At 36.9% G+C, this 253,780-nt stretch overlaps 20 protein-coding genes and 2 pseudogenes across 31 annotated transcripts; 10 read left to right on the top strand and 12 right to left on the bottom strand.

Annotated features, from left to right (window-relative positions):
• The first annotated feature begins 458 nt into the window (after positions 1–458).
• On the top strand, positions 459–907 carry LOC110738605. The gene is made up of 2 exons (XM_021918997.1): positions 459–507; positions 567–907. The coding sequence occupies exons 1-2, from the start codon at positions 459–461 to the stop codon at positions 905–907; spliced, it is 390 nt and encodes a 129-aa protein (XP_021774689.1).
• Positions 908–23,812: 22,905 nt separating this feature from the next.
• LOC110738812 (MLP-like protein 31) lies at positions 23,813–25,020 on the bottom strand. Its single transcript, XM_021919251.1, has 2 exons — positions 24,774–25,020; positions 23,813–24,370 (listed from the first exon to the last, which is right to left on the bottom strand). The coding sequence occupies exons 1-2, from the start codon at positions 24,958–24,960 to the stop codon at positions 24,096–24,098; spliced, it is 462 nt and encodes a 153-aa protein (XP_021774943.1). The 5' UTR covers positions 24,961–25,020; the 3' UTR covers positions 23,813–24,095.
• A 13,826-nt stretch (positions 25,021–38,846) lies between these two features.
• LOC110738811 (MLP-like protein 31) lies at positions 38,847–40,417 on the bottom strand. Its single transcript, XM_021919250.1, has 2 exons — positions 40,082–40,417; positions 38,847–39,437 (listed from the first exon to the last, which is right to left on the bottom strand). The coding sequence occupies exons 1-2, from the start codon at positions 40,266–40,268 to the stop codon at positions 39,169–39,171; spliced, it is 456 nt and encodes a 151-aa protein (XP_021774942.1). The 5' UTR covers positions 40,269–40,417; the 3' UTR covers positions 38,847–39,168.
• Positions 40,418–45,006: 4,589 nt separating this feature from the next.
• On the bottom strand, positions 45,007–49,904 carry LOC110738809 (spliceosome-associated protein 130 A-like). Its single transcript, XM_021919249.1, has 2 exons — positions 46,609–49,904; positions 45,007–46,446 (listed from the first exon to the last, which is right to left on the bottom strand). Exons 1-2 carry the CDS (start codon positions 49,600–49,602, stop codon positions 45,814–45,816), a joined length of 3,627 nt encoding a protein of 1,208 aa, XP_021774941.1. The 5' UTR covers positions 49,603–49,904; the 3' UTR covers positions 45,007–45,813.
• A 1,696-nt stretch (positions 49,905–51,600) lies between these two features.
• LOC110738808 (calmodulin-like protein 3) lies at positions 51,601–52,739 on the bottom strand. The gene has a single exon (XM_021919248.1). It carries the CDS (start codon positions 52,486–52,488, stop codon positions 51,829–51,831), a length of 660 nt encoding a protein of 219 aa, XP_021774940.1. The 5' UTR covers positions 52,489–52,739; the 3' UTR covers positions 51,601–51,828.
• A 28,017-nt stretch (positions 52,740–80,756) lies between these two features.
• On the top strand, positions 80,757–87,408 carry LOC110738806. 4 transcript variants are annotated; one of them, XM_021919242.1, is made up of 5 exons: positions 80,757–81,719; positions 82,074–84,707; positions 84,813–84,952; positions 85,715–85,758; positions 87,057–87,408. In XM_021919242.1, the coding sequence occupies exons 1-4, from the start codon at positions 81,631–81,633 to the stop codon at positions 85,726–85,728; spliced, it is 2,877 nt and encodes a 958-aa protein (XP_021774934.1). In that variant the 5' UTR covers positions 80,757–81,630; the 3' UTR covers positions 85,729–85,758; positions 87,057–87,408. The 4 variants fall into 4 exon arrangements, with proteins under 4 accessions (XP_021774934.1, XP_021774933.1, XP_021774935.1 ...); XM_021919241.1 differs by having other exon boundaries at positions 82,074–84,952; positions 86,917–87,408; XM_021919239.1 differs by having other exon boundaries at positions 80,758–81,719; positions 82,074–84,952.
• LOC110738807 (putative disease resistance RPP13-like protein 1) lies at positions 87,191–92,339 on the top strand. Of its 5 annotated transcripts, XR_002514664.1 has the most exons (5): positions 87,191–87,308; positions 88,327–88,429; positions 88,503–91,307; positions 91,415–91,556; positions 91,892–92,339. XR_002514664.1 is itself a non-coding variant. In XM_021919246.1 (4 exons), the coding sequence occupies exons 1-3, from the start codon at positions 87,270–87,272 to the stop codon at positions 91,274–91,276; spliced, it is 2,850 nt and encodes a 949-aa protein (XP_021774938.1). In that variant the 5' UTR covers positions 87,191–87,269; the 3' UTR covers positions 91,277–91,307; positions 91,892–92,339. The 5 variants fall into 5 exon arrangements, 4 of the variants coding, with proteins under 4 accessions (XP_021774938.1, XP_021774936.1, XP_021774937.1 ...); XM_021919246.1 differs by lacking the exon at positions 91,415–91,556 and having other exon boundaries at positions 88,569–91,307; XM_021919244.1 differs by lacking the exon at positions 91,415–91,556.
• Positions 92,340–100,402: 8,063 nt separating this feature from the next.
• On the bottom strand, positions 100,403–101,413 carry LOC110738551 (tropomyosin-2-like). Its single transcript, XM_021918951.1, has 2 exons — positions 101,381–101,413; positions 100,403–101,301 (listed from the first exon to the last, which is right to left on the bottom strand). The coding sequence occupies exon 2, from the start codon at positions 101,296–101,298 to the stop codon at positions 100,603–100,605; it is 696 nt and encodes a 231-aa protein (XP_021774643.1). The 5' UTR covers positions 101,299–101,301; positions 101,381–101,413; the 3' UTR covers positions 100,403–100,602.
• A 3,278-nt stretch (positions 101,414–104,691) lies between these two features.
• Positions 104,692–125,210, top strand: LOC110738805. 2 transcript variants are annotated; one of them, XM_021919238.1, is made up of 12 exons: positions 104,692–104,823; positions 105,012–105,107; positions 106,116–106,244; positions 106,856–107,695; positions 108,029–108,161; positions 108,253–108,323; positions 108,733–109,897; positions 110,007–110,308; positions 111,454–111,560; positions 123,813–123,957; positions 124,489–124,641; positions 124,744–125,210. In XM_021919238.1, the coding sequence occupies exons 1-12, from the start codon at positions 104,713–104,715 to the stop codon at positions 124,876–124,878; spliced, it is 3,387 nt and encodes a 1,128-aa protein (XP_021774930.1). In that variant the 5' UTR covers positions 104,692–104,712; the 3' UTR covers positions 124,879–125,210. The 2 variants fall into 2 exon arrangements, with proteins under 2 accessions (XP_021774930.1, XP_021774929.1); XM_021919237.1 differs by having other exon boundaries at positions 106,853–107,695.
• An 878-nt stretch (positions 125,211–126,088) lies between these two features.
• Positions 126,089–129,325, bottom strand: LOC110738803 (protein FAR1-RELATED SEQUENCE 5-like). The gene is made up of 4 exons (XM_021919236.1): positions 128,938–129,325; positions 128,008–128,432; positions 127,074–127,295; positions 126,089–126,506 (listed from the first exon to the last, which is right to left on the bottom strand). Coding segments are annotated over exons 1-3 (618 nt in total). The 5' UTR covers positions 128,939–129,325; the 3' UTR covers positions 126,089–126,506; positions 127,074–127,103.
• Positions 129,326–129,841: 516 nt separating this feature from the next.
• Positions 129,842–137,733, bottom strand: LOC110738802 (protein FAR1-RELATED SEQUENCE 5-like). The gene is made up of 3 exons (XM_021919235.1): positions 137,228–137,733; positions 135,432–135,967; positions 129,842–130,331 (listed from the first exon to the last, which is right to left on the bottom strand). Coding segments are annotated over exons 1-3 (732 nt in total). The 5' UTR covers positions 137,229–137,733; the 3' UTR covers positions 129,842–130,136.
• Positions 137,734–138,830: 1,097 nt separating this feature from the next.
• LOC110738801 (F-box protein At3g07870-like) lies at positions 138,831–141,548 on the bottom strand. 4 transcript variants are annotated; one of them, XR_002514663.1, is made up of 4 exons: positions 141,042–141,548; positions 139,534–140,823; positions 139,146–139,373; positions 138,831–139,062 (listed from the first exon to the last, which is right to left on the bottom strand). XR_002514663.1 is itself a non-coding variant. In XM_021919232.1 (3 exons), exons 2-3 carry the CDS (start codon positions 140,621–140,623, stop codon positions 139,345–139,347), a joined length of 1,119 nt encoding a protein of 372 aa, XP_021774924.1. In that variant the 5' UTR covers positions 140,624–140,823; positions 141,042–141,548; the 3' UTR covers positions 138,831–139,344. The 4 variants fall into 4 exon arrangements, 3 of the variants coding, with proteins under 3 accessions (XP_021774924.1, XP_021774925.1, XP_021774926.1); XM_021919232.1 differs by having other exon boundaries at positions 138,831–139,373; XM_021919233.1 differs by having other exon boundaries at positions 138,831–139,373; positions 139,534–140,791.
• A 693-nt stretch (positions 141,549–142,241) lies between these two features.
• On the top strand, positions 142,242–147,479 carry LOC110738800 (annotated as a pseudogene).
• Positions 147,480–160,001: 12,522 nt separating this feature from the next.
• On the top strand, positions 160,002–163,785 carry LOC110738550 (annotated as a pseudogene).
• A 1,422-nt stretch (positions 163,786–165,207) lies between these two features.
• Positions 165,208–169,554, top strand: LOC110738799 (probable fructokinase-4). The gene is made up of 4 exons (XM_021919231.1): positions 165,208–166,058; positions 167,723–168,055; positions 168,991–169,107; positions 169,223–169,554. Exons 1-4 carry the CDS (start codon positions 165,624–165,626, stop codon positions 169,355–169,357), a joined length of 1,020 nt encoding a protein of 339 aa, XP_021774923.1. The 5' UTR covers positions 165,208–165,623; the 3' UTR covers positions 169,358–169,554.
• Positions 169,555–170,667: 1,113 nt separating this feature from the next.
• Positions 170,668–176,575, bottom strand: LOC110738798. The gene is made up of 7 exons (XM_021919230.1): positions 176,332–176,575; positions 175,881–175,990; positions 174,941–175,090; positions 174,622–174,851; positions 173,776–173,886; positions 172,497–172,541; positions 170,668–171,293 (listed from the first exon to the last, which is right to left on the bottom strand). Exons 1-7 carry the CDS (start codon positions 176,432–176,434, stop codon positions 171,134–171,136), a joined length of 909 nt encoding a protein of 302 aa, XP_021774922.1. The 5' UTR covers positions 176,435–176,575; the 3' UTR covers positions 170,668–171,133.
• A 10,906-nt stretch (positions 176,576–187,481) lies between these two features.
• LOC110738603 (leucine-rich repeat receptor-like serine/threonine-protein kinase BAM2) lies at positions 187,482–188,723 on the bottom strand. Its single transcript, XM_021918996.1, has one exon. It carries the CDS (start codon positions 188,721–188,723, stop codon positions 187,482–187,484), a length of 1,242 nt encoding a protein of 413 aa, XP_021774688.1.
• Positions 188,724–191,092: 2,369 nt separating this feature from the next.
• LOC110738796 (B-box zinc finger protein 24-like) lies at positions 191,093–193,508 on the bottom strand. Its single transcript, XM_021919229.1, has 3 exons — positions 193,022–193,508; positions 191,727–192,038; positions 191,093–191,603 (listed from the first exon to the last, which is right to left on the bottom strand). The coding sequence occupies exons 1-3, from the start codon at positions 193,202–193,204 to the stop codon at positions 191,367–191,369; spliced, it is 732 nt and encodes a 243-aa protein (XP_021774921.1). The 5' UTR covers positions 193,205–193,508; the 3' UTR covers positions 191,093–191,366.
• Positions 193,509–225,631: 32,123 nt separating this feature from the next.
• LOC110738795 (lysine--tRNA ligase, cytoplasmic-like) lies at positions 225,632–235,016 on the top strand. Its single transcript, XM_021919228.1, has 17 exons — positions 225,632–225,873; positions 225,963–226,041; positions 226,503–226,568; positions 226,706–226,871; positions 226,963–227,056; positions 227,291–227,376; positions 227,894–228,012; positions 228,097–228,159; positions 229,418–229,543; positions 231,111–231,393; positions 231,488–231,584; positions 231,691–231,847; positions 232,932–233,075; positions 233,168–233,236; positions 233,320–233,463; positions 233,597–233,664; positions 234,684–235,016. Exons 1-16 carry the CDS (start codon positions 225,785–225,787, stop codon positions 233,660–233,662), a joined length of 1,848 nt encoding a protein of 615 aa, XP_021774920.1. The 5' UTR covers positions 225,632–225,784; the 3' UTR covers positions 233,663–233,664; positions 234,684–235,016.
• A 1,595-nt stretch (positions 235,017–236,611) lies between these two features.
• On the top strand, positions 236,612–238,790 carry LOC110738549 (11S globulin seed storage protein 2-like). The gene is made up of 3 exons (XM_021918950.1): positions 236,612–236,868; positions 237,576–238,296; positions 238,452–238,790. Exons 1-3 carry the CDS (start codon positions 236,673–236,675, stop codon positions 238,603–238,605), a joined length of 1,071 nt encoding a protein of 356 aa, XP_021774642.1. The 5' UTR covers positions 236,612–236,672; the 3' UTR covers positions 238,606–238,790.
• A 1,054-nt stretch (positions 238,791–239,844) lies between these two features.
• Positions 239,845–241,661, top strand: LOC110738794 (RHOMBOID-like protein 13). The gene has a single exon (XM_021919227.1). It carries the CDS (start codon positions 240,345–240,347, stop codon positions 241,158–241,160), a length of 816 nt encoding a protein of 271 aa, XP_021774919.1. The 5' UTR covers positions 239,845–240,344; the 3' UTR covers positions 241,161–241,661.
• A 1,905-nt stretch (positions 241,662–243,566) lies between these two features.
• LOC110738793 (protein ENHANCED DISEASE RESISTANCE 2-like) lies at positions 243,567–248,414 on the bottom strand. Its single transcript, XM_021919226.1, has 3 exons — positions 248,253–248,414; positions 245,473–246,432; positions 243,567–244,165 (listed from the first exon to the last, which is right to left on the bottom strand). The coding sequence occupies exons 2-3, from the start codon at positions 246,414–246,416 to the stop codon at positions 244,162–244,164; spliced, it is 948 nt and encodes a 315-aa protein (XP_021774918.1). The 5' UTR covers positions 246,417–246,432; positions 248,253–248,414; the 3' UTR covers positions 243,567–244,161.
• Between the last annotated feature and the right edge of the window lie 5,366 nt (positions 248,415–253,780).

Here is a 253,780-nt window from a genome sequence, read left to right as displayed (position 1 = left end):
TGACAAATACCCAAATTTTCCGATGTTTAATATGTCATTAAAGATAATGATATGGAATGTTCAAGGAATTGGGAACAAATTAGCTGTTTTGAGAGAGCTAATTAGGATCAATGACCCCTCTATCTTAGCACTGGTCGAAACTCATATTAGTGGAGAGCAGGCGCAAAAGATATGTGACAGGATTGGCTTCTCAGGCCAATTTCGCGTTGAGGCTCAGGGTTTCAGTGGAGGAATTTGGCTTTTCTTGAGACAAGAGTTGATAGAAGTCACAGTACTAGACAATCAATCTCAACACATTACAGTTGAAATAAAAAAAGAAGGAAGAGGAACCATGGATGTTCTCGGCAATTTATGCGAGTCCAGATTCAACAACTAGACATGAGCTTTGGAGACAATTGGAAAATATTGGTCGAGCTTACAATGGACCGTGGATGCTAGCGGTTGATTTCAATGATACAATGAGCATGGCGGAGAGACTGGGAAAAGGTGGTTCAGAGATGGAAAAAGGTGCAAAGAGTTCTCGGATTGGGTTAATAACAATCAGCTTATTGAACTCGGTTTTTCAGGCCTTGAATTTACTTGGTGTCGAGGCCTATCTCAAGCAACTTTTAAAGCTGCTCGCCTAGACAGAGCTTTGGTGAATGATGAGTGGAGACTTTGCTTCCCGGAAGGAGTTGTTTGTAATTTGACCAAGTTGACTTCTGATCATTGTCCATTGCTCATTAATACCAATGGTTTTGCGCCTATCCCAACAGCCCTTAAACCTTTTAGGTTTCAAGCTGCGTGGATCAAACATGAGAAATTCGAGGAATTTGTGTCTACCTCTTGGGATCATAATTGTCCAAGAGATGTTGCATACCATGAGACGGAAACAAGGGAGAGTGGGCTATATGGCAGTGAAGATTGACTTCGAAAAAGCGTATGATAGGCTTAGATGGTCATTCATTCGAGAATCCTTGATGGAGCTTAGACTTCCTCAAAACATGGTTGAATTAGTAATGATGTGCATTAGTTCGACCAAGATGAGCATTTTGTGGAATAGTGAACCGACTTAATATTTCACTCCATCTCGAGGAATTCGCCAAGGAGACCCTTTATCTCCATATATATATGTGCTATGTATGGAAAGATTGGCTCATCTTATTGATAGAGAATGTCGCTTGGGGCGTGGAAACCGACTCGGGCTAGCATTGGTGGACCGGCCATTTCAAATTTAGCCTTTGTCGACGATCTAATCCTTTTCTGTGAAGCTAGCATGGATCAAGCAGTTCTTATGAAAAAATGCCTTAATGAGTTTTGTGGAGCTTCGGGCAGTAATGTTAGTGTGGATAAAAGTCGGGTGTACTTTTCCCACAATACTAACATTAATATTAGAGATGCTATTTGCAATGAATTGGGAATGGTGGCTACGGAAGATTTTGGAAAGTATTTAGGCGTCCCTACTATTAATGGCCGAGTCACAAAAGATAATTATCAATTTTTAATTGATAAGATTAACTCGAAGCTAGCAGGTTGGAAAAGCAAGACCTTATCTCTTGCGGGAAGGGCCACATTGATACAATCCTCACTCTCTTCTATCCCTTATTATACCATGCAAACCACCAGGATTCCTAAAGGGATTTGTGACAGAATTGATGCTAAGTCACGAGCTTTCTTGTGGGGCAGTACAAAAGAGAAAAAAAGAATGCATCTTGTTTCCTGGAAAACCATAAACAGGCAAAAAAAAGGATGGTGGATTGGGAATTCAGAGTATGCGTCAGGTGAATGCTGCTTTCCTTTCAAAATTAGGTTGGAGAGTCCTAGCAGAACCCCATTCTTTGTGGTCTCAAGTGATTCGGCAGAAATACTGCAAAGGGAGATGTGATGTGGAGATGTTTACCCACAAGAGTGATTCATCAAACGCTTGGAGAGGTATGGTTGATAACATTGATGTGTTAAAGCGCGGGATTGATATAGCAGTGGGTAATGGTCGATCAACTTCATTCTGGAATCAGAGGTGGGCTACAGATACTCCCTTGATAGAATTAACTACTCCTCATCCTCCTAGCTTCTCCTTGAATTATACGGTTAGGGAGATGTGGGATGTGAGTAGAGGCTGGTTAACTGAACATTTTGCTGATTATCTTCCAGCGGAGGTTTTGATGAAAATTCATTCCCATGAGTTAATTGAGGATGAGGAGGCTGTTGACAGTATTTATTGGAACGGATCATCCTCGGGTGGTTTTACTATCCAATCAGCTTTACAAATCATTAAGAGGGAGAATAATCAACCTGAAGGTCAAGACATCAAGTGGGAGAAAATCTGGAAACTCCGAGTGCCTCAAAGAATAAGATTCTTTTTATGGTTGGCTGCTCATGATAGATTAATGACAAATTCGAACAGATTCTTACGACATCTTACCCCTGACCCGAGGTGCTATGTTTGTGGGTATGTGGAAGAGAACACGAGTCACATACTTAGAGATTGCCTTGCAGCCAAAGTCATTCGGAGAAAGCTTGGAAGGGGGTCTGATTTGCGTTGGCAAACTGATGATTGTAGCAATTGGCTAATAGAAAATTTGAAAGACAGGAGGGAGGCAGAGTTAGATGGTTGGCCGGTTTTGTTTGCCACCACTTGTTGGTGGTTATGGAGGTGGAGGAATGAAAGGTGTTTCGAGAGAGAGTCAGCTATTCCTCTTGACCAAGTCAGTTTCATCTATGCTAGAGTTGGGGATATTAATAGAGCTTTCAAGTCTAATTTGCTGCAGGATCTCCCTAAGAAACGCAAGAGGACAGAGATGCTAATTAGGTGGAACTTCCCTCGAGAAGGATGGGTTAGATTGAACACGGATGGAGCATCTAAGGGTAACCCGGGTCCAGCTGGGGTAGGAGGGCTGATCAGAGGCCACAGGGGAGAGCTTCACCAAATGTTTGCTATGAATTGTGGCATCTGCTCGAGTACTAAAGCTGAACTTCTGGCAGTTATGAGAGGCATGGCATTGGCTTGGAATGCAGGGCACCGGAAAATTCAGATTACTGTTGATTCCGAGACAATTGTTCGTGTTGAGCAATTAGGTTTTGATGATTATAAACTAATGATGATTATCTATCTAACGTGTATGTTAAGTTGTGCATAGAAAAAGCAAATTATGCTTGGAACAGGATACAAGGAACCTGAGTAATGACAGGTATATATGTAAGGAACTTGAGCAATATAGGATAAGCAATAGAGGAACAAGAACAACGATAAGTGTTATGGTTGATAAGCATGATGATGGCTAAGGGACCATGAAGGTAACTATGTAAACATGTGTTTACATATGTTAGCTTCATAAGGTAAGTATCCTATACATATAGGTTATGTATGTGTAGGAGTCTTTTAATTTAGTTTAGTTTTTCTTTATTGTTTTATAAATAAAAAAAACTAACCTTCTGTTTTACTTGTTATTCTCAGAAGTTTGCTCAGTTCGTCATCATCAAAAAGGGACAACTTGTTGATCCTATGGTTTTTGATGATGTTAAGAATTGAGCAAACTTCCATTTAATAAGGATTTTCTAGTGTTGTGATGTTTGCAGGTTCAGTAAGCGTTGAGGGCTGAAGTAGGAATTGAAACAGAGGAACTTTAGAGGATCCATGAGGATACAAGTAAATTTAGAAGAAGAGTTCCAGAAATGGAACTTCCAGAAGTTTCTTAACAGGAACTTCAAAACGGGTTGTAACGACCTGGTTCCGGTGTAATGCTGGGGAAAACCCTAAGATCCAGAAATATATCAAGACTACAGGATTCCAGAACAAGAGTTTTAGAGAAGCAACATGAAGACAGAGAAATAGAAGTATATTGCTCTAGGATTCATGTAAGTATGGACATAAAAGTCGTCTGGAACAAGTCTATATAGAACCAAGGTGAATTCCAAACAGTCAATGAAATTAGAGTAACTGACTTGTCAGGAACAGAGACTGTCAGAGTTCAGGAACCTAATAGGAACTTAAGTATAACGTCGTTAAAAGTCGGTTTTTAATGATATATATATATTTACCTTATACGTGCATATCTTTTTAGGGATTTTGGTTTTACTGAATAAAGATATTTATCTTCTAATAAATCCCTTTTGGAAAAAGATAAGATTGTTTAAAAAGTATTTTAAACAAAAAGATAAGTTTTGAATAAAAATCTGATTTTATGCTAAGTTTATCTTATTATTATTGACAGTTTTTATTCTTAACAAAAGATATATTTTTCGGAAAACTGATTTTTAGAAAATATCTTTTAAACTTATCTTTTCAGAAAATCTATCTTTTTCAAGATGAAATGAATAATTCGAGTGTACTATAAATATGCTCATATGCATTCATTCAAAGTTGAGGCTGACGAAGTGTAGTGGTCGTGCTTAATGGTTTTATCCTTCACCACGAAGCTAAGTCAGTCCTCCTGGTCAAAGTTCCTATCAGGTTTTTGGTTACAGTACGTCTAGTGAGTTCCAGACAGATCTTGAGTGTTCAACATATTAGTTTTATCTCTTTATTCATAGATATGTATTTAGGGATATTCGATGAGATCTTGTAATGGAAAAAGGGTTTTGAGTGTTTTGTATTTTGGGTGAGATTGTGAATTCTCTTAAATTCACGCTTGTGTATGAGTTTGAAATCTGGTAAAAATTCGAGTGGTAGCTGTGAGTGCACAGTGAGTGAAAGGAACCTGAGAAGTGTCTTGGGTCACCTAGGAAGTTTCCTGGGTAAAGGGAGAAAAAGGGTCCTGAGAAGTGTCTTAGGTCTGGTAGGAAGTGTCCTATCATAGAGTCAAGTGTCCGTGGCGGAACTTGCAAAAGCAAAGGTCTGTGTAATAGTTGTACTAGGAGAGTTGCCTATTATAGTGGAATTTGTTTATAAGTCCCAATAGGGCCGAGGTTTTACTTCCAGTTAGGCACTGGATGGTTTCCTCGTAAAACTTGCTTTGTGCTTTAAGTTCCTTTACGTTTTGTTTTTAATTTCCGCATAAGTTTCGCGATTGGAACCTACTACCATTCACCCCCCCTCTTTGTAGTAGTTCATCTAAAATAACAATTGGTATCAGAGCAGGTGCTCTTGATAAACCGGGTAACCCCGAGGAGCAAGTTCCAGGCTAGGATGGATATCTACAAGGAATGCAGTGAATGGAAACTCAACCTAGAACGTTCCGAATACCACGTGAAGACCAAAGTCTGCTTGTGAAGCAGATGTGATTCAAAGATGAACATCTTTGAGGTAAGTGTCTCGTCTTTGAAGTCTTGATTATATGCATGACATTATGTGTACAAGTTCCTTGTAGTATTTCTAGTTAAATTTTGGATTTTGTTTTGAAAGTTTGCAAATCAATTTTGTGTAACCTCAAATTTGATTTATAGAGTGAAAAGTATTTGTCAGATTTACAAATTGATTTATTTTTAAAGAATCGGTTTACTGGAAATAGTTCAAGGAACGTATTATGTAGAATTATGCATATTTGGTCTCTTGGAACCTGGATTATCCCTGTATGGAAACTTAATTCTTTGGGCAAGGTAATGAAACGTATATTTTGAATATTTTCCAAAAGAATGACCTTATCATGTGTATGTGTTTTTCTGAATATTTATTATGTAGACACATGATGTTTATTGTTAGTAAAGATAGTTGGTTTAACCGTAGTTGTTTTAATTATGGATTATTAATGTCTATTACTAACATGAAAGTACCCCAATATAAATTGGGTAACCAAAGCCAAAAGATGACTGATTTTGCAGGCTAAGTGAGTGGAGACAACTTATTAATAATGATGAACTTTGGTTGTTTGTATATAAGCAATTATGTGCAAATTCCTCTCACTAGAAAGCCTTTATAAGAGGTTTGTAGTAGGTGAATCGACAACATGAATAAGTGTGTAAGTTGCCTATACATCTCTCTGTAAATATTGGTCATGTTCTTTTGGTATGTATTAATCCTTCACAAATTCCAATTGAAATTCAATTCCCTAATCTTATGAAGGTTATTTGTGAATGGATGAAAAGAGAAGTTGTTGGATGTTTATAATGTATATCATGACAAAACTAACTTCTCTTCTAGCTTTGTGCAAGTTATTAATCATTGTTTTGTAGGTTTGTCCATTGAGACAAATTGGTGCGTAAAAAGTTTGTTCCATTAGGAGCTCAGTGCTTAAATTGGTTGGAACTTGGTGAACTTGGAATGATAAAACGAATTAGGATACAGGAATAACAAAGCTTCTATATCAAGGTGCTATAGGAGTTAGCGTATACGTTCCTGTAAAGATTCTTGTTCAAGTTCCAGTTAAGTTCTTATTTGGAACAAAGCATTAATTCCTGTAGCAGACTCTTATGAAGGATAATGAGTTAAGATGATTATCTTTGACTGCGTGTTGGAGATTCATCATTTTGTTGATGGAACGACATCTAAAAGGGAGTATTCTTACAGGAACTTTATGTTTTAACACTTTTATGCTTTAGGTTTTATCTACCTCTTTTGACTAACCTACTGACATTTTAAAGGCACAAAGGAATCTCTTGGGTTGTGAACTTTCAGGTTATATCTTTTGAATGATAATATGAGGGACTTTGACAAGGTGTTGAAGAATTTGAGATTAAATCAAACACGTTCCTCTACCCAAGATACAACGGTCTAAAGGACCAGAAGGACATGTTCCAACTTTATGTCAAAAGGAACATGGAAGAGTTGAAGGTTTATAATAGGAGGGAACTTGCATTATCTCGACAGCGAGGATCCAAAAGAGATGATGATAGCCAAATCAAGGTATCTCTTGCTATAAACCTGCAATGGAAGAACTTTGACTTATAATACTAACACGAAAGGTAAAATTTCTACATAACAGGAAGTTAGTAAGTCAAGTTCCTATCCCATTGTGAATATTTTTCTTGTCAAGTTTTTTAATGCACATTCTGGTTTTCAATTGCTTGTAACTCTAGTTGTTTTATGGCTTCAAAATGACATCATCAATAAAGAGTGGAAATGTCACATATGAAGGGAGTCAAAAAGGGAACACATCATTTGTGGATCTCAAGGTGATTCCTAACAACAACCTGACATTTCTAGGTTTTATTGAAGATGAGATACCTCTATGCTTCAAACTGTGAACATGTTAATCTTTTCATGCTTGATAAACCTAGTAGGAACTCGATAATAGGTATATGTACATGTAAGTTCCAAACAGGTTAAGATCGAGAAGCATGAGAATGAAAACACATGTTACATTCTCTTTCAACATCAGGTAGATGGTAAGCAACACTAATCCATTGGATCTTAGTGATATGGATATGTTTACCATGTGATATGTAGAGACTAATTGAAAGAGATGTCTTGTTTATAAGTAATGAAAGCAAATGAATACTTGGTTTCTTTTCTTAATAGAAGAGATGATGAACTGTTTATTGAAAGTCTTTTCTATCACAGGGTATGTGGCTAAGTATTCATCACTTATGAGATTATAGATCTAACAATGGAACCTAGTTCCAGTCATGTTTAGTGTTTGTTGCAGGAACACAGGATTGTCAACAAGTTTCCAATTTTGAATCATGAAAGACAAGAAGAGAACAAAATTATATACTAATGGTCTTTTCAGGTTCTTTAGAATAGTTTTCAATGTCTCTGGCTACATCATCAACACTGAAGCAATAGATCTTTGATGAACAAGACACCTATGTTCTACTTAGGGATGTTTGATGATAGAAGTACCAAGGCGATTTATCCATAAACGCCTAGACTAGTAAAACATATAGAGTTGACACTATCATGTTTAATGCGCCATAAGTGAACATATTTTGAGACTAACAGGTTTGTTCCCATCAAACAGGTTATAAAGATGAACTCACAAGTTACTGTAGAACTAACTGAGTTCCTAGTAAAGAAATATGTCACTAAGAATAACAGCAAGGGATAGCTACATATGTTGAGGAACTTTTAGATGTTAAGTTCCAACTCATGCAGCAAAGTTCAATGAACTCAATATAAGAAAGCAAGTTCCAACGAAGTTCCAGAGCTGAGATAATATTTGTTCTGACCAGCAATATCTCAACAAACTATGGAACTAAAGTGTCTTATATGCATATGTAACCAAGGCCGAGCCTCACGACATTGAAGGATTTGAGGATGTAGCTTGAAGATTAGATGTGCAACAGGAACTCGATGAGCTTAAAAGGAAGAAGGTGTGTATTACATTCTAAACCTATTCTAGAACACCTAAAAAGGGTCGGAGATCAAAAAGGGTGTTCTGGAAAAAGCTTGTTGAGTAAGGCACGTGAATGGAACAAAGCTAGGTTGGTTCTTAAAGGAAACAACCAATACAAAGGTATGTATTGTTTTTAAGGAACTTATTGCTCGTGTAGCTAGACTTGAAGGTAATTGAACATTATTTTATCTTGTTGTTTATATGGGATTAGAGTTGTACCACATGGATGTCTTGGATGTCTTTTGTATAACATTTTGTTATAGATGTCTATGTGGAACATACTCTAGGATAGATTGCTATCCAAGTTCCTTCTTGAAAATTGAGCTTTAAAATTATCAATTTTTGTTTTCAAGATGGATTGAGTTATTAGTTGTACTTACTTACATTAATTATATTTTTGGTACAACTAACGAGACATTGTGCATTGATTTTTGCTAATCTATGATAAGAAAATATATTTTTAAGCATTAACCACTGACAATGGAACTTGTGTTAGAAGTGGAAGTTCATATTAGATTCGAAATCATCAAGGAACAGAATAACCACTTCAAGAACTCCAAGGTAAGCCATCATATCAACCTATGTATTAATAGTTACATCTTTATTGATATGAGACTATATAAGATATAAGTTCCTTTCACATGTCGGCATTAGATGAATTGGATTGATATATCTTTGGTATGGATGCAATATGTGAATTTGTGAATTGATTCTCTTATGGTTGTGTCTTGACTTATCATATTCTTGTTTATTGCTTAATGGAACAAGACTCGATGAAATATAACATGAGTATAAAGTATTTTTCCCTTAAGTTATGTCAAGTTGGGGTTCCTATGCATGTTAAACATAAAGTAAAGAATGTGCGCTTATTGTTTATGTGTCACACTTAGTTCTTGTGTTGTAAAAGACATACTCACTTGCCTAATAGTATTAGAGGTCTCTTAATAGAACTATGGGTGCTGTCAAACACGAAGTTCCTAAGTTGCCAAAGGAACAATGGAAGAAACTTTGGTGGAACAAGACAGGTAAGTTCCCAGACCGTTTGTAACTCACTTGTTTAGATTTCAGAGGGAACTAACCTATCTTTTAGTCAACTTTCAAGCATCCACACCATATATCTTCGATCGCAACATTATTCTACAACTCTAAGTTGTGTGTCTGTGTTGCATATACTCTAATTGTCTTATATTTAGAAAATTGAAGATTCTTATTCACCCAATTCAATTTCCTCTTTCCGTTCACACACTTTTACTTCTTATTCTTAATTCCCATGTGCTCTAAGTTTGTTGATCATCTTTTTATGATTTTTAATGATTTGATGAAACATAAAAAATGGTGATTATATGTTGAGGAGGAAGTTGAAGATAAAGGAAGAAGAATGGTAAGGGACTCAGGGGAATAAGGTAGGAACCAAGAAATCAAAATGGTTCAGATCTGGTTGTGGAACTCAAGTGTATGAGTGAGTAATATCTTCATTGATTTAAAATGTGTTATTCCAGGAAAGCATGCAAAATTTGTATAATGACACCCTTTAAAAAAAAAAAAATAAAAAAAAAAAAGAGAAAGAAAAGGAAAAAGGGTGATCAAATATTTAATTTCCTGGGTATCTATATATGAAGAATGTTGACTATGTTGATGTCGTGTACTCGTATACTTGGTGAGCTAGTGAAGGAACAATAATAAACGACGAAGGAACTTGATTATGATGAAACTGAAATCTATTTAAGTTCCAGTATGGAGAATGTTCCTCAAAGAAGTTGGTGGTTAAGGTAAGGGAACTTGGTTATCAATTGGCAAGATGAATATGTGTTGTGTTCAATAGGAGATTCAAGAGTTTGAGATAAAGTACAATGTGGCGGTTTCTCATCTCAAAAGGTTTAAACGAAGAGCACAAATTCCACTTCACGTTCCCTCTACTTATTTTGTTCCATATGCTTCTTTATATATCCTTAAGCTTGCGCTTTAATTGGTCTATTCATGCAATCCATTTCTAACTTTTTAGCTCTGATCTTTACTTGAATTTTAACTTCTTATTTGTCAAGTTCAATTAAGGGTTTTGAAGTTGGGCCTTTGGATTGTGAGTTGGAAGTTAGTGTGGAAATGGTATCCGTGTTTGAAAAGTGAGTACCTTGAGGCTTTTAGGAACAACAAGTGTTTAACTAGTATATACTTACTTATTATATGGTGGTAGGTGTGACATATGACTTTAAGTGCATATAATTTACGAAAAACAAACGTGTGGAACAATACCCTTGTTGATAATGACAAAAGGGGAAGAATATGTATGATGCTTATGGTATGCAGTAATTAAGTCTAAAGTTATTACATCATGATTGTTGAAAGTATTTATATATTGATAAATGATGTGTATTGCTAAGTTCCTAACTATTAAGTTCTTGTGTATGTTCTTAACTTGTTTAAATGTTATTTCCTTGAAAAACTAAGGGGGAATAAATGTACAACGATTATCCTTTAATATGTGATGAGCATCAATAGTTTGTCATCATCAAAAAGGGGGAAATTGTTGAGCAATTAGGTTTTGATGATTATAAACTAATGATGATTATCTATCTAACGTGTATGTTAAGTTGTGCATAGAAAAAGCAAATTATGCTTGGAACAGGATACAAGGAACCTGAGTAATGACAGGTATATATGTAAGGAACTTGAGCAATATAGGATAAGCAATAGAGGAACAAGAACAACGATAAGTGTTATGGTTGATAAGCATGATGATGGCTAAGGGACCATGAAGGTAACTATGTAAACATGTGTTTACATATGTTAGCTTCATAAGGTAAGTATCCTATACATATATAGGTTATGTATGTGTAGGAGTCTTTTAATTTAGTTTAGTTTTCTTTATTGTTTTTATAAATAAAAAACTAACCTTCTGTTTTACTTTGTTATTCTCAGAAGTTTGCTCAGTTCGTCATCATCAAAAAGGGACAACTTGTTTGATCCTTATGAGGTTTTGATGATGATGTTAAGAATTGAGCAAACTTCCATTTAATAAGGATTTTCTAGTGTTGTGATGTTTGCAGGTTCAGTAAGCGTTGAGGGCTGAAGTAGGAATTGAAACAGAGGAACTTTAGAGGATCCATGAGGATACAAGTAAATTTAGAAGAAGAGTTCCAGAAATGGAACTTCCAGAAGTTTCTTAACAGGAACTTCAAAACGGGTTGTAACGACCTGGTTTCGGTGTAATGCTGGGGAAAACCCTAAGATCCAGAATATATCAAGACTACAGGATTCCAGAACAAGAGTTTCAGAGAAGCAACATGAAGACAGAGAAATAGAAGTATATTGCTCTAGGATTCATGTAAGTATGTTGGACATAAAAGTCGGTCTGGAACAAGTCTATATAGAACCAAGGTGAATTCCAAACAGTCAATGAAATTAGAGTAACTGACTTGTCAGGAACTCAGAGACTGTCAGAGTTCAGGAACCTAATAGGAACTTAAGTATGAACGTCGTTAAAAGTCGGTTTTAATGATATATATATTTACCTTATACGTGCATATCTTTTAGGATTTGGTTTTACTGAATAAAGATATTTATCTTCTAATAAATCCCTTTTGGAAAAAGATAAGATTGTTTAAAAAGTATTTTAAACAAAAAGATAAGTTTTGAATAAAATCTGATTTTATGCTAAGTTTATCTTATTATTATTGACAGTTTTTATTCTTAACAAAAAGATATATTTTCGGAAAACTGATTTTTAGAAAATATCTTTTAAACTTATCTTTTCAGAAAATCTATCTTTTTCAAGATGAAATGAATAATTCGAGTGTACTATAAATATGCTCATATGCATTCATTCAAAGTTGAGGCTGACGAAGTGTAGTGGTCGTGCTTAATGGTTTTATCCTTCACCACGAAGCTAAGTCAGTCCTCCTGGTCAAAGTTCCTATCAGGTTTTTGGTTACAGTACGTCTAGTGAGTTCCAGACAGATCTTGAGTGTTCAACATATTAGTTTTATCTCTTTATTCATAGATATGTATTTAGGGATATTCGATGAGATCTTGTAATGGGAAAAAGGGTTTTGAGTGTTTTGTATTTTGGGGTGAGATTGTGAATTCTCTTAAATTCACGCTTGTGTATGAGTTTGAAATCTGGTAAAATTCGAGTGGTAGCTGTGAGTGCACAGTGAGTGAAAGGAACCTGAGAAGTGTCTTGGGTCACCTAGGAAGTTTCCTGGGTAAAGGGAGAAAAAGGGTCCTGAGAAGTGTCTTAGGTCTGGTAGGAAGTGTCCTATCATAGAGTCAAGTGTCCGTGGCGGAACTTGCAAAGCAAAGGTCTGTGTAATAGGTTGTACTAGGAGAGTTGCCTATTATAGTGGAATTTGTTTATAAGTCCCAATAGGGCCGAGGTTTTACTTCCAGTTAGGCACTGGATGGTTTCCTCGTAAAACTTGCTTTGTGCTTTAAGTTCCTTTACGTTTTGTTTTTAATTTCCGCATAAGTTTCGAGATTGGAACCTACTACCATTCACCCCCCCTCTTGTAGTAGTTCATCTAAAATAACAATTGGTATCAGAGCAGGTGCTCTTGATAAACCGGGTAACCCCGAGGAGCAAGTTCCAGGCTAGGATGGATATCTACAAGGAATGCAGTGAATGGAACTCAACCCTAGAACGTTCCGAATACCACGTGAAGACCAAAGTCTGCTTGTGAAGCAGATGTGATTCAAAGATGAACATCTTTGAGGTAAGTGTCTCGTCTTTGAAGTCTTGATTATATGCATGACATTATGTGTACAAGTTCCTTGTAGTATTTCTAGTTAAATTTTGGATTTTGTTTTGAAAGTTTGCAAATCAATTTTGTGTAACCTCAAATTTGATTTATAGAGTGAAAAGTATTTGTCAGATTTACAAATTGATTTATTTTTAAAGAATCGGTTTACTGGAAATAGTTCAAGGAACGTATTATGTAGAATTATGCATATTTGGTCTCTTGGAACCTGGATTATCCCTGTATGGAAACTTAATTCTTTGGGCAAGGTAATGAACGTATATTTTGAATATTTTCCAAAGAATGACCTTATCATGTGTATGTGTTTTTCTGAATATTTATTATGTAGACACATGATGTTTATTGTTAGTAAAGATAGTTGGTTTAACCGTAGTTGTTTTAATTATGGATTATTAATGTCTATTACTAACATGAAAGTACCCAATATAAATTGGGTAACCAAAGCCAAAAGATGACTGATTTTGCAGGCTAAGTGAGTGGAGACAACTTATTAATAATGATGAACTTTGGTTGTTTGTATATAAGCAATTATGTGCAAATTCCTCTCACTAGAAAGCCTTTATAAGAGGTTTGTAGTAGGTGAATCGACAACATGAATAAGTGTGTAAGTTGCCTATACATCTCTCTGTAAATATTGGTCATGTTCTTTTGGTATGTATTAATCCTTCACAAATTCCAATTGAAATTCAATTCCCTAATCTTATGAAGGTTATTTGTGAATGGATGAAAAGAGAAGTTGTTTGGATGTTTATAATGTATATCATGACAAACTAACTTCTCTTCTAGCTTTGTGCAAGTTATTAATCATTGTTTTGTAGGTTTGTCCATTGAGACAAATTGGTGCGTAAAAGTTTGTTCCATTAGGAGCTCAGTGCTTAAATTGGTTGGAACTTGGTGAACTTGGAATGATAAAACGAATTAGGGATACAGGAATAACAAAGCTTCTATATCAAGGTGCTATAGGAGTTAGCGTATACGTTCCTGTAAAGATTCTTGTTCAAGTTCCAGTTAAGTTCTTATTTGGAACAAAGCATTAATTCCTGTAGCAGACTCTTATGAAGGATAATGAGTTAAGATGATTATCTTTGACTGCGTGTTGGAGATTCATCATTTTGTTGATGGAACGACATCTAAAAGGGAGTATTCTTACAGGAACTTTATGTTTTAACACTTTTATGCTTTAGGTTTTATCTACCTCTTTTGACTAACCTACTGACATTTTAAAGGCACAAAGGAATCTCTTGGGTTGTGAACTTTCAGGTTATATCTTTTGAATGATAATATGAGGGACTTTGACAAGGTGTTGAAGAATTTGAGATTAAATCAACACGTTCCTCTACCCAAGATACAACGGTCTAAAGGACCAGAAGGACATGTTCCAACTTTATGTCAAAAGGAACATGGAAGAGTTGAAGGTTTATAATAGGAGGGAACTTGCATTATCTCGACAGCGAGGATCCAAAAGAGATGATGATAGCCAAATCAAGGTATCTCTTGCTATAAACCTGCAATGGAAGAACTTTGACTTATAATACTAACACGAAAGGTAAAATTTCTACATAACAGGAAGTTAGTAAGTCAAGTTCCTATCCCATTGTGAATATTTTTCTTGTCAAGTTTTTAATGCACATTCTGGTTTTCAATTGCTTGTAACTCTAGTTGTTTTATGGCTTCAAAATGACATCATCAATAAAGAGTGGAAATGTCACATATGAAGGGAGTCAAAAAGGGAACACATCATTTGTGGATCTCAAGGTGATTCCTAACAACAACCTGACATTTCTAGGTTTTATTGAAGATGAGATACCTCTATGCTTCAAACTGTGAACATGTTAATCTTTTCATGCTTGATAAACCTAGTAGGAACTCGATAATAGGTATATGTACATGTAAGTTCCAAACAGGTTAAGATCGAGAAGCATGAGAATGAAACACATGTTACATTCTCTTTCAACATCAGGTAGATGGTAAGCAACACTAATCCATTGGATCTTAGTGATATGGATATGTTTACCATGTGATATGTAGAGACTAATTGAAAGAGATGTCTTGTTTATAAGTAATGAAAGCAAATGAATACTTGGTTTCTTTTCTTAATAGAAGAGATGATGAACTGTTTATTGAAAGTCTTTTCTATCACAGGGTATGTGGCTAAGTATTCATCACTTATGAGATTATAGATCTAACAATGGAACCTAGTTCCAGTCATGTTTAGTGTTTGTTGCAGGAACACAGGATTGTCAACAAGTTTCCAATTTTGAATCATGAAAGACAAGAAGAGAACAAAATTATATACTAATGGTCTTTTCAGGTTCTTTAGAATAGTTTTCAATGTCTCTGGCTACATCATCAACACTGAAGCAATAGATCTTTGATGAACAAGACACCCTATGTTCTACTTAGGGATGTTTGATGATAGAAGTACCAAGGCGATTTATCCATAAACGCCTAGACTAGTAAAACATATAGAGTTGACACTATCATGTTTAATGCGCCATAAGTGAACATATTTTGAGACTAACAGGTTTGTTCCCATCAAACAGGTTATAAAGATGAACTCACAAGTTACTGTAGAACTAACTGAGTTCCTAGTAAAGAAATATGTCACTAAGAATAACAGCAAGGGATAGCTACATATGTTGAGGAACTTTTAGATGTTAAGTTCCAACTCATGCAGCAAAGTTCAATGAACTCAATATAAGAAAGCAAGTTCCAACGAAGTTCCAGAGCTGAGATAATATTTGTTCTGACCAGCAATATCTCAACAAACTATGGAACTAAAGTGTCTTATATGCATATGTAACCAAGGCCGAGCCTCACGACATTGAAGGATTTGAGGATGTAGCTTGAAGATTAGATGTGCAACAGGAACTCGATGAGCTTAAAAGGAAGAAGGTGTGTATTACATTCTAAACCTATTCTAGAACACCTAAAAAGGGTCGGAGATCAAAAAGGGTGTTCTGGAAAAAGCTTGTTGAGTAAGGCACGTGAATGGAACAAAGCTAGGTTGGTTCTTAAAGGAAACAACCAATACAAAGGTATGTATTGTTTTTAAGGAACTTATTGCTCGTGTAGCTAGACTTGAAGGTAATTGAACATTATTTTATCTTGTTGTTTATATGGGATTAGAGTTGTACCACATGGATGTCTTGGATGTCTTTTGTATAACATTTTGTTATAGATGTCTATGTGGAACATACTCTAGGATAGATTGCTATCCAAGTTCCTTCTTGAAAATTGAGCTTTAAAATTATCAATTTTTGTTTTCAAGATGGATTGAGTTATTAGTTGTACTTACTTACATTAATTATATTTTTGGTACAACTAACGAGACATTGTGCATTGATTTTTGCTAATCTATGATAAGAAAATATATTTTTAAGCATTAACCACTGACAATGGAACTTGTGTTAGAAGTGGAAGTTCATATTAGATTCGAAATCATCAAGGAACAGAATAACCACTTCAAGAACTCCAAGGTAAGCCATCATATCAACCTATGTATTAATAGTTACATCTTTATTGATATGAGACTATATAAGATATAAGTTCCTTTCACATGTCGGCATTAGATGAATTGGATTGATATATCTTTGGTATGGATGCAATATGTGAATTTGTGAATTGATTCTCTTATGGTTGTGTCTTGACTTATCATATTCTTGTTTATTGCTTAATGGAACAAGACTCGATGAAATATAACATGAGTATAAAGTATTTTTCCCTTAAGTTATGTCAAGTTGGGGTTCCTATGCATGTTAAACATAAAGTAAAGAATGTGCGCTTATTGTTTATGTGTCACACTTAGTTCTTGTGTTGTAAAAGACATACTCACTTGCCTAATAGTATTAGAGGTCTCTTAATAGAACTATGGGTGCTGTCAAACACGAAGTTCCTAAGTTGCCAAAGGAACAATGGAAGAAACTTTGGTGGAACAAGACAGGTAAGTTCCCAGACCGTTTGTAACTCACTTGTTTAGATTTCAGAGGGAACTAACCTATCTTTTAGTCAACTTTCAAGCATCCACACCATATATCTTCGATCGCAACATTATTCTACAACTCTAAGTTGTGTGTCTGTGTTGCATATACTCTAATTGTCTTATATTTAGAAAATTGAAGATTCTTATTCACCCAATTCAATTTCCTCTTTCCGTTCACACACTTTTACTTCTTATTCTTAATTCCCATGTGCTCTAAGTTTGTTGATCATCTTTTTATGATTTTTAATGATTTGATGAAACATAAAAAATGGTGATTATATGTTGAGGAGGAAGTTGAAGATAAAGGAAGAAGAATGGTAAGGGACTCAGGGGGAATAAGGTAGGAACCAAGAAATCAAAATGGTTCAGATCTGGTTGTGGAACTCAAGTGTATGAGTGAGTAATATCTTCATTGATTTAAAATGTGTTATTCCAGGAAAGCATGCAAAATTTGTATAATGACACCCTTTAAAAAAAAAAAAAATAAAAAAAAAAAAGAGAAAGAAAAGGAAAAAGGGTGATCAAATATTTAATTTCCTGGGTATCTATATATGAAGAATGTTGACTATGTTGATGTCGTGTACTCGTATACTTGGTGAGCTAGTGAAGGAACAATAATAAACGACGAAGGAACTTGATTATGATGAAACTGAAATCTATTTAAGTTCCAGTATGGAGAATGTTCCTCAAAGAAGTTGGTGGTTAAGGTAAGGGAACTTGGTTATCAATTGGCAAGATGAATATGTGTTGTGTTCAATAGGAGATTCAAGAGTTTGAGATAAAGTACAATGTGGCGGTTCTCATCTCAAAAGGTTTAAACGAAGAGCACAAATTCCACTTCACGTTCCCTCTACTTATTTTGTTCCATATGCTTCTTTATATATCCTTTAAGCTTGCGCTTTAATTGGTCTATTCATGCAATCCATTTCTAACTTTTTAGCTCTGATCTTTACTTGAATTTTAACTTCTTATTTGTCAAGTTCAATTAAGGGTTTTGAAGTTGGGCCTTTGGATTGTGAGTTGGAAGTTAGTGTGGAAATGGTATCCGTGTTTGAAAAGTGAGTACCTTGAGGCTTTTAGGAACAACAAGTGTTTAACTAGTATATACTTACTTATTATATGGTGGTAGGTGTGACATATGACTTTAAGTGCATATAATTTACGAAAAACAAACGTGTGGAACAATACCCTTGTTGATAATGACAAAAGGGGGAAGAATATGTATGATGCTTATGGTATGCAGTAATTAAGTCTAAAGTTATTACATCATGATTGTTGAAAGTATTTATATATTGATAAATGATGTGTATTGCTAAGTTCCTAACTATTAAGTTCTTGTGTATGTTCTTAACTTGTTTAAATGTTATTTCCTTGAAAAACTAAGGGGAATAAATGTACAACGATTATCCTTTAATATGTGATGAGCATCAATAGTTTGTCATCATCAAAAAGGGGGAAATTGTTGAGCAATTAGGTTTTGATGATTATAAACTAATGATGATTATCTATCTAACGTGTATGTTAAGTTGTGCATAGAAAAAGCAAATTATGCTTGGAACAGGATACAAGGAACCTGAGTAATGACAGGTATATATGTAAGGAACTTGAGCAATATAGGATAAGCAATAGAGGAACAAGAACAACGATAAGTGTTATGGTTGATAAGCATGATGATGGCTAAGGGACCATGAAGGTAACTATGTAAACATGTGTTTACATATGTTAGCTTCATAAGGTAAGTATCCTATACATATATAGGTTATGTATGTGTAGGAGTCTTTTAATTTAGTTTAGTTTTCTTTATTGTTTTTATAAATAAAAAACTAACCTTCTGTTTTACTTTGTTATTCTCAGAAGTTTGCTCAGTTCGTCATCATCAAAAAGGGACAACTTGTTGATCCTTATGAGGTTTTGATGATGATGTTAAGAATTGAGCAAACTTCCATTTAATAAGGATTTTCTAGTGTTGTGATGTTTGCAGGTTCAGTAAGCGTTGAGGGCTGAAGTAGGAATTGAAACAGAGGAACTTTAGAGGATCCATGAGGATACAAGTAAATTTAGAAGAAGAGTTCCAGAAATGGAACTTCCAGAAGTTTCTTAACAGGAACTTCAAAACGGGTTGTAACGACCTGGTTTCGGTGTAATGCTGGGGAAAACCCTAAGATCCAGAATATATCAAGACTACAGGATTCCAGAACAAGAGTTTCAGAGAAGCAACATGAAGACAGAGAAATAGAAGTATATTGCTCTAGGATTCATGTAAGTATGTTGGACATAAAAGTCGGTCTGGAACAAGTCTATATAGAACCAAGGTGAATTCCAAACAGTCAATGAAATTAGAGTAACTGACTTGTCAGGAACTCAGAGACTGTCAGAGTTCAGGAACCTAATAGGAACTTAAGTATGAACGTCGTTAAAAGTCGGTTTTAATGATATATATATTTACCTTATACGTGCATATCTTTTAGGGATTTGGTTTTACTGAATAAAGATATTTATCTTCTAATAAATCCCTTTTGGAAAAAGATAAGATTGTTTAAAAAGTATTTTAAACAAAAAGATAAGTTTTGAATAAAATCTGATTTTATGCTAAGTTTATCTTATTATTATTGACAGTTTTTATTCTTAACAAAAAGATATATTTTCGGAAAACTGATTTTTAGAAAATATCTTTTAAACTTATCTTTTCAGAAAATCTATCTTTTTCAAGATGAAATGAATAATTCGAGTGTACTATAAATATGCTCATATGCATTCATTCAAAGTTGAGGCTGACGAAGTGTAGTGGTCGTGCTTAATGGTTTTATCCTTCACCACGAAGCTAAGTCAGTCCTCCTGGTCAAAGTTCCTATCAGGTTTTTGGTTACAGTACGTCTAGTGAGTTCCAGACAGATCTTGAGTGTTCAACATATTAGTTTTATCTCTTTATTCATAGATATGTATTTAGGGATATTCGATGAGATCTTGTAATGGGAAAAAGGGTTTTGAGTGTTTTGTATTTTGGGGTGAGATTGTGAATTCTCTTAAATTCACGCTTGTGTATGAGTTTGAAATCTGGTAAAATTCGAGTGGTAGCTGTGAGTGCACAGTGAGTGAAAGGAACCTGAGAAGTGTCTTGGGTCACCTAGGAAGTTTCCTGGGTAAAGGGAGAAAAAGGGTCCTGAGAAGTGTCTTAGGTCTGGTAGGAAGTGTCCTATCATAGAGTCAAGTGTCCGTGGCGGAACTTGCAAAGCAAAGGTCTGTGTAATAGGTTGTACTAGGAGAGTTGCCTATTATAGTGGAATTTGTTTATAAGTCCCAATAGGGCCGAGGTTTTACTTCCAGTTAGGCACTGGATGGTTTCCTCGTAAAACTTGCTTTGTGCTTTAAGTTCCTTTACGTTTTGTTTTTAATTTCCGCATAAGTTTCGCGATTGGAACCTACTACCATTCACCCCCCCTCTTGTAGTAGTTCATCTAAAATAACAGTTCGTATGTTAGTGGATCCAATTCCGACTAACTCTCCTTTTTTATACATCATCCGCAAATGCAAGTCCCTGATCTCGAATAGAGATTGGGAACTCTCTATTGGACATTGTTACAGAGAAGCTAACCGGGCGGCGGATTGGTTAGCCAACTTTGGAGCATCGTCCACCCAAAAGCTTGTCATCTTCGAGGCGGTCCCGGAGGACCTTCGTGCTATTTTATTGGAGGACTTACGAGGTGTAACGAGGCATCGAATGGTGCCGTTGGAGTAGAGCTTCTAGAGCTAGTTTGAATAAGAGCTTTGTAGCTCAGTAGTTCTTTTTTTTTTTTTACTTTGTTTTGTTTCCTTTCTTTTTGTGTGCTGCTTTGTTTTGTATGTTTTTCCCTTCTAGCTTGCTTAGTTTGTTATTCCTTTTTGGGGCTTGCCCCTAGTTCTCACCAAAAAAAAAAAAAAAAAATTGTCTAATGTCTATATCAATCAATGAGAATACTCTAGTTGTTTAAACGTCCATCATTATCCAACTTAATTAGTTGTTTTGTAGTGTGGTTTAAAATAAAGGTGCTGATTTTGCCAAGAAAAAAAATAAAAAATAAATAATAAAACCACATCCAAAGCAAATCTAAATATGTCAAGCTCAAGCATATTATTATATCAATCTTCTATATTATTTCATTGTCAATAATAACAAGCACTAAATATTCTAATGAAATTGCTTGATTAATGCATTATTGTAAATATACTATATCAAACATTAATCTTCATCCAAAATTTGTTATGCTGTCATCATTTATCTTTTATGGTTTATTTTGTTCCTGGAATGCAGTTCCATATTTTTGTTCAACGATTATTTTGTGTTCTACTTATTATTATTATTTTTTTCCTACAAGTATTATTTATCATAAAAGAAAATGACAATGTCGACAAACAATAAATTGTTTCAACTAAAATCTACTCCCTCCGTCCCCTTTTAATAGTCCCTTATGGGCATTTTTCACGGTAATTAGTAAACACAAAAAAGAATAGTTAAAGTACATTGAAAAAGTAAATTGATATTGGGTATGCAAAAAATTAGAGAGAGAAATTAATAAAAGTATATGAGAAAATAAAATTTACACGGGAAAGTTAAATTTGCACAAATATTGTTGCAAATTGGAGGGAATTTTGGTAAAAAATTAATATTAATAGTTGTTGGAAAAAGCAAATGGGGTGAACATTGTGGGACTAAAATTTGTCCATAAGGGACTATCAAAAGAGGACGGAGGGAGTATGATTTTAATTACCAAGGTTAGCCTTCTTTAATTTTTTTTAAAAAAAGTCATATTTTTTTTTCAATTACAAATTTAATACTTCCTCTATTTTTTTTAGTTGCATCTCTTTCCTAATAAGGAAGTTTTAAATTAGTTGCATTACTTTCATTTTCCTAATAAAGAATAAATATAATAGAAAATTAGTAAAAATAAATTCAGTTCAGCAAAAAATAATCACAGTTCAATAAAATTAATTTCAATTCAATAAAAATAATTTAAGTTCAGCAAAAATAATTTCATTTCAATAAAAATAATTTCAATTCACCAAAAATAAGGTGAAGTTGACAGAACCTTAACGGTAGTGATCTAATAATAATGGTGGATTGACTACATCATAACGAACCAGGAATAATTAGAAGATTTTAATTGGATTATTTTAGAGCATTATTTTTCTTAAAATATATAGTGCTTTGTAAGTTTGTATTATTGGCAACAAATAAATAAAGAATAATTTTTTTCTTCCAATTTTTTTTTTTTAATTATTGATATAGTAAATTATTTTTGGGTACATGAAGATTACAGGTAATGGATATATAGAAGATTTGCCTTGGAAGTGGCTTTTATTGTCTTGGAAAAATCATGTCGGAATCCGTCAAAGATATTCGAAAAAAGAAAAAAAAAAATCAAGTAACATGGCTACCATAAAATCGTCCAGTTACATTTATGATATTATTATGCATGATTCTAAATCGTAATTGGTGAATTGTTAAACAGCCATATTTTGCAAATCATGGCCTTGTTTTGGCAAATGGCTGTTGGCGGTTGGCTAGCTCACTTGGCTTGTTTGACTAGCTGAAATGTTTGGTTGTTTATAATGGCTTTTGAAATTGGTTGTTTATAAAAGTGTTTGATAAATTAATTGTTGGTTGTTGGCTGTTTATTAGATAATTTGTGGGTCAACAAGCCAAAAGCCAACAAAAAAACTACTCAAAGCAGCTTTTTCATTTTGGCTTAAAAGCCAGCTTTTTCGCTGACTAAAAAGCCAATTACCAAACATTTTTTTGGCTGTTTGACCACCTAAAAAGCCAAAAGCTAATAAAAAAGTCAATTACCAAACATGGCCCATATCTTCCATAGTTCCATATGTCGTGCAACGACATTAATTGCAAGAAAAATGTGCAGTAATTAATACACACATGCTACATCTGAATTCATGCATGCATTGTACTTCTAAATGATATATGTTAGCCTCTATCAGATCAGATCCACCTTGTTGACCATGATTTTAGGTAGCCTTTTTTGCCGAGTAATGCTAAAGTCAAATTAATAATGCTTAATAAGACATTGTTATATCTATCTACCCACTAAGGTAAGTCGGTAGTCTTCACCAAAAAAAAACTAAGGTAAGTCGGTTGTCCTTTACTTTAATGTAGATAAACTTATGAATTTTTTTTGGTTCTGAAACTTGAAAACGAACAAAATTGATAGAAAATTTTGTCAATAACTATTATTTGAATGATCACTTTTGAAAAAATCTACTACTTAATTTTATTTTATTTTTGAAAAAAAACTGACATAAAAATACAAAAAATTTGAATAGCACTACCACTTTTGGTTTTCCAATTCTCTCCAATTAATTAAAGAGGGCCAATTTATAAAAAAATCTGCCCGAAAAACCCACATGAAACTAACAAAATTGTCTCTACATTAACCCTAAATTGGAAGTACAATTTAATTGCACCAAATTCCCGCCCTAATTTTGTAGAACCCTAAATTTAATTTATTTATTTTTTTGACATAAACCCTAATTGTAATATTCAATTGAGAAATTTAATCATCTACAATGCGAAATTAAAGATAATTCACCTATAATTGTGTTCAAGCATTGGATTTCATTGTTGTCTCTACCGCAATTGATTGAAACATTATAACCCCACCAACCCGAGATTCTTGTTGGAAAATTAAATATGGTAGTGCTACTTAAACTTTTTGTGTTCTTGTGCTAGTTCTAAAAAAAATATGGAGTAGTAGGTAATTGTTATCAAAAGTGGTTATTTTAAATGATAGTTGTTGACAAAATTTCAAGAGATTTTGGAGTCAATACTCATCATCTGTCTTTGTGGCTCTCCAAACACTAAAAAAAAATAAATCCAAGAGATCTTGAAGTCAATTCCGTGAAACATAACTGTTAAATCTTTTATCAATTCATAAACAATACGAATCGGAGTCACCGAGTGTAAATATTCATATTGCATACATAAAGTACAATTACTTATTACTTTATTAAGATACACACAATCAAACATAAAACAACAGCAAATAAACAGCCTTCTATGATCAGCTGTACATTTCGCAAATTCAAACATATTGCATACAACAAACGATAATAACACACCCGGATATAACCCTTAGGCCATCAATCGATCGGTAGTTTAATTTTCGACGTAGAGCTAGTCGATCACTTGTCATCTTTAAGGTGATGAGCCTCGATATCTCTAGAGACTGCAATGCAAAAGTCGATTAGCTTGGTAGGATAATGCCCTTTATCATCAATTGTATCAAACTCGGCGGTCCATTTCACTCCGGTTATGTCACCCATTGGAATCACTTGGACTGTAAGAGTGAAGGTCTTAAACTCGTTTAGGAGATCTCCTTCGATGATTTTGAATCTCACTAGCTTGTTCTCCTCGTCGATTACTTCCACTAGCTCCTTTGCAACACATTTTTTTCCGTCTGTAATTCATGGAATCACCATCGTTATTGAGATTTATTGATGTGAATGCAAATTGAATTTTAAAATAGCGCGAAGTAGGTTTGATTTTTGTAGCTAGTCAAGCCTTTCAACGAACTTAATTTAATTATAAGCCTTTTAACTTACTTAATTACACATAGCCCTGATTAAGGAGTTAAATCAATTAATTAATTCGAATAAGAGGAAGGATTAATAGTACTTCCTCCATTCTTTTTTAGCAGACATATGTTTATCATGTTTGTCAACGCTTAAACTTAATAATGATTGACAACTATAATTATATGATTATAACGAAATTCCACATAATTATGCTAAACTAGTCAAAGAAATTCATATACTACGTACAAACATCATATAATTGTAATAATGGATTTTGAAAATTACCGAGGGTATAGTTCCAATTAATGATAGAGCCAGGCTTGCCAAATTCACCGTCATGCACATCACAAGCATGAATATTTGAGGGTGACATGTCTGAGACATGGTGAGGCCTTGTGCTAAAAATTTCATGAAAAATATCACCATGACAATTTATATCAACTTCCACTTCCAATTTCCCTTTGATGCCCATTTTTGAGAGAGTAGAGTAGTGCAAACAAAATTAGAGATTTGTTGACCAATTATTTGTGTTAATAGCTCCCTTTTATAAGCGCATTAAATATTGCCTAGTATATTTTATTCTGAAAGGCCAAATATTTATATATATTAATTATATATTAATTTGTATTCTATGTTATGGCTGGTTATCGGCAACAACTGATATCTTCTTTTGTCGACCACACTAATATATTAATTATATTTAATTAATCTTATCGGAAACTCTTGACACTAATTCGCTTTTTTTGTGTCTGGCTCGTCTCGTGTTATATGAAAAAAAGTATTAGCCTCATTCAATAAATTTATCAAAATTTCCATAATTTATTGGTTTTTTTTTTCTTAAGGCTCTGTTTTCTTCACCTTAATTTTGCTGAACTGAAATTATTTTTACTGAATTGAAATTATTTTTGCTGAACTTAAATTATTTTTACTGAACTAAAATTATTTTTGCTTTATTTTTTACTGATTTTCTATTATAATTCTTCTTTAAGAAAACTGAATTTTACTGAACTGGACTTATTTTTACTGAACTGAAATTATTTTTACAGAATTGAAATTAATTTTACTGAACTGAACTTATTTTTACTGAGCTGAAATTATTTTCACTTAATATTATTTTTTTAAGGTGAATAGAACAGGGCCTAAGTGTGTTAAGTCATGTTAATTTTGTGTTGGGAATCTTAACAATAATTCGACCTTTTAAAGAAAAAGTGTCGTTTCATGTTGACTCATTTAATTAAACACATGTCGAAAACCTTGGACACAAACCCAATATATTTGTGGCCGGTTCGTATCGTATTGTCGTGTCGTGTCAACTTTTGCCACCTCTACAAACCAATATTGCACTTTATAAAAACTTATATATTACATATTTACATTATTAATGCTCAACCGTCATATTTATTCACTACTGAAGAAGATTCAGCTAGAGGTATTATACCATCAAATTAACATTATTATTCACCTAATATTCAATTAAATTGAATGATTGTAACTAATTGTCAAATATAGTTACTTTAACAAAAATTAGCAAATCCATTTAAAAGCACTTTGATCAATAGCATAGTAGATCAAAAGAAGTTTGATCTTGCTTTGGTATAGCAATTACACGAAACAAAAAAAATTATAATAATAATAATGAATATGAATACGTTACATTCAATTGAATAATGTTAATTTTCCAAAACAAGGTATGTAAAGATAAATTCATAAATTAAACTAGGTTCAATAAACCTCAAAGAAAAGCCGTATATTTTTATAAGCAATACGCCAATACTACTCCGTAAGATGTTAATTTTTGTTTGATAAAAGGGAGAATACTTTTTCGGACAAGAGAAAGAAAAAAAAAAGGTACACGTTTTATAAGAATCTAATTATTTTATATTGGAGTTAAAAAAAATAAATAAATAAAAGGATTAATGTCCTAATTAATCAGTTGTCAAACAATCATTCATTATTAATTTATAACCATTGACAAATCAAAATCGATTCATTATTGATTAGTTGTGAATTATTAAACACTTATCAAACTCAAAAGAAAACAAATTTAGACCCATTAAGCGCTGATCATGTCCAGTGGTCACAAATTGCAAACAATAAATATACAAATAATTAAAAAAAAAAGCTCATGTACACTACGCGTTTAATTTTTGTATATTAAATCCATAATAGAAATAATTATACTCAGCAATTATTGGATGAGATGGACTTACTACCATGTATTCAGTGTGATGTAAATTTATGATCCAATATTTGAGACTCGTTGTCCAAAGACCAATATTTAAGATTCATTATTTCAATGTCTAGTGTATGAGAGGGATATCAGCTCAAGTAGTTAGAGCTTTCCTCCCGATTTCAAGAGAAATTAGTGAGTAGATCGGGCGTTGCCCTGGGTTACTACTTTTATAGTTGTGCAATTGCTAATTTTTAGAGCATCTAATGTATATGTAGTATGTGTCTTCAATACTTTATAGTATAATATTATTTATTGTGCAAGGTTAAAGCATAATTGAACAATAACCTTTATTTAAAGAGGTCAAATGATCGAACCTTCTCATCCATATATTTTTTCCAATATAGTTGAGACAACATGGAGTATTGTTGGTTGTGTGGATAACGTGGCATATTGAGGTGTTGATTGGATGGTGTGGCATAATAAGAAATTGAGTAAGTGACATGGCGAAATGCCTAGATGTTTTTAGTAAAGTCTTTTAATATATTAGTATAGATTGGGAAAAATGTCTAGTATATGAGAGTTGAGAACAAACTAAAATATAACGTTTACTGTCTAATATAATATAGTATTATCATTCAACACTCTTGATTTTATTCATTATTTTCAGTTAATTAAATATTTACCCTGCTCAATTGATTTTATTTTTTCTAATCTAAAAATGATTTTTAGCTCTCTCATTTCATTTTTATTACTTAGAATAATTATATTATATCACACATGCATGGCATAGATCACATCAAAATTATATACTCAATAGTCCATATTCATGCATAATTAATAACTTCTTATTGACTTATTATTGCTTAACAAGTACTTACAATAAACAGCAATTTAAACAACGTGTTCCTGCTTGATTCTACTTCCGTCAATGTCTGAGGGCTGGTAATGGTTTACCGTCCAATTGCTCACCTACACAGCCAATACAGATTAGCTAACCCGGGGGTTATCCGCGAATAACCACTCCGATGCTAAAGTTAGTACCTTTGTGAGAAGAAAGTGAAAGAAGAGAGAGAAAATGTTTTAGAGAGAGAGAGATTCTACCTCTGAAATGAGAATTTGTTTGGGTATTTATAGGATCGCAACCAAGCAGGTGCCACCTATACAGATAGGTGGCACACCGACCTTGGTACTAGCAGGTGCTTACGCGGCACTAAGCAGCCCTCCACGTGTCAGTGGGACATGCCACGTTTCGAGAAGCAGCTCTCCACGTGGTAGAGAATAATGCCGGTAAGGACATGAATTATTCAATAATTAACCATTTCTTTAAACTGCAAGGCACTCTTTTACCGGCATGTTATGATACTACCGGTATATCCCGTACAACTAGCCCCCCAAGTGAGGGCGTTAGTAAAACTGACGTGCTCACTTGTGATGGTTAATGGTGGTGGTATGTACAAAGCAGCATACAAGCATGCTTAGAAAACAAACAGAAAATCTACGATTTGCCCCCCAAGCGAGCAAATTGACGGTAGTAATTTAAATAAATCAACAAGAAAAAATCTACGATTTGCCCCCCAAGTGAGCAAATTGACGGTAGTAATTTACTCGATAAATCAACGAGAAAAAAAAATCTACGATTTGCCCCCCAAGTGAGCAAATTGACGGTAGTAACTTTGGTCAATAAAGCATGGAAAAAATGTCGACATGGTTATTGTGAATTAAATATGAAACCGAAAATAGGAGGTAAAACGATTTGTTGTTTATTTAAAAATTTATCCCCGAGGATTTGGCGGGAAAATGTAATAAGGTAATGGGGCACGTGTCAGTCATCGATCGAAGCAGGTTAATTTTGAAAAGGTGTTTATCACAGCCGTTAGATTGCATGCAATAAATGTCACATCAACCGCTTCATTTGGACAGTATAAATAGCTTCTTTCGCACTTTGACCCTTCATTTCCTTTGCGAAAAAATTTTGAAAAATTTCTACTTCACTTCGCTCGTACTGCACTTATATTTCTGCGATTCAAGGCTCAATTTGTCAAGGGTTTGTTCAGTTGTGTTGTGACCGGTGTTTGTAAACGGAGGACACTTAATTTCCGAGTTACGCTTCAAGAGTTGAGTTCAAAAAGAGGTAAAAAAAACCCTAACTCTCTTTTCGATTTTTCGCTGGTTTGTGGTTAAGTAGTTTTGCGTTTATTTCATTATTTGTGAATGTCTGGTTCTGGAATGCATGCGAATACGGGTAAAGCCAATGAGGCTGAACTCTGTACCCCCTTAACTTCTATAGAAGAAAGAGAAGCTTATTACCGTCATAAATTTCTAGCTGACGCCGAGAAGGCTTTGCGTCCTACCAACCCCGATATCCCAGAGGACACAGAGATTACCGACGTTGAGCCTATTAGCGTTCAATATCATTTAAGGTCAAACTTGGATTTGTTTAATCAATACGGCACTAATATTGACAAGATGCCGAGAACCAAACATACCAGTTTCCAACGTGAGGTTGGTGAAAGCAGTAGACCTGCTGTTGATGAAGAAGTTGGTGACCCTGAGCATGAAGCTTCGGATATCCGAGAAGAAGATATCCGGTCTGTTGAGGAAAGCCTAGACCGTCAAGAAAGTGGGGGTGATAGCATCGGTAATGAAAATGCAGAGGGATCAGAAAATCTTGAGGGAGGAGATGATGAGGAGGAAGGCAACGAGACCGACGAGGAAATTGTTGCGGATTTCAATGTTGCTGCTCAGATTGCAGACGAAGAACGTCTCGACGAGGAATATGACTCAGACCAAGATGATGCAAAATATCTAGTACCACAAGAAATCCCTAGCAGTTATGAGATAAATGATTGCGTCGTGGATCCCGTATGGTTGCAGACAGCGACCGAGAAAGATTACTGTCAACATGGTAAACGCTTCTACCGTCTACCTGACGGATATGAACTCAGATTACCGGGCACAGGTCAAACGGCCTTGGACTGTCCTCCCGGCCATATCGTCGTATATGCCAAACATTTTGAATTTGGCTTACGGTTTCCGCTTCACCACTATATTGAAAAAATATTTCGGGCTTGGAATGTATCTATTGCACAGTTAACGCCTCCAACCATTCGCAACATAGTCTCTCTTGTCTGGGTAATGATCTTCATGGACTTTCCCCTTACCTTGAACCTTTTTAGGAGGCTACATTGGATAAAGAGAGACAGTCAATCACCTGGGTGGTGGTCTTTGTTTACTGCTCCTGGTAATTGCACAGTGTGGCCGAAATTGACCAGTTGTAAGAACTGGAAGAATGAATTTTATTTTATGAGTGTGCCTGACGATTTTACCGTCCGTAGGACATTTCATCATCCACACAGTATGTTCGAGACTATACGGTCGAGAGCGTTAGGACCGATGGAGAAAAAGGCTTTTAAATGTTTTAATTGTACATATGTTAGGGCTGGTAAGAAGAATAAAGCTGTTCCGGGGGTGTGGCTGCCCCATTGTAATTATATACTGGGCAACGCCCCTCTATCTCATGTCGGTCTCTGCCATACCGATGCATTTGGCATGGAAATGTTATTAAATTATCTTTACATGTATTTAAATTTATCTTTACTGTTTGCGCACTTTGTCTTTGATAATAATTTCTATAAGTACCCTACCTTCCCTCTCTTACCTGCATGCGTGTTCCTTAACACACTATATATATACATAGTAATTCTTTCGTTTTCGTTTTTTCGTTTTTTTTAACCTTTATAATGTTTATTTTCGACGTTCCTTATCGGTTGTGTCTCTTGCCAGGTATTGATAAACTCGACTTCAGCCGGCTAGGCTTGCATCCTGACGGGCGAGTGAAACAACAGTGCCCCGATCGGCCGAGGAAGTCATACGACACTCTCCCCGCCTTTTCCACTAGAGCCAGCAAAAGAAAAAGAACAAGAGTACAAGACACGGCTCCTACTGACCGCGCTACCAGACCTCGCACCCTAGCTGTGAAAAGGGGTGGAGGAAATGCGTCAAAGAGGACATCTGAGTCCTCCAACCGAGAACAACAACAACAAAAAAAAAACAAAAACATCATGACAATGAGGCGGCATCCTTCGAACAGGATGCACAAGGGATCTGGCCGGAAGGGGTAGTTAACCTGGAGGATGAGACCGAAACCCAACCGCTGAGAAAACTGACAGTCACCTTAAGGGACCCGACTGCTTCCATTGCCGACATCGACAAGCCTCCTCCCAAGGAGACTCCGGCGGTCGTTTCGACGCGCACTGGCGGTCTCAGTAAGGGCGCTTTCGTCCCTGCCCTTGTCAGCGACTTCATCGAGATTCCACACGTCAAAATCCCGGAAGGAGTTGCTGAGTAATTAGCTGTACCGTTCAGTGCTGCCGGTGATCCATGGCATCCCCGAATCAATGTTAATCGTGGGGAGTCCGTTTTCAGTGACAACCCTAACACTGGCAGGAGCATGGGGTGGAGAATGCTGAAGGATTTGGCAACTCCAGCCGACAGGCCAGCCAATCGCATTGCCGCTCCCTGTGGCCATCTTATGAACAATATGCTCCGGGTAAGTCATCATTATTACCTTTAGGTGCCTGTCAGCAATTTCTTTTACCGTCAATTTAGACCGTCAACTCTGCTGTCGAGGTGGTGCACATGTACCAGCATTATCAGCGCGCCGCCGATAATGCCGAGACCAGGCTGAAGAAGGCTGATGACGCTTGCAAGCTCGTCGTCAAGGAGCGCGACAAGGTTAGATCTGATGTAAAGACCTTGCAAAAGCAAGTGTCTGAGCTGAACAGGAAGCTGACGAACCAGGAGCTATTGCAAAAGAAGGTAGCCAGCCTCGAGCAGAGCCTGAAGGACGAGAGGGATGCTAAGGCTAAGCTGGCCAGCCAAGTTGAGGAGATGGAGCGCGACAAGCCGGGAATCAGGCGCCGAGTCGTTAATCGGTTCCTGCAGACCGACCTCTATGCCAACTTGTTGGTTGACCGGTACACTACCGGCTGGGTCTCTGCGCATCGCTGTGTGTGCAAAGCGTAGGGGTGGGATTCGACGAAATGGCAGGCCGTCGAGAAGGCCTTTAACGAAGAAATGAACCACTCTCCTACCAGCTATGAGAGTGAGTACTTTGACGAGCTCCCCCCGCATGCTGTGATAACCAATTTAGACCCACGTGAGTTGCCGGAAGTGGAGTTTGATGACGCCCTTATCAGTAGCCCTATTGCCACTCATGCTGGCAAAGATGGGTCTGCCGGTCCCTCCAGTAAAGAAGCTGAAAAAGAGCCTGTTAACGCGGGTGAATCAACCAAGGATGCCGACAAGAATTAATCAGGAGGGCAGTCATCTCTGGGCTGTAATATTCATGCTTATCTGTATTTGTTTTATGCTTCAAACAATTATATCCGTCTGTATTATGTCACATTTTTTCTTTCAATCGTTTTGAACATTTTATTTGCGTATGTATGTACTCGGTACAATTTATTTCTTTCAATCCTTACCGTAATCCTTACTGCCGTGATTATTTTGTTTATGCTATGGTCGTTATTTTACCTTTTAACTAACATTTAATGATTGCCCTCCTTGAATCGTGTTTTAGTTACTCCTTGATTTTTAACATAAATTTACGTTTTCGGCTTTCAAAATTACACTTCTTGGTATTTTATTTGCGATTAAAAATTTTTGGAGGACCTAAATTACACTTCTTGGTATTTTTGATTTAAAATTATGTTATCGGCATTTTCAAAATACATCTTACTAATAATACTTTATTATCGGTATTTCTAAGATATACTTACATCTTACCAATAATACTTTATTATCGGTATTTCTAAGATATACCCTACCAATAATACTCCCCGAGTTTTTCGGCAGAATTTATTCGTAAACAAATTCTGGGAAAACTCTAGAATGCCTGTGTCGAATATCGGATATAAATCATACCGAGATAAAGTATCCAACCTTTGTCAGGCTGAGCAAAGGCAGTGGATCAGACCGCGCTTTCAACTCCCCTTGAGGTCCATTATCATTACTATTATATATTTTTTATATTCCCTCACTTGAACGACCGAGTCAGCTAGCTAGGCTGTGATCAGATCGTATCGAAAGTAGGTAATACGATTGTATTTCATAAGTGTTGAAATAGATTACAATACTAGCAAATGCCGTTAACATACGTGTGACAACATGGCATCAAATAGATACATAAAATAGAACATATTTACGTTTCACATGAAATATTTCTTTAACACACTAGTGTTCCAAACATTCTTCAGGGGAACACCTTCAAGGGTCATTAGCCGATAAGACCCTTGCCTAAGTGTTTCATATATTTGGTAGGGCCCCTCCCAAGTTGCAGTGAATTTACCCTCTGCGTTCCCTTTACCGGTCGCGGCTGTCCTACGCAGAACTAAATCACCATCTTCCATGGGCCAATAATTGACGCACCGATTATAAGCATGGCTCATTCGGTTTTTGTATGCCGCAGACTTTATGGCAGCTGTCAACCTTACTTCCGGTAGGAAATCCAATTGCTGTCGAAGCAGCAAATCATTTTGACTTTCACAGAAGTGTTGTACCCGAAAAGAACATAAGCCCACTTCCGCCGGAACCATAGCCTCGGAGCCGAAAGCGAGGTTAAAAGGAGATTCCCCTATTGTTTCCCTTGTTGTCGTACGATTTGCCCATAAAATTTCAAGTATCAGATCTGCCCACAAGCCTTTAGCGTCTTCTACCTTTTTCTTAACTGCCCCTAGTATCTGCTTGTTAGCGGCCTCAGCTTGGCCGTTTGACTGCGGGTGACATACCGCCGCGTGCGCAAACTTGACTTTGTATATGCTTAAAAAGTCTTTTACCGGGCTGCAATCAAATTGTGAACCGTGATCAAACACCATTGTTGTCGGCATCTGAATCACGTAAAGATGTTTTTCCAGATAAACTTTTTTACCTCACCCGCTGTAATCTTTGCTACCGGCTCTGCTTCTATCCATTTGGTGAAGTAGTCTATCCCCACAATCAAGAACTTACGGCCACCCGTTGCTGATGTAAACGGCCCAATAATGTCCATCCCCCACTGAGCAAATGGGATTGGGTTAAGAATGGGTGTTAGATCATTTGGAGGTTGGTTAATCACCGGCCCGTACTTCTGACATTTGTCACATTTTTTCGCATATTCCATGGTATCCGCATTCATTGTCGGCCAATAGTAGCCCCGTTTCATTGCTTCTAAGGACATTGACCGACCCCCTGCATGATTACCGCAATCACCCTCGTGTATTTCTTCTATCAACCTTGCCGACTCATAAGCCGTTATACATCTTCGTAGCGGTAACGAAAACCCCCGCTTATACAACAAGCCTCGGAACATGATAAACCAGACACTGTCTTTCTGAACCTTTCTTGCCTCCGTCTTGTCGACAGGAAGAACATTATGTACCTTGTAAGCCAAGATGTCATCATACCATTCTCGTCCCGCAGTCGTGCAACATACGTCTTTAGGAGGTTGTTCGTCGATACTTCTTTCTTTCAAAACCTCCACCATAACTGTCCTTTCTAAGTCATTGAAGCTTGAACTTGCGAGTTTAGCCAAGGCGTCTGCCTGTGTGTTCATTGCCCGAGGAACCAACTTGATTTCGAAGTATTCAGACCAGAAGTAACACTCTTGATTTTTGCCAAATATGCCGTCATACTTGGCTCTCGAGTTTCGTAAGTGCCGTTAAACTGATTTGCCACTAATTGAGAGTTAGTTGTCATCTCAATGCGCTTTGCTTCCGTAGATATGCAGAGCTGTATCCCTGCTAACGCTGCTTCATATTCTGCCTCATTGTTCGAGGCTTTGAACTTGAACTTAACGGCATACTCGAACACATCTCCCTGGGGAGAGATCATAATTACCCCAGCCCCTGAGCCGGTTGAAGCAGATGAACCGTCAACTGATACCTTCCATGTGCCGGCATCATCCTCTTCTTCATAATATGACGTTTCGACAATGAAGTCAGACAAAGCTTGGGCTTTGATTGATACCCTTGGCTTATATGTAATAACATATTCAGATAATTCAATCGCCCATTTAAGCAAGCGGCCAGACGTTTCCATCTTTTGCAAAGATTTCTCTAACGACTGATTCGTTAAGATATCAATATCATGCGCATCAAAGTAAGGACGTAATTTTCGTGCAGCCACAACTACTGCATACGCGATCTTCTCTACTACCGGATACCTTCTCTCGGCAGCATTTAAAACGTGGCTCACGAAGTAAATTGGCAGTTGGATCTTTTGCCGCTCTACTAGGAGCACCGCTGCTACCGTCTTTGCTGAGGCCGAGATATAAAGCTGTAACGTTTCTCCTTGTTCTGGCCTTGCGATGGTGGGTAAGGACCTCAAATGATTTTTCACAGCCTGGAACGCCTTAGATTGGTCCTTCCCCCATTCAAACAGCTTGTTTTGTCGAAAAATTACAAAGAATGGTAGGGCTTTATCAGCTGACTTGCTGATGAATCTTGTTAACGCAGCCATTCGACCGGTGAGCTTTTGTATATCTTTTATACACTTTGGTTCTGGCAAGCTAAGAATCGCCTCAATCTTATCAGGGTTAGCGTCTATACCCCTTTCGCTCACCATGAAACCGAGAAACTTTCCTGATCGGACGCCGAACACACATTTCTCCGGGTTTAACTTCATCTGGTAGCGACGAAGGGTTTCAAAAGTTTCTCTCAAATCAGCGACGTGATCCGTAGCCAAACAGCTTTTCACAATTGAATCGTCCACGTACACTTCTACATTCCTTCCTTTCTGGTTCGCATATACCTTGTCGACCAGTTTCTGATATGTGGCCCCTGCATTTCTCAATCCAAACGGCATAGCCCTATAAAAAAAAACTCCGGAATCGGTAATGAATGCCGCCTTGGTTCGATCCGGCTCATATAAAATGACCTGATGATACCCAGAGAAAGCGTCCATGAAGCTTAGTAGTGCGTGACCGAAAGTTGAATCTACCAATCTATCTATCCTCGGCAAAGGATAGCAATCTTTCGGACAGGCTCTGTTCAAGTCCGTAAAGTCCACGCACATTCTCCACTTCCCTGACGGCTTCTTTACCATGACCACATTCGCTAACCATTCGGGATATGTGTAGGGTTCGATAAAACCGGCCGCTAGCAATTTGTTCACCTCTGATTGAATAGCCTCCATTTTCTCTGTTGAAAAGTTCCTTTTTTCTGTCGAACAGGTCTTGCTCTCCTGTCGACATTGAGCTTGTGCACTATGACGTCGGGATGTATCCCGGGCATCTCGTCCGCCGAGAAAGCGAATACGTCAGCACTTTCTCGCAACAATTCCACCAAAAGGCAGCGCGTGTCGACATCCATATCGGATCCCACACGCACTACCCTACTGGGCACTCCGGGCTGCAACTCGATCTCGACAGCCTCGCCTCCCGGGGAAGGACGTGGAGCAGTTACCGGCCTAGTATCAAAATTTTCCATAGCCAAGTCATGCGTGGAAGGAATTCGTTCTCGCTTGGCTGGTGTCCGTTCACCAGCTGGTTGTCGACCTGGTTGCTTCAGTGTCGATACATAACACTCCCTTGCCATAGTCTGACTACCCCGTACGCGCTCTGTTGTTCCCGCGTTGGATACATATACCATGGTTAAGTGGTACGTTGACACCACAGCTTGCACGTCATGATTTAAAGGCCTACCGACAATGACGTTGTAAGCGGATGTCACATCAATCACCAAAAACTCTGCCATGACATCTCTTACTGCCGGACCCTCTCCTATTCGAACCTGAAGAACAATGCTACCTTCAGGTTGTACCGTCGATCCGTTGAAGCCTATCACGGGATAGGACACTGGCGTCAAGTATTTTCGGCCAATCCTCATGGCATCAAAAGCCCTAGCAAATAGAATATTTGCGGAACTTCCGCCGTCAACGAGTGTCCGTTTGATATCTGCTCCATTTACCGTCAGTATCAGCACCAACGGATCATCATGAGGGTAAACTATTCCCTTAGCATCCTCCTCCGTGAAAGATATCGAAAGCATGAAAGAAGGCCGAGGTCGTTCCTCTACGCTCAAAGCGTTCACTAGGTGCCGGTATTCCGACAAACTCTTCTTGGCCCCGCTTACGGAACCTCCGTATACCGGCCCTCCCGTGATAACGTCGATTGTTATTTTACGTCCTGTCGCATTACCTCCCTGTCTGAACGTTTCCGCATGATTCTGCCTGTAAGTATCATCTTGCATTGACTGTTCCCCCTGCTTTCGGTACTCGGTTTGCCTAGGCTGTGAATTTTGCTGTCGAATGGGACCTGCCTGAGTACGATACTGGGATAATCGTCCCTTCCTTATAAGATCCTCAATGTTCTCTTTTAGCTGAACACATTCTTCGGTGTAATGACCAAAATCTCTGTGAAACATGCAATACTTCTTCACGTCCCGACCCTTCGTTATCATCGGTGCCGGTCGACTCCAATCTTCTCTATTCTGGTTTATTGAATATATTTCCGCTCTCGGGGTGTTTAACTGCGTATAACTACTGTAACGACCCAATCCCCTTGTCGGCCTTCCGGATCGCTGCTGGCCTTGCGGCAGCGCCCTGCTTACCCCACCCATCTGGGAATTCGAGCTATTATCACCTTGCCTTCTGGAGGGCTTTGCCGACGATATCTGACGACTCGTTTTTAGCAGCTCCTCACTTTTTATGTATTAGTGAGCTTTGGCAAATTCTACCCCTAAGTTTGGGAAACACTTCCGCGACATATATTTTTTGAAGTCGTTGTCACCTAGCCTATTCATCAATGCCATCACGACAATCTCTTGCTGCAATTTCGGTATAGTGTTAGCTTCATTATTGAAGCGTCTAATGGAATCTCTGAGCGACTCATCCTTTCATTGTTGAATAGCCATGAGCTCGCCAGATGTCCTTTGTCTCGCACTATTACTTATGTACTGACCTGTGAACAACTCCACCAGGGTCTCAAAGCAGTCAATTGATCCCGGCTCTAAGTTGGAGACCCAATCCGAGGCTGCGCCGGTAAGAGTCGTAGGGAAAACTTTACACCACACAGCATCGGTGTCTGTATACAACAACATATGACTTTCAAACGCTGCCACATACCGCTTTGGATCCCCTTTACCGTCATACGTACAGGACGGCATCTTTATTTTCTCCATTTGCTGGTCGAGTACCTCTTGTGTGAACGGAGATATTCTGGGCCTGATGATTGCCCTGACTGCCCGCCTTTCCGGGCCACTAGAGATCTCATGCCGATAAGAACCTGAATCTCCTACCTGGGCGCCTTGTGTGAGTTGGCGCTCGATTGGTGCGGTCTCTTGGCCACGGCTTCTTGACGGTTGTTGATGTCCCGCCTGGTTGAACTGACTCTCCAAATTGACTATCAGCGGCTTTGTCGGTACCTTATCCCGTATTCCCCCTGTCGTTAACTCAGCTTCCTTTCTTTTCTTAGACATAGCCCGCATGACCTTGGCCGTTATCTCCAGCTCCTCCGGGGTAAACCCCTTCAAGGGATCTGGGGTCACTGCTCTGCTACAGTCAGGTGTTATGGGCCTATTCATTGTGTTACCGTGAAGGAGATGAGTTTCATCTTCGACCATGATTTCTGGTACTATGGTTTTATTCGTGTTAGCATTAAGGACATTGTTATCGTATTGCCGGTTATCAACTTCTGGTACCGGTACTGAAGTTCCCTTACTTCCTTCCATGACTGTGAGAGGTCCTGTTGGACGATAGAAGTTATTACTATCCCCTCCTTCTAGCGCCAATTGTTCCTGCTTGATTCTACTTCCGTCAATGTCTGAGGGTTGGTAATGGTTTACCGTCCAATTGCTCACCTACACAACCAATACAGATTAGCTAACCCGGGGGTTATCCGGGAATAACCACTCCGATGCTAAAGTTAGTACCTTTGTGAGAAGAAAGTGAAAGAAGAGAGAGAAAATGTTTTAGAGAGAGAGAGAGATTCTACCTCTGAAATGAGAATTTGTTTGGGTATTTATAGGAACGCAACCAAGCAGGTGCCACCTATACAGATAGGTGGCACACCGACCTTGGTACTAGCAGGTGCTTACGCGGCACTAAGCAGCCCTCCACGTGTCAGTGGGACATGCCACATTCCGAGAAACAGCTCTCCACGTGGTAGAGAATAATGTCGGTAAGGACATGAATTATTCAATAATTAACCATTTCTTTAAACTGCAAGGCACTCTTTTACCGGCATGTTATGATACTACCGATATATCCCGTATACAACGTTATTCAATACATCATAATTTCTACACTCGGAAGTTTATTGCAAACAATCGATCGATAAAGATATACATTCATATCATACATTTATCGCACACTCTTAAGTAGACACACGAGTCCCATCGAAACACATCATATTTTCTACAATCGAAAATGTATCATTTTATTGGATACAATAGATGAAGATGATACATACTCGTACACATGTTTATGACACGCACTTTAGCAGATGTATGTGCGCGCCCCATCGGCTGCTAATCATGCTTTGAGGTGATGAGCCTCGATATCTCGAGTGACCTCAACGCAAAAGTCCATTACTCTAGTAGGGTAGTGTCCTTCATCATGCTTCTTCTCAAACTCGATAGCCCACATAACCGCAGTTATTTGATCCTTTGGAATCACTTGTACAATGATAGTGAAGCTATTAAACTCATTTAGAAGATCTCCTTCAATGATTTTGAATCTCACTAACTTGTTCTTCTCGTCAATTGCTTCCACTAGCTCCTTTGCAACACATTTTTTACCATCTGTAATTATAAAGTGAGCATCTTGAATAAAAAGTGCATTTATAGTGTAAAAATTAAAATGAGACAATAAATTTATCGAGATACACAATGTAATAATACTCGCACTAGCCTACTTTGTTTATATTTAATTTCTATATTTTTATTTTTATTTTTATTTTAAATTATACATTATTATTCTTTACTCCGTTTTTTTACAAGATACACTATTCACACGTGTTCAAGCATGGGCTGATTATCTTTAATGACCGTGATGTGTGCTGATTGATTAATACCATATATAGTATGAGCTAGTTTATTACTTTATTGAACAATAGAAAAATAGTAAAGCTATTAAACCACCATCACAAATAAAAAACAAATTTGTATACATTTCGTGGTTGTATTATCAAAAGTCGATTTTGACAAAAAAAAGACTAATAATCATTGGGACAAATCGTAAATATATATGAAAAAAATCAAATGCACAATAACCTACTTCAAAGTGAAAATTTATAATAATGGTCGATTGTATATGATTATCATAATGTTTTAACGATTATTTCTACAATAGATAAGCAATAAGGAGTAAATTAGTTATGAAGAAAATAGCTAGATCTATATAATGGTTAGACAACATAATTGTAATGATGATGGTGAAGAAATACCGAGGGTATAATTCCAGAAAATAATAGAGCCAGGCTTGCCAAATTCGCCGTGATGCACATCACAACCATGAATTTTTGAGGGTGTTATGTTGGAGACATGGTGTGGCTTGCTACTAAATAGTTCATGGAATATATCACCATGACATTTTATATCTACTTCAACTTCCAACTTCCCTTTAATACCCATTATAAGATGCTCACTTGCTTTTTTTTTGTTGGATAGATATGCTCACTAATAGTGTAGAGGAAGTAATATTGGTGATGAGTAAATTGATTGTACAATATAATAAGGTGCCAATTTAAAGAGGAATTTCCAATATAAGCAAGGGCAACATATTACGAGTACTTACATAGTCACATTATTTAATTTTGTTTATATTAATGTATGACCAATCTGCGTTTGCCAAATTAATTCGTTTTTTTAATTAATTAATTAAATTTTTTAATTAGTAGGTAAGAAAAAAGGGTTTTGGTGACCCACTTTAATCAAATAGACTCATTTCTTATTAGTACAATTTATTTATTTTTTAATCAAATTTACTCAATTGATCATATCTAAACTTATTTTATCTAAAATAAATTGTTGATGAAATTTTTGTTCGTTTCAAGAACTTATCATGGTGTAATTGTACTTTTTTTTATTTTATTTTTATATTTCATTAATTAAAAGTCATACGACATCTACAATAGAGATTTGACGTTAACAAATACATAAGATATTGAATCAAATAGAATTTTTCTTCATAAAAACTACGATCGTTTTACATTGTAGAAATTTCTCGGGTGGTAGAAGCATTATGGAGAGTTGCTTATGTGCTATGAAGTAATTACATTGTAGAAATTCATGCAAATAACAAATTAAAATTTGCTACGGAGTACATGTTATCACCAAAATTCATAATTTTAATTATACATGTTGAGATAAAAGTGAAAAAAAAAAATTAAAAAAAATCTAAAATTGATTTAGCTTTAAGGGTTTTTGTGATGATAGGACTTTGCTAGTTAAGCTAGTTGACATTTACAAATATGTAGATTGTGCAGCTATGTTTTGATATGCAAATACTGATAGAGTTATGAGAAAGAAAATGTTGGAAAGCTTAATTATATTGATGTGATATATATAGTACATTAGTAAGCAATATAACACGACTAGATACATTAGATTACTTGTCTAGATACATTAGCTAAGAATAAGGGATATTTTTTACTATCAACCTAAAGAGTGAATCAAGGGACTGCTAACTATAAACAATATCAATAAATATAATTTGATCAAATCCTTTACACGTCCCCCGCAAGATGGACGACCAAAGGGAAAGTACAATCTTGTATAATGAATGTTCTTTTTTTATTGTTGATTGCCACTTCAAGATGTTGGTGGTTCTTCAATTGAGAGTTGTACATATCAAATTGGGAGTTAAAAGAGAAAAAAAAAAGGAAAAAAAAAAAACCGTTTTTTTTAAGGAGGAATTGCATGTGTGTGAAGCAGGGTAGGATTTTTTTTTTGAAGGAGGAATTGCATGCGTGAAGCAGGGTAGGAGTCTTTAACTCAAGGAGGGGGGAGGGGAATTGAGAATTTTGATAATTTTTGTAGGAGAACTGGAGAAGAATTACATTTAGTATCATTGAAAAATTGAAAGAAAAGAGTTTAAGAATTTCCATAAAAGTTTGGAGAAGTGAGTTTATATTTGGCAACACTTGGTAGATAGATTATGTAGGCCAAAAGGGGATTGTGTTCCCCATAAAGGAGGGGGGGTGGAGAATTGAGTTTATGTTCGACAACACTTGGTAGATAAATCATAGGGTGTCGAAAAGGGATTGTTTCTCCATAAGAGGTCTGGAGGAAAAATAATAATAATAATAATAATGATAATAATAATAATAATAATTAGCATCTCTTGGTATATGAAATACGGGGTGTTAAAAGAGTTGAGAGGAAATTTGATTCGGGTTAGAAGCTTTCCGGGAGGGAAGGTAGCATGAATATGGTCACTATCATGGGTTTTGATAGTGTAGCCATTGTTATAGCGGAAGCAAGAAAATGGATCAAAAGCTCATGATACCATGATAGAATTTAAGAAAGAGAATGTAAGCAATATAACACGACTAAATACGTGTATTAGATTACTTGTCTAGGTACATTAGTTAAGAATAAGGAATATCTTTAACTATCAACCTAAAGAGTGAATCAAGGGATTGCTAACTATAAACAATATCAATAAATATGATTTGATCAAATCCTTTACAAATACACGCTATAGGTTTTGTATGAACATCTTGGGCATATAATTTGCGCGCATGCACACACAAATGCATGAAAAAAAAAAGTATACAAATACAAATATAGAACTTACTTCCAGGAGTTCCATCTAAAATCTTGTTTTAATTTAATCTTATTACTAGTATTTGGGCTCGGGCAATGCCCCAAGTCATTGCACATATAGCTAACCATTTATATACATAAATTTAATTATGAATCAATTATTAAATCTTGTAATTGAATTTGTTGGTGGTAAGACACTCATTGTGTTGAATTGGAGATTGCGTGTTCAAATCTTACATGGGTATTTTTTAAATAAGTTGATGGCATGCATAAAATTAGAATTGAAATGAGGATAGTGACACGTGTCACATATAACCGAGAATCAAAATGGGAAGAGTGACACGTGTCACGTATACTGATTTAGAAACGTTATAGGATAGATAGATATAGATTTCAATAATATTATGGTTTACACTAAGATTTGGTTTATGAAATGTCTTATCTGAAACCACATTTTATCATTTCCCACCTAAAAGGCACCTGATGATATGAAATATATAATTAATTTTGTATTACTCTATCTCTATTAACTTACATGGTGGCATAGTGCTATATGACTGCCGCTGCGTCAGCATTTGGCCTAGCTTACCTACATTGTCTCTATGATTTGGATTATGCTAATTACTGTAACTTTTAGACTCTTAATTATAGAATTAATGATGAATTTTGTATAGTAGGACGTGATTCATGTGATACTACTTAGTCAATAAATCATGTGTCATGTGACCCAGCTCAACTTTTTAATTAGGGGTTTTTCCCCCAAGTGGTTGAATAATTTTGATATCTTGTTATTAAAGGATCTTCTAATATTGCAATAATTTACTAATTCTTGTCTGAATCAGAATTAAAAAAAAATAATAATAATAATAAAATAAAATAAAATAAATCATCATTTGATGAAAGTTTTATTTTTTGTTTATATGTGAACAAACATCAATCATTAGTCATATATATGAATAAAAATTATGGCAATTCTCACATAGTAGCATTTGAAAAGTACATATTGAGATCTAAAAAAAACTGATCCATATTCGAGTATCCGACTTGAAACCCGATCTAGACCAGATACTCGAAGGCAGTGGCGGATACATCATACATGGGGTTCAAGTTAGGTCAAAACATAAAAATTAATTCTTATAATTTTTTTCCAATAAAATTGCTTTAATTTGTAATAAATAATTGATGCATCTTACACCCAAATATATATTAAAAAAAAAAAAGTTTCAATCAAATTAAGGACAAGCCTTGATCATAGCTTGCTTAAAATTTTGCAAATCATATGTGTTATAATATAATATCCTTAATGGAAAATTAAATATTCTTACGTTGCATATCTCAGAGAGTGAGACTACACGACTATAATAATTGTAACAAAGGTTATACGAGGTTAGAATCAAGGAGAGAATATCTGGGATCAATTCAATTAGTTAAAGGAGAATATCATGTACGATTTTCATGATATCATAAGCAAGCTATGATCAACGATCGACCTTGACTTGATCAATCCTCATTATTATTTATAATCGTAAGTGTTATTGTTATTCATATCACTATCAGCACGTAGGCCGGAGTACCTGATACTTATAATCATAAATGTTGCTCGTGTACCGATTGTAATGAAATAAGCGTTGTTATGTTTGCATAGTGCCGAATGCCGATGAAAAAGTAGTCAAAATTTATTTTTATTTTTTTTTTCTTTTTTTAACCAGTAGTATTTTTTAGGAGAGATAGAGTTGTTTTGCGAAGAATACCAATAAGTTAGTATCTAAACTTAGATACTCAACTTAAATCTCAATTGACAAAAATTGTGGGCCTTACTTAATATTATAATAATTTTATAGTTATTTAATTTATTTTTAAATACAAGCCAACAATCCCTCAAATAAAATAAATGGAAACAAAATAATTACATATGGACATATGGTGGGTCTAATGGAAAGTGACATAAATATACTTAAATGCGAGTCTTATTATTGGAAAATTATAAATCATATGAGTTGCTAAATTGAGAAGTGGGTTGAGTATTACCATTGGGAGTGAAAAACAACTCAACTTGTATTTTAATACTCAATCCCATGTATAAACTAATAGCATGACCCCTAATACTCCGTTGGTCTTAGCATCCAAACTTAGCTTCTAACCTATACGAACAAGAGCAAGTATAAGTACGAGTATATGACTATATGTTAAATATTGTTATAAACGAAATTTATGAAAACCTCAAAAGAGTCAAAACCAAGACAAATATGTGAAAGAGACCTTGTAGTATATTATCTGAACTAATCTAAACTTATTACCACTAATATAATTTTATTTAATCTGTCTAGAATTATTCTATTTTGTATGAACTTTTCAAACTAGAAATGGGTGAAAATAAGGTGGGGAGATTAGGAGAACAAAGTTGTATTACATATGTAACTATGTAATTAATTAATAATTACCCCGTAAGATACTTCTATGTTAACATTGTTTTCTCCTACACTCCTACAAGGCACAATTTATGCACTTGCTTAACAGGAGACCTTTCATTCCTTTCAACAATAGTCATAAATCCAAATCAGTAACTATTTTCTAAATATGCTTATTTCAGAAATTACTGATAGTTTTCTGCAATAGTGTCACGAAAATAGTTGCCAGAGCTAATAGCCTCCAAAACACCAGCAATGCTAATTGCCAAGCAGTCACAGCAAAACAAACCTCTTGGATGTACTATACGGCTATACCTCATCCAGATTAGTGAGTGTGCAACAAATTAAAGCTAAAGCTCAATTACCAAATAAATGTCTTCTAAGAATACCTTGATTTCACTTGTATCTTTTTTCTTTTTCCCAAGAATCTCCTTTAACAGAACAAACTGATTCGAGTTCAATCCATGCTAATCCCTGATGACACTATTTGCAATGCAAGCTAGAAGTTGCAGTGTCTGTTTATATGTTACTCCGTACAATGCAACACACAGTCAGAGAGCATAAATATGTGTTAAAGAGCAATTACAGCAAGATTTCTAAACCATGTCAATTTGTGCAAAAAAAGCTACACTTTGTCTTACCTTCAAACAACACATGATACTTTTCAGAGTGTTATCATTTGAGAAAATAGGGATGAAGTTAACTCTCACACAATGACACAGAGATCTGTATTACCTTCTAAGTGAACTACCTCAAATTATTGTATTTCTGATTTGTTCAAGTTTCTTCAGAATCTCCACAGGACTGCTGTACAATTCATCTGCAATTTTCCTCTGCATATCCATTGGCAGTGTATGAAATTGCTCACATAGATCACCGTCGATCACACCCTACACAATCATTCATAACATATATACATTTGTCAAAGAACTATCAGTTAAAAATCGATCATAAAGACTTGCAGAAACTAACACCGAGTGTATAATTAAAAAAGATGTCAATCACTTGCTGCTAAGTGGTCCGCCATCTAAGTCCTTCCCGCTAGACCAAGTCAAATAGAAAGAAAAGATCAGATCAACTACATGAAAAACAACAGCAGATAAGGCTAAAATAAGAGGAGAATCAGGATGTAACAAATTAACCTTAACAGGAAGATATGCAGATCTGTAGGCCATATGATCTCTGCCACACAAAGGAGGATGCTCTTGCCTCATATGCATCTCCAAGTGAGAAAAGAAGTCAGCATCATCGCGAGAGGCAATAGGAAGAAATGATCCCACGCTTCCCATCATAGTACCATAAATAATGCATTCTCTGCCACCAGGGGCTAGAGACGCCTTCTGCAAACTTGATACTACATCGCCAACATGAAACTGGATTATCTCCTCCACTTTTTTAGGGTCTCCATTGAGCATACTCTTCTTTTTAGATTTTTTCCTACCAGTTGAATCCTCATCAATCTCACTGGAGATGTCTTGTGGAAGCTGAACAAAGAATACATTTCCAAACTTGTCAGCACCTGCCATTGTATCAAAATCTATATGCTGTGATGCAATAAGCCATCTAGGATAAAAATCATCGGCAGCTATGTAGAGCTCGTTCATGTCCCGTCTATAATAGCAATAATGGAATGACTGCAAAAAGACATAATAAACAAAACAGACAAAATCAAACACTGCCAAGTAGAATAAGGAAAATATGCACATTCATGAATCATGATTATGCAAGTAGAATAGAAAGTGAGCAAATTACGGCCATTCATATTAGCAAAACTTTAGAATAAACAAACAGCTTACCTCCTGCATGTCACCTATATAAATACGACCACCATAGGTGTGTATAGAAATAATTGTGCTAGGAAACATCTTGTTCTCACATTTTCTGAGCAGTCTCTTCATGCCTAAGTCATAAAGCCTAAGGACTGATCCAATCCCTGCAAGTAATCTTCCCTGAAACTGGCTAAGAGCCAACGGGACATCATCGACTTGAGTCTTGTGCAAAAGCTCCAGTTTTTCACCATCAACAAATTGATAAATGTGAATATATGCTGCATCAAATGATCTAATGGGGGAGAATTGGAGCGACTTAGCTGTTCCTACTGCGAGTAAAGTCCCATAATCCTTGTCATAGAAATTAACAGTACAAATGCTAAATGCAGCCTCATTATCCTGAAGCTCCAGGCAACATATCGTTTCCTCTGTTCTTGGATCGAGGACTCTTATGCACGAAACCCATTTTGCTTTCTCTAGCTTTGGATAACCATACTGCTCATCAGATACCTGACTGTCATCATCTTCATGAGCATTTTCCATTTCAACATTACCATTATCATCCATTCCAGTCCTGAAGCATTCCTTTCGTGCAGCTTCACGTTCTTCAGCGGTTAATGCTCGTTGATCACTCTCAATGATCACCAGAAGATTTTGCTTGGGATGAAGCACAAATTTCCTAGGTGTGTATCTTAAAGGGATTATAGTTTGACTGAATGTTTCACCAAGCCTCTCAACAGTAAACACCTTAAGTGAATCTGCAGCAACAGCAATTACACCCTCTGCACATTGATCAGATGAAAAAGAGGCAGCATATTTAAGAGTGTTGCTTGTCAGACGTCTTAAGAGAAATTGTCCCTGATAAATGTATCCGAGCCAAGGCTGGCTTGATAAGCATAGTACAGCATGCTGACCTCTAATAGTTATTGAAATAAGTTTTGGGGCTTTAAGTCCTATAAACCGGGAATGAATATCAGAAAGTTGACCAGTTACCATGTCCACAACTGTTCTACACAGCATACCATTCTGCAAACCAGCATTTAGGAAAAGATTGGCATGATGACCAGCACCATCCTCGGTCCCTGTCGATGCTTGAACCTCGAGGAATAGAAGAGACTCAGGGGGCGAGAAAACACTTTGCATACTCAGCATTTGCATACAGTCGTTTGGATCCAATGACATTATGCGAATAAGATTATCATAAGTTCCAACAGCAAGGAAGCGGGACCTTTCCCTTCCTGCTGGAACTGGGGCAATGTCTAAGCACGCCACATCTCCTTGCATTTCGCATTTCTCCACTTCCATTAACTTACCAGTAATATCCATCTCAAAGTAAATGAGGTCTCCCTCACTCAATGCAATGACAGCTTGATGACTGTTGTACCCGACCTTAACAATTTTCTTTTTTCCTGGGGTACTCCACTCGTTAATGCGCCCATCTTCCCTAATGTTCCTAATACCACTAGGATAGAATTGGATAAGAGAGTCATCACCCATCAAAACTACAGCAAGAGAAGGAGTAGTATCCAAAAATCCACTATTACTAACTTCTTCAACTGTCTCACCAATTGAAAGTACAAGAGTAGCAGTAGTAAAGGAGACTACAACATAAGCATCAAATTCATCATTGACATTTTTCTTGATTGTCCAAACTCCATTTGGCACACCTGGAAGTGACGAGGTAGCCATTTCCGTAATTTCCAAACCAGGCCTCAGAATCCTTAAAGATGAACGAGGACCTTGACCACAAAGAGCATATATCTGTGGAGTTTCTTCCTCAAAAAGATTAACCACTTTCATATCCATTATTGGCATTAAACTGTGACCTATATCAACTTTTACTAGGTTCTTGAGCCTCCTAGGTTGGAAAAACACTGGTCGAAAACCTTCCTCAGTCTCTAATTCTGTCATCCTAGCAGAGGAAGACTCTACATCAGGTTCATCTCCTATGTCCAGAAACTGATACAAAGCATGATCACCAAATTCAGAAGCAGCAAACAGATAACCAGGCTTTATAACACACATAGAACACGTTACAGGAATCGTATCAAAATACTTAATCTTCAACTCCGAAACACCCTCATTCCCACACTCCAAGGTGACCTTAAATACATCACCATACTCCGATTGCAGCAAAAAGAACGGCATAGACTTATGCTTTACAGAAGACACTATCAAAACCCCGCGTTCTGCAGGCAAATCCACCCTCCTAGGAGTCAAACACCTAACATCCGGATACCCTTGATTCTTATAAATCACAAAATTCTCAGCACACACTAACACCCCACCCGGCCCATCCCCGCCCCCAGGCACCGCAACAAGCATATTAGCCCCATTATCAATAGGTTCAGACCATTTTCTTGAAACATGGTTAAGACCAAGATCAAGTTCATAGAATGTCAAATGTTTCTGAGCCTCGGCTGCAGCCTGCCCTGTACAATCCTTATCAACCCCGCTATAATCCATCTCAATCGCAGCGAAAACCGGGTTATCAAACCCACAATCAACCCCACAAATAGCATAAGTTACCATACAAGACTTATGAGCCTCAATAGGAGATGAAATTGTCAATCTAGCACTAGAATCCCTGTTCAAAACATACACAAACTTCTGTTTTTCACAAGCTCCTACCATTGCCGCCCTCCCTTTCGGATCAACACCCGAAAACTGACCCGGAACAACCCGACGACAACCCGATTTCCCAAAAGTTTCCTGGTGAATTTTATCAAAAGAATTGGTGATTTTATTGTATTCTAAGATCACAATACGACCAGAATCAGAACCCACTACAATGTAGTCTTTATGAGACCCAGTAAGCCGAAATTGAGTCAAAGAACGTATAATTCCGAAAATTTCGACAGAAAGTAGAGTATGGAGTTTACCATTATCATCAATGCGAAGAAGGTCGAGGAGTTTGCCACGAGAAACGGCGATTTCTGGGTTTTTGTCGCCGGAGAAGTTGCCGGAGATTGCGGAAGTAATTCCGGTGGTTTTTTGGAGGGTTAAGCTGTAAAGAATCATGGTTAAGTGAGAGTAAGGAAGGAAGAATGCAGGGTTTTTGGAGAGAGAATGAGGAACTTTTACAGAAATGATAAACCCTTATTTTTGTAGGAATTGGAGGGTTTTTATTTATAGTTTTTGAGTAGTAGTATTATATGGACTTGTGTCCGAAGATTATTCTCTTGGGTAATGACGTAATGTAACTTATGTAAGAGCAATTGTAATGTGGAACGTATCCATGGGCTTATTGGCTAAATGGCCACTATAGGTGGTCGCTTCTCATGGATTTTCATAACCTTGTGCGAAAATGGGATATGCATTTGAAATGGATGACCGAGATATTATATATATCACGAGCGAGATGGGAATGGATCGAGTAATCTGTTCTTTTATCCAAAAAAAGTTATTTATAGTTTACATGGTCTAACCATTAATTCCGAAAATTTCTATAAAAGGTACTGGTAGGTTGCTAATAGAGTTTCTTGTTTATGAGTCTGTTATTTACTTTAACTAAAAACTTAAATTAATAAATAGTCACAATGTAATGTATTACATACGCTAGTGCAAAATTGTTTTTCGCTCAAATAATCAGATTGATGGTAATTTGAACTATTATTAGTTTGCAATAATTGTATTTGAATAACGAGGTAAGGGAAGTAATTTGTACAAATGATTAATAATTTGTAAGACTAGTAGAATGGTAAGCTATTTGCATATGTTCAATATTCAGAACAAGAATAAGCATATTAGCTTATTAAGTAGTAAAAATGTAATTTGATGAGGCTAATATTGTGACTGATTTTAGTTATAACATTGTACTCAATAATGAACATTACCATATAAATACCCGTTCTCCCAAACTCTTCTTTAGGCCCCGTTTACTTCACCTTATTTTTGCTAAACTAAAAATATTTTTGCTGAACTGAAATTATTTTTTACTGATTTTCTATTATATTTCTTTTTAAGTTTACTGATTTTTATTGAAATGGAATTATTTTTATTGAATTGCAATTATTTTTGCTAAACTGAATTTATTTTTACTAAATTGAAATTAATTTTTAGTGAATTGAAATTATTTTTAATGAATATTATTTTTTAAGGTGGAGTGAAAAGGGTCTAAGTGTAAAAAAGTAGAGTGACTATTGACTCTATTGTGTAAAATTAAGTTAGTACGGAGTAGTAGATAATGGACCAAGATGGACTTTTGCCAAAATAATGGACCGACCATTTCGAGCCCACTATATAAACTTGAGGATTTAAGGTTGCACTATGCATGCTTTTAAATTACTTGTTGCATTAATCTAAATAATCCATTCAAATCTCTATAATTACTTGTTGCTTGATAAAAGGAGAACATGGGAACTATAATTAAACAACGTAGAATTATATTAGAAAATCCCTTGTGCAAAACTGTCAAAAAGAATCTAAACATTAAAAAGGAATCAAAGAACAAAAGAAATTTCTAATATTCCTATCCACATGCATCTCTTTATTCTAGGATCGATCCTTAATTAGTTTGACATTTCTCAATCCATTGATCTGATAATTAACCATAATTGCATGTTTAATTAGTTAATACTCCATTAATATCCTTTACAAACCATGCATTATTGATCACACAACTTTTTGAAGCAATCACACAAGGCCTTGAGCTCTTGCCCAATTAAGCTAAAAACTTCATCAACATGTGTATATACATGTATACAGCGCGATTTCTTTCGCATTTTTAATGACTGTGAATGTATGACTTCTAATTTTATGACTGCCAATAAATCACAGTTGTTAAAATCACGGATTCTTATAGTGATAGATGTCACATAATAACCACCTAGCTTAAAGACATTTCATTTATTAATTTTCTTCTAATACAATCTCCAATATTCAAATGACTCAAACTAACAACACCTTACTCCATCCTTCTTGTGATTCCATGATAAACCACCACAACCCGCTTATATGCGATCCAAACTCAATCCGATACCTTTAGATACAAGAAATCCGATGAACGAACTCATGATGTAAACACTAAATAAACATCCAAAAATAACAATCTCAAATCAACAAGAAAGAACATTACACAATGAACAAACATCATCATATATACATACACCAACGGTGCTCATTCTAATCACCACAAATCAAGCAATAATAACAATGAAGAAATCAAAGAACTAGCTAGCTAATAAATATAGCTAGCAAATTATGTTCTACACTAGCTAATTTAAAAATTAATTAAAAATTAATTATTCAATTCAAACTAGCAAAACCACCTTGTTTCATCATTTTCTTAAACTCCTTAAAACTAACCATACCATCACCATCCACGTCAACTTTCATGATCATAAGTTTACAATCCTCCAAATTCCTCCCTTGGTTAAGTCCAAGGGAGCCGAGAACGGACCGTAACTCATCAACGGAGATGAACCCGTCCCCGTTCTTATCGAACACGTTGAACGCCTCCTTCATGTCCTCCTCATCGGATTGAGCATCAACCTCACGTTCCATAAGAAGCGTGTAAAGTGTCTGAAATTCTTTATTGTCAACACATCCGTCACCATTGACGTCGATACGACCGATTAGTTGTGTAAGATCGGAGTCAGGGATAATGATCCCCATGTTGGTAAGTGACTCACGTAGCTCCCCCATTGTGATCATCCCGTCACCGTTGTGATCAAACATTTGGAATACTCGCATTAGCTCTACCGCGTCCATTGCCTTTGTCGACGGCGGTTGTGGTTGTTGTTGTGGTTTTTGTTGTTCGAGCGGTGGCGGCGAGGGAGAAGGGGAAGGAGGGTCGAGTGGAGGGATGTTGGAGGTGGTGTGAGTAGTGTTTGTTGTGGTAGGGAGGAAATAAGAGGAAATTGGGGTGTTAAGAAGGGAAGGGAAAGAAAGGGAAATGGTTGGCATTTTTTGGTGGGTTTGTTAACAAGTGTTAGGTTTTTGAGTTTTTTGTTTTGGAGAAATGATTGTGAGGCAAAAGATGTTATGGTTTGTGTCCTATAAATGTTTGTGGGGGTGTGAAAGGTGGAGGTAAGGGGGGTATTAAATTAGTGTGGTTATTTATTTAGCATTGAAAATCTAAGTCAAAAATAAAATCAGAGGTGAGAAATTAAAATATATGATGGTGTAGAAATGTGGTTGGTCGGTCAATTATAGGGACATTATATATAATAGTATAATACGGATGTCAGCGAGATGTCAACTAATTTAGTTAGTTAAATTATTTCTGCTTTTTTGGAGAATTTCAACGCACGTTGTTATATATCTAAAATATGAGATCAAATCTTATTTATAATACTTCCTTTTATTGCTCAGTTCAATGGTTGTCATTTTTTGTTTGATTTTGTTAAATTCGTTTTCAATATCGTTCATTGTCAATTGTAAATGTCGTATGGCTTACATTAATGAAATTTAATGTCCTTTTAGGACTTTTTTCAAAAAAAATATATATATATATATATATATATATATATATATATATATAATTTGTCTAGGAAAAATAATATATATATATATATATAATTTGTCTAGGAAAAATAATATATATAGTGACATTATTATAGAAGATGCATATATAATAATCTAATTTAGAAATTGTTTGGGTCCAATTTAGTCCAATTGGGCCTGGTCACTGAATGATCCAATTAAAAGCCCAAGGTTAAGGTTCAACTCTCCAAATGTGCTAAAGTCAAAAATCAACATCCTCAAAGCCATGTCAAGGTCAGTCAACGGCCCAATCAGTTTGGCCCAGCCCAACTGACTTCCGGGCCCAATCCACCTCCTTCATTAGCCAAGGTATAAAAGCCAACAATTTGGTCAATTCTTGGTAAGACAATAAAGCCTCAAGCAACTAAACTCTTGCACAGCTTTCTCTCTCTAATATACTGACTTAAGCATCGGAGGGGCCTTCCTCGGCGTCCCCCCCGAGGCTAGTTTACGTGTATTTGTTGTGCAGGAAACCCTCGGCTCCTGCGTCGTTCGGACCGAGACCAAGTTCCCTCAAGATAAAAGGATCTTCCGAGATTCGATTGTTTTCATCCGAAACAATTTGGCGCCGTCTGTGGGGAACGCTACTAAATTTCGCGTCAGTCATCAAACACTCCGGCAGTCGCCATGACTAAGAGTGGAAAGAGTTCCAAGAAGGCTAAGAAGGGAGGAGGCCGGATTACGGTGAGGGAACGCCAGCCGGTTTATCCCTCCCCGGAGCAAGCCTCTTCCGAATCGGAGGCCCCCATTTCTCCGGAAAGGGAAGCCTCAAGAGGTCCTAGCCTCCAGGAGGAGAACACCTCGCACCACACTCGGCAGCCGGGGCCATCCCCGAGACCGAGTGGCTCAGGTGCGAGGAACTCCCCGCCGCGCCATAGCGTGCAATCCAGGTCACATCCGCGGGAGACTCCTCCCTCCGGACCCTCCACCGAGGAAGTGGCCAGAGCAGTGGCCATCTGCATGGAGTTCCTTAAAGCTCAAGGGGCTCCAATCCAGATGCCTGATGATCACCAGCCGAGAAACCTGAAAAGGAGGATCGGTCAGGATGATGGTGGACAAGTTCCACCACATAGACAGCTCGGCCAGAGGTGGCGAGGGGACACCCGAAACTCCAGTAAGGAGAGGAGGAGGAACCCTCAACCCTCTGACCACTCTGAAGCTCAGAATTCCATGGGGCCCTCCAAGGACCCGGAATTCGCCCGCCAAAGCGTTCACGAACGCTTGGGTTCGAGGGAGGTGAGTGTGCATAGCCGCCTCACCTTCCCAGAGGATACCGGACCCCACCCAACCTTGTCTCAGCCGGGGACGAGAACCACTTCCACCTCTGAGAGAGGAGGGAGCGAGGTCCCTGAGGCCGGGTACAAGGGGAAGGCGGTCATGGTTCCATCGAACTCGCCCTTCCAGAAGTGGATTCTGGAAGAGCATGTGCCAACGGTCAAAATCCCGGCACATATTACTTACGATGGTACCTCAGATCCTAAGGATCACATTGCCTCTTACGAGGGGCACATGTATCTGAACCCGAGGTCTGAGGCTACCTGGTGTAAATACTTTCCTACGACCCTCAAAGGTGTTGCCCAATCCTGGATCACCAAAGGGCTCAAGGAAGGCTCCATAACCGGTTGGAACGACCTCTCCAACAAGTTCAAGAGCAAATTCTCTACGGCCAACCGCCGAGAGAAGACCACTGCAGAGCTAATGAGTCTGCAGCAGGCGGAGGACGAGAGCCTCCGCGACTATCTGACTCGCTTCAGCAACGAGTCATCCGGAATCACAAGCCTGGATCAAGGCCTGGCCGTGTTCGCGCTACGGAACGGCCTCCAAGCTGGAAAGTTCCTGGACTTCATGGTCATGCATCCCCCGCAGACCCTGGAGGAAGCCTTGGAAGCATCGGATAGGTTCATCCGAGCCGAGGAGTGGAACAGATCCAGGTCTCAGTCTCGTCCGAGAATTGAGAAGCCGAAAGGGCAGCAGCCCGAAGTCTCGGCGCAGAGGAAAGGGAAGGCTAAGGCCTCAGAACCGTCCTCTGCTGCCGAGCCGAAGAAGGAAAGACACTTTCCCTACACGGGAAGGTACGATTCATACACTCCACTCTCCCTTCCCCGTGCTAAGATTTTCAGCACGACGAAGGACGAGGGGAGATTCAAAAAACCTCGTCCGTTGCCTCCCTGGCATCAGACGAGGGGAAAGGACCAGTGGTGCGAGTTCCATGACTCACCCGGACATCGCACCGAGGACTGCGTCCAGCTGAAGGACCAGATTGAGGATCTGGTCCGCAAGGGGTACCTGAGCCAATACCTCGCGGACAGGCGCGAGGAGAAAAAAGCTGAAAAAGATTCTCGGCAGGACCTCAACTTCGCTCGGAAGAAGGATAAGGGACCTCAGGGCAAGGAGTCCCTCTACATCCTAGTTATTTCCGGGGGAATCTCGCGAGGCACAGCCAAACGCCAACTGAGGGGTCTAACCCATCAGATTCATCAGGCTGAGCTTCGGCAGTCCCAGTCACCGGCGCCGAACATCCTGTTCACAGCCGAAGACTGTGAGGGGGTGGTATACCCCCACGATGACCCACTAGTAATCATTCTGGGCATCGCCAACCGCAACGTCTGGCGGACCCTCGTCGACGGCGGTAGCGGGGCGAACATCCTCTTCCGAGGAGCGTTCGACCAGCTGAGGATGGGAGCCGAGCACCTGGCCCCCGCACCCTACCCGGTGTCTGGATTCAACGGCTCTTCATCGTATCCTGACGGGAAGATTACACTTCCTGTCACCATCGGCGAAGGCCGAGCAGCTAGGAATATCATGGCCGAATTTTTGGTCGTAGATGCTCCATCTGCATACAACGTGATCATGGGGAGACCCCTCATTCACGGCATTCAAGGAGTCGTCTCCACGTATCATCAAATCATGATATACGTTTCAGACGAGGGACGCTCCGAGAAAATAAAGGGCAGTCAAAAAGAAGCCCGCCGATGCAATCACCTCAAGCCATCCACGTCTCGCCGAGGCGACCGTGGCGATGGGGAGGAAAAGCACCGGGACCGAAACGCCAAAAAGCCGAGAGGCTCAGACGTTTCGGCTAATGATGCCCCAGACAACGAGAAATCTGATGGGGGCCAAAAGGCTGACTCCGCCTCAGAGCCGAACGACTCTGATGGCCAGCCGCGGTCAGGAAAGTCTGCTAATATTGATAGCAGGCCGGAATTCGAGGAATCCAACTCTAAGAGCATGGAGACGGATGACCTGACCGAGTCAATAGAACTGACCGTAGGAGATCCGAACAGATGTGTTAGCATCGGGTCGTCACTGGAGCCAAACACCCGTGCGGCACTCGTCCAACTCCTACGGGCCAGTGGAGACGTGTTCGCCTTCTCAGCCGCAGAAATGCCCGGGATTGATCCGGACTTCGTCTCCCATAGGCTTAATGTCGACCCCTCCAGTCGACCCATTAAGCAGAAAAAGCGGAACTACTCCGCCGAAAAGAACCAGAACATCGCAGCTGAGGTCGATAAGCTCCTAGATGCTGGGTTCATTGAACCCTGTCAGTATCCGGAGTGGCTGGCCAATGTTGTAATGGTTCAGAAGGCAAATGGTAACTGGAGGATGTGCGTTGACTTCACGGACCTGAATAGGGCATGTCCCAAGGACTCCTATCCGCTGCCGAGGATCGACCAACTGGTCGACTCGACAAGCGGGCATGCTCTGCTCAGTTTCATGGACGCATTCTCGGGATACCATCAGATCTTCATGCACCCCGAGGACCGAGCTAAAACAGCGTTCATAACAAGTTCCGGGTTGTACAATTACAGAATGATGCCCTTCGGATTGAAAAATGCGGGGGCAACATATCAGAGGTTGGTTGATCAGGTTTTCGCCGAGCAAAAAGGCCGAAACATGGAGGTTTATGTTGACGACTCAATCGTCAAAAGCATAAAAGAAAAAGATCATGTCACGGACCTAGCCGAAACCTTCGCCACCCTCAGAAAATACAAAATGAAGCTGAATCCGAAGAAATGTGTCTTCGGCGTGAAGTCAGGCAAGTTCCTCGGCTTCATGGTCAGCAAGAGGGGGATTGATGCAAACCCCGCCAAAGTACAAGCTGCTTTAGACCTCCCCGAGCCGAAGACAAAAAGGGATATTCAGCGTCTAGCCGGGAGAATGGCTGCCTTGTCCAGGTTCATCTCACGAGCCTCAGACAAAGGGCTCCCTTTCTTCAAGGCGCTGAAGCTCCAAAATTCAAAAGGCATTGAATGGGGAGACGAACAAAAGTCAGCCTTTCAGCAGCTCCGTGAACACCTGGCTCAACTCCCAACACTGGCAAGGCCAGTCGTAGGAGACATCCTATACTTATACGTGGCGGTCAGTCCAGCCACGGTAAGCGCGGTGCTGCTAAGGGAAGAAGAAAAAGTTCAACAGCCGATCTATTTCGTCAGCCACACCCTGACGGATGCCGAGACGCGCTACCCATTGTTAGAAAAAGTGGCTTATGCAGTGGTGGTGGCTGCTCGGAAGTTGCGACCCTATTTTGATTCTCATCAAATAGCGGTTCTAACTGATCAGCCGTTAGAGAAAGTCCTCGGCAAGGTTGAAAAATCCGGTAGACTAGCAAAGTGGGCTTTCGAGCTCACCGAGTTCAGTATCGGTTATCAGCCGAGAACAGCCATCAAGGCGCAAGCCTTGGCAGACTTCTTGGCCGAGTGCTCCTATCAGGAGACTCTGGATGCAAGGAGGAAAATCTGGACCGTCTTCACGGATGGGTCCTCCACCGTGAACGGTTCGGGGGCAGGGGTCGTCATCACCTCTCCCGAAGGCAAAACCTTCGAGTATGCACTAAAATTTTCATTCAAAGCCTCTAACAACGAGGCCGAATATGAAGCAGCCATTGCTGGCTTAGACCTGTGCATATCGTTGGAAGCCGAGCATGTCTACCTCAAGACAGATTCTCAGCTGGTCGCCAATCAGATCCGGGGGGAGTATGAGGCTAAAGAGCCTTCAATGGCAGCTTACCTCACAAGGATCAAATCGACAATTGCGAAGCTGAGATCTTTCGAAGTAGAGCTGATCCCAAGGGGTCAAAATGCTCAAGCGGACGCACTCTCCAAACTTGCAAGCTCAACTCTGACTGAGTTAAGCCGTTCTGTCTATGTGGAGGTGCGCCGAGAAAAGAGTGTAGCCGAAGCAATATCAATCTGCTGCGCTGCACTCGAGCCGAGCTGGATGGATGACATCCTGGCTTATAAACTCAGGGACGAGCTCCCCGAGGATAGGAATTCGGCCTCCAAGATAAAGCGGATCAGTTCACGATTCCTCGTCTTCGGCGGCCAACTCCTCAGAAAATCCTTCTCCGCTCCATTATTGAAATGCGTGGGTCCAACGGATGCCGACTATATTCTCCGAGAGATTCACCTCGGCATCTGCGGAAACCACATAGGAGGGAGAACCTTAGCCCACAAAGCTCTCAGGGCAGGGTATTTTTGGCCTACAATGATCTCGGATGCAAAGAACATGGTCAGAAAATGCGAGAAATGCCAAAAATTTGCACCGGTAATCCATCGGCCATGCCTAGATCTCCAGCCAATTCTTAATCCTCTTCCATTTGCACAATGGGGGTTGGATATTCTGGGACCCTTTCCCGAGGCCCCATACAAAAGAAAGTGGCTGATAGTCGGAGTCGACTATTTCAGCAAATGGATTGAAGCGGAAGCTGCTTCAAGCATATCTGAGCAAACTGTCAGACAGTTCATCTGGCAGAACATAATAACTCGGTTCGGCATCCCAAAAGTTTTTGTGTTCGACCACGGCAGACAGTTTGACAACCTGCCCTTGCGCCGATACACTGATCAATTCGGGATAAAATTGGCTTACTCCGCGGTTTGCCACCCTCAGAGTAATGGCCAAGCCGAAGCCGCAAATAAACAGATCCTTAACGCTCTCAGAAAAAGAGTAGAGGATCAAAAGTCCAAGTGGGTAGAGGAACTTCCGGGAACCCTCTGGTCACTCCGGACAACCGAGAAGGAGGCAACGGGGCATTCACCTTTTCAGCTGGTGTATGGATCCGAAGCAGTGCTTCCAGTGGAAGTGGGCTCAGAAAGCCTACGAGTGAATCTCTTCTCAGCCGAGGAAAATGAGCAGCTCATGAAAGAGTCCCTCGACTTCCTTGACGAGATTAGAGATCTAGCCCGAGAAAGGATGGCTGCACACAAGCTCAGAATGAGCAAGTCCTACAACCGAAGAGTCTATCAACGACCTCTCAGAGTTGGGGATTTAGTTTTGAGGAATGCTGCAGCTGTTCAAAAAAGTCGCATTCATGGCAAACTCTCAGCATCTTGGGAGGGACCTTATGAAATTTATCAAGAGCTTCAGCCCGGTACCTTCAGACTCAAACAAATGGATGGCACCGAGCTGAAAAACCATTGGAATGCCGATGTGCTCAAAAAATACTATGTGTAAATCCTTCGGATAGTACAATCTATGTAAGTACACTGATTTTGTTTATAAAAAGGCCATCGAGCCAGTATTCATTCAGATTGCGTGTATTCTTTAAGTCTTTATGCTTTCTACGGTTTTTCAAAAATTCAAGGTTTCATTCGGCGCTGTCCGGGGTATTGCATAATGATGCCTTGTACCTCGGCAAGCCGTAAAACCTGCCAAAAAAAGATACAAGCCCGAAGTATTGCATAGTGATGCCTTGTACTTCGGAGAATCTGTTCCTTTGGGCAAAAAGGCCATAGACTTATCCGAAACATAGCCTAAAAAATAGGAACTGATAAAGCCCCGAAGTATTGCATAGTGATGCCTTGTACTTCGGATGAATCAGTTCCGGGTGGTAGTTGCAACTCTGAAGTATTGCATGATGATGCCTCGTACTTCAGATAAACTGCTGCCCCGGCATGGTGTTTCGGATAGTTGTTCCCTTGGATGAATTGAAGAAAGTGTCACAAGAGTACCATCTCTAGAGTGAAAACTCTCAGGTGGGAAATCAGTACTTTAAAAACAGATGTAGAAAATAAAGCAAAGTGTTCAAAGATCCTCGGCTTAGCCGAGAAAAATTATCAGCCATTCCAGAATTCAGAAGACCTCATCTTCAGATTTCTGGGGGGGCAGAGGGAAATAGAGAAATGGCACAACTGATCTAATACCCTTCAGCTCAGCCGAAGTTTGATACTTATGTCAGTTTTTTCACAAGTTGAAAACATCCGAGTACAAACGGCAAAAAGAAGTCTCAGCAGAAATGATTCTCGCTAGCCGAAGTTCTGCACTTAGCAAATATTTGAAAGATCATTCAAAGAAAGCAGTAAAGTGCGAAGACTGGTAAAGCGAAGAAAAAAAATACACAAGAAAGCTGAGAAAGTGAACTTCTTTGAAATAAAAATGTTGAATTACAAAAATAGTCGGCAGCCGCCCACAAGCGGAAAGTAACAGCTGCCGAAATACGTACAAGCAAAATAAAAATATAATAAGCTGTTGTACGATAAGGCAAGCTGAAGCAAAAAAAAACAAAAGGCAAAAATTCAGAAAGCGGCAAGTCTAAAGTTGAGCGCATGATGAACCGCAAGATTCTGAAGACGACTGCCCGAGTTCCTATGCTTCAGCCTGAGGATCAGACTGATCAGCTTCATTGGGCCCAAAGGTGGTCTCAGCTCCAGCAGCAGAAGAGGCGGGCTTTGCACTTTGCCGAGCCTCCCTTTCCCTCTGCTCAGCTTCCAACTCCAGTCTTTCAGCTTCCTCTTCGGCTTCCTCAGCCTTAAGAATTTCAGCTTCAGCTGGAGTTGCATACTTCATGTGAGGGTCTTCGGGATTCTGGACCCACTCAGCACATTTAGACCAGTCCAGCTTCGGCTCAGCATGAAGGCAGAGTCTTCGGCATACTCGGAATCCGTTTCTGAAACCCATCTCATATTCCTCTTGGGTGTAAACACGGACTTTGAGTAAAGCCTCAGCATCAGCCAGCTCCTTCTGGGTCTCCTCCAAGTCTTCCTTGGATTTCTTCAGCTGTTCAGCGACTTTGGAGGAGGACCCCTTCAGCTCATTCAGCTCTTGCTGAATTTGGAAAGCCTTTGTCTGAGCTTGGGCCACTTCAACTTTCTGGATCAGCAGTTGATCCTCAGCCTCTTGGAATTTAGCTCTTTGAGCTTCAGCAGCAGCAGCAGCCTCTGAGAGTTGGACGTCTTTGGCCAAGAGCAACTCTTCAGCAGCCATTCGGCTGGCTTCAAGAGCCTCTAGACGCTGCTGCATTTCAGCTTGTGCAGCAGTTCCTTCTTGAATTCGGCTCTCAATAGCAGCCTTGAATCTGGAGACGTCCACTCCCATATGCTCCTGGAGGAATTTTTCCCCTTCCATCAGTGGGGGAAAAACCTCCATCTCCATAGCATCGCAGAAGGTTTTCAGAGCTTCGGCAGCTTTTTTACCGTACTCCTCAACCTCCTGCTGCTTCTCTTCAGCTGCTGCTTGCTTCAGCTTAGCAAGCTTAACTTCCTCTTCAGCCACCTTCCTTTCGTGCACAGCAGCGTCTACCCTATCTTGTAGGGTATCAATCAGCTCTACAGTGAGAGTCTGATTGTGCACGAACTGAAAACAGGAAGACAAAAAAAATAAGTAATAAGAAAAAAAAATAGAGCTGAATTTCGGAGGAAATGAAGGAAAATTACCTGCATCATCAGCAGTTGGTTAGACCTGGCTGGGTCAGGAACTGATCTACTGGATTCGCCCATCCCAGCAGTGGCCTTCAGCGACCAGATCCTTGCCCTGTCTACTTCGGACATGCCAGCAAAATTGCCGAAGTAGGCTGCAGCTCCTTCTCGGTTTTGACCCCATATGAGGTCCCAGATGTGATCTGGGATTGGAATTCGGGGGGCCGAGAAACCCATTTCTCCAGAATGCAGAGTCTGGAAAGAAGGGAAGGACGACGATGGAGCTTGATTAGCTTTGGTTGTCTCAGCATCGTCCTTCTCAGAGGAGTCAAGTACTATGACCTCCTCTTCTTCAGGGGTGAGGACGAAAGCCTCAACCTCTCTTGCGATATCTGCCGTGAAGCCTTCAGCACTTGACATCACGGCATCTTTATTTTCGTGCTCAGCAGCACTCTCCTTGATTTCTTCTTGGACCCCTCCCTTAGGTTCGGGAGTTCTCTGATCCACCTCCATCTCAGGAGGTGGCGGAGGGGTCTTTTGAAGAGATTGGGGTGTTGGCTGGGGAACCCTCGGCGATCCATTGCCTTCCTCAGGTTCCCTTATTGCGACGCCGATGGTCATCGGCCTCTGCTGAAAGTCATGAGGGCCGATGATGGCCATCCTTCGGCGCCTTTTCAGAAGGGGCTGCTCGTCCATATCTGAGTCTGAAGACTCTTGTATTTGATCTTCGGGACGAACAGGAGCTTTGCCTTCTCTGTGTCTGTTACTCTCTTCAGACTGTAACAGACAGGGGGGAAGAAGAGTGTGAGTAAAAAAAAAAAAAAGAAGAAGAAAAGAAAAAAGTTGTCTGAAAGCTCACCGAGGTTTTCAGCAAAGCCTCGTCTTCTTCAGCTGCTCTAGCTGCAGCTTCGGCTTCAGCAGCTCTGGAGGACCCTTCTCCTCCTTCACAAGCCTCAAGTACTCGTGCAACCTCTTCGGCTGTGCGGGCAGCTTCAGCTTCCTCGTTCAGCAGCTGAAACCAAGGGTCTCTCTTCTTCCACCAAGGCTTCTGCCTCTGATACAGAGCAACAGCCTCAATTTGGAAGTGGGAAGAGTCCAGATGAACTTCCCTATGCCTCGGCTCAGTGATAGACGGGGCCCGTTCAGTTACAACTCGCTCTCGGTTAACACCAAGACGAGCGTAGTTAATACCAACGTTGGTCTCGTCCCGCTCTGAAAAAAGGAAAGGGAAAAAGTTTAGCTCAGATATGTTGGCACAGCATAAAAAAGCAAAGCGAGAGAAGAAAAAGAGGTAGTTAAAAGCCTCGGCCCCAGCCGAAGAAGCTTACCATCCTTAAACTTTCGGCTGAGGCCAACAGCTGCTAGCATATTCTCTTGGAAAACGTAATGCGTATCGGGGAGCCAAGTCTCCGGGATATGCTGCATTCGACCACTCCCCCCCGGGTTCGGCAGCTTGCCGAAGATATGTTGCTGATCCAGGTTCGGATCCGCCCCGTTATCTGCGGGGGGACCTAGACTTCCCATTTCGGGATCAGGCTCAGCTAAGTACCGGGGAGCGCTGAAGACACAAGGGTGGCCCGGATCTATGGGTGCCCTAACCCAAATCCATTGACCTCTCCAGTCCTTGTCTGAAGAGTCATTTGGCCACATGGTCAAGTATTGGGGCCGGGACTCAATCCGATACCACCCAGAACCATGGCTTCCGTGCCCACTCTGAATATTTGGCACTAGCCGATGGAGCTTTCTGAAGCAGTGCAGGTTCGGCACGTATCTGAAGAACTTGCAGACCCATAAGTATGTCATCACCCTTCGGATACTGGTGGGGGTTAGCTGACATAGGGAAATGTTGTAATGGATCAGCAAGTCTCGGACGAAAACGTCCAAAGGGAACCTCAGCCCATACTGAAGCTGTCTCGTGTACACCCCCACATACCCCGGGGGTGGACGATGGATTCTATCGGATGCTGAGGGCATTCGGCACCAATATCCATCAGCTTCAAAAATGCCGTAGTGCAACTCAATTTGCTCGGCAAATCGATATTGATCGGCGTTCTCTACCCACCATGAGTAGGGGCGGTTCTTTATCATGGCCGAAGCGACTTCGGCATTCTCCCACTCTGAAAACCCAGGGAGGATATCCCAAAGGACAGCGGGAATTTCATCGTCCCGTCCAGAAGCACTCGGCTCATCCGTTCTTTGAGGAGGAGCCGAGGAAAGGGGAGTCGCCCTAATCCCATCAGCAGGGTCAGACTCCGGCCTTCGACCATTCCAGGTCCCAATCCTATTCCTAGGATCGGGAATCAGCCTTGCTCTTCTTGGAGCACGGGCTCCACCTCTAACTCCCCTCACCATTGACGAATTTCGAAGGAAAAAGTCGAAAAAGGGGAAAGAGTGCAAAGTCGAAGAAAAATGAAATAAAATCAAAGGAATTTACCTTGATCTGAAGCAAAAGTCGCCGATTTACGAATTGGTAGTGACAAGTCTCAGCTTCTAAGCTTAATGCTCGGGGAATTTGCGAAGTTTTGATGCGGGCTCTTGAGCGTTCTTGAGAATTCTGGGTTTGTGTTGATGAATGAGTGGGGAGAGAAGACGCGCCTCTATTTATATCTCCAGAAATGGGAATTCAAGGAGTCTGCGTTTCAATTTCTCTCAAGCACCCCACTAAGTAACCGTTAAACACACGACCTTGCAGTTAAATCGCCCACTACCCGTCCAACTTCCGCAATTATCCACATTAACTGTTGTTATCTCATTAATCATGGGTTAATTATGGTTTAAATTCACATTTTTGGATTAACAAATCATTCACTTCCCTCCTTTTCTGATTAAATCAAACCCGACCCGTCATCCTTCCAAATCGGGTCTGGGGGGCAAGTTGTTTGGGTCCAATTTAGTCCAATTGGGCCTGGTCACTGAATGATCCAATTAAAAGCCCAAGGTTAAGGTTCAACTCTCCAAATGTGCTAAAGTCAAAAATCAACATCCTCAAAGCCATGTCAAGGTCAGTCAACGGCCCAATCAGTTTGGCCCAGCCCAACTGACTTCCGGGCCCAATCTACCTCCTTCATTAGCCAAGGTATAAAAGCCAACAATTTGGTCAATTCTTGGTAAGACAATAAAGCCTCAAGCAACTAAACTCTTGCACAGCTTTCTCTCTCTAATATACTGACTTAAGCATCGGAGGGGCCTTCCTCGGCGTCCCCCCCGAGGCTAGTTTACGTGTATTTGTTGTGCAGGAAACCCTCGGCTCCTGCGTCGTTCGGACCGAGACCAAGTTCCCTCAAGATAAAAGGATCTTCCGAGATTCGATTGTTTTCATCCGAAACAGAAATAATATTAAATATATTTATGTATCATAAGTAGAGTCATGTAATGTTTGTTCTATAAACCATTTAAAAATGCACTTGCTTGTCCTTAAATTTTTGTACAATAAATTCAATTATTCTTGAAATATGTCTTTATTTCTATCTGAAATTATATACGGCATCAGGTGTGTCCTATCGAGTTTTATTTTTAATATATTATATATCGCTCATCAAATTAATAGTAATACAATAACATACTCCGAGGACAATAAGTCACATTAGTAATACTTAATTTTGAACATATGATTCTGAAATTTTAAATATTGAAGAATTATACAAATTGACGACAGATAGTGTCCTGAAATTTTTATTCGTCACATTATCTTCTACTAAGGAGTGATTAACTAGCAACCTAAATAGGTTTTCTTAACATAATTATTAAGGTTGTAAGTAATTCACAACAATATATAATATCATAATCATCAATATATTCAAGATTAAGCTTGAAATAGCTTTTAATTTGCTTTTTCATTATACATAATATTAAAAATTTATGACAGGCTTGCTAAAAAGTGTGGTAATGGTTGCTGTCAATGGAAGGTATAAACTTCCTATAAACAAATAAAAGAAAACGCGTTGTTATAATTGTTAATTAAACAAATAAATAAAGGGATACTATTATAATGTGGGGTCAAACCTTAGCTAATATGTGGGGATCACCAATTAATTAAATTAATTATGATAATACTCCGTATTATGTTTGTGATTAATGAGTTAGCTAAGAGAGAGTGGGAGACAGAGTGAAAAGGTAGTTTATTGTAAGAGGTGACCGTTGATAACGGATCTAAAATATAGAGACGTTGGAGATCTTTTTTAATAGGTACACTTTCGCTTTGTGGTACGCCTCTTGCTTGTTTTTGGTCCAAAGACGAAATTCTTAATGATAGTTGGATATATTCACCAATTTTTGCAATAATAGCTTATTTCACAGCGGGATTAACCGCTTTTTATATGTTTAGAATCTATTTACTTACGTTTGAAGGGCATTTAAACGCTTTTTTAAAAAATTATAGTGGTTAAAAAAGCAGTTTTTTTTATTCAATATCTTTATGGGGTCAAGAAGGATTGAAAAGCATTAATCAAAAATTTCTTTTATTAACCTTATTAACAATGAATAAGAAGGAAAGGGTTTCTTTTTTTTCGAAAAAACCATATCAAAATCAAATTAATGGAAATTTAAGAAAAATGCTTCGATCTTTTATTACTATTATTGATTTTGACAATAAGAATATTTCTGCCTATCCTCATGAATCCGATAATACTATGTTATTTCCTCTGATTTTATTGATTCTGTTTACTTTCTTCATTGGAATCATAGGAATTCCATTCAATCAAGAAGGAATAGCTTTGGATATATTAACGAAATGGTTAACCTCATCTATGAATCTTTTAGATTCAAATTCCGAAAATTCTGTTGACTCGTATGAATTTTTGATAAATGCAACTTTGTCTGTTAGTATAGCTTTTTTTGGAATATTTATAGCTTTTTTGTTTTATAAACCCGCTTATTCATCGTTAAAAAATTTTGACTTAATTAATTTATTTGATAAAAGAGGGCAAAAAAGAATTTTGGGGGACAAGCTGATAAATATTATATATAATTGGCCTGCTAACCGTGGTTATATCGATGCTTTTTACGCAAAATTTTTAATTAAGGGTGTAAGAGGTTTGGCTGAACTAGTTTCATTTTTTTGATAAACATGTAACCATTTTTAAAAGACAGTTGGTTTGGTTTTGGTTGAGTATCTACAATACAACTTTGCCGCGTGATTGGTGTTGGTTTTGACTGATATAACCTCCTTTTATGCTGGGGTGTGGTTAAATTACAACCTAATACATTGTCTTTTCAACCTCATTTTGCGTACTCTAGGATTATTATTACATAGGGACTAGGGAGAATTAGTTTATATTTACATTAGAATAAAGATGTGTATTCAGTATAGTATCCGGATTTCATATTTTGAGCCATTTTAGGATATTATTTGTAAAGTTGCAAACAATATGAAATAGATGTAGTATATATTTACATTAAGATAGCCATTATTCAAAGTCGTTACATTCTAAACGCGTTAATTAAGTTTGTATACACGAGTCTGCATACACTAAGCTAGTGAGTATCTAGTGAGTGTGGTGATGGAATGTATGGGTATGTAGGGAATAGCTAGGGATGATAGTTGAAAGGAGAACAAATATGGAGTTGTTCCTAGTGTACATAACATCTTATAAATTATTGAAAAGTATTTAAAATTTAATACTTCCTACGTTCCTTAATACAATGTCTCTTTTGAACATTTATTCCTCACGTAATAAAGAGAAAGAGGCATTGTATTAAGGAACGGATGGAGTACTATATCTCAACTAAGTCTTTAAATCTCTTGTTTTTTTTAATAACTTTGAAGTGAAATAAGTGTTGGAATAAGCAAAGAAATAATGAGTATTGGCCCGACCTGATAACCAATGAAGTGATTTCAAAAAAAAATTACTAATGATTATTTTATCAGAAATTAACAAGCATATTTGTAAATGGCAATGAAATCGAAAATGATAAATTTATCCAATTCAAATTGATTTGATTCAACCTGATCAGATTTATCTAAACGATCCAATTGTTGCCTCTACCTATATCCACGTACATGTAAGTCTTTGACCACACATCTCAAACAACTTCCCCTAAGGCTATATTTTAATGTTGATTTACGTACAAGAGGCTAGTTAATTAAAAGGTGGGTTGACTTTGAAGCAAAATAAGTGCTGGTGAGAAGAGGGGCAACAGCGCAACATGCATAGTGATAGCAGTTATTTAGTACTCAATCGTAGCAAAGATGATAATATGAGTCTTTCACATGAAAGAGTTAGCTGGAGTTGATTTATGACAACAAAGTCCCAACACCCCCCATGCATGCACACATATTCGTGACAGATCTAACGCGTTTTATCCTTCTTTTTTGGTGGTAGCTGTAACTACACTTAAAAGATTATTTGTACAAAATATTTTTGTTTGGTATACAAAATCTATATTAAAAAATTTTATTCGGAATATTCTCAAAGATTCTATTGAAATTAAGGTTATACTCCTCATTATTTTAGATGAGTATGTACAAGATAATGATTGATAAGACCTAAAGTTAAAAGGACCTTTTTTTGCTAGTAAAAAAAATCAATGGTCGGAATTCGGTCAAAGGACCCTCTCCACAACCTAAGGGTTTTCTCTCTTCAACTTATTTTCAGTTTAGTTTCTAATTTTTTTTCTCTCATAAATCATTCAGTTCAGCTCCAATTCGTTCAGTTCAGCTCAGCTCAGCTCAGTAAATCAAACAAGACTTTTACAACAAAAATACCTACTTAAAAGGACATTTCTGACTAATTTTCCAAAACAATTAACAAAAGAAATAGAAAAATTGATGATTTATGAAGAAAAACATGAAAAAGCTTGTTATGTGTAGAACGGTAAGCAATTTACCTTGGAGATGGCAAGGTCTTTTCAACCATAGTTATTACTCCATACTTCCTCCGTATTTTAAATTGACACCGTTTGAGTTTTACACCATTCACACAACACGCTTTGACTCACTTTTGTGGTTTATAATTACGATAAAACATATTTATGTGGGGTCTTGTTTGAATCGTTTTAATGTATATTTTATTAATATTCACTTTTTATAATTTTATAATGTTGATAATTAGATATATTAATTGTTAAAAACATGCGTTGGCAAACATGATAATAGAAAGGTGTCAACTAAAAAAAAAAGAGGAGGTATTTTTTAATAGACAAAACATTTTTTCCGTATAATCTAATATATATAAATAAAGTAGGAATTTTTAGAGAGCATTGGGAGCGCCACATAAGAAAAGGTATATTTTCGACCAATCAAAAATTAGATTTCTATTTTATTTTAGAATTATAAAAATCACTCGCCACCTAAACAAAAGTGACGAATGAAATTTTAAATTTTTGCCACGTAGGTAAAAGCGACGAATAATAATTTATTAGGATTTTAATTATTTAAGAACACTAAATTTTATCATTTTTATTTGTTACAAAACTAAAAATTATCTTTAGATATTAGGATTTATATTATTTAAAAAAATAAAAATTATATTTTGATATTTAAAAAATATAAACTATCATTTGATGTTAATGGATTTATGTAAATATCTGATGATATGATACTTTTATACAAAATTTTAAAACTTATAATTCAAGAAAAAAATTAAGAGATCACCAAAAAAAATTATATACAAAATGTATATTAAAATTTGTGCATCGCACGCCACATAAGCAAAAGTAATATTTCGACCAATGAAAAATTATATTTATAATTAATTTAGAATTTTAATTTTCAGTCGTCATTTAAGAAAAAATTACCAAATGAAATTTGAGAATTGAAAATAAAAAATAGTAATTTAATATTTAAATTATGAAAAAAAAACAAAAATTATCTTTTATATTATCTTTTACATTAGGATTTATATTATTTTAACAAATAATTAGAAATTCAAAATTATATTTTGATTTAATTATTTTATCTAACTATCCGATGAATGAGATAATCTTTATTTCAATTTATATATTCAAGTTCTATGTACTTAAAATTTGAATAAGAATAATTTAAAACTCAACAAAATATTTTACCTTAAATTAATGTTAAAATAATAGAATAGAAAATAAAAACAAAAAATATTAAGAAATTAAAAAAAAATATACAAAATGAAATATTTAAAAACCGTGCATCGCACGGGCTAAACAAAAGTGACGAATGAAATTTAAATTTTTGTCAAGCAGTAAAAAGAACGAATAGTAATTTATTAGGATTTTAATTATTTAAGAACATTAAATTTTATCATTTTTATTTGTTACAAAACTAAAAATTATCTTTCGATATATTATTTAAAAAACTAAAAATTATATTTTGATATTTAAAAAATATAAATTATCATTTGATGTTAATGGTTTTATGTAAATATCTGATGATATGATACTTTCATACAAAATTTTAAAATTTATAATGCAAGAAAAAAATTAAGAGATCACCAAAAAAATATTTATATACAAAATGTATATAAAAATTCGTGCATCGCACACCACATAAGCAAAAGTAATATTTCGACCACTGAAAAATTAGATTTGTATATTAATTTAGAATTTTAATTTTCAGTCGCCATTTAAGAAAAAATTAACAAATGAAATTTGAGAATTGAAAACAAAAAATAGTAATTTAAGATTTAAATTATGAAAAAAACAATAATTATCTTTTATATTATCTTTTACATTAGGATTTATATAATTTTAACAAATAATTAGAAATTAAAAAATATATTTTGATTTAATGATTTTATCTAACTATCCTATGAATGAGATAATATTTATTTCAATTTATAAATTCAAGTTCTATATACATAAAATTTGAATAATAATAATTTAAAACTTAACAAAATATTTTACCTTAAATTAATGTTAAAATAATAGAATAGAAAATAAAAACAAAAAATATTAAGAAATTACAAAAAAAAAATATACAAAATGAAATATTTAAAAACTGTGCATCGCACGGGCTTACATCTAATAATAATAATAATAATAATAATAATAATAATAATAATAATAATAATAATAATAAGGTCTTATTTGATAAGATCAACCCAGGCCACAAGATCAAATCTCTCAAAAGGACTTAAAATTACAGGCTTATAAGGTTTCCAAAAAATTATGATGCTATCATTTTTTATTTAAGCGAGAAATTTTTTGATGAGAGAGTAACACCTGCATAGTTTAAGGCTAGCAAGAATGTCAAAGTTTGTTATTTTAGTACTACCTCCGTTAAATATTAAGTGCAATTTTTGTATATTTTATATCTCATAAATAATACCCCAAAATTGCTAGTTATAGATAAGTGTGTAACACTACACCTACACTAACACTAAGGCCCTGTTTGATTCACCTTAATTTTGCTGAACTGAAATTATTTTTACTGAACTTAAATTATTTTTACTGAACTGAAATTATTTTTACTGATTTTCTATTATAATTCTTGTTTAAGAAAACTGAATTTTACTGAACTGAACTTATTTTTACTGAACTGAAATTATTTTTACTGAACTGAAATTAATTTTACTGAACTGAACTTATTTTTACTGAACTGAAATTATTTTTACTTAATATTATTTTTGTAAGGTGAAAAGAACAGGGCCTAACACTACACCTCAAAATCTTAGGTCTTGTAGTTGCTTTGACTCTTTGAATTTCATTGAATCTTAGGTCTTGTAGTTGCTTTGACTCTTTGAATTTCATTGAACTCTAATTCTGGGCTTACAAAATAAATACTACCTTAATTGAGGTAGTATGTAAATTTGAACCTTACTTGGCCAATTGGAAGTGATACAAGTCCAACTCAACATCTATTTATTACACGGCTCATTACTCAGGCCCATAAAACTATTTTTAAATCCAAAATAAGTACATTTCTCATTTCTGTATACTGTGAGTCTGTGATTGTTTTCAACTCTATAAAGGTGGTACAAAATGTTAAATTTTGAAACAATATGAAATGGGCTGGGTAACCCGAACAAGGAGTTGGAGAATTCGGTCCACAAACTAGGCTTTGGAGCTTTCACACTAAAACCAATTGACAATAGTAGGAGTAACTCCTCTACCTAATAAAGTGGAACCACCTCTCCTCTTTCTCCAATATGGGACACTCACAAGTGGGCTACAATGGGTTTCAACACAAAAACTTAAGAATGTTGGAAAAAGAGTACTAGAAGGTACGTCACATGGCCACGTGGATATGCTTGCATTACTGCGCCGTCTACGAACAAATAGGTTATTGACAATAACCAACAGTATATATACTATATCTGTTTTATATTTTTTGCAACTTTAGGGTGCATCAGTGTATGGATTTCTAGGAAAAATTTGTTTGTAAGTATAAGATAAAGAGAGAAAAATAGAAATTCATGTGATGAGGAGAGAGATAGAGAGAAATAACAACCTAAAAAGAAAAGAAAACATTCGTTACAAATTAAATAATGTATAACATCTATTTTTGGCAAAAGTTACAAAAAATATGTAACATATGTACTATATTATTACTTGCCAAATAACTACCAGTTGTGTGTTAGGCCCTGTTCTTTTGAGCTTCTGGGCAGAGCAGAGCAGAGCAGATTTCAGCAGAGTAGAGCAGAGCAGTGCAGATTTTATTATTATTATTATTATTTTATTATTATTATTATTATTATTATTATTATTATTATTATTATTATTATTATTATTATTATTATTACTACTACTACTACTACTACTACTACTACTACTACTACTACTATTATTATTATTACTACTACTATTACTATTATTATTATTATTATTAAATATTAATTATTATTATTATTATTATTATTATTATTATTATTACTACTACTACTACTACTAATATTATCGCATTATTATTATAATCATTAAATTTTTAAAGTTAAATATTAATTATTATTATATTAATTATAATTATTATTAAATATTATTTAATTATTATTATTAAAAATTAATAATTAGTATTATCTTTAAATATTAGTCATTATCTTAATATTAATTGCTATTATAAAAATCAATTATTGTTATTATAATTAATATTATTAGTTAAAATATTATTATTACTGTTAGTATAATTACTATTATTATTACTATTACTATTATTATTATTATTATTATTATTAAATATTAATTATTATTGTTATTATTATTATTATTATTTTTATTAATAATTTATTATTATTATTATTAAATATTAATAATTATTTATTATTTTTTTTATTTTTTTTATTAAATATCAATAATTAATTATTGTTATTATTATTATTAAGTATTAATTATAATTATAATTAAATATTAATTATTATTATTATTATTATAATTAAATATTAATTATTTATTATTATTAAATATTATTTATTTATTATTATTATTATTATAAAATATTAATTATTATTATTAAATATTAAATATTAATTATTTATTATTATTAAATATTAATTATTATTATAATAATTTAATATTAAGTATTAATTTTAAGTAGAGCAGAGCAGGGCAGAGCAGAGCAGAGCAGATTTCAGCAAAGCAGAGCAGAGCAGAGCAAAGCAAAGCAGATTTTAGCAGAGCAGAGCAGAGCAAAGCAGCTCTAAAGAATGGGGCCTTAGTGTGTGTTACATACGTATATTTTTCTACGAGCTTCAATCATATAAAGAAGTGTGGTAATGAATCCGATATTATTTTATCACCTTGACAAGGAAATTATAAGCTTTGTGTAAAGAATTTTAGAGGGGAAATAAAATCATCACCAGAGGAAATCATCAATAAGAATTGGAATGGTAGTAAACATGATCACTCAACCCCCACACCCTTCCCCCGCCCCAAAAAAAACAATACAGGGAAAAAAAATAAAAAAGACATCAGGCAAGCTGATCTTGAATAATGATTTTTATCTCAATTTTTAAAACAAGAACACAAAAATCGGTGGTTTTGTACCTTTTGTTTGTATGCCTAGTTAAACTCTTATGAATATAATAAGGATTAAGGACTAGAAAAGTTTGTAGACTAATTTTTTCCTAGAATCTGTAAATACTTTACTATCTAATCGAGCTTTAGAAATTTTCTGCAGAATATTTGTGGATGACCGGCTTAGGCCCTGTTCTTTTGAGCTTTTGGGCGGAGTAGAGTAGAGCAGAGCAGATTTCAGCAGAGCAGAGCCGAGTAGATCAAATTTTATTATTATTATTATTATTATTATTATTATTAATATTATTATTATTTATTATTATTATTACTATTGTCATTGTTATTGTTATTCTTCTTCTTCTTCTTCTTCTTCTTCTTCTTCTTCTTCTTATTATTATTATTATTATTATTATTATTATTATTATTATTATTATTATTATTATTATTATTATTATTATTATTATTATTATTATTAATACTACTACTACTACAACTAATACTATAATAATAATAGTAATTATTTTTTTTATTATAAAATATTATTTATTATGATAATTATTACTACTACTACTACAATTATTACTATTATTAATATTATCGCATGATTATTATGATCATTAAATTTTATTATAAAACATTAATTATTATTATTATATTAATTATAACTATTATTATTATTAAATATTATTTTATTATTATATTTATTATTATGAAAAATTAATAAATATTATTTTATTATTATTATTATTAAAATCAATAATTAGTATTATTTTTAAATATTAGTTATTATATTTAAATATTAAATTTTATTATAAAAAATCAATTATTACTATATTATAATTAATATTATTAATTATAAGTATTATTATTACTGTTATTATCATTATTATAATCATTATTATTATAACTATTATTATTATTATAAAATATTAATTATTATTATTATTAATATTATAATAATTATTATTAATACTATTATTATTAAATATTAATTTTTAATATTATTATTATTAAATATTATTTATTATTATTATTAAATATTAGTTTTTAATAATAATATTATTAAATATTAATTTTTAATAATATTATTATTAAATATTAATTTTTAATAATATTATTATTAAATATTAATTATTTATTATTATTATTATTATTTTTTGAAAGAAGTCCTAATTAAACGACGCTAAATTTCATTAATATAAGTCATACGACATCTACAATTGACAATGAACGATAATGAAAACGAATTTAACAAAATCAAACAAGAATTAGTCGGGGAAGGGCTAAGAATCCAAATACATAAATATAACAATACGACATATTCTCGATTCGTTGTCTCATACAACTTTTTGAGTGGATCAGTCGTCGCTTCACAATTTTGTGAGAAAGTAAATTCTTGTGATGATTTCGTAACCCGAATCCGAGCCATAATCAATGGTAGCCCCTCACAACCGGAGACCAAATTAAGCGCAAATAAAACCTTGTCTTTCGAAGGAGTCCGAAAAACCTTGTCTTTCGAAGGAGTCCGAAAAACCTTGTCTTTCGAAGGAGATCGAAAAAACCTTGTCTTTCGAAGGAGATAAACCCTTTCTTTCGAGGGAGACATTATTGTAACCTAAACAAAAAGCTTAAAAGAAAAATAAAGATTGGGGCTTTCCACCGGTGAAATCCGATGGAAGCCCCTTTAAATTGACAATGGAGACTAGGTTTAGGAGAGAGAAGAGAGAAAAGGAGGCTAGGGGTTTTTTTTTGCCTCAAGTAATTCTACTTTTTAACAGTTTAAGAATTCTATTTATTATTATTATTAAATATTAATTATTATTAATTTTTAAAATTAACTATTTATTACTACTAAATATTAATTATTATAATAATAATTCAATATTAAGTATTATTTTTGAGCAGAACATAACAGATTAAAGCAGAGCAAAGCTGCTCTAAAGAACGGGGCCTTAGCTTGTTCAATTGCTATGGTCGCTATACATATATATAGGATATAGCCAATATGTGCATAGATAGCCCATATGTGACTAGGTCTTATTTTAATATTTGTCAGTATTTTTTTATCATGCATACGTAAATCATCTCACCCTAATTGATGATAATATTCCCTTAAGCTTTCTTTATCTTATTATCAAGTGCAATTCTTTTCTAAATCAACTTAACCTTTTTTTTTCAAAAGGAAATTAAATCAACTATTTTTTATAAGGCCAAGACACGTCTCTTCACCTTAAGTTAATAATATTTACTAAAATAATTACATTAGCAAAAATAATTTATTTTTTAAAAAATAAGTTTTAATCAATAAGTAAACTTAGTAATTTTAAAGAGCAAATAGTTTAATTTTAGCAAAGTAAAAATAAGTTAAGTTAGGGCCTGTTCATATTTACTTATTTTCAGTTCAGTTCAGCTCCAATCAGTTCAGTTCAGTTCAGTTCAACTCAGTTGTTAATTTTTTGTTTTAGATGTTTTAGCATATTACAACAACGACAACAACAACAACAACAACAACAACAATAATAATAATAATAATAATAATAATAATAATAATAATAACAATAATAATAATAACAATAATAATAATAACAATAATAATAAAATAATAATAATAATAATAATAATAAATATAAAAAAATAATAATAATTATTATTATTATTATTATTTTAAATTATATTCGTCATTCAAAATGGTCACATGTTTTTTTATAGTTGAACTCATTGACAAAATGAGAGTACTACACAACAATTACTAGCTTTCATAATCGGTTAGTTCTTCGTCTTCTTCTTCTTCATTAAGTTGCTCCATTACCTCGACATTCCTCTGAATTGACTCCCATATCTGATCAGTTATTTGGTTTCGTACAATATCCATAGCTGTTTTTCTGTTATCATCGTACATAGTATGATCTTCTGTTGGTCCCATGACTTCAACTTGGTGCGTGAATGGAATCCCTAGTTCATGTAAACGAACAAAATTGTACTGTGTAGAGTACAACAAGCAACGATTGACTACAGTAAAATATTGAAGAATACTTTATATTTTTATATATATATTTAAAATATAATACACAAAAATTTAATAATTTAAAATATAATAATTTAAAATACAGAGTTATTTTTAAAACACTTTTATATTTTTCACAATCCACTATATATATTTTCATTAATTTTCATAAACATTTTCATATATTTTTATGCATTTTAATTTTTCAGTTCAGTTCAGCTCCAATCAGTTCAGTTCATTTCAGTTCAGTTCAGTTCAGCTCAGTTCAGTAAATATGAACAGGCCCTTAGTTCATTAAAATAATCGAAGTTCAACAATATTTTCTAAAGATGATAATATGAGTCTTTCACATGAAAGAGTAAGCTGGAGTTGATTTATGACAATAAAATCCCTTAGTCCCAACACTCTCATTCATGCACACATATTCTTTACAGATCTAACGCGTTTTATCCAACTTTTTGGTGGTAGTTGTAACCCTGTAACTACACTTAAATTAAAAGATATACTTGTACAAAATATATTTGGTATACAAAATCTATATTAAAATGACCAACTTTAAAAAAAAAAATCAAATGTACAATTAAAATAGTGTACATCCGTTATAAAATTATCATAAAATGAGCAAAAGTTACCTCTGAAATGAATAAAAGTTACTCCTGAAATGAATAAAAGTTACTCAATACAAATAAAAATTATATACGCTTTATTAGTAAAGAATCACATTTTATGTTATGACGGATGTGAAAAAGAACAAGTATTGAATGTAAAATTAATAAGAAAAACAGATACATATTTACGTGGTTCACCAACGATGTGTTGGCTATGTCCACGGGCAGGCGAGAGTAATAGTTTTATTGATTTTGGGGAAAACAGATTACAAATTCAGAACAGATTTGAGACCAATCACAGAAACATATTGATTGTCTCTTGAATTTCTAATGTTATCTTTATCAGATCTCACAGATGAGAAATACACAAAAGACTCTCAGATTTTTGAATACTCACTCAACTGATCAACTTATTATTCGGCTAGGAGTATGATAAATCACATTCATATAGGATTTATAGGCACGTTTATGCTAAGTTTGTAGTAGCTTTTTAGGTCTTTTGTTGCTTTTTAGGACGCAAATGCATAAGTTGTTTGTTTTGTGCTCTATTATGCTCCGTTTGTGTTTTACTTAATGTTTCAGGTGATTTTATAGTCATTTGGACGCTTTCGAAGTGTTTGGAGTTGATTCGAATGATATTTAGATGGAAGCCGATGAATCGAGTTTATTAATCGAAGATAACATGTTCGTGAATGTTTATTTTGAGATTTATATGAATGAGGAATGAATATAGCATTCACAAGGGTCGCTATGCATCTTTCGGAAATGAATTTGAGTTAGAAACGAAGTTAAACGACACTTTACAAAGTGGCAAAACTGACCTTTGTCCACTCTTTTGATCATAACTTTAGTTCTACAAATTGGATTGTAGCGATTCAAATTGCGTTGGAAACTAGACTTGAAGAACTTTCCAATGATAGGTCACACGCCCAAAGAAGCTTCATAGAACAGATGATATGACCGTTTTAATCTGAGCAATGCAATCAGCGACGAGGTGTAACACCGCAGGGCTGGCTGCGCCTCTGCCCCGCGCCCACTCGAGGCCACCTGATGCTACTGCCAGGCCGGCAGGCCGCGGCTAGGCCTGCGCCCGCAGGTCTGGTCGAGCAGCCCTTGAAGCCTCGAGTAGCTTTTTCGTCCCTCATCGTACTTAGTCTTCGTGCCACGTCATCCTTTATCACCCAATAATAGTAATACAACTTGTGTAATTTGTATTTTCTTATTTCTTTTCTTTATTTATTTTTAGATTAGAATTTAGGAAGTTTATAAATACTCAAGGGATTATTATTTTCCCTTATGCCTTTTTATGCTTTTTATTATTTTATGTTCTTTTGAGTTTTCTCTTGAACCCTAGTTTCTCATGGTATTTCCATGGATTCTTCCATGGATGATTCTTGGGTTTATTATTTCAATTCATTGAGATATTTTATTTCTATCTCTTATTTTTAATTATGTTCTATTCCTTAGATCCAGTTTTAATTATTTCTTCCATGTTTGAGTAGTTTATTTCTAGGGTTTGGGAATCCATGATTATATAATGAATCGTGATTGGTATTTTTAATATTTTGATTATTGATTTCTCTAATTGATAGTGTTTTATTGTTAATCTTGCAACCTGATCATTTGTTTGATTAATTATTGTTAATAAGAGTTTGAATCGAAAGATCTTGCTTTTAGAGGCTTACATACAATTAGCAATTCTGATTATGTTAGCGACCGAACTAAATATGTCGAATTGAGAGCGTTAAGACCCGACCGTAGGTTTAGCAAATTCTCTAGATAATTGATTGATTGAATTGCTATTGATATTTGATAGATTTGGAATTATAAGCATGGTGAACCATAAACCTACGTCTTTTTATTAATTATTTTATCCCTACTTTATTTTAGACTATATTCTTATCTCAATTTCGTGACATAGTTTAGTTTCTCCATACCTTGAAAGCTAGATTAAATAGCCATCCCTCTGTGGATTCGACCCTACTTACTCTACTACATTGTTAGTTGGTTTTGTTAGGAATTTATTTTTGACAGGTGTACAACAACCTATCAGAGTAACCCTAAGGGGTATATATAGAACTCTCCAAAACATAAACTAATTTACGCCCAAGCCCAATTAATAACCACACGAACCAAAATCACACGACCGTGTACCTTGACCCACACGTCCGTGTATATCGCACAGTTTAATATTGCGCCCATCTACACGGTCGTGTACCCTGAATCACACGACCGTGTGACAAGCCTTGTAGCAAAGGAACTACACGACCATGTACCATGGACCATGGACCACTTGGCCGTGTATATTGAAGAGTACATAATAACACTGACTACACAATCGTGTACAGTGGACTACATGATCGTGTACCTACTCGGTCACCTAATTCAAGGCATATTTTCTAACATTTTATGACTAAAAATCTATTATGAGTGATTGAATGTAATTAAATTACCTTTATAAAAGCTTTACATGCTATCTATTTATGTAAAAATTGTATTATGTTTAAAGTTACCTAAAAAAATACAAAAAGTTATCCAAAAATTAGCTAAAAGTTACCCTTATACTACTCGATACACGGTAATATTAGTGTAAATTGGGTGTATACAAAAGTTTTTCTATTAAAAATATAAGCTGGGGAATATTCTCAAAGATTTTAATGAAATTTGGGTTATAATCCATTATTATTTATGTGATATGTTCATAACGGTTGATAAGGTCAATATTAATTGGAAATTTTATCATAAAAACCTTTTAAAAGCATCATTTTGCGATAAAATAAACCTTTTAAAAGTTTCTAGGTTAAAAAAAAACCATCACGTTCATTTTTTTTATTATTTTTTTTTTTTTTTTGCGAGAGGAAACTCATTTCCTTAATAATCTTCCAGAATAACTTGGGAACAATATTATTGTAGACCTAAGGTTTATACACATAATTGACATTATATTCAACATAGTAAGCCCTAATTTTAATATAGTAACCTTTTTTTAAAACATAGTAACCTTTTTTAAAACTTGCGTGACCTTAAATACAATGTTATTATGAATTTAAAATACGACATTATGTTAAATAGTGACCTAATTTTAACATAGTAGTCTTTATTATTTATACTGACCATTATATAAAATTTTATTAAATAATTTACCTCTTATAGCTTTTAATGTTACACTAACTTTTTTTCAACATAATAACCCTTATTTTAATATAGTGACTTTTATTTTTTTATTAATAAAACAATTATATTGTCTCTAATGTTAGTGGTCTACAATAAATTAGTGTGAACCAGGTTGATTTAAGAATTTGTAATAATCCTTTAATTAACATAATTAGACTCTAATTTTTTCCGATCCCATTTCTTCTAAATTATAATTAATAACCTCTAACTTTTAGTTTGTCATTGTTTTGAATTTTATTTCAATATGTAATTTCTTATAGATACGTGATTACATATTATAAAGACAAAAATTAAGTCAACCACGGTATGTAAATAGTGCAAAAGTCAAAGTGATGCATTTTTTTTTTTAAAAAAAGCAACTTATTGATGCAGCAGTCCACACCGTGTGGCAGGAGTTACCCGAGTTATTCAATCAGGGGTTACTCGAGTTACTTGATCAAAGGTTACTTGAGATAGGGGTTCACTCAGTCAAAGGTTACTTGTGGGGTTACTTGGTTAGGGGTTACTCGAGGGATTACACGGTCATGGGTTACTCGATCCGAGTTACTCGGTTAGGGATTATTTAAGAAGTTCGGCCAAGGGTTACTCGAGTAATTTGGTTGTAATCCATAAAATATGTTAGATAGTGGTGAAATCCATTTTTTTTTATTTTTTATTTTTATTTTTTTGGTGTTATAATACAAGTTTTAGATTTTGTGGTGTTATAATTAGGGGTGTCAATTCAAATGATAGGATCAGATTTGATCTGATATGATCAGGTCGGGTCGGGTCAATTTTTAAAGTTAAGTCATACTCCCTCCGTCCTTAAATTACATTCCTACTTCTAGCCTTTATAATAGATAATAGAGAGAAGTAGGAATGTAATTTAGGGACTAATAGAGAGAAGTAGAAAATGTAATTAAGGGACGGAGCGAGTACAAAATTGTTATGTCCACGTGACTCCAAATTTAAATCGGATATTTTTTGGATCGATTTCGAATCGGGTGGGGTCGGGTGGGGTGTGCTTTTGACACCTCTACCGACATCTCTAGTTATAATCCATTTTTTTAAAAAATTTGTGGGTATATTTTCTAATTTTTTTCCTACTAGTATTAAATCATTGTTGACTCTATTAATCTCAGTCATTGCTGGAGATAATGGATTCTTCCGGCGCAGGCGATCTCCCAAAAGCAACCTGAAATTCCGGTACACAGTTTCAAAGATCTTCGGATTTTCGTTTCACTTATGATCTTGATGCAACACCGATATTGTCTTTTTCTGGCGGCTGCTGTAAGTGGGGTTGTAGAATTTGATGCTTACCAAATCACTGATTAATCCTGTTTCTGCTTCAGCATCGTCTTCTCGGGAGTACTATTGTGAAAGCGGAACTCGCTTCCTGAGGTTTAATTTTGTTTTTTTCTTACATAGTTACATTTGTTGTTTTCGTGTTTTCTGTTTTAAAATGATTGTTTGTATTTTGATTTATCAAAAAAGTTCCTTATGAAATGACATGTCAACACTCAACAACAATAAAAGTCACTAATTCCAGTTAGCGGTTTTACTCGATACATGAAAACACTGTATTATGATAACTGCTTGCATTTTCCATGGAAATCATTCATATCAATTGGTAGAAGATATACCTGATTGTATGCTTTTATTGCAAGTAACATATTTAAAACTACCTTGGTGGCATGTAAATTACATGTAGGTATGTAACATATTTCTGAATTGTGTTCTATGATGGATTGGCAGGAGAGATAGTTTAATTTCTCATCAGCTGTTTAGTGATGCTGTTTCGATTAAGGAAGATTTGACTGCAATTGCAATGCTGTCACCAGTGTCAAAACAACCAAAGTTGCAGCTGGCAGAACAGGATGCCAAGACATCTGTGTCAAACAATCCGCAGGAGTTGGCTGTGGCAGACCCATTTGAACAGTCTGTTATAACATCAGTGTCGAACAAGCCACGGGAGTTGAATGTGGCAGACCCATTTGAACAGTCTTCTATGACATCAGTGTCGAACAAGCCACGGGAGTTGAATGTGGCAGACCCATTTGAACATTCTGCTATGACATTTGTGTCGAACAAGCCACGGGAGTTGAATGTGGCAGACCCATTTGAACAGTCTTCTATGACATCAGTGTCGAGCAAGCCACAGGAGTTGAATGTGGCAGACCCATTTGCACATACTACCATGCCATCAGTGTCAACCAGGCAACCACAAGAGTGCAATGTGGCGGACTCAGTTGCACAGATTGATATGCATCTCCGTGAGGCATTGACAGCTGGGACGGAGTTAATGGAAAATTTGAAACTGTCAGGGTCTGAGAACGATTTGGCAGCATCAGAACTTGCAGAGCAAGTGATTCTCTCTGCGAAACGAGTCCAAAAACTACTTCCAGTGAAGAAGGAGATGATGTTTCGTAAGGAGTTGCTTCCAATGGATCTTACTCCAAGTGGTGTTAGCAAATTGAAATGCTTACCTATTCCAAAGGTGTTTGCCGAGAAATATTTCCCTAAGCTGCTTTCTTCAATCAAAAGTATCCTGCTTAACTTTGAAGATCTTACTGGGAAGTTGTGGACATTTCAGTACTCCTACTGGAACACCTACCAGTGCTACATCCTCGCTGAAGGCTGGAGCCGCTTTGTTGAGGAGAAACAGCTCTCTGTGGGTGATACTGTCTTTTTTTACCGTGGAGTTGGAGGGGAAGATAGGTACAAATTCTTCATTCATTGGAGTCGTAGGGGTGCTTTGGCTAAGCAATTCCTTGGTAATGCACTGCTCTTCCGAATGCTTAATTCCCCTCCTAATGCTTCATATGATGAGATGGATGCTGATGATGTCCATGCTCCTTTTACTCCATTTCCTTTTACCCCGTCTCCTTTAACTCCATATCCCTTTACTCCGTCCCCTTTAACTCCATATCCCTTTACTCCGTCCCCCACTTTGAGTGATGGGTTGATTGTTGATGATGCTCTTGCTCCTTACTTTCATTCTCTTAGCCCCAATCATTGTTCCCCTTGCGAGGCAGACTTTGATGGGGTGATTGCTGATAAGGCCTTGCGTTATTGTGCTTTGTTTCCTCATAATTACGAATTCGAAAAAGAAACAGTCATTCAATTATGGATGGCACATGGTGTTTTTGTGAGGGAGCCAATGGAGGGAAATGCTGATTTTTTTTTTGAGAATTGGCTGACCCGTGGTTACTTTTTATTTTGCCAAACCAATTTGGTGACTGGGAAAGCAATGTACAAATTCAAGAGGGATTGCTGTTTATTCCCATTATCGATTTTAAGTGGCAACCATGTAGTTCTGATAGAGGGAAATTCAAACTTAAATGATGTCTCTGTAGAAGTATCTCATGTTTCTATCAGGTGTTACACTCAAAAAAATTCCACTGTCTTTCAAGAACTCAAGAGATTCAAGCATCTAAGAACACTTATGTTTCTCCGTGGTCATGATTTGAGCTTCAAGCAAGTCCCTCGAGATTTCTTTTTGTCATTGAAGTTACTACAAGTTTTGGATTTGAGTCAGACTTGTCTCTTGGAGCTGCCCAGTTCTATAGGGAATTTGAAATGTCTACGTTATTTAGACCTTTCAGAGACTCTCATCAAACGTTTGCCTGCAGCAATTGATTGCCTTGAGAATTTGCTGACTTTGAAACTCCGAGGTTGCTTGAATCTCACTTCCTTGCCAAAAGGAATGAATAAGCTGGTTAATCTGCGTCATCTTGAGCTTGATGTTCGTAGACAGTTACGCTCAATGCCTCCAGGGTTAGGAACTTTAACTAACATTCAAACACTGTCAGCTTTCCTTGTTGATCTGGAAGACGAATGCAGCATACGACAGTTACAGAACATGAATAACCTCTCAGGGAACTTTTGTATCTGCAGGCTTGAGAATGTGTTGACGAAGGATGAGGCCATAGAAGCTTGTTTATGCTACAAATCAAAGCTTACAAAGTTGGAGTTACAGTGGAGTGACTCACAAAATGAAGATGTTTCAGGTAGTGGAGAAGTCCTTTCTTCTCTTGTGCCAAATACAAGCCTTGAAGAGTTGCATATTAGTTGTTTTGATGGTTTTGATCTGCCTGGTTGGATTTGTGATCCAGCTTTTTCTAAGCTGGTCCGTATCACCCTCTTCAAGTGTGAAAACTGTTTAGTCCTACCATCTCTTGGACAACTTCCATCGCTCAAATTCCTAAACATATTGGACTTTCACAAACTGAAGGTGATTGATCATAATTTTTATGGTTGGCTTGACTTCCAAGGGGTCATTGCCTTCCCTAAGTTGGAGAAGTTAGCTATTGAAAACATGCTTAGCCTAGAAGAATGGAGTGGAATGGAAAAATCTGTTTTTCCTTGCCTTCTTAAACTCACAATTAAGTATTGCCCCAAACTCTGTAGCTTAAACACGCTTTCAAATCTCAGTTTTCTCAAATATTTGGAGATAAGTCACTGTGATATGCTTGAATCTTGGACTGATGGCAGATTGCCTCCTTCAGTTGAGACACTCATTATTGAGGATTGTCCCATGATCTCTGTGGAATCCTTGAAGAATGGAGGCCAAGATTGGCACAAGGTGGCGCACATTCAAAGTTTGTGGGTTGATAATCAAGAGATACCTTCTGGTAAATCTTTCCATGCTACTTTTCTTTATCTTTCTTCCAGGAGGACTTGCATTGTTTTCTTCTTCTTTTTTAAAGTAATGGTTGTTATACTAGTTCGAGATATGCCGGGTAGACAAGGTCACTGGAGCTCTAGGTTTTTTTTGAATTTAATGCAACACGCTACTCCTTAATATGAGTACTTTTATTAAGAAAGATTTACCCTGATGTCCACCAGCTATATCTATATACAAATTCTATGTGTAGAAAAGCTGCAGTTTTTAGCCCCTGGCTTTTAAAGTATAGTATCCAAATTTTCTAATGAAAAGACAGTTCCTTCTTGATTAGTTGGTATTTGACCATCTCAATTCTAGTTTAAACAAGTGCTCTATTATGTTTAACACGTCAAGGTCTTTGAAATAATCAGATAGTAGATTGTATGACTTAGGAATTGCATTTTGCTTCAACTAGTGACATAAGTTCAATACTTGGACGGGTATTTTGGGATGTCCCTTCCCAATGAGTGAAATGCTATTAGCACTATTAGCAGGGCCTACATTTCCATGCTGTTTTTTTTTTTAAAACCATTAAGAGTATGATTTATGAGTGAAATGATACTAATATTATGTTAGGATTGAAATATGTTGATTGGATGGATATCATTAACCAAAGAGTGCAATAGGTGGGATGAAAGAATAACAATATGTTGAGGTTTTTTCCTCCAAATTTTCTGAATTTGGATGGATTTTACAATACAGTGTTTAAAAGCTATATTTGATTTTGCAGGGGCAGCAGAGTAGCTTTCCTTCAATTGTTATTCTGCCATTATTGTAAGCACTCTCAACTCTCAAGTTTCATCAGCTACCTTGGCTATGGCCTTTTGATACATATATTTGTAATATTGTATACATCTCTTATCATCACTTATGATTTATTTCAAAAAAAACTTATGATTTATTTAATTAAACCTATGAGTATTACCCTTTGGACCCAACTTCACTTTTTCTTGTTGCAAATTGTTTTACTGTGATTAATTTTTTTGGCATTTTAGTTAGCTCTTTTAGATGCTTTTCATCCAACTATTCTACTGACACCGTCATTCTTATTTACTAGCACATCTATTATAAGCATCAGTTGTGTTCCTAGAAGTAATCAGTTGTGTCCCTCTTTCCCTTTCTCTTAGTCATTCCCTTTCCTCTTGGTGAACCAAACGACCCCTAAATTTATTTGGCAACAATTTGTGTTTCCAATCTATGGGGTCGAGTTCAAGGTAGTCGTACTATCTGTTTTTTTCTCTATTATAATATATAAGATGATTTGTACCCTTGTGATTTCATGTATTTTCACCGTCAATACTTAACACAATAGTAATTTTAAACTTGTGAAAATAACCTAGGCCAATTATAACAGATGTGAGAATAAAATGTCATCAAATTCCCTGTGAATAGATATAAAATATATATATGATATAGTTTGTGTTATTGAAGTTTATGAATTTCTGTTGCATATTTGATGAGATACAACAAAATGCTTGGTTGAATATGGGTTACTCAGCATGAATATATGAAATTCCCGAGCCAAAAGAGCGAGGTTAGTGTAACTAGGACTTAGGAGCATGCTCCAAGGCCTCCAACAGCAAGGCCATAAGCATAGGAAAAAAAAAAAAAAAAAAAAATTCTTGTAGGTCATGCACCTGTTTCCAATGGTGAAAGGTGAAGTCTAACATAAATTTTCCCAGGGTTTTGCTCTCTCTCTCTTTTTCCTTTTTCCTTTTTTTTTTTTTTTTTTTTTTCTTTTTTCTTTGTTGTTGTTGTTCTGTGAGTATGTGAACTTCTAGATTTCAAATTCTGATAAGATTTCTGAATATGAAGCTTCAGTAAATTCACTAATAGCAAATTTAATGGGTAGATTCAAGGTTGTAAGGTTTTAGCTTCAATTTTCCAAAATCTTTTCCTAGCAAATTGATTATATCTTTTTTATCCGTACAGGATTCATGTAAAATATACTACATATCAATTTTGCTGGTTTTCTCACTCAATTTCAAGGAGGCAATAGAGTTGATGTCTGATATCAACTTGCATTTCGATCTATTTTCCATTTAAATGATGAGCAAATTGTATTTTTGCAGTTTACATGGCTCTTCCCGTAATGAGTTCCCCGTTTTCTCCAATATTGACTATACCGATGGACGTTAGTTTATTTTCCCTCATTTGAAACTAGGTCGCAACTCATTCTTCAATGGTTAAACGAACGTCGTTTTACCGAAGTATCTGATACCGAGGACTTTCACATAGCATTGCTGGTGACATTGTTCCGTTTGTATTCAAAGTGGACTGGACCAATGGTGATGAATTTTGCCGGCGATGACATGGCTGCCTCGGTTAGTTTGAATTTCGTAAATTAGGTTATTGAACTTATTGAATTTGGATATTGTTGTATAATTTGATGATTATTGATTTGTACTGGACTATTGGAATGTATGTGTGGATGCAATTAGGATTTTAAGTTTTGTTATTCCTGATCATCCATCCTGATAATCATAGAAATTGATGGTATTCAACTAGGATTATAAGTTTTGCGATCATAAAAAAACTTGGGTTTTCACCTAAGATGCTGATTGCTGAATGCTCATTTCTCCAGCATGACCGTTTGTCCATTTGTTATGCTTCTTTGTGAAGACAACTGGTGCTAGACTGCTATAAAAATTGTAAAACGTAAGATATTAGTATCGTATAGAGCTATAGATACATTGGCGGATAGGCCTGTTACTGATTTTAACATCACTAATAGGCACGCTGCTGATTTTAACATCATATTAGGGGTGCTAATTGAGCGAGCTGAGACCAAGCTTAGTTCTTGCTCGACTTGTGAGTTGTGATACTTGTGCCGTTGTGCGTACTCAAGCTGAATCTCAAACTTTTTCAAGATTAATTTGTAAGTTCAACATCCATATAACTCAACTTGATTTCAGAAATATTGACTTCTTATATGGTATAACTGTGTTCTAATTTTCTTTCGCTTGTCACCAATGTTGTTTAAATGTTTACTGTCAATTCTAAGTTAATTAGGTTTTATAATAAGAATAAATTGGTTAATTAAAAAAAAAAAAAAGGTATTCAAGCTTGCTAGCTCTCGAGTTGAGCTTTGTCGGGTTCTGGTTCATAATAATTTTAAACTAAGCTCAAATAGTTTATGAACTTGATAAATTCATTAATACACCAATCACTACAAGACAAACTATGAAAAGCTATTTTTAAAAAAAAGAAAAAAAAATTATTGTTCGACCCACATGTTCTTTTTTCATCACTGTCCAACTTGCTTTCTGCACCTTCAATGAATCAACATAATATACCCCACAGCCACATTGACTTTTGACTTCTGAGTTTCCTTGTCTACAGGTCATCTCAACTCTCAAGCTAATAATCCTGAGAAAAAAAGGGTGTATTGTGTATGATGTGGTGACTGGTGAGCTTTCATCCCTGAACAAGAACACCAAGATAGGTATCTATTTTTTGCTGAGTTATTACTCTTTTATCTACAAATCTAAATACAATAATGGAAGTTTTTCAATCAGACTTTGCTTTGGCTTTGCTTCAAGATTTGCTAGAAAGATTCAAATTTTTAGTCTTTGAGGAAGCAGGTCAGGTTGTACAGTTTGATGCAGAAGATGAACTTAAAAAGCTGAAGAGGAAACTCTTGAAAGCAGAAACTTTGTTTGACAGCTTTCAGCTGACTCCAAACAATACCTGGCAACATTGGGTTGGAGAAGTCACTGGAGTTTGCTATGATGCTGAAGACTTGGTTGATGATATAGTACTTGGTGCTAGTAAAACTTCAGTGATTGAGAAGATGTTTTCGTTTTTCGAAAGGCGGAAGATGGCTCAACAGATCCAAGAGCTTCAAGGAAGGTTAGAGGATATAATAAGTGGATTAGACATGGTCAACAGAACAAACCAGCAAGCACTGCAGTGCTCACTAGGATGTTACAAAGAGATTGCTCATACAAGAGAGCAAATTCGAGTTCCAGTGAGGTTATTCGGGAGGGAAAGCGACAAGGAGAAGATAGTCTCCATGCTGCTGGAAGAAACACTGATTACAGTTTCTATAGTTGGCATGGGTGGCCTTGGCAAAACAACACTTGCTCAGAGTATTCAAGATGATTCCAGAATCCAAGAAAAGTTTCATCGTATAGTTTGGATTTCAGTGTCCGCGGAGTTTGACATGACAAAGATCACAGACTTTATATTGAATCGGAGGCAGGAAGGTGAGTATAGCTTTCATCCTGAGAGAATCCAAAGTTCATTTGGTGATCTTTACTTGGGGAGAAGTATTTTGTTTGTGTTGGATGATTTACGGGAAGTTAAGGGTAATGATTGGTGTTCTTTCTGTCATTATTTTCTGTGCTCGTCTGGTTCCAAAGCTCTTCTGACTACTAGCAACCCAAATGTAACATCAATTACTAATGCTACTCCTTATCATTTACAAATGATGAAGGATGAAGATTGTCAGGTTCTAATCATGGATAGAGCGCTGTCTTTTAATAATATATCTGAACGAAAGCTTGTAATTTTGGAGGATATTGCTGGAGCAATGGCCCAAAAGTGCAAGGGCTTGCCTCTGGCAGCCAATATTTTGGGACTTCTTTTATCCTCTAAGCATGATGATGATGATTGGGTTACTTTATCAGAGAAAGACATATGTGAGCTAAGTATTTTTAAAGAGGAAATATTTCCTGCTTTTAGACTGAGCAACCCTAACTTGGCATCACATTTGAAGAAGTGTCTTGCTTACTGCTCCTTATTTCCTCGTGATTATGATTTCGAGAAAGACAACTTGGTTCAGCTGTGGATGGCAGAAGGTTTTCTTCTGCCTCAAGGGATGACAAACCTTGAACAAATTGGCTGTGAGTATTTTAATGAGCTGTTATGGAGATCTGTGTTTCAACTTTCGCATCTTGGTGATCAGGAGATGCCAAGCTACAAAATTCATGAATTTATTCACAGGTTTGCTGAGTTTGTGGCTTCAGACACATGTTTCAGGTTGGCGAAAGGTGAGTGGTCTTGCTCCGCCCCTTTATACAAAAAAGTTCGCCATCTGTCCCTGCTTTGTGATTGCATCAAACTACCGTTCCTCAAAGAAATTGAGAAATGTGATGGTCTGAGGACATTTCTTCTGCTAAGTGAACACGGAACTCAAATTGGCCAAGTCCCTTATTCCTTTTTTCAGAAATTGGTGCGGTTGAGAGTTCTAGACTTGAGTCATACTAATATTGATGAGCTTCCTGAGTCACTGGGTAGATTAAAGCATTTACGGTACTTGGATGCATCTCAGACACATATCCTAAGGTTGCCTAACTCAGCTTCCGACCTTCATGGGTTACAAGTACTCAAGTTGAGCGGCTGTTCTGAACTCCGAGAGTTGCCAAAACAGATTAAAAACTTGACCAACCTTATACATCTTGATGTCGACATGAGGAAATTGAGGTGCATGCCTGCAAGCATTGGGAGTTTGAGTTGCCTTAAAACACTTCCTGCCTTTATGGTTGGTAAGAAGGAAGGATATCGCATAACTGAGTTGAAGAATTTGAAGCATCTACGTGGTACAATATACCTTGGTAAACTTGAATATGTTAGGGATGGGGCAGAGGCCAGGGAAGCCATGATATGTGATAAGCCATTTATTAAGAGGTTGGAATTAGAATGGAGCCGTTGTTCTAGAGATGGATCTGTGCAAATGGATATCCTTTCTGGCCTGCAACCGCACAAAAATTTGAAGGAACTGTTATTAATCAACTATGGTGGTTCCAGATTTCCTGTTTGGCTTACAAGCCCATCCTGCTTGCTTGTAAGTATTCATGTACAATTTTGCAAGCAAGATGATGTCTTGCCATCACTTGGGCAACTTCTCTTCCTCAAGACACTTAATATCGAAGGCATGGATCGAGTGAAGTGTGTGGACAACCATTTTTGTGGAGAAGGTAGAAATGAAGCCTTCCCTTCATTAGAATCATTGAAGATCCAAGACATGATGTGCCTTGCAAGGTGGTTTAAATTGCCAGACAATAGCATGCCCCAGCTCCGTGAACTTACCATTGAGGATTGTCCTAATCTCCTCTCAATGCAGTCACTAAAACATATGAATTCATTGCAAACTTTTGAGCTCAATCGCTGCATGGAGCTGATGTCATTGCCTGAGCTTCCGGTGTCAATTCAGTCACTGATCATTACCGATTGTGATATGGTGAAACAGCGATGTCAACCTGAAGAAGGTCCTGATTGGAGTAGCATAAGAGCAATTCCGTATGTGGAGATTGACTACGAGACTGTGGTTCCTCAAGCTTCAAGTTAATGTACCTCCACATGACAGTCTGCTCTTGTTGGTAAGGTTTCCTCCTTTCCAGAAACTGATCTGACCATAAGCTAAGTGATGTTTGTATTTATTTTAATGGTTCTTGTATTGATCTAGAAATTTTAATATATCGTGCAGATTATAGCCTTTTCCTATCCTCTCCCCAAACCCGAAAAGTTGAATTAAATAGAAACTACACTTGATAATCGTTAGAGCAGTTCAGTAATTAGAAAGTCATGTCTGATCTGAAGAGCGGCCAGTTTGAAATTTTCTGAGAAAGGTATGAGGTAATCATGAGTGTTTTCCATTGAACCTGCTTCTTTCAATTCACGTATTGTTCAGGGATGTGGGAGCTAGCAAATGGTATGATAGGCCATGGGATCAAAGTATCAAAAGCTTAAGTAATTGGGGATACAAATTTACTAGAGTCATCTTATATAATGGTCATTGTCTTAAATTTCGTCATATGCTTATTTATGAAGTGTTGGGACAATGTGATTATCTATTGCGGATGGTGAGAATATCTTTGAAGGCTGATTGCTTTGTTTCACTAACAGTATCCTCTTTATTCGGTTGGTTTACTAACAGGTCCGTTCTTTGTTGGCGAAAATGCAGGAAAGATCATTAGACACTGCCAAATGCCAATGCAGTCCTACAAATACAGTGATAAGTAATTGATCATTCTTCTACAAGCAATAGTTTGTTTGCTGATGATGATTAGTAATGATGTTTACACTTCGTTGTCAGACTCAGAGAGTCACAGGTAATGGAGGTAGTGCAACAAGGAATGAATTCTGTGACTTGTTTACAATGTGAGTGAATAAAATCTGGGAAATGATTGACATGTAAGCATAGTCAATTTGAGAAGTACTACTAGTGTAATATCTCTGCAGAGTATTGTATAATTTTTTGTTGTAATTGCCTATAGATTTTGCAGTAGAATTCTGAAGTTGATCTGCTGAACTTTGTTTCAGAGGGTGCTTTTGTAGGCTTATTGTTATTATTGTAAATTCTTTATTGAATATCTATATCTCAACTTATATTCTTTTTTATTTTTGTTTTATTTTTTTGTGCACTTATTCTATACCTCAAGTACCTGTGTCGGACCTTCGACACTCAGACATGAGTATGATATTTGGACACTTTATTTTACCTCAAGTATCTGTGTCAGACCCACAACACTCGGACATGAGTATGACACTTGGACACTTGATTTTAGTTTAAAAAAATAGCCGAGTTAGACACTTGAACACGTACTCGTATCAGACCTGGGAACCCGAGTCCGAGTAACATGGGTGGCATCCTCCTCATTAATTGCTTTTCTTTCCATAACTTACAATTTATTTTTATTTTTATTTTATTTTTATTTTTTTTTAAAATGTAAATGTTCACCCAAAGAAATTTGTAAACGTTGTTTAGACAAGATTAGGAATTTAGGATAGCCTTAAGTATAATAACATGTCTTAGTGTCTTACCAATTAGGCAATTACCACTCAAATATGTCATATTTCTATTTTTTTTTTCTTTTGATTTAATTATTAACAAACAAAATATAAAAACATATTAAATGAATAGCCTGTTTTGTATTAGCTAGCTACACCATGTAGCCGCTTATAAAAGAACAAAGTAACCTTTGTAACATTAACCAAATAACCCTGTAATATTGACCAAGTAACCTCATGATGGGTGGTGTTTGGGGTAAAAATACCCTAAACACGTGGCCCAATGGCCTAGTGACACGTGGCACCCAGCCGTTGGTCAGCAGGGCTCCAATCCTCTGCTGACACGTGTCCTCTAAACCCTAAAAGGGGAACCATCCCTTCCCCACTATAAATAGTGGAAGGACCCTCATTAATGGGTATCTGGAACATTTATTATTCACATTGAATACTCCTCAAAAAGAAAAACACTTACCCCGAGCAATATTAATTGCAGAATTCTCCCATTACGCGAGAAGTAACTTCTACATTACGTGCATCCTACCTCCCGTATCTTTACTAACTTGATCGTCGGAGGCGGAGCTCCTACCCCCAGGAGTCTTCGTGATTTTGCAGGCACAGGCGTCGAAGGGCATTCTTGGAATTGTAACTCTCCCGCAGGACACATCAAAAAACCCCGAAACATTTGGCGCCGTCTGTGGGGAGAGTACTTCTAAGATGACTTCTGATACTGTGTCACCGAATCAGGGCAAACGGCCTGTGGTCGAGCCCGAGGTCCAGACGGACCATGAAAGTGGAGATGAAATTGAAACATATGTGGCCCCGGATGGGTCTTTCAGAACGAAGCACACTCGTGCTAAAGATAGAAGAGAACGGGAAATCAGCCAAGCTGCTCCCAGCAACCCAGCCGGGCAACCGGCTGGAATTGCCCAGACGGTGGAGGGCTCAGCTCCCGTTACAAGAAACGAACTCAAGTCTTTCATGAATAGTTTCAAGGGTGAGATCAAGAGCCTCATCCGGTCAGCTACTCCAAAGAAGGGTCAGCCGGCCAAGAAGCCTTCTGGGAAGAAGGCGGTCAAAGAACGAGTTCCTACCCCTCATCCAAAGCCAAAGGAGGGGGAGGGCTTAAGGTTTGACCCAAGCAGACTCCGTTTTCCTCAAGGGGAGCTGCGAAAGGCCATCCGGCACGTACAGCCGGATGGCTCCAACAAAACATTCTCAGACGCCCGCACGTTTCTCCAAGAGAAGCGAGGTCAGGCGTCTGCGTCGGCCTCAACGTCGACCTTCCCGGACAGTTTCCCTGACGTCTCACAAAGGCGTACGGGAACGAATCCTGGGAGCCAGACGGGCGAAGCTTCTGCCCGGTCTGGACCCAAAGTGATCCAGCCTGGCCTATTTGGCACACCGAATGGGTTGGGTGGATCCCCTTTTATGTCACCGGGTCTTTTCGGTGGGCAAGTGCAGCAGCCGTACCAACCTACGGACTGGCAGCTGCGCCTGCTAAATTTGGGGGAACAACCAACGGCGTTCTCACCTGAGATAACCCAGGCGGCACAGCCGCCTAAGATCAAAAATATTTTGGTGGGGGCCTATGACGGCACCACCAATCCAGAGGACCATCTAATGGCCTACTCTAACCTCATGTACCTTCAGGGGTTAGATGATGCCGTCTGGTGTCGATGCTTCCCGGCTACCCTCAAGGGCATAGCCCAGCGGTGGTTTGGTAACTTACCGGCCGGCTGCATCAACAGCTTTCGAACTTTGGCGTACTTGTTTACGTCAAATTTCTCAATGAACATTCCTGCCAAAAAGACTAGCCTCGACCTAGGGGCAATACAGCAGGGCGACCGGGAGGGCCTCCGGTCATACGTCAGACGGTTCAATCTGATGAGAATTCAGATTCCAGGATTATCAGACGAAGTGGCCTATACAGACTTCTTTCGAGGTCTGAAGGATGGGTCGACTTTTAAGTTTGACCTCGTCCTGAAGAGGGTTGCTACCCTCCAAGAGGCGTTAATTGAAGCTGAAGCCTATATACAGGCGACGGAGCTTTGTGTTGTTAAGCAGCCGTCAGATTCTAAAAAGTCTGACAAAAAAGAGAGCCGGCAACAGCATCAGCCGGCAAGAAAGGAAGAAAAGAGAAAAGGGGTCAGGGCAGCTGACCGATCAGGACAGCCGGCCCAGAAGATCAGGCAGAAGTCAGAACCGTATGTCCCCAAATACGAGTTCACAAAAGATTGCTCCACCATCCTCCTGGAAATCAAAGACCGGATGTCTCTCGACAAACCGGCTGAAATGAAAAGCCCCGTGAATAAACGGGACAAGAGCAAGTATTGCCAATACCACGAGGATGTTGGCCACGACACCAATGGCTGCTATAGCCTCAGGCGGCTATTGGACCGTCTGGCAGATGAGGGGGCCCTAAAATCCTACCTACCCAAGGCTAAGGGTAATACCCAGGCCAAGAAAGGGCAGGCGGCAAAAACCGGCCCAGTAAACTCCGAGACGGATGAAGAGACCATCTTCACCATAGCAGGCGGTTTTGCCGGAGGGGGTCCCACCATCCGGGGCACCAAAGACAACATCAGGAAGCTGGTCAACTCAGTGGATGAGGGCCAGGCGTCGAAAGACATCTTCCCTGAGGTCCTTATTTCTGAAAAGGACCGGGGCAAGGTCAGGCGGCCTCATGATGACCCCATCGTCATCGAATGCAAGGTTGCCAACCAGAAGATTGGCCGGATCCTAATAGACACCGGGAGCTCGTCTGACCTAATCAGTTATCAGTGCTTGACTAAGCTCAAGTACACATCCGGTAACATGCACCAGGCTCCTCACCCACTAGTCGGTTTTGGGGGTGGAGTAGTGCATCCGGTCGGAAGCATAGATCTTTCGATCCGGCTGGGTAAAAAGGGGCAAGGACGCCACATGATAGTCAAGTTTTTAATTGTGGAGGAGCTGTCCGCCTACAACATGATATTTGGCTGTCCTACCCTCAACGCATCTAAGGCTGTCATCATCCCGTCCCTCATGTTGGTCAAGTTTCAAAAGGATGATGGTACAGTCGGTGCCCTAAGCGGGGACCAGAAGACGGCCAGAGAGTGCTATCTCTCTGATGTCAAGACAACTATGGGTGCAGCCGGCAAGGGTGAGCCCATAGATATTGATAACTGCGACCCAGCAGTCCCGGCTCCAAGGGCAGCCGGTAAGAAAAGAAAGGCGGACCAATTGGCACCCGTCAAACAGGAGAAATAGCAATCACTAGCCGGTGACAGGTCAGATGACCAACGACCTCAGCCGGCTGGTGACTGCCTAGATGTCATCCTAGATGACAGCCGTCCCGAAAGAACAGTCAAGGTCGGGACGGTAGCCTTCGAACGGTTGGGAGTAGGTTTGCTCCAGCTGCTGAAGGAATTCAAAGACATCTTTGCCTTTGAAGTGGAAGAGATGCCAGGCGTCAGCCCGGATCTTGCTGTCCACAAGCTAGCCGTAGATCCCAAAAAGCAGCCGGTTAGGCAGAAAAAGAGGGATCATGGTGGAGAAAGATCTCAAGCGGCAGCGGCTGAGGTCAAAAAGCTGTTGGATGCTGGGTTCATTAGGCAATGCTACTACCCGGATTGGGTGGCAAATGTCGTTCTAGTAAAGAAGCCGAACGGTACTTGGCGGATGTGTGTGGATTACACAGATCTGAACAAAGCATGCCCAAAAGATAGCTACCCGCTTCCAAAGATGGACAGCCTAGTTGACTCAACAGCCGGCCATGCGCTAATGAGCTTTATGGATGCTTATTCCGGCTTCCATCAAATACCCCTCTGGAAGAAAGATCAGGAGAAGACGACTTTCGTCACTGATCAGGGGTTATTCTGCTATACGGTGATGCCGTTTGGGTTGAAGAATGCACCGACTACATTCCAGCGCATGATAAACACTGTTTTTATCAACCAGATTGACAGGAATGTAGAGGCGTATATCGATGACATGATAGTCAAATCCAAGCTACAGACGGATCACCTAACAGACCTGCGAGAAACCTTCACCACACTCAGGCGGCACCGGGTCATGCTTAACCCAAAGAAATGCGTATTTGGTGTTGAGTCTGGGAAGTTTCTCGGATTCTTGATTGACCAAAGAGGCATTGAAGCTAATCCGGAAAAAATACAGGCGGTAATTGACATGAAATCTCCCCGCACTGTAAAAGAGGTCCAGAAGTTGACCGGTTGCTTGGCGGCATTGGGGAGGTTCCTCAGCCGGTCAGGTGACAAGTGCCTCTATTTCTTCCAGGCAATCAGGAAGAGGTCAAGGTTCGAATGGGGTGAAGAAGCAGAGGCGGCATTCCAGAGGCTTAAGCAGCACTTGCATTCTTTGCCAAGGCTAGTGAGCCCCCTACCCCGGGAGGTTCTGTACATGTACTTAGCCGTCTCTGATCACTCCCTTAGTGTCGTTCTCCTCGCTGAGAGAGACGGCATTCAGCTGCCGGTGTACTTCATCAGCCATGTCCTTAAAAATGCTGAGCTCCGGTACCCCATGATCGAAAAATTTGGGTTGGCCTTATTCGTAGCAGTCAAGCGGTTGAAGCCTTATTTTTTGGCACATCCGGTTGTGGTATACACAGATCAGCCGCTCAAGCGCACAATGACTGCTATAGAGTCATCCGGTAGAATGATCAAGTGGGCTGTTGAAATACAAAGCCTTGAGATAACTTTTGAACCTAGGCGGGCAGTGAAAGGTCAGGCGTTTGCCGACTTCATTGTCGAGATGACTAGGCCGGTGCAACCGGAAAATCCTGATCAGGTCTGGAAGTTATTTGTAGACGGCAGCTCTACGGTGAACGGCTGTGGTGCAGGTGTTATCTGTCATTCCCCGGAAGGGGATAAGTTTGAATATGCACTACGGTTTAAGTTCCAAGCCTCCAACAATGAGGCAGAGTATGAAGCTCTACTAGCCGGATTGCGCATGTGTAAGGCAGCCGGTGCAAGAAAGGTTGACGCCTGCTCAGATTCACAGCTGATCGTTAGCCAATACCTTGGTGACTACGAAGCCACCCATCCGGCTATGATCAAATATTTGCAGGCGGTTAAGGAAGAGGCTGGGTCCTTCGATGAATTTCATCTGCGACAGGTGCCCCGGTCTGAAAACAATCAGGCGGATGCCCTCTCAAAGTTGGCATCATCAGCCTCCTGTGATGCTCCTAGGACGGTCTTTTGGGAAGTCATTCAAAAACGAAGTATTCAGAATGATCCCATTGGAGTCCTGGACAGAAGTGCTACCTGGATGGATCCCATCCGGTCTTTTTTGACGGATGGTACCTTGCCGGATGACCCTTCAGAAGCATCAGCGCTCAAGAAGCGTGCTTCAAGTTTTGTTATGCATCAAGGGGAACTCCTCCGGAAGGGATACCTGCAGCCGTTTTTGAAATGTGTAACCCCGGATAGGGGGAGAGAAGTTTTGGAAGACCTGCATGCGGGGTTTTGTGCCTCGCATATTGGCGGCAGGTCCCTGGCCAGAAGAACCAGGCGGCAAGGGTACTTCTGGCCCACTCTTGAAGCGGATGCCATGGATCTAGTAAAGAGATGCGACAAGTGCCAAAAATTCGCTAAATTGATACATCAACCGGCAACAGATCTCACGGCAATCCATAGTCCGGTTCCGTTTGCTAAATGGGGCATGGACATTTTGGGACCTTATACGCCTGCGACAGGCGGCCGCCGCTACATTCTTGTAGCAGTAGACTACTTCACCAAATGGGTTGAGGCAGAGGCGGTAAAAGGGATTAAAACGAAAGACGTGATTTCTTTCATCTGGAGAAACGTCATCACCCGGTTCGGGGTTCCAATGTCCCTGGTTTTTGACAACGGACCGCAGTTCGAAACGCCTGTTCTCAAGATTTGGTTGGGAGACCAAGGAATTTCCCATTTCTTTGCATCCGTTGGCCGTCCTCAGGCAAACGGTCAAGTTGAGGCTTTTAACAAGTTGATCTCAGACGGGATAAAGAAGAAAGTAGAGAGAGTCGGTGGACTATGGGCAGAGGAATTACCTCATGTCCTTTGGGCTATCCGGACAACCGAAAAGGGGGCAACCGGTGAGACCCCATTTCTCATGACATACGGCACTGAAGCAGTTCTTCCCATTGAACATTATGAGCCTACTCTACGCATTATGTTATATGACGAGGAGGCTAACTGGGAAGCCATGCGGTTGGCATTAGATGCTCTCCCAGAGCGAAGGGGGAATGCTGCCCTGCGTCATGAGATCTACCGTCTGCGTATGACTAGAGCCTACAACAAGCGGCTTCGTAAAAGACCTTTGAAAGAAGGAGATTTTGTGCTTCGCAAAATGGAGGCAACCGGTAGGGCCAATGAACAAGGCAAATTAACCCCAAATTGGGAGGGACCCTACCGGATCTTTGAAGAAGTACGAGACGGCACTTACCGCCTGGAAACTCCAGACGGAAGAAAGTTGCCTAGAACTTGGAATGTAGATAACCTCAAAAAATACTACTTCTAAGTATTGTACATCTTTTGTAAATTCTCAAATGATTAATGAGAATTACATTCAATTTTGTATACAGCCGCCATGTCTTGTGCCTACCACAAGCGGCACCAGTAACTAATTTTTGCATCCGGTGACACCCATACGGGTGAATTCATCGAAGAGAACATCTCCCATTTGGGTGGTAAATTGTTCTAAGCGATCACACAGGCGGACAAATCCGCCTGACGATCCCTCGCACCAAAAAGGGCAGGCTAGCACCCCTAAACTTGCAGCCGGCCCACTTTTTGGAAGTACCACTCAAGGATGTTTCCAAAATTCAGCCGGTACTCAATACCGCCACCTGACTCTCTAAGAGCAGGCCTAAAAACATTTGGTCTAGGCCATAATTCATTCAGGGGTATGCTTGCAAAAGCCCAACCGGTGAATGGACATCCTAATCTGGCGTGATTCTTTTGCGAAGTCCCGACCAGTAATTCAGTATAAACCGACTGGCTCCCGAATCTAATGTTGGCACTTAGTGTATATATTCGTGTTATATCATATGGATAGCCGCCTGGCTTACAAAGACCCAGACCGCTATCCAGGGGCAATTACCCAGACGCCATCCGGTTTGGTTTTGGGTCGGAATTTCTTCGCTTAGTTTGCGAAGACCCAGACGGCAGTGTTACCGGTGGGGTCTTCTGGGCAACCCTAGCAAATTTCTTCGCCTAGTTTGCGAAGACCCAGACGGCAGTGTTACCGGTGGGGTCTTCTGGGCAACCCATTACCCAGACGCCATCCGGTTTGGTTTTGGGTCGGAATTTCTTCGCCTAGTTTGCGAAGACCCAGACGGCAGTGTTACCGGTGGGGTCTTCTGGGCAACCCATTACCCAGACGCCATCCGGTTTGGTTTTGGGTCGGAATTTCTTCGCCTAGTTTGCGAAGACCCAGACGACAGTGTTACCGGTGGGGTCTTCTGGGCAACCCTAGCAAATTTCTTCGCCTAGTTTGCGAAGACCCAGACGGTAGTGTTACCGGTGGGGTCTTCTGGGCAACCCTAGCAAATTTCTTCGCTTAGTTTGCGAAGACCCAGACGGCAGTGTTACCGGTGGGGTCCTCTTGGCAATCCTTGCAAATTTCTTTGCTGTTTGCGAAGACCCAAGCGGTAGTGTTACCGGCGGGGTTCTTTTGGTTATCCTCGCAGAAATATGTATAAAAAAAAATAGCAAGAATTCTATCATTGAAGTGCAGAAATATTAAAAGCATTCAAAAGCCAAAGTATGAAAAGCAGAGTGCAATCAAAAGCCGGCCCAGCCGGTGAAAATGTTAATATTCAAAATAAAAAATTACAGCAGAGTAGCCCATCTCATCCGGCGCTATTACAAGATAATGCAAGGCGCGCAGGCCGGGAGGTAGTTGCTACTCCAGGCGAACAGTGAACTGGTCCTCTTCCGGTTGGTTCTGGGTTGGATCAGGGTGAGCGGCTGCGTCGGCTTCAGGAACAAATTCTTCCTCTTCAGCAGCCTCCGCCTGCCGTCGCGCAATCTCCTCCCTAACCCAAGCGTCATAGGGTCCGGGCCCCGGCTCATTCGCCTCCTCGGCCAGAATGGCAAGATCAGAATATTTGAAGGCGAGTTCCCAGACGGTGAAGTCCGCCTCCGGGTGGATGAGGGAAAACGCCCGTTGCATCCGGTTTGCACAGTCATGCTCATTCTCTTCAATGAGCCTCTCCTGCTCCGACTCCAAGGTGGCCTTGAAGTTTTTACTGGCAGCAGCCGCCTCTTTGAGCAGGCGCTCATTCTCTTTGGCAAGGCGGCCATTTTCAGTCTTCGCCTTGCTCAGCCGTTGGAGGGGCTCTTTCTGTTCCTCCAACTTTTTATTGGCATCATCCAGGGACGCCTGCAGTTGGTCAACTTGGTTTTTCAGTTGATCAATCTGCTGTTGGAGGGCCTTGGTCTTCTCCGCCTGTTCCATGCGTATAAATTTAGATTCTAAGCCATGCATGTACAAAGAGTAGTCAGCAACATTATGAGCGTCATCAATAGCCCGTTTGCTTCTCCTTACCTCTTCAGACTTGCGGGTATAAGCTCGTTTGAGCCCCTCTACGCGCAGCATAGCCTGCAAAAATACAGCCGGTTAATACTGCATATTTAAAAATGCACGTCAAGAAAATTACCGCATGGTTGTTGGAGCATACGTCGGCCAGGTCGACCAGCACCCGGTCGGCATTAAAGGAGTTGATCCCAGGGATCGCCTCCTTCTCGTCCCTGGGGACGGCTTTCAGCATGGCCCGGGCATATTGTGCCCCGTCCGGCCAGCGGGGAGAATTATCTGCACCAGAAACAGACGGTGAGAAACTCGCATATGCTCTGCCTATAGATTGCCGGCTGATTGGAGAATCCCCCGGCTGCGATCGAGACTGTGAATAAGACTTGACCCGCATGGGCAGGTCAAGCAGTGTAAGGTCGAAGTTACCTTGGCGGCCCGAACGGCCTTCAGAGGGACCGGTTGCGGTCCTCAATGGGATGGCAGAAAGCACATCCGCAGATCCAGGCCCGCCTGGGACCTTTATTGATTTGCCGCCGGTAGTTTGCCGGTCGGCTGTCTTCTGCACCTTGGATGCAGACTCTTGTTGGGTCGGCGGAGGCCTGACCTGTTTTTGAAGGGACCGGGGCATCTGCTTCCCGTCCTGTAAACGAGAAAAATATAAGTTATGGGATAAAAGGATTGAAGTCAACGAGAAGGATCAGACGGTTATACCTTCCTCGCCGCCTGGGCAGCAAGTTTTTTCTCGAGATTGGCTTTCCGGATGTCGGCAGCCGATCTAGCCGGTGTCTTCTCGGTGGGCAGCATTTTCTTGGCTTCTTCTGCAAAGGCAGGCACTCGGTTAGAATAATAAACAAGCAAGGAAATAAAAGCATCCGGTTCGAAAGAAACCGGCTGAGTTCCGAATACATACGTTTTTTAAACATGCTGCTTAGACCACAAGCGGACAAGAAGCATTCGTCCCTAAAAAATTCATGTTTGGGCACCCAGTTTCTAGGTACCCTTATTATCTCTCCGGATGAGAGGGTGTCAGGAACTAACTCAAAAAACCCGGAGTCAAGGATGGTCTCTCTATCATCCTCCGGGACAGGGGGCAGGCAGCACTTGGTCCCCAAGAGTTCTGGTTTCCGGTTGTAGATCCGGAATTCTCTGTTCTCTGCCGTAGTTGGGGCCTTAACCAAGTAGAACCGGTGCTTCCAGTCCGACCATTTGGATGGCTTGTCCAAGGTCATAAGGTATTTGGGCTGGGTGGTTAAGGTATACCAGGCTCTCCAGCCACCTGGGCTCCTACTCAGATAATGCATATGGGCAAACGCCTCCCAGCCGGGGTTGAGGCCCTGCATCTCGCAGGCGGCGATATACCCTAAAATATTTACCCATGAGTTGGGGATCAATTGCCAGAGACCCAGGCCATACCCCCTAAGAATGGCCTTTATTGTGTCATGGAGGGGGAAGCGGACTCCGGCCAAGAAGGCCGCCTCGTAGCACCCGAACCAAGCGTTCGCGTTCGGTTGTTCATCCTCCCACCATATTGTTCCCAGAGCAGCCGGGATTTTTATTGTATAGTCACCCCCCAGCGGCCGCCGTTTGATAAAATCTGGCAGCGCAGCCCGCATGAGCTCGCGGTCCTTAGAGGAGACGGCGATCATGAGAGGATCGTTCCTATTATCCCAAGAAGGCCTCTCCGCCTCCTCGCTATCCTCAGATTCGGTTAAGTAGCTGCTACTGCTACTTTGAACGCGACCGGCATCAGAGCCGGCTGGGGAGTTGGAGACCTCCTTATCAGAGCCTGCCTGCTCTCTGGTCTCCTGGAGGGGAGCAGTCTCTTCATTTAAAATGCTATCACCCGGGGTGCTAGGAGCGCCCCCGGGTGAGCCTCTCTGCTCTACCTCTCCTTGCTCTACTTCATCGCCTGAAGCTGGGACCTCAGGCGGCTGCTCATCTGAGCTCCCACTTCTGTAGTTGGGATCTCTGGCAGTAGACCGGATTCTGGCCATTGTGTCCTGCACAGACATAGAGTCGGTCGATATGGGTGTTGAAAAAGGGTTGTCCCAAAGAACAGAGGCGGCAGACCCAGTTCTAGACTCAGCCGTACTAATAAACCGGCTGAGTTCACAGCTAGGTTCCGGGTATGGGTATAAGGGGTCCATCTACTTATGGGACCAATGAACAAAAATGCGAGTAAAAGACTCAAACGGAAATACATGAAAAAGCTAGAAAGAATAGAGACGGTACCTAGAAGAAAATCTGGAAATTCTTTGGGATGCTTGCGAAGACGCAGGCGGTTCAAAATCCGGCTGGGTTTCTCTGATTACCCTCTCGAAAACCTTTGGCTAGCTTGCAACGACCCAGACGGTCTGTAGACCGGTTGCTCTCAACCAATCTCAACTCCGAATGCTCTCAACTCTCAAATTGCCGGCTGCTCTCAAATTTTCAGAAATTTGGCAAAGTTTGTAAATGAGAGCTTGGGGGGCATCTTCTCCTATTTATAGGATTTGTCCCAGAAGGTGGAGAGTCGTGACTCTTCGCCTTCTGCTTTTCCACCCTTCAAAAAGAATCTGAAGAGTTGTAAAAAAAAAAAAAAAAAAAACAACCTTTCACCGGCGCCACGTGGCACCCTGCCACGTCAGCACCAGTGAGGGGCAAATGTTTGGGGTAAAAATACCCTAAACACGTGGCCCAATGGCCTAGTGACACGTGGCACCCAGCCGTTGGTCAGCAGGGCTCCAATCCTCTGCTGACACGTGTCCTCTAAACCCTAAAAGGGGAACCATCCCTTCCCCACTATAAATAGTGGAAGGACCCTCATTAATGGGTATCTGGAACATTTATTATTCACATTGAATACTCCTCAAAAAGAAAAACACTTACCCCGAGCAATATTAATTGCAGAATTCTCCCATTACGCGAGAAGTAACTTCTACATTACGTGCATCCTACCTCCCGTATCTTTACTAACTTGATCGTCGGAGGCGGAGCTCCTACCCCCAGGAGTCTTCGTGATTTTGCAGGCACAGGCGTCGAAGGGCATTCTTGGAATTGTAACTCTCCCGCAGGACACATCAAAAAACCCCGAAACAGGTGGCCACACCATATAGCTAGTCACATATAAGAATTTGTGTTAAATAAAAATCTAACATATAAAATTGAATTTAGAGAAGTCGTGAATTAGATGTATAATTGCAAATTTTATGTAATAAGCTAGGGCATAGGCGTATAGTCTTGTAACAATACGTAATTGTTTCCCTTCCTATTTTATTCATTTTCAAATTATTGAAGTTATTCTATATCATTAGTTAGTACTCCGTATTTCAAATTTTAATCTAAATCATTTCTTTTTTGGTTGTAAATTTATTACTCCGTTTAACAAATTCAAATCCTAAGTTTATCGTCACTTAAAGTGACTTTCTAAAATTTCACATAGGGTCAATATTTAAAAACGAAAGGAGTATGTAGTATTTTTATTACTCACATAGCTTTATAATGCACTCATACTTCATTTGTAGTTTGGTAATTTGGCGCCAAAGTCTGAGTCTCCCCGCCATTGCTACTACCATGGAAACCTTCCCCTTGCGTCCTCCTCAATTCTCCGACGTACTCTTTCTCTCTCTTCTTTTTACCATTCTTCCTTATTTTCATCATTATTATCGCCATTTCTCAGTAATTTATCCAACGAATTTTGCTGCAATTTTATGATGTTGTATAAACCCTAAATTCTGTAAATTAATTTGATTTACCCCCAATTTTTTTTTTTTTTTTTTTTTTATTTTATTTTTTTACAGGATGTAGCTTTTCTTCCGGCATGGCTTCAACCTAATCATTCAGCTTCAACACCTCAAAATTTGGATGATGAAGAATTCTCCTGCCATTCTCTTCAGGTTTCAATGATTTAATTTTACCCCCTTTTTGGGATTTTAATTTAATTTCTACAATTATTTTCTAGGGTTTCATTTTATTGCAAATTACTTTTTATTAATGCTAATTGTGTTTGTTTATATTGGGGTAAAGACTGCTGTTTGTTGAGTTTTGATCCATCTTTGGTTTGGAATAAAGAAAAATGTTTTGAATTTGTTTGATTATTTTGGTTATAGTTTATTAAATAATGTGTAGTTATACTTTGGCAGTGACTGGATTATTCATTTGCGGTGTCAAAAGTACGGCTCGGTTGTTGTTAGATCATGTTCTTAAGAGGATGAAGTAGTATTTGATTAGTCATCTAGTTAGTTCAATTGTAATGTACACGGGTGTTTCTAGGAATTGTAGGATGTAGCTACAAGGTGGTAAATTTCTGTTGAACATCAAATTTGACATTATGTTCTTTAACTAGACATCAGAAGCCACAATATGATATTGATGAACCATTTATTACTTAAGAATGACAATCAACACAGTGGGATTATACTATTCTCGTGTCTCTTATCGCCTGCATTTTTTTGGCGGCTTATGTTGATCCTCATACTATATTCACGAGTATGGAGTAGAATAGTTTGTCAATTGAAGCCTCTCAATGCCTTAGAAAAGAAAGCTTTAAAATGTTCTATATTGAGTTACTGACCATTTGTTTTTGGCAAAACAGGCTTAAAATTACAAGATCTCTTGTTAATTTTGTGAAAATTGAATGAGAACATTTAATGCTAGAGTAGTAGTACAGTTTTGCTAGATGTCCTATACGCAAATTCTGTTTTCATGTTCAATCTGGTCGTGTGTTGGTTGTAGATGCATGGTGCCTGGATCAGTCGGTTGCATTAAGTCTTGGTACCTGTAGATGATGTTTATGTTGCACTATATAGTTTTAGTCAACAATTATTACAATGAACTATTGTGTTTACTTATAAGCATTTCCAGAATGCGTACCTGTTATTGAAGTTTCCTGCTGCAAAACGCAGAATGTGGGAGAAAATAACCAAGTCAAAGATTCCAATCTTTCAGCAATTAAAGATAGCAGATACATTTGTCAGTTATATCTATCTGGAGAAGAAAGCTCGCCAGTTACCCTCACTACATCTTGTGAAAAGGTGCACTTTAAAAGCTTTTAAACAATTGGTATTATATTTTGCAACTTGGGATGCTATAGTACTGAATAACTGACTACTGAGTATTACAGTTTTTTTTTTGTTTTTTTTTCCTCTTTTGAAGATATATCTTCTTCCAAAAAATGAAGCGATGTATGATCTCTGTTCCTGCATATATTTTATTCATAGCAATACCTTATTTTCATTGTTTCGTTTATGACTTATACGTCAACACTTATTTTATGTTCTTTTAGTACCACATAGTACTTTCTGTTTCCAGTTGTAAAATAATGATTTACGTGGTGTAATTATTTCTCTTTACCAATTTGGTTGGCCATATATGCATGACAGAATGAGTTTTAGTCTTCTGCTTTCTTCAGGCTTTATGACAGCTTGAAGCCTTGAACTTACCAAACCCTTTTCCGCATTCCACTAAAACATCAAAATAATTTTATCAGCCTTCTTGTCCAATTTGCGCCTTTTCTGTAGCAATGCATGAGATTTAGAGGAGATTAACACCAACTGTCTGATCTGTTTTTGTGTACAATTGTATCTATTTTCCCACCTTATATACTGGGTCTTAGTTTTTGTTTTGCTTATTTTCTTTCTAGCAGGTTTTGCATTTTAACCTGCATCTTTCAACAGATGGAACTCCATCAATCATTTCCAACCCACCCTTACATACCTCACATGATGACAAGCTTAATTCTGCACTAGCTCTAGTTGACACAAGTGAAATGCGCGAGTGCAATATAGGCCATGTTATTCCTAAAATGAATACTGTTCCTTCTCCTTCAAGCGACAAAAACTTTGGAAATTTTACCAACCAAACTCCATTAAGTAATGCTGCTGGACAGAAATCTTTAGAGATCTTAAACTCCAATTCTGCTGAAGACGATGACATTAGTGATGCCGTGGAACTATCTGTTGCGGCATCAGAAGCATTAGCCATACATAATATAGTACAAAGTGGATCTTTTTCAGAAGTTTTGTCTACTTCAGCGATAATTGAAGTTGCTCTTCGAGTGAAGCAAGCACGGTTAGTTGTCTCATATTGTTTTGAGGATTTTGATAACTCTGCTGACAGCCTTTCAGATATAGGTGACTCTGACATGGAAGATGCTTTTAAAGATGTTGGTTTATTTATCAGTAGTTTGGACAATACCTCTTTTAATGATCTGTCTACATCTCGAGTCAAGGAAACTCCCATGTCAGAAGTTCCTGGAGAGGATGAAGAGGTTCAATGTGAATGGCAGAAAGACCAAGAAATATATTTTGACAACTGTGTTGCATTAGAACTTCAGGACATTAATCCAGATACAAATAAATCGAAGGATCTGCCACCTGAAATATCTGACAATGAGAAGCTTGAAAAGTTGTGTAGAAACCCACCCCTTGAGATCTTTGTAAATCAATCACAGAATGGGAATTTAGATGATCAGCAGACATTACAGGTAATTGATAACAGGACTTTTCTCCCCATTCATCTAGTGTTTTTGTTCACCACTATGTATGTAATTTAAGATTTGTATGTTATCCTTTTCATCTTTGAAATTCGTAGAGCAATTTGATTTTGCTGCTGAATTTTCTATAACCAATAATACACATATAAAGTATTGAAAACATGCTATGTATTTCTCCCTTCCACATGCCTCCTCCCCCCTCCCCCACCCCCCCTCTCCCAAACACAAATACACATACAAAAAAAAAATTGTTAATTTATTATTCCCCCGTCTTGTCTTAAGAAAGTCTAACATTTGGATTAATTATGCTGTGTAAATCTGCAGAAAGAAAAAAATGATATAGCTCATGAAGATGGCTTCCCTCATCAACTAGAATTAAAATCTATACCTCAGTCTCAGCATTTAAGTAGAAGAACACTAGAGTCTACATCTACAATATGGCATTCACATTATGCAGGTAAAGTTCCAAAAGTGCCTCCATCATCTCCATCACAAAACTCTCAACATTGTGAATGCTTTATCTAAACCTGTTTCTTTCTTGTTAGCAGACATTAATGAGGTTAAGGACGGATCATCATGCAGATTCCAGAGTCGCTGGTTTGGTGGTTGGACAGGAACGGTAATGCACCATATATTTGAAAGAGATTTATTTTTATCTCAATCTGGAATACTGAATTCTTTTACCCTTTAGAACTGTGATGCATTTAAAGATGATTTTTAAAAAAAGGCATATCATGCTTTTCAAGTTAATCTGGGGAAAGTAAACATTTAAAAAAAAAATTATTATTCTGATATCTTAAGCTTTTGTTAGTTCAAAAGAGTCAAGATTTTGTCTTTGAGTAGTATGCTGGATTTTCTTTATTCATCATCTACTCTTAGAAAAGAGGGAGAGAGGGACAATTGGAAAAAAAAAAAAAAAAAAAGGTAATTGGGGGGGGGGGAGATGTGTATACGGGTAAAGAAAAGAAAAGGAAAAATGAGAAGAACAAGAATAATTTTCCTCCTTCTTTGCTCCCTCTTTTCAACAGGAAGTAGATGCTTTTGGTCAACTGAAATCAAAGGGGAGAAATATGTTACCCAAATTCTTTGTTGGTGAGACAAGTTATCTTTCAGAATCCATGGATGTTTTTCCTGATCAGAGCTCTATTGTGCATCATCAACATTATTGCTCAAAGCCTGTAGAATCTGGAAGACCTTTTGAAGATTCGTGCAAGACAGTTAGTGAAGGGGCATTTGTCAGTCAGGAAGTCGTAAAAGATTCTGCATCATTTATTGATCCTCTTTGTTCGACTGTTCCTTGTAGCATTTCTGTACAAACCAGTGATTTCTTTCTGCACAAAAATAACAAAGATGATAATCGAGATCTTGATGCTTTTAAAAACTTACCAACTGGTATGGAAATAGCCCAGACAAGTTCTGATCCTAATGATAAAACTGTTGGAAGAGAGAAGCATAATATGTTAGATTGTGATGATGTTGGTCCTGATCCTCAGATTCGCCAACAATTGACCTCTCTCAAGACTTATAATACTGGAATGCCAGGGAATTCTGCATTTTCATTTAAGAGAAAATTTGACTGTGGGTTTGTGAGCTTTGGAGAAAATGATGCGAGGGTGGTTGCTGACTCCAACTCCTTAAATGACAAGGATATAACAAAACAACTGCCTGTGAGATCCCTATCTAACTGTGCTTCCGCCAAAAGTAATGAGGAAGTTCAAGAGATGAAGCTGCTTCCAGTTGAACAATACGTAAGCTGCACCAACACCTCAGGATGGTCTAAAAAACAATTACCTGTTAAATCTGCATTTAAATGCTCTACGGGAGAGGAAAATCATGCTGACAATGTATGTGCAAGACTGGTGCAAGATGAATCTGAAGTGAATGAAGTGGAGCGCCAGGTTAATGTTGATACTATTCCAACATCACCTTTTAGAATATGTCGTAGGATACAAAGGGTTAAAGCTCCTAAACTTAATGTTAGCGATTGCACAACAACCAACCTATTGGAAGATCAAGCTCCAGATAAAATTTGTCACAAGTTTAGACAAATCCCTCAAGATCAATCTGTAAATCTTCTCATAGGTGATGTTCCTACAAGAAAGCGAGTTCGTTTTTCAAATGTTGACTTCCAACTTCAAGTCCCTCAAGTTCAATTGGGAAAAAATCTCAGTAGAATGCGCACTTGTGAAAATCGTGAGTATTGTCAGTTCATTGCATAGTTATATTTGAGTTCTGGATCTTTATTGCATAGTTATATTTGAGTTTTGGATCTTTTAAATTTGTTTAATCACATTTTGATTAGGGTCAAGCTGCAGATTGGGATATAGGCCTGAGAATAGTGACCATGAGCATGTTACTGTATCTCAAGAAGTAAAAGAGCGTCTTACAAAATGTTGCATAAAGGGTAGGAAGAGAGCAATTTTCCAAGGCTTAGACTTTTTGCTAACAGGCTTTTCTAAGAAGAAAGAAAAGGAAATAGAAGGATTACTGAGGAAACACGGTGGAATGGTCCTTTCTGATATTCCTGCTCCACCTCCTTATCCAAGGAGAAAATCCTTGAGATTGAATGCCGAAAGGCTTCCTGTTGTCTTGTGCACAAAAAAGGTTGGATTCTTAAATTTTTTTGTAATTCTTTCATTACTCTCTTTCATCAAAAAATAACATACTCTGTAGTGTCTTGAAAGTATTTTTGGTTTCTTTAAAGTCTAAGCTACTCACTTTCCCTTCGTCCAGAAAAAAACCTCCCTGTTAGGTTTAGGCATTCCTGTGAAGGGTTTCAGTTGGATTAGGTAGGAATTTTGTGTTAAAGATAGTGGACAGATTAAAACTAAAAAAATTGCTAGAGAGAGGGATTAGTTACCATGATGCTTTTTGGACATCTCATAAAGGTATTTAGTGGACATAGGAGCTGCAATAAACACATATCCAAAGTTAAACTTCTCGTGTGGCCATTAAGGACAAGTCATTGCAAACAAGTCCAATGAACTTTTTATATCTTGGGTGAGTGGACATTCTTTGTTGAACAAGGGTTATCTGTTTTTCTCTATTGCTCTAGGAAGGGTCAATATTGAGTCAAGGTAATTTCGTATTACTTTAAGTTCATTTTGTTTTTTGGCTCAAGTCCAGATTATCATTTTCAGCTGTAAATGGGGTGTCAGATTGGGTTAATTGGTTCGAGTTAGCATCCGTACCAAGTTGCTAGGTCTAATTTAAGAATACGGTTCAACCTTTGCCCCCCCCCCCCCAAAAAAAAAAAAAAAAAAAAAAAAAAAAAACTTGCAAGCTAATGTTGATTCAACTGCAACAAGCTTCTGTAAAACTTGGCACGATGCCTTAAGGACTTTAGCTCCACTCTTCTTCTAGTCTTCTGTAAATGAAAAGGCCTGATGTTGATTCAACTGCAACAGGCTTCTGTATTTATCACTTTAATTGCAATTGTTGATGTTGCTTTTTTGGCCTTTTGGGTTATAATTAGCTGATTCTACGCTCTGCAGTTAAATTTTGAAAATGAAATTACTGTCAGAGTTTTATTGCTATCTAATATGGTATTAACAGTGTCAGCAAAAGCCTTATCCTGAGACATACTGTTGCATTAAGTTCATCCTCGATGACAGCCCTTGCTTGACCCCTCCTTTTTCTTTCTTGCAATTGCTGTCAATTATTTGAGGCCAGTAGTCATGAATATCTGTGCATGTCAGAAGTCTTTAGTAATGCATCGTTTTCTAAATTCTCATCTGTGTTTATTGCAGTTGCAAACAACAAAATTTTTGTATGGCTGTGCTGTGAATGCCTTCTTGCTTAAAGTTGGCTGGGCATATAATTCAATTAGGGTTGGTTCTGTCTTGCCTCCTGACAAGTAAGTTGTAAACCTTGCATACCATCTGTGATAATTGTTCTCTTTCTTCCTCATTCTTTCTCCATTTAACTATTATGTTTTTATTATCTGTCTATCTAAATGTGTGTTTTTTTTGGTGGTGTAATAATATCTGTGTTAATGACCCCAACACAGTAAATATCACTCATTTTTCACAAAACAGTGCATTTTTAGATGCATACTCTTCCATATTCTTAATACACGTTAATGGAAACTAATACCAATAGCATAGTCGAGTAAAATAAGTTGGACTTAATGCTAGTTAGGATTGGCCTTGATTTTGATGCAGTTTGGGAAATAGTTCTGCCTGGTATATAATCACCTAGATGTCTTACTACTCAGTCATATCAGTGTTGACCAGTGTGTGTGTGTGTGTGTGTGTGCGCGCGTGTGCGTGCAATACACCCACAAGCTCCACCTATTTTGGTGTATAGCAGAAGGCTGCAATACACCCACAAGCTCCACCTAGTTTGGTGTATAGCAGAAGGCAAAGGAGGGGACAGGAACAGCAGGGGCAGCAGGACACTCCACCAACACCAACACAAGCAACGGTTATCTGAGTGTAGCAGGGGACACTTTTGGAGTATTAGCTTATTAACTGTGGTAACTCTAGCTTGTTGACAAATTGTAGTAAATTTAGCAATTAAGGCGTTTTGTCTGATTATGTATGAGTTGTAGTATGAGTTGTAGTAGTATAAATAGGTGAGAAAAGAGTAGAAGAAAAAAGGGGAAATTTGTAAGGAACTCTTGGAGAGTAATGGCCTAAAGCCATTGTTATCTTTCTCGCAAGCTTTTAGCTGCCATTAATCAATCAAACAATTCCCGTCTTAGCTATTTATTGCCGTACCACGTAGTCCGTTGCAGTGCGTGCGCGTGTATGTGTGTGTGCTGCGTGCGTGCGTGTGTGGGTGGGTGGGGCTTTCTCCTACTCCATAATATTAGGGTGTAGCTTTCTCTGAATCCAGCATGACTAGGTAGTGATCATTATGATACTGTAATATTTCCTCAGGACCATGATTATTCAGTCATATGCTAGTATTTTTTTTCCTTTTATTCAATCTCTTCCTTGACCCTCACCTTAAAGGTGCAAATACTTGCGGTTTTCAAAACATAATAAGCCATTGACTTCATTATGTTGTTATTTTTTTTTTGGCCTTTTTCCTATTGTTTCGGATGAAAACAATGGGACCTTGCCGAAGGTCCGATGAAGTGGACGAAGACTGATTCGGTCCAATGGATGCTGGGCCGAAGGTTTCCTGCACAGCAAACACACGTAAACTGGCCTCGGGGGTGGATCCGAGGAAGACCCCTCCGATGCCGAAGTCAAACAGTGTATTTAGAGAGGAAGCTATGCAAGAGATTTTATGCTTGAGGCTTTTGTGTATATGTCATAAATGAATAAATTGAAGGCTTATATACCTTTGCATATGAGGAGAGGAGAGTAATTGGGCCCTTAAATAGTCATGGGCTGACCATACCAATTCGGACCAAAGGACTCCTGGCTGACTCGGCTTGATTGGAGGCTCGGGCCTTGACCTTGGAATATTGGATCATTTAATGACCAGGCCCCAATGAGATAATTGGACCCAAATAAATAACTAGGCCCAATTAGATAAATTGGACCCGAACAACTTGCCCCCCAGACCCGATATGGAAGGATGACGGGTCGGGTTTGAATCCAATAAGAAATGGAGGGAAGTAAATGATTTAATTAAATCAAAAGATTTAAATTTTTAAACAGTTATTAATTAAATAACTGTAATTTGGATAATTAATAGGAAGTGGAGTGGATAGTGGGCGGTTAATCAAGAGAGAGAGTGTTTAACGGTTAATTAAGGAGGCATTTAAGGGAAATTTGAACTTTTCGACCTTTGGGATTCTCCTTCCTGGAATTATAAGGTTTGATTTGCATTTTCGCCTCATTTCTTCACCAACTTACACTCGAATTCTCGCATGAACCCACTTTCGCTTTGAATCTTTAGCGCAATACCCCCGAATCCGAGCTCGACACTCTAATTCGTCACTCCCACTGACTTGACCGACGCATTTCGGCCTATTTGGAGGTAAATTTCTTCGAGTCCTTTTGATTTTCTTGCTTTTTTCGAGAGAATTCTTCTTCTCCCTTCTTTCCTTCTTTGAATTTGGTTATGGCTCGAGAAAGGAGGCGTCAACCAGGTCGACGGGGTCAGGTTAGGGATCCCCGTGACCGCGCCGATGTTTGGAACGGGGAACGAGTCGGGGAAGACCCGGAAAGGGGGATTCCGGCCGTTCCTTTAAACGCCGCGCCGCCTCAGCAGGACGCCGAGCCCGGCGAGGCGGAGCAACCTGAGCAGAGAGAACGGGCCGGCAGGCCGAAGATTTGCCCCCTGTGCTCTGGGACCTGCTTCCTGGGCATGCTGAATGGCAGGACGCCGAGGCCCAGGACGCCATGGTGAGAAATACCCCATACTCGTGGTGGGTTCGGCATGCCGAAACCTACCGGTTCGCCGAGCAAATTGAGTTGCACAACGACATTTTCGAGGAGGATGGGCATTGGTGCCGAATGCCCTCGCCAACTGACAGGATTCACCGTCCCCCTCCTGGATATATAGGGGTGTACACTGACAAGGATGGGAGAGGTCAATGGGTCTGGGTGAGAGTTCCCGCTGATCCGGAGCATCCCTATTTTTTCGGGGCTCCCCGATACCTCTCCAGGCCTGATCCGAACATGCAGGATTTGGGCCCTGAGGACCCTGATGCCGCTCGTCACCCCAGCTACGAGCAAATGAGCTTCTTCGGGAAGCAGAATAACCCTGGGGGAGTTGGCCGAATGAGATTTCTCCCTGCCAGATGGCTCCCAGATAATCATTACGTCTTCCAAGAGAAGATGTTGGCAGTTGTCGGCCTCAGCCGAAAGTACAGGGATGGTAAGTATGTTCGGCTGGGGCCGAGGACTTTGACTTGTTTAATTTTTTGTTTATCTTTGATGCTTATTCCCTTAGTCTAACCTTCGTCTGTTCTTTTCAGAGCTGAGCGAAGCTACTTCGGGGATTGACTATAACCGGCTTGGGGTGAACGCTGAACGAGTCATTTTAGACCGGGCTCCGGCAATCACAGCTCCGAAGGACCGTCCGCTGCATCTGCACGAAATGGGCCTTCAGATCGAAGCTGCCGCCGACTACACCAAGCAGAAGCCTTGGTGGGAGAAGCGAGATCCCCTCCGGCCTTTATTACCTGAGGAAGCACAGGCTGCTCAGACAGCTGCTGACGTGTCCCGAGCAATCGACTCCCTGGAAGGAGGTGTTGGGACATCTGGTGCTGCTGAGAGGGATATCCCTGCATCTGGAGCTCAGCCGAGGGTTCCGGTAAGTTCCTGACTTGCTCGTTTTTTTTTTTTTTTTTTTTTTTACTCACACTTTGCTGCCCCCCCTTTCTGCAGTCTGAGGAAGGGATCGTAAGAAGAGAAGGGAAAGCGCCTGCTCGTTCTGAGGATCCATCTTCGTCAGAATCTGAAGAAATGGACGAGCAGCCCTTAGCAAAGAGGAGGAGGAGGTTAGCCGTGTTGGGGCCTCGTCAGTTTCAGACGGGGATGAGGCCTACCGGGGGCATCCTCATACGGGAGCTTGATGAAGGCAGACGTTCGCCGAGGGCTCCCCCTTCGCCGGAAGCTCCGCGTCCTCAAACCCCCCCTCCACCTCCCGAAACTCAAGAGATGGAGGTGGACCAAAGAACTCCTGATCCGAAGGGGGGGTTCAGGGGGGCCCTGCTGAAGATTCTGAGAAGCCGATTGCTGAAGGTTTCTCAGATGATATTGATAGGGAGATTGACGCTCTTCTTCGTCAACCCGATCTGGGGGAGGAAGAAGAGGAGGTCGTCGCTGCTGACCGAATTTGGGGCCAGAACCGTGAAGGGGCTGCAGGTTACTTCGGCGACCTATCTGGTATGTCGGAGGTAGACCGAGCAAGGGTGTGGTCGCTGAAGGCCACGGCTGGGATGGGAGAATCCAGCCGAAGGGTCCCTGACCCCGCAAGAGACAACCAGCGTTTGCTGATGCAGGTACTTAACCATTTAGTTGTTTTGCTTTGCTTTTATTCAGCTCTTCTGCTCCTTTCTGGCTCTTTCTTTTTTATTATTTTATTTATTTTAACTGATGTGCCCCTGCGAATAGGTTGTGCACAATCAGACTCTTACTGTAGAGCTGATTGACACCCTCCAAGACAAGCTGGAGCATGCCTGGGAGGATGCGAAGATTGCCCGGGAGGAGGCGAAGCTTGCTGAGCTGAAACAGCAGGCTGCTGAAGAGAAGCAGCAGCAGGACGAAGAGTATGAAAAGAGGGCTGTTGAAGCCATTCAAACCTTCTGCTCTGCTATGGAGAAGGAAGTTTTTCCCCCCACTGATAGAAGGGGAGAAATTCCTTCAGGAGCACATGGGGGTGGACATCTCCAAATTCAAGGCTGTCATCGAGAGCCGAATCCAAGAGGGAGCTGCTGCACAAACCGAAGTGCACCAGAAGTTGGAAGCTCTTGAGGCCTGCAGAATGGCTGCTGAAGAGGCTCAATAGGCTAGGGATACTCGCTTTTCTGCTGCCCTAGCTGCTGCTGAGAGCCAGGACCAGAAGCTGAAGGAGTTGGAAGATCGGCTGAAGGTTAAGGGAAGTCTTCTTCCTCCAAACTCTCAGAAGAGTTAGAAAAATCTAAAAAGGATTTGGAGGAAAGTCGAAAGAGGTTGGCTGACGCTGAAGCCTTGCTCCAAGTCCGCCTCTATACCCAAGAAGAGTACGAGATGGGCTACATAAATGGGTTTAAGGTGGCTCGGAGGTTGGCTCTCCATGCTGAGCCTTCGCTGGATTGGTCTAAGTATGCGCTTTGGGCTCAGGACCCCGAGGATCCGCACATGCTGTATGCCACTGCTGCTGAGCATGAGATCCTTCTGAACAAGCCGAGGAGCAAGCTGAGCGGCAGGAGTTGGAGGCTGAACAGCGAGCCGCTGAAGCTCAGGCAAGGGCCCAACCTGCCTCCTCTGCTATTGGAACCGAGACTGCCCCGGGGCTAGGCCTAGCTGACCAGCCTGATCCTCCGACTGAAGCATAGGAAATCGGGCAGTCGTCTTCAGAGTCTTGCGGATCAACATTTGCTTAACTTCAGACTCGCCGCTTTCTGAATCTCTTTTTGCCTTATCTTTTGCTTCAGCTTGCCTTGATGTACAAACAGTTTATTTTTGTTTCTGTACGTATTTCGGCAGCTGTTATTTTCCGCTTGTGGGCGGCTGCCGATATAATCTTTTAATTTATTTGAACACTTAACTTTGTAGCTCGCTTTCTGAGCATTACTTTCATTAATCTGATGCTTTTTCTTCAATTGCTTTGTCTTATTTTGAATGCTTTACTGTCTCTGAGCTTGAGAATTTTCGCAAAAATTTGCTAAGTACAAAGCTTTCAGCTTGAAGAATTCTGCTGAAGATAAACTTGCACTGATAGTGCCTCTTGCCCCCCCCAGAGGCTCAAGTCTTTGGATTGCTGAGTTGGGTTTTGTTTCTTTAACTTTCAGACGAAGCTGAATAAAAAATTTCCAACAGTTGCTGTTGTCCTTGATTTTCTGTCTATCTTTTTTTAAAAATGGATATCCGAAACACAGGGCCAACTGAAGGCAATGTTTCGGATAATGGCTTTCTGGGATACAAGGCTCAGTTAAGGCAATATCCCAGACTTGTCCATGAACTCATGTCTTTAGAGAACAAGTCTTACTGAAGTTTGACTTCAGCTAAAAGACCAGAGTTATTTAAAAACACGAGTTTGTCAGCAATTTGAAACCCAGTTACCCAGAGGCGAAGGTTTCAGACGAGGCTGAATAAAAACCCTTAAAGAGTAGATAGAATAAAGAAAACTTGAAAGAACAAGAAGTTGCAAATACTTATATAAATGGTGACTCCAAGGCCTTTCATTAATGATTCAAAATGTACTTACAAAGATTGTTCTGCCCCGAAAAGTGATTTTTCAACTCAGTTCCATCCAACTGCCGAAGTCGGCATGTTCCTGGCTGAAGCTCATCATAGACTTCATAGGGTCCCTCCCAGGCCGCTGAGAGTTTCCCGTGAATTCTGTTTTTCTGCACTGCAGCAGCATTCCGAAGGACGAGGTCTCGAATTTTGAGAGGCCTCGCTTGAACTCTTCGGTTGTAAAATTTGCTGATTCTCTGCTTGTATGCAGCCATTCTGACTCGGGTTGAGTCTCTCACTTCATCAAGAAAATCGAGGGATTCTCTCATTAGGTCCTCATTCTCAGCCGAGAAGTGGTGCACTCGCAGGCTCTCTGTACCGATTTCCACGGGAAGAACGGCTTCAGCGCCATACACTAATTCGAAGGGTGTGTGGCCTGTTGCCTCTTTTTCGGTTGTCCGAAGGGACCAGAGGGTTCCTGGGAGCTCCTCCAGCCACTTGGACTTTTGATCTTCCACCCTCTTTTTGAGGGCGTTCAGGATCTGTTTATTTGCAGCTTCGGCTTGTCCGTTACTTTGCAGGTGGCATACCGCTGAATATGCCAGTTTGATGCCGAATTGATCTGTATACCGCTTCAGCGGCAAGTTATCGAACTGCCTACCATGATCGAAGACAAATACTTTCGGGATGCCGAAACGAGTGATGATATTCTGCCAGATAAACTTTCTGACAGTTTGCTCTGTAATGTTCGAGGCTGCTTCGGCCTCGATCCATTTACTGAAATAGTCGACACCGACTATCAGCCATTTTTTCTGGTATACAGCATCCGGAAATGGGCCCAATATATCCGGTCCCCATTGGGCGAACGGAAGCGGGTTCAGCACAGGCTGAAGCTCTTGGGCTGGTTGATGGATGACTGGTGCGAATTTTTGACATTTTTCACATTTTCTGACCGGTTCCTTAGCGTCTGAGATCATGGTAGGCCAGTAGTACCCCGCCCTTAATGCTTTGTGGGCCAAAGTTCTTCCCCCGATGTGGTTCCCACAGATGCCGAGGTGAATCTCCCGAAGGATGTAATCTGCATCTGTTGGTCCCACACATTTCAGCAGTGGGGCTGAGAAAGACTTTCTCAGCAGCTCCCCGTTGAAGACAATGAACCTTGAGCTGGTTCTCTTCAGCTTGGAGGCTGAAATTCTATCTTCGGGAATTTCTCCTCGAAGCTTGAAAGCTAGGATGGGATCCATCCAGCTGGGCTCTGGGTCGACGCAGCACATTTCAGGTGCTTCGTCGACACTTCTTTCTCGGCGCACTTCCACATATACAGACCTATTCAGCTCAGTGAGAGTTGAACTGGCGAGTTTGGAGAGTGCGTCGGCTTGAGCATTCTGACCCCTTGGGATCAGCTGAACCTCAAAAGTTCTCAGCTTTGCAATGACTGATTTGATCTTGGCAAGATAGGCTATCATGGAGGGCTCTTTGGCCTCGTAGCTGCCACTGATCTGATATGCAACTAGCTGAGAGTCTGTTTTCAGGCAGACATGCTCGGCTTCCAGAGAGATGCATAATTCTAAGCCAGCGATTGCTGCCTCATATTCAGCTTCGTTGTTCGAAGCCTTGAAAGAAAATTTTAGTGCATACTCAAAGGATTTGCCTTCAGGAGAGGTTATCACTACCCCTGCCCCCGAACCATTTACGGTGGAAGATCCATCCGTAAACACGGTCCAGATTTTCTTTTCATCGTCTAGCGTCTCTTGGTATGAGCATTCGGCCAAGAAGTCCGCTAAAGCTTGAGCCTTGATGGCTGCCCTCGGCTGGTAGCTGATGCTGAATTCGGTAAGCTCGAAAGCCCACTTGGCCAGCCTACCAGATTTTTCAACTTTGCCGAGGACTTTTTCCAGCGGCTGATCAGTTAAGACCACTATTTGATGGCAATCAAAATAGGGTCTCAGCTTCCGAACGGCTACCACTACTGCAAAGGCGACTTTCTCAAGTAGAGGGTAACGAGTCTCGGCATCCGTCAGAGTGTGACTGACGAAGTAGATCGGTTGCTGAATTTTATTGTCTTTCTTCAGCAGCACTGCACTGATGGTGGCTGGGCTAACAGCCACATACAGATACAAAGTTTCTCCCTCTGCTGGGCTAGCCAGTGTTGGGAGCTGAGCCAGATGCTCCCGAAGCTGCTTGAAGGCTTCTTTTTGCTTTTCTTCCCAAACGAGCTCTTTTCTTTTTGGGAGTTTCAAGGCTTTGAAGAAAGGTAACCCCTTATCCGAAGCTCTAGAAATGAACCTTGAGAGGGCTGCCATTCTTCCGGTGAGCCGCTGAACATCCCGCTTTGTTTTCGGCTCAGGAAGATCGAGCGTTGCTTTGACTTTGGAGGGATTGGCATCAATCCCCCTCTTGCTGACCATGAACCCAAGGAATTTTCCTGACTTCACGCCGAAGACACACTTCTTCGGATTCAGCTTCATTTGGTGCTTTCTTAAGGTGGCGAAGGTTTCAGCCAGGTCCTTAACATGGTCCTCAGATTTTGACGATTGAGTCGTCAACATAGACTTCCATGTTTCGGCCTTTTTGATCGGCAAAAACTTGATCCACCAGCCTTTGATAGGTTGCCCCCGCATTTTTCAATCCGAAGGGCATCATTTTATAATTGTACACCCCGGCGTTCGTGACGAATGTCGTCTTTGCTCGATCGTCAGGGTGCATGAAGATCTGATGATACCCCGAGAATGCGTCCATGAAACTAAGCAAGGCATGGCCACTTGTCGAGTTAACTAGCTGATCGATCCTCGACAAGGGATAGAAATCCTTCGGACAAGCCTTATTTAGGTCCGTGAAGTCAACGCACATTCTCCAAGTGTCATTGGCCTTCTGAACCATCACCACATTTGCTAGCCATTCTGGATATTGGCAAGGCTCGATGAAGCCCGCGTCCAGCAACTTTTTGACCTCGGCTGCGATGTCTCGGTTCTTATTAGCGGAGTAATTCCGCTTCTTTTGCTTAATTGGCCGACACGTTGGGTCAACGTTAAGCTTATGGGAGATGAGGTCTGGACTTATCCCGGGCATATCAGCTGCCGAGAAAGAAAACATCTTTGTTGTCCCGAAGGAGTTGAATGAGTTCACAACGGGTGTTCGGATCAAAGTCCATCCCAATTGTTACACATTTCTCAGCGTCTCCTTCGGTCAACTCAACCGTTTCGGTCTGCTGGTCCATGTCCATTGTTGATGGGCTGGACTCTTCACAATTGGCCTGCTATCTATGTCAGCAGGTGTCCCAGACTTTTTCTTCTTCGGCTGGCTCTCTGAGTCTTTCGGCTCAGATGAAGAGCCAGCCCTTTCTTTTTCTGGCCCTTTTTCTCTGGGCACAGAACCTTGGGCCGAAGCACTTAAACCTTTCGGCTTTTTTGTGCTTGGCTCTCTTTCTTTTTTTTTCTCCTCCTCATCCTCATCGTCGTCATCTGGGCGACTAGTGGATGGCTTGAGGTAGTTGCACCTTCGGGCGTCGTTTTGGCTGCCCTGGATCCTTTCGGGGAAGCCGACGTCTGAAACGTAAATCATCAGCTGATGATATGTTGAGACGACCCCTTGGATCTCGTGAATTATGGGTCTCCCGAAGATCACGTTGTACACTGAAGGAGCATCAATGACCAGAAATTCCGTCATGACGTTCCTGGCTGCCTTGTCGCAGCCGATGGTGACAGGAAGTGTCACCTTCCCGTCTGGATAAGTTGAAGCCCCGTTGAATCCGGATACCGGGTAGGGTACCGGCGTAAGGTGCTTGGGCTTCAGCTTAATTTGATTGTAGGCCTTTCGGAACAGAATGTTTGCTCCGCTGCCACCATCAACAAGAACCTTGTTGACGTCGTGGTTGCCCACCGTGGCGATGATCACCAGCGGGTCCTCATGAGGGAATGTTACCCCTCGGCAGTCGGCGGCTGTGAACGTCATGTTCGGTACCGGCGATTGGGGAGGCTGAATGTCAGCGTTGTTCACCCGGTGGGTCAGAGCCCTGAGGTGTCGCTTGTGCTCCCTCCGAGAACATATTCCTCCCGAGATAACATTGATTGGAGAGAATTTTCCCTCCGCATTTTTGCTGTTCTTCCGGGGAAAGTCAAGGTCCTGCCGAGAGTCCTTTGCTGACTTCTCGGCCTCCTTTTTCTCGCTGTGATCCGCGATGTATTTTTTCAAGTATCCCCTCCGGACCATGTCCTCGATTTCAGCTGGATACATTCCTCGGTGTTATGTCCCGGTGATTCATGGAACTCGCACCACTGATTTTTATTTTTTCGCTGATACCACTCTGGGAGCGGTCTCGGCTTTCTGTAACTCTGCTCCTCCGTCACGCTGTAAATTTTGGCTCGTGGAAGAGAGAGTGGAGTGTAAGACTCATATCTGCCTGTGAATGGGGCAGATTTTTCCTTCTTCGGCTCGTTGGCCGATGATTGCTCCGAGGCTTTCGCCTTTCCTTTCGTCTTCTGGCCTTGGCCTTCGGACGGTTGTTTTTGTTTCCCATTCCCAGATTAGGGTAGGGCTTTTGTTTTGTTCCACTCCTCGGCTCGGATGAATTTATCCGAGGCGTTCAGAGCTTCCTCTAAGGTCTGCGGGGTGTGCATGACCATGAAGTCTAGGAACTTCCCAGGCTGAAGGCCATTCTGCATTGCAAAAACAGCTAGCCCTTGGTCCAGCTGAGAGACGCTGGATGACTCGTTGTTGAAACGGGTCAGGTAGTCCGTCCCGGAGACTCTCGGTCTCCCCTTGCTGCAGGCCCATGAGCGCAGCAGTGGTCTTCTCTCAGCGGTTTGCCGTGGAGAATTTGCGATATGATCCTTCGGATCCGAAATCCCATCATATGTGATGTGCGACGGTATTTTAACCGTGGGCACATGCTCTTCCAGAATCCATTGCTCGAATGGGGAACTGGTGGGTAGCATAACGGCCTTGCCTTTGTTCGTGGCCGAAGGGACCGCGCTCCGCCCTCCAAGGGAGGTAGGAGTGGTTTTCGTCCCTGGCTGGGAAGTCTGGGCGGAACGAGAGGCGGCTGTGCACACTCGGCTCCCTGCCGCCGAGTCGGTCGAGTACGCTTCGGCGGACAGTCTCAGGTTGCTCTCGACGGGCAGATTCTGGCCGAGAGGCTGAGCTGCTGCTCTTATGCGTTTCTGGCCGAGAGGTTGAGGATCCTTTGAAAAATTGAGGGTTCTTTTTCCTCTCTCTTTCAGTTCTTCAAGTATCCTCTTCCCACTCTTCCAGCTCCCGGAAGGAGGGAGGCTTCCCCCCATCATGGTCTAGCTTCCTCCGCTAATGCCTGGTATGCGGAGGAGTTCGATCACGAGGTGGAGGCATATTTTGTGCCCTCATTGCCTCCATGAGCACCGCCAGCGCTCTCGCCACTTCCTCCGAACTGGGCCCCATCAAAGGGGTCCTCGGCTGAGTGTGAGAGTGAGAGTGGATGGTCAAATGTTGCCTTTGGGGCACTGATTGAGTCCTATGATCGGACTGACCTCTGTTAGACCGAGGTGGACTCGGTCTATGATGAGAGTTGTGAATTACGGGAGAAAGGGAATCCTCCCGGTATGATCCTCCCTCCGAACTAGGACCCTTGGAAGAGTTCCGGTCCGGCGAAGGTGATGGCGTAGGAGTTTTAGGCCTTTCGCCTGCTCCTTGTCGTAGGTTTTTGTTCTTGCGGTTCTTAGCCATTGCTACTAAGATGATTGCAAGATGATTTTGATTGGCTTAAAGATTTTTGAAAGTCTTCCCCACAGACGGCGCCAAATTGTTTCGGATGAAAACAATGGGACCTTGCCGAAGGTCCGATGAAGTGGACGAAGACTGATCCGGTCCAATGGATGCTGGGCCAAAGGTTTCCTGCACAGCAAACACACGTAAACTGGCCTCGGGGGTGGATCCGAGGAAGACCCCTCCGATGCCGAAATCAAACAGTGTATTTAGAGAGGAAGCTATGCAAGAGATTTTATGCTTGAGGCTTTTGTGTATATGTCATAAATGAATAAATTGAAGGCTTATATACCTTTGCATATGAGGAGAGGAGAGTAATTGGGCCCTTAAATAGTCATGGGCTGATCATAGCAATTCGGACCAAAGGACTCCTGGCTGACTCGGCTTGATTGGAGGCTCGGGCCTTGACCTTGGAATATTGGATCATTTAATGACCAGGCTCAATGAGATAATTGGACCCAAATAAATGACTAGGCCCAATTAGATAAATTGGACCCGAACACCTATTAATATCTGTACATTTTATGTTCCTTATTTTGAACGATAGTTTTGTAACTCTCACGCTTGTTTTGCTGTATTGACAGATACATAATATTATCTAATAATAGGATGCAGAACCAAATCGGGAAATCAATTAGTCAAAATGACAATGATTACATCTTTGACAAAGTTGGAATTATGCTGCATGGAACTCCTAGTTTCTGTACCAAGTTTGCTAGAGTTATCAAGGTAAAAGTTCTCTTTGTAGTATGCAATAGCAATAAATATACTGGGTTGGCATGGTGTTGTATATCTAACTAGTGACCCTCGTGTTGTCTTTTCTTTTCTGAGTGTTTAATAACTTTTAATTTGTAATCATTTTTCATAGATTTTAAGTCATAATTCTTGTTCATATTTACATGATATCATTCTGTAAAGTAAATAGGACTCAGAGCATCACAATTACTAAAAAAATCTGAAACCTCAAACTTGCAGTATGATCCCCAGCATTGTTTCCTCCTCTGTTCTTGTCCTGAGCAGTGATACCACTTTGATATGATCCAGAGATCTTTTTTAATCAAAAGCATGCGTGAAATCTGTTTGCAGCTTGTTATCTAATACTTCGTATCATGAAATCATTCTAATTTCTTTCTTATTAGAGGAATTGAATGGTAGATTGGAGAGTAAACACATGCCTCAGTAAATGGTCTTTTGTGTTTCTTGTACGCTGTCAAGTTAACCTTCAGTCTGACTCAACTTCTGCTTCTTATACAATTTCAGCATGGACGAGGTCAAGTGTACAAAAGCCTACAATGGTTGGTTCAGAGCTTACAGAAAAAGAAGATTTCTCTTGGTGCTGTTGTTGCTGAGGATGAAAATCGTGCAACCCGTCTCCTGAAGAGATGTGCCTCTGAGCAGAAACTTTCTTTTATGGTTGGTGTTAGTTTACCATGCCTGATACAATGTCTAATATTCTATCCGCCTTTGAATTTATTACTAACTCATGTCATTTTGCTTGTGGTGTGCTTGTTGCAGCCAGCAAGATGGATCACAAACAGCTTATTTGAAGGAAAGCTACTTCCTTTGACAGAAAATCACCATTTATCTAATTCACGAGCAATCAGAAATTCAGATGTACCCGTTTTACCAGAATGGAGTCAAGAGATCTGATCATATGGGCTATGATCCCATCATGAAAAACTCAAATCTTTTTTTCTTGAAGAGTCTTTTGAGATAGCTAAATATTCTCAATCTTTTTTTCTTGAAGAGTGTTTAGATAGCTAAATATTCTCAATCTTATTTATTTTCAATAGCAATTAATAGAAGTTCCCGAGCTTTACGGTCCCTGAGATAGTTAGATTGCACAAAATGTAATTTTTGTAAATATACTGTATTATATTATATATATGTCCAACTGAAAAGAGCTACTTATGAATTTTTGTTCAGGGTGCCAAATTTTAGTACAAACTTGCCAATGTATGGGATTTAAATTTTATGTTTGACATTTGGAAGAGTTGAGTGCTTTTGAGGCATGGTAATTTACTAAATTTTCCTCCATTCAGAAATAAAAGCTTTAATTTTTTCTATGCTTCCATTAAATCAAAGGGTTTCTAAGAATTACATTTTACTGAAATACATTTAGATATTAATGGTCAAAATTGTGTACTTGTAAATGTACGAGTATCAATTAAAGTGAAGCATATAAAGGAAAACAGATGTATAATTGTCATTGCCTTGAGCCCTTGACTCCCTTTCTTCTTTATTGTTTTCTTCATTTAATGTTCATGTAACTAATATAATTAAACTTTCATAATCTTCACTATGTTTCAAACCTCACGCCAAAAGTACAATGTATATATAGATGAATAGCAATAATTAGAAAGCCCAAATTTTGGCTAATTTTCTCTTGGTTGAAATATTTACGCAAATTTATGTCTCTTTCTTCTCTCTGATTCCTTTTCTAACCAAAATGTTGCCCAAGACCTTGTAGCATTAGGCTATAGAGCCAAAAAGTTTTGGCTTCTGATACCACTTTATAAAATACATCTTTAGCAACTAAGCTAGTTAACATCTACAACAATCAAAACCCTACATTTATTACATAGTCGAGCAAATGGCGCAGTGATGCATAAGATGAATTTGGCAATGAGCCAACACATACCAAAAACTTAGGTCATTAACCCATGAGCAACTCATTATTCAAATCTCAACTCCTACTTCTCATGGTGTTTCATGCTTAGCATAAAAAAAGAATCAAAGATAATCCATAATCTGGAAATGTGTCTTCTCATCATCATAATTCGTAAAAATTGCAAGTTTAACATAGGATACAACTCAAACAAAGTATACAAGTCGAATCCCACCCACCTCCTCTATATCATGGGAAACCATTCATAATCTATGAGTATTATTTTTGGAAAGGCGGCAACTTTTTTACAATATTCAAATTTAGTACTCCATGTAACTATGTAAGATGTACGGAGTATATAATATTTATCTAAGGGAGTATTATTTACAGATAAACACGCCAAAGGGCACCAACAGAGTGAATCTGAAATTATATACTGCAACATCATTAAAGAATACCTATTCTGCAAGATTTATATAAGAATACATATATTCATATAACTTGCCTTCAACTTTCATATCTTCACCTAATCACCTCACAAATTTGCAGCATCACTCTACCACCAATAACATCTTGGCACTTAATCACCAAGGTGGGGGATGCCGGATTATCAGCTGATTGTTATGCACCTGAAGGTCTTGAACCATCCCAGACTTTCTAATCTCTACATCTACATTAACAAGATAGCAAACGCAGGTTATTCAATCAATTTGTCCTAATAATAGCACACAAGCCCTTATCAATCAACTAGCTCGGAGACCACTCACCATTTGGAGCACAAGACTAAGTACTCTATAGTTAAACTCAAAAGTATTTGGTGTCAGTCAACATAGATGGTCACAACGTTAGAATACACAGATATGCAACACAGCAACAGTAATGGATCTTTTGGATTATGTGAATCTGAAAGACTATTTCATCTTCCATTTGGCAATTTAAGAGTTGAACCGTACTGGTTTGACTTGTCAGACACTTGAATCAACTTGGTATTAGGCTATTTCATTTTTTGAAAATAATAATAATAAAACCATATCAATTTCCAAAATGAAAACGAAAAGTTGAGTATACGAATAACCAAGTGTTGAGGATCCAACTTTGGTAAATGAGGTAAAATGACTAGTATGAGTAACAGAGCTATAGAGAAGTATACAAGTATTCAATACCTTGATGCAATGTCAAAAAGGAAGAATAAAAACTATTAAGACAAGAGAAGTGGATTGATGCATGTATAGCTTACCATCTTCAAGATTAATACTGCTCACAGTTGCTAAGGCTTTGGTTCTTGATTCTCAATTTCTTTAAGATTGATAAGAACAGCTTGAACTTTCTTACTTATCTGGGCATTGTGATCTTCAACATCTTTCATAAAAGCAAACAATTGTTCTTGGTACAAGGTGCATAAACGTTTTTCATTCCTTAACTCTGCAGTCAACTCCTGAATCTTCTTATCTTTATCATCCTACAAGCAACCGTAGAAAAAGCATAAGATACCCTATTTTTTACCAGCAAAATCAAATTTTAATAAGAACAGCATCAGGCATAACCGCATAACTCATTGTAGCATTTAGCCAACCAGTGAAATCGTACTCAATAATGAAGAGCATATATTAGGATACAATGTACACAATGGTTGTTCTATGTTGTAATCAAGGAAAGCACAGATTCTCCGAAGAGAATCACACAAGATGCTTGCATTAATAATACAGCGATTAGTTTCACTAAAACTTTGTTTAGCAGTACATCCTCAAATCCCAAACTTATTATGTCATTAAAGTTGTGGCTAAAATGAAAATGGGAAAACCCAAATCATTGTCAAATCACATGGACTCAACCTACCTCTTGCAATTTAAGTGATAATTACACTTACTAATCAGAAGTTCAGCAAAATCAACACACAAGAACTTAGACTACATAAACAGAATTCACAAAGCATGAGCTAGTGTAAGATATATCATCTTCTAAAATACTCTGTATATGCCAAATGAATAAAATCATATCTACAAGAGCAACATGACACAAGCATTCATGATTTCAAATGCAGCTCACAAAGAAAGAATAAGAAACAACAGAGCCATCCATCACAGCACATTAGTCTAGACACTCAGTGCAAACATTTTTCACCACCATACTTAAAAAGTAAACAAAATGTTAACCTATATGCAAAAACTCACCATTTTTTTCCGAGCTTCCCTTGCAGAAACCACCAATGGATGATTGTGATCTCTAACAAACCTCGTGACAACCCATTTCCCCAACTTATCTAATTTCACAAGAATCATGGCCTTGCAACCCCCTCGGGTGCTAGCCCTTGGTTTCCTGACCTGACCAAGTTTCCCACGAATGCTTAAACAATATCCCTCTTTATTACATCCAAAACGACGGGCCAATATCCTCCCATCAACCTCTGAACGACGACATGACATCACTCGCATGACAAATCCTACTTTCCTAGCATACTCATCATAGAAAACCTTAGCTGCCTCTTCAGAATCAAACTCCATACCTTCATATGGCTCAACGACGCCATCTCCTACACCTATATCCAATGATTCCCTAGCTGAATTCTCAAACTCACCAGCTTCTTCATCGGATTCCACTATCAAGTAATCATAAAATTAAGAATTTGAATTGCACTCAACCATGCAACTAAACCCCAAAATTAGTAAAGGACATTTATAGGATTGCACATGATTGATAAAATTATCACAAAAATAACCAATAATTGGATTATAATTGAAAAAATGGCAGTGAATTTGTGTAAGAAATGAGTAAAGTACTAAATCAAAGAAAACCAACAAATATATTCAAAGTATACATTTTTCACACCTTTTTTTTTGGGTGATAATACATTAATACCCACATTTAACTACTTTTACATATACGAATTCCATAATTGCAAATTTATGATACCCAGAATTTAGATTATCCAGAGTTAATAAGATTTGGGTAATTATTCTAAAAAACCCATGTAAATTAAAGTATTAGAAGAAAATCAAACATGGTTAAAATTATAGATGCGCAGTGAAGATGATAAAATTAAAAAAGCTAAAAGATGTTAATGGAGTAATAAGAAGCATAATTGTAAGAGATTGGTAACTTACTTTAGTACAAGAATGAAAATTTCAAGTCTTTCGGCTTCTCAGGAAGTATCAATGCAGAAAACTAGAAAAGAAATATAGAGGAAGAGAATAGAGAGGTAAGGTGGAAGAACAAATTCACACAAGACTGAAGAGTGAACAAATTCACCAAGGAAAAGGTGGTGTAAGAATTTTTTTTTTTTTTTAAGTAAAAAGGTATTACTTACTTTCCTTTTTTTTTTCTTTTTTTTTTTTTTTTTTTTGCTAATTTTGAACTTAAATCGGTATCTTAAGGCCTAAAATGGCCTCTCAAAACTTAATCGAATATTTTTTAACACGTAAATCGATGAAAAAGTCAAATTAGCTGTAATTTACGATTTATAAGAATTTTTGGGTTGCAATTTGCAATTTTTTTTAAATGGCTGCAATTTGCAAAATACTAACTTTAAATGGCTATAATTTGCAAAATACAAAAGTTTTTCTTAAGCTTTTTTTATTATTATTATTATTTATTTATTTTTAATCACAACCTAAAATTTATTAAGAATTTTTTTGAAAATCATTGTAGAAATTTGTAAAAAAAAAAAAAAAAAAAAGCTTCATTTTCTTGATCCCTTATATTTGGGATCATCATGTTTTATCAAAATGTTTGATTTCTTTTTCAAAGAACAGATAGCAATCAAATAATGGAAAATTGGGAAGGAGCCCTAAGAAATAAAGAGTAATAGACCAATTAGGCAATTAAGGTTTACAAGGTGTTTGATCCACACTATTTCAGCTATTGTGTTGCACTGCAATTAGCTAGCTCAGTAAATAACCAAAGGATTTGGTGAATAGAGTGAAAGTTTGCTTAGAAATAACTCGAGGAATGTTGCTTTTCTGTTTGATCTCGAGTTTCACAGGCAATTCAAGGGCCGATAAGTACACAGTATACACAACATACAAAGATGCATTTTTCTTTATCGAAAAGGGGAGCATGAGGAGCTCAGTCTTACAATAATCACCAGTTATAATGATGCAGAAGTGTTCCGAGCTATCCATGCTGTAAAAATGATTGTTAGCTTAAGAATCAACACAACTGTTCTAAAAAACATGTGGTCTCGAAAAAGAAAAAAAGAACTACACAATTTCAGCCTCATTTCATAGAATTTCTGCACACAAATTTCCAATGTGTTTAATCTTTGGATATCACCTACAATGTAAAAGTACGAGAGCAACAAATACTATCTACAGTTCTCTTTCTCTCTCGACTCAAACTCTCTAACACTGCCTACAATATCTTGAATCTTCTTTGAAAGACTCTGGTTATGTTCCTCAATGTGCTCAAACACCATTTCGAGATGCGTTTTGTATGTGGCAGCTCGCTTTTTCTCAACAGCTAACTGTTGGGATAATTCCCGAATTTTGTCATGCTCATTCTGCAAAATAGCACCTCAATGGTTAGACAAAGCACAACAGTTTCTGTTTTTTCTTTCTTAAGAAACTGAGACAAGTATTCGTAGTTCATACCCAGACCCAACAGTTCTTAAGATTTTTATCATAAGCCAAAAACATGACACTTGAAATGAAACAATAACTAAAAACATCAGAAGCCATCAAAACACCAAACATGAATCAGAGTTTAATTAGTGGATCCTTTTTATTACTTCTACTCAGTTCACACCTCACAAAGGCAGACAAAAAGAAAGAGGATTGGTTTATCAAAGACAAATAATATACGAAGATTCAGTACATGACAATTTCATCCAATAATATTGATCTTTTCACGAGGCCTCCGAGAGATCATATATACTGAACCCAAATACGTTAAGATTATCAAACACCACAGCCAACTGTCAGATAGAAAAGAAGTATTTTAAAAGCAACAACCCATTTTATATTTGGCAGCCTATGCTTCCTGGTAGCAAGTAGAAATCTAGAAACCTATGGGCCATGGAAGATATGAAAACAATTGGGCCATCAAATTTTTGTGCTATTTAGCATAGGTAAAAGATAAAACCTGTCATAGCTATATAACTTGCGCAACTACATGTGCAGGAGAACAAAAAAAAAAAAAAAAAAAAAAAAAGCCCAAATAGCAGAATGGCATAAATTGAATTTGGAAATGAAAAATACATTGCTCCTCAACCCAAAATTGCATATGATTATAGCAATGCACCTCCCATAAACACAACTCTAATATCCCTCCCTTTCCCCCTTCCCCCTTTTCTCAGGGGCATTACTTTGTTCAGACAACCAAAATGAATGCAACACTGTACTGTAGTAGCAGTTTGACATACTTGTCTTTATTTATTCTAAACTCATCCAACTAATGTTGCTGCCACTTAAAAAGATATCAAGAACCATCCAGAAATCATATGCTTTCCCGATTTTCACACCAAGACATATGAGATTCTTTTTTTCTACATAATAAAGATCATGAAGCAAATCCTAATTCATGCTAAACCTACTTTTCTTCACCTTCCATCTCTTACTATCCTTTTTCTCTCCTTTACATCGGATTGTTAAGGTGTTAATAAACCCTTATCCAATTGATGCCATATAATCACCACGTTCAGTGATTTAAACAATTCCAAGTAACACAGGCACACAGCACACAAGCATAAAGCAATAAGCAAAATGGCCATATGAAAAACACTTGCTCTGGCCTTCAGATAAAACACTATCATAACCGTTCCAAGCATATTAAATCTGTGGTTCAAACCTCATCAGATCTTTCTAGCGTATCTTAATACCAAAATTACACTTCCAAACAAAGAAGCCCAGCATCTGTCACAGATTTATTGGCAATTACATGGCATAAACCCAAGGACACTGGTAGTTACACAACTGTCAAGAGTCTAGCATTGATCTAGGCATCTGAAAAATCTTGTAGCAGTCTCAAATGGTTTCCGCATATAACACTCGAAATTGCTGCAGAAAATAACATGGCACCAATACAGTTCTTTGTTGCACAAAAAATAAACTATTATTCCACACAACCAATTCTATATCTCCAAAAACATTTTCCCAGAAAGGCCTTTCAAAATCAGATACAACTAAGAACCTACCATTTACAGCAACAAGACAGGCCTCAAGGCCTCAATTATGATAGCTAATGCATCTCCACACCAGACAAAAAGTAATGAATTTTATCGTTTATGTGACAGAAGAAAAGGAAAACCATTTACATTAGATATCTTCAAGAATACAAGAAGCTCATTACTCATTAGGACCCTCTTCCACCATATATCCTCACCAGTTACCAGTTTGCCACTAAACTTCCCACTCATTCTCCAAGACAGTGAAATACTAACTTCGTTCACAATTTTCTTTACATAAGCTAATTAAAGAAATTGAAACTCCTAGCAAAGTCCCACAAATTCATGGCTAACTTCCCAAATAATGACCAATCATAGCCTGCTTCAGTGCTGCAGCAACCTTCAAACAATCAACTTCGAGAACGGCATCTCAAACTCCATTATCAAAGGATATGCTATAACTTATCATGCTGCTCTTAGTTCCACGCTTCCACCAAACCAGAATCAGAAGTTCTGTCCCCTGATTTCATGTCATTCCAAATATTTCGTCCACAACTCCACATCATCTCATATACACCATATACTGATCTCCCTCAAATCCCAAATAACATTTAACTTTCAAGACTCTCAAAACAATCTTGTAAAAGGGAAAAAAAAATCTCAAAACAAGACTGCTCAAGGCAATTCTGAAAAATAAACAAGGGACAGAAAAACTACTCCTTCCAGCTAGATAATCAAAGCCACAGTTAGAACAAGCTCAATTCTCATCCAAACATTAGCTCACTCTAGACAAAGCTAACAATAACCAAAATGCATCTTGATAAAATCCAGCACAAAGTGAAGGTAATCAAGCAACAAACATCTCCCTCCCTCACCCCCCCCCCCCACCCCCACACACACACACACACACAAAATCCCCCTCTAATTTCCATAGAAAAAATAAAATTACAAAAAATAGTTAAGTCTTTGTTTCTAACTTTGCAAACCCTTGAACCAGATGAATACTTGAAACTTTGAAAGCAAACTTCCTTGAAACAAATGAATACTTCAGCACATGACAGAATAACTACTTCGAGAGCATATTAATCAGTGCCAATTGCCAAAATGTTTCTTTCAGATAATAATACTATTGCTACTTACAGATGATGGATGACATGCAGTAGATAGGATATCTAGATAGCCCCATAATAATGTATCTTTATTTTTTTTATTGAAACACCATAATAATAATGTATCTTACATGAATTAATTAGGGTGTTCTTACATCATATGATACCAAAATAAGCTAATCAAAAAGTAATGGCAATGTTAACAAAATTAAGGGAAATTCTACATGGTGGCCTCAAGAATTTCATGTTTCTACGTGGAAGACGAAGTTTTTTCCAACTCTCTTAAGTGGCCCCAAGGTTTTGAAGAATTATGCATAGTGCTCATTTTTTGATTTTTGGCTAACCTTTACAATTAAAATGGTTAGCCTTTGCTTTTTTTTTTTTTATTAAAAAGTAATTAAATTATATTTTAAAATAATTAAAAAAAGGAAATTTAAAAAAAAAAATCCCAAACCCACGACCACCCTCCCACCACCACGTCCACCATCCACAACCCCAACCTCCACCCACCTAGCCACTAGCCAAACCCCACTGCCACCTCGACCACCCTCCCTTCCCCAACCACCGTAATCCGATCCTAAACAGGCCAAACCCGTAACCCAAATTCCCAACCTCCACCCTTCGAAAACCCCAAAAATTGGCCGGAAAAGTCCGGCCGCCCCTCCCCCATACCTCGAATAGGTCAACGCTAGGGTTTCGTGTGTGTGAGGGGTAGCCGGACTTTTTCAGCCTCTTTTAGGGGTTTTCGATTGGTGGGGATTAGGGTTAGGGTTACGAGATTGGTTAGGGAAGGGGAAGGGAGGGAGGTCGGGGTGGCGCAGACGCCGAGGGAGGGGGTTCAGGGCACGCCGGCGCCGTCGGGGAAGGGGTTAGGCGCACCGGCGTTGGGGGCAGTGGGTACGGCTACCGTGGGGGAGGGGGGTTCAGCGCGTCGCCGGCTACCGTGGGTGGCTGGCTGGTGGTTTTCTTTTTTATTTTTTCTTTTAAATTTTTTCTTATTTTTTTGGGAAATTCTCTTTAGTAATACCATACTTTTTACTTTTCTCAGTGGTGAATTACAAAAAATTTTATTATCTTTGGTAAACCTAAGTTTTGATTACCAAAGATAATACTTATTTTAATTTAAACTCATTAACCATAGTTAGTTTTTATATATTTGTAAATAATTAAATTATTTTTATTTAATTAAAAAAACCCAACCCCACCCACTGGTGCCCAAGCCAACCCCAGCCCCCTCCCCTCCGCCAGCGCCACCGCACTTCATTGCCGACTCCACCCACCGTTGCCGACACCCAAACCCCTTAACGCCGGCGACCATCCCTCATCTCTGAAAACCGCCAGCCGCTCATCCCCCCACCCCCGAAAACCACTAGCCGCTCACCCTCCACCCTCGAAAACCACCAATCTTTCATCCCTCACCTCTGAAAACCGCCAGCCGCTCATCCCCCACTCCCGAAATTCGCCAGCCTTTCATTCCTTATCCCTGAAATCCGCAACCACACCTGGAACCCCTCTCCTTTCGGACTCCCCTTCCCCGATTTCCCAATTCCCTCTCCTTCGCCAAATCGGACCCAAACCCACGACCCAAACCACCATCGAAAATCACCGGCGAAAATCAGTACAAAATCATCGGTTTTTGTGGTGAAATTCAACGACGCTGCTTCGAGACGAAGGCCGTGGTTTTTGAAACCAATCGGTTTCGAAGGTGGGAAAAGCCCGATTAGCGTTTTTGATGGTGGGGTATTAGTCGGATGGGGGATTTCAAGGGTGGTTTCTAGGGTTTTCGGGGAAAAGGGAGGTGGGTTTCAGGGATAGGGGATAGGCGCGGCGGGCTGGGGAGGCCGAGGCGCCGGTCAGGGAGGTGGTTGGGCGCCGGAATGGGTTGGGGCATGGGGTGGGTTGCCGGCGCCGGCGTGGTGAATGTTGTTTGGGGAAGGGGGTAGGTTTTTTTAAAAAAAAAATTTAAATTTAAGTTAATTATTAAAAAAATAATAAAACTAACCATGGTTTATGATTTTAACTAAAAAGATGTTAACCATGGTTTAATATTAACTAAATTGCTTCATTAAGTTCACCATTGAAAATTATAATAAATTAAAGTTTATCAATGATAATAAAATTTTTTGCAATTTACCACTGAGAAAATTAAAAAGTTTAGTGTTACCATTGAGAATTTCCCTATTTTTTTTTTACTTATGGCTAACCAAAAGCTAAAAAAGTTAGCCAAAAAATCAAAAAATGGGCACTATGCATAATTCTTCAAAACCTTGGGGCCACTTAAGAGAGTTGGAAAAAACTTCGTCTTCCACGTAGAAAAACTAAAACCTTGAGGCCACCATGTAGAATTTCCCTAAAATTAAATAGATGAGGCGAGAAGCCAAGAACTTACCGGGTATTGCTCAAAGATAAGATCTTTTCGCCCCTTTCCTGGCGTTAGAGGATGAGTGTGTTCTTTTACACACTTTGTGATCACCCATTTACCGGAATTCATTTTCCTTACCAAAATCATTGCCCTACATCCAACCCTAGTTTCAGCTCTTTGCCTCACAACCTTTTCACGCTTGTCGGGCATCCTATAACCCTCTTTATTACAAACCAAGGCTCTGCCAATAGCAGTACCATCACGTCTTGACCGAGATAACTTGCTAACTCGTATAACAAATCCCACATGTGTAGCATATGTGTTGTAAAATGCATGAGCAGCCGCCTCTGACTCAAACTCTTGCCCCACAAAAGGCTCATTTATTGGTTCCCCGACAGGGATAACTTCCTTTTCAGATAACTCCTCATTCATTTTATCATCTTGGCTCTGTCCCCCTTCAACAGAACTTCCACCCATATCATTTTCATCCCCAACCCTGCCCTCTGTATCTGCAGAACTTCCCACCACTTCACCATCAACATCTCCATCAACCCCAAAATCCACTGCATCACAATCAACTCTCTAAATTAATAAATAACAAAATATAGACCATCTATGATGTAGAAGCGACAACTATGGCATAAATTATAAATATTTAAATTTAATTTAATTTCATCTAAAGATTTACAAGCAATTCGTTGAAACCAGCCAACTACAAGTCTACAATAGGAGGTAGGTGGTTCACTATGATATATACCTACCATCCGAATATAATTATTATATTGTCCTAATGCTAATTTCTAACAACATAGCATGAATTTACTCAATGACACTTAATTATAGTTGAGCCATTTCTAGTCTTGTCACTCCATCAAGGTAACACCGTAACAGCATATTAGGAAGCCTACAATGTAAAACTCTCTGAAATAAATTAATAAGCAGTACAATTTTATAGATATATGACAAAGTTTTCCGAGATATCCCTAATCCATGCAAACGACTTTTAGTTCTACTAGAGGGGAAAAGTACTCGATCACGATTTTACTAGCATATCTTCATAGTACTTCCTCCGTTTATAAATGTTCTTCGTACTTACCATTAAAAGAGAGTAACTTTGACTATGAGCATTCATCAATTTTTACATAATAAACATACACACGTGGGATCTAGTTAGATTTGTCACGAAACGTCAAACTTGGTTTCAAAATATCATCTTTTCATGATTTTATATAGTGCAATATATTTTTAAATATGTACAATGGCTAATCGGCTATTATGCTAAAAGCAAACATATACAACATTCAGAAACGGAGAGAGTACAAAATAACACCGACCATAACGACAAGACACAGGCTTTCAAGACATAAGCCCTCACCATACTTATAAAAATTAATTACCATCTCCCAACAATGAAGACAACTTATTAGCTCCACCATAAAATCATCATACACAAAGTCACAAACATCTTCTTCAACAAAAAATCAAATGCAACAATTAATGAAAAAGATAAATAAATTCCAGCAATCTAAAAATAACCCATATACCTAAATAACAAATACCTATATATTGATGATACTCATAATCAATACAGTTGCAAAACCCATGAATTTTTCATTACAGAATAAATTGATCAAACAATAATATGTACAAACCCAACAAGGCAACAATAATTAAACATAACATGAACCAAAATTACACAAAAAATAATATATATAAAAATAAAAATTATCGTATTATGAGCAGTAAATTAAAATATAATAAAGAAATTAACCCTAAAATAACACAAAAAACCCAGAAATTTGCAAAAAGTAAGAATTACTTACTAAATTCTGTGATTGAAAAAGGGTGAAGAAAAGATTGAAAATTGCGTGAGTCAACGAATTCAATGAAATCAATTCAAAAATTGGTTGGTTTTGAAGGGAAGACGTTGGATGAATTGGTTTAGAGAGAGAAAGGGAGGAGGTGAAGAGAGAGAAAACAGGGGATGTTTGGTCCTGAATAGCACGTGATAGGTCACGTGAGGATTGAAGCAGCCAGTCTCCAGCAGCCGTGCAAGTTATGCGATAATGGGGTTTTAAAAAAAAGGAAAAGTGGAACATATACGGATGATCGATTCACATTACTCGCAACAAATATTGATTTATTCACAATTGTTAATTTGTTTCGCAACATTACTCCAAAACCCCAACTCTAGATTCTCATGCACTTTTTTTTTTTTTAATGTAAGTTTAATAAAATAACTTCCAAGTAACTACATGCTACAACTCCAAATTAACACTCATCCATAACTTCCTTTACCCCAAAAGAAAAAAAAATTATAACTTTCACTTATACTATTTTTATCCCTAAACACACACATATCCCGTGCAGTAGCACGGGTACATTCTATTAAGATATAATCATTAAGTTAATTTTGAGATTTTTTAAATGTCAAAAGTACAAATCTTGTTTATAAGACAAACTCGTTTATTATTCAAATCGTTCAAGAAACTATCATTTAACAACTCGTTTAATAAATAAGCCGTTCACGAATTGTTCGCGAACATACAGCAGTGTACTAAATAAGAGCAACTACAATACGTTGGCTAATTTATTTAATAGCTTGGCATGCCACATCAACTTCTTAAACTACAACAATTCAAGTTATTTGTTACTAGTTGTAAATTAATTTATTTTTAAATTAATAATATTTTTTATCTAATAAATATTTGCCAAGCTAATTTGCTTGTCAAAGCTAATCAACAAGATGTGCAACAATGGTGTAGCTACTAGCTTAAGATTTTTAATATTTGTGAGCTAGTCTCTTTTTCCAACTATTGGAGTTGCTCTAAGCTGAGCTTAAACAGATTTTTATTCACCTATATTAAATGAATTAGTACATGAACAAGCTACTACTCGACTAGTACATTTACACCCCTAAGAAGGCATAATCATAAAGGTTTTATTTATTTATTTATTTATTTTAAAATGTAGTTATTGTTAGGAAATCATTGCCAAAAATGTGATAACTTTATAGTGATCTAATTAGGTAGATTGTTCATGAAGAGAAGTAATGAATTGATTTAATGTATGCATCCAACATCAATTGCAATCTAACTCATGGAATCCAACTCATTGTTGATGATGTTAAATTTTTCATTCTACTTAAACTCCAGTATTTGATTTTATACATCTTGATTATCAGTGTCGTTCATCAGTGTAATAGCTCAACTGCTCAAGTGGTTAAAGAGTAGTTTTTATAAGTAAGAGTTTAACAACGTATTAGAGAGTAATGAGAGTGAGGGATAGCTCAATTGGTTAGAGCTTCCCCTAATTTCAAAAGATCCTGGGATCGATTCCCACCCCGCCCTTGTGACTCTCTAAGGAGTCTTAGAAAGCATCAATGTAGTTGAAATTTAGTCTTATAAACAATTATTCCAAGCAGTCTGAAGCAAAAGACCAAGTATCTCTATTTTATAACAAATCAAAGAATGTATAAATGAAATTTGTTCAATATACATCATCCTACAAACATTTGCTGACAGCAGCAGTTTTTTTTTAATGACACAGAAGGTAAAGAATATACTATGTTACAAGATATCAGTACATTAAGATTAGACAAAATGACAAATGCAAATAGATCTAAATCATCTAATAGTTCTTCCAGATCAACCATGTCCTGTTAAAACGAGATTTAAAATGAAAATCAATGATGTTAGGAGAATATTGCAAAAACTGGATCACAAAACTATCAGGCCATACTGATTGTTTGCGCTTTTATTTCAACGCAACTTCATTCTGCTGGTGCCGGGTTTTATGACAGATATCTTTGCATTCTGGATTTGTTTGCTTGTTGAAGATGCAAAAATTCGAGGATGATGCCATTTTCAGAAAGCTCAAAGTAATCAAATTGCTCTTCCTGTAACAGTTGAGAAAAGATCAGGACTATCATGCCAGCATATTAGGAAGGAAGACCTTGTGCTGCATAAACTGATAAATTGGTCAGCACTAATTTGATCAGAGAAATGAACAAGTTAGGAATGTTACGAATGAATGTACATGCATCACTTCTTAGTTCATGGTCTATGTAATACAGCTCATTAACCATTTATTGAGTTTCAGTTCCAATCTACCGAAGGTTAAAACTTACATGCACCCTCAAACTTTGCAAATTTGTTTGCACATGCCAACACTTTGTAAGAAGACAGTCCAAGAACCTGCACTCTTTTACATTTTCCAGATTCACCATCACATACTCCAAGACGAACACCATTTCTATAAGAAACCAGTGTTTCCCCAGTATCCAATTGCAGTAGAGGCATACGATGAGAGTCAACCTGGAAGACATATTGCTTCACCCAAGAATCTTTCACACCATATTCCTTCATAAGCCAAATTTCACATTGACTACAATTTTCAGACATAGAACTGAAACACAGGCAAGAATTGAAAACACTCACTTCGGTGTAGAGCTCTCTCCTCATATCATCTGGTACAGGGACAAGCGAAAATTTTTCAGTTCCAACATGGAATGACCATAAACAATTGTCCCTATAAGAGTACCTATGAAGCGAACCATGAAGGAAAGCCCCACTCTTCCTGAGCTGAAATGTTGGAGCATCACCAACAGTTCTCCATTTATTGGTGCCGAGTGTCTGTATCTCAGCTATACACCTATAACTCTCCACTGTCTTAAGTATTCTAACAACTTTGAATTGGTTCGACACAGGGCAGCAGCCCAACCCATAAACCTCAACTGAACAAGACGGCTCACGAAATTGCTCAACAATCACCTGTTCGCTAGTTAAGAGATTACATACAATGTACGGACTCCATTGCCCCCAAGACTTTAAACAGATAACCCCATTGCATTCATTAACAACATACAATTCATCATGCGGGATGTTAATTATAGATTTGAACCTAATCAATGAATCATCACTAATATCAAGGTTTCCCATCTCATCAACCTTTGAGGATTTGTCTAAGTCAAGCAGTAAAAAATCTTTCCTGTTGTTATGCAGCTTACCATAAAGCAAGACAAAGAAATACGAACAAGAAGAACGAAAACAAGCGAACTCAGAACCAGTAATGATCTTATACCAATCTTTGCGAACAAGCTTACAATTCAGGCAAGCCTTAGTTGGGAGTCTTGACAAAATATCACACATAATTGAAGATGGGATATCCTCGAAAGTGGTTCGATTCGAATTCAATTCCTCTATAAGCTCTATTAACATTGTGATCAATATCAAAATTTCCAATTAATAAAGATCCAATTTCTCAAATATAAAAGATTTGGAAAAATGGGAAATATAGATAATACAAAAACAACAAATGGGTTGTTCAATAAACCTGCAATCCTTTGAATTTATGAAGCAATGAGATCCTCCAAAGTTTCCAATGCTCTGTAATCAAATACAAGGTTGAATATTTGATGCTGTTGAAGAACAGATGATTAGAGGCACAAATAGAAAAATAATAGTTCAATACATAGATTGGTTCAAAGTTGTGCAAGATTCTGAATATAATTTAAAAATTTCTAAAGGTCACTACTTTTTATCAAACACTTGGTGTGCATCTACAATTTCCATTTCTGGAAAAATATAATCTATCCACAAAAAAAGAATTGCAGCATATGATAATTTAGCAGCTTACCCAGTAACTAGCAGGTGGATCAAACATTTTCAGAGTTCATACACTCCAATCCATATGATTTAAGTGAAGCTTTAGATATTGGTTTTTTTTATTTTATTTTTTTGTACGGAGTAATAACCTAACAAGGGCATTTTGCTATTCTTCAAATTGCACGGTGCTATGTTTGGTAAATACGGAGTAACTTATTGGTCATTTCACATACTTAAACAACTTTAATCATTTTTTATATACCAATTCATTGAATACAATAAACTAATACTCTGTAATAAAATATGTCATAGCTTATTGGTGAAACATTTAATATAAGAGTTTGAAGTTGCATGTTCGAATCTTGTGAAGATCATACGCATGTTTTTAAGGATGTGGAGTTGGCTTGATGGTAGCACTCCCATCTCGTAACCTCGAGGTTACGAGATCGATCCTTGCCCCTAGCATATGCTGGAATTTCCCCCGCCCCCCGTTGTACCCGCCTTTGTGGCTCATATGAATAAAAAAAAAACTAATACTCTGTAATACTTTAGGGTTCGTTTGGCATCACTACGGTTTTCTGTTTTTTGGTTTTTTGTTTTTTGAAATCATATGATATATATCATATAATGAATAAAAAATTAGTCAAACTTATTAAAATCATGATAATTTTGAAAACTAACAACAGAAAAGTGAAAACACCTTTTTCTTGTTTCCTGTTTTTGGTGTTTGGTTTTCAAAAAAACTAGAAACTGAAAACAAAAAACAATGTCAAACAAGCCCTTAGCAAATCAGTTTATACTCCGTATAATTGGCTATTCAAAATCGGTTAAACACTATCAGCTTCAGATTTCAGCTTTTCACCGAACACAACACTTACTACCTCATTTTTTTAGTTGACATGTTTTTATATTAGCACTATTCACACACTTCTCTTTAGTCGTGTCTTATAATTTATATGTGTAGTGGTTATTGTATTACACTTAATTAGTAAGGAAGACCGTGTGTTCGATCCCCACAATAACAAACCTAACTATGGAATCATGAATCATCGAATTCGAATTAACCCAAAGGGTAAACTCGGTGGAACAAAAAAAAAGGAGTAGCATGTAAAATTTCCCTTTTTTAACCCTCTGTGTTCTCATTGACTGACTGAACTCAGCTGAACTGAACTGATGAATTGGAATGAATTGAATTTCAACCTAAGAGAATATACCTTGAATTTCACTTTTATGTACGCACCACACCTGTATCTCTCCTTCATTGTAGCATACTCTGTGTTCTCCATTGTTGCGGCTTCTGAACTTTCTTTATTCCATTGGGACTAATTCTGAGCTTCATATCTTCCATTGAAGGATACCCTGAGCTCTCTATTGGAACAGATTCTAAGCTTTCTCTCTTCCATCGAACCAGCTTCTGAGGTAACTTCTTTTTCTTTTTAAAATTCGAATTGTCAATTTCACAATCTAGGGTTTTGTTTCACACTCATTAATTTTATTGTCAGTATAGTTAATTTACGGAAGATTATTCAAGTATAGGTCTTATAATTACTGAAGCTATGAAAGATTATGACGAACAATTTGTTTTTAGCATTTTGTTTTGTGCAGTTTACATTAATATTCTTAATCAAGAAGAATAATTTGTGATTTTTATAGCATAATTTGATAATTGTGTTTAATTTGGTTGCTAATGTGTTGCAATTTTGGTGCCAAATCGAAATTACAACCCGAACCTTGATGATGTTATTGGAGCCTGACATGAGATTGGGTTTTTAGGCCCATTGAGCTTTGATCCTAAGCCTGAGCCGAGCCTACCGAATCCCGGTTGAGCTCAATACGAGCCGGCTGTTCCTATTATTCGGGCTTGGCTTGAAGCCTTAGCACCACTAATGAACCCAGTTAAGAATTGTGCTGATTAGCAAGGAATCAATACCATTGAACCACTTCAACCATTTTGTGTTAGGTTAGAAACTATGAAAATGCCAAAATGGGACTTTTCTCCCTGGCCAGGGCGGCCGCCCCGCCTGCATTAAAGATGGGACTGAGCAGGTTTAGATTCTTAATAAGAAATCGAAGGGTACTGGCTACTTCAAATGTTCAAATTTCTAAATATATTAGATGAGTGGGACAATATATGAAACATTTTGTAATCACAGAAGATAAATTTGTTTATATAATGCTTCACATCTTATCAAATGGAAACATGGGAATTTCTAGTGTTTCACTTTTGTATTCAGTTTTGTGTGTTGATCATCCTATCATTCTCGATGCAAATTAAGGTTTTATTTTCATTATGAAATTCATACTTTGGTTCTTCAACAGGTGACTGCGCTATACTGCAGTTGCTGATATCGTACTTCATAATTATACAATCTACCCAAACTCTAGTATCTCATAATATCCTGTAATTGATTACAGACTGAATATTGGTAGTATGGTCGCAAGAGAAGTTTGGGAGGTACAGGGATGCTTTGGAACATGACAATGCAGTAGATGGTGATACATTTTTTAGAATGGGAAGATTACTTGATTAGGACGTGTCCATTTTCCTTTTTTCACATGGCAAGTTCTTGCTTTCACTGCCTCAGACGGGCTGCTAGGTTCTCTGTGTCACTATTGAATTATTCTCAAATGGAATATCTTTCTCCTAGGTACTTTCTCCCTCTCAACCCTCATCCTTCAAAACGCATCACTCACTACTTTCTTTATTTCCTTACCTCTTTCTTCTCCATCCAGGTTGACAGTGCATAATCCTCGACTAATGTGGAGAGTTTGTAGACCAATGTGTTTTTCAAACCTATCGAATCACTTTTTAGCTTCTCGGAATCTCAGTTATGGCACAGTGAATTTGGTTATATCTCAAGGAAAACCTAAATTCGAAGTACAAGAAGTAGATCCTCCAAAGAAAGACAAGTGGAAGACGAAGAAGAGGCTCAAGATGCAGAGGTTGAGAGAGAAAAAAGAGAGGAAAGCAGCAAATAGGAGGGATCCACGGCGTCTCACTGTTAAGAGAAAGAAGCAAAAGTTTGCTAACGTTGAGGATAGGATCAAAGATAAGCTGGAAAAGGTATCCTTGTTATCATCGAGTATTGCGTACTAAGCTCTGCAAATGTCTTTCTCGTTCTTTTTTGTTGAATCTTGTTTGGTATGTGCATCTTTTGCGCAGGGTTTTTCATGTTATACTTCCTTTTGGTATCTTCTGTGTGGGTATAACCTTCTGAGTTTTTAGAGAAATCCATGTAGGATTTTTCAAGAAAATAAAAGTTTATAGTAAAAAAATTTCTATAAAATCCCTCAGAAGAACCATGAAACTCTTAAGTAGTATGGTCCACAATCATCGATATCAAATTGGTTGGCAAAGGTTTCTGTAGTGCATGTAGTATGTGATGATGAAGTGCCCTTTTTAATGTTCTTTCAATTTTCATGCTTTTTTTTTTTTACTGCATATGAACTTCCCTGCTTATTGGCTTTTTTTTACTTGTTAACTTCTTTGTCATTTGAGTGGTGTGGACTTCTACCTGGAAGATTGGTTGAATAATAAATTGATACTCCGCATAGATTTGTAATTTTAACTGCAAACTAATGCCCTATACCATATCGTATATCATCAATTTAAAATTTCAATTTAAACATTAAATATTAAATGAAGTAGTCAGAGAACTGGAGATTCCGTAGTTTAATAAATCTACCAGTGAGCCAGAGCCATTTCATTCAGAGTGGTACAGATGCTTTGGAAATTTATGATTTATTATTTCTGTGATTGTAAATTTTTGGCTGACTCCTTTTGCGTTAATTCATTTAATGATTTATAGAGACGACTGTTTCCTTCAATATATCTTTGCCTTTTTTTCCTCTTTCACCGTACAAGGTTACCCATGCTTTTCTAGATCAAAGAATATACATTTTTTACTACTTCCTCCACCCCAACATGAAGTTCCTCTTCCTAATTGGCGTGGATAATAAGAGTTCCCAAATGAATATATTTTCCCTTAGCATGCAAAACTCCAACCAATTATCGATGGGACACATTTGAGAATGCATGCACCTCTACAACCCTCCAAATGAGAGTGAACTTCAGTTTGGGACATCCTATAATAGTTGTACGGAGTATAACTTTATTTTAAGAGGTATAAAGAATTTTGTGGTTCTTTGTTTCTTTGACCTGGCTAAATATATCTTCATTGTCTTGCACTTTATTTGCACACTCTAGGTTCATTTTCTGACTGGATGCCCTTTCTTTGTTCTTCCTTTACCTATCCCTCCTCCAATCCTCCCTTCCTCAAATCTTGTAGAGCTGAGTATTGTCTTTCATACCTCTGGTCCCCCAACTCCATTTCACCTAGAGTCTTGGAAAAGTTCATGGTTGGACAGGAGTAGCTTATTCATTGGCCCTGTTTGGGAGAAAGCTGAAGCTGATTGAGTTAGCTGATTTTGACTAGCTGATTTTATTAACTGATTTGACTAATTTATTGTATTAACTGATTATATAAAAGTGTTTGATAAATAGCTGATAGCTTAAAGGTGATTGAGTATGTGAAATGACCAATAAGCTAATTGTGGGGTAGGTAGTTTAGATAGAATTTTAAATTAAATGAGGTTATAAGTGTCATTTCACAATAATTAATGAATAAGCTAATTGAAAAAGCTCCTAAAATGAGCTTTTTCAAAAAGAGTTTATTTAGTGGAATAAGCTCTTTCAATAAGCTTACTACCAAACACTTGTATTAGCTTGTTTGACTAGTCAATCAGCTAAAGTTAGTCAAATAAGTTGATATACCTCCAATAAGCTAACTACCAAACAGGGCCATTGTCTAACTTTATTTGACATTGACAGATAATTTCCTTTCTTTCATCCCTTGCAGGCAAAAATCAAAGAGGCTTTACTGATTGAACGCCTCAAAAAGTATGAAGTTCCGAAGGTTCAGGGTCCTGTTGTTCAACCACATAAGCTTAATGGCGAGGAGAAGTTCTATTTTAAGAAGATGGCTCAGAAAAGGTCTAATTATGTTCCTGTTGGTAGAAGAGGTGTTTTCGGTGGTGTCATTCTCAACATGCATATGCATTGGAAGAAACATGAAACAATAAAAGTCATCTTTAAGCCTTGTAAACCAGGCCAAATTCATGAATATGTGCAAGAAATAGAAAGATTGAGTGGTGGGATAGGAATACAAATAATCGGAGATGACACAGCTATATTCTACAGAGGAAAGAACTATGTGCAGCCGGAGGTCATGTCACCCATTGATACATTGTCCAAGAAAAGGGTGTGTTTCCACAACGAACATATTTTTATGCATTCTTTAAACTTTTTTTTTTTTTTTTAATTATCATGGGGAGTACTGGAGTAGTATATATCTACTGATCCCAGCGTTCTAGCTATATCATTATTTGGAAATTTATGTAGAATAGGTATGAACATATGAGGAATTTCAGCCGCAGATCTTCTCAATCTGACTAGGTTAAAAAATTTGCTACATTTTATTCCATGGAATCTTGAGAAGACAAAAACTAAAAAGATGTATGCAGTATGCATTATCATGACTCATGAGATATGGAAGATGATCTGGTACTCTTATGCAAGAACCTCAGAAGTAGGCTTTCATATTAGATTGGTGATTAAATATTTCTTAATTTTTCTGTTGCCAGGCCTTGGAGAAATCCAAATATGAGCAATCACTAGAAACTGTGAGACACTACATTGAAATTGCTGAGAAGGAATTGGAGCTCTATTACAGGCATATAGCACTGTATGGTAGTTCAGACAAGCAGAACCACAAAACTGCTCAAAATTCATCAGAAGATGCAGATGATAATGTAAATCTTCATTTCACTAAAAGCGAGACTCTTGAGTCTTCCCTCGATTCTGGCAATCCTCAAAAAAAATATGATTCCTCGGACCAAGAATTAAATGGTACTGGAAATGTGTCTTCCAGTGAGACAGAGCAAGATGATGACTGCATGTCTGATGATGATCTGGATTCTGCAAAGAGATAAATCTTTTCCAAAATGTAAGAGGCCATAGTGCATGATTGCATTCAGGATCCAGCTATAATCGCAATGTTGCAAGCTGTTATTCTGCAAGTTATTCAACCCTGATCATGCTTCCTCATGGTCAGTCATCATCTCATATTTATGGATTCCGGCTTAGGTAAATACTCTGTATATATACACCTAGAGCAAAGTTTTTCTTGGAACTGTTCACTATTTTTTCTGCATTTGTCAGTCATGTTCTTTCTTTGAAATGGCGCTCTTGCATCTGGATTAATCTACTTCTAGTAATTTGGACCAATACAATTCCTGAAATTTTTCTAGTGTACTTAGTATTTTGTGAACAGCAACTAATCTGATTTATTAATAAAATTAATGTACTACCTCCTCCGTTCTTTATTATTTGACCCGCTTTGAATTTTACACTATTCACCACCCCTCCTTTGACCGTCTTTTGTGAATAATATGTAAGGAAAAATATATTTATGTATGATCTTTTTGGATTCGTCTCAATAAGTACTATCATAATATTTAACTTTTATAATTTTTATTTATGGAGAATTTAAGTTATTGATCGTTAAAGTTTTGCATTGGCAAGCGTGATAAAAAAAACAGGTCAAGTAAAAAAGAACAGAGGAAGTATGTATAATCACAACATGCTTTGAATGATGCAAGCTCAATGCTTCTCTCATTTTCTTTTAGCTGGTTTTGCGTACAAGCAGAAATACAATTTTCTCCGTTCTGTTTGGGTATTTCTATCACTTCATATTTCAGTGTAATTTTTCTTTTGCAGTTAGTTTTTGTTAATATTCGAGCCTTTCAACTTGTATATGAATTTGGTCTATATAGAAGATTTGTACCAGACAAACTCAAGCATTTTTAGAAGCCAAGTGCTTCTTAGGAGATGACTTCTGAGTTCTGTGTTGGACTTTAATTTTCCAGAACTTCAAGGGTTCTAGATTTTGAAACCTGTGTCTAACCTGATTTGATCGGATCCGTTCTTAAGTAATCGACTAATCGAGTTCAATTTGAACTAATCAAACAAAGATTACAACTTCAGGTGTATCGTCATTTGTCAGTTGATATCGAAGAAAGTAGGCTCAACAAACTCTTGGGAAGATTTGATATAATAGTTCAGATTTCTTTGTTAATTTTTGTAATTGGTCCTTTGCACCAGAATGATTTGGTCCTTTATGCTAATTTTGAAATACTCTTGCCATCTTACATACGTATGACTGACCTTGTGTAGTGATATTTTCCTAACAAAACAATCAATAATCACACCCAAAAATGCAGATGAGTTAAGGTGCCGCTTATAAAACAAATAATAAAAAAAAAATTAATTTGTTTTTAGAAAAATAGAATATTTTTTTTTAATATGCAGGGAGTAAATGATTCATAATTTTTAGAAAATCTGATTTGAACATCTTTGTGTGGAGGTCCTTTAACTTATTACTCCTTACAAAATTGCAAACCTCACTTTTTAAGAGGATTCTTATGCTAATATTCAAGTCTAGCTTTTATGCTTTCATCTATGATCTAGCATGTTATACAAGTTAATAATACTTTTCGCGTTCTTTTTTCATTAACACGTTTTAATTTTTGGCACATGTTTATAAAGCTCCATTTATCTTTTGTGATTTAAGGTCTGTTTTCTTCAGCTTGATTTCCGTTCAGTTCATTTCCTAATTTTTTTTTTCTCTCATAAACAATTCAGTTCACCTCAATTCAATTTAGTTCAGTAAATCTAAACAAACCCTATTTGACAATTAACTTTCAGCTATTTGTTTGACTTGTTGATTGTAATTAGTTGTTTGTATAAAAAATTTTAGTTTGATCATATTTTGAGATAAGGACTTAGGAGGAACTTGATCAAACTCCAACACTTAAGTTTTTTTTTTTTTTTTTTTTTTTTTTTTTTTTTTTTTTTTTTTTTTTTATCTAGTGTTTGCGATGAAGGGGGTAAATAGTACTGATAATACGTGTAATATTGTATGCTTTATTTGATGTCAATGTAATTATGGCATGAGCTGTAACAGCACTTTATTTCAAGTCCATAAAGCCTGGCCTTTATTCTGTTTGTAGATACGGCAAGTTAGGCTTTTGGTGGACGGACATGCTTTGCCACATTAATTAACTTGTTTTAAGGAATCTAATTATCACTGCTTGGCTAATTCCCATTGTTTCCTTTGTGAAGTGTTTGACATCCTTTTTCTTTGTTTAAGTATTAAGCATTGAATATATTCTGGTAAATTGAAAATAGAAAGAAAAACTTTAGTTAAAAAAAAAAGGAACAAAACTAATATGTGTCACATAATGAATCAAAAATTATTTGGACTTATTAAAATCATGATAATTTTGAAAAATGGAAATATCTTTTTCTATTTTTGGTTTTTAATTAAAAAAAAAATAGAAAACTGAAAACAAAAAATGATGCCAAACAAACCCTAAGCTAGTGGATTTCAACTAAGAAGGGTTAAAAAAAAGTGCCACTTCTCCAAAACCTTATTATAAAGGGATGAAAAGGAAATATGGATCTTCTCCCTTCAATCCTTTCCATAAATTTTCTTTAGAATAAGAAGTACGTACAAAATAAAAGTTAGAACAATCTTCTTTCAAGACTAATCTTATTTTTCACCAACCTAAGTTTGGTCTAGTAATAAGATTATCACCTTCCAACTTTAAGGTTGGAATACTTTTGAGGGTGGAAAGTGGGATCCCTTATCCTTTCCCCTCACTCTCAAAGTGTTTGACCCATAAATATTGGATCAAAAAAACCGTGAGGGTTAAGTTACAATCAAGTTCTAACCTTATTTTTCATACAGCATGGCTAGTTCGTTAACTTTTTGCCATTTGTAACTCTTTTTCCTTCTATATTTGGACCAATATTTTGTTGTGTAATTCTAAAATTCTTTGACAAATGTTTATGAATGTGATTGCCCACCACTGAATAATAGGACCATTATTTTCATATATCATTGTCATATTATAGATATTATAGTATGTATATTGTCAGCTTTTCACCCATGATCCTTTATTTTTTTAGCTCCTGCCTTGCGTACGAAGGATTTTCTTTTATACTTTTCCACTTCAATTTGTCCCATTATTTCTAATCATACACTTTAATTTGGAGTTTTTGATAAAGATAAATAATTTTGTTATGGATTTATGAGAAGGTTGTAGATGTCAACATGCAATAATGCATCTAAACTCTAAAGACAACGGTTTATTTTTGTTTGTTTTGGGAATATTTGAGAAAGACCCTTTGTTCCAAAAACTTTTATAATCTAAAGGCCAGGTCAATTAAAGAAGCAATGAATATCTAATAAAGTATTTAATTTACCATCAAAGCCTCCAAAAAAGCATAATTATCAAAAATAATTTGTTTTAGCATCATTAGATGCATGATCATATAAGCAAGAAATGCCTTGCTTGAGTTTCAGTTTGATTTCGCTATTTATTTATGGGAATTACTAGCTTGAATATGCTTACGAAACCTAGCCCATTTAAGTTTGTGAACAGTTCCATCAAATTTGAATATGTTTTATATGTTACATAGCTTTAATGCGGGTCTAATTTGTTAACATTATTCGCATTTGTTATATCAATTTTATGTTTTTCTACTATAGAAATTAACTTTCAAAAAATAATCGAAGTTTGATTTATACAAAGTTTGCAAACGAGCCATATAATTGAATTGAAGCTCAATTCACTACTACAAAAAAGGCCAAAGAGACCCGTCCAAAAAGGCCAAAGAGACTGCCTTAGAGGCGGTCTCTAGCTAAGCGGTCTCTTTGGCAAAGAGACTGCTTTGTTTGAGGCGGTCTCTAGAATGGAAAAACTGAGACCGCCTATCTATGACAGACAGTCTCATTTTATGGAAAACTGAGACCGCCTATCTAAGATGAACAATCTCTTTTTTTAGAAAACTGAAACCGCCTATTTAAGATAAGCAGTCTCTTTTTTCAGGAAACTAAGATCACTATTTAACTTAACAGTCTCTTTGGTTTCTTTTTTTTTTTTTTTTAATATATATATTGTTTATTTAATCTTATTTTAAATTATTATATGCTATATTTTGAATAGATATTATCATACGCGTTCATGGATAATTGCAAATTAGCTTGATAATTAAGGGAAAATAACATTCCAAGATCGAAATCCAACATTCTTTTATCTAAGGAAAATTTTCAAATTACCACCCAAAAAGGGGTTCTAATTTGAAATTACCACCCAATAAAAATTTTATTTTAAATTACCACCCATTAAAAATAAAATTCTCTCAGATTACCACCTTTTTATGTTTTCCGGTTGAAAATCCGACTGTGGGTCCAACCCTTTTAACTTCCCTCTTTTTTTTTTCTTTTCTTCGACCTAATGTTCTAACTGTTGCATTAAACTCCATACTCTTCATCTCTCCTCAATTCCTTCTATTAATCTAACCAAAAATCATCAATTTTTTCCCTCTTTCTTCCTTTAATTCTCTGTCAACTTCTCAACTACCCATATAGGATTTAATCAAACCCTAAGTCTACTTTTTTCTGGAAATTGAATGCTTGGTTGTACTTATTCTCCTCCATTTCTGCAAGACATAATCCAAAAACAAACAAAAAGAACTAGCTTACAACTTCATGCATTAATGAATCATTCAATCGCAAAACACAGCACATAAGATACAATTATTCAGCATAATAGACAATTGAAGAACAAATTTGGACAACATCAACTTCAATTAGCAGATTTCTAACTAAATCGCACAATTAATTGCAAACAAATACCCTAATTGCAAAAAGCCCCAAATTTTATTGCCTCATGAACCCTAATTACTAAATTAGGGAAAAAAACCCTAATTTACGAAGTACTGGAATCATACCTTAGCTGCAAAATCAGAGTATGAAATTCAGTTTATATCTTCTTCTAACAGTATATATTGAAATTTGAGGGATTTAGAATGAAATTTGGGGCAAAATTTTTTAAATTGAAGTTTGACAATTTATAAACAACAGAAATCGGGGAGAGAGAGTCAAAGTAGCCGTTATGTGGGGCCCTCAAACAAATTTTCCACCGGAAAACAAAAAAAGGTGGTAATCTGAAAGAATTTTGTTTTTAATGGGTGGTAATTTAAAATAAAATTTTTATTGGGTGGTAATTTTAAAACAGCACCCCTTTTTGGTGGTAATTTACAAATTTTCCTTTATCTAATTCGTTTCACAAAATCTCTCCAGTGTTTCAATCAACTAACAATAAATCCTATAACTACTACTGCTTCTTCCACTATCTCCTCTTTTAGCGCTGCAGCTGAAGTAACACTTGCAGCAGCACAAAACCACCAGTAGCAGAGTCCAACTTCCCCCCACCAGCAGCAACAAGTTCTATAATATTCTTGCCGCACGCTCACTTGGGACATGAGTAGCTCAATCAATTGTCATCAGCATTACAACCAATTACCAGTGACTTATGAACATCTCCTGACATACATATAGCCAGTAAACCAAAAAATTCTAGTAAATTATACATTAACCAAAGAAGAATTATTCAAATTACAACAAATTATTTAATTGTTAAATCTTAAAAACTGACATCCTAAAACTCATAAAAAATAACAAAATCTAATAGATCCACATGCATAACATTATAATAAACACTTAATAAACCAGATTTACAGATCTAACAAAAAATAAAATTGCTGATCCATAATAATTTAACAAAAATTTCACAAATAGATAAAAAACAACACCACAAAATCACATAAAAAACAAACCTTAAACGAAAAATCAAATGAACATGAACATGAATACACATAATTCGAAAAAAAAAATGCAAAATGAGAATCAAACAATTCTGTAATCACTTTCCCCTTCATTTTTCTCCTTACAACCCTCCCTTAACCCATAAATTTATGATTTTTACTTAATTTCAGCGACATCTAAAATATATAATAAATCAAAATTAAGAGTATGAAAAAACAATTAGATAATAAAATGAAACGAAATTTTTTTTTGAAAAAGAACCTGTTCTTAGTGGTAAACAATGGTATATCATTGAAATTAGAAGTGAGTTGTCGTGAAGTCGCCAAATAGCAGATCATCTTCTGGCCATGACAATCTATTCTTTCTCGAAGACGACTCAGAAAATCGAGAGGAGAAGCTTTGAACGCCATTAAAGCTACTTTTGAAGCTCCATTGGTTTATCTATGGAGACCAATTGAAAGACCTAAGCAATTTCTATAGTACCGAGGTAGAAAATGATAAACATCGAAAATTTAGATTTAAAGTAAAAGATGAATTGAGACGAGAAATGGAGGATGGAATTGAAATTGAATGAAATCGTTGACGAAGAGAGGAATAAAGAGTTTGAGGGTAACAGAGAAGGAGATAGAGGGAATGGAGGCGTGGAGGCGGATTGAACTAAAAAAAAAATAGGGTTTAGTTCATATATTTTATTTTTGAAACAATGGAGACCGGTTAAGCAACACCACAAGTCTCTCCAAAATTAAATTTTGTTTTATTTTTGTAAAATAAAATGGGAGACCAGTTATGTAAAAACACAGGTCTCTCCTTTTTATTTTATATTTTTTTTTTTTAAAAAAAAAAAAACAAGAGAGACCTGTTGTCCCTAATATAGGGTCTTTGTTAAAAAATTTCTTTTCACAATACCATTAAAGAGACCGCTTGTTAGTAATGTTAGGTCTCTTATTTCGGGTCTCTTTGAGTATTTTTGTAGTAGTGATTGTTAATAAAAATAACTCAAAAATATACTTTGTATGTTGATAGAAAGAGCTTGATTAAACTCCACTATATAGCTTGAGTAAATTTTCAAAATTTTATTATTGGAAGAAAGCTTTTTCAAGAAATGGTTTTCTATACAATTGAAATGCATTGGAAGGAGAGAGTTTAGTCAAGTTAAGGTGTTGTTCAATTCACCTTAAAAAAAAAAAAATATTTAGTAAAATAATTTTATTTCGGTAAAAATCAGTAACTCTAAAGAAAAAATATAATAAAAAATTAGTAAAAATAATTTTAGTTCAATAAAAATAATTTCAATTCAATAAAATTAATTTCAGCTCAGCAAAAATAAGGTGAAGTGAACGGGACCTAAGTCTAAAAATATTTTATCATAAAACCAATTACTCTGTATTAATTATACAATTAGGGCATGTTCACATTTACTTAATTTCAGTTCAGTTCAGCTCCAATCAGTTTAGTTCAGTTCAGTTCAGCTCCTAATTTCCCTCTCTCATAAAATATTCATTTCAGCTCAGTTCAGCTCCAATCTGTTCAGTTCAGTTTAGTTCAGCTCGGTTCAGTAAATGTGAACAGGCCCATAGTAGCCTACCAATTTTATTTATTGGTCATTTTTTTAATTTTTAATTTCTAGAATAAAAATTAGTCTCAACTCACATTACATGTAGTGTGATATGGATAAGGGTTTGTTCACATTTACTTAATTTCAGTTCGGTTCAGCTCAGCTGCAATCAATTCAATTCAGTTCAGTTCAGCTCCTAATTTCCCTCTCATAAAATATTCATTTCACCTCAATTCAGTTCAGTTCAGCTCAATAAATGTGTACAGACCCTCAAATTTTGACTCTTTGGTACAAGAAAGCATTTAAATTCGCAAATTGTTGGGGTCCAATAATTCCTGGTTTTTTCAACTGAACATCCTGCGGCAGGGGCTCATGTGATTAAAACCGTGGGCATTGAGTTTTGACGTCCCACCACATCGCCCACGAGAAAAGAATAAGCATAAATAAGTTGTTGCACATAATTGAATAATGCATGTTTTTGTTTGGTTTTATGCATGTACAGTACTTTATAATTAAATTAATTCTGTTTCACGTGGTTGTTCAAATCTCGTATTTTAGATTTCAGTTGTTATAAGATTTCTACTTATACAAGTACAATTTTAAAAATACCATTAATAAGCTTATCATCAAAATAAATTAAAGAATAATATAAGCCTATAAAATAATTATTTTAGGAAAAAAAAAAATAAAACAAAAACCTTGTTTCGATGGTTGTGGTGGTTACTTTACTTACAACCTAACAGGCCAGCAGACTTACAACTTGCCCCTACTCTCACGTTCATATATCGTGCAATTTCAAGTCAACCGAGTACAGACTATAAAGTCCAAAGTTTGAGATAAACTAAACCAAATTAGAATATACTTTCTCCGTTAACAGTCAACAAAGGGGCTATGCGCGGACTTCTAGGCAAAACTTTTAAATCATGATTATTGAAAAATAAGGCTATGTGGAAGTATAATCCTACCTGAGAAAAAAAAACAATTAAACAAAAATCAGAACCACCGAAACCCAAACCCACCACCAAAACCACCGGGAACAACCACTAAACCACCGGCACCACCAAAACCACCGGAAACCACCACTAAACCACCGGAAACAACCACTAAACCACCAAAACCACCGGAAACTACCACTAAACCACCAGAACCGAAAACCACTAAACCCAGAACTAACCACCACCAAAACCACCGGAAACAACCAAACCCACCGAAACCCAGAACCCAGAATCGAAAACCACCAAACTCAGAACCGAAAACCACCACCAAATCCACCGAAACCCAACCACCAACCCAGCAAAAATCACCCCGAACCAAAACCCAACCACTAACCTAGCCAAAATCACCATAAACCAAATCCCAACGGACCACCACCACGAAGAACCACCACAGACCAAAACCCAAAACCACCACGAACCAAAACCACTAGAAACCACCACGAATCTAAGAAAAACAAAACCACCAAGAAACCCCGAAACCAACCACCAAGAAACCCAAAATCGACCACCAAAAACCACCGAAAATCACCACGAATCAATTACCCACCCACGAAACCAATACCCAACCACGAACCACCTCCACAAATCTGCAAATCCACCCAAAAGCCACCAATTCCAACCACGAATCAAGCAAACCACCCACAAATTACTAGATCTAAAACCCACTAGAAGGATGGATTGAAATTTGAAGAGAGATGAGAGATGAAGAAGATGAATTGAGAGATGAAGAGGAGAGAGAAAGATAATGGGAGATTATTAATCTGATTATTAGAGTGGAAAGGGTTAGATAATTAATTTAGATTAAGGTTATAATGTTTTGTAATTATGTGTACTATTTTGTGTTAATAATTTTTAAGTGAGGGTATTTGGGTCAATTTAACAAAAAAAAAGTTACTAAAATAAAAAAAAAATAAATAAGTTTGTTGCACATAATTGTTAGCACTAGGGCTGTTCATCGGTCCAAGACCGGACCGGACCGACCCGGATAAGACCGAAGACTAAAAATTAGAATTTTAAGAACCGAAGACCGGACCGATTAAGTTAGGAACGAACCCGGATCGGACCAAAAGAATCGGTCCAAAACCCGAACCGGACCGTTTTGGACCGATTTAAGAATTTTTTTAAAAAGAATATTAATTTTTAATAAATCAAGGAAAACACAAAAAAAATATTAGGAAAAATATATTGTAACGTCATTTTTGCGTCTTTTTTTGTATGTTTAGTGCAAAAAAACTTATAAAGCTAAAGTATTCTAAGCTTATTAAGGATAATTTTAAACGTTATTTAAGGTTTCACACATATTTTTTATAAAAAAATCGGTCTACCTGAAGACCGGACCGATTAATTCGGTCTTGTCCGGGTTCGGTCCGGGGTGGTCCCGTCCATTTTTTCGATCCGGACCGATTTATGAACACCCCTAGTTAGCACCCTTTTTGGGTAAATGTTGCAGATTAACGGAGGTAGTTTTATTACTTGTAAACTCTTTTTGTTGTAGTTTAATTTACTTGCCCAAATTCATTTGCATGAGAATTTTTAACAAGTGTATGTAGAGAGAGAAATTAATTTGAGAGTATGTAGGGGATATTTTATTACTTTAAGTTTGTTGTTAGTAGATAAATCAAAATTAGAAAATATTAAGGGTTATTTGGAAAACACTCCTAAAATTAAGATTACCTTATACTCCATTTGATTAAGTTTTCTAAACAAGATAATTATTCTATTCCAATTTGGTACTCCATACTTGGAATGATTTGATTCCAAATTAAAGAAGTTGCGAGTTGATATTCTTACCAAGATTAGAAATTTTGATTTATCAGAGTATTAATTACTTCGTATTTAAATAGGACTTAAGATTCCCCTCAAAAAAATAGGACTTAAGATTTGCAATAAATACTCAATCAAAATTATTTTTACCCTCATCTTTAATTATCCAAAATAATACTCATACTATTACTATTACTATACGTCTATACCTACCTTATCCTATGCTCCGTATTTTTATTTTTATTTTTTTTGTGAGAACCTTATCTATTACATACGGAGTATTAATTATTAATGCATACATCGGATTAATCCTATTTTATCTATATTAAAATATTTGAGACAAAAACATTTTCCAAAAGAGTTAGTTTGCATTAAAAATAAGATAAAGATTTAGATTCATCTATATTAAGTGCATTTATTTAAACAACATTTTGAGTATAGAGTAATCATGCTGTAGTAAATAAAATTCATAAATATTAAGATAAATTAAAGTTAGGGAAATTCCCATTGGTACACTCGTGGTTTTGACTTTTCCCATTGATACACTCTAAAATTTTTGCCTTCCCATCGGTACACCCAAGATTTAGTCTTTTTCCCAACCGTGACTAACACCGTTAAAAAGTATTTCATTAAGTTAAAATAATTAAGGAAAAGACTATAATACCCCTTTTAAATATCTAATGTCTCGATTTGCGTGTCGAAAATTATTCGGTTAAAGTTTTGGAAGTCATGTTAGTCTTTAAGAATCTAAACCTCGAAATTAGCAAAAAAAAAGCGCAAATGTCTCATGTGTGTGTCAAAAATGTCTCGGTTTACGTGCCATTACTTTTTTGTGTTACTAATTGTTCGGTTAATGTTTTAGGGGTCAATTTGATCCTTTAAGATCTAAATCGAACTCGAAATTGTAAAAAAAATTGACGACAACGTCCCGTTTTGCGTGTCATGAAAAACAAAAAAGAAATATCATGACGTGCAAAATGAGATATTTTTGTTAATTTTTTGACAATTTCGAGTTCGATTTAGATCCATAAAGGGTTAAAATGACTTCTAAAACCTTAACCAAACAATTATTATCACAAAAAAGTAATGACACGCAAATCGAGACTTTTTGACATGCATATGAGACATTTGTGTTATTTTTTTTGCAAATTTCGAGGTTAATTTGGATCCTTAACGACTAGGACTCCCAAAAATTTAACCGAATAATTTTCGACACGCAAATCGAGACATTAGATGTTTAAAAGGGGTATTATAATCTTTTCCTTAATTATTTTAACTTAATGAAATACTTTTAAACTGTGTTAGTCACGGTTGGGAAAAAGACCAAACCATGGTTGTACCGATGGGAAGGCAAAAATTTTAGAGTGTATCAATGGGAAAAGTCAAAATCACGGGTGTACCAATGGGAATTTCCCTTAAAGTTATAACCCAACCATAAGTCCTTGTCCAAAAAAAAAACATAAATTTGTTTAAGGTGTTAAATACTGCCGACAAAAATGATCAAAACCGCCTATATGTATTGTGAATGGACAACCATGCCCTTAGTAATTCACCACTATATCTTCCCTTTTGCCACCAATTATTAACACCACCACCCTAATCGCCAACGACCACCACAACCACACTGACCAACAACAACCACCACCACCACCACCTTGATCGACGACCCACAATATCCTCCTTAATGACAGCCCACCACCTTCCCTCGCCGATGGTAAGGTTGTGTTTTTTTTTTTTTTTTTATTTCTGACAATCGCGGTAACCGGAGCCCAAAATCGATTGCCATAATCAGTTATCGGCCACGGTAACCGATTTTGGGCTCCAGTTACCTTGGTAACCGTTACCATGCACAGTAGTCAGAGCCCAAAATTGGTTACCATGCACGGTAACTGAAGCCCAAAACCGGTTACCAGGCACGGTAACCAGAGCACAAATCGGTTACCGAGTGGGCTCCGGTTACCACGATTGTCGGACATAAAAAACCCACCATCTTTCCACCGGCGAGGGAAGGTGGTGGGTTTTCATTGTGGGGGATGTAGTGGGTCGTCGATCAGGGTAGTGGTGGTTGTCGCCGGTCGGAAGGGGTAGTGACTTGTGAGTCGCTGGGGAGGATAAGGAGTGGTGAGTAACTGGGGAGGATAAGGAGTGGTGAGTCGCTGAGGAGGATAAGGGGTGGTGAAGTAGTAAGGGATGGTTGTCCTTTCACACCAAATGTTATTGGCGGTGGTGATCATTTTTTATGGCGGTGTTTAGCAATTTCTTTTTTCATATTGTAATTTTTTTACAATTGATTTTATTGTTTTTTTTTTTAAAAAAAAATGTTTTTTCTACATATTTTTTGTTTCATTTTTATTATGATTTTCTTAAATAGAATCAATTTTAGTTCCATTCATACCAATAATGTTGAATTTAAAACAAATAAGGTTTTGTTGCAACGGATAAATTTTCACAAAAATAATCCTTTTTTGAATTTTTGCAACCACACAAAATAAGTATCCTCCATGAATACATGATAACAAATATCCACTTCATTACACAAATAGGTATACTTTGCGTGCAGCAAGATGTTAAACTTAGTAAAGTAAACGATCTGTTTTTTCACAATTCGTATTATTTAAGTAATTTTGGTTTTGTTTATCACATAACAAAAAATGTTACATACAATATTTTAGAGGAAAACTATATCAATTTTCAAACAATTTTGACGAAACAAGTTCGGTTAATTTCATATATAATAAGTTTACCTTAAATAAATTCAGATTATTTCAAACAATAATTTTAAAAGTTTGGATAATAATAACTTAATATAAATTCAATTTAGGACCTCTTGAAAGGAACGTTATTGTTTAACTAGCTAGGCTAATAGCCAATTATGCTTTAATGTTGCACAATAAATAACATTATACTATAAAAGAATTAAAAATATGTACTACATACATACTATTAAATGCTTTTAAAAATTAACAATTGCACAACTATAAAAAGTAGTATCTTGACAAAGCCGCCCAGACTACTTGCTACTTATTTACTTGAAAAAAAAAGCCCCACATCCTCTTTAATTACCTTCATGAGTGGCTCCATCAATCACCCTTTTCTTTCCTATACACAACGATCTCTCTCTTTTCTCTTTAGTTCCCACCTTTTCTTTTTCTCTCAACAATGCCAAAAACCAACAAAAATGGCTTAATAGTGTGCTTCGGAGAAATGTTGATCGACTTCGTTCCAACAGTCTCCGGCGTTCCCTAGCCGAAGCGCCGGCATTTCTTAAGGCACCCGGTGGTGCTCCTGCGAATGTTGCCATCGCTGTTTCGAGGCTCGGTGGTAAAGCTGCTTTTATTGGAAAACTCGGCGATGATGAGTTTGGTCATATGCTTGCCGGAATTCTCAAGAAAAACGGTGTTTCCGGTGACGGGTTGAGGTTCGATCAAGGTGCAAGAACTGCCCTTGCTTTCGTTACTTTGAAAGCTGACGGTGAAAGGGAATTCATGTTTTATAGGAACCCGAGTGCTGACATGCTTCTTACTCCTAATGAGCTTAACCTCAACCTCATTCGTTCGGTATGTAATTTTTATTTTCTTTCGAAACATTAATACTACCTCCGTTACAGGTTATGTGTAACGATTTGACATAAAGTAGAGAGGAAAAATGTCTAACGTTGCACATAACCTGTAACGGAGGTAGTAACACCTTTAGTATGCATAACAAGGAAATCACGTTAATTATATTACACTAAGTAAATTTGGTGTTAAAGTGAGTCACAAAAGCGAGTGATGAGAATCGAATTCAGAAAATCCCGTAATCGAGACGAAAAGTCTAACCACTTGAACTATCCCACTTTGATATTACATACAATGCGTAATTTGGTATAGCTATCATTTTTTTTTTGACGGGATAGTATAACTAACAAGTTTAAGAATTTGAGAGTGAGGAATAACTCAAGTTGTTAGAGCTTCCCTCCTGATTTCAGATTCTCACTCCCGCCCTGCTCTCTAAACACCAATAAAAAAATAAAAACAATTTTAAGAATTTATTTTATTTTTTCAGTAATAATTTTGTAATAGTAAATGTAACTTTACGTGACTAGATAACCTTGGGATTATTTAAAACAACTGTACAGGTAGTTTTGTTAGCATAATTATTCAAAAATTGAGGACGATGTAATAATATTTGTTATAATTCGCCCAAATTCTTGAATTAGACGGTTTGATTTTGTTCATTACAACTTTAGTATATTAATTAAATTAGATAAAAATCTAATAATAAGCACCTTTTTATGTTGCTTCATATGTAGGCCAAAGTATTTCACTATGGGTCAATAAGTTTAATCGTCGAGCCATGTAGATCAGCCCATCTTAAAGCAATGGAGGAAGCCAAAAAGGCCGGAGCATTGCTCTCGTATGATCCCAACCTTAGGCTGCCTTTGTGGCCTTCGGCGAAGGAGGCTCGTGAGAAGATCTTCAGCATTTGGGACAAGGCCGACGTGATCAAGATCAGTGATAACGAGCTCGAATTTCTTACAAAAAGTAACACCATCGATGATGCTACGGCGTTGTCGTTGTGGCATCCTAATTTGAAGCTTCTCTTGGTCACTCTTGGTGATCATGGTTGTAGATACTACACTAAGGTAAAGAAAATATATTATTCGATAGATATTAATATAAAGTTTCATAATATTACTGTTATTTTAATTGTTATTACTCGTAATATTTAATTATATGGAAATAATGTCTAATTAGTAAATTTGCATGTGCGTAAAGGATGACAGTGCCAATTATTCTGAGACAAAGAAAGTATAAATTTTTTTATTTCTTCCCTCGTTAAATTAGTTGTAAAAGTTTCAGCTATGTACCATTTTGTTTACTTCGTATAAGAGTTTTGGGTTTACGCATTGTAACCCAAATTATTAGGAGGATATGTAGAAGGGTTGTTGGGATGTCTAGTTTATAAGGTGACTACTAGATACTCGAATAAATCCTAGCAAGAACAAGACAATCAAATATATATGGACCACGATTTTAAAAATTTGTACATGTATCATGATTATGTATATTTTAATGATCTATAATCATGCCAAGTGGAAAATTAAAAACGATAATATAGAATCATGCCAAGTGGAAAATTAAAAACGATAATATAGAATTTTTTGCTTATTTAAGTGCAAGTCTAAGTCAAAGTAGTCATTAAATAATTCTATTTTTTTTTTGTGTTACAGAAATTCAAGGGAAGTGTAGACGCATTCAAGGTGAATGCAATTGACACAACCGGTGCTGGGGACTCCTTTGTTGGTGCCTTATTAGGCAAAATCGTTGATGATCAGTCTATTATCGAGGTAAATTCTTATCTATATACTTGTTCTTCAATTTGATCATGTGTACTGTATTGAGACAATTTAAGCACGCAATATTTTATATGACTATGTTTAATCGTAAAAACAGTTTGTAAATATTAATAGTATCAAAAGTCAACATGTGTTGTCTACAAAATAATAGAGGAGGTAATGAAGTAGACACTATATTCTCACTTAAAAAAGTTCATGATAATTATTATTTAAAAAGAATATGTAGGTCTAAAATGCGAAATATATGATTATCAATATAAAGTCTAAACTAAACTTCTTAAAATTGTTGTTTATATATTTTCATTTTGCATGTTTGTATTTTTAGTATCGATAGGTTTTTATTTGTTGAGTTGATTTGATAAATTTAAGCTCGTTTTGAAAAGTACAAAGACTAGAATAGATCCGGTCTACAATAACTTATTATATACCCAACCTTCTTGTATACCATACGAATGTGATTATATCATACAAGATGTGATTATATTACTACAAAAGTGATTATATCATACAAAAGTGATTATATCATTTTGAAGCTGTTATGTAATTGTATAACTCAAAAAGTGAATTTATCATTATAAAAAGTATCAAATAGTAAATTACATCATTTTAAAACATGATTTTTAAAATTTATCATCCTAAAGATAATTATATAATCTCATTAAATAGTTTAATATGAGATTATATAATTCAAAATATGACTCACAAAAAGATAATTATATCATCTAAAAAAGTGATTATATCATCCAGAATGTGATTATATTATTTGAAAGTGTCAAATTTTGGGTCTACAATAATTTATTGTAGACCGGGTCCATACAAGACCAATTGAAAAGAAAAATATTGTCATTTGACTATAAATCTCATGGATTTATTCAGGATGAACCACGATTGAAGGAAGCTTTAAAATTCGCCAATGCATGCGGAGCCATTACAACCACCAAGAAGGGTGCAATCCCCGCTCTTCCGACGGAAGCCGATGCTTTGGAGCTCATCAAGAAGGCGTCTCAGTGGAAGACGATACACGTACAATAAATGTATGCGATGCCCAAATAACATATGTAATAAAGTTTTTTTTTTTTTTGGACGAACATATATATGAAATAAAGTTGTACAAATACAATTGATGTATGCGATGCCCAAATAACATATGTAATAAAGATTTTTTTATTATTATTATTTTTTTTATGATCATATATGCCCAAACAACACGTACAGGAGGAGAATTTGGTCCACAAATAAGGCTTAGAAGCTTCTATACTAAAATCAATTGGCAATAGTAGGAGTTACTCCTCAACCTTATAAAGTGGAACCAACTTTCATCTTTCTCCAATGTAGGAAATTCACAAGTAGGCTACAATGGGTTTCAAGTTTTCAACACCATGTTGCTAGCGTTTTTTGGATTTATGTAGCGAAATATCACTACTTCACTAGATAAACGATTTTTGTTTAACATGTTGATGAATTGGGACAAATAAGGTGATGTAACATAGCCTTGTAGAACAATAGAGTAATGTGAAGTATTGTTCAAAAAATTAAAACTTTTCTAGTATCGACCAACCATAGTATATGACTCCGTAATAACAATTAAAAAATATTCAGATAAATTTAAGAAATAATAATGGTCATATGGGTAGTAATTAAATACAATGTTATCCAAAATTAACCAATTAATTAGAAATGGATAAAATAATATAATTAATCCCATCCACCAAACCCACAAGTTGAAAACATCATATCATATCATATCATATCATATCATATAATCATAGGATAGAGTTACACAGAATTCAATTTGTAGGATAAAAAAGTTTGTTTAGAATTCTATTTTCAATCAAATTTGGATAGAATTTTAAGATAAAATGGTTAATTTAGAGTTTTATTTTCGATAAAGTACCAATATTTACAAATTGAATTATAATTTTATTCAAAAAATAATTACATTATAACTCTCATAAATTATCATATAATTTTATTTTTTGTATCATAATATTTTTTTGGAGCGAAGGAATTAGTTCAAAATGTACCACATCTATTATTTATAATATATTCTAATCAATTAAAATAATAATACTTCAAAATCTAATATAATTACGGGTAAAGAAATGTTTTCACCAATATTATTATTATTAGTCATTATATGTCCACTACATAGTTTAAATTGTCACAAAATTAAAACACATAATTTCCTAACTAAATTTGTATCAATGATATGTTTTAAAATTTGACATATAGATTAAAAATTAATCTTAAAATTCAAACAACCCGGGCATCGCACGGGCACAAAACTAGTAATAAATAAATCAATTGTACCTTGAATTATTAGAGCTTCCTTCCCAATTTCTAAATATTTTGGGATCGATTCTCACCCCTACCCTATGCCTCTCTAAACACTTAAAAAAAATGCATGTTAAAAAATAAAATAAAAAAGAGGTAATAATGTAAATTTATTTTTCTACAAGATAATTGAAAATTTTATTTTAATTCTGAAAATCAAAGATTTTTTTTTTTTATTTTTTATTCTGAAGAAAATCAAAGATATTTAATAATTGTAAGATTATTGCCAAATTAAAATGATCTTTCTATATACGGAGTACTTCCTTTTATCCCAATCTTAAAATTCTTTTTTTTTTTTTTAAACGGCCCAATCTTAAAATTCTTAATTAATACATAATCCTTCCTAAAAAGAAGATAGAATACATTCTGTATGGAAATAAGTTTTAATTTACATTAAATTCCATACAGTTTATGTAAAGAAAAAAAAATAAAAAAAATCCATTCAGAACATATTCTATCCTATAATAATTCATTAAATTGATTGGAAATTTCTTATCTAATTCATCTTCTTATTGGGAGCATTAATCCTAATTGGATCAACACAAAATATGGTCCCACAATAACTTTCGTAAGTTTCAAGTAAAAAAATAAAAATAAAAAAATAAGTAAAACATCATCATGTATCATAATTATATCCAACCTAATCCTACCCACTAATTTTCACTATTAATCCCACTAATCCCTCCCAAATTAAAACTCCTTATAATAATATTTTCCTAATAAATCCCAAATTCTTAATTTTTCCCTTAAAATAAAAATCAACCAAAAATAGTCCTTAAAAATCCCACCCTCCTCTTTAAATACCCCCTTCCAATCACCTTCTTCTCTCCCAAATTTCAACTTTCTCTCTGAACATTCAACTTTCTCTCTCTACTTTCTTCCTCTCTCAACAATGGCAGAAACCAACAACAACAATGGTGGACTCTCAATCAATGGCGCCGATTCCAAAGGCTTAGTCGTCAGTTTCGGAGAGATGTTGATCGACTTTGTTCCGACAGTTTCCGGCGTTTCTCTCGCCGAAGCGCCGGGATTCCTTAAAGCTCCCGGCGGCGCTCCGGCGAACGTTGCGATCGCCGTCGCAAGGCTCGGCGGTAAAGCCGCCTTCGTCGGAAAACTCGGTGACGATGAGTTTGGTCTCATGCTCGCCGGAATTCTCAAGAAAAACGGTGTTTCCGGCGATGGTTTGACGTTCGATCAAGGTGCGAGAACTGCTCTCGCTTTCGTTACACTGAAAGCCGACGGTGAAAGGGAATTCATGTTTTACCGGAATCCAAGTGCCGATATGCTTCTTACTCCCGATGAGCTTAACCTCGATCTTATTCGATCGGTAATCTTTCTTTTCCTTTAAAACATTAATTACACCGACGGAATAGTAGTATGAGTTTGTTTTATCGAGTGTGAATGAATGCGATCTAATTAATATTAGTAGATATGAACGTTTGTATAAAATTATATTAAAAAAAAAATTAAAAGTTGACGTGGTTGTAGATATACGTCTTGATCAATTGACTTTAGTACATATGTTGCGTCAATAATTTTAATTTGATCATATTCGAAGTAATGTATACTTGTCTAGAACTTCATACCACGAGATCTACATTACGTGTGGATTGGTGTTATTAAAGTCAGGCCGTCAAGGTACTAGGGTTGGTGCTTGTGGGAGGTAGTGGTACGAGTGTGGTAGATCTTTTGTCTGTTTGGTGTACAATTACAAAGGACTATGATTTTGCTGTTATGTTTTTTTTTTTTTTTGGGATTTGTCTAGAAAATATTGTTAGAACTTAGAAGTCACGTGATATCACGCGCTAAATATTCGATGGATGTAAGTGGGACCCACTATTGCAGATGTATAGGAGTGTATCACATGGGCTCCACCTCCAAATCAGTAAATAACAATATGGAAAATATGGAATCCTTTGACTTTAAAAATAATTCATAAAATCAAGAACATTATTTTCAGATATAAATATACACATTAATTGATCGATTGCATGAACATTTTCTTGGTTTATTATGTGTATGAAAATGTGTTTAATTTTATAAGAAGTAGGTCTTAAAGAATCTAATTCTTTGAATTTTATAGGAAATTATGACAAGTAGTAGCCTGTCTTATTTCAAATATTTAATTAATTAAATTCAAGCTTTATTTCTGTCCTTTATTGAAGAATATATTCTAATATACTCTTTTCAATTTAGATACGGAAATAATAGTTACATATACTAATCGGCAAAATCCACTCGTGTGTCCGTAAAGGGTGTACATTTCTTGCTTGTACTCCGTAACTTCTTTGAGTACCAGAATTACTAATGCATTATGTATAGGATAACCAATTTGAGATTTTCTTCAAAGATTTGGTATAACAGTCCTAAAAACATTAACCCGTGATTTATTGAAAAAAGCAACAAGATTAAGATTATTGGTTCATCGTTAAATACGATGACAATTTACCAGAAAACAAGGGACCCACCTCATAATCAATTCTGTTGGTCCTACGTTAAGTTAAAGGGTCAGAAAACCAAGTGTTCTTTATATTAACGCCCTATTTCTTTGACGCTTTTTTTCTTTTTATTTGACACCGTCCCATTTGCCTTTTGTATAATTATTCAATAAACAATAATTAGTGAATAGTAATGTTAGGTTGATATGTAATCAAAGTGGACTTGCAATATAATTTAATTTGGACAAGTTGCATGCAAAATGACTAATTGCTTGTGTAATCAAATAATTAAGGAGTCAAGTTGTTAATTTTTAATATTTTTAGTAACTTTGTGTGACTAGATCACTTTGAACAAATTTTGCAGTTTTGTTTTCGTATATTGTTTGAAATTGTAACGATTAATTCGCGCAAATTCTTGTATTAGACTGTTTGAGTTCAATGATTCACGGCCTCAATGTTTATGAAATCGGATGATTAATGTTTGAATTTTTGCTTGACGATCCGATCATATGATTGATAAAAGTCTAATGGGTATTTTTGCTTCAAATTGCAGGCTAAGGTGTTTCACTATGGTTCTATTAGTTTGATCGTCGAGCCATGTAGGTCAGCCCATTTGAAAGCAATGGAGGAAGCCAAAAAGGCTGGAGCTTTGCTCTCATACGATCCCAACCTTAGGCTGCCATTGTGGCCTTCCGCCAAGGAGGCTCGTGAGCAGATCTTGAGCATCTGGGACAAGGCCGAGGTGATCAAGATCAGTGACAACGAGCTTGAATTCCTCACAGAAAGCAACACCGTCGATGATGCTACTGCAATGTCATTGTGGCACTCTAATTTGAAGCTTCTCTTGGTCACTCTTGGTGACCATGGTTGCAGATACTACACCAAGGTACACAACTCTTTCCTTAAGTCCACATTATGACATTGTATAATTGGTTTTTGTGATATATAATTCTGATTGTCTATATTGATTAATTAACAATCATATAATTTTCAGCATTACTCACCATATTCTATAATTAAATAATTGTTATACAGCATGATTATTACTGCATTACATTTGTACTCTGTAAATCATTAATTTAGCTTGGTGTTGAGGCATGACTAGTGTAATATATACGAAGTAAGTGCAAATGTACAATTTTTACATAGAATATCCCATGGCATGGACCACAACAACAACGACAATGACATTGCATGTGAGAACGACATTTAAATCTAATAATAGATGAAGTCATTTGTACGAGTTTCGTTGACATTAAGTCTTCAATAAAGTGTGATGTCCTTTTCCATGCTTCATGCAACATTTCAGTGTAAACCTTTTTATACTTATGTGGTATGGAACTTTATACTGGCTTGCCACCCGAATTAGGTCATATATACTTTCCCGTGGTTTTTGTTTTTGTTTTTGTTTTTTTAAAGGGCGCGTATCAAGTTAGTAAATGCCAGGAACGACTCTTATTATACTGTACTATGAACCCGAGCACCCCTCAATAAACGATACTACTGAGTTGTGATGGTGTGTCGAATCTAAGTAATCAAAATTATTAGAAGATATGTAGAAGGGTTGTTGGGATGTTATTGTTGGGTCTTTTAGTCTAAAAAAGACAGATTACTAGATACTTGTATATTCTAGCAAGAACAGGACAAGATGAAATTGACCAGCAATTTTCAAATTTTGTGCATGAATCATGATTATGTATAATTTAATCATCTATAATCTTGTGGGAAAATTATAATTAATAGAATGTTCAATTATTAGGTGCAAGCCCAATATGTCTTAATCAAAGCCGTTACTAAATTATGATATTTTTTGTGTTACAGAACTTCAAGGGAAGTGTGGAGGCATTCAAGGTGACTGCTATTGACACAACCGGTGCTGGTGACTCCTTTGTTGGTGCCTTATTAGGCAAAATCGTCGATGATCACTCTATTATTGAGGTAAATTCTAATTCCATCGATTATTATTTGTTTCCATACCTCAGTTTTAAATCTAAGTTCTGTTTTCCTAGTAAAAGTATCGCCTTCTAACTAGTATATGCCATGAAATTTTCAGGATGAACCCCGATTGAAGGAAGCTTTGAAATTCGCCAACGCATGTGGAGCCATTACAACCACCAAGAAGGGTGCAATCCCAGCTCTTCCTACAGAAGCCGAAGTTTTGGAGCTCATCAAGAAGGCTTCTCAGTGATTTCATACTGTTAGGGTGGTTAATTCATTTGTGTGTTAGATCTCTCTTGGTTTGCTTGGCTTTTTCGGGATTTGATTAGTGAATTGAAGAGAATTAGGAAGTGTTGGGGAAAATTCAACTCTAAAAATTTTCTCCACTGTGTAATGATAAACAAGTCTTTTACATAAGTATTAATAAATAAATATTTTGAATTATGCGTCGTTTTGCAATTCAAAGAGGCAATAATGGATGTCAATGGAGTGCTTTATTTTACCTTTCTAATTTTGAAACATTGTGGTTGAATGATTATTATGTGGGTCTAACTTCAAAAACAAGTCTTTAATTTGCTCGTTTTAGAAAATAAATACTCAAGTTTTCTTCTTATGAATAAGAACGTTGTTAGCAACCACCTTTTTATGTTTATTTAATTTAGAAGCAACTTTTGAAAGGTATATTTGTCTAAAACTGTCTAATTGACCTTCTTCTTCTTTGTTGAGGTAACACAGAGTTAGACTAAAAGAGTTCATTTTGTTTTTACCCTCTATTATTAATTTATTATACTACTTCTGTCCTCTTTCAATTAATTCATAAAAGTTCAAGAATTCCAAAATGCATATAAGTGGAGGAGACCCCACTTAGGGCATGTTCTCTTCCGTTGAAATTCAATTCAATTCAGCTCAGTTCAGCTCTTAATTTATATCTAATGATATTGCTAATGATATAAAGCCAAATTTCATTCTTTTAAGCTCTTATTACAACAACAACGACAATAATAATAATAATAATAATAATAATAATAATAACAACAACAATAATAATAATAATAATAATAATAATAATAATAACAATAATCAATAAGTAATAAATAATAATCAATAAATAATAATAATTATAATAATTACAATAATAATACTAATAATAATAATCAATAAATAATAATAATAATCATCAATAAATAATAATAACAATACTAAAAAAAATCAATAAATAATAATAATCATAATAATCAATAAATAATAATAATAATTAATATTAATAATTAATAATAATAATAATAATCCGTAATTAAAAATCACTAATTAATAAGTTCAGTTCTTCAGTTCAGTTAAGTTAAGCTGAGTTCAGTCAATCGGAACAGGCCCTAAATATCAAGAAAGTGGTGGTGTTTAAACTAAATGATGTTTTCTAACAACACTTTATGTACTACCTTTGTTGCGAGTAATAAGAACCGGAGGTAGTATTTGATTTTGGCTAATTGGCTAAACATAAATATTTGTTGTATTTGTGAGAACATAATTTTCTATACACATTTCAAGACAAGACGTGTCAAAATCAATCACACATGTGTCAAAATCGGTTTCCCTACTATGGAGTAATCTCTACGTGTGTGTTGAGAATCTTCAAACTCATTGAAAGGAGAAAAAAAGGTCAATTGCTGTCTATCAACTACTATGTAGTCACATTCAGTTTTAACCAAAATTGATGATGATTTCAGGCACATTTCACTAATTCCATCCTACACCAGCCAGTCGGCCACCAGGGTGAAATTTTACACCCACTCACATTCTTCCTCGTGTGCCAATAAGGGGAGCAAAAGGTGTAATTTTACGGTTTTACCCCCAAAGTTCAAGATGGACACTTAACATTCATTTAAAAATGCTCTAAAACCAAAATGGAGTACAACAAAATAAATTTTGCAATTTATTTTCCAAAAAGAATATTGGAATTACATTTTACAATAGGCATCACATTTTAACCATTGGGCTTTTAACTACCACGATAAGGTGATACCAGCTACTACAATGCAATTGCTTGTGGATAGCATTCACTGACCTCCATATGCAAGGACCTCCAAACTTGTTTACATTTTTCATGTTTCGCTTGCACCTGAACCCAAAACGCTTCCGCCCACGTTTCGTTGCGACCTTCCATGCTCAAGTCGTACGGCACTGAAAAACTGTAACCATCTTCATGTAAGCAAACATATTCCAGGATTTGTGATACAGAACGTTTTTACCAAAAAAATTGAAAAAAAGATTGTTTATGTATTTGGAGGAAATGCAAGGAGTAAATTTTATTCTCAGTCTTATCTAAGCCAGTTTGTAACATGACACATTTTGGATGACTCCAAAATATGAAACATGATTAAATGGTATTTGCTGTTGCAAGTCTTGCAACATCAAGTTCAAATACTTAGAGCACAGGGACGTCCATGATCCTACATATATCTTGCTCTAATATTCATTGGCACCACTCAATTTAAAGAAATGACTTAAATTGATGGCTTTGAATTTTGAAGGTCTTCATTTAGCCAATCCGACTTCTATTAGCAGCAGATAGTATAGCCGAGCATTCTGTTCTAATAATTCTCTGTTCAGTATTATCTGAGCTAGACTAAGTAATCACCATAGACCAATGCTGATTATTATCAGAACATCTTTGGTTAGAGTATTATTTGGTGTGGAAATGGATTCAATTAAATCATTAACATTACCTAGAGGTAATGGTTTCCACTATTTGTTACCTCTCTAAAATCTAAGGTAACAATTACCCTTACCTTCCTCAAACAAAAAGAAAAGGAGCTATGGTTAAGTGATTCTTTTGCATAGTTAAACCAAATAAATGGAAAGGTGAGTGTTAAATAATTCCATTCCTCCCTCTTATTTGTTTCCTTTCCACTCCATTTCAATATCTATACCAAACGCCCCCTCAGTGTTTGGGCAATGGAAAAATAAAGCAAGAAGAAAGTGCCAGTTTAAGCCATTAGCTCGTATGAAAGTAAGCAGGAAAGTTAAGTATTTCAAGTCAGAATGTGTCTGTCCAAGTATTAATTAGTAAGGATAAAACAGCAATAACTTCCACTGATTAGCAAAAAAAACTTGCCAAAATATGCTAGAGCCAAGTTATTAGTCGAAAAAAGACTTTGCACTCTGTATAAAGTATGCATACTGCATTACTGCCTCATTTTGGGAAAGAGATTACCATAATTGATTTAGAGCCAATTTATAAGTGCATATCAAAACCATTATTTGAAAAGAAAAAAATATATAAATAAAAGAAGTTGGAAAAGGTTGGCACTAGGCAGATTCCTGATATAATGTAAGTTTGCTTTCAGAGGTAAATATGTGTGAGAAAGATAATATTCAAAATCCGGGCTTACCTCATTAGCTCCTCTGTTGGTAAGGTATTGCTACACGAGGCATTTCTGCAGGATAGAAGAGCAAAAGTCACTCAATATGCTCTATATCCATCACCAGAAATATGATTATATGATCAGCAAATGTGTGAAACAGTGAAAGGCACAAGGCATGTTTATATCAATACAATGCTAGCTATTGATCTGCAGAGCTTATGTGCTAGACAATAGTTAAAGATGACTCAAGAATTTCAATGCACGCTCTTCAAGTTGTTACTGATAATAATCACAGATCTTCTGATGATACAACTCATACGATTGCAACAAGGTAGGATCCACTTTATAAACTTCGGAAAAAACGAAGAAGCAAATCAGTTCAAAATCAAGAAATCACTGTTTCATTCCCTAGTTTCCACCTAACTTCACATGTTCAGAAGGATGAGCAAGAGAAGCTTCTATTAGTTAAGAAAATTTTATGGATGTGCTTTGTCCATATACTAGCTCAAAAAGAAGCTGCAGAAAAAGGAGAAGAAATGAAGGCATAATTGTAAGAGTGGAAAATCAAAGAGTATCAGAAGGAATGAGCTTTCTTAGTCGTAAGAATGAAAAGTGTGGAAGGTTCATGAAAACTCACTAGACCTTGACTTTTTGCACACTATTGTGGTCATTAATATGAAACCGCCTCTTATATATATTTGCTCCAAATCCACATTCTTCAACAGATATCTCATCATAATTTATAAACGCTGGGATCATATCATATAATTCAGTGAATTAAGACGAAGGCCTAGCTCTTTCCTCAAATTTTGCTTCTTTTACCTTTTCTCATGTAAAGAGGACAGGGACTACTCTAGCTCACCTAGTGGCTAGATGGGACTCCATAGGTAGTGATGAGTTTGTAAATTTCTACCTTTTCCCCAAAGTCTTTTAACTTTGGCAGATTTTGATATGAATTGATATATCCTTGCTGGGGGTTAAAAGAAAAAGAAAAAAAAAAAAGACGAAGGCCAGTTTCATAGATGGAAATTTACTCTTGTTTATAAAACAATGAGAATCATCCTCACTATATATTATTCAGTTAATGTCATATTACATCAGTAAGCTAGATCTCTAAGCCTCTCTACACCTCTAAGCAGTCTAAAGTCTATACCTATGGGCTATGGTCAATCCAGTACTATTCGTGTTAAGGGTTTCACATGATCCTTCACAACAGTTAACTCCCAATTTCAGCTAAACAAGGAAGAAAGCATTGAGAAAAACAAAACAGAAGAAACAACATATTTATGGTTCAAAGGCAGCAAACCTGTGGACTAGAACTTTGTAAAGGCGAAGAGGCTTGGTTGAGAGATTATAGATAGCATCTGAAATATGGTCCTTGTCAAACAGGTACACCACTGGATATCCAAGAAGCCATCTGAATATAATTAAGGACTACACTTAAAAGCAATGCTTATGTTCTCCAGAAAATATCTAAATCAAAATAAAAGCAACCAGCATTAAAAAATTTCCTCAATGAGCATAATTCTTAAGTAAAAACATGTCACGTGATAAGCCTAACTTATGAATTTTATGCTTTAAGAAACAAAATCCAGAACCAAGATGTAGAGGTCTTGCACAAATGTTGGGAGTAGAGAAAGAAAAATGTATTGTACATATCTTCAAATGGCCTTTTCCTCAAATTTTTAGCTAGAACCAAATCAAGGCAATGAAGTGCCAAACTAGCGTGAAAACAAGTATAGAAAAAGAGTAAGTGGTCAGAGCAGTTTTTTTTTTTTTTTTTTTTTTTGGCACTTGAGAATTTAAGTCCATGAATAACTAGCATTGTTATTGACATATACACAATGATATCCAAAACATGCATGACAGAACCATTAGATCTTTCTGAGGTGTTCTATTATCATAATCCATCAGTAACATAAAACTTTTTTAATTAATATTGGTTGGTTAACAGGTTAGTGTCTGGGCAAGGCTTGCATAAGTCATCCTACTTAGTAAAGAGCCATGAGCTTACTATCATCTCTTACTGGATAATAATCAAGATAGAATTCCCTGGGAAGAGCATACTTCTAGGTCCACATTTCTACAATTGCAAGTGTTTGAAACATGACCAAAACTACAGTATTGAAATATTGAGAGGGTCGGGAATCACCCGTTTAGAGTCGGTATTGTGATTTGATAGTCTTGCATGCAGCTACTGAAATCAAGAACTTTCAAGGATTGGCAAAGATTAGAAGAAGATTTAGCATAGCTTTGGTGGTCTTTACTTTGTCCTGGCAAAGCATCACAATTAACACCATCAGAAGTAAATACCGATGAAAACAGATTTTGAACAGATACCAACTCCTTGATAGCTGAGCTCCCAACAGCTGTTGAAATCATCTGAAAGACAAAAGCTAAGGAGGTCAGAGAGGGAAAAAGATATTAAGAAACATGCAAACGGCTTAAACATTGCTGTCCTCTACAGCTACCTTAGGAGGATCCTGCTCAAGATCCACAAAATACTGTTTCGCATCCAAGCTTAAGCTCCAGGTAACAAATTCAGCAAATTCCCTGACATTTAACAGGTAGATCATATCTTCAATAACCATTACTCTTAACTGCTGGAAAATAGTAGACTCCTGAAAGAGAGAATTGTTAGACAGTACTTCTTTATGGAAAAAAAAAAGTCATGATCCTTTTAGAACTTATATGTAATGCAAGAGAGGTATATGATTTCCAAGAAAATCACATTGCTTGTGGACTTGCGGCAGGCATATGATGATAGATTCATAGGTGCCTGGTGCCCCAGCTTTTGAAAACCTTTAATATGGTAAGTTATTTTTCCCACCTAGTAAGTCACTCAAGATCTATGAAGATTTGAAGAATGATGTTGCTAACACAAAAATTTGCGCCTATACCATACAGTACATGAAAATTCTTGTTAATGTTAGAAATTGATCGAAACAGTTTTTGAAATTACTTCCTCTTCCACAAAACAATTGACCATAATTGACTTTGGATGCAAAATTTCATGAAGTTTGGCTATTACTTTCTATCATCATAACAATATAGTACAAAATTTGAGATAGCTAACATAAAAACTGCAAAAGAAAAATGTTTTCTTGCTTAGCATTTCCTTCACCTCTACTCATATTAATAGTCACATAGTCTCTAATAGGAAAAGTAGATCAACTGATCAATCCAATTCCAATTTTCCGTCAATTTTCCGTTACATTTTTGTATAGTCTCTGATATCTTATGCTACATTGCTACCTACTACGTACGAGTTCAAATGTCAAATTCATCCATAATATGAAATTTTCTATTTTTCTGGTCCTAAATTAAGTCTCTAGTGTCCATACTTATGTTAGAGTGTGAGTTCAGATAATTAAAGATCCAAACAAAAGTAGGAAGTTTTGAAGCAAAAACCTTGTGAATAAGGTCAATAAGAGAGCACAAATGCTCTTGCAGCTCAGGCATTTTCCCACCATAGTCAACCATCACAAGAGGCCTCATTCCTGAACACAATGCCAAAACATCTACAACACCAAATTCATCAAGTCACAGATTTTACATCAATTATGTTTCTTTTTCTCTAATACAATCATTTTATTATGCAAATCAACTAATACACAATCAATGCACATAAAAATCAAATTTTTCCCTAAAAAGACAGAATTTTAGAGCATACAGCATATTTTAATTCCTTAATATCCTGAAATAATCATGAATAATTCACATAGAAAATCCTGAAATGGGATTTGACCCAGAAGTGGGTATGCTATAAATTAAACAAAAATTGCAAAGTAAACATGAAATTGATAGGAAAATGTAAGTATCCCAGAAACCCAGAAATGAAATTGAAGTTTGGGGAACAAACCAATCTCAAGACGAAGCTTTGATGAAGATTTAAGGCGCCATTTGATTTGAGAAAGACCCTTATTTAAGACCATCAATGCTTCTTCCATCTGCACGCGGTCCATGGTCGATTGATCAGGCTACAAGTGCTCCGACTACCTTAATAAAAATTCAATTGGACTTGCTTTCAGTAGTTCGTACGGTGTATATTTTTTTCTTGTGATGATAGAAGTGTATAAAATCCAAGTTACTCAACAAGTCAACATGATATTTCGGTAGTATTTGTTTAAGGGAAATTTATAATTAAATGCGCTAAAAATCCACAAAAAACAGCTAATACTACCCATTTTCTGAAAATAGTATAGTACACCTAGGTGCACCATGCGCATGGTGCACCCGGAAAGAATATTAGACATATTTTAAAGAACATGGGCAAAAAAAAAGAACATGTTAGTGTTTGAAAAAGAACATACCTGTGTTTGACAAAAGAACATGTTTGTGTTTGACAAGAATATGACATTACAAAGAACATAAAGTCTTTACAAAAAGAACATGTTTATTTTTCATGGTTACTTAGGTGGTTGAACGTGTTTGAAAAAGAACATTATATTTGACAAAAAAGAACATGTTCGTGTTTGACAAAGAAATAGGTGATCATTGGGCGGACCGGGCCAAGGTTAAGAAATCAGCTCACTTCTCGAGTCGGGCCAAGTTTTGGGCTGAAGTTTTGTGCCCAAACCTGCCCAAAATGGTCCGGCCGTGCGGGCTTTTCGGGTTGAGTTAAAAAAATCAACTAAAATGCATAAAAACGCAATCCCAAACCCGCCCAAAAATTTAAATTTACGGGTCGGGTCCGATTCGATTTAGGGGCGAAGTATTTCTACCCAAAACCCGTCCAAAATCAAGCCGGGTCGGTCTAACTTTGATCACCTCTAGCCAAGGAACATAAAGTCTTTACAAAAAAAACATGATAATACAGTAAAGAACATGTTCTTTTTTCTAGTTACTCGGGTGATTTTTTTTTTTTTTAAATGTACATACATTAAAGAACATATTATATAATATAAAGAACATATAGTTCAAACTCAAAGAACATATAGTTCAAACTCAAAGAACATAATAATCAAATTTAAAGAACATATTATATGCTCACGTTCTTTATAAATATTTATAATGTTCTTTTTTTCGCCTATGTTCTTTTAAATATACCTAATATTCTTTTCGGGTGCACCAACCATACATTACCCATTTTCGCCCTTTGTCGATTTTGCCCCTGACACCATGTGCTTTGTTTATCATATTGAGTAATCTATGTAGTATCAACTATCAAGTGAACTCTGTAGAAATTTCTTACTAATAGGATTCAAATTCGTATTTATAGAATAAGGGTCTGTATGGAAATAAGCTGAAGAGAGTATGCCCTTTAAAGGTAAAAATCTAATCAAATGAAATAATATTTTGTTGGTATTTGTTATTAGTTACTACAATTACTTTTGTAATCTTGCTTTCCTTTAATGAGTTAGTAATGTTTTTTTTTACTCCTTCCTTTCAAGGGGCATTTGGACAACTTTCATGCAAGGTTGGATCAGATTGATTTTTTAATTTTTATTTCAAAGTCAAGTGTTTTAATACCTTGTACGAAGAACATAGTAGGGATAAATTTGGGTGTTTTTAATAGATAATGCTCAAAAAGGCTAAAATTCCCAAATTACACATTTTTTACCAAAAAAAAAAATCCCCATACGGTCCACATAAGCAAATTTGTTGTGTTTATATTTTTTTTTAAAAAAACAATCCAATCAACAATCGCTAACTCATTAGTAGCTTTATAGGAATTTGTGCATACAATTGTGGTACACACATGTATAAACCGCTAATTCAATTAGCAGCATATTAGTAAATTAAAGAAAAATAAATAAATAAATTAGGGGAGTACTAAATGCAGGATAATTTTACTAAATGCAGAATAAGTTATTTTTTTAAAAAAAAATAAATTATATTCCAATTTTGTCCTTGTTTTAACTTAATCCTGTACACTTTTTTTAAATGATTAAAATTAAATCTTGTACACTCCTAACTATATAATTATCCCAACTATTTAATTTACAACCATATTCTAACGTATACAATCTTGTATCCTATTTAATACGGAGTATTCAATACTATACAAATTCCTAGACAATAATGAAGTGCACTACGACATTTTTTTGAGGTATGAAAATTATGTGATGTAATAGATGAACAATCAAACAATATAAAATTTTCATCTTATACGGCTAAGATTTTTGAAGGTCTCTAGCATGCCCCTTTCCCCCTTATACAATTTCCGAGGTCTCAAGAACCCCCCGGCTAGGATTTCCGGGGGTTCCAATACCCCCCCGCTATGATTTCCAGGGGTCTCCAATACCCCCCGGCTAAGCTTTCCGGGGGTCTTCAGTACCCCCGGCTAAGCTTTCCGGGGGTCTTCAGTACCCCCCGGCTAAGATTTCCGGGGGTCTAGTACCACCGAAAAATAAAGTCGAGGTACTTATAATGAAAAATTATAACAATTCAACAAAAAAATTAAACGAAAAAAAAACCTAAGAGCGAATGGTTTATGAGCGGTGAACGACTTCTTCGTCTTCAGGGCTCAAATTGAAGAATTTTGTGGAATGAAATGAATTGCAAAAAAAATAAAAAATAAATGGTGATTGAAATTGTGAATGAAATGAAAAAAATTGGTGAGTATAATGAATTGCAAAATAAAAAATGTAAAAACAAAAATCCTGATGAAATGGCAAATCAATTTTTTCATTTTGGAAAAGGGTATTTCAATCATTTTATTATTTTCATATCATTAATTAATTTCTGGTTATTTTAGATTTTAATACCTCACAAAAACACGAATATTGATTTTAACACCCCCATAAAAAAAATGAATTTTAACACCATATAAATTTCCAAAAAAATGGTATTACCACCACTTAACGGCTTCCATCCAAAAATTCCGTTAAGTGTGGCCCACAGTAACACGTATCAGCATTTTATTTGTTCAAAAAAAGAGAAATTAAAAAAATAAAAACCTAAAACTACCCAGCCACCACCACAGCACCACCCCTGCGCCACCGCCGCCTTCCCCCCAACTCACCACAGCCCTCCTCGAAACCACCACCTGTGTCGCACCACCACCCCCAACCCACCTGAGCACTCCCCCTCCCTTTCCCGCAACCGTAACGCCCCCAAAAACCACCAAACCCAAAACCCTAGTCCCCCCTAAACGGCCACGAATCCGGCCTTTAAAGGCCGAAATCGGCCGGTTAAGGCCACTAATCCCTAAAACCGGCCAATTTCGGCCATTTTTGGCCAGATTCGTGGCCATTTTGGGGAACAAGGGTTTTGGGTTTGGTGGTTTTTTGGGGCGATACGGTTGCTAGAAAGGGAGGGGGAGGGTTCAGGTGGGTTGGGGTGGTGGTGCGACATGGTTGGTGGTTTCGAGGAGGGATGTGGTGAGTTGGGGGAAGGTGGCGATGGCGCGGGGGTGGTGCTGTGGTGGTGGCTGGGTAGTTTTAGGTTTTTCTTTTTTTTTCTTTTATTTTTTATTTTTTTGACCAATAATAACACGACACGTGGCTTATGGACCCACTTAACGGGGTCCTAAACAGAATCAGTTAAGTGGTGGTAATACCAAGTTTTTTAGAAATTTATCTGGTGTTAAAATCCATTTTTTTTATGGGGTGTTAAAATCAATTTTTGCGTTTTTGTGAGGTGTTAAAATCTAAAATTTCCTTAATTTCTGCATTTAGGTTATTTTGTACTGCATTTAGTACTTGCGATAATTTAAATGTTGAGTTGAACGGCATTGGGATTTTTTTTTGTAAAGGGTGTAATTTGGGAATTTTTGCATCTTTAAACTGTTTTTATGGAAGGATTTTTTCACATTTGCTACCACCTAAAACACCTCACTTTAGATTTGCTACCGTTTTAAAAAAAATTTCAACTTTGCTACCACCCTAAACATAGTTTGTTAGAAATTACTACCCCATGCCTTACACCGTTACAATTTCCGTCAGTGGGGCCGAACCACCGTCCGGCCACCCCACTACCACCCCCTCCCCTCAACTGCCACTCCTCCCCCCTGCCTGCGGCCGATGCCCAAAACAACGGCCGACGCCGGCGACCCCACCTCCCTTTCCCCCACCCACGAAGCTAACCCCCCTCCCTTTCCCCCACCAGGAAGCCAACCCCCACTCCCTTTCCCCCACCCACCGAAGCCAACCACCACCAAATTCAGCCCCCCTCCCCGTTACCTCCAGCAGCCACCAATTCGCACCCACCCGCAACACCAGCTCCGCCACAAATTTCGCAGTCCCTCCTCAATTTGCAGCCACCATTTCGCAGAAGCCTGCAACACCACCACGGCCACCAAATTCGCAAACCCCCAATTCACAAACCCTAAACCACCAAATTCGCAAACCCTTAATTCACAAACCCTCAATTCATTTGGGTGGCTTTAGGTTTAGGGTTAGGGGTGGTTTCGGGTTTAGGGTTCGATTCCGGTGGGGTAACGAGGAGGGGGGCTGATTTCGGTGGGGGACGGCTTCGTGGGTGGTGGGGTTGGCTTAGTGGGTGAGGGATAGGGAGGGTGGTTGGCTTAGTGGGTAGGGAAAAGGGAGGGGGTGAGGTCGCCGCCGGCCGAATCTTTTGGCGCCGACCGCCGGTAAGGGGAGGGTGGCAGACTAGCAGTTGAGGGGATGGGTGTCGGTGGCAGTTAGGGATGGCAATGGGTCGGATCTGGACCGAGTCCAGATGGACCCGGATCCAGATCCGTTTTTCAACCTTGGATCCAGATGGACCCGGATCCGTCGGGTCCATAAAATGAGGAACCAGATCCAGATCCAACGGATCCGGGTCTGAATCCGGGTCCAAAACGGGTCTTGCACGTTTTGCCTACTTTTTTCAAACAAATTTAATAAAAACGCATTTCAATCAAGTTCAATGCATAAATTAGAGTTATACAACTAAAAATACAATGTAACACACATTATACATATTGTCTTTGAAAAAAAAAAAATCCAAACATAAAAAAAGTACGATGTTACAAATGACCAAACAAAAAAAAAATAATGGTGATTCCGATTTGAGCATCCAATATCCATATTCCGAAAGGACTAATCTTCATCACTACTAATATCATCAACATCCTAAAATAAAGAAACAAAACAAACAAAGAAAAGAATTAGTAATTGGCAAAAACTAAATTATACTTTGTATCAATCATATGTCTTAATATTAATTAATAATAATTTATAAACCTTACCATATCAATTATATCCACCTCTTGTACATCATTATCATTATCATCCTCCCGATCTTCGGTTATAGTTGAACATGAAAGTGATCCTTCAAAAGAGCCTATCATAAATAAAATAAAATAATTTACTTTGTATATTAGAATTAGAAGTGTAATCTATAATAAAGTAAGAGAAAAAAAAAACTAAGTAAAACATTACCCTTTACATCATCGACCATCCAACTTTGTAAGCACATCAAAGCTTCTACGGTTTGAGAATGAAGTCGAGAACGGTGAGCACTAACCACTCTTCCACCCATGCTAAATGCACTTTCCGATGCAACCGAAGATACGGGAATTGCAAGAATATCTTTGGCAATTTTTTTCAAAGTTGGATAGTTTTGATCTCTACCCCACCATTTAAGAACATCAAATTCATTATCCTCCGGCAATGTGGCACTCTCCAAGTATTGTTCTACCTCACTCCTCAAAGGTGTTGTTCTAACTTTTTGTCTCTTTGATCTAGCAAAATCATCTTCATCATCACACTCATCAAAAGGATAAAATTTGATTGTGCTTCCATAAACTGAAATTATTAATATTTGATTGTGCTTCCATAAACTGAAATTATTATAAAGGATAAAATCAGTAATATAATTCTATTAAAAAAAAATCAGAAATATAATTCTATTAAAAAAGAATCAGAAATAAAATTAACTTAGAATTGTAATGTACTAAAAAGCGAGAGTTGATAATACGTGCTAATTATGTAGCTTAGAATTGTAATGTGCAAGCCCCAATCATTCGCTCACTCACTGTAACGCTTCATACATTATAAAAATGAACAAAACAAACTATTGCTGACTTGCTGAGGCTAAACAGATTCAATCACGCTAATGAATAAGCTGCTATAGTTGATAAACTGACATTGCTAAGTTGATAAACTGACATTGTGCAACCAAATTGGCAGCAAAAACATGATACTACTAATTCCCATTATCATTGCTAAGTTGATAAACTGACATTGCTAAGTTGATAATCTGACATTACTTCACATACAAATTCCCATTATCATTTGCTAAGTTCTTCTATAGTTGATAAACTGACATTGTGCAACCAAATTGGCAGCAAAAACATGCACAAATAGCCCACGAAATTTAGAATTTCATCAACTGACATACAAATAAACCCACAACTCCACAAGGCCACGAATTGAATCAACATCACAAATAAACCCACTAATTTCGTCAACAACACAAATAAACCCACGAATTTCATCAACTGAAATGCAAACTTGTACAAATTCATCACAAACAAATCTGAACTACTACTTTAGTTTATTTGCTCATATAAAGTAAACAACAAAGAAACTAAAAAGAGGACGGAATACGGGACTTACAGCAGAAGTTACAGAACTGATCGGAGATCGCCGCCGATCTGATGGAGTCGTGGTTCGTGGAGAGTAGGCTGAGTGGTGGGCTGGTGGCTGGTGGAGATTGCCAGATTGGAGAAGGAATCTAGAGAGAGAAAATTAGGGTTTTTTTTTTTTTTTAATATGGGCCGAAATTTGTGAGTGACTTTGTGAGTCTTGTATAGCTGCGCCTGTACACTTGTACTCCAGAACCGGACCCAGATTCGTTTTTTCCAGCTGGATCCGGATCCGACCCGGATCCGTCGGGTCTAAAATTTGAGGACCCAGATCCGTGAAATGGATCCATGGATTCGAGTCGGGTCCAGATCCACTGCCATCCCTAGTGGCAGTGGGGTGGCTGGGTTTTTTTTTTTTTTTTTTTTTAATAAACGTAAGAAACTTAACGGAAATCCTAACGGATTCGGTTAAGTGGTAGTGATATCTAACAAACTCTAATTTAGGCGGTAGCAAAGTTAAATTTTTTTTTAAAACGGTAGCAAATATAAAGCTAGGTGTTTTAGGTGGTAGCAAATGTGAAAAAATCACTCCATAAATTTTACTTCTATATTACTTTTTTTTTTGTTGTAAGGCTTCGGCTTTTTACTTGTGTTTTACAAGTGAAGTGTGATTACTTCTATATTACTTCACTTTATTTATTTACTAGATGTAAGCCTGTGCGATGCACGATTTTTAAATATTTCATTTTGTATATTTTTTTTGTAATTTCTTAATATTTTTTGTTTTTATTTTCTATTCTATTATTTTAACATTAATTTAAGGTAAAATATTTGGTTAAGTTCTAAATTATAGAACTTGAATTTATAAATTGAAATAAATATTATCTCATTCATCGGATAGTTAGATAAAATCATTAAATCAAAATATATTTTTTAATTTCTAATTATTCGTTAAATAATATAAATCCTAATGTAAAAGATAATTTTTGTTTTTTTTTCATAATTTAAATCTTAAATTATTATTTTTTGTTTTCAATTCTCAATTTTCATTTGTTAATATCTTAAATGGAGACTGAAAATTAAAATTCTAAATTAATATATAAATCTAATTTTTCATTGGTCAAAATATTACTTTTGCTTATGTAGCGTGCGATGCACGAATTTTTACATACATTTTGTATATAAATATTTTTTTGGTGGATTATATCATCAGATATTTACATAAAACCATTAACATCGAATGATAATTTATATTTTTAAAATATCAAAATATAATTTTAAGTTTTTTAAATAATATAAATCCTAATATCTAAATATTAGTTTTGGTTTTGTAACAAATAAAAAGGATAAAATTTAGTGTTCTTAAAAAATAAAAATCCTAATAAATTACTATTCGTCGTTTTTACCTAGCAAAAATTTTAAATTTCATTCGTCACGTTTGTTTAGGTGGCAAGTGATTTTTTTAATTCTAAAATAAAATAAAAATCTAATTTTTAATTGGTTAAAAATATACCTTTTCTTATGTGGCGCTCCCAATGCTCTCCAAAAATGCCTACTTTATTTATATATATTAGATTTATTTTTTATATTACTTCAATTATCCTTGCTAAAATTTAATTAGGATTAAAATCCATTCCCTAATTGCTATTTTAATATAATCCCTCACTGAATTTGGAGTCCTCATTTGTTTCACAATTCACAAATGGAGTAGGCACTAGGCAGTAAGGGAACGTCTAGGAGTAGAGATGGCAATGGATCGGATTCGGATCGGGTGGAGCTTCACCCGCATCCATCCATTACTCTAATCGCTCCATCCACATCCATCCATCATCCGCTTCACCCATCATCTTATCCATCCGTCCATCATCCGCGGATGAAACGGGTGGAGCGGATGACTAATGGATGAGTATTAAAGTTGAAAAAAACTCACATAACTTTAATTTTCGGTTATTTGTACAATAGTTTTATTAATTTTATTAATTAAAAAGGAAACAATAACAATATATTGTTTGAAAAATTAATTTGCAACAAAAAATACATATAATTTTCTTGCACATTTCAGATTTTATTATTAAAATTCTTAGATTAAAAAATTAATATATGTTAAACGGGTGGGTGGATGATTAGCGGGTGAAAAAAGTATCATCCATATCCGATCCGATCCATCATCCGCTTCATCCGTCACCCGCTTTTCATCCATTTAATTCGGGTTTTCATCCATTTATTTATTGCGGGTGGAACGGGTTAGTGGATATCCACTTAATATTCACATCCCTATCTAGGAGCCACGCAAAACAGAGATGATTCCAATGCTAATTATATCACTAATTCATCATATTACTTCGTTCAGTACTTCACTTACTTCAGTAGCTCTAATTCATATCATCAAAATTCCAAGAAGTCAGGTATTTCATCATGCAATTTCTGTTTAAATTCTACTATCGGAGTAAATATTTGTACTTTCTACTGTACTGTATAGAAATTTGGTAAATTTTAAGAAATCATGACCATTGTTGCTGACAATGACAAAATTCTTGAGGGTATTTTACAATATGTAATCTTTCTATGTTTGGAATGATTGTGTAACCCGTTATTCTTGTCATCCATGTATGTCTGATTGTCTGCAACCTTTTTTTTCTTTTTAATTTTGTGGGGTTGGCGTAGAGGTGATCAAAGTGAGACCGGCCCAAAAATTTAAGGGCACAAAAGATCCCGGCCCGGAGCTTGGACCAACCCAGCACAAAAAGTGGGCTTAATTTTTTTTAGCTTCGGCCCGTCCCGCTCAATGATCACCTCTAGGTTGTTGGTGCTAGGGGGTGAGAGAATGGGGTGGATTGTAAGGTTGTTTGTTTGTCTTGGGCTATCTATGTTGCATGGAAATGGTGGGGTTTTGGAAAGGTTGGGGTTTTCGCCCCGAGAAAACCCCGGTCTCATAAGTTTCCATGTTTCCGAGGTCTTATGATGGTAAGACGGTCTTGTTTATAAATTTGTAAATTGGAATGGTGTTATTTTTAGAATTGGGATGAATATGATAAAATCTAACCAGCTAATTTCAGGTTTGAGTTAGCTTGTGGTTGAGCAATGATGGTAGAAATATAGATTATCTCTTTTGATTTTTTAAATTAGTTGAACATAAGGTGTAGCATAATAACCTCATTCAAGAAGTTAGGACATTCGAAGTCTAGCTCAATAGAATGAAATAAAAGGACCTGGATTTTGTCTATTTTGCTAAGCAAACTAGGGTATCTATTGACTAAATTAAGCATGAAAGAGTCTGGGAGTATGAAGTTGCCTACCATCTGAATGTTTTTTACCTCACTATAGCTTATCATCTTTTCATTGGTAGAGAGTATGTCGTGACTCATGAGCAATTGGATCAAAGTTTCAAACCAAGTTTTGTGTTCCCATTTAAGATATACTTAATTTAGTTTCAACCTATTTCTGCTTAGTGTTATATTTCTATGAGATGCACAATGCCACATTGTATGACCATGGTAGCGTATGGCTGACATCTAAGTAGCTAATTCTAAAATCTAAGGTTTAGGATGTTAGCCTCAACAAATCAGGGTGTCTTCAGGATTTTTTATCGTGTCAAGGGGACTAAGATAATACTCCGCTGTTATATTTCTGTAACGTGACTATGTTAGTGAGAATATAATCAAAATTATTAAACACATTTTCTTTCTGAATCACTACTTCTGAACCTGGCTCATTTTAGTAAATTTTGTTGCAGATGTATAGCACTGTGGGATCTCAGCCTGGTATGCTGAGATCTCCTGCTTATCCCCAGCTCATTGCATTTGGAAGTGTGTTCTCTGCAGTCGGTTCTGGATATATCTGAGGTGGTTTGTGGGCATATGGGGAGATTTTTCTCGGTCCAGCTCCGAGTATGTGCAAATCAATGTAAGTACAATGTTGTTTAAATTCAACACCCTTAATCTCTGGATGGCTCTTCAAAAGTTTCCTATAGACTTCCAATGTATGACATCAATGAACCAGATTTGTATATCCCGTTAGTGGTATTCGTTACATATGTCTTCCTGGCTGCCTTTACCCAGGTTATTGTGGAAATTAGGAAACAAGCTGTTAGCTGGCTTTGGTTCGGTTCTCAGTTCTAGTTGGCTTGGTAATGTCAAGCCAACTGGCTTCTCTGATCTGGAACACAAGCTACTGCTGCATGCAGATCATTTTGGAGTTCTAGGTTTCATAATTTCAGGCATGTGTTTTCCCCTTTCTTTTCCCCACTTCCTCGACGGCCTAGCTCTAATATAACTAATTTGGTTAGGGTTGTAATTTCATTCTTCATTTAGACCTCCCCACTTGCTATAATGTGACATGAGGAATTATGAAGTATTTAATGGCGTAGTGCAAATAACATACATGCTAATATCAGTTTATGAAGTAATCAGCTTTATTTACCTTAAATAAATTGTTATCAATACACAGTTATTCTCGTCTGATATATCTCATTACAAACGATTATGACTAAACGAAAGACATTATAATTACTTCTGCTTGCTAGCTGGTGCTTCCTCCTATTGTAAAAATTCGACACTTTGCCCTGCACATTCCGGAGCTGGGCGTTGACCTCCTTCACACATGGTTACATTTTTCGGACACTTGAGACAATTGTGTGCTAGGCTGCCCGTCACCTTTACCTTTTGAATGCCGAATTCTGGGGGTACACCTCCCACCAAAAAGTTGTGATTGAGGAACACATGCCTCCAAGGAGCACCTAGCCTCACACCAAAACTCCTTGGAATTGGTCCAGAAAGCTGGTTGTGACTCAGGTATATTGCTGTCAGCCTCTCCATTGTGGCTAAATTTGCTGGTAGGTGGCCTGTTAGACGATTTTCTTGCACATCAAGCACTTCAAGATGGGTAGATTCACCTGCAAATTTGGGAACCTGCAGCTCTGTGAACCAGTTGACTGACAAATTCAGACTAACAACCTCGGGTAAGCTGACAATTCCTCTGATTCTGCCACTGAATCTGTTATCACTCAGGTCCAACAATCTGAGGTTTTGGAGCTCGTATATCGAGTGAATACTCCCTGAAAGTACATTGTGGCTCAGAGACAATGTTCTCAAACTTGTTGGAAGCTGAGGGAGGATCCCAAATAGTTGGTTGTTGCTGAGGTCTAATGTGTGAAGCTGCCATAACCCTGCCAAGTTAGGGATACGCCCAGAAAATCCATTGCTTGCCATTTTTAAGGACTCGAGGCTCCTAAAGTTGGTGAGCCAAGTAGGTATCAAGCCGGTAAGTTTGTTACGCGAGACATCTAGCTCTTGGATCCTTTTCAGTCTTCTTAGTCCTAGTGGTAAGCTGCCAGTAAAGAAATTGTCAGACATCACAAGTGCAGTTAACTTGTTAAGCTTGGTTACACTGTCGGGAATTGGTCCTCGAAACTTGTTTCTGCTCAAGTTAAGGATGGTGAGCTCGGTCAGGTTCCCAATATCACTAGTGAGAAATCCATCATACCCAACACCATCCAGGTCAAGTATCGTGATACGACTGCTTGAGTTGTCCTCAGGAATCGAGCAGAGGATCCCAAGGAAGTGAGCCCCTGTGCTCTCACAAGGATCCAGTGCAAAATCCCAGGTGCTGATGAATGAATTGCTTGGAATCGAGTTGGGATCAATCCCTTCCTTTAAGGCCCTTAGGACATCAATCTCTGAGCTCAAGGTAGTCGAGTGAACTGACATCGATCTGAAAATGGCAAGAATGACCATTGTGATGAAGTAGAAGGACATTTTCTGGTGCTCTTTGCTTTCCATTGGTATACAAATGTTTTGTGTTATAGTAAATGTGCTTGAAATGATGAAGTTTGTAGCAGTGATGCTGTTTATATATCGAATAAGTCGAAGTTGAGAAGGAGAAAAAGAAAGTAACATGTAATACTTCATATCAAGATCCTGGTAACATTATCAAGTGTGATAATAAATAATTTATAAGCTTAAGAAGATGGTGAATCATTTGTTTTGGCAGTTTGGAATAAATTAAGGCATCAATGGAAGAGGTCAGATCAACCTAAACTTCTTTGTTAAATTATATGTTTTATTCTTTCTTTCTTTGAATGAAATTGTTTTTGCTTTCTTTAATCATTATGTCTAGGTGTATCATAGGTCCATAGTTGGTCAGTTGTATTTTGTGCAATATTTGGCCCTGCTTAAATTTTCTGGAAACTTCTAATTAATGAATATAATCAGCAGAAAGATGGTGTTATTAGTTCTGTTCTTCTATGTATCAATGAATAATTTATAATTAAAATTTTCTTTTCTAATATTGACTTGGTAATATTATTTTTCAAAGGGGATGAATGTACAGGAACTAATCGAAAATACAAAGTTTGAACTCGAAATAAAAATGAGGTATAATATGAACCAAAACATAAATCCTGAAAATAAATCATCTAACTACATGTATTACGTATGTATGAAATTGCGTCACTTGACATTTGAAAATGTAACACACTCCGTAAAACTTATGATTTCTGACACTTCTTAAAAAATTTACTTCGTACCATCTAAATTATCATGAAAGCATGTAAATATATAAAGGGAAATTCTCAACGGTAACCTCCAACTTTTGCTACGAACCAATGGTAACCTCCCTTTTTTTTAATTATACAAAATGACCCCAATTAACAACTTTATCTCACTTATGACATTAATGAGCTGAGGGTTAATTAATTAAAAAAAAACTAACTATGGTTAGCTTTGAAAAAAAAAAAAAAACTAAAAAGAAAAACCACCGCCTCCACCCTTATCCCCACCAGATCTAGCTAGCACCACCACCTCCACCCTCATCGGAGCCACCTCCCACCCAACCTCCTCGTCTGAAACACTGACCTCACACCCAAACCGCCGAACCCCAGGCAACAACTCCCTCGCATAGCAGCCCGCGACCAACCCACCTCCCTACCTCCACCGTTAGCCGCCGAATTAACCACCTGCACCTCCAATTCGACCACAACAGCCACCATCGCACTCAGTCCACATCAGAGCCACCACAAGACCCTTCAGAGCCGGCGCTAATTCCATTGAAGCGGTCGCTCCTAGTTTGATCTACAAAATCCAATTCGTGTTTGGGGTTCAGCGGTGTGGGGGTGGTCAGGGTTCCGAGATCGGCGCTCTAGTGGGGTGATGGTGAGAAGGAGAAGAGGGAAGGAGGGTTGTGGTAGGGGATTTGGGAATCTGGCTTGGCGGTGTTTGAGGTGGAGTTGGCGCACCGGCAGTCGGAGGAGTCTAAGTAGCATCGCCGGCGATCGGAGGAACTTGGGGTGGTGTGCCGGAAGGGAGATGGTGGCTGGCAGTTTGTGGGTGGTTTTTGGTGTTTAAGGTTAATTTTTTTAATTTTTCTTTTTTTTTAAAATATAAATCTAACTATAGTTAATATTTAATGAAATTAGGTTATGAATGAGATGAAATTTGTAACTAAGGTCATTTTGTATAATAAAAAAAGGGGAGGTTACTATTGGTGCGTAGCAAAAGTTGAGGGTTACCGTTGAGAAATTCCCATGTATAAATCATCAATGAGATGAAAAAGATTGTAGTAGACTTTGATTTTTATTACATATAACTAGCATTTAATATACTTGCATCATAAATTTTTAATTTTTACTTTGTACATCATTATATTCGTATCGAAAAATTGTAACTAAAATAAATTACTACTCCACAATACTTGTACAATATAGTTTAGAATAGTGAATCAAAACCAAGGTTCAAACTATCATATGATGTAGGTGCGGAGATGATGTGTTAATCACATATAGTGTCGGCGAACAAATTTGATTGCATTGTGTTGTTAAGAATTTTTAATAATTGTACACTATTTCAGTAGTTAGAACAGACTATTAGAGATTTAGGGTCTGTTCACATTTACTTAATTTCAGTTTAGTCAGCTCAACTCCAATCAATTCAATTCACTTCAGCTTTTAATTTCCTCCTCTCACAAAATATTCATGTGAACAGGCCCTTAGAGCTTTGATTGGAGAGACAGACACATGACCATATACAAGAAACTTCGAGCGAAACACCGAATGCCACTTTTGGGGCAGTTTAGGGCTATAATGTTTGATTTAGATGAGATCGCGGGTTTTAAAACACCCCACCATGCTCAAAATTCTAAAGAAAACGCGCACTTGAGGGAAGCTTGTCTTAGCAGTAAGAACAATTGAACAATAAGTCTTTCATGCATGATCCTGATATTACTGTCCAATAAGTCTATCTGAAGATGTTCATACCCTCAAACCAGAGATTTATGAACAATTTACAAACCTCATAGTAGCATATCATTCAATTTACAGCTCTCAGATTTGCAACATTTACACATGCGTACTATATCATAATGTACCGTTGCAATCATGTTACTGAAAACTTTGTTATTGGCAAGAGGCCATATAACAGACTGCTACATCAACCAAGGTCAGGAACGATTGAGTACTCATCATCGTCATCATGAGCAATCTCAATCCGAGGCTTTTTGTTGGGCATGCTCGTCTTGGTAGGTCTGTATTGCACTGTATGGTTGCTTGGTATTGACATAGGAAGCTGTGGAACTTCAGCTGCTGCTAAGGCTTCATGAGGAATTTGCTCGCCGAACAGACTCATGTCTGACCACCAATCGAACTCTCCAAGCTCAAGCTGTCCTTTCTGCACATTTCATAATGAAAAACTTGTCAATAAGATTTCTACTGTTATATACTAGTACTGTCAAAAAGATTTCTACTACTAACTACTTGGTAAAATGACTTAGATGCAGCAAATGTTCCTCACCTTATTGTCAGTATCGAAATCAGTGAACTCCAACAGATCATCAACAGCCCAAGACGAGGGAGGTGAAAAGTTGGGAGGCTGTTGCACTGGTTGTTTTACCGCGACTTGTGGTGCATTTTGGTTGGATGGTTCTGTGCAGTTCTTTTCAGTTTCATTTCTGCACTTGGAGAGGCAACCCAGGGCAACTCGTATACCAGTGGCTAAGTATCTCTGGTGGTTTGCAGCGCGAGTTGCAGCTGCATGAATCGATTCATCGCAATCCTGACAGAAAAGGGCTCTGTCTTCTACACAGAAGATAAATGCAGTCTTTTCCTGTAACCAAACAAAATGAAGCAGAGATCAGCAGAAATTCTACTTTGTAAAAAAGGGAGTAGCTGAGAATATAATTCTGCTATATAGTACATGAATTATTGTAAACAAACAGAATACAGATCTGATCATATTAGGAACCATGTCTTTAGATAGGCAGTTCAAGCATATTCTTACAGGTTCAATTATAGTCATTCTACCTCCAAAAATTGATGATTTATTATAAACTGTTATCCTCTTCTTGGACAAAGAGGTCCAAGTATGTAACTCATATCAAGATTCAAAGTCAAGCTATACCCTAAAAATAAGAGCTTTACCTATTCATCTCATTGACTCATCCATAAAATTGAACCTTCCTAAAAGATCTGAAGAGAAACATTGGTTCCTAAACTTACTGCGGTAGCAAGGCTATGTTACTCGGACTCTTAATTTAACCTAAGATAATCGGTAGGATACTTCAACCCTTTAGCTTTTAAACCAATTAAGCAGATCGAGTAAGATATGAATATCCAAATCCGAGTAACATCAAATCCGAGTAACATGATACGGATACGGATAACTCGCAAAAAGAGGAAATATTTGTTAAATAGCTAACTAATAGGGTCACAAATTCCCAAGTAGATTTGATAGCAATATAATCTTGGACAAATCACAAGATCACTTCATATAGTATGAAGTTTAGGCCCTTGTAAAGTTGTAATTAAGTAAACAAAGTGGACCTTTTTGGTGATGTAATTATATTACTTATACTTCGTATATATATTCACTTCATATGATAGAATAATATATCTTTAGCCATATAAAACTAGTTAATTTGTCTATTTAAGAGTCAAAGTTTTTTAATCATGTTAAGAGTAAACTATGAACCAAAGTCATCTTAATCCTAACTTTTATATAAAATAATCCGTAAATCGCAGGAGTACTAACCTACTACTACAAATATGATCTATATTTATCAAATAAAAAAATGGTTAAAGTGAAATTACCTGGCAAATATCACAAGTAGGAAGTTTGCTAGAAAGACAATTAAGCTGAAGTCTTTGATGCTTACTAGCAAGCTTATTTGCTGCATGAACTTCTGTATCACATTTTGCACAAAGCGCAGCTTCATCTGCACAACAAATTACTGTTGCTGGATTTCTCTCACAAACATCACACTGAATTTTCATTTTTTATCAACTTTTTTTTTTACTCTGTTTTTCAATTCCCCTGTTTCTACTCTGTTCTTTTCTCTACAAAAACCCAAATTTCTCACTCAAAATTCCAATATTTTCAAAAATTAAGATACACCCAGATGAAAATTCCAGCAATTTAACAAAACCCAGAATTTATTTCAATCAAAAAGATGAAAAATTACTTATAATATAAGCCTAACTCTTTGTATATTCTTTCTTAGAGATAAGAAAGAAAAGAAGAGGAAATATAAATGTGAATGAAATTGGGGTATAAATCATATAAAAAAATTATAGGAGAGAGAAACAAACTTGAATGGTGGAGAAATTGATGTTGGAGTGTCTGAATTAAAAGATAAGGATTCAAGATTTTTACACGATCAAATTAAGGGCACAAATTAGTCCAACACATTTTAGTAGGGTACACTTATATGTGGACATTAACAAAAGTGTATAAATTTTGTGGTCATAAAATTTTTAGGGAATTAAATTATGTGTTGATGAGTTGGTTAGATGTTATTGTTGAAATAACTTTTATTATAAAGTTTTTATGTGAATGTGATGCCATCTAATTTGCAAGAAATTATAAAGTTTGGACAAGTGCAACTAATAATGTTTTTATGTGATTGCAAACTACCAAAATACCATACACACTTGTTTGTGAATAAATGTGTTTGCGTGGTTTTCAATTGTCATTTGTCAAAGATCAAGTTGTGATATTTATTTTCTTTTTTCTTTATTTTGTTATTTATAATTGACTAATTGAGTGTAAGTATGACCTCATTGCTTAGCTATAAAGAAGATCTTTTGGTATTTGGAAACAACATTGCTTGTACGGAGAGAAAAAGTTCATAGATTAAGGACTTTGAAAATCTTGTCATGTCATGTAATGCAAGTAAATTGTTACTTATTTAGGAAATTGATACCAAGTTCTTGATGGATCAAATGCTAATTTGTAAGTTTTAGGGTACATGCATGTGAGGAGTAAAGTGTTTTGGGCGGTTAGGACTATTATTAATAAGAGCGTTGTTAATTATGATTATACTAAGGGGCCGTTTGGTTGGGGGTTTTCATCAAAGGGAATGGGAATCAACTGAGCCGATTCCCTTTGTTGTTGTTTGTTAGACACTTTCTTTCATTCCCTTTACCCCCTCCATTACCCCAAATCCTTCTAACTTCATTCTCCATCCCCCCCTAGACTTTCCCATTCCCTTTCCTTAGCCACCCATCCACCACCACACCCACACTAGCCACCACCCTTTTACCTTACCCTCACCACCCAACTGCCACCAGTCACACCTCCACCGCCATCGCTGCCCTTTCCCCGACCACCTCCACCCTTCCCCGACCACTGCCGCCCACCGATAAGACCCAGATCTAACACTCTCACAATTTCACAAACCCAAACCCACCGGCTCACCATCGTCGACACCCCAGATCGACTCACCATCCCCGAGACCCCCACAACCCAAACCCACCACTGCTAACACCCTCGCCGAGCAGTGAGCAGCGGGGCGAGCAGCGGCGAGGGTAGAGAGCAGCGGCGACAAGCAGTAGGGGAGCGTTTGGTGGGGGGCGAAGGGCGGTGAGTGGTGGTTGGGGATGTGCGGCGAGTTGGTGGGGGGCTGGGTGGTGGCTGGGAAATGTGGGAATTGAAGAAATAAGGTGGCTGTGTGGTGGTTGTGTGGTGGTGAAGTTGGTGATAGTGTTTCCCTTTGTTTTTAAAACAAACAACTTACATAATTTTGGGTAATTTCATTCCATTCTCTTTCTTTCCCTTTGTTCATTCCATTCCGTTTACCCCGTGTAAACCAAAAGACCCCTAAATGAATTGAGATTGTGAACTATAATCATTAGTTTGTGGTACAATTAGTTGTGTCAAACTTGTTTCTATGGAAGTCACAAAAGTTTGAGAATTATGAAGTTGTATATATTGACATCATATTTTTTTTTAGTGGTAATTGTAAACTTGGAATATTTGTTTTTCTCCTAATAAATAAATTCTAAAACGATTAGTGTTTAATGGTTCTCTATAAGTGTATACCGCAAAACGTATCATCTTTACTTTTTATGTGGTTAAGAACCAAGTGAAAGTCGCTCAAACATTTAATTTTAGCTATTATGGCATCATCACCTTATACACAAGCTACTACGATCCGTGGATTGGATTTGGATACCTTCAACATCACAATCAACATACATGTTAATTAGCCATAGCCAGATGGGAACATAATTACGATTTATTAAAAGCATAATCTCTTTCTCGTTGCACAATTTCAGTCGTGCCTTGTAAAAAAAATGTACGTAGCTAGGGATATGATGCCTTTCAAGAGCTTCACATTAAGTACATTTAATGACGATTGTGATTCATTGACATTGTTTACAGAATTATTGTTGCTTCAATTTTAATGAAACAAAGAAAGTCATCAACTTAAACAGTCATACATCATAAATAGCTAATGAATTTGCTAGGAGATTGCATGCATGCTAACTAACAATTAGTAATCATGCAATTAATAACCCTTTTTCTTCAGGATTGACCTCATGTTGAACTTGTGGTTTTGACACTACCTAGCCTCCATCATTTGCCCCGGGGCATTCCTCCAAAACGTACAATAGGCTTTGTGCAACTCCAACTCGCGCGAAAACCACCTTCGATTCCTGGCAAATCACACAGCCAAAATTAAGAGACTAGAGTCTTTGCTTAGATGGCATTCGAGTTAGAGAGAGATAATCCATCTTCTAGTAGCTAGCCAATATCTCTTGGACCTCTTAGTCATTCCTCTCACTCATGGACTTCTTTTTAGAGTTAGGGTTATTCCACTTTGATAGGGTGTTTCAATGGTTATAGGCTTTCAATATTATAAAGTAACAAGTACGTATACTAAATGCAGAAGTAACACGCTATTATTTTATTGTTTTGATAAGGAAAGTAAACCACATATACGTAGATAATACTACCTTCGTTTTATGTTTTTTACAACTATGCGGTATTACTTATGAGACATAAAATATTTTAAAATTGTAAAAAATATAAGACGAAGGTAGTATATAACTTAAATCATTATGTTGGATGAAAGACATAAACTCATATAGTCATACTCATATACTCCAATAGAATATAGGGGGACCGGTGGAAGCTTCCAAACCACCAGTTTTCTAATTTTTAAATAAAATTTAGGTTAAAATGTTTAAACTTTATTTGAAAATAGGTCAATTTTTTTACTTGTCCTTATAAAAGTCAAAGGAATTGAAGATTTTGGTCCCCCAATAGTAATATTCTGGTTCTCCCTTGTAGATAATGAAAATGAAATCAGAAATATGGTGAGGTTCAAGTGAGCTCTTCCTGGGTTACTAGTTCATGCCTAAAGTTTTACTTTATTTAACTTAATCTACTTAATTATTTGTTAAACTATTGTTCAATTCCTTTATTTTTGTTGTAAATTGCAAGTGTAATTTATTTTTTGGATGCAAATTTCTGTGTGTAAATTGGTTGATTAAATTCTATGCATGTTATTGACTTGATACCAATTTCTTTCTAGTCACCAAAGATATTGACTTAAAAAACATTTCAAATATGACATGAATAATCATACGATGATATGAGCAAGTTTGACTAATAATAGAAATTAGCATCTATGTAGTCAAATGATTTGATAACATAAAACAATCGTGTGGTTGTTTGGAAGTTAAATAAAGGAGATTTTTTCATTCCATGTTTTATTTCATCAGGATTGAATAAGGTGGGAATGAGTAGAAAATTTGTAATGTTTGAGAGCTATTGTCTTAGTAAAAACAACCTATATAGAACTCGAGCTTACTACAATGAGTGTAGCAGTAGTCCAGTGCTATTCAGTATGGCTTAAGCCTTTTGAGCTCGCCAACTTGATCAAGCATGTCAAGGTTTAAGTATTTGAATATGGGTTTATAGTTTAGTTGGGTCACTAAATCTTCACCACCTTTTTTTAATTCTCTTAAACTATTTTTATACTATGTAGGTTAGTTAACTTTCATTTAACTTACTAGAAAATCAAATATAACCTTATGATCTAAATGCACCAACAATTCAGTTTGATAGCTTGCTTTATAATTTGATCATTCTTAGTATGAGAAAGCTTTTTTCAGGATTAATTATAAGTTAGTGATTGATATTTGGTCAGTAACTAAACAATTGTTGTGTGATTAAAAGAAATTAAAATACGTGATTGATTTTTGTTCCATCACAAAGAGATAACGAATTAGATAATAATGATGCACATGAAATAACCAATAAAATGAACGAAAAGAAAAGATGATAGATCAATGGAAAGAAAATATTATACAAAAGAATAAAGGATGAGAAAGAGCTCTATGTAGGTCACTACAAGTTTGGAATTCTATGCAACAATCACATTGATCAAAGAAGGTGTACAAGTCGAATATTTATGTTATACGAAGTATATAATATAACAAACGATTGCACCCTCTTACAAACCCTAAAGAAAATAGGGGGCAGGGGTTCGGGAAAAGTATAATTTTACAAAAAAAAAAAAAAAAATTGTACGTGTGTGGTGAACCGTTTAGGATAAACAAGATATTATAAGTACGATTGTATGAGGATATTATACTGTAACATCTATTCCTTGTTACTCCTCCATGGTACAAAACATCTTATAAAAAGTATAGATGGACGAACCAAACTAGCTCGATAAGTCTTAACCCTCAATTTCTTCAATTGCATTATTTTTCGACGATAAAATCCCAAGATAACTTCTTTAACAACCCCATTAATCTTTCTTACTGATCTTCTAAGCTTATATCTTGTAGTATCATCATCTTCTCCTTCAGAGAAATGATAGCTACTAAGAAATGCTTGCCTTGCATGCCAAAACTCGGGATCTTTGCACGATCGATTTCCATACTTCTCATTCATGGGATGAATTACGATCTGCCATACATCAGTTTCTTCAAAGAATTCATAGTTTTCTAGCAAATTCAACTCTATAATCTCTCGATTTCCTGGACTTTGCATGATCATATCATTATAATAAGATATGGTCATATAACAGAACTATGAATGTAACATTTATATAACTATATAAATTAAGTATATATTAGAAGTGGTTGAACAAAAGAAAGAATGTTTAAATTCAAGTAGTTGGTGGCTTTTGTTGCACCCAAGAACAACCAATTTAGATAAGAAAGAAGATTAATTTATGTTTGTCAAACTTAGATGGGATGTGATTAGTGGACTAATTAGTCTAATATGGCAGTTTAAGTACGAAGTTAATCTTTAGATTCATGAACTTGATTGGAGGTATTTGATTATAATAATAGCATGATTACCTCATTGTGAAAATTACCAAGCAACTAGTAGACAAATTATGATTCCAAACAATGTAATCTAACGAACAACTAATTCTAATAAGTACTTCGTATTATTCTATAGATAGAACGTAAAATATAATGTATACTTTCTTGTAAAAAATATAAATAAATTGTATATTGCAAATAGGACCTATATATATATATATATATATAGGGGAGGGATCCGGTGAGAATAGGTCCATATGTGAGAATTCATACTTATATGAGAACTGATTTAAAATTTAGAACATGTGGGTAAAAATTTAGAACATACGAGTTAAAATTTAGAACATGTGACTCAAATTAAAATTTTGAACATATGAGTAATAATTTAGAACATTTGTGTGAGTAATATGTTAGAACATCTGATTTAAGAATTAGAACAAGTGATTAAAAATTTATAAAATTTGCTTTATGAAATTTTAAACATATGAGTAACATTTAGAACACTTGATTTAAGATTATGAACATGTGAATAAAAATTTAGAACAAACTGATATTGAATATAGAAAGTGTGAGTAAAGAATTTAGAACATACGAGTAAAAAAAATAGAATATACGCTTTAAAATCTGGAACATATAATTAAAAAATCTTAGAAAATCTGGAACATATAATTAAAAATCTTAGAACACACGTTTTAAAATTTAGAACATAAAAGTTAAAAGTTTGGAACAAGTTATTTAAAATTTATGACATCAAGCTTAACTAATTTATGGTTTAGAACATGTGAGTAATAAATTAGAACATTTGATTTAATTTAGAACACCTAAAAAAAAGTTTAGAACATCAGATTTAAAATTTAGAACATACGAGTAAAAATTTAGAACATAAAGAGTGTTCTCACATAAGAAAAATTCTCATATAAGAAAAATTCTCACGAGAGCCTTCCCCTATATATATATATATATATATATATATATATATATATATATATATATATATATATATAACGCATCAAATTAAAGCTTAAAATGATCTATTTGCATTAGAATCGTCTAAGATTATTTAATGCAAATGGGACAAAAAAAAGCCGAAGGGAGCATTAAAAACGTGCATTACACGGGTTTTATCTAATGTAATACGTAGTAAAATGTTTTAGTTTTTAAATTAAAATATGTTGATTTCTAACAAATGAGACAAAAACCATAATTTTTTAAACGAAGGAAGTATAATAACCATGCATCACACGGAGTATTATTCTGATCATTATTATTTAAATATGTTGATTACAAAGGAAGTCTATGCTTGACAACAACATACATTAGGAAAACTACATTGTGAATTTTTAGCGTTTGGCCCACAATATGCCTGACAATCTTGATGTGTACATCCGTCTTTATTAAAGCAAGTCGACCCTCTTTCGATTCCAATATTTTGAGGAGACCTTGAGCTTGTAACATTAATTCCTGTAATTATAAATCAAATAAAATAAAATAAAAGAGCAAAGAATGAATTATACTTATTTTTTTTTTTCAATTGCAATGCTCTCTTTAATAAATTGATCTAGTATAATAAAAATCTCCACTACATATGTAATGATGTGTATTTGTGTTATGCTCCATGCATGTAAATTAGTAACACTAACAAATATAATTTGTTTGTTAATATTAATTGAGATACTAAACAAAAATAAAAATTGGATTTTTTATTAGTGCTCCATTTGGTTTTTTTCATAAAATTTTTATCTTCTCACTTTTCTTTGTTTGGTTTGTGGAGGGGTGGAACAAAAATTCTAGTGGTGAAAAATTATATCCTTACTAATGGAAAACATTTTTTTATATATAAATAAAGCCACATTTTCCTCTATCAACCAAACAAAAGAAAACTAATTTGCAATCAAGGTTCTTTAAAAAAATTGCAATTAAGGTTCTCCTTAAAAACATCTTTTCCATGAAAACTAATTTTCAATAAAATAGGGAAGCCTACGCGCGCGATGCGCGCGATACAACTAGCCATCGTAGGGGAGTTATAAATTCGAACCTCAAAGTTTACGTACTTTGAGTTGCTGTAGAATTATACTTGTCATAGGTCGATCAATAAGAGATTATATCTTAATTTATTTAATTGTAGAAACATGTTTTGTGTTATGATTATATATTTTGAGAATGATCATATATATTATAACTCATCATTGTACGTATTACTATATGAAAAGGCAATCAAAGATATTGCATCATTCTATGACTACAATAGGAGTGTTATGGAGAGGACAAAATCCTCATTGAACATCGTGGCACAAAGGCTATGTGAATTAGTATATTTACTTGCAATTAGATAGTCTTTGGACCATATAATAGAGGAGATAGCATTTTTGAGCTACGAGTATTTAACTGATGATGTATGAGTACATCTTAACTCTTTTCTATTAAACTATAAGCTTTTCCTAGGATAAAAATCGAGACAATGACACTGTAACTAAAACAAAATACACCTTCAAACAACCTCTTAATCAAAAGCATAAGACTATAATACCTCATATGTGAGACATAACTGCTACATTCCGTAGAAGACTCATAAAAAGAGTTGATTTGTTTGACTCCCCTATAAACACAACTAAAAGAGATTACATCAAAAATTCAAAAGTATTACTCTTATGTGTTATTATTTTTATTTTATTTTTATTTTTTATTTTGTTTATCATTTTAATGGTATCCAAGCAATTACGCTCCACCACTACGAAGGTACCATTATTGCATTCATCCGTCAACTCAACCAATCTTGAGTTGTCTCCAACTCTAACCGGATACGAGCATCTCTAAATAGCATGCTTATTCACCTCTTCGTATAACATAAAAAAATAGATTGCACAAACTTTACATTTCTTTTAGTATATAAAAAAAAACAACCAGCAGGTCATCATCCTTATAGAATTATCGCAGCGGTGGATGGTGACCGGGGGTACCGAAATGGAAACTGACATGTTAGCAGTATTTTCCAACAACCAGAAAAGTAGTTTGTGAGAAAAGAGAAAATTGAGAAATCATGAGTTTTGGATTTTTTTTCGGTTGTATGATAAGAAGGAAGATAAACAAAAGAAATGGAGGACAAAAATATGAAAGGTTATATACTTAAATGCATCAAAATTAATTTTAATTGAGGGCAAGTATGTAGATTAAATTTTTTAAGGGTATAATAGTCTTCACACTATTCATAAGAGTATTCTCCCACGGGCAAAAATACGAAAGGTTAAATACTTAAATGCATCAAAATTAATTTTAATTGAGGGCAAGTATGTAAATTAACTTTTTTTAAGGGTATAATAGTCTTCACACTATTCATAAGAGTATTCTCCCACTTTTTATAAGGTAGGGAAATAGTTTACATCAAAACAACATAGCCTAAATAGAAATTTTCAAGTTTTAAAAATGATATTTAATCTAGGATAACGAATAAATTTGCCACTTACCACAAGACAAGATAACTAGCAACACTAGAATGAGAGACATAAATGATGTGTTTCCGGCCATGGTTAACTAATGTAGTTCTTGTTATACAAAATTAAGAGTATGGAGGATTTATATATCAAGTATATAATATATTATAGAGATGTGAGCAAATTGTTTAAGTTTTTTACTCTATATATATACTTGCTAATTGTTGTTTATTATTTGTGAATCTCTTATGATCTATCATATCTAAATAAATCACATGAGACTGAGATATGATAGGAATGCATTCATATCTAAATAAATCACATGAGATATGATAGATAATTAGGAATAAATTCGTATCTAAATAGATGACATGAGATATGATATCATGAGAGATTCACTAATAATAACAACAATTTACAAGTATATAAAGAACCAAAATTTTAAACAATTTGCTCACATCTCTATAATACTTTATATGTACATGTACATCCTCCTTCATATTCTTATTTTTATATATATAAAAAGAAGGATAAATTGTAAATAATCACCGTTCAAATTACCTAAAATTGAATTTACCACCCTTTTTTGTTTATTTTAAATAATCACCTCTTAAAGTTTTATTTATTATTTTTTTTTTAAAAAAAAAACCACGTTTAAACTAAAAGTTCAATTTTTAATAATAAATACATTGATTTTTGTGCCACAGCTTGGTCTATTAAAGTTTTGGGGGTCACTTTGGTGCTTTATGTTCAATTTGAGGTTAGAATTAAAAAAATAGGAAAAATTGAAAAGAATAATCTCACCTTTGCTCTATCTGCTCAAAACAAGCCAACCTTTACGTATTCTGGGAACGGGCCAACCTTTACCCCTTATTTTCTTTAAACAGTCCCTTTTACATGATACCTGATGAGCAAGTTAACTTTTTTTTTTGGGAAATTCTCTTTGGTAACACTGAAATTTTTAGTTTTATCAGTGGTAAACTGCGAAAATTCTTAATATCCTCGGTAAACTTGAATTTTTTATATTAAGCTAACCATAACATTAGTGATAATTGTAGTTAAATATTTAACTATAGTTAATTTATTTATTTATTTTATTGATATTTATTACTTTTAAAAAAAAATTATACAAAAAATTAAAAAAAAAACCCACCCTTTTCCCCTATAGCCGCCCACCACTATCGGCCCCACTGACACCGATGCTCAACCTCTCTGTCACCGGCGTACCGACCTCCCACTCCTCCTGAACCGACAGCAGCCACCACCGCCCACCGCCGGCCTAAGCTCAGCCTTGAATCCCCTTCCCCCAAACAATACCTAGAAATTTCCCGAATTTGAACCTTTAAAACTCAGCTCTGCAATTTTAACCTTCACCCTCGCCTACACCTTCACCTTCAATTTCGCCGACATCTTTTTCAACCTTTACCTTCATCTCCTCCTTCCTAATTTTCCTAGGAATCACTTCTTTTTGCCTTTGAACCCCAAGACCATCTCAATTTCACTACATTATATTAAGGTTGTTCAAATAATTTCACAAGAAAAGAGGTTGTTTTGTAGGAATTTTTGTGCGTGAAATGGGCAGTGGTGTTCAACCATTCAAGGTGGTGGGGAACAGGAGAAGCGAGCGTTTTCGGGGAAAGGGAGGCCGGAGTGGTCGAATTTTCGTTAGGGATCGAGTGAGGAGGGATGGGAATCGTGGTGGGGGAGTGGGAGAGGGAAGGTGGGAATCGAGAGTGAGGGAGGGTTGGGGGTCGTCGGATGGGAGGGAGTTGAGGGGTAGGGGATCGCCGGAGCTTGGTGTCGTCGGCAGGAGAGGGGGTCAGGTGGTGGCTGGGTGAGTGGGGGAAAGGAAATTTTTTAAATTTTTTAATATAATTTTATTTAAAATAAATAATTAACCATGGTTAGGCTTATAATTGCATATAAACATCATTGATGTTACCATTTGACTATTATAGCTAATTGGAGTTTACCAAGGATAATAAAAAAATTTACAATTTACCACTAAGAAAATTAAAAACTACAATCATCTTCACCACCATAATCACCAGCACCATAACACCACATCACCACCTAACACCACCTCCACTACTGAACCAAACTGACTCCCACACCCACAATCACTGCCCCACCACTAACCAGTTACCACCACCATTCCCCCACAACCCCCTTAACTGTAATTTATCCAGCCCCGAAATCCACCGCGTCGACCAGAGCTCTACCCCACCCAACCCCAAAATCAAACTCAAATTTGATTTCCAAAGTAATCAAAGTTGAAGTTGATTTCCAAAATAATCACAATGGTCAATTTGATTTCCAAAGTAATTGAAGTTAAAAGGTGCCTGAAAGTTTAAAGAATGACTCAATTTGATTTCCAAAAGAAAAAAATGGAGAGATTTGGTATAAAATTTAGTTATGTAATTAGATCGCTTTGCCATGGCCAAATTCCAGAATTAAAATTGCTTGCTTCGAGGTGGGTTTTGTACGGCGGGGAAGGGGTGGGGGTGATTTCGCCATTTCGGTCCTTGGGGTAAGTTGGATGAGTTATTCTTTATGGCTTTGTTGATTGCTGGTGGTGGGTTGGTGGCTTGCTGTTGTGAGCGGAAGGAGGTTGCGTGGTGATGGGCGGTTGCTGGAAGCAGTGGTGGATGTGGGGTTGCTGGTTGTGGTCAATTGGCCAAGGCTCGGTGGTTATGCGGCTTTGTTGATTGCTGGTGATGGGTCGGCCGGCAGGAAAAGGGGTAGCTATGGTGGTGGTAGGGGCTGAGTCAGGACGAAGGAGGTGGTTCTTTTTTAATTTATTTTTTTGGTTTTTTTTAATTATTTAAGCTAACAACCAATTAGAAGGTGCATGTGACAAGTCACCTTTTAAAACAGGTTACTAAATTATAAAATCGGTCAAAAGCTTGTTTTGAGAAAATAGGGGGTAAAGGTTGGCCCGTTCCCAGAATATGCAAAGGTTGGCTTGTTTTGAGCAGATAGAGCAAAGGTGGGATTATTCTTTTCAATTTTCCTAAAAATATTATTGAAAATGCCTTATTTTGCATGTAAAAAATTACCTCAATTTGCGTGAAACTCTTAAAATGAGGCATTTCAAATACTTTTTTTTGGTGTTTTGACCTCAAATTAGATCTGATTAGGGGATTTTTATCCACCAATCAGCATCCGACACGTGGGCCAGCCAGGTTTCGCCACGTGTCCTTCATATAGGCCAATAGGAGCCTGCCACGTGTCATCAAGAGATTCGTCCTCCTTGGACCAATTGCAATGTGACACGTGTCCACCCATGCCAAATGGGAAAACCGGCCAACAAGGCCCGATCATTGTGGGAGGCCCAGTCAGCCTTAGGTTTAACCTAAACCTAGTACTGGCACGCATCCCAAGGCATATAAATATGCCCATTAATCCTCATTAAGGGGGATTACGCACATTTAACACTCTCATCTAGAGAGACCCAATTACTTTTATTTCCGCATTAATTACTCCTTAATCAAGTACTAACTTGACCGTCGGAGGCGGATCTCCAATCGTCCGGAGCATCCGTTTGTTTTGCAGGTACAGGCGTTCGGTTCCAGTCTCAGAATTGTAACTCTCCCGCAGGACATCAGAAAACCACGAAACAAGATCCATGGGCCAAAATGGCCTCCAAAACCTTAGTAGATCAAATTTGGGCACAAAAATTGATAACTTTTAGCTAAGTGGTGGTGATTTCTAAATTTTTAACTTTAAGGGGTGGTTATTTAAAATAAACAGAAAAAAGGGTGGTAAAATCAAATTTAGGTGATTTGAGGGATGGTTATATACAATTTTAATTTTCCTAAAAAGAAACTACATTAGTTAACCATGGCGAGAAACAAATCATTTGTGTCTCTCATTCTAGTGTTGCTAGTTATATTGTCTTGTGGTAAATTTCAAATTCATTCCTTACCCTACATTAAAAATTATTTTTAAAACTTGAAAATTTCTATTTAAGCCTTATTGTTTTGATGTAAACCATTGTTCGTTATTGAAAAATTAGTTTCAAGGAGAACGAACCTTAATTGCAAATGAGTTTTTCGATCAATGTTCGGTTGATGGAGAAAATTGTGGCCTCCTTTATTTTGGAAAAAAAAAAGTTCTACATCAGTAAGGATGCAATTTTTATTCCTCCATCTATATTTTTTTATTTGCATCAGTTTGACCGGCACATTCGCCGTGATGCAACTTTCACCATTAATATCTTTAATTGTTAATTAGATAAAATTATAACAAAATTATGAAACTAGACATTATGATGAATCTAATGACATATTATATAATAACATTTATTTATTTTATAGAGGTGAAAAAATTAAGTCAACCATGGTATGTGAATGATGCAAAAATTAAAGTGATGCATTTAAAAAACACGGAGGGAGTACTATCCAAAAATAGAAAAAGGAACAATATTTTGAATCTATCCAAACTAAGAAAACATGAACTATATTATAGCCTTATGGGATGGAGGGAGTAGTAAAATATTGTTAAAGCTTTCAAAAAAGAAAATGAAATAAGTAATAAAATGCAGTCACAAAAGAAAAGTGAAACAAGTAATAAAATACGGATAGAGTAAAACTTCATCTTTCCACACTCTTACTTTTTACTCTTTCTCAACCCTTCATCTCATCCCACTCTAAATAATCCATATCCACATCTACTAAGGAATAAAAGTGAAATTCAATATTCAAAGATAAATTTTCTCAACTTTATTAACATATGATTTTTTTTTTAATTGGGCTTTTAAATTGTTTAAATTCAGCATTAGCTTCGCTTTTTAATTTGTTTTTGGTTTCAATTTAAGAAGAGTTTTATATGATTAGTTTTGTAAAAATGATTTTTAATCACCTTTACATCAATCAATCAATCAATATCAATACTATATACTAAAACAATGACCAAAAATCCCATAGATACACATGTCGCGTCCACAATAAAAATTTTCCCACCATTTTTTTCTTTTTTTTTTCTCCTTAAAATATAATAAGACAATTTACTTTTAAAAAAATAATCTACAGCCTAAAAAATCCTAAAATATAGAACAATAACTTACAACAACTTTAAATAAATAAATTCTTTTCTTTATAAATAAATAAGAACCAACATTAATAATTTGTTGCTATTTTAGGAACTAACATTAACAATTTGTTGCTAATTTTAGCAACAACTAATGGTAATCTATTGCCAAAGTTGGCAATGAATGCACCAAAAACAACAACAATCATGGAAACTATATTTAAATTGATGCAATATTGCAACAAAATTGCTTTGCAACTGGTTTCCAAAATCCCATGGCAACAAGCCTTTTAGCAACAACAAATTTTTGTTTCCAACCCGTTGCTAAATAGAGTTGGCAACGGATTTTTGGTGAATAGCAACAAATTTTAGTTGATGTTATATTGATTTTTTTTGTAGTGATCATAGTAAATTAATGATTTTTTTACTATTCACCAAACTAAAAAAAGTTTTAATTATACGAAGTATAATAAGATTAGAAAATCTTTTATATTCCCTTGAATCTTCATTCGTTAATCTATAAAATGAAATGTTCATTTCCTACTAAAAATAGTGATTCTAACTCAATTTTAAATTCATAATTTGTTAGAAAACTACAAGTTCTACAAAATAGAGATACTCTATATTAACGTGTCTCGTACATCTATAATAATTTGATAACGTAATATATATATATATATATATATATATATATATATTGAATAGCAAAAATATTTCATTAATTAAAAGTCATACGACATCTACAATAGAGATTCGACGTTCACAAATTCATAAGATATTGAATCAAATAGAATTTTCCTTCATAGAAACTACGATCGTCAAGTAGATCTTGCACTGCGAAACATCTCCCGCTTATATCGCTGAAAATTATAGCCTTGTTGGAGAGACAATCTAACGATCTTTGTAGCCATGAGGTTGTTTTCCTCTGATTCATCTGTCCATATTCGAAAACTTGATAACTTTTTAACCAACGAAATAATTTCACGACAATCCATTAGATCTACTACCATGGATTCAAAACTAAGAAATTTCTCCCTCGAAAAGAGGAGATAAACATTGTCTTTCGAAAGAGGTCTCTTTCGAAAAACCCTTGTCTTTCCAAGGAGATCGGAAACCCTTTCTTTCGAAGGAGAAAAGTCGGAAGCATTATTATAAACCTAAAAAAAACTATAAATAAACAAGGATTGGGGCTTTCCACCGATTAAAATCGATGGAAACCCCTTCAAAATTCAATAATGGAGGCTAGGGTTTTGGAGAGAGAAAAGAGGAGAGAGAAGTAACACTAAAGTAAGAATATTTAAAGAGACACACACACACACACACAAATATATATATATATATATATATATATATATATATATATATATATATATATATATATATATATATATAATGTGTACAAAACCCATAAAAAAATACAAACTTAGGGCTTGTTCACATTTACTGAATTGAGCTGAGCTGAACTGAACTGAGTTTAAATAATTTTTTTGTAGAGAAGGTTATTAGGAGCTAAACTGAACTGATTGGAGCTAAACTGAACTGAAATGAAATTAAGCTAAAGTGAACAGGCCCTTATAGTAACTAATAAAAATATGTTTTTTTTTTATTGAATATCCGAGTGTTGCTCAGGCAAAGATAGGGCTGGCAAAGGCATCAGGTCGGGTTTGTGTTCGGGTCAGCAAACCCCCAACCCGACTTGATCCATTTAACTTTTTCGGGTTGGAAATCCTAACCCAAACCTGCTAATTCGAGTTCGGGTCAACCCGAATTTGACCTGATATTTTTTTTTCTGTCTAAATCAAATTTCATAAAGTTCATAAGTCTTCATTTTAACCAAAATAAACAACAAAGTAATAATCCTAAATTCCTTAATTAGAAATTACAACCTGTTGAAGCTTAAAAGTTTTGATGATGAGAAAAAGCAAACTCATTTATTAAGGGTTTACAAGTATTTGATTAGCACAGGTGAAGTAGACCATGGTGGTGGAAGAGTAACTCAAGCTAAGAAGATATGAAGAGTCCTTTGAAGAAAATTTAGTCAAAATAGAAGGAGAGTCCTCTAACAAAAACTAAGTTCCTTAACAGGATTGTTCCCTAACAGAAACTTGGAGACACCAAGATGAAGACAGTAAGTTCTGGAAAGAACTTAGCCTGCGAAGTTCCAGTTGAAGACTGGAGAATAAGTGACAGCAGAAACTTAGTCCTGGTCTGCGTGAAGCCCAAGAAATACGACTTTACAGAATTGCGGCACATCGATATCAATTTAGTTAAGATTTTATCTTCTAGATTTATTGTTAAATATGTTAAGTAGGACATGCATGAAATCTATTAGAAGCGTGACAAAATTACTTGGAAAATAATTTTAAAACGGAAAAGATAAAAGGATAGATTTTAAGAAAAGATCTTCTAAGTGTTTTATTTCTTAAAATCAGTTTATCGAAAAGATATTATTCTTTTTTATATATCTTTCTTTATCTTATTTTCAAAAAGAATTTCTCTTAAATGATTTACTTAATAGTCGTGTTTTGAGATTTGGATAATTAACGTTTTTATCTTTTGAAAACCCTACTTGCTATACGAGTTAATCTTGTATAAATAGTAGAGATCTCAATTCACAAGTTTTCCGTGAGTTTATGCTTGAAGAAACCACTCGTGCTTTAATTGTGTAAGTTTGCCAAGCTTATAATCTTGTCATATTAGTTTCGGGTTTCGTGCATAGCTTGCCTTTCATGTACTAGGTGTCTTATCTTCTGTATTGGTTGGGTTATTGGGTGTGTGTGTGAAACTTATATTGCATACAGTTGTGTAAGCTTCGAGTGTGAAGATGTGAGGTAGTGCTACAGTAGTAGGAGTGAATCTAAGTGTGGAACTTAGATTGGGTAGGATAGGGTCCTACTGTGTAGCAAGTTCAGTCTGGAACTTGTGAGTAAAGGTCTGTTTATAATAGGTTGTAACTTGATGTTTGCCCTATTATAGTGAATTGGTTTTATTTGGAAATCCCTTAGAATGGTCGAGGTTTTACTTCCAGTTGGGCCCTGGAAGGTTTCCTCGTAAGATCCTGTGTGCATTACAAGTTCCTTTATATTATGTTTCATATTTTGCAAAAGTAGTCACTAGGAACTCACATACAATTCACCCCCCCTCTTGTAGTGTTCGTCTCAACTAACACAAACCAAAAATATTTTTATTAAAAATCAAACCTTACAAATCATACATTATAGGATATGTATAAGAAAAAGATGAGAATAGTAAACATCATCAGCTTCATCACACCCTTATGTCCTTTCACTAATTAGAACTTAGCCTTTGCTAGTTGATATTATCAGTAGTGTCGCCGTCACCTTTCATATTTTTATAATTTAAGTGCGTGGGAATTGTCTGTCCTTATTCTTGAATTGCAATATGGATCTACACTATTGAAGAGAGAGAAAATTGAAATATGAGAGAAGGATCCTTTTGCGGCTATGAGAACTGAGAAGTGAGGTTGAGAGGAGTGAGAGTGTGAGAGGCTTCTAGGGTTTTAGTTTTTATTAGGACTTAAATATGGGCTTGGTATATATTTTGGCTATTAACTTATTTCGGGTTAGATGGGTCATTTTCGGGTTGAAAATTCCAACCTTAACCTGACCCATTTAATTATCAGGCCGAGTTTGTGTCAACCCATTTAAGTTTTCGGGTTAAGAACCTCAACCCAAACCCGATATTTTCAGGTCGGGTTCAAGTCGGGTTTTCGGGTCGTGTTAGTTTTTGCCAGCCCTAGGCAAAGAACTAGTTATCATAATGTGTGTTTCTTGAGTAAATTCAATTTTAACATTGTTAAAAAAAAAGTTTATCAAGGGGGTTAAAATGGTACAATTATGTGTGCATTGAGGAATATATATATGTGTTATTTAATTTAGACAATCTAACTAATGGCATTAACTTTCCCTTCGATGTTAACATTGAGAAACCGGGAACCCACCTAGCTTTATCATCAATCTTCGTTGGCCCATCCATCGACAGCGACGAGTCATTTGAGTCGTCACTCGGAGGAGCATGTGGCAAGTTGAAGGAGAAATCATCACTTGAAGTCTCGAAGGAGTGACAAGCTAAAGTTGTATCACCCAATCAAAAGTAATTCCTAAATCCTCTAACTAATGCATATAGGGAAGTAGAGTTGTTCATGGGCGGGATGGCCCGCTAAGCCCGCCCAACCCGGCCCGCAAAATAGGCGGGCTTGGACAACCTTTTTGAAAAAAATTGGATATTTGGGCGGGCTAGGCCCGGCCCGTTAATGTAAATGGGCGGGTATGGACAAGAAAATATGTGTCGTGGGCTAGCCCGCCCGACCCATTTATAATAATAATAATAATAATAATAATAATAATACTATTTTAATAATTTTTATTTAGTTAGTGTTATATTTAATAATAAAAATAATACTTTGTGTATTTAAGAAAATAAAATAATCAATACAGAGAGACTATAAGTCTATAATGAACTATGAGCTTTTATTGATTACAATTATTTATTTTAATTTTATATTATGACATATTTTGTGTGTTTTTAATTTCTATTATCATTATTTGTGAATAAAATTTTTTAGCACATGTAAATAATAAATAGATTAATTAGTGTTATAAAAAATAAAATAAAAATTTAAGGCCCGTTAGCCCGCGGGCAAGCCCGACCCGTTTAGTAAGTGGGCATGGACAAAGTATCAAGCCCGCATAAAAGGGTTAGGGTTTGATACATGAAGCCCGTTGGACAAAAAAATAAGCATAAACCCGGCCCGCTACCCGCCCAAGCCCGCAAATGATCACCTCTATAGGGAAGTAGAGTCGAATCCACAAGGAAACTGGTCTTTCTATTCCTAATTAATTAAAGCAATCTAAATTATAAAGTAACCAATATATTGTAATCAAAGGATAACTAAACTACTAAGAGTAAAAGTAGGGAAGAATAAAAATAGAGGAAATCAATGAATAAAAGACCTAGGGCATAGGTTCACCAATAAATAACATTCCAGGGTAAAACATAATAATCAAACATCAATGCATCAATTAATCAGATCATAAAGGGCTTTCGCTACGTATTACAATCACAAAATTAATCTACCGGTATTAAATTTCATCTCTCGAATCTCGACTTAACCATTTATAAATTAACCTGCCTATTGAAACTAGACCTAAACATTAATTCTCATCTCTCGAATCTCGAATCAATATTGTCAAACTCATGCATAAAAGATCAAGCCTAATATAGTCACAGAGCATTAAATTAATCAATAGGAAATTAATCTAGCATTGATAATCAACAACAATAAATTACCCCTTCATATTATTTATGGATCCCCACAAACCCTAGAAAGAAAACTACTCACACATAATTAAATCTAAACTAATCAAAGCAATAAAATAAGACATGACCGAAGGAATAAAATAAATAATTGAGATTAAGAAAAAGGAAATCGTTTCCAAAGTAATCAGGATTAAGAGTTGAGTAAAGAACAAAGTTGTAGAGAGAGAAAACTAATCTAAAAGCTAAGTAGAGAGATAAAGTCTAAGAGAAGAAGTAAGAAAAAGTAAAAAAAGATATGATCTTAAACTTGCTTAACGAATGTATTTATACTAAGCAAGTAATCCTAAACTAAAAAAAACTTAAACGACGATTAAAACCTCCTAATACTGACACGCGCCCGATCAGGCCCGCCTTTTTACTATCAGGTGCATCTCTCGCGCCTGGCCAGGCGCGAGTTCGGGCGCCAGCTGCTGCTTCATTACTCCGCCCCGCCCGGCCGGGCGCGCCTTTGGGCGGGAGCTCTCTTGGCCGGGCAAGGCCACTTAGGCTACCATGGACTCCTCGTTTGGGCTCGTTTGTTATCCAAATGATAGATACCCCATCTCTCCATTTCCCTTCTCTTCCTTTCCCTCCATTTCCTTCAATCCAAACACACCATATATAAAGCTCACAAGTAGCTTTAATGGAGGAAGATGGAAAAACTCTACCCTTTAGATTTAACCATGCCCTTGATTTCTCCATTTTTCTTAGGGTTTTAGTTTAATTTGGCGGCGAAGCTGCCGGAATCCGGTGGAGAAATGGTGGTTGTCCATTGAAGCTAACTCATTCCTCCATTGAAGCTCACAATGATTGAGCTTACACATACTGTACTAATTTCTGCTGCACCTCCTGGCTTCAATTCAATGAAGAAAGCTCTCTGTAACTCCATCAATTTTCATCCTTTTTATTTGTACAGCGCAGAAACCAATACTTTTTATTTACAAAAAACGCCGTTTGTGATAACCTAGGCTTACTCGGGTTTCTTGATATTAACTAAGGAAACATTTTTTTTAATGTTTTTTAATAAAAAGAATGCATTTGTAGACACCCATTTGTGTCTCCCCAAAACCAAACCCGGTGATAAGTACCTTTCACGTCAAATCATAATCGAATGAAGCGAAAGTGTGGAAAGTGTAGTGTTGCGGATAGTTTTAATTTCTTTCCTCTTTTTCTGTTTTTGAAAACTTATTTTAAGAAAACAGCCAATCCAGTTTGGTTGGTCCATGATGTGGGTCCAATAGTAGTGTAGTTAGATGGGTCTTGACAAGAGCTTTCCAACGATATATTATAAGCCCAATTCCGATGAATATTGAGGAAGTTATGGCCAATTTACTAAAATGGGCCCGGTTTGAGCCTTATGTACGGCCCAATGATCTAGGGGAGAGCCTAATATGATTTATCATTCCTAATGCAATTAGGAATGGTTTTAGTCTTCTAGATTCTTCTAGAAGGTTCTTTTCATTCCTAATTCAATTAGCATTGATAAATTGACTTTTGTTGACTTTTCAGAGTTTTAATTAAAATCAAATAGCATTTTCGAGAAAATTATATGATTTTAGCCTCCAGTATGGCAAACTTATCTGATTTTCGAAAATGCGTTAAAAACAGGCTTGGCGCCTGGAACCAGGCGCTAGTGTTGGTGTCTGGCGCTAGTTAGCCAGGGTTTGCGCCAGCTCTGTTTTTTGTGCGTCAGACTCTGTTTTGATAATTTATCTTTTTGGCTGATTTTCTCTATAAATAACGTATTAAAAACTCCGTTTTCATTGACCAGTTATCATCAACAATCAGTTTTAATTAGTATTCACCTACAATCAGTTTTCATTCATTAATTCTCTTCTAATTCATTCATTCATCAATCAATTCATCTTTCTTTCTCTTTTTCTAAACTTTGTTTTTACATACAAAATTCCGCATTCGCAAGAATCCCAAATTTGATCTACTAAGGTTTTGGAGGCCATTTTGGCCCATGGATCTTGTTTCGGGGTTTTCTGATGTCCTGCGGGAGAGTTACAATTCTGAGACTGGAACCGGACGCCTGTACCTGCAAAACAAACGGATGCTCCGGACGATTGGAGATCCGCCTACGACGGTCAAGTTAGTACTTGATTAAGGAGTAATTAATGCGGAAATAAAAGTAATTGGGTCTCTCTAGGTGAGAGTGTTAAATGTGCGTAATCCCCCTTAATGAGGATTAATGGGCATATTTATATGCCTTGGGATGCGTGCCAGTACTAGGTTTAGGTTAAACCTAAGGCTGACTGGGCCTCCCACAATGATTGGGCCTTGTTGGCCGGTTTTCCCATTTGGCATGGGTGGACACGTGTCACATTGCAATTGGTCCAAGGAGGACAAATCTCTTGATGACACGTGGCAGGCTCCTATTGGCCTATATGAAGGACACGTGGCGAAACCTGGCTGGCCCACGTGTCGGATGCTGATTGGTGGATAAAAATCCCCTAATCATTTTCCCCTCACAGGTGGCACGTGACTGGTCACGTGTTACCTGTGACAGGTGTCGCAGCGTGACAGGCGACGACCTGCTACAGGTGTCACTCGGTGAAAGGCCGAGAGATTCTCCCGCCCAAATTTTGAATTTTGGAAGTGACCCTTCGCCTTCTCACTTTGCCTATATAAGGGTGTGTTGACTTCAGTCATTTTCACACTTGAGAACTTTTTAGAGAGAACATTCGGACCCCTGAACTTGCTCTGACATTCCGGACTCTTTCTGCCTACCGCCTGCTCTGACAAGCCGGCTACTCAGGATTTTCAGAACTCCGTCAACTTCACTCGTTCAGGTAACCGTCGGTTCTCTTACTCTTAATTTTCTCTTTATTTTATTCTTTTTTGAAATGGCACCACGGAAGCACACGACACGACCTAGGTTAGTGATCAGCCGGTCACCGGGGACGGCTGAATCTAGAACTAGGAGTGCCGCCTGCCCTTTTCCGGACCCATCTTTGCCCTTTATACGAAGTCCGACTGTCTTTGTGTCTATGCAGAACATGATGGCCAGAACAAAAAGAACTGCTACTAGGATCATAAATTTGATGCAACAACTTTGATGCAACAATAGGGTCATAAATTTCAGTTATCATCAACTCAACATAATCAAGCTTATATAACGAGGATCAAGGACAACGGCAATAAAAATCAGGAGGTTTATTTTTTCTGGATCACCCCAATACTTTTCATATTTTTCTTTCATTCTACAAGCTATAAGACACATATCAACATCATCACTTGAAACCAAATCTTTCATAAGTACAGAAACACTCACCAATTCATGAAAAAACAAATTCAAACTGACATATAAAGAGCCAGAGACATGCAAGGTCAGATCATAAAAGGCTTGTAGAAATTCAGAAAGTCTTCTTACATTATTCCAATCATCAGAATCTGGGCTACCCTTACCATCCCTCTCACTCAAATCAACTACATAGTGAGGGTCTTCCCCAGAATACCTCTCAAAAGCATCTTGAAGCTCAATAGCAGCATTCAACATCAAATAGGTGGAGTTCCACCTAGTAGGCACATCAAGGCACAATCCCTTTTTTGTGTTGATTTTTTCATCTAAGACACATTTTTTAAACCTTTGCAACCTAGCAGGAGATTGTTTGATAAACCTAACAGCATGCCTAACACGTTGAACCGACTCATTAACAGTTTTCAACCCATCAGAAACAACCAAATTGACAATGTGTGCAACACAACGCATGTGAAGGAAACGACCCTTAAGAACCCCAGTTTTCCACCCATTTATTTTCCTTCTCATATACCCAATTGCAGTATCATTTGAGCTAGCATTATCAACTGTTATGCACATGACATTTTCAAGCCCCCAATCAAGCAAACACTTTTCAATTTCTTTGCCAATATCATCACCCTTATGACTAGAAATAGGACAAAAATTCAGAATTCTTTTGTGTAATTTCCAATTATTATCAATAAAGTGGACAGTCGAGCACATGTAATTGATTTGTTGTATAGAGGTCCATGTATCAGTGGTTAAAGAAACTCTTGAATTACACCTTTTAAACACATTTTTCAGCTTTTGTTTTTCAGTTAAATATGTTTCAAAACAATCTTTGGCTACTGTAATTCGAGAAGGAACATTAAATCTAGGCTCTATTACACCACAAAAATGTCTAAAACCTATACCTTCAACAAACTTAAATGGAAGTTCATCAACAATCACCATAAATGACAAAGCTTTTCTAATACTACCAGCATCAAATTTGTGGTATGTCAACCCACTAGTACCACCACTTGGTTCTTTAGCACTTTTAAATGAAAGCAAACTTTGTTTTTAATCTTTAGGGGTGTTAAAGGGATACTTACGACATCGCGAAATATGAGCCCATAACACACTAGTGCCGTTTTTCTTTGCCCCACACTTGTAGCTCATCCCACAATACTTGCAAATTGCCTGCATTCCAGAAGGTAAGTCTTCTTTATCAAAGTGCTCCCAAACTTCAGAGCATTCTTTCATCCTCTTCCTTTTTGCTCCCTGTTCTTTTTTCTGATTTTGAGAGACTTGGTCAGTCTCATGTTCGGATTGAGGCTGATCAGGAACACCACGTTGGTTGTCATTCAATAATTCGTGGTTGAATAACAATCTGTAAGAATACATGCAAACTCATAAATTAAGAATATTGGATCTTTTAAAGGGAATAATAGGTTGGGGCCGTTGTGCATTAGTCATGCAAACTGTTTTTTTTGTTTATGAGGCTTGGTGCAAAACTTATTATGATATTATATTAACAATTGTTGTTAGATGAAATTAAGTTAATATTGGGTTTTGTTAGTTTTGTTACATATTTTTGAATTGTAGTTAATTTATTTTAGTAAGAATTACAATGAATTTATAGTCCTATAAAAAAAAAAGAGACTTACAGTACCAATAATAATAATTATACCCCTAATAAACAAAATCAGTAGTAACTGGCTAACTGCACCAAAGACAATAACAATTTAGCAATAATAATTAGCCCCCTAAGATTCCACCCCACCACCCAAAAACAATCAAATTAAGCACTAACTGACTAACTGTACCCAAAACAAGTAAAATCAAAATTAACAATAATAACAAAGATCAACAATCTAATAAACACTTATCAAGACAATGATAATGCTATTAATCATGCGAACCCTTGAATTAATAACTAACTAATAATCTAAAACAATCTTCAACAGAGTCCAATCGAATAGAGCTTCAAAATACCAGAAAATTCAGAATGTTTTACTAGACCAAAACCCTAATCAGAATGTTTTACTAGACCAAAACCCAAAATACCCTTGAATAGACCAAAACCCCGAAGCATCAAAATACCAGAAAATTCAGAATGTTTTACTAATTTGTACAGAATAGAAAATTCAGAAACAACATCGTAATATGAACATCAAGCATAGATTAAAACCCTAATCAGAATGTTTAACAAATTTGTACATGTAATTTGCAGATTTTCGTAATTAACATTTAACACTAATCATAATTAAAACCCTAAAAAAATATGAACATCAAGCATAATCAAAACTTAAAAGCATACCTTTGGACGGTGGACGGTGTCATAGTGAACGCCTGAACGAGTGCCGGTGAACGATGGAGAGTGAGAATTCTGAGAAACACAAAAGAGATGATTGAGAAACTGAGAAAGTGAGGGTGAAAGACTGAGAAATTCGCAATGAGGGTAGGGTAAGAGGCGAGGAACTGAGGAAGTCAGGAGAGAGAATCAGAGAATGAGGGTTAGGGTTTTTTTTTTCCTTATATACTTAGGGTAAATCTGGGCCTAAATTTCGGTTTTCGGTTTTTTTTCGGTTTTCCATTTCCTCAAACCGAAACCAAACCGAAAACCGAAATATTTTTTTTTTAAAAAACCGAACCGAACCACTTTAAAAAAAAAACCAAACCATATTTCTTATTCGGTTCGGTTTTCGGTTCGGTTCGGTTTTAACCCGAATTTGTTTCACCCCTAACTGCTAGGATCTCGAACTCAGACGACTCCTCCCACAGGGTGCCGATTAGTGAAACATCTGACCAGGCGCCAGATGTGGAAGTGAACCAAGGCGGCTTGACAGCCGACAGTTCTGAGGGAGGGGTCAAGGTGACCCCTTCCCATTTTACAGTTGACATGTCTACATTCTCTCCTACTCCTTTTGAAGGAGAGAAGGCGGGCCCCTCTGGGAGAGGGGAGGAGTCGTCCTCTTCGGACTCGTCAGAGGACGAATCCGAGTCTAGTTCTTCTGGTTATGCTTCTCTGGACACGGAAGAGAAAAACAACCGCCTACAAGAGGCGAGGCTTTCTCACGCAGTTGAGAAGGGGGACAATTGGGCGGAGCCATCCGCCTCTTACCGAGAGCAAAATACCCCTTACTACTGCACTGTCCCACGGGGCCGGATCACGGCCATGCAAGAGAGAGTGGGGAGCTTTATTGCGAACCACACAATGGGCCCCAGCTTTTTAGTTTTCGTGGCGGATCTAGAAGACACAGTCGTCTGGCCGGCTGGTACTAGTTATGATAGCGCCTGCTTTGGGTGCTACGAGGCGGCCATCAGGCTGGGCTGCGCTTCCCACTACATCCGGCTGTTCAGCGGATCTTGGATGGGTATGAGTTGGGGTTATGGCAGTTAGCCCCAAACTCCTGGGTCAACGTACTCGGCTATGTGGCCGGGTGCGAACTGCACGGGGTGGAGCCAAACTTCGAGGCTTTCGCCCACATGAACTACCTCAGCCGGACCCCTAAGGCAGGCGGTACCGGCTGGTATCAATTGACGAGCCACAGAGGCTACCTCATGACAAGGGGTAAAGCAAACAAGTGGAAGGATTGGTGAAGCACCTTCCTTATCATTGAAAGTTCAGACACAGAGCTGAACAAACGCTTCAACAGGTGGAACAGGAATCCGCCTCTTCTTGCAGGCGGCCGCAGCATGCCGCCTGTTCCCCCTAAAGCCAAGAAAGAGATCCTGGATAAAGGACTCTTTAAAGTAGAGTCGAGGGTCGACTCTACTACAGGGGTACGAGAGCAAGTACCCCTGCACTGCGTCCCGAGCTTCAAATGGCTCTATGACGAGTACTTTCTGGCCGCCTGTGGCCTTAGCAATCGGTGTTCAAGAGGTAGCCGGCCTGTCGAATACTCTTTTTTGCCATGAGTTACTGTTTATCTTTTTATTAACTTGGTATCTTGTCTTTGTAGCGGACGCCATGAGCAAGATCACCGCTTCCAAGACTGCGGCGACCATGTTGTGAGCCTCTGTTATGCAACAATCCTCAACTGACTCCCCCAACAAGGGGGCGCCCTTGGTGAGCTCCAAACCTTTCACTCTCTTTTTGGAGTTGGGTTTATGCATATACTGACTGAGTGTTTTTTTTTTTCTTTTCAGATGGGCACTCCAAGAGCCTCTTCTTCCCAACAGCCGGACTCCAAGACCCGGAGGACGACTGTTGCGAGCTCTCCTGGTACTGCCAGGAAACATGCGGCGGCTGAGAAACAACCGTCCACTCCTTCTAAAACTCCAATCGGGCCGCCTAGAAGTATGAAGCTGTCCTTATGAATTTAGACTTGCTCCCTTCTTTACTAGGTCTAACCCGTTTGTTTATGCTTGATGCAGCCGGCCCTCAGGAGCCAGACTTGGTCGAGGTGGCCAAGTCTATGATCAAAGCCGTCCCTCCGGCTGAGAGGGAGGCGGTCAGGGGTGTCAGCACTCTTGACCTAGACGGGATTGCAGGGGTCCTTGCTGAGGTATACTTAGCATATTTTTGGTTATTTAAATTCCAGGACGCCTGTTTTTTGTTTGAAAACTGACGCCTGTTCCCTTTTACTTAGGCCCTGCTCCGAGTGAACGGCCTTCGCAAGCCGCTTGACAGGAAGAACAAAGAGGTAAAGGCTGCAAAAGCTATGGCCGCCTCTGACTGTGATAAGGCAATGTTTCAAATTGCCCAAAATGATATTTTGACAACTGATATTCTTTATTATCAGGCGCAGGCTACTTCTGCTATCCGGGCTCAGTTGGAGGCGGCCCAGAAGAAAAATAATGAGCTGGAGGTGACCATCAACAATCTCAAGGCCGAGCTGAGACCTCTTCGCCAAAAAATGTCCTCATACGACACCTTGGAGAAATCCTTGGCACACGTTAAGGAACGCCTGGTGACCCAGGAGAAGAGTCTTACTCAGGAGCTCTCGGCAAAGGCCGAGCAAGAAAAGAAGGAGCTGGTCCGAGAGATGATGGAAGACTCTGCTCAGATCCAGCGCCTGACATGGGGCCGCCTCTTCCCCAATGCCGACTTTTCCTCATGGGAAAAAACGTACCGCCAGTGTTCTGATAGATATAATCAAGAGATCCTGGCGGCTGCTGAGGACGAGGCGTTGGAGGAGGAGGAGCCGGTAGTGGCGCTTGTGCCGCTTGGGGTGGATGCATCGAAGAAGGATGCAGCTGAAGCCGAGTCCAGCAAAAAGAGTGCTGACCAGGCGGCAGCTGCTATTATTGAATATCTGCCCCCTTCTTAAGCTTTATGTCTTCTTTTTACGGCCTGCGTGCCGTTTGTTTCTGTTTACCCGTCCAGGGGGCCGGGGTTTTGAATATTTTGCCGGTCTTTCTGGCCGGCTGTTAATATAACTCAGGCGACCATTATTTTAGGTCGCCTTTTTGCCAAAATGTTTCGAATTTTTTCGTTTCGAATTTGTTTCGACTTTGCTAAGTATCGAAACTCTAATATCCAATTGCATACTATACCGACTGTTTTGCATGGCCGATAGTTGCGGACAGGTACGAGGTAGTTAGTCACGCCACCTATGCCCCTGGACGACTGGTTGTATGTTTCCAGGCTAAGCGATCAGTCGACCACTTTAAAGACTGGATCCCCTTCAACCAAGTAGGAAGGTGGTTTCCTACCTGCCTTGTTTGTTTTTTTTTGTTTTTTTTTAGGCTAGAGACTCTAGTCGGTCCAGGCCGACTGTTCCCCGCCACATTTAATCTAGTGTGAACAGGCGCTGTATGAACACCTTTTTAGTTTCATACTAAATTTTTAAGGAGTGACCAAGTAAACATGATTGTTACCTAGTCGCCGAGTGACTGAGTAATAGAGGTTTCAAGCGGTGGGTACCGGTTGTTCCCCTTTATTCGCCAATGTTTGTTGGCTATTAACTCATAAGATACCGACTGTTCTTATCCCAAGTAGTTCAGTCGGTTGGTTGACACGGATGGTTACTGCGAACACTTGTTTGACCTGATTAGTTAGTTAAATGAGAGGTATCCTTGTCCGGGAAACGACTATGTGGTTGTCTTGGTTAGACAGTCGTATAGGTGCCGTGTGATGATTTTATAGAACAATGTTCCACCCAAAAGGGAGCTGCTCTCTGCGACGAATTTCATCCGGATGGATGCCGTCGGACGCCTGCTATAATGTTGGGACAGGTCGAATTAAACTTATATTTGGATCAGTTGGCTTGGCGCCTGGTCTGATCATTTCAGCCATGAGCCTTTGATAGTTCTTGGTGAACTGTGTTATGGGAGAGTAGCCGGTTGTGTGGAACAAGCGGCGTGCCCCTCTTAAGTAAGAATGAAAACTAAACATGGAGAGTAGCCGACTGTTTGTCAGTAGGCATGCCCCTCTTAGTACAAAATTGAATGAAACAGCAAACTTTTATTAAGTAGCCCTCGACTATTTACATCATTCAAAAGAAATATTTCTTAAGATTATCTACATTCCAGGTTCGAGGCAACGGTTGGCCGTCTGGTGTTTCCAGACGGTAGGTACCGTCCCTGACCTCTTCATAGATTCGGTAGGGTCCTTCCCAGTTGGGAGTTAATTTGCCAGACTCATTAGCCCTACCAACTGCTTCCATTTTTCTAAGTACAAAGTCCCCCACTTTGAGTGGACGCCTGTGTACTTTTTTGTTGTATGATCTGGTCATTCTCAGGCGGTAAATTTCATGGCGCAAGACAGCATTGCCCCTCCTTTCTGGGAGTGAGTCTAATGCCAGACGCATGGCTTCCCAGTTTGCCTCTTCGTCATATAGCATTACTCGAAGAGTCGACTCGTAGTGTTCAATTGGAAGAACAGCTTCCGCACCATAGGTTAGGAGGAAGGGAGTTTCTCCAGTCGCCCCTTTTTCAGTCGTCCTAATGGCCCAGAGAACATGTGGTAATTCATCCGCCCATAGGCCGCCTGCTCGTTCAATCTTTTTCTTGAGACCGTTTGAGATGATTTTATTAAAGGCTTCTACCTGGCCGTTTGCTTGTGGACGGCCGACTGATGCAAAGTGGTGTGCAATTCCTTGGTCACCCAACCAGCTTTTGAGAACAGGCGTCTCAAATTGGGGACCATTATCAAATACCATAAACATGGGAACCCCAAACCGAGTGATGACATTTTTCCAGATGAATGAAATTACATCCTTCGTCTTGATTCCCTTTACAGCCTCCGCCTCCACCCATTTAGTGAAGTAGTCGACTGCATCATCTGTATCAGAGCTGTCGGCCTGTTGACTCTTTTTGGCCGACTGCTTTTTCGAGGAAGTGTTCCCCGCAGATTTCTTGACATAAGAGTCAAGATCGCCTTGCTCAGCCAGGCGGTCCAGATACCGCATGAGACTGATGCATTCGTTGGTGTGATGACCAACATCTTCATGATAATCACAGAATTTTTCTTGGTTCCGGTTGCTCGCAGAACCCTTCATGGGGGCCGGCTTCTCAATTGAGATCCGTCCCTTGATTTCCTTTAGGATAGCTTGGCTATCCTTGTTAAACGCATACTTTGGGGAGTATGGTTTGAATTCTTTCCTCTTCTTCTGGGCCGGCTGTTTAGAGGAATCAGCCGCCCAGACCTCTCTTCTCTTCTTCTCATCTTTGTTCGACGACTGTTTCTGTCGTCCTTCTCTTTTGTCGAACCTTTTCCCGTCCGACTGTTTTCCCGTACTACAAAGATAAGTCGCCTGTATATAGGCTTCCGCTTCAATCAAGGCCTCTTGAAGAGTCGCCACCCTCTTTCGAACCAAATCAAATTTGAATGTCGATCCGTCTTTGAGGCCTCTGAAAAAGTCAGTATAGGCTACCTCATCCGGTAACCCTTGAATCTGTATTCTCATCAGGTTAAACCGCCTGATGTAAGAACGAAGCCCCTCCTTCTCGCCCTGCTGAATCGTTCCTAAATCAAGGGTCGTCTTCTTCGCAGGTATGTTCATGGCAAAGTTGGAGGTGAATAAGTAAGCAAGCGTCCTGAAGTTATTCACACAACCAGTCGGCAGGTTGCCGAACCATTGTTGTGCGATTCCTTTGAGAGTCGCTGGAAAACACTTGCACCAAGTGGGATCATCCAACCCTTGAAGGTACATCAGGTTGGTGAATGCCATCAAATGGTCTTCTGGGTTGGTAGTGCCGTCATAGGCGCCTACTAATACATTTTTCACTTTGGCCGGCTGAGCGGCTTCAGTAATTTCCTTGGAGAAGGCCGACGACTGTTCCCCAAGTCTAAGCAACCGTAGCTGCCAGTCCATAGGTTGGACATTCTTTGCTGCATACCCTCCAAACAGAGGTGGCTGCGAAAAATATTGTTGTTGCGGTATAAATGGTAAGTTTGGTACCGCCTGGTCACTATGAAGGCCGAACTGACGGGAGGTACCGCCTGCCTGACTCTCATGATGCGACTGAGTATACCTCATCGAGGTATTGCGCAGACTGTCTTGGAAGTCTGAAGTAGAGGCCGACTCTGACAATCGGTCATTCTTCTTCTGCTCTAGCAATAGCCGAGCATCTGTGTATGTTTTCTTCGACCCGTCCGCCTGAATATGACGAACAAGTTTCCTCTTTCCTGGAGTAGGAAAGCGGTACTTTGTGAAATCAAGGACAGACGGCTTCCACTTTCTAGAGTTAGGATGAGGGGTCGCCTCTCGTTCTTGAACAGGCTTCCTCTTCCCTGAAGAGGAAGGTTTCTTAGCCGACTGCTCCTTGGCCAGAGCAGGCGGCTTCTTGTTGAGCAACTCTTGAATCTCTCCCTTGAAGCCCCTCATGAAGGTCACGAGTTCGTTTCTTGTAATGGGAGCAGACCCATTAGCCGGCTGCTGCTGAATAGGCGGTGCGCCGGCTGGATCACTGAGTCCAGTTTGAAGATCTTCCCGTTCTCTCCTTTCGGTATGACGGGTGTGTCGGGCCCTTAGGGTCCCGTCTGAAGCTGTGTGAGCTTCAACTTCAAATTCTTCCTCAGTATCATGGTCCGACTGAACTTGAGGGTCGTCCAGGGTACAGACGTGGATGCCATCTCAGAAGTACTCTCCCCACAGACGGCGCCAAAATGTTTCGGGGTTTTCTGATGTCCTGCGGGAGAGTTACAATTCTGAGACTGGAACCGAACGCCTGTACCTGCAAAACAAACGGATGCTCCGGACGATTGGAGATCCGCCTCCGACGGTCAAGTTAGTACTTGATTAAGGAGTAATTAATGCGGAAATAAAAGTAATTGGGTCTCTCTAGGTGAGAGTGTTAAATGTGCGTAATCCCCCTTAATGAGGATTAATGGGCATATTTATATGCCTTGGGATGCGTGCCAGTACTAGGTTAAAGGGAATTTGGTACTTGTAATCACGCTTAATAAGATAATTAATAATCTTGTTTAGGGTTAATTATGGTTATAATTCAAGTGATCGCCAATAATAGTTTGTTTGTGCATTAATATTCAACCAACATAGATTAAACAGGTTTAGGGTTAAACCTATTGATTGCATGTTAATTAAAAAGCGCACATGAATACGATCAGAATAAAGTAGAGGCCTATTATTAGGGCAGGTTCAATCTCTTTTAGGTTGGATTTGTACCTTCATCCCCCAACCCTTATTTGGTTCAAGACCTTATGGAGTTGACGATCTCTTGGATCGTTAAGGGGTGTAACCTTCATCCTATGAACGGTTTACAAGTTCCTAAAACTTGTTGGCGACTCTTTTGCTCTATCTTCTTCCCTTTTGGACGCCACCGTACTTTAGTGTATGATCACAGTGGGGTTCAAGCTAGGGGTTAACGCTTGAAATTTATTCCCTACAGCATTGCATTATTTTACATAGTATTTCATTTTACTAATAAAATACAATTTATATCAACACATATTTTGATTTAAAAAAAAATCAAAGAACAAACCAAATACATAATAGTACAAGTATTTAATTGAAAACATATATTTAACCAAAAAATTATCTCATTTATGGGATTAAGATTTTGATTGATTTAACCAAAAAAATCAACCCGTACATCGTGCGGGGTAAATATTAGTTACTCTTAAATTAAACATTGAGAAGTCATTTTTTTAAATTACTTGGTGTCCAAGTAATTATTAAATTGTTAGTATTATTTACTTAACAAAAAATGTCTCCATAAAATAACTCTACGAAGTGAAACATTTGTAAAGCCCAAACCAAAACCCCTAACACCTTCCTTCTCTATCTCACTGTATTCACTCTCAGCGCCGCCCTTGTTCAACCACCGCACTCTTTCTCTCTCCTCTCTTCTTCTTCTCCGTCGTCATTCATGGCGTCTCCGGCCGACGACGCTGCCAAGTCCGTCGCTAATTTGTCTATGGATTCTAACCCTAATCCTGAACCCGAACTCAGCAAGAAGTATCAATTCATCCAATTCGTTCATTTTTTATTTTTTATTTTTTAATTTTTGTACTGCAATTTGATTGATTTTGTTTTTCTGGAATTAGTGCGTTAAAGAAGCAAATGAAGAACAAGCAGAAAGAAGAAGAGCGTCGTCGTAAGGAGGAGGAGAAGGCTGCTAAGCAGGTATTTGGATAATTTGTGATTTTTTTTTTTGGTTTTTTTTTTTTTTTTTTTGTTATTTTGATTGAATTGTGTTTACATTTTAGACCAGAATTATAGTTGTTGGAAGTTTTTCTATGAATCAATAGTATATGAATATGAATTGCTAAGTAGGTGTAGTTATCAATTATTTGGAATTTGAGTTAATTTTGGTAAATGTGATTATAATGTTGTAAATTGTATTCTGACATTTTGATTTTGTGAAGTTTTTGTATGAATATTGTGTAAATTCTTTGGAATTGATTCGAATTATTTGAATTTTATCCGGAAAGAAGTGCAACTTACTTAGTGAGTGATAGATATAGATATTATAGTAAGATGATATTTATCGCAGATTTAAGACTAGTCTTGTAAACACTCTCTCTATATATAGTGTTTAATGATTTTATTTGCTAATTGTTTTGAAACTTTTGTTTTGTGTGTAGGCTGCAATGCCTAGCTCTCAAGGTCAGAAGGCTCAATTAGCTGACGATGAGGATATGGACCCTACTGTATGTAATTTATTCGACATTTTTGTTAGCTTTGATTAGTTCATGGTCGTGTTCACGATTGTTATTAGGCAAATCTTTTGAAGACAGGATTGTTTTGTTGATTTTATTGAATTGTGGGTTTTTTCGTTTTGCGGCAGCAATACTTTGAGAACAGGGTGAAATCGCTGGATGCACAGAAGGCGGCAGGAATCAATCCCTACCCACACAAGTTCTTTGTTACATTGAGTATCCCTGAATATATTCAGAAGTATGGTGTTTTGAACAATGGGGACCATCTTGAGGATGTGCAAGTATCAATAGCTGGTAGGGAATGTTAAGTTTTTTTGGCAAATTAGAGGGTCGTTGAATGATTAGCATATTTTTGATATTGTATGTGTTGTCTTTTCTTTTTAAGGGAGAATCATGAGCAAGCGTGCATCATCTTCAAAGCTTTTCTTTTATGATTTGCATGGCGAAGGTGTCAAAGTCCAAGTGATGGCTGATGCCAGGTAATTGTTTACCATGTTATTGATCTTCTGCTTTCACATAATGCATACATGGTTGTAATGTTTGTTTCGTAGAATTTATGAATGAAACAAGATACATGACACCCTCCTACATAAGGAGCTTTTTTGGTGGTAAGGGGTTGGGGTGGTGAGGTAGTATGGTGGTGTTACTTTTATGGAATTCATCTTTAGGTCTCTCCAAATCTACTCTACACTAGTAACTTTTACATTTTGCAGGACTTCTGAGCTGGACGAAGCTGAATTTTCAAAGTTCCACGCTTCTGTGAAACGTGGTGATATAGTTGGTGTAACTGGATTCCCAGGTTTGTGTTTTAAAATTTATGATTTTGTCTGAAAAAGCTTGTCTCTGTTCAATTAATGCTTGGAGATAAATGCTCTGTATTGTTTTATCTATCTTTTACACAAACACGCATCCGACGTATATATATATTTTTTAGGGGGTGGGGAGGAAGGAGGGGAACTGTTAGGGTAGGTGAGATATGTCTAGCATTTGCAAAACTACATTTTTTTTGCCAGGTGTCCCTGTGTAAAATTTTAATTTAAATACTTAATACGTAGTACTTAGTTTCTCATTAATGTTACCATTAGGTTTGTAAAACTTCAAATGGATGGATGTTTAAGTGTCAATTTTTAACTTCTTGCTGTAAGGGAAGTATAGAAAGTTCAATGTCAGTTGTTTTTTGAAGTTTTATTATAGAGTTGTAGATCAATTCTCCCCCTAGTCTTCTTTGAGTTTCCTATGCAGTGTCACCTTACCTATATGAGCAGTCAATCTTGTCAGCCTTTCCTCATGGACTGACATATCTTCTTCCGATGCAGGGAAAACAAAGAGAGGGGAACTAAGTATTTTCCCCAAGTCTTTTGTTGTTTTATCTCATTGCCTCCATATGATGCCTAGACAGAAGCCTGGTGTTGCTGCTGCTTCAGAGAACGCCAATGTAAAGATAGTTAAATTTTACCTTTGTTTGAGCAGTGCCAATTTAGCTTTCCAGCTCTACTTATAATGTATTATTCTATTTCAGAAAGGTGAAGTCTGGGTCCCAGGAAGTACAAGAAATCCTGAGTTGTACATCTTGAAGGATCAGGTACTAGAGTTTTTTTTTGCAAAGTTATACATTTGACTGTTCCCTCTGCTTACTTCATCCCGCCAGCATGCAATTAGCTTTCTGGCTCCTATGTTATACCATTTTACTTTAGGAGCTATGGGCTTGTGCATTTAATCAAATTCCTAATTGAGGAAGTCTTCCTCCCTTTTCCATAGCACTGTATTGCCGCCTAATGTATTGCACCATTACTAATTATATAGTTTCATACAATTATGTCGTAGTGTATAGTGTTGGTTGACCACTTAATGATAATTGCTATTGTGCTCTGGTTGAATGATGCTTTGCTGGTTCAGATTTTACAATGTAAATGTGAAAAGCTATTCATGATTTAATGCTGTAGCCGAACTAAATATTTCAATCCCTGTTATCCTGTTTGTTTTTGCCATCATTACTTGCAGTAAGCTGCAGACTTGTAACATGAACATTTTCCTTTGAGTTCCCTGCTAGGGAACTGTATTTGGAAATGTACATTTGTTATCCGTAACCAAAATTTCCTTGATATGCTTTGTCGTTCTTTCCAATTTCCAGAAACCAATATAAAAAAAACAGACCCGAAATAGTGTAGCGGCTGTCTCCTATTCTTTTCTCGTAGCGTCTAACCATGCTTGGCTCTATCCGCTGGCTGTTGTTGCTCTTCTGATTTCTGGTGTCTGTTGACCATTGCTTCTCACCGAATCAATCTGTATCAAATGAATGGTTTGTTCAAATATGCCTACTGGTTTTTTCTGTGGAGAAAGAGGGGAACAAATGTATGGGGAAAGAGTAAATTTAAGACTTGAGAGAATTAAAATGATGAGATGGTTTGAGTTCATCAACTAATGAAAAACGGAGGAAGTATTTTGTCAACTACGTGCATGGTATGGGCATTATCCATTTCAAACCCATACCTCATTCTAGAATCCCTTGAACTAATTTAGTCTTTGGAGTTCTCACAGAAAGGAAGATTATCTATTTTGTTGTCCTAATATATTGGATATTATTTTACGGTCCGCATAATTCTTTGTATAGGGTATGACACTACATTTTAATGTTTGAGGTTTTCTCTATAGGAATGTCAAGCAATTAAGCATTGCCAAGCTGTACAATTTTAAAATGCTTATTGCTGTCTGCTGTGTATGGGAATGAAGCATTGTTTTGTTTCCTGCACAGCTTTTACTTCTTTGTTTGGAAAAAAAAAGAGGTTTCTTTTTTTTTTGTAGCCATGCTGATTGCATGTTTGTTCTCTTTTTATTTGTAGGAAACCCGTTATCGTCAACGATACCTGGATTTGATGTTAAATACTGAGGTCAGAGAAATTTTCAGGACCCGTTCAAAGATTATTCAATATATCAGGAGGTTTCTTGACAATCTTGGTTTCCTAGAGGTAAATTTCTGTTTCTTCTCTGTTGAAAATTTGTGCTATCCTCTTGGTTCTGAAAAGAAAATTTTCTCTATGTTTTCGTTATTTTTGGGTGATTAAGGGATTAGCATTTTCTTCTCTTTGATCCTCACAACAATAAATGTTTTGTGCTTGTTAGTTCTGTACTAATAGTTTATTATGCTGAACATCAAGGAAATATTTGTCATGTGCATGGGAAACTGATAACATCATAATTTTAACACTGCACTAGGCACTACTCTTACCATCAGATGATTATAGCAAATTATCATTAATAGCTTAATCATTGAAGTACAGATTGCAGGTCAAAACTGCATCTGATCAGCACTTACTGGGACCGCAAAATATCTGTTTACTCTGCTCATTTTTTACTAGTAATATGTCACCATGTATTTCATTGTAGCTGTTCACTTTCTTATTGTGCCTGTCATTATTTATTTGTCATAATAGTATTCTGGATTGGTATAGCCACCTGCTTTGCCTTTGCTAGGCAGAGTGGTTATCAATGAATTTGGTATCGTGCCTCTAGGGGCTTTATCTGGTCTTTATTTTTCCTATATTTTCCCTTTTCTAATTATCTCCTTACTTTTTAACCCAAGCTTTTGCTTTAAAGTCTGTAGTTGCCAACTTGCCATTGTTTTGATTTTTTGCGGACTGAAAAGTTAGTGCAGGATTAGACATGGCCAGAAATGTGTTATATTAGAAGAGCTGGATTGGACATAATGGAAAATGTGCGTATTAGCATGTGTATGGAATGAGAAGCTTACAACACTAAGAACCAAAACCCTTAGACAGGCGAACCCCTTTAATAAAAATCAGAGGTTCCATGAACTTGAAGTGTTACCGGATGATTAATATATGCAGTAATGGATAAACTGATGGTGGCTGGGTGGAACCAATGCTGATTCCTGTTGAGGCCTGTTATGTCTAGTTAATAACTAATACTGAGACTGCAGAAGGATCGAGTAAAATGAATTAGAGCTATTAAGATTCAAATACAGGCAAAGATAAATCATTGGTGGATGAGGTGAGGTAGTGTTGATGGCTGCTAGGGCTTGATGGAGGAACCTATGACAACCCATTATATCTTTATGTAGAGGAAATAAGTACATCCTCTAACTAGATCCCTTACCAATGTCTTATTTATTCTAAAGTTATTACCCTCTGCCCCTTTCTCTTCTTATAAAACTATCAAGATGGATAAACTGTTAATGTTCTCGAAAATGCTCAGTCCCTTATCTGGAATAAATATGATTTGGCAATTCCATTTGCAATCTTCTGATTAATGGGTGAATTCTAGACTTCTAGTAAACCCGATTAGCTTATAAACATCCTTACCCTTTCATAATGGCATACTTGTTAGAATTTTGATGCATAAATCAGTGGAGTATTTGCTGAAATTTCATGTTCTACATTGTTATTTTTTTCTTAATTATCTTATTGTCATTATGGAACTGGCTAAATCATCCTTCATCTCTGGAATCCTTTCTTACGCCTGGAAACACTCATCAACTATTTATAATGCAAAATCGATTTATTTCCTTCACTTCAGGTTGAAACACCAATGATGAACATGATTCCTGGTGGTGCGGCTGCTCGCCCATTTGTGACATATCACAATGACCTAAATATGAAGCTATATATGCGTATTGCGCCCGAACTGTATCTGAAGGAGCTAGTTGTTGGTGGATTAGACCGTGTCTATGAAATTGGGAAGCTGTTTAGAAATGAGGGTATCGACCTGACACATAACCCTGAGTTCACCTCATGCGAGTTTTACATGGCATTTGCAGATTATAATGATCTGATGGAGATGACTGAAAAGTTATTGAGTGGTAAGCACCTATGAGATAGATAATCTTGGTGAACTCTTTTTTTTCCCTCTCTCCATGCATGGTCTTAAGTTCTTTACCATTTGTGTTCCAACAGGGATGGTGAAGGAATTGACTGGTGGTTATGTCATTAAGTTTCATGCAAATGGGCTAGATAAGGAGCCTATTGAGATTGATTTCACTCCTCCATACAGGTATGTGTCTTGTTAATACCATCTTGATTATTTTTACTTAGAGTGTTTTAATAATAGGTCTTGAAAATTGCATATATTAAATACCCTTTGAATCCTTATATTGCAGGAGGATTGACATGATAGAGGAATTAGAGAAAATGGCAAATCTGTCCATACCCCAGGATTTAGCTAGTGAAGAGACTACTCAATATTTGATCAATGCATGTGCAAAGTATGATGTGAAATGCCCACCTCCACAAACAACTACTCGTTTATTGGATAAAGTGAGTTTCTATTTTTCTCTATGATGATATGGACGTGGAAATATTATTTATATCTACATTGCCTTGACATCAAAGTACCCTTTTATTTGAGATGGTTAATGCAAATCTTATAGCATGTGCTGTTGTTTGGCAAATTTTTCTAATGTTTGTGGTTGTTTAACCTGAAATCCAATATTTGTATTTGATAATAGCTGTTGGAAACCATTTGTGTTGCATACTTGTTGGCAATAGCTGTCTGCTTTTGGTGAAGCTCAAGGGAAGTTCTGTGGGCAGTTTTCTTTACAGGCCCATGTGTATGTGTATGTGTGTGTGAGAGAGACTAATTTCTTATGACAAAAGCAATGTTTAGGCTGTGACTAATTAATTTAGGATTTGTTCTCCAAATTAAGGAGCACTTTAAAACTTGTCATACAAAGAATAGTGGGGTTTTGGTTGATTAAAAAAAAAGTAGTGGAATTTAGTTGGAAAAAAAAAGAGGGAATATTCATCCCTTATTTGGATAGCATATGAAAGGAGGGAAGGGGAGGAATTGGCATTTTCCTTCAACTTTAATAAATGAAATCCTTTCAACATTGGAAAGATTTAGAAAGAAAATAGAAGTTTACCCTCTCCCTCCCTGCTTTTACTTCCACTACGCTCCCTTTCCCTTCATAATTGCTATCCATTCATAATTGCTATCCAAACATAGTGTTAGGCCCTATGTTACTTGGACTCGGATGAAGTGTCAAATTAGACACGGGTGTCCAAGCATCGGACTCGCCCATTTTCTTGAAAAAAGTTGTGTTTTTAGTTAAAAATGAAGTATCCAAGTGTCGGTGTCGGTGTCGGTGTCTGACATGAGTCGTGTCGACACGGACACGTGAGGTAAATGAAAGAGTCCGAGTAACATAGGTTAGGCCTGTTAGCCTTTGTGAAAAAAACAAAAAGATTGTTTTGGGTTATATTATTCCATTATAAATAAGTACAGTTTTGCCTCATCAGTTATTTCAGCTGTTTGCATCCCCCTGGTTCTGTGCCTGCTTTGTTCCCACCCTATCCCCCCACTTCTCCTCTGAAACTTACTATGCTTTAATCTTATTTGCAGTTGGTGGGACACTTTTTGGAGGAAACTTGCGTAAATCCAGCTTTTATCATTAATCATCCAGAGATAATGAGTCCGTTAGCTAAATGGCACAGGTCAAAGCCTGGGTTGACTGAGCGTTTTGAATTGTTTGTGAACAAGCATGAGGTATGTGGCTGGCGCCCTGACCTTTGTCCTTCTCATTTCATTGGCGTTCTTCCAATTTTGCTTAATTTAAGTGTTTTTTTTTCATTGCTCAGCTTTGCAACGCGTACACTGAACTAAATGATCCTATTGTACAACGCCAGCGATTTGCTGAACAACTGAAGGTGCTGAAAGCTTGATCTTAATTACTGAAATATTGGTTATCTCAGTATCCAAGATTGTTTTAAAATTCTCGTCTATTTTTCAGGATCGACAATCTGGTGATGATGAAGCAATGGCGTTGGACGAGACATTTTGTACAGCTCTTGAGTATGGGCTTCCCCCTACTGGTGGATGGGGAATGGGTATTGATCGACTTACAATGATGCTGACAGATTCCCAAAATATAAAGGTTAAATTCTGGTTCCTTCTTTGTGCACACCTTTCTCTGCATGTGAATGTTGGTGCATGCGACTAATTAATTCTGTAGTCCTAAATTTCATGGTTGCCTATTTGAGGCCTGACTTCTTGTGTTGCATGTACAGGAAGTCTTGCTCTTCCCTGCTATGAAGCCTCAGGATGAGCCTACAACCACACCAGCTAAAGCCTAAAGGTACTTCAGCTCTTTTTTATGTTTAAGCTAAACATAATCTGTAGACAAAATGCCTTTTTTGTTAATGTTTAAGGCAACATAGATTTTAGTCAAATTGCATTTACCCGAGCTAGCAGGGCCGCTGCATCAATTTCAGTTTGCTCTTTATTTTTTAATTTGAGACTGGACTAAATTGTTAAAATATGGTAGATAAGACACCATAACATTTTGATCATCAAAGTTTCTAGTTTGCTGAAATGTGATTTTTAGCTTTGAGCCACGTGCTCCTAAAGTCCTATGCATTTCTATTTAAATAATGCTGGCAAGCTTTCAATTTTAATTTTCATTACCTAATATCATATGTTAGTAGTCCTCAAGCATCATGTACTATGTAGATGGGCATTTTTCTGTGATGTTAAAATACTTTCAAAAGATGTGAAAATTAAGTGGATATACAATCTTAAATGTCATGGTTGGAAGTATTTGGCATGTGACTTTGTTTTTAATGTCCAAATTAACAAGATGATAGAGATTGGTAGTTTTGAGAAGAAAGTGTGTGGGGGCAGCTATTACAGATTGACAGTGCTCAAGAGTAACTTGCTATTAACAGAGGAATATGAAAAAAAAATGTTGCTGTTAGAGAGAAACTTGCAGTGACAGCAAACTTAAGGGTTTCCTGGAAAAAGCTTCATTTGGTAGAGGAAAATGTGACATTATGGTAGATACAAAATACTAGTACGAAATTGGGGAGGAATTAAGGAAAGTCGAAACCAAAAAGGTTGCTGGTGAACATTGATATAGTTGAAAATGTGTGTTTACTAGATTATTTGTCTCCTTTTGTTTCTGAAGTTTCAGAAATTTAGATTCATAACCCGACTTTGGTTTTATAACTGGAACACAACTAACCGTTTTTGCTTTGCCCCAATCCTCAAGTCACAATAATGCTTATGGAGTTTATTTTTGGCAGTTCAATCTGTCATATGCTTTATTCTCAACATTTATACTAATAGTTGTTCATCTTTTTTCTGGGACATTCGCAGCTGGAGCTGAAGAACACTTTTGTTGACACCACTGGCAAATGTTATGTGATTAATTTAGGTGGCTTGCTAATTGAATCGTAAATCATTTTCAATACTACTCCATTTTTGTTACTCTAGGAACGTGTGATTCAGCTTTTTGTAACAGTGTCAGTAACATCTGTTTATTTTCTGCATATTATTAGATTTATACTACGTCGGGCTGTTTCCTTCGTTTGTTTTTATGTTTCATATACTAAATTAGCTGAATTAGTGCTTGATTTTTGATGTTATACCTACACATGAAGCCATTAGAATAACAATTGTCCAATCTCATAGATTGGATAAAATGTCTAATCTCATGTTATAATTCAAAAAATTACAGTATCAGTCGGGAAAAGCCAATGTCATATTATGTCCAGATTATCACAAATAATATTATAATAAATAAATTAAAAATTTCCTTTAAAAAAAAAAAAACCGCCTCTAATATCTTTCTAACTTTTTCGTCAGTGCAATGCATATGAAAATTTGCTCAATTTTCTTGATGATGTTGGTTGATTATTGTGTAGGAGATGAAGGGATGGTTAGTCGTTTTGTGTGATAGGTTAGAGCCTACTCTGTATCTTAGTGATTAAAAATACAAAAAATATGAATTTATCCTTTCTAAATGTTTGGTTATTGTTTGTGTTTTTTTTGACAAAGAGAACTAAAAAACCAATAAAGAAACTAAAAGGCAAAACAGACTTTACTTTGTTTGAATATTGGTTGGTGTCTCATTAATCAGTTATTTGTAAAATTTAACTAATTTAATCAACTTATACTTAAAAATGATTGATTAAATTAAATTCATTCAAATAAAAATGACTTATTTTATCCGTCATAACCAATACTACTCACTTTGTTCCTTGTTGTTTACCTATGAGTATACATGGTGATATACTTTGTGTAAGGAACAAAAATAATAATGTTAAATTTTGTTAAGAAACAAAACTATGAGAATATTATTGTTGTCAATTTATTAGTCATACTTTGTATTTCATAGTGATTGATAGGTTTATAATATTAAATCTTGGCACTTTGGTAGTTATTAATCGTTGCATGGTAGGCTTGCATTTAAATTTGTACTCTATATTCTATAATACGTTATTTTTATACCATAATATTATCTTGGACACAACACCATTTATTTTATTTTATACTCCATAGTAACCAAGGGTTGCATCTTAACGCCTTGATTGGTGAAAAGGTATATTCAATTCACCTAGCTTAATAGTAGCAAAATATAGCAATCAATTTAATTTGTATGGGTTATTGAAAATCAAAATTCTAATCTTAAAATGTTTCCTTTAACATCAAAGTCTATATTTTTGTAAATTAGACAAGATTAGATTACATGGCATTACAACATGTCCAAATAAGTTTAGGTAATTAAGGTAAAATATATGCAAATTAGGTGAATAATAATATATTTATCCAAAATTGCCTTAATTAAAATTTAGATAATTTCAATTAAGTTTAGATACATGCAAATTAGGTGAATAATATTTTTATCCAAAACTACCTTAAATAAGTTTAGATATCATGCAAATTAGGCGAATATATTTATATTAAAATACGTTAACTAAATTTCAATTTTGTCTAAATTAAAAACATATATTCAATATATATAGGTTATCCAACTTAATATAAAATTATCCGAATTTGCTACTAAAAACGTTACCCCAAGGCCATATAGAATAAACTTTAAAAATCCTATTTAATGTAGAATCCTCCCAAAAATAAATCATTATTGAAATATTATCTAAAATTACTTTACATAATTAAAATTTTATATTCTTATCCAAGTTATCATAATCCTTATCATAATGTAATTGTTATTAGACCATTTAAACCTATAAATACCCCCTTAATTCTTCTCTTTTTCTTACGTACCTCTTCATTGACTTAATTGTCCTCTAAGAAATCAAACCCTCAAAATCTTCTCTATTTTCTCTTGTTAATCCAAAAATAATGGAGCTTGATTTGTCCCCAAAGTTGTCAAAGAAGATCTATGGAGGCGAAGGCGGTTCTTACCATTCATGGAATCCCTCTGAACTTCCCATGCTTAAGGAAGGTGACATTGGAGCCGCTATGATTTCTCTTAACAAACATGGTTTCGCGCTTCCTCGTTATTCCGATTCCTCCAAGGTTGCTTATGTTCTTCAAGGTATAATATTAATCTTTTCTTGAAATACCCTCAATTTTTTTTTACTTTTTTTTTTCCTAGGATTATTAATGTTTACAAAATTTGACGTATTAGTAATTTCATATAGATTAAGGTGTTTAAAATTTTTAGTACTCCGTAATAATTATTAGTTTTTGAATAACTGTATACAATACTTGTTATATTGATTAACTTAACTTGAATATTTATTATATTTTTTTCAACATCATCGAATTTTTATTAATACGAACAATTGCTTCTTTACAAGTGTTATTACGATTGCATATGAATATATGATCGAGTATAACACATGATTATCTATAAACCGTATGTAGAGGTTTATTGCACAATTATTTTTCGACCAATTACGTATGTTAGTACTATTATGACAAAGTGTAACACGAAAAGTGTTAGAGTTTGTAATTTAGATGTTGTTAATTGTTTGTGTTACATGGTCAAACAAAGTCAATTTTAGACTCGTTGTTAATTGCTTGTGCTGACCTGATCCTTTGATTATATATTGATAATAATGAGACCTTGTTTAATTCCATAAGATGATCTTATTTTGGTTTCAAAGTGTAACTTTCTGATTCAAGAGGCTGTCAATTATAGTGTCCTAACACCGCCTTTTTGTTACTATTTTTGTACATATATACTTCAGTGGTATGATTTATGCAACATTAACACATGATTTTTTGTTACATAATTAGGTGAAGGAGTAGCTGGAATTGTACTCCCTGAGAAAGAGGAGAAGGTGATTGCAATCAAGAAGGGAGATGCAATTGCTCTGCCTTTCGGGGTTGTCACATGGTGGTACAACAAACAGGACACTGAACTTACTGTCCTGTTCTTAGGTGAAACCTCCAAGGCTCACAAGCGCGGTGAGTTCACTGATTTTCACCTCACCGGAGCCAATGGAATCTTCACCGGATTCACACCCGAGTTTGTAGGGAGAGCATGGGACTTACCCGAGGATGTAGTCAAGACCCTAGTCAATAACCAACCAACTAATGGCATAGTCAAGCTTGATGAGTCCCATAATATGCCCGAACCAAGGAAGGAACACCGCGATGGGATGGTGTTGAACTGCGAGGAAGCACCTTTGGATGTTGACATCAAGGGTGGAGGAAGAGTTGTAGTGTTGAACACTAAGAACTTGCCTTTGGTGGGTGAGGTTGGCCTTGGGGCTGACCTTGTTAGGCTCAATGGGAAGGCTATGTGCTCGCCCGGGTTCTCTTGTGACTCTGCCCTTCAAGTGACCTACATTGTTAGAGGGAGTGGCCGAGTGCAAGTCGTTGGGGTTGATGGTAAGAGGGTGTTGGAAACCACGGTCAAGGCCGGAAATTTGTTCATTGTGCCTAGGTTCTTTGTGGTTTCTAAGATTGCTGATGATGAAGGTTTAGAGTGGTTTTCTATCATTAGTACCCCAAAGTAAGTACCTTCTTTGCCTTGGTATATTTTGATACGCAACATTAGGAATTTCTCTATGTTTATTTTTCTTACCTTAAGCAAAGTATACGTACATTTAAAATGTGACATGAAATTCTAACACGTAACTTAAATGTTTTTTTTTGTGGCGCTTGCAGTCCTGTTTTTACACACTTGGCCGGGAAGACTTCGGTGTGGAAGGCATTGTCACCACAAGTGCTAGAAGCAGCCTTTAAGGTGCCTACCGAAATCGAGCAGCAGTTTCGATCGAAGAGGACTTCTGATGAGATCTTCTTCCCCCCTCCAAATTAAGAAGACGTAAAATTAGTTACTTGCAAGAAATTTATTACGCGTAATAATGTTTTAGAATAAGCGATTTTTCGCACAATAGATATTGGTTTTGAGAATTTTATTTCATTTATATTATGGAGAGTTAAAGAACAATTTATTGGTTGTGTTTTTATGGAGTTTTATACTTACAGTTTTTATTAATCTTGGTTTTCCCTTTTATCTGTCCAACATGATCAACAATTACTTCCATTCTCCAAGTATTTATCATTATTCAATAAAACTCCACGTATAGTTAAGATTAAACTAGAGAATGTGAACTACGAGCATGATGAAGATTGAGTTAAAAAAATAAATCGAGATTAAATTAGACTAGAGAATGTGAACTAAGAGCATGATGAAGATTGAGTAAAAATTAAAAAAATTGAGATTAAATTAGAGAACGTGAACCAAGAGAGTGAAATTATTTGATTAATAAATAATTGCTATAAGTTATGAAAATAAGGGCTACCTAATTTCAAATGTAAAAATTAGGTCTTATATGCAAGGTATTTATACACATTTTTATTACTTAATACGTTTCTAAATATTTCAGTCAATTTGACAATGTCATTATGTCAATGCACTAATTTGACCTTACATATATACAACTAATTTTTTTTTTAAAAAAACGTAATAAAATTTGATATCAAGAATATTAATTCCTATTAAACAATATATTGCATGATAGTAAATTTGTTTTTTTATACGTTATTACAAAAACCATGTTCAATATGTATATGAATAGTAAAAAAAAAAAGACTAATGTGTCAATCGTTTAAAAATCGAGGGAGTGGATTTGATCACATAATGCTTTATGTGCCATGATCAATTGTAAAAATAAGGAGTCTTAGATACCACAACCCTTCGTGACATTAAAGTGAAATATAGTGAACGTACCAATTTATTATACTCCGTAATGCTATATACGGAGTATTTACTCAAAACATCTTTGTTTTGTTAGTTGAATTTAATTACCGAGTATTTAATAGATCTCTAATGTTTTCATTAATTAAACCTTTTGCTGGTACATCAATCAACCTATTTTTTTTGTAAAGTACGGAGTAATTACTTAATATACTCTGTAAGACAAATAAAACCCGACCCAAATCTAATTATGTTCATCACAAGATTCACACCTTCCAACCAATAGTCCGATTCCGGCTATGTGCCCAAATAGGCGTGGCTCGATCAACCTAGCCATGGCTAGGTAGGGAGGTGCACATACCACTTCCTTCAATCGTTAGGTACGGAAGACTCTCGAACCATCTGCTTATTGCTTACGCCACAATCAAAAATAACTTCCAGAATTTCGTCGGTGCCCCTATTTTCTCTTCATCTTTTTCTCTCTTGTTTCGAGTGATTCAATTCTTTGTTGCAGCTATTTTAATTTTAAACTTAAAACCCTTGTTAATTTTCAACACACAAATTACCCCAATTAATTTTGCGGATTGCACTTAATCTGTTCATAGGAGTTGAAATTTCATTGGAATTCGTTAATTGAGGTACATTTCTTGGTACCCTTTTCTCAAATTTGTAATCTTTACCCATTTTTACTTAACAATTTGATCTCTTGATTGATTCTTGGATTTAATTTCTCAAAAATTTTGCGTAAAACCCTTGATTGTGTGATTCGTAAGCTTAATTTAGTGGGTTTAATTGCAATTTATGACCTGGGATTACCCTTAATCTTGTTGAAAAACTAGGGTTTAATTATTTTTAGAATGGGGAAGCCATTGATGTATGAGATATTGGAAAAACCAGCAACTAGTTGTATCATAGCAATTTGCAGTGCAATTTGGTATTATATCCAAAAGAAAAATATTGGGTATTCTCAGGTTGGATTGAGCTATGAAACTGCTCTTGAAGGGCATCATTGGAGGTTAATTACATCGGCCTTCGCGCATATTAGCGTGATTCATCTTGTGTTTAATATGAGTGCTCTTTGGAGTCTTGGTGTTGTGGAGCAATTAGGGGATATTGGTCTTGGGTTTCAGTTTTATCTTCATTACACTCTTGTGTTGATTGTATTATCTGGAGTTTTGGTGTTATGGGCTTATCATATTCTGATTAATAAGCTAAAGTTAGAGCATTTTCGACGAGTAACGGCTGTTGGGTACTCCTGTGTTGTTTTTGGGTGGATGACGATTTTGTCTGTGAAGCAACCTTCTTCTAAATTGAATTTGTTTGGGCTTCTTTCTCTTCCTATTAGTTTTGCACCATTTGAATCGCTTATCTTCACGTCGATTATTGTTCCTCAAGCAAGTTTTCTTGGGCATTTGTCAGGAATTATTGTTGGGTATGCTATTGGATGGGGTTTGATTCATGGGATGAACAACTACTGGGCTTTGACATTGTTAGGATGGATTGCTCTTGTTTTTGTTGGGAGTTTGAAGCGTTCTGGTGCTTATGATTTTGATTTCCTTGAGATTGAATCTGTTTCTGAAACTTCACTGCCCACTGTTCGGTTTCTTGCACCTGGCAACGGTAGAACACTGCAGATGAGTTCAGTGCCAGCAGGAGGCGTTGAATTGGTTTAAACTTTAATGGTCTCACAATGTATATGATTGGAGCAAGAATTCTAGATATATACCATGCTTGGCTGACTCTTTTTGAACATGAGGTGGTTTCTTAATGCGATCCTTAGACTTTCTGGGAGCCACAGCTTGTTCTGCATTTGCTGACCTCTTTAGGAATGTACAACTTTTTTTGCTCTTGTTCAACCAGCCTGGATAAAGAAGATTTTGACAAATTGATGGTGCAGTATATATTACCTGTTCTGCTGGCTCATTAAAGGTCAGCTTTAAATTAGGATTACAATATCTTTGTATATTGTTTGGTAAAGCAATTGAGAGTTTGTATGTTTGGGGTGGGGTTGGGGGATAACTCAGATGAGTGTGTTTGCATCTTATCTTTCAGCTGGGAAATAGAGGGAGAAAATCTTATTCTTATAATATTGTTCCATTTTGTACATGGGACATGACTGGACATAATTAAGCATTCTTGAAATCATTACCATCCTACAACTGTCAATATTGTTATTTTGGCTGACTTAACTACTTATAAGAGTTGCTTTTTACTTTTGTAGTCACTTTTGATCTTGATGAGGAAGCACAATCTCTAGTTTCTGTTGTATGTGAACATTTTTTTGGCATAGCTGTATGCAGGGTAGTTAATGTAGGTTCAGATTTGTTCTATATCCGGCCTTAGATTCATAGACATGTCGAAACCTGGTTTGGTTTCAAATGCTGCACAACAGTGAACTTCACACTTTGAATATCACATTTTAGTTTATGCAACTGTTGGTTTTCTTTGTAGTCTCATGAGGATTACACAAACTGAGAGAAATCTATAAAATCTTACATTACAAAAAAAAAGTCTCATTCTTGTTTTGATCTATCCAAATCCATCCCGGAGAACATTTTCTTAGCTTGAAATGGTAGCCGACTAAGGTGATGCTATAAGGGAATTTATTTCCAAATTGAACAAGTAATCCTTGAAAGATGCATTCTGCTGAACCTTAAGTAGTTTGCTGATATTTAATTAACCTGTTCATGTTCATTTGTTAGCATTTAATCATAGTAGTTTGTTGAACCGTAAGTAGAGCACAAGTTTTGCAGAACAACCCCCATTCCTTGATGCCTTTTTGTCCTGTCAATAACTTAATATCATGTGGATTATTTTATATCAATTATTTATAATGAGAAAGATTCTCTCTAAAATGTATTCATTCTTTTCTAGGCTTAAAAGGATCACATTAGGAAAAAATATTTATTGGCATGGCTGATTGTTGAGTTGAGTTGTGGCTGAAATTCAACTTAACAATACTCTTTAAGTCCACTGCATTTTGAGTGTAATGAATGGGATGTTCAGATTTCTATATCTCCTAAGGACAAGCTTGTGTCATAAGTGTTTGTGACCATGTTCGGAATTAATCTGCATAATATTACATACTACCTCAGTTTCTTATTATGTGCAACAAAGAAATAATTTATGTCTCACAAATAATACCCATTTGTTGCGCATAATAAGAAACGAAGGTAGTATTTTAATGGTATCTCTTGGTCAAACTCTTAACTCTGGTGTACCATATGAAATTATCTGGTCTGGTTATGTGTAATTAGGTTTTAATGGGGATTTTTATTGCTTAGCCACTGCCTAGTTTTTCAAATGAGTCCAAGTTTATCTATGTGATCTTTTATGGGATCCTTTGTTGTTTATTGGATTGTGAGTTGTTTCTTTGTCTTCATCACCCTAACTTCTCAAATCTATCTCTATCATTATATTGAACCAACCTTCACACTGCTCTGTTGGGCAGTTAGGCTTGCAGGTGAATATAACTCTGAATGGCATTACTTGTTAGTTCTTATTTTATTATATTTGGTTTGTTGGAATTTTGACCTTTAACGAACTGGTTTTTTCATACTTACATCTTGTTTGGGGTCATTCTGAAGGAATTTGGCTATAATACTAATGTACTCTTTCTTTGGGATCTTAAGTAGCACATTGTTTTGGAACGGTTTGATATGAATCGTGAAAGTGTAGGGTTTAAAAATCTCTTGTTCGCTTTTCTGTTAGACACAACCATTTTCCTTGCACAGGATGAGATTCAGAAGTTGCTGTAACTCAGAAGCATGAACTATCTCAGCGAAGCTGAAGCTGTGCTTATTTTTGTAATTCTCTTTAGAATCTCAGATGAACAATTATACATTCTAGTTAGCCTTTACTTCGTATTTCTCCTGTATTCAGAGTGTTGGTAAGATTTGGAAAGATTTAAATAAAGAATCTCTCTTTTGTTCCAATATCCATATTTTGATCAATTAAGGCCATATTATATGATTCTATCATGAGATATGCTGAATATTGCAGCATTACCATACATAAATTTGTTATTCATCTGTTGTAATCATTTTCATATCGGTACATATTTCATCATAACATTGAGATTACGAAAAATAAGTTCATTTTATTAGCAAACAAAACTTTGGCTAAACAAATTTCTCACTATATGCAATGTTTTCCAACTTTGGAAAAGCATCATCTTATTACAATTTCCACTCGTCGTTCTTTGTATCAAGTGGGGAGTTGGAATTTCTGGCCCGGTCCACTCCAAGAACTGTAAGCCGATAACCGGTCAGAAGAAAATCACAACCAACTGGCGGCCAGTTGAAAACTTGAAACTCCTAAACAACCTTCAGTCCTTCCATTCAGTAAACTGTGTAAAACAAGTGAGAATTCAATCTAAAAAGAAACCAGGTATAAGCAACATACAAATAAACTGAGATTCATGTTTAGAGTTTAAAACTGTACATAACAATCAAACAATAAAAGATTTGTAGCTATAGCTGTATCCTAGACTGGGCTAAATGAATGAAAGAAATCTGAATTCTGACATGGAGGTTGTGACAGAATCATGAAAAAGAATCAGCATGAAGAACAAACAATGACAACGAGAATGTAGAATCCTTATTGCAATCATGCAAATCGTTCACTACTGTTCTGAGCATTATAATGTGCTTGAAGTCCCCGAAGCTACCTGGTTCATCTGCAACCAACAATTTAGATGTAAGCGTCTCAACAAGATGGTACAGCATTATATTACCTCTATATGCAATTGAGAAGCAAAAAATCAGAATTATAGTCAATTAGCACAAAACAATGATCAATAAAAACAAAATATTGCTTTGTGGAAAGAATAATATACTAACACAAGGTTCAAGCCATAGATGTCAGTTTGATGGTACCCTATTTCCTCTCCTAACGAACAAATTACAAGAAGAGTAGCAGTACCCTTCATGCTCTGAATGATGGTTATCTTATGTTTATATTAAACTCAATTAGTCGCAAATCAATTCATTGGTCACATTAATCCATTCTATGGAGCATAAACTACGATAACCTGCATACCCTTGAACATCAGAATGTAACTTTGCCTCTTGGAAAATCTTTATTGTAATATGTATAAGCTAACTCACAAGGACCTGGTGTCCAAATTTTTAACTGCCTATTATACCATTATTTGGTTTCAAATGAAATCTCACGCACGGATCACGTGCATATATATTAGTAATATAGGTCCTAGTTATGAAATTATACTTCCATTTATATTTTGAATCAAAATAGAAACCTTGCTTCATATAGAAATACTACCATGGTTTCTATATATTCATCATCAAAAAGTGTTTCCAACCTAATATTGTGTTTTATAGTATATAGATATAAGTTAAGAACATAACAAAGTTAGTACAAAATGATCTACATAACTCTAAGATGTGTTCAAGTTATTACCAAGTGTATCCCTCTTCATAGCTGTGATACTAAGATTATAGCATAGTATTTTGATCAATTCCAGTTAGATATCAGAAGATTCAGAACTCTATTCTAGAGAAGACGACAATAAATTCACCCAGTGAACATCTTAATATATACTGAAACTATCATCACATTAATTCTCATACATACTTTTGGTGAGAAGAAATGTGAACATTTAAAAGGAAAATCTACGCTAACTGTAATTTAACCAGTATTCTAACAGCCTCAGAAAGAGCATGAATACAAGTGACAAAGAATCAGAAAGTCCTGATTCTCTGTTGAAAACATACAATTTATACAGAACCAAGCATCATTGAAAATCTGGAAAACGAAGAGAAAATAAGTTGAAATTTTTGTTATATGTAAAGGAGTCAGTCATCATATTGATCCTAGGACACAAGTATTCTGGACAACTGCTAATTAAATAAGAAAAAATTCTAACCCCCCCCCCCTTCCCGGCGGGGAAGTAAGGTCTCACAAAGACTCATCAATTTACTTCAAAAATATAAGGTGTTCACATTAAGCAATGGATGTACTTACGTATTTTTTGTGTTTTCAACATTATCAGCATGATCTGAAGTTCCATTCACTTGAGTGTCAACAACTGCACCAGCTTCACTAGCACCTGGATGAAGAAGATTGGTGAAGCCTTGTCCAAGTGACTTCCAGAAACTTATACCAGGTGTTGTGGATGAAGTAATAGGGATCGCAACAGATGATGCTTCAAATGACTGTGCTGAATCAGGGTTAAGTTCAGAGAATCTAAAAGCCCCTAGGATTCTCTCAGGAAGCTCTGTATCAGTTTGGCTCTCAATAAGAAATGCTAAATCAACTGTTAGTGATGTTATATAACCAAAGGCTAGATGAACGATAGCATTAGCAACTACAGAAGAGCCAACATCAATGTCCACTTCTAAGAAGTTTTCTCCTACACAATACTTGCAGGAAAGGGCTCGTCCAATTACGCAAATGGCCTGTTCTCCAACTGCTGTCCTAACAAGCCAAGGCCCTTTCACAATATTTGCAATCAATTTAAGCCTTGAATTTCGAAGTCCATCACCCCCTTTAATGAATTGATCTATCAGAGAACCTTCTACGAATGGTTCAGTTGACACAAAATATGCAATAGCACTGTAGTTCTCTTTACTAGGGAGTTGAAGATTAAAAGCCCAAACAAAAGGTCGGTTTCCCTCTGGAAATTCATTGTCAAGTACTTTTCTAATGCGATTATTTGGATCTTTTAAGACTTCAGAAATCTTCGAAGAACTTTTAACCCAATCAAAGCCCAAAGGCTTCAAAAGGTATTCCCCAGCGGGAACTTTCACTTTAGTTGTAAAGTATTCTGGACCCCTAACCTTAAATATGTCACCGGAAGGTGAAGCCCAACCATTGGGACAGTTGTCAGGTTCTAGCAAAGGAACAGCACCTTCTGATAATATCCTTCTTATCCATTCAGGTTCATCATTATCATCATGCTTAGCCATTACCGCAGAAGGCTATCTGTAACAAAGATTGTGTTGGTAAAGAGAATACATAGAGAGTAAGATATTAGTTTCATTCAATGTTTCGAATCTTTCTTTCTTCCTTCTCAATGCAAACTAAGTTACATAAAATAAATAAAAACAAAAGAATTTGCCACTTTTGTCTATGATCGATATAGAAAATATATATGAACATAAGCAAAATAGAAAGCGAACAAAATAAATAATCTAAAGCCAGCATAAACATCTCTGGTAGAAAAATAAAGGGCTGTGGCGTCTTAGAGATGGTAAAATATCACTGCACAAGCAACTTAATTTCTATATCCCAAGCTAAACCTCCCCTCTAGGAGGGAGGAAGGGGGTTGGTAAGCAACCTAACTCTCAAAATCAGAGAGGAGGGACTTGTCCTAATTGAATGATGGTTCCATACTAGATTCGTCCCTTATGTTTATGATCTCAATCAATCATAGCTTTAATCCCATAAATGGGGTCGGCCTTTTGTTTATGATCAATCAAGAAATAAATTTGAACATAACTAAATTCAGGAAGTGAGCAAAAAGAATGATCTATAGTCAGCTGGAACATCTCTTGTAGAAAAAAAATATGATTTTGAGGGCCGTGGCATATCAAAGATGGCGAATTGCTGAAATATCAATCAAACAATTTGAACATAAGAAGCAATTTTTCATATAAACCAATCATCACAAGCCCAAGCTCCCCTTTAGGAAGGAGGAAGGGGGAGAAGGAGAAAGAGAGGGGGGGGGGGCTATTATGGTTATATTACCATCTCATTTAATGATCTGACCTCAAACACTGCTAGACACGGGAAGCATAGAATTAGATACGGGAGGAAGAAAACCATTAATGTATCTACAAAGTTCACATCAGTTAATGTCTTTGACTCATAACTCATAGACCTATAAAGATATTAAACCCTTATCTGGATACGGAGAATCTATTAAGCTGGGTTCAAAATAGGGAAGGATAAAGGTTAAACGGAGCACGAATCTCACCCGTGTCAATGATTAATATCTTTCCGAAATGGACAATTTAGCAAGATATTAATCAATAACTATATACAATCATCAAAACATCCTTTGTAGTACTCACAGACAATAGAGATTATTCATATGTCTCACTTTAAAGTTCAATAAATTAAACTATTCAAGTAAACATTTTCTCATAACTCTTCCAGTCTCTAATCCCACCTTCATCTCTTCTCCCAACTCCTCCTTTATTCAATAAAATATCAATCTGATCACACATAGATTAATAATAACATCATGTAGTCTCATTCGAATTGCAATATTACCCCTGCATTACTCTCTTTCGCATTGATGGCTTACATATTAGCAGCTCTTCAACTAAGTTATAGCATCACCTATTCCATTCACACTTCCAATAAATAGTTAGATACCATGTATTCTTTTCCTGGTCATCATAAACTAGACTAACAATTTGGGTATTTAGACTCACTTCCTCAATTGTAACAATTTTTTCATTTTATTATACGTTTCTTTTATTTGTTTTAAGGAGGAGAGCTCAAATTTAAGTCAATCATTCATTCTAATGAGAATAACACCTTAACCAAAATAAAAGCAATCTTATCACACTCAAAAATTGAGATATATTTGACACAAAATTAGTTCATATACAAATTAAGGATGCAATTACCACATAATATGAATAATTACCAAAACAAAAATAAAAACAAAAAATAAAAAACCCAGATTACAAAGCAATCATATGATAGAGAATTCTTAATTTCTTACACAAAAAAGTGACCAAAAAAAATATGAAATTTAATTTGATTAAAATCATAAAGAATGAAAATCTGACCTCAAAGCTAAATTGATCCGACTCCTTCTTTACCTTTAATTCAAAATATAAAAATAAAACAGATGTTAGTGGAAAAAGAAAAGAATGGGGATTTTTAATGGAGGATGAAATAATAGAAAAGATTTGATTTTTGAAGAAATTAAGAGAAAATTAATTTAGGAGCAGCAAAATTTGTAATTGGGACCCACAGATTGCTGAGTCCTGAGATTTTAGCGAAAAGAAAAGTGGTGGCAAAGATGGGTGCACCGCCGCACGGCCCGTTAGCCCGAGCGGTAGACCCGGCTCGAATTAAATGGGCTTTTTTTCCGTTAGTAAAAATAATTTCATTTCATTAATAGTAGTTTCACTTCTTTTTAGAAGAAAAAATAGCTTAAAATCAATATAAAAAAATAATTTTATTTTAGAAAAATAATTTAAATTCAGTAAAATTAATTTCAATTCAGCAAAAATAAGGTGAAGTGAACGGGGAATTATTGGAATATAGTTTAAAGACACGTATCCTCAAATGATCAGAAAAGGTAAATGTATGACTGGTATCGAGTAGGGTTATGACTTATGAACTATGTATGATACATTTTTGTATAAATTATTTTGATTAAACTAACGGTTTATATTATTTATGCAACATTGAAGTATCATAATGAAACGCATCATTTAAAATTTCTACAAATCTAATATATATATATATAAAGGGGAGTTTTTTCCCGAGTTTTTAGAGAGCCACATAGGATCTAATTTTCTTAGTGTGCCAGGTAGGATTATAAATTTTAGTAGTAACCAATTAAATAGGATATTATTAAAATCTTTTATAATTAAATAATTCAAATACCACGTAAGCAAAATTGGCGAATGAGATTTTCCAATTTAAATTAATTAAATATAAAATATTATCTTTTGATATTAGGAATTTTATCTAAATATATAACAAATTTTAGCACTTAAATATATGTATAAAAAAATTATTTTTAAAAATTCAAACACATCGCACGGGCTTCATCTAGTATATATATATATATATATATATATATATATATATATATATATATATATATATATATATATATATATATATATATATATATATATATTTTTTTTTTTTTTTTGATTGACCAGAATATTTTTGATTTGGAAGAAATCAGTAGAATTTTATAAAACAAAGGGAGTATATGTTTATTATTCTATGTTGATTGCATTATTATTATTGCCATTATTTAAAGATTTGGTACATCCTAGTGTATCATTTTTTACCTTATGGGTTTGATTTCATATCTTATCTAGTGGGAACACATTTATTTTTGTTATCCAAAAGAATCAACCACATATAAAAAGAAGGGATATTATTTTTAATAATTAATAAATAAATTTTCTTACAGAGTTTTTTTTTTTGTTAATAAAACTATATAAGATTGATGTGGAATGTCATTTTTCATTTTACACATAGGTGGTTTAATCCTATCCATTAGAACTCACTAAGCCACCTTAGGTTGTCAACAAGTAAACCCTAATTTTAGTTATTCATTATAAATAGTTCTTCTAATTGCCATATACTATTGCATCAAAACAAATCATCTTCTTCTCTCTCCTCCTTTTCATAACCTTTTCTTCTTCCTCCTCACTTTAAGACTTTCAAAGATTTACCCTTTTTTCCCCTCTCAAAAAAAAAAAAAAAAAAGGTTTACCTTTTTTTAAAAAAAAAATTATTTTTATAATGGGTCACTCTAATGGACATCCTTCGACAAAACTTTATTTTGGCGAATTAGATGCCCTTTATTTTCTCGCTGGATAAATACTTTTTTTAATCAGGTATGCATTCTTATATATACCTTTTAATGTTTCAGTTTGTATTTTGTTATATACATAAATGTTTGATGCGATAACTTATCGATTTATATAAATTAAATGATTGAATTATTATCAAATTACTCTTTTTCCCTCCTCAAATTAAATTATTTAATTATGTAATTTTCGATTAGACTTTAGTATAATAAATCAATTAATCCATTTTTCTACATATGATTTTAATTAATTTATTCAGTTTCGTCTGGTTAAATCTTGAATGTGCTCATAAAATGATTAAATATTACATTTCAATTTATTTTTTTTAGTGATATTGATAAAAATAATTTTTTTTCCTTGTAAACCAAGGTTAAAATTAGTATGGAGCAACAACATTAACCTACTTAACGGTCATATATAATAACCGTAAAATCCTGACTATCTCTACTATATACGGATTTTTTTTTTTAAAAAAAAACTTATTTATTCTATCATTAATTAACCTTATTATCATTAATAATTAAAATCGAAGATCATAGAAAGTATTTTTGATTGACATTGCAATCGTTCGTTATTGAACTATTTTTGCATCTATTTTATCTGTAGCTTTCTAATTCATACTTTCATTTTCCACGATTAAACTAGACAGATGCAAATTAAAAATGGAAGGATTATCCATCAAAGATCGCAGTGTGATGGATGGTGTTGCTTCTTCTTCATTGGGAAAAGATGTCACTGATATAGGTAATGAAATATAATTTTAGTACAATGAAACATAATACATTCTTAATTAATTATCATTTAATCGTGACTTGTTTAAGCCTTGTGCAACATATATATATCTATTGTTTAATACAGATCTATATATTATTTTTAAAAAATTGCACTTAGGGTTACTTACTTTTAAGATTGCAAATTTTAAGATGTCATGAACTAAAATCAATGTGATTTATTATTTTTTATAATTATTTAGTGATGTCTTACTAGAATTGTGCATTAGGGAGTAATAACAATATCAACAAGTTTGTTAAAAACTTATAAATATTCAGAGTTAATTCATTGATAATTTTGTTATTTCAACGTTGCACCATTTATAAGAGTTGGACACAAATTTGCCCATGTAATAAGAAATATAAACTAAAGAATCAAGTGCTAAAAGGTAAGAATATATAGGGAATTTTTGTTTACACCACAAATATATACCCTTACCTCTGAATGCTTGATTCTTCAATTTATGTTTACAATTACATGGACAATTTTATTTGTACTAAAGTATCATTGGTTGAATTGAAAATAACGTGGTCACAAAAAGATTGGAATTTGGCATAAATGACGTCGCAATGGAGTTAAAATTAGGATAAAAATCCTCAATTTTTGTTGTCTCCCTTGCTAGTCTCTCATCACACTTTATTATATCAATTTCATTCTAGTTTAAAGGACTATTCATTTTACGTAAACAAATTGTTACCATATCTTTTGCATGATCATGTTTCACCTAAATCACAATTTCCCATATAATTTGGCCAATTGTTATTGTTAATTTCCTCAACTTTGACTTCATTGGCGTTAGCATGTTGATGTTATCTATCTTCGGTGGCGAATACGGTGGTGCGAGAGCGTTGTCACTACGTTTCAACCTCCAGCATCAATGAACCATTAACTCAATGGGCCCCATGGTTGCAAGATAAAAGTTTGGATCCACCATAGCCAATGAGATATGCATAAAGTTTTGTACGTTTAATTAACCCGGGTAACATGTCATTGTTAAGCATATTATATATGCAAGGGAAATGAAGACTTCAAATTACCTGATGATGCATGTGATACATTAAATCTTGGTATCGAGTTTATATCCTTCATCTAACATCCAAAATGCATAGTTAGCTATTGTTCCTTAATAATGGATTATGCATTTTGGATGTTAAATGAAGGATGTAAACTGAATATCAGGATTTAATGTATCACATGCAACATCAGGTAATTTGAAGTCTTCATTTCCCTTGCATATATAATATGCTTAACAATGACATGTTACACGGGTTAAGCGTACAAAATTTTATGCATATCCCATCGACTATATGGTGGATCCAAACTTTTAAGACCCTGCAACCATAGGTCCCCTTGTGTTGATGTTTCATTGATGGTAAAGGTTGGAACATAGTGACGACGCTCTAACCCCACTGTATTCGCTGTGGAAGATAGATAAAATCAACCATGCTAACACCAATGAAGACAAAGTTGAGAAAAATTAACAATATCGAATGGTCTGATTACATGAGAAATGGTGGTTTGATGAAGCATGGTCATGCATAAGTTATGGAAGCAGTTTTTTTGAGTCAAATGTATAGCCCTTTTTAAATTTATCCTATACGAACAATGCATTTTCAATGCATGCTATATGCTATAATGGTTATTTGGTTACTCTAACGTTCTATTACAGTACAGAAAAACATAGAGGAAGTAATATTTAAGTAGAAATAATTATGTAAAAAGTCAATAAAAAAAAAATAAGTAAAAATGAGTGAGACTAGGATTTTTTTTTATTATTTTTTTTAAGGCGAGACTAGGATCTTTTTAAGCAACCAATGATATTTCCCTCAAAAAAAAAAAAAAAAAAAAAAGAAACCAATGATATTATACTTCATATACATAATTGTTATTTAAAAAAAAAAATGTATGCAATGGATGGAGGAGCTCCCTAGTGAATTAGCTAAATTTGTATTTGATGATTTAAACCTCTTGGTTGAGTAATAAAATGCTGCGTGCAGTTTCTGTCCAAAAACACACACACACACAAAAAAAAAAAAAAAAAAAAAAAAAAAAATCCAAAAAAATCCACTTTTTTAGTCCTAAATCTAGTAAATTTTGTTTAAGGTGTTAAAAAAATTCATGGTTGGAAATTAAAAATACTACGTATATTGATCTATTATGGTTGTCGGTTGACACAGTGATAGAAAATGAAAAGAACTTGAAGTACGAATTACATGTAGAAATTGTTATGGTATTGATCTATTATGGTATAGTTTGCTCCTTTCGATGATCATGTAAAGGATTTGATCAAATCATATTTATTGATATTGTTTATAGTTAGCAATCCCTTGATTTACTCTTTAGATTGATAGTCAAAGATATCCCTTATTTTTAGCTAATGTTTCTAGACAAGTAATCCAATGTATCTAGTCGTATTATATTGCTTACTCATGTACTATATATACTCATGGAATTACATCAATATAATTAAGCTTTCCAACATTCTCTTTTCTCATAACTCTATCATGGTATCATGAGATTTTGATCCATCTTTTCTTGCTTCCGCTATAACCATGGCTACACTATCAAAACCCTTTGCCGATGCCGACAAATGATAGTGACCATATTCGTGCTCCCTTCCCTCTTAGAAAGCTTCAAACCCAAATCAAATTTCCGCTCAACTCTTTTAGCACTCCGTATTTCATATACCAAGAGATGCTAATTATCTTTTTTTTTTCTCCGAACCTCTTATGGAGAAACAATCCCTTTCCAACACCCTATAATTTGTCTACCAAGTGTTGTCGAACATAAACTCAATTCTCCACCCCCCCCCCCCCCATGGAGAAACAATCCCCTTTTGGCCTACGTAGTCTATCTACCAAGTGTTGCCAAATATAAACTCACTTCTCCAAACTTTTATGGAGATTCTCAAACTCTTTTCTTTTAATGATACTAAATGTAATTCTTCTCCTATAAAAATGTTCAAAATTTCATCCTTCCTC

The sequence above is a fragment of the Chenopodium quinoa genome, unplaced genomic scaffold, assembly GCF_001683475.1.
Source record: "Chenopodium quinoa cultivar QQ74 unplaced genomic scaffold, ASM168347v1, whole genome shotgun sequence".
NCBI lineage: Eukaryota > Viridiplantae > Streptophyta > Magnoliopsida > Caryophyllales > Amaranthaceae > Chenopodium > Chenopodium quinoa.
Note: the sequence above shows the minus strand (reverse complement) of the source record. Positions and strands in the feature narration are given on the sequence as shown.

Bases quoted from the DNA above. Each gene is read 5' to 3' on its own strand.
- LOC110738801 (XM_021919232.1), bottom strand. From the start codon at position 140,623: ATGTTAATAGAGCTTATAGAGGAATTGAATTCGAATCGAACCACTTTC. The intron at 139,374-139,533 runs GTAAGTTTTAAC...CCAATTTATCAG, and splicing joins TGCAAAGTTTGAGGGTGCAT to TTTATGCAGCACAAGGTCTT.
- LOC110738802 (XM_021919235.1), bottom strand. The intron at 130,332-135,431 runs GTAAGTTCTTGG...GCTATTTTGCAG, and splicing joins TTATCTTTGAGCAATACCCG to AATGAGCATGACAAAATTCG.
- LOC110738549 (XM_021918950.1), top strand. From the start codon at position 236,673: ATGGAGCTTGATTTGTCCCCAAAGTTGTCAAAGAAGATCTATGGAGGC. The intron at 236,869-237,575 runs GTATAATATTAA...TTACATAATTAG, and splicing joins GGTTGCTTATGTTCTTCAAG to GTGAAGGAGTAGCTGGAATT. The intron at 238,297-238,451 runs GTAAGTACCTTC...TGGCGCTTGCAG, and splicing joins TCTATCATTAGTACCCCAAA to TCCTGTTTTTACACACTTGG.
- LOC110738798 (XM_021919230.1), bottom strand. From the start codon at position 176,434: ATGGACCGCGTGCAGATGGAAGAAGCATTGATGGTCTTAAATAAGGGT. The intron at 172,542-173,775 runs GTTTGCTGCCTT...TCTATCCTGCAG, and splicing joins TACAAAGTTCTAGTCCACAG to AAATGCCTCGTGTAGCAATA. The intron at 171,294-172,496 runs GTAAGCCCGGAT...AGATGGTTACAG, and splicing joins CCAACAGAGGAGCTAATGAG to TTTTTCAGTGCCGTACGACT.
- LOC110738799 (XM_021919231.1), top strand. From the start codon at position 165,624: ATGGCAGAAACCAACAACAACAATGGTGGACTCTCAATCAATGGCGCC. The intron at 166,059-167,722 runs GTAATCTTTCTT...TTCAAATTGCAG, and splicing joins ACCTCGATCTTATTCGATCG to GCTAAGGTGTTTCACTATGG. The intron at 168,056-168,990 runs GTACACAACTCT...TTTGTGTTACAG, and splicing joins GTTGCAGATACTACACCAAG to AACTTCAAGGGAAGTGTGGA.
- LOC110738806 (XM_021919241.1), top strand. From the start codon at position 81,631: ATGCTTACCAAATCACTGATTAATCCTGTTTCTGCTTCAGCATCGTCT. The intron at 81,720-82,073 runs GTTTAATTTTGT...ATGGATTGGCAG, and splicing joins AGCGGAACTCGCTTCCTGAG to GAGAGATAGTTTAATTTCTC.
- LOC110738805 (XM_021919237.1), top strand. From the start codon at position 104,713: ATGCACTCATACTTCATTTGTAGTTTGGTAATTTGGCGCCAAAGTCTG. The intron at 110,309-111,453 runs GTTGGATTCTTA...TGTTTATTGCAG, and splicing joins TTGTCTTGTGCACAAAAAAG to TTGCAAACAACAAAATTTTT. The intron at 124,642-124,743 runs GTTGGTGTTAGT...TGCTTGTTGCAG, and splicing joins AGCAGAAACTTTCTTTTATG to CCAGCAAGATGGATCACAAA.
- LOC110738812 (XM_021919251.1), bottom strand. From the start codon at position 24,960: ATGGGCATCAAAGGGAAATTGGAAGTGGAAGTTGATATAAATTGTCAT. The intron at 24,371-24,773 runs GTAATTTTCAAA...CATGAATTACAG, and splicing joins TAATTGGAACTATACCCTCG to ACGGAAAAAAATGTGTTGCA.
- LOC110738807 (XM_021919244.1), top strand. From the start codon at position 87,270: ATGGTGATGAATTTTGCCGGCGATGACATGGCTGCCTCG. The intron at 87,309-88,326 runs GTTAGTTTGAAT...CCTTGTCTACAG, and splicing joins GCGATGACATGGCTGCCTCG to GTCATCTCAACTCTCAAGCT. The intron at 88,430-88,502 runs GTATCTATTTTT...TTTTTCAATCAG, and splicing joins GAACAAGAACACCAAGATAG to ACTTTGCTTTGGCTTTGCTT.
- LOC110738551 (XM_021918951.1), bottom strand. From the start codon at position 101,298: ATGCTGCGCGTAGAGGGGCTCAAACGAGCTTATACCCGCAAGTCTGAA.
- LOC110738603 (XM_021918996.1), bottom strand. From the start codon at position 188,723: ATGGAAAGCAAAGAGCACCAGAAAATGTCCTTCTACTTCATCACAATG.
- LOC110738811 (XM_021919250.1), bottom strand. From the start codon at position 40,268: ATGGGTATTAAAGGGAAGTTGGAAGTTGAAGTAGATATAAAATGTCAT. The intron at 39,438-40,081 runs GTATTTCTTCAC...TTATAATTACAG, and splicing joins TTTCTGGAATTATACCCTCG to ATGGTAAAAAATGTGTTGCA.
- LOC110738796 (XM_021919229.1), bottom strand. From the start codon at position 193,204: ATGAAAATTCAGTGTGATGTTTGTGAGAGAAATCCAGCAACAGTAATT. The intron at 192,039-193,021 runs GTAATTTCACTT...GTTTGGTTACAG, and splicing joins CTACTTGTGATATTTGCCAG to GAAAAGACTGCATTTATCTT. The intron at 191,604-191,726 runs GTGAGGAACATT...TGAAATGTGCAG, and splicing joins ATTTCGATACTGACAATAAG to AAAGGACAGCTTGAGCTTGG.
- LOC110738605 (XM_021918997.1), top strand. From the start codon at position 459: ATGAGCATGGCGGAGAGACTGGGAAAAGGTGGTTCAGAGATGGAAAAA. The intron at 508-566 runs GTGCAAAGAGTT...TCGGTTTTTCAG, and splicing joins TGGTTCAGAGATGGAAAAAG to GCCTTGAATTTACTTGGTGT.
- LOC110738795 (XM_021919228.1), top strand. From the start codon at position 225,785: ATGGCGTCTCCGGCCGACGACGCTGCCAAGTCCGTCGCTAATTTGTCT. The intron at 226,872-226,962 runs GTAGGGAATGTT...TTTCTTTTTAAG, and splicing joins TGTGCAAGTATCAATAGCTG to GGAGAATCATGAGCAAGCGT. The intron at 231,848-232,931 runs GTGAGTTTCTAT...TCTTATTTGCAG, and splicing joins CTACTCGTTTATTGGATAAA to TTGGTGGGACACTTTTTGGA.
- LOC110738803 (XM_021919236.1), bottom strand. The intron at 127,296-128,007 runs GTGAGTTTTTGC...GGTTGCTTGTAG, and splicing joins GGGAAGCTCGGAAAAAAATG to GATGATAAAGATAAGAAGAT.
- LOC110738793 (XM_021919226.1), bottom strand. From the start codon at position 246,416: ATGGCTAAGCATGATGATAATGATGAACCTGAATGGATAAGAAGGATA.
- LOC110738808 (XM_021919248.1), bottom strand. From the start codon at position 52,488: ATGCCAACCATTTCCCTTTCTTTCCCTTCCCTTCTTAACACCCCAATT.
- LOC110738794 (XM_021919227.1), top strand. From the start codon at position 240,345: ATGGGGAAGCCATTGATGTATGAGATATTGGAAAAACCAGCAACTAGT.
- LOC110738809 (XM_021919249.1), bottom strand. From the start codon at position 49,602: ATGATTCTTTACAGCTTAACCCTCCAAAAAACCACCGGAATTACTTCC. The intron at 46,447-46,608 runs GTAAGCTGTTTG...GTCTTTTTGCAG, and splicing joins ATATAGGTGACATGCAGGAG to TCATTCCATTATTGCTATTA.